Source organism: Podarcis erhardii, assembly GCF_964252035.2.
Source record: "Podarcis erhardii genome assembly, chromosome: 3".
In the NCBI taxonomy this organism is placed as follows: Eukaryota; Metazoa; Chordata; class Lepidosauria; order Squamata; family Lacertidae; genus Podarcis; species Podarcis erhardii.
The window spans coordinates 84,438,644-84,713,932 of record NC_138507.1 but is presented as its reverse complement, the minus strand read 5'-3'; the positions used below and the strand labels follow the sequence as shown (position 1 = coordinate 84,713,932).

Sequence of the window (275,289 nt, the reverse complement as noted above, 5' to 3'; positions counted from 1 at the left end):
AATATTTCAAGGTGATGGGGTAGACTGGGGGAGTATTGCTATAGCCAGGTTGCTGGGAAACATGCACAAGGGAGCCTTAAATGGTGATTATGGGGGAAAGCCTGGATAGAAGTGAGGCAACTAGTATCACACAACTGTAGTTGTCACTTCCTCTACAGGCTACCTCAGTTTCTATGCTGGGGAAATGCTCTGGGTCAAAAAAATATGCTTAAGTCTTTCTGCTGCTCAGCTCTAATGCTTGTTTTATTGCAGCCGCTATTTTGAGGCCAGCAGTCTTTTTTAGATCTACCAGCTCACAGTAATCCCTCCCTACCTGAACCTATTAACCAAAGTCATCAGACACAGCAACATTCCTAAAAGAGCCACTGGAGAGAATGGTATTTTTGTAATGGCTTTTTATGCTGCATTGTAGGAAAGCAGTTATCCTGAGCTTCAAGAATAGCTTGTTAAGCAAGAGAATGCTTCTGTAAAGATAGGATTCAGATTACCTGAAGTGAAACCTTCTATAGAATACCTGTGCATTCTAAACTTCATTTTCACACACAATTACATCTCAGAAATACATGCAACTTATGGAATCTGTGAATATGTGCAGTCAGCCCAATATAATGTATACTTAAAGCAAAAATAATGTCCATAAAGTATCAAGTTCTGAAGTACTGTACACGAAGAATGATTGTACTACAGCCAGATTTTGTTGGTGCAATTGGAAAAGTGATGTGTGTTTAGAAAGTGTGCATAATTAAAGGAAATGTTGGAGTCCAGAGCAAATAGTCAAACCAGAAATCACTCGTGTGTCCTACTAGACTTGTAGACTATGCATAACCATCTGTAACACTTTATACCACAAAACAATTTCATTTTCTGTGTTTACATAGCTCATGTGCCTGGATAGCAAACCAACAATTAGGATTCCTGATTTCCTAATCCTAGGAGGTCTCTTATTTCCAGTTCCTCTGTAAAGTAATGGAGACAGAATATGAGCCCTGCAGGGAATGAGTACATATGGCAAGTGCATATGGTAATTTATCAAAAGGTGTTTACTGATGATTTAGTTTACTTATATGCTGCTTTTCCACAATGAGCTGTGCAGCTCACACCAAACATCCCAAAAAATCAAAACATTGAAAATACAAACATACAAATTACAGAACATGTTAGTAAATTCAAATGACAAAAATCAACAATTCAACAAATGCAGAATAAATCAGTATTACCAAAACAAAGAATCCCTGCCAAATCAATGTTTAAGTACATAAATACAAAGTAAAACAAAAGTGAACCAACAATAATGCTTCTGTGGTCCTGGTCTTGCTGCACTCTAAGGAGACTGACATAATTTAGAGGGAAGGAGTAGACATACAACTGGCTTACAAGCTAGATAGCACACAGCTGATCTACTTAATATTTTAAAATATGGTCTCACTAACACATTAGACTGATTTCATGCTGATCTATTAAAGCAAAAATACATACCCAGTTTCAAATACAAAATCAGTACAAGGCATCTCTTCCATTTTCAGCCTTGTGCTGTTATTCATAGCATGAAGGGCAGGTCCAGGTTCTTCTCTGCGTTGCCAAAGTAGATGTAGCCATGTTGTTTAGTATTGGGTACATGGTAGAATGTGAGTCCAGGCCAGAGCAAACTTCGTAGTACTACCACTCTGCCTCCCCTCTCAAATTGGATGCTCCAGGACCCTGCATAAGAATAGGATGCTGGATTTCATCCTAATTGACAAAGACAGCTTTTCTGTGATAAGCCAAACTAGGATCATATGTGTTCAGTGAACACTGGCACTAGAACAAGCTTGACTTAGCTGTAGTACAGACTACTGTATTCTTGGCTCAGTTAATTACACAAGTAAACAGACCAATGTAATTGTGTCTTACCCCCTCAGGTAGCTGCTACCTTTGTATGCAGCATGAGGTCCCAGGTCCACAAAATAACAAGCAAATAATGCTAGTAAGATCCAGTTATCATACGATAACCTTTTTATCATTAAGTCCTGAGGCTGAAGACATAAGCAAGGTCTGCTAATGAGCGATGTTCAGCTTCTCTATTATATTAGCATAGGTAAGTAACCTCTCTAGATGACTTAGTTTGCAATTCTAGGATTCTGTGCTCTGCCTTTTCATTCTAAGACTTGCCCTGATTCTCTCTTAGTAAGACTTAGTTGGATACAACCTAGAGTCTTTCCCAGCCTTACCTAGGGATGTCTGACTGAAGGCAGGACCGTCTGCTAAGGCCCTTCCCATAATATCAGGAAGGTGTACAGTAATCAGATTTATTCCAAAGAGAAGCTCCAAAAGGACAAGCATTGCACCTTACAGCCTATTTGATTTCTAGTGGCAAAAGCCTTCAGGGCCAACCACCGACAGCATGAGGTGCACATTGGCTTAATAATAATAATAATTTATTTGTACCCCGCCCATCTGACTGGGTTGCCCCAGCCACTCTGGGCAGCTTCCAGCATGTATAAAAACATAGTAAAAATAAATAAATTAATAAATGAAAGTTTCTACATGCAAAGTTGCTGATACTCAGAACTATGTGCAGCTCCAGTCAGATTGAGAATACCAAATTGTTTAGGGAATGGGAGCCAATAGCTGTTCATTTCCCCCCAGCTCCATTGATAAGTGTGAGCCGCAGCTACTGCATGAGGCATTTTAGGGGCAGTGACTAAGCATGCAGCTCTTCATCCTGTTTTTTTTGGGGGGGGTGCGCTCCACCTAACGCAAGACTACATGTGGGCTAGCTATCCTAATTGTCAATAGCCAACATTAGTCATACACTGCATAGATCAACTGAAATCAATGCACCTACTATGTTTTGATTTGGGACTTGAGAGACTATTATCCTAAGGCTAAAATGCAACTTTGGGACACATTTTCCGATTGCCTGTATCAGGAAGGAAATTTGGCCAATGGACAAGCTAAGGAAAAGAAAGCAAGAGGAAAGTGAATGACAGAGAAACTTTACAGAGCTTCCAGCTCGGAAGTAGTTTATAGAAGAGTTAATTTTCCTTGGGAGTCTTAATTTGCCTCCACCTTTGGAGGAAGTGTGCACTGGGGCAGTAAAGGGATTACCTTCAATATTAATTATGCTTTGGTGCTGCTGAGAAGGTTAAGAGACAATGTGAAAATGAACTTTCTACTATAATCAGCTGCTCAATGGCTTGCTGAGTATTTCAGTTCCTGAAATGACAGCCTGAGAAGCAAGAGTATTAAAGCAGATTTGGTTCCATGAGGCTAGAAGATGTTTGGGGGAGACAGTAACCTAAAACCATCAAAATACTGCAATGAAAGGAAAAAGGCTCATAGATGATAATCCTCACTTGATGACAGAGCTAATTCAGAAAAGCTGCTTGTCAGCTTTGGCAAATGCTTGATGCTACATGTAGTTCATATAGCAAAAGAAATGTTCAGGAAGCAAGAAGACTGAAAGGTGTGTTAGCTACATACATTATCCCAACTTAGCTTTAGGATAAATATCAGAGACACTTGGAAGAGCAGCAGTGGGCAGGGGTGCTCTCCTTTCTTTTCTGAAGGCCAATTTCATGCATCTTCTCCAGCACAACCCCAGCCAGCAAGCCATATTTTCCTATATTGATTTCCTTGACACACTTTCCTTGGGACATCCTCTTTGGGACTGCCATTAAAGGCCATTCAGAAATTGCAGCTGTTGCACAAAGCAGCTGCCTTTCCAACAAGAGGACTGCGTAAAAGAGCACAGCTTTCCCCCTTGTTACCTGCCAATCAAACTTCAGACCTACCACAATGTCCCATTTCTCCTGTTTTGAGCAGCCGAATTGAGACTCAGACTATTCCAAATGAGTCACTCTCTGCGCACACCACCATTTTAGTTTTAATCAACACATTGCTTCACACAACTGAGACGGAGGCAAAATTGGGAACATTTGTGCTACGTTCTCAATTCTATAAAATTTCTTCCATGAAGAGATCAGGCTGTGAATTAAGGTGCAATTTATTCACGGAACCTCTTACCTATTTTGTTACACAAAATTACATAGCAAAACACAAAGTTGGGGTGCTAAAAACACTAAATGCCTCAATTCAATTCAACTCCTGGAAGACAATCATTTTTTGCGTTCTTGTCTGTTTGTAATTTTGCAAGGCAGGATTATTGTTTTTAATACAGAATTGTATTAACCATTCATCCGATCACCATTGGCGCCCAGGAATTTCACAGAGGCAAATGCATGGATTTTTTCAAGGCAAGTGATCAGGCTGATGAAGCAGGGGCCCTGCTTCGCCAGTCCGGTCAGCTTCTGCACAAGGATCATTGAGCCAGCTCTGTCTGTGCCTGCTGTTTGAGGCCAAGATATGCTCCAGCAAATGGAAACAGAAGCTGGAGCTGGCTCCAATTGCCCTTTCCTGTGCAAAAGAAAAAGGAGCCCTTTCCTATGAGGATCTCTAGTAATGGAGCAGGGGAGAAGATGGACAGACCAATGGGGAGTAGAGGAGGAAGTATAGTAGCTGCTATGCTTCCTCTAGCCTGCTAATTGTTACTATTTTTTACTTGCTTTTTATTCACAAGAGGACTTTAGTAAAAAAAAGCAGGCAAGCAGGTAAAAAACAACCGTGCAGCGTAGTACAGTAAATGACTAGGGGTTTAGTAGCATGGCTGTTCTAACAGAATAAGTGGGAGATCTATCTGATGGCCTTTTTTAGGGCAGAAGGTGCAGGACATAAATTATCCTATAAGAAAACGAAGTATTAAATTCAGATTCAAAATTATGTTCCATTACATACAGTAGAATCTCAAGTAGCTTTTATGGTGTTATGTACAATAGAAACTCATACCCTAGGATGTAACAGAATTGTCAACTAATGCTACATAATGTATCTTGTTCTCATAATGAGTTAACAAAAAAAAATAAGCATGACTGAGAGCATAATGCTATGCATGTTTTTGCAGGATTAAGCTCCACTGCATTCAGTGAGGTTTACTCCCTAGTATGTTTAGGATTGGGACGCAGGTGGTGCTGTGGGTAAAACCTCAGCACCTAGGGCTTGCCGATCGCATGGTCGGCGGTTCGAATCCCCGCAGCGGGGTGAGCTCCCGTCTTTCGGTCCCAGCTCCTGCCCACCTAGCAGTTCAAAAGCACTCTTAAGTGCAAGTAGATAAATAGGTACCGCTTTATAGTGGGAAGGTAAATGGGGTTTCCGTGTGCTGCGCTGGTGCTGGCTTGCCAGAGCAGCTTCATCACGCTGGCCACGTGATCCGGAAGTGTCTCCGGACAGCGCTGGCCCCCGGCCTCTTAAGTGAGATGGGCGCACAACCCTAGAGTCTGACACGACTGGCCCGTACAGGCAGGGGTACCTTTACCTTTTACCTTTATGTTTAGGATTGGGCTTAATCAGGAGGAAGCCTCACTGAACACAGTGGGGCTTACTTCCAAATAAACATTTGTAAGATTGTACTGCATTTCCAATGAAACCAAAGGAACGAGTGAGTTGCAACTTTCAAAAAGACTTAATCACAATTTAGCTGGATTATGACCAAAATTAATGCTTCCTTTATTTCCTGTAGCCGCACAACTTATATTTTAAATAAGCACATAAATGTTATCTATGGTTGAAGGAGATACTTTTCTTGCCTCTGTTGTCAATATCCCAGTCAGAAACTTTGGTGGGCAGAGCTCAGCACGTAGCAGCAAGCACAAGACACCAGCTGAGGCAGTGAACAAGGAGGTGTGGCTCCAACAGTATTTCAGCAGCAGTGAAGATGACATTCACTAAGGATCAGAGATCCGGCATATGGCACGTTCATGAGAAAAGCTTTGCACAGTTACTGTGTTATTTTTTCAAATAACTATAAACCCCGTAATTTGCTTTTTAAGCTGCACCCGCCAGAACTAGCTTAAGCCAAATACTGTCTGGACTGAAAAAAATTGCCTGTCAGGTCTGTGTGGGAGGAAAGAGCCTGGGAAAAATATCCTTTGGATGAAGATCTGGAGCTTCCCATTCCCCCTCTGGAGCAGGCTGCAACCTTCACCCTGCCAAATACGGGTGGGAATGCTGAGGAGGAGCTTAACCATTTTCCAAACAAGACACTGCTCCGAAAGCTTGTCTGCTCAACCAGCCACTGACTCCTAGATGGCCCTCTGTCAACTGCCAGGACCCTAGTGCCTGTGTTTTAAACATCAACCTCCCTCCCCTCGGCTTCTGCTTTCTCTCCAGCCTGCCACTGTATCCACTCTCATCCCCCGTGTCTGTCTGGGCTCTGACCTGGGCCCTCTGTGATATGCAGGCAGTGGAGACGCTTGATCTACTAACTGTAAAATGAGAGGCCCTTAAAACAACAGAGCTGATCCACTTCAAATCTACTCTTCCATAACACTCCTGTTTTGGATGTATTTCAAAGAACAGGGGTGCAGATGGGAAGAAGCAGTTTTCAATGCTGGTAAAAGTTGCCTGTTCCAAAAGGCCGCATTAGGGAAACAAAAACAGTGACACCTCTATTATATCTAGGTGATACTATTCACAAAGCATCATATGGACACTGCAGAAAACTAGTTAGTTTAAAATTAGAAGTTGCAACTTCTGTCCCCTTCTGGCATGCAAGAGGAGAAGGGAGCACACAGCTCAAGGCTTGCTGCAGCTCATGGGAGTTATAAGAAACCATGGTTTCCCATTACATGTGAATCAGACATATGATAGATTTTGTTGAGATGAGTATGGATAGAATTGTACAAATTCAGTATTTATTAAGAAAGGAATATTTTTTTAAAAAACAAAAACAGCAATTCTGGTAGGAGGAAGTGCACATGTATGGGAAACATAAAGATTAGTTCCAGAACTACAGGGATCAAAACTGAAATGAGATGAAATGTGACAAGAGTGCTGGGGCAGAAGCACCTTAATTGGCCACACTCCAAAAAAGCTGGGGCAGGAGGCAAACCTGAACAAGGGCAATTAGTCCTCCAACTAATAATTCAACACACACAGCAGGGAGAAGGATGTGGATTGAGAACCTTTTCCCACAACAAGGGGAAAGACATGCCCTAGGTCAATGTGGGTAGGCTTTTGATGGGAATTTCATTACAGCTTATCCGGTTTGTATCATGTACATAAACTTGACCCCAACCTCTCCTTTCTCACCATCAGAAATAAAAAAGGAGGGGCAGGGTGGTAGTATGGCAGCCCCGTCCAGAAAGCATAGACCTGTGCTCATAAGATGGCTGCTTCTTTTATTTCCTTTACATCATGCCAGAGTACATGATTAATTTTTATTATTCATTTCAGATGTATAGAATGACTTACTTCAAAGCATTTACTTTCATCCTGTTAAGTAGATTATTATTTTTCCTACTTTGTGGATAGAAACTGATGCATGAGTCCATGGCTGAACTTTGATTTGAAACAAGGTCTTCCATGTCTATATCTAAAAATTACCCAAGGAGTCACACTGAAGCTCTCTTTTGCATTACTGTTCTCCATGTACTCATCTCTTATCTCTCATCTCAGCTTTCCAATCTAGTAACAGTGATCTCTGTCAGGTACTATTGCAATAGAATAATACGTTGCTGAATACAATGCCAAAACAACTTGCAAATATGCTAGATATAAACTGAAATTTTCATGCTGACCTCAAAGACTAAGGCACACATGTTCTCTTGGTACAATAAATGTTTGCTTGTTGCCATAGGTCATTGCATACAGTACAAATAAGAGGGGCATGTCTGAAACAGACATACAATGTGCAAATTAAGCTACCAATTCATAAATAGCATACAAAGCAAGACAAAAATAACAAATAAAAAACCCTCATGACAGCCTCCAAAGGCTTCTCTTACTTAGTTGTTCAAATTAGTGAATCTCTTTTACAATCCACTGGCAGTTTATTGTCTGCACTTATTTTTGCTGCTGCAGTTTTAAATAATGCAACTTGATAACATCTGTATTTGGATTCAAAACCACTATATCCTGTACTGACCATGGCATGCATTGGGACACATGGTAGGATAACAATTTAATTCTGGGATAGGCATCATGCTCTGACAGTGACAATGAAAAATTCTTCCAACATTTGCACAAATTGTGCAGGGTTCAGACTGGCAGACTCTGCATCAGGTCAGGTAATTAAAAAAAAGTTCTTCAGCATGCAAGAAGAGCACTGGCAGTTCTGAGGATGACCATCACTGAGATCACAACATCTGGCTCAACTATAAGAGTTCTTCATCACAAATATTAAGAACAGCCAAGGAGAAACTACTTTCTAAAAGTCAATCAGTGGGTATTCAGAAATATTCAGACCATCCACTACTAAATGGAGCACACAGGTAGCTAGCTGGGAGCTATGAAACAGTGAATCCCTAATGTCAACTTTAAAAAGGATTAGCTATGAAAACATGGAGGCTTTATATCCTTATTTCTCAGCTTACATGAAAATTTCACTGTCATGCTTTGAAGTTGTTTTTGCATACAATTCATTCATAAAGAAGACCTATACATTTACCTTTCCTCTCCTCATTTACAAAGGGAAGATGGGATATGTCTCCTTTCCCAAAGCAACCTCCACCAGATAGTTGCAGATAGAGCTTTACGAAGTCTGACTATACTGAATTTTCTTCTGGTTTCCTAAAAATGGCCTCTTGCGGTAGGGTTTTACTTTCATTAAGGCTCATCAGTCCCTAGAACAAGATTTAGACCATATCTGATTTATGTATTAAATATAACCTGGTTCTGTCTCAAGGCTTCAGCAGCTATTAACGCAGAATCAAGAGCCCTATAACAAAACTGAAAGAAAAGATATGAAGCAGGAACTAAGTCACATATTGAAGGGAAAAAATATTTTTCTCCCTTTCAAAAAGTAAAATTAAAAGCCTATAATTGCATGCCCTGGAATGACACTCTCGGACAGTAAAACCACCTCAGAAACAATGAACAGTCTCCTTCACAACGAGTGGCCAAGATTTCTTGATACACCAGACCCCTGAAGTACTTGACAGTTTGAACCCAAAAACCCAGTATGACAGTTTATTACATACAGAAGCAAAGCTTAAGAGATATAGGCATAGTTCCAATAATTTGGGCAAATTGTGGGTGGTCAGAAAGTCAAAAGCAGCAATTCTAACTGGCTCTTGTTCATGTTACAATTGTCTCATAAGGATCAGTTCCAAAGAAAAGGTCACACCTTGAGGGAACACCCTATGATCAGTGTAGGAGTAGCAACATCAGACTCCAAAAGTGTCAATACAGACACACATTCTTGGCACGAACAGGCCTAGTGTGTGGCCTTTGATAGGGAAAATCATGGGAGACCCTGAGCTGAACACACATAAGATGCTGGTACTAAGGGAAAGCAATATAGTCTCCTGAAAGTTGTGTGAACTCTAGCAGGGCTGATAGTCTCCTCTCCATATCCACAGTTCAAGAGGTCAGCATATACCACACACAGTCTGGTTTCTCTGTCTTCATTTCACTAAAGAGTCCAAACTTTTCTCACATTACTTGATTAGGGTTTCTGTTCTTCCTACTGAGGCTGACCCCACAGTGTCTCCTACTGGAAGGTGACTGGTACAGCAGCCCAATGCTAAAATAGTATTAACGCACAAGCAAATTACCTGCTAACTTGGCCATTTGACCAGATCAATTTATCCACACAGTCTGGGGAGTCATTTATCCTCCAGAAGGTTAAGCATATACTCCAGCAACTCATTTCACTGCATGGCTGCTTCCTGGATTGTTCTACCACAGACATGGGCAACCTTCGGACTACAATTTTGGACTACAATTCCCATGACCTCTGACCACTGGTCCTGTTAGCTAGGGATCATGGGAGTTGTAGGCCAAAACATCTGGGGGGCCGAATGTTGCCTATGCCTGTTCTACCATGTTGCATAAGCTCCAAAGGCTGCACTGCTGTTATCTTTTGAACCCGCAAGTTCTCAAAGCTGCCCTTCCCCACTGAAGAACAGACTAGAGAAGCACCACCAGACTTCCCCCCTCTCTCTGTGCCTTCTTTGTAACACCATTTTCTCTCCGACACCATTACTTCCCCCTCATCCATTATAAACTTCTTAGTTTGGATTTCAGAAAAGCAGCTTGAAAGGTCTTGTCCCCATGTGGCTCTTGGCAGGCTGCGAGGTAAAGTGCTCTCGGGCTCAGAGTTTTCACAAGGCTGTGGAGGTGCTGCTTAGTGTTAAGCTATGAAAGAGGAGGGCTCAGGTCACATCTGTGAAACGTTAGCAGGGAGAGGAGGCTGGGGGAAAGTAGGTGGCCAGCACAGCATAGCACTTTGTTGGGTTTTGCAAGGCCACTTGGGAGATAGGCAGCCATTTGTCTTCAAACCACCTCCACCACACACCGATAACAGGCTGCCTTACAGTCTGCTTGCTGGCGAGGGGCTGTTAAAAAAAAAACCCAAAAACCCTACAGACTCAGGCTTCTTGAATAGCTGGAGACAGAGCTTGATAGGGGATTAATCACTTCAGGGGGAGCAGGGGGACTGTGAAAGGGAATAAATTAGTTGTGCTAATGCCTGGATATAAAACAGGTTCATGTCTCTTAGCTTCAATCCTCCCAGCACCTGGGGCTTTTGCATCTATTAAAGCACTAACATAAAACCTGGAGGATTTTCTCCAAGCACTTGCACAAAGAGGCCCCATCGCCCAATACTAAAGCCCCATTAAATGCTGTACCGATAAAGTTCAACCCTACAAAGGAAACAAGTGTTGGATAATTCTGATACAGATAGTTCTCAGAAGCAGTGGGGGAAGTATAATATAGTATAATAAGACCTAATAGTAACTCCTGGTAATCAGACACAATGAGCACCAGTTAGGTGAGGCCCAGTTAGGGGCCAATTCAAGAATCACACAACTCAACATAATTTCTATAAATGAAAGATTGAGAGCTCAAGATTAAAATCAGATCTCGGTTCTAGAATCAGACAAAGAGAGCGGCCTGGGAGCACAAGGCAATGGTGCACAGCCTGCCCACCACTCCCAAACCTTTTCGGGGTTTCAGGAGAAAGGGGAGGCTGCCAGCAACTGGGGAACGCAGGGCAACGGCGTGTGCCACACTCGGGCGATTCGGCTCCAGGGACCACACATTCACTCCATAAGACACACAGACATTTCCCTTACTTTTTAGGAAGAAAAAAGTGCATCTGATGGAGCGAAAAATATGGTATACCACACAAAACTAGAGCAACTGCTTAGGCTCAGATGAAGTGATCTGCTGTATCTGAAAAATAATAAGATTTATAGCAAACCTGTTTGTTAAAACCTCTTCTAATATTTCAGAGTTCATAGCTCTACAGTCATACCTCGGGGTGAAGTAGCTTCAGGATAAGTATTTTCCGGTTGCGCGCTGCGGCGACCGAGAAGTAATGGAGCGTGTTACTTCCGGGTTTCGTCGCTTGTGCATGCACAGACGGTCAAAATGACATCACACACATGCACGGAAGCGGCGAATCGCGACCCGCAGACGCCTCTGGATGTGTTTGCTTCTGGATGTGAACAGGGCTCCAGAACGGATCCCGTTCACATCCAGAGGTACCAGTGTATTGTGAGGCATGCCTTACACATTTTCACAGACATATGAGTGCCTATACCATTGTCACTTGCTTCAAAGTCCTCTCTTTTGCAGCTGCTTCTAATCTAATGTCATACCTATACTTTCACTTCTGTAGAGTGAGCATGAGCAGAATTGTGATATTGGGGGGATATTTTCATGCATTTATGTGGAATTTATTCAGACATTTCTGTATTTGGATGCCACCTTGTGTTACAAATTTATAAAACTCTGTATTTAGCAGGATGAATACCTGCTGTTCTGAATGCAGTCATGCAGATCACAGCACAAATATTCTCCCTCTCTCACTCCAGCTTCCCATTCTCAAATTCTGTACAATTCTTCATCAAATTCAGCAATTCCCAAACATTTTTTGATAGGAACCGCTTGGAAGCCATATCAAATTTATAGCATTTACTGACAAGCCAAGCTGCTTCAAGTGCTATTGCTACTTTCTGGCACTGGAATAGGAAGCTCATTCACCATTCTCAAACATTGCTATTTATATAAAATATTGAGTGTAGAAGCCCTTACTTTGCAGCTTCCATGTTGGTTCCCCATGTCATGGAACCACAGAGTTAGAGAAGTACAATAGCCACTTATGCATTGCCAAAATAAAGGTGGCACCATAGATTTGCATATAGCAATTTAAAAGTATGATGCAGATTTAGAAACAGAAATACAAGACCTCTCACCAGAGAGCATGACTGTGACCAGGTAACCTGTCTGCATGCTCAGTCTACTGAATGCAGATGAGCAACTTCAAAGACCCTGCTGTCTCCTCTTAAAGCTCTTTATCTTTATGCAGGACTTGTACTTTACAGCCCTACAAACAGAGGACTACACTCTGTAAAGTAGGACAAATGGCCACCCTACTGATAGGAAGGAGCCATGCCACATGCTACTCTGCTCATGAAGTAAAGGTAACAGATTAATGACTTTGAAAAGCAAATTGGTTGTGAGAAGTTCACTAATACTGGCCATAAAGGGGGGGGGGCATTAAATACAAAAGCTAACTCATGTAATTTTTGTTGTTCCCTTTTGACTTCTTGTTTGAAATAATGGCTGAGCACAAACACCGTTAGCCCTAACTACAGTAACAAAATCAGCAAAGATTTTTATGTGAAAGATATAAAAATTCATGATAAAAAAGGTCCTAAGCTACAAACCAAATTCTAGCCTGAGCACCACAGCCTCTAAAACACCCTTTTCTAGACAAACTCTGTTGGAAGTATTTAATGAGTAGCTAGAGGTGAAGGAGATGCATTGGATACACAACATGGAATAGTTTAATTCAACATACTGAGCAGTGTGGAATGGGCTCTGGAGAAGAGATTAAGAGGATGAGAACTCAAGAACAGCATATAGGAAGCAAAAGAAATGTGTGAAAGTGGGAGAGGTAATAAGGTTTGTGTTGATGAGGGGTTAGGAAACTTCAGAAGGGCTGACATGTTCAATTTGCAGATAATAAAGGGTCATATATGTACAAAAGAGCAATCTGCATTCAGTTCTGGTAGTTTTGTTATGTTTATATGGAAGCAAAAAGTATTTTAAGGAGGGAGCTCTAAAACAGCATAAATTAGAAAACAGTAAGAGCTACATTAATTGTTTTCATTGCACTTAGGGGCTAAGATATTCACATTTAATAATGAGTGTATTCCTCCATTTCCTAAACTGTTACATTTTCTCCTGCCAAGGTAAGAGATTTATCAAAGAAAAGTTTGAACTTAGACTGCCCAGGATACAAGGTTAGAGTTAACAAGACCCCATTTAGATAAGAGGCAATATTGGGTGGAAATGGTCTTGCAAAATACTTCAAACCACATAAAAATGTTCCTATCTCTAAGTAGCCTTATCTCGCCCACCAGGACACTGGCTGCTGCAAGCCCCTTTTAATGAAGAGAAAACACAGAAAGTTCAAGCAGAACAGGGTGCTGACACAAGACCCAGACAAAGCTACCCAGTGAAAGGATGCAACAGCTCGTTTTGTTTTTATGTGTTTTATCCTGCCACTGGAAAGGTTGGTATATCTGAAGAACCAGACCATGCACAAATTATATGTATCATGTTTTGTTATGAGAAATAATGTGGCATGTTAGTTTTGGGGCAGCCTTTGCTATTTAGTGTGCCTAATCTGATTTTATTTCGGTTTAGCAGCTCTGCTTATGGGGTTCATGCTTTTGTGTGTGTGTGTGCTTTATTGCACTATTTAGATTGTTCTCCACTTTGAAAATTACTGTATTGAAAGGAATGCCATAGATCTTTTTTTTATGCACACACACCAACAAGAGTGGAAACTGTGAGCTCAGCTTAGACATGAAAAAGCTACATGGCCTTAGGGAAACTGCCATCATGCTCAGAGTCCTTCCCGCAGTCTACAATATGGAAATTGTAGACCTACAAACCTGTAGTGGGTTGAAACAAGAGTTCTCTAAGCACTAAAAAGCTCCATATAAATGCTTATCGTTATTATTACACAATGAAAAAGCAGATAGCACTTCTTAAGTGGATATGAAAGCTTCACAACACTATTTTCATTTTGCATTTGGAATGTCACATCTTCCCTACCTTTAGGAATATCATGTTCAAGTGAATCCAGGAAGTCAATGGCAGGGTCCAGGTCAGCTTTCTCCAGGAGTGTTTTGTTCTTCAAATTTACAGGCTCAGTGAAATGGAAATAGGAGCTTAATTTTTTAGCCTCCACCAAAGACAGACCTGTTGGGTTAATAAGAACTTTGCCATCTTTCAATTTACTACAAGCTCACTATCTAATAGACTTATGAAGCATCTATGTGCTGATGACACTAAATGAACCCACAGAAGTAGACAGAGACCTCTAGAAATAGGTAGTCTTGCAGTACCATGGAAAATCAGTTACTTTTATGCAGCCCACTTTGAACCAAGGGAAATATATAGGTAGCTGCTGCAATCTAAACTGAGCCCAGAAATCAAAGAAAGCATTATTCAAACCAGCACCATAACCAAAAGCGCTACAGGATCATGAGATAGGTAGCTCCAAAATCAAAGTCATTCCAGATAGGCCTATGTTGCCTACAAGGCTTGTCATACATCTACTATAATTAAGGTCCTCCACATGAGGGACAGGATGCTTTACACTGTCATGCATAGTAACATTTCCTCGCATGACTAGCAAGACTAAAGAGCATGAGTGCAACAAATGAACTGAAATATGGTTTTTCCTACTTTAGTGCTGTTGTTGCCCCAAAAAGGAACAAATAGTTCTAGTTGTACATCCATGGGCATAGCCAGGATTTGGGGGCGGAGGCAGGACTTGGTTAGGGAGGGCAGAACCGAAGTGATTGGTCAGTTAGTTAAGTATTTCTATTGTTTTAATTTATGCCGATGTGTGCATCCCTTATTTCCCCACAGCTCACTGTAGCAGCAGAGACCCTTGCCACCAAGTCAAACATGGAAGAAATAACTGTTTGTGGCGACTTTTGCGTTCAAAGACACAGTTATGACTTACCTTCAAAGTTTCTGTTTTCATGCACAGGTCCCAGTGGTGACTTTATATAGGCACCCCGTGGAACAATACCCACTGCTTTATCTATCTGATCTATTGCAGATACAAGACGAACTTCTTCCTTGATCAAATTCTTTAGAAAAAAGCAAACATTAAGAAAAGCCACCTTAGTTTTACATACTAGAATGAGAACTGGAACAGAATCATGCACCTACAAACTTAATATATATATTGCCTTCATCCCTCATAGGAGAAACGTACGCCAATACATTTATTTTCATCACATGGCATTGGGGCTTAAGACAGATGCTGTTTTATCTTTTCTTTATATGCCTGTGTGATATCTGTATGAAACTGAGTGCAGGTGTGTTTGTGTGTATGTTTATAAAAAGCTTCTGTTAAGCCTTTTAACTTAGTATTTTGCCTGCACCAAGCCCAGTGAGCTCCAAGGAACAGATATGTTAAATGGATAAGAAAGGTTTATAAGAAATTCCAGTTAAAATCTGTGGTACCTAATTAAAAAAAATCCAAATATTAAATTCCTACACTAGCAAAACAAAAATGAAGCAACACAAAAATGTTAGTAGTCCTATGTCATAATTATATCATATTGCTCTGCATTCCTAGAAAACTAGGAAAAATGATTTACTTCAAAAAAGCACAAGTGCAAATTGTGAAAAAATATCTTGTGAGCATTAGGTGACGGGATCCCAGGGGTGCTGCAATGTACTCACTGTTGCTTCCTCTTCATATGGTCTCTCACCTTCTTCTTTCTTCTCATAGTGTTCATATTCATAGGATGGGTCCCCTTGGAAACGTCCCTTTAGCACTGAAGTCAGTGCAGTAAATTCCTCATTAGGAGGTGGCAGAAGGCTCCATTCAACACAATTCAAGCTGTCATTCACACATACATAATAAAAGGGTAAAGCATATTTTTATTGGCAAAAAAGCTCATGTTTTCAGACATTTGGAGGTCTACTAAAAGATCTCACAGAAACAAGCAAGAGAACAGGTGGCAAGCAGAGATAAAAACCAACTGCCCCCTCATGGCACCACAACGTGTGAAGGAGGAGTGGGAAAGCCACTTGAGATAGTTAGGTAGGAGGAAAGGCAGAATGGCTTCTAAATCTGAGGGCCAAACTAAAACAGATAGTAGCAAACTCATAAAGGATCAGGTCAGAATTCCTACCAAGCTAGGGTGCTATATAAATCAGGAACACGCAAGAGACAGAAGATGAACCTCTCCCTGAATATGCCCCTTGCCTTGCAAAATAAAGCTTTTTTAAAAAAACAAAAAACAACAACAACAGCTTCCTCGTGTTGTGGCTCCATGCCCCAAAGTGGCCCCTGCCAGTAAGAAAATGGCTTTAAATAGTGACTAAGACTACAATCCAGTACAAACATACCTGGAAGTATAACACACTGAACTCAATGAGACTAGTTTCTAAATAGGAATGTACTGTTAAGGGACTGCGCTGTGAAGTTCATGGGCCACCTCTTGCCTATGCCATTAACTCATTAGATGGCCTTAGGCAAGTCTACTCTTTCAGCCTCAGTCGCCCTGTCTGCAATATGGAGATAATAGATAATGCCTGCAAAGTGCTCTGAACACTCAGAAGTGCTCCACAAGTGTTAACTTTCATTTAAAGTTTAACTTGCCCTCTCTGCCTATGTTGCCATTTAAATTTAACCTCACTCCCTCTCTCCCACACATTTTTTAATAAGGCATCAGGAGGATGTTGCTTCTAGACATTACTGCCCCCTTGCAACCACTGATTTGAACTTAATGTTTTGACTGGGTTTTAAAACGTAGCTGTGATTAACTAAGGCTCACCATTAGAATCACAGAATTGTAGAGTAGGACCACGAGGATCATCTAGTCCAACCTCTTGCAATGTGGGGAATCTTTCACCCATTGTGGGGTTTGAACCAATGACTGGGAGATTAGGGTTTCTAGGGCGGTGCTGCGCTGCTGGGAAAAGCTTGGCCTGCTGAAAAGTCTGACAGCTGACCAGTGGCGTAGCGTGGGTTGTCAGCACCCGGGGCAAGGGAAGTAATTTGCGCCCCCTAACTCTCACTCTGAGTGAGTGAGCCAGGCAAGGGCAGAGTGCGAGCGAGCGCCCCCCCCCAGATGTTGCGCCTGGTGCGGCCGCCCCCCCCCTGCACCCCGCACACTACGCCACTGCAGCTGACACTTTGAGGGCATCTCGCCACCCTTCTCAGAAAACATCGCACCTGTGCAAACCTCTACCTGGGAAGCAGCTATTAAAGGCACAGGAGTAAAGTGGAGGCAGGGACGGCCAACCTGCTGGAGCCATGTCTCCCCCCGCTATTTCACCTGCCCTACATCTTCTGCCAGCCCAGCTGCCCACCTGTAGAGGCGGCTTCTGGCCCCCGCCCTGTCGGGCCCCACGCCCTCGGCGATGTAGTAGGCTCCTCGGGTGCCCTGGATGCGGCCCCACAGGCGGACTTGCTCGAAGCGGTAGTCCCGGCGCACCAGCAGCAGCGAGTTCCGCAGGGCCGCTCGCTTCTCCGGGCTCAGGCACACGCCGCTGCCCGCCACCAGGTCCAGCGCGTAGGGCAGCGTCTCAGCATCCATGGCCGCCGGGCTTGGGTGGCAGTGGGGACCAGAGAGCACAGGCCCCGACGCTTGCGTCCCGTTGCCGGGCAACCGTCTCCAAGGCGCCGCGCTGGACGTGAGGTCAGAGGTCGGCCTCGGCCCCCTCTCGGCGTTCGAAGGCAGCTTCTCATCTTGCCACGCCCCGCCCCCCTCCCAGCCGGCCAAAAACCTTTCATAGTCAGCGAGCCGAATGCCCTAGAAACGGGGCCTGCAGTGAAAGCTGGAGCTGTTGCTACGCTTCCCCCCTTCGACTTGGCGTCCTCCCCTTTAAACAGTGGCGCGGCAGACAAAAGTTCAACAGGCGCAGCTTTTCCGATCTCGCCGCGGCGACGCCGGGTTGCCAGAAAGCTTTGCTTGAGGAATTGCTGCCTGGTTAAAAAGCAACGACAATATCTAGGGCACCCAGAATAATAACGGTGAAGAAGCACCGTCCCATGCACACTTGCTCCAGAGGAAGCCCTGCATGGAACTTCTGAACAAATATGATGCATTTGGATTGTCTTTTTCACTGGCAAGGGTTGCAGTGGGGAACAAACAAATGTTCAAAACAAAAAATTCCTTCCAGTAGCACCTTAAAGACCAACTAAGTTAGTTCTAGGTATGAGCTTTCGTGTGCATGCACACTTCTTCAGATACACAGTGTATCTGAAGAAGTGTGCATGGACACGAAAGCTCATACCTAGAACTAACTTAGTTGGTCTTTAAGGTGCTACTGGAAGGAATTTTTTGTTTTGACTATGGCAGACCAACACGGCTACCTATCTGTAACTGAAACAAATGTTCTTCACTTTGGGGAACATAGGAAATGTACGAGGTTTTCCATGGAGGGGGATTAATGGATCAGTAATTGATTCCCCTCCCCCTTTTTGGAAAAATGACAATTTACTTATTCTGTACAAACAAACTGAAATACTGTATTTGAATAAATGGTGATACGACAGAACTCTGTTTTGTATGGCTATGCAAAATATGTGTAACTTAATAGCTAAATGCACATTGTTTAAAATGGTTATTTGTTTTATTCATATCCTACCTTTTCTCCAGTTAGCTCAAGGTGGCATACATGGTTTTCTCCCTCCTCATATAATCCCCACAACAACCTTTTGAGGTTAGGTTGAGAGTCAGTGGCTCACCCATGGTCACCTAGTGAGCTTCATGGCCAAGTGAGCCCTAGTATCCCAAATCTTAGTCTTGACACTTTAACCACTACACCACACTACAGCTGTTGCTTACCTAATTATTATTTTTATTATTTTATTTTCTTTATTACAGTGGTACCTCAGGTTAAGAACTTAATTCGTTCTGGAGGTCCGTTCTTAACCTGAAACTGTTCTTAACCTGAGACACCACTTTAGCTAATGGGGCCTCCTGCTGCCACTGCACTGCTGCCATGCGATTTCTGTTCTCATCCTGAAGCAAAGTTCTTAACCCGAGGTACTATTTCTGGGTTAGTAGAGTCTGTAACCTGAAGCGTCTGTAACCCGAGTTACCACTGTATTTATTAAATTAGTTGCTTTATCTTGCCTAAGGCAACCCAAAGCAACTTACAACCAACAAACCTACCAACAGACAAACCCAAGAAGAGAAATACATTAAAAACAACTCACCTACTGTACTTCTAAAAGACCACAGATAGTTAAAGACCAAAGACCTGGTTATAGAGGAAAGCTTTTGCCTAGTGTCTAAAGATATATAATGATGACACCAGGCAAGTCTCCTTAGGGAGAGCATTCTACAAGTAGGGAGCTACTGTAAAAAAGACCCATTCTAATGTTGCCACCCTCCAACCCTCTTGTGGTGAGGGCACAGGAAGAAGGGCCTCACATGATGAGCAGAGGGTCTGAGTTGGTTCATATGGGGAGAGGTGGTCCTTGAGGGGTTGTGGTCCTGGGCTGTTTTAATGTTTTATCGGTCAAATCCAGTACCTTGAATTGGGCCCAGAAACTGGTTGAAAGCCAATGCAGTCGGACCAGACTTCCTTTATTTAAAAAAAAAATATTTAATAGTATTTGTATTTATTAGCTTTACTATTCTGATTTCATTGAAAAGGTTTGCAGACCTTTATTTCCATGTAGCTGAATTCTACAAAAGCACACAGAGAAGACACAGAGGCACAGAGCTGGAAGGGATCTCGAGGGCCAGTGAAATGAAGCTACAAAGAGAGGCATGAGCAGTGCAGGGTTCATGTTGAAGTTTATCCAAGAGACTCACCCCAGGAAATGGCTTTGTAAAACTCAGCCATGTGTTGCTTTCCTAAGCCCTCTGTCTTGCCACAGAACCTTTGGTGTGTCAGCCTCTGAGGGTGCCAGTTAGAATAAATGGTGACTGTAAATTTTATTGCATGAACACCTATCCAGTTTGAACTGGCCTAGGACCCCAGATTATATGAGCAAGGTCAACTAATCAATCTCAGGTGTTAATGAATTTTCCACTGTTGAGCACAAACCGGATTCAAAGCAGATGTCAGAGTTGAAAGCTCATTATTCCATAACTGATTTTACAAGCTACTCAGTCTCCACTTCCCACCCATCGTGGCTGAGCTTTCTTTTTTCAAAAAACAACAAAATCTGTTGCTTAATACAAATTCTTCTACGTTCAATAAAGCTCGGTGGTAAGTGTTCTCTGCTGGCTTTGTCCTGACCCCCAATTACCAAACACTGATAAAAATCAGAAAGTAAGTGGCTGGTATTATTTAACAAACGGAAGGTCAGAAGCACTGTCTTTCATCAAGGTCAGAGGTTACCATCACTGTCATTAAACAATATGAAAGTGATCTCTCCTGTGGGATTGCTAGATCTTTCCCAGGATTAGACTCCAGTATCTCAAGAAACATGGTCTTGGAGAAACTTATTGCCCCCCCTGATTTGGTCCTTGTTGCTGCTTCTCTTTCTCTTGTCTGTTTTTACACTTTGGCTCTCAGTAGGCTGAGAAAGACATGAATGAGCCAACTACTGTAGGACCATGGCAAATTGCAATGGGACATTCAGGTCCACTTCCCATCTTAAGAGTACTATGGAAAGCCTGCCCATGATTAGCAACCATGCTTTATTAATGCTGTGTGCTTAGCCCAGTATCTAGTTGTTCTGTGTTAACTGCTTTGAGAGTACTTTTGTTGAAAGATGGTCTAGAAATATTATGAATTAGTGAGAAACTGGACCAAATCAAGGATTCATCTGGTAAACTGTGAACATGAGAAGCAAATAGCCATAAATGTTTGTGGGGGGGGGGGGAATGAGCATAGAAAGCAATATTCAGAAGTGACGTGGGCTTGGTTTATATCATGGTTTGTCTGTATAAAATGGTTTTATGGGACAGCTAGCTTATGTATGCTATTAGTATGGTCTCTTTTAAGATGTCACACTGATGGGCAACAATTTTTTACTTTTTGAATGTTGTCCAGATTTCTACAACTGATTTAGGGTATTTTTGCACTGCTGAATCAGGAAATGGCATCTGTTTCTCTCCATCAGGTCAGGTTTACTGTAAACTGAATGGTGGGCACTGATAAAGGTAAGTACACGTGAATTGCATGTTGCTTCACCATTTTTCAAACTTCAGGGCTTGAACTTCCATTTCTTGGAACTCCTGGAATGCTCAGCGGCAGGGAGGTCTCTCTTCAGAGTCCAACAGTAGACAGCCATCATGACTGCATCCCAGCGACCCTGATACCTGGTCTCCATCTCTTTCATTTCCTGATGGAATCTCTCCCCCTGCTCGTCACTCATTGAACCCAGGTTCTCAGGAAACCGGTCCATATGTGAAAATAGGTAGTGCATCTTGACGCTCATGTTGCAGCCCAGGTTTCTGAAAGCAGCCAGCATGTTGTTGACAAGTTCTGCGTAGTTTCTGGCCTTATTGTTGCCAAGAAAGTTCTTCACTACCAGAACAAATGCCTTCCACACTTCCAGTTCCACTTCGTTCATTGAGTTTCCAAACTCTGGATCTCTGATGAACTGACGGATCTGAGGACCGTCAAAGGTGCCAGCTTCCAACTTCTCCATGGTCAATCCCGGAAAAGCCTGGCACAAGTAAGTGAAGCAGTCACCATCCTTGTCCAGAGCCTTGGTGAACTGCTTGATTAAGCCAAGCTTGATGTGCAGCAGTGGGAAGAGTATTCTATCTCTGTCCACCAGAGGGTCGTTGATGACGTTCCTTTTTCTGCAAGGCACCAATTCCTCCTGCACAGGCCAGTCCTTCTTTGTGTAATGCTGAGCACGGTCCCTACTATCCCATTCACAGAAAACATGGGTACTTGGTGAAGCCAGACTGTTGTCCCAACAAAAAGTTCACCATCTTCAGGTCAACACAAATAAACCACTTATGCTGATCATAACCAATTTTCTCCAGCACATACTTCACCGCTTCATAGTTCTCCTTCAGTGTACTCGAGTGAGCCAGGGGTATAGAGGCAAACTGGTTGCCGTTGTGTAGCAGAACACATTTCAGTGATCGCTTGCTGCTGTCAATGAACAGTCTCCAATCTTTGGGTTCGTACTGTGGCACTCCAAGCTTGAGCAGAAGCTGCGCAATATCTGCACAGTACACCAAGTCCTTCTCTTCCGAGAAAAAAGCGGAGGTTTTATGACTTCAAACTGATCCCTTTTCGACATAATCACCCAGAACTATCGGACCTGAATACTTCTTGTCATTAAAATAATCATTTCCAATCAAAACAATTATTCAACATGGCATTTTACCCCCACCAACTTCTTCTAAAATGCTCCACACAAGCGTACATGTGAACAAAAACGTAAAAAAAAAAAAAAAAAGACATGTGGCCATAGCTCAAAAACTTGACCTGATTGAGCAAAACCAATGTGATTTTTGGATTCAGCACATCAGATTCGTCCTAAATCTACTGAAAAAACGCAGACAACAAATTTGTTGTTGACCAGTGATCTGAACGATGATTGGGAGCACATCACAAAATATCATGTCTCATTCCTCTCCTCTGCTTTTGCCTGCTGATTCTCCTGTTCTTTTCATGGTTTGACCATAATTAGCCATGACATCCAAATCGGGCAAACTGATCAAGCTAACTAGACTGCCTCCAAATAGGTTTGTTGAAACAGGTTTGTAAACTATTGTTTTTGGAGACAATCCCAGTAGCACTAACTATAGTTTATCCAATTCACATGTCAGAAAACCAAGAAAGGTAGAGAGGAATATGGGTGTAAGAGAACAGGAGAGTCTGCTGTACACTCCAGATTTTACAAAAATGTGAAAGATCACATCTACATTTTATGCATTACATTTATACAGTTATATCCCATCTTTCCTTTACAGTGGATCTGAAGGAGACATACACGGAGCTCTCAAGCTATCTCATAGCCAATCATTGACCAGCTCCAGACTTGAGTAGCTTCAGCAAAATTGCTGCATTACATTCCACCATGCCTTGGAATAAATATATTGAGCCATTTTGTACAACTTTGCTCATTCTGCGGCATAATTGCTCTTCATTGCAGTGTGTGTATAGAGTTCCTGCTCTAGAACGGGCTGATTTATTCAGCAGGAACTTGTTACTAAATACAAAGTCAAGGAAAAAAGATGCCACAGAATATGAGAAGAAAAGCTTCTTGGAGATACTTGCCATTTCCCTTCCCTCAGTACTGAAGGAGTGTGTTTCAAGCATATACTTATGTTTTTTATTTGTAGCACTTTGTTCTTTGGCTATCTGACAATGTGCTAGGAACACACTGTTTGTTTTATTACCAAGAAACTCTAAGATTTTCTTCAAAGAGGAGGAACCAAGCACATTCTCTAGGAATACACTCTTGCTGTACAGTTGCTAGTGTACAGTATAAAACAGAGCTCAGCCCACGGGGGAACTGAGCTATTCCTCCCCACTGCTACACCCATGCCCTCCCCAACCCTAAAGCTTTTCCTCAATAACACCTCCTACCTCACCCCATAAGCCACTGGGGATTTTTCTCACACCTCTTAGTAATGAATTTGAAAAGGGAGTACAATAAAAAAAAAAAATGTGCATAGCTCTGTATAAAACAAACACAAAATGTTTTGCAGACTAACTCAATCCAAACATTTGTTACCAAGGGACAGAGGGCATCTTTTATCCATGTTCATTTCTTCTCATTTATTTGCTCTCTGGTCTTCCCAGTATACCTCTGGCTTCTCTGTGTTATTCCAGGTTTCTGCCCCACTTTTTTCAGACTCCATAATCAGGCTTCCCATCCGTACGTCACTATTTTGCATCATGGCTTGATTACGATAACTGCTTTCCTTTTCAAATAAAGGGGCATTGTGCTCCAAATACATGAGTACAATCCCTAAAAGTACTCAATCCCCTCATGATGGTTCTACCGATTTCATTCAGTTTAAGCTACTAATTAGATTCCTAATTATTTTTCATTACATTTTAAAAGGACATTTAAGTTCTTAGATTTTCCATGCTGTTTAAAAGTTTTCTTTTATATCAGTTTACTTGAAGTCAGTGTTCCACTTACTTATTTATTTTTCATTTCATTTGTGATACCATTCAGAGTTACATCTTTCAGTGCTAAGCTATGCCAACCTTTTTTGGTAAGAAAAAAAAGTCAGACATGCCAACCTTTTTTGGTAAGAAAAAAAAAGTCAGACATAAGTCTTACGCTTCCTAACATATATTTAATTAACTCAAATAGTGTTGATTATGTGTTGGAAGCCACCCAGAGGTGCTGAGGCAATTACAGTGGTACCTCAGGTTACATACGCTTCAGGTTACATACGCTTCAGGTTACAGACTCCGCTAACCCAGAAATAGTGCTTCAGGATAAGAACAGAAATCGTGCTCTGGCAGCGCGGCGGCAGCAGGAGGCCCCATTAGCTAAAGTGGAGCTTCAGGTTAAGAACAGTTTCAGGTTAAGTACGGACCTCCGGAACGAATTAAGTACTTAACCTGAGGTACCACTGTAGTAGTAGCAGTAGCAGTAGTGAGTGTGATGTAAGAAATGATGTCACATCCACACCGTACATTTAAAGCATATAGCTTTCCCCCAAAATCCTGGAAGCTGTAGTTTCCTCCTCACAGAGCTACAATTCCAAGCACTCTTCATAGAATCATAGAATCATAGGGTTGGAAGAGACCACAAGGGCCATCGAGTCCAACCTCCTGCCAAGCAGGAAACACCATCAGAGCACTCCTGACATATGGTTGTCAAGCCTCTGCTTAAAGACCTCCAAAGAAGGAGACTCCACCACACTCCTTGGCAGCAAATTCCACTGTCGAACAGCTCTTACTGTCAGGAAGTTCTTCCTAATGTTTAGGTGGAATCTTCTTTCTTGTAGTTTGGGTCCATTGCTCCGTGTCCGCTTCTCTGGAGCAGCAGAAAACAACCTTTTAATAAACTACAGTTCACATGGTTCTCCGGGGAAAGCTATGTGCTTTAAATGAATGGGAATGAACTGGACACCCACATGGTCATTTAGTTAATAATAGCCAAAAGTGCATAGCTGCCCTCACAGTAGTTCTTTGCTATAGTCTCCACATGGCTAAACAGAAAAGTGTTGCCTTTATTGAAATACATTAGCTAAATTCCCCACCCCACACCATCCATCCAGTTAAATAAATAAATAAATAAATAAATAAATAAATAAATAAATAAGGATAGAACAGGCTTCCCCAACCTTGGCCCTCCAGATGTTTTTGGCCTACAACTCCCATGATCCCTAGCTAGCAGGACCAGTGGTCAGGGATGATGGGAATTGTAGTCTCAAAACATCTGGAGGGCTGAGGCTGAGGAAGCCTGGGATAGAAGCAGGAGTTTAATGTTTTTCAATTGCAATTTGAAAGGGCAATACCATACCATCTAGAGAGAGTCTTTAAAAACCAATGTACAAGTCAGCAAATTACCCTTGTTTTCACACAGTGGCCAGTTAGAAGGAAATAATGCATTCCCATGGCCAAGTCTCCATTTTTAGTTTTTTAGTAAGTCCTCCACTTAACATATTTTACTTCTTGTGCTCATAGTTTGTATGTAGGTGGCAATCCCTTTATTATAAAATATGCTTCAGAAAGCTATTATCACATTATCCATACCGGTAAGACAGGATTTTATTGGCCCACCACACCATCACTGCAGTTGGAAGAGCTAGAAAACTCCAGGTTTTGCCACACTCTGTTGTTGACCCAGGAAGATCCTGATGGGTCAGGGCAAAGCCCCTGCCCCACCCAGTCCAGCATCCTAAGTGTTTTGCCTCCTCCAGTTGCAGCCCTTTGGTTCTGCCTGGAAGAGCAGTAATTTTTTTCTCCAGAGATTGCACCTAAAGCCAACATAATGTATACTCAAAGTACATTGGGTTCAGTGGCAGGTGGGATTGCCAAAGTCTTTTTTCTCCGGATGCCTGCCCCCTTTTAAAAAAATTTGCCAAGCTCATAAAGCTGAATGTGCACAATTTAAATGTGTGTAGATTGTGGGCTTCTTGTACACACACAAACGACACACACACACAGTGAACAAACCCCCAGGAAGCACATATTGCCGTGTTTCTTCAGTTTCCATGAAAAGAAGAGGTGGGTAATTCTAAAGGCTCCAGTGCCCTGGATGCATTCAACATCTGGAACCCCTGTAGCAGCATTTCAGCAAAGAAACCCCAACAGGCCAGTGGGTCATGATCAGAACATCTGTGCTGAGGAGTAGTATAGCATGTTTTCACTGCCTTCTTTTGGCATGATATAGGAAGGCAGTGTGCCCAAAGAGTGTGATTATCATGTCCAGGAGAAGACAGACTGCCTTAATTAAAGTATGTGGTTACATGTAGTTTTCTCAATCTTTTTACTTTATTCAGCTCTTTCCAGGGAACTTCATTCCCAGATCATCTGTTGCCACTAAGGAAAATATAAAGTTACTGTGCAAAAAATGCTGGTATGCTGCTCACAATGTCCTGAAATGAATGCAGGGGTTGGCAGAATGCAGGGCTGCCAACTTGAATAAAATACGGGGCAGGGGGGAAGGGAGGTAAGCCCCATCCCGTTAAATTGATCACATGACAGAGCGGGCACACACCATTTGAATGGCAATGCCCGTCAACTTGTGTTGGGGGGGGGGGCTCAAATATTTTATTGGCCCCTATGAGTTGTTTACTATGGCAACCAACCTACATTCAGTCAGTAGTGACTGGCCAGATACATTTGGTTGTGGTTTGCCTTGTGGCAGTTCAGCTGGACAGCGCTTTCCAGAAGATGGTACTGAGGAGTTTCTGCTCAAACCAACAGCACAAGTTTCTACAGCTTCCGGGTCATGTGGCCAGCATGACTAAGCCACTTCTGGCGAACCAGAGCAGCGCACAGAAATGCCATTTACCTTCCTGCCGGAGCGGTACCTATTCATCTACTTGCACTTCGACGTGCTTTTGAACTGCTAGGTTGGCAGGAGCAGGGACTGAGCAATGGGAGCTCACCCTGTCACGGGGATTTGAACCTCCGACCTTCTGATCGGCAAGTCCTAGGCTCAGTGGTTTAACCCACAGCGCCACCCGTATCCCAACAACAATGGATGCTTTCCTCAAAAAAATAGGGCATTCCTGTCACAGAAGCACAGCTTTGATGGGAAACATGTCCTGTCTTCCATCAAATGAGCAACAATTGCACATTTATTGCACAAAAGGTAATTAGAAAGGCCTATAGAATAAAATTGGTGATGAGGAAAGGGTATTCCTTCTGGTTTTCAAGATGTAGGAAAGGGAGCATTGGCTTCAGAGAAAGCTTTGCCTTGTTCCTGAAACCCAATCCACACTCCCCTTCCCCAATCTTGTGGTTCAATCTTGTGATCACATCAGAAGAAACTTGAGCCTCCTGGATGGCAGAGAGTTGTAGAGACTGGGATTAAATGATTTAATTTGCTAATACCTTTCCCCAATACTGGCACCCAAAATCCTTCAGTACCTTTTATGTAGACTGGGTATGCACTTTCAAAAACAAAGGACCTGAACATATGATTGTTTATATATCAGACCAACCTTGTGTTCAATACCGTTTTACTCAGAAGTAAGTCCCACTAAATTGAATGGCACTTTCTCCATAGCAGGTACATTTAAAACAACAGCCTTAGAAAGCACATAACTCTGCTTCATATTAGGTTGCTAAATTCAGCTTTAGAAGCAGTATCTCTTATGTTAATGGCATAGCACTCTTGATTTTATGTGCTGCATCTGTGTCCCATCCTTCCCAACAGAGGTCAGAGCAGCATTGTTTTATCAGAGGGTCATTAGACTGAGAGGCAATCTTGCCCACGTGAACCTCAAATGTTTGTTCACTTTATTGGAAGTGAGTCCCATTGAATTCAGTAGGATTTCCTTCCAAGTAAACATGCATGAAATCGAGCTGTACACTCATATAAACATACATCTAATTCAGAACAGGAACTGTCTCTTTTAATTGCAGATATGAGCTCCTTAAGGGGGTCGCATGAGAAATATTTGAAATAGTTAATGGATTTATACCCCCAGCTTAGCAACAGCAAAACACAGTAGAGCATATGTAGCTTACAGTATATTAAAGAGTGAAGTAAAAAAGCTACCCTGTTGTGTTTTATATTGTGTTGGGGAAAAGTTTTTGCTGAATGTTCTTTTTCATTGGCTATATTTTTGTTTCTCTCTTGATTCAAAAGATGGCACCAGTAGGGATGTGGGGTGGAAAATTGGTTCATTTAATGTGAACCTACTTAATTCATACTTTCTGAACGGATACACAAACCAAAGCGCACTTGTTCTTTAAAATTCATCTTTAAAATTCAAACTTCTCTGACTATTGTGATTCTTTTCTCCAGCCCAAAAATGCCTACCATAAAAGTGTATATTAGGGGAACTGTGCATTAACATGCTTATATTTGTGAAATGATATACTATAATTTCCCTATAATAGGGAAATTGCTTGAAAAATGCATATATTTTGTGAAATGCACATGAAATTCTGTAAGGATTTTTATGCAGACCTTTTTTAAAAAATGCAAACTGATTTGGAAAGGTGTAGAATGGGACTCAGCTATACAACTGCAAATACACCTTGGAAATCGAACAGCTTAGTTCCTGAACGTTTTGGCTCCCTAACATCGCAAACCCGGAAGTGACTGTTTCTTTTTGCAAACTAATTTTGGAAGGCGAACGGCCAATGGAGGTTCCTGCAGCCAATCAAAAAACGCACTTTGGTTTCCAAACATTTTGGAAGTCGAACGGACTTCCGGAACGGATTCCGTTCGACTTCCAAGGTACGACTGTAAACTGTTTTAAGTGTTTTTAAAACAAAACAAATTCCTTCCAGTAGCACCTTAAAGACCAACTAAGTCAGTTCTTGGTATGAGCTTTCGTGTGCATGCACACTTCTTCAGATTCTTCTGTGTATCTGAAGAAGTGTGCATGCACACGAAAGCTCATACCAAGAACTGACCTAGTTGGTCTTTAAGGTGCTACTGGAAGGAATTTGTTTTGTTTTGACTATGGCAGACCAACACGGCTACCTATCTGTAAGTGTTTTTAAGTGCAATATACAATGTGACACTAGGCTGGTGATGGTGAGCCTTATGGAAAATTCAATGTATATTTTAAAACACTTTTTAAAAAAGCATTTTCAAAACAGTTTTTATATGTGTGTAGATTCCACCTACAAAATGAGAACTGTCCATCCCTTGCCACTAGCAATGGAAAGAGAACTAGTAATTGAGAGCGAACACATCCATTTTTATATTAATGGGTGTCAGAACAGTGCCTTCCTTTTAAATAAACTAATGCATTCAACTGTATTTTGTCTTTGCCCTTCCTGCCTGACTGATTTTTCTTAGCTCAAATGACCTAATTATAGAGTACACTTCCTATGGTCTCCCCCCCCCGCCCCCGATTTGTGCCTTCCCACCCTCCAGTATAACAGTGTAAAAGAAAGGAAGACCTTAGTGGGTTTTTATTTTTTTAAAAAAACCCACAACAATAACAAACCATTGTATATGCCAGCTGACCACCCACATTGACCAACTTTGTTAATGCCATTCCATCATTTTATTTGACTTCTAAAGTAGATGGGCAAGCATTGCACCTGAAAAACTCACCGTGTGGAGAAAAGCTCCCTGGAGAGTGATTTACAGCAGCTTCCATGTGACGAGTGTTTTATGTGCGCAGGGCCTTGGCAAGTAGAAAATGTTCATCAAAAACAAATGATCATGGTGAGCAGGATTGAGACTCCCTTATCTGGAGTGTTCTGCTAAGCAGAGTGCATCAGTTTGCTGTCCAAACGCAGCTGACAGTTACAAAAACAGGCACAAGATGTTTCCTAGGCAAACACAATCTGTTTTAATATACTTTAATGGGTGTTATATGGCCTTTTTATTTCTATTACATTTTGATGGAGTGCAAGGGCAAATGAAATCACATTCCCAAAAAGCAGAACAAGCTTTGAGTACGTTCAGTGGCATAGGATTATGTGGTTTGGAGAGAAAGAAAACCCCTCTCACATGTGAGGCTATTCATGCATGGGGGGGGGGCGGGACTTTACTGGATCCTCAGAGCATTCTAGTGCCCCAGGAAATGTGGTTCATAGGCGTAGCATGTAAATAATGCCTTCTGCTGTGCAACTTTGCACCAGGAAGTAAGCAGTGGCAGCTTCTGCAGGTACGAGAGGATGGAATGAAGGAGAAGGGCAGTAGGGGAACACTGTATTTCATAGGTGGGAGGAAGATAACCCTGAAAGAGCAACAACCATATATTTCATGGTAGTGCCCCCATCCTAAACAAATTCTGAGGTAAGTCTTAAATACTTTGATGGTTTTAACTTTCAAGTTTGTATGCTTAGGACTGCAGACTTATTTTAATTCCCAGTTTATCATTGCTATAATTCGTATATGAAAGTGCCAGCAATCACAGGGGTCAAGCACTGGGAGGAAGGAAATGCTCTATGGCAGGCATGGCCAGACTTCGCCCTCCAGATGTAATAATAATAATAATAATAATAATAATAATAATAATGTTATTTATAACCCACCCTCCCTGTCCAGAGACAGGCTCAGGGCGGCTAACACCAGTAAAATTACAATAAAAACATAATAGTGGGGGGGAACGGGTCCAATTTAAAATACAGGTTAAAATACAATTTAAAATGCAGCCTCATTTTAAAAGTAGGCCATAGATCAAAACCATAAGAGGAGGGAAACATAAGGGTCAGACTGAGTCCAAACCAAAGGACAGGCGGAAGAGCTCTGTCTTGCAGGCCCTGCGGAACGATGTCAAGTCCTGCAGGGCCCTAGTCTCTTGTGACAGAGCATTCCACCAAGTTGGGGCCAGTACTGAAAAGGCCCTGGTCCTAGTTGAGACCACTCTAACCACCTTGCGGCTTGGGACCTCCAAAGTGTTGTCATTTGTGGACCTTAAGGTCCTCCATGGGGCATACCAGGAGAGGCGGGACTTCAACTCCCGCCATCCCTAGCTAACAGGACCAGTGGCCAGGGATGATGGGAATTGTAGTCTCAAAACATCTGGAGGCCAAGTCTGGCCATGCCTGCTATATGGGGTATCTGCCCCGCTTTGCTGCCACCTGTGGGTAGTAAGAGGCATTGCACAAGTTTAACTGAGAGTGCAGTCCCAGGCACACTAAGGTTCAAGCCACACATAATGCTTAGTATACAGCATGCAGCTATAGCTTCAGTTTTATTTTAAATAATAACAGGAGCAGAGGGAACAATTGTTATCAGGATCACAAGGCACAGGGAGGGGAGGTTTATTCTTCCCTCCAAGCCAGGATCAGGTCAAAAACTGCACTGCCTCCAGCACAGCTACAACAATAAGGAAAAAATTCCCATAGGTGCTAATGGAAATGTTTTCTTAATCCTTGTAGCTGCATTGCAGGACAGGAAGGGATAAACGTCTTCTCCACTCTTCAGATGCTGTGATCCCGAAAACAGTCAGAATTATGGGCAACCTGCAATTATAGAAATATATAAAACTTGGAGACTCTACACAGAAGAAAACTTCACTCTACACAGTGCTTTCCCCCCCAAAAAAAATGTTTAGAGGAACTCTCATTTTGACTCAAGAAAATCACCATTTTATTGTTCAAATTGGGGAAAATACAGTAAATACAGTAAATGGACAAAAGTACAAAGCTTCACAAAATGTTTAGGGGTATGCACACCCCCAGAAAAGCACTGACTCTACATATCAAGTGTAATGTGTAGTTTGGCTTTTAGAATCCCAGAATCTGAAAGAGACCTCTAGGTCATCTATCTATTCCATCTCGCTCTTAATGCAAGGAATCCACTGCTAGAGCTTTCCCTGAAAGGTGTAGGTGGCCACTCAGCCTCTGTTCAACAACCCTTCCTCCCATAAAGGAGAGCCCACCACCTTGGAAGACAGCCTGTACTGCTGTCAAACAGCTCATACAATCAGGAAATTCTTCCTAATGTTCAGTCAAATTCCTTTTCTTGTAATTTGAGCTCATTGGTTTGGGTCCTACCCTGTAGAGCAACAGATGTTGAAGCAAATTTGCTAGCTTTTATGTAAGCTACCTTGGGCGCCTCTGTTTGAGGCAACAAAGTGACTTAGCAATGGGGGATAAATTCAATTCAGATTGCATTTAAATATGAACCTACCTAATCTCACGCCTTCTGAAACACAGTCATGGAAATTCACATTTCTCTGAACTTTGCAATGGAAGCCAAGTAACTAACTTGTACAAACATGCCTATATTGGGGTAAAAATGCATTAAAATGCATGCATTAGTTAATATAAAATACAAAAAATTATTTACATCAGGGGAAAATGCTTTTCAAGAAAAAAATGTGTACGCTGGGCAAGACTGCATACAAAAATAATTTTGCACTAAAATGCTGATTAATTTTCAAGAGGCTTTGCACACACAAAAAAAAAATTCCAGTGATGTGGGAATCTGGAGAACTGAATTTAAGAGTGGGGAAATTAGAAATTAGAATAAATTTCATGCTACTCCAGCTGCTGTGGCTGAATTAGGGGTACAGGACTAGCCTATCTGATTAAGTAGTTAAGCTACTAAACCCATTGGATGTAACTTTTTGTTGTATAATTGCTGTTACCTACCATGTGCTATGGCAGATTTATCAATATAAAATAAATTACTGTGTGTTACGACAGAGTTTACCTGCTTTGTTAGCACTGGGAAGGTACCCTGGCAACAGCAACTTTTTCTAACAGGTTGGGTGTTTGATACTTATCAGCCTAAATGCAAGTCCTTTCTTTGCCCTTCAAAACTCTCCAGGGAAATCTCTGGAGCCATTGTGCTGATTGATCTGGGTGTTCTGTGACTTGTGTTTGCAAACACCAGCGTAATTGTTTTCACAATGTGGAAGCAATTAATGGTTCCTTTTCTTTTTATGCAAAATTCAGTTGTGCCAGCTTAACATCTGGTACTTTGTAAGCAAGGAGATGGTATCTTTTAAGTAACGGGCTTCAGCTCCCACTAAAGGTAGGTTAATGTTTCTTTCCTTGTTTTTAGGGTTTTAACGAAGTTGGAGAAGGGTTAGAATAGATTAAAACCACAAAGCACTGGATGACTAAATTCCAGACTGAAGGAAATTCTGAAGATGAAACAACTCAGTCTCATACAAGCCTGTGACTTGTAGTGCAGGAAGTGGATTCTAATATTATACAGTGGTACCTCGTGTTACATACGCTTCAGGTTACAGACTCCGCTAACCCAGAAATAGTACCTCAGGTTAAGAACTTTGCTTCAAGATGAGAACAGAAATCGCACGGCGGCAGCAGGAGGCCCCATTAGCTAAAGTGGTACCTCAGGTTAAGAACAGTTTCAGGTTAAGAACGGACCTCCAGAACGAATTAAGTTCTTAACCCGAGGTACCACTGTATTGGAATATAATTGTGTATTGGTCAGATTTTGGAAATCAAATATTTCCTTGTGTGAGAAAACTCTGTGGTTCTCAGTGTGTGGAGGTAGGCCTCCTTAAGGACCAACCTTACAATTTCCAACCTACTGTTCAGTACTCCGCTTTTCACATTACAGTGTAACCAAGTGAGATTTAGGTAGGTTCGCCTTGAAATACGAACTGAACTGAATGACTTCTCCATCCCTACTGCCAGTTCAGTGTGTATAGGATTACAGCCTTAATAAAAAAAAATCTACTTTTACTGCCAGAGAACAGGAGAGGTGTTTGTGGGGCCAGTAATTTGGCCAGCCTTTGGTACTATGCACCTTGCCTTCTGGGGCCAGCCCTGATGGATACACAGGGAATTGTCCTAGGAAACTTGGGCTGCCTTCCTGAGCCCTGAGTGTCCCTAAGGGCTGAATAATCTGTGTAGCAGTCCTTGCCTTCATTGCTGCTGTGAAGGATATTTAGTAGTAGTAGTAGTAGTAGTAGTAGTAGTAGAAGAAGAAGAAGAAGAAGAAGAAGAAGAAGAAGAAGAAGAAGAAGAATTTCTATACTGCCTTTCCCCCAAGTTGGGGTTCAAGGCGGCTTTCAACATTTAACAAACATTATTATAAAATACTAAGTAATAAAAACAAACAAATGATATATGGGACAGCCATTATTCCCCTCATACTCACATGCCCCTGGTGCCTTCAAGCATGTAGTGTTTTGTGTGATCCTGTTTCCTCTCAGTCATTGCATGTCTTTGAGCCTGTGCTCATCACAAGATAGCATCGTTACTAGTTGAGCCTGTCAGTATAAAATGATGCTTGGATAGCCATTTCCTGGCTTGGAAAGGGCCGCTCTCGGGAAGAGTTCAAGAATCTCTGCTTGAGCTGGCAACATGATGTGGGAAAATAACTTTATTGGGGTTTGGCCTCTGGATGGCAAGAACACAAGTGCTGTTACGAGAAAGGGAGAGGCTGTAGAAACCTCTATAGCTGCGGGAGACAATGTTTTTGGTTTAGCGCAACAGGGATGAGGCCCTTCAGCTGTCAGCACTGGATGAGGCTGACAGATTACTAGAAACAGAACTTCTGCAGCTTTATCCTAAATATGTTTATTCACAAATCCGTTCCACTGAGTTTCATGTGGCATATTCTAGACTGAGTTCAGGATTACAACCTAAACAAAACAGCGCTACTCATCTTTGTCCAGGAAATTTGTTTCCTGCATCATGCCACAATGTGAGAGCGCACCGGTTCTAACTCACACAGGAGGAGATTTCTGGTTATATGGTTACAGTTGTATAACTGTACTAAAATGCATTAAACTGATTGCTCAAGCTGGTGGTAACCTTGACGGATGACTAGCTGGCTCTGTGTACCCTATAAATCCTGCCTTGTAAACATTCCTAGACTCCTTACATCCTCTGTCCTCATAAGAATGTCAAGCAGGTAATTCCTCTCATACAACATTTAGGAAGCCACTCCTGGGGCAAAATGGCTTGCAGGGGATCTAGCTTGTAATTTAAATATGTGCCTTCTGGGGATTTGCATGAAGCAAATAATTAATGATGATGATGATTTCATTTCTTTTATCTTCTTCTTCCTCCATTGTTCCAGTCAGACAGAATGATTTAATCTAGCAGAATCCTGGGGCATGGGGTGATGAAAAGTGAAGTGCTTTGCTCTTTTTGTCTGAAGAATAGATCTACTTTTTTTCTTTTTCTTTTTTAATCTGCTCTTTCTGTAGAGCTCCTTATTTCTCTAGGTCATTGACCTTTTTCCAACACATCTGGACAGGCCAGAAGGAGCCATCTCTCATTCCCTACGTACGGTGAACAGATGTGCTCTGTGTTCGATGGACAATTTATATGGACTGAATGTTTCATTGTGATGATGGGGAGATAGTAAATTAAACAGTTTAGAAAGGGTGGCTGAGGCAGCAGCCTTCAGGAAATTGAGAGCAGGGCAATATCTCTTTGGAATGATCTCCACATAGGGAAAAGAAACTTAGTCAATGCTGCCCTCTTGCTCCAGAAACAGTATTACATCGCACACACTGTTCACCCTGCATAACCAAATATGAGAAACTTTCATTGTTCAGAGCCACCTATTTAAACAAATCTGGTTTAGAATATAAACTGGCTAAGCCTCTGTAGACAACAGCAAATATTTGTTGAGAGGAATATTCTTCAAGAGCATGAATTTGTGTACAGGCAGAGAAAGCAATCAATAGGAAAGCTCTGGGATTCAGTTGGTGGAAGGGACACTGGACCTGACACACAGTATTAGTCCAGGAAGGAATAGTGGAGCCACAGTTAGGGTGTGCTCCTTCCCCAGTGATGTAGCATGAGAGGCAAGAGAACTTAGGTAGAAGAAGGACACCAGGCATGAGTAAGTTGGCAGGAAAGAAGAGCAACAGTAGTAAGGAAAGAGCCTGGAAGCATACACACTATACCTTTAAAGCACATTCAAACAAATTTCTCCTTTCAAAGAATTCTGGGCACTGTAGTTTGTTAAGAGTTTCTGGGGATCATAACCCTGTGATGTGTAATTTGAGGGAAAGAATGTACTTTGAATGTGCTTTAAAAGTATAGTGTGCAGTGCTTTCTTTCTTAAAAAATGTTTAGGGGTATTCTCATTTTCCTACTCAAATTGAAATACTGCCCCTCAATGAGGCCAAACTTAGATTCACAAAATGTTTAGGGGTATGCATACCCCCAGAAAAAAGCATTGATAGTGTGTATCCCTCTTCTTCCCCAACCTTATAATGTACTCAACGCTAAGGCCTCACAACACATGTAACCGATCTGTAGAAAAGACCTTACAACCCGGAAAAAAGAGACAATGCACGTACTTTTGTAAAGCAATAAAATCTGTAATAAAAATATTTTTTAAAAAAGTATAGTGTGTACACAGCCTGAGGCACAGAGTCAAACTATTGTAAAGGCACATTCTGGAAGATGACCAGAAAGTATTTATAGGTAGCTAAAAGTCTGTAGTTCAGCTGAAGCCACTGAGTAGAGAGACAAATGTTTATGGAGCCAAAGATATTCAAGAAAACCAGCTGAGTACATGTTTCATGCACACTGGGCAGTAACATTAGGAAAATAATCATCTGAATTCAGTCATAGAATCAGAGACATTGAAGGTACCTCCAATGACATATAGTCCACTATTTCCCCACCCTTGCACAGGAAATCCATTGCTACATAGATGGCCATCCAACCTCAGCTCAAAAACTTCTAATGTGTAGAATATTATTGAGGAATATATATTTTTTATGTTCTGAGCGCTCTCTTCTTCTGGCTCAGGCAGACGTGACCAGAGTCACTCGGAGAGGGAATTGCTTGGCTGAAATAAGAATGTATCTTGGAGGTGGACAGAAGAATATTTTCATAAGAGACAGTACATGTGGTGAAAAAAATAAACATAATCCCGGTGGGAAGAAGATTTCTGACCTTAATGACTTCCTCTTTGGGAACAAGATCTCTAAAAATGATTATGAGTAGCATAGTAATGCTTTGAAGACAAGTTGAAACTAAGCACAGTTTGTACCTTTTCTGAATTATGTAGTTTGTGTTTTGGTTACGTCTCTGGCCTAGCTACCGCTTTTTCTAATTCTTGGAACTAAGATGTCCCTAGACCTCCGAAGTACCTGAGTGCCTGAGCCAGGCACAGCAGCTGTGTGATTGTTGACCTTTGAGCTCCATCAGCCAAGTCTGCTACCCTTCCAGATCCCTCTCTGCAACTGGGTGCCTCAGTGAACTTCTTTCTATCAAGCCAAACAACTCCTATATAAACACAGAACTGCTCTTTTTACTTAAAAGCAGAACCATGCTCCAGACATTGGTGGTATGGATAGTTCTAGCTTGAGTACCCAGCATAAGTCACCCTCCACACAGTAGAAAAGCACATTGGGGGAACAATTTTAGCCTAGAGCTCCTTCTGATGTGCTAGTTACTACACAATGCAGGGAACATTTTACATATGATCTGCCCATCTGTAGTGGCATAGTCCACAATTCTACTCCCTCAAACATGCTGCCACAAGCATAAACCTAATCAAGTCCTTAGAAGGTGCTTCTGTGTTATCACCAGAAAGTATGGATGACAAGCACAAGCTGGGGTCTTTTAGCCATGGGGTGGCAGATAATGAGGCTCATCCCAGCAATAACTTCACCCCCAAAGACATCCGCCAGAGGGTATTGCCACCACATATTAAAATAGAAGCCTCTGAAGCCACATATCCTGTAGTAGTCTGTTGATCCCTCTCCTCAGATCTAGGTCATGTGCACGAGCATGAGGTACCAGGTTTATGGTTTTAAGAGAATTTCCCCATAGGTTGACTGACACTGACCTAAGGGGCCCTTTGTCCCATATGGCACTCCAGGTTTTGGGGTCTAGGAGTTTCCCCCAGATCTGTTCCCCGTGTTACTTTGAGGCCATCAAAATTATTTGTGGAAAGATGGTTATGACTTTTTAAGTCTCATTTCATTTGTATTGATTTCCATTTGTAACCATGAAATGTGCACTTAGCAGCATAACTCAGGACAGTAAGGCAGAACTGCCAGGGAGCAGTAAAACATTAACTAAACTGATGGAACTGAGATTAAACAATCAATAAGAAGGCATTTGTATGATGTATAATGGCTGAAATATTATTAATTCAGCTAAGCATTCAGACAGTTTTCTACACAGGCAGGACAGCTCCCAGGTTCAACTTTTATTATAACTTTCAAAAATGCCCTTTTTTAGGGCAAAACGCTGCCAAAGAACTGCCATCAGAACGCTGCCATCAGAACTATTGTATCAATAATACATTAGGGTTTTTTGAACATTAAAATATTAGAACCTTTAAAAAGCAGCAGTTGAAGCAAGACAGTGACCTACAGATTTTTAAAACCGTTTGAAATTTAGAAAGTCTTCGGGATCTATTTAAAAGCCATTAGAGAAGGGGCCATACATATTTATCTAGGAAGAGAATTTCACAGTTCCACGGGGCCACTACTGAAAAGGGAATCTGTCTCAAGCCTGCCAACTTAACATCTTGATGTTGGGCCCCCAAGCAGGGTAAGGTCTGGGCCAGTTCTGACATAACCAGGTCCTAAACCGCTTAGCGCTTTAAAGGCAACTAAAGCAACTGGTACAGTATAAGCCTCGGCCCTCCAGATCTTTTGAGACTACAATTCCCATCATCCCTGACCACTGGTCTTGCTAGCTAGGGATCATGGGAGTTGTAGTCCAAAAACATCTGGAGGGCCGAGATTGAGGAAGCCTGGTATAAGCATTAGATGTTCTGACAGCTTTGGCCTTAGAAACATCCAAGCAACTACATTCTGTACCAGCTGAGGTTTCTGAACTGACTTCAAAGGCAGCCCCACTTAAAACACATTATAATTGTCTTGCCAGAGCATGTGTGTATTTAAAGAAAATGGGGAGGGTTAGCTATAAGCTGAGCATGTTGAGCCACTGCAGAACTTGAAGCCATGTTTGGTGTCTCACACAGGGCATGTGCATGACTCAGAAGAACCTCAAAGTATGTCAGCACCAACTCAAACCACATGATGAAAATGGCTTGGATAAGAGAAGCAAAAGGAAGAGAGTGCTAAAACTAAAAGGAGAACCAATGTACTGTTAATGTTCATTCCATGCTTAGTACTGTACATTCCTCATAAACTCAGGCCTCTGGAGTCAAACGAGACCTGGAGAAAGAGCATCTTTTTCCCCTCCTGAGCAGGTGTCTTGACCCGCTCCCCGGAAGTATTTGCTGTTCTCTGTTTGCAAATCTCTCCTCATTTATCAGAGAAGCCAGATCACTCTTCACCTCCTAATGTTAATGCTACCTAATGGAGCCACCAACTGCAAAAGTGGCAGGCTGTCACGCTCCAGCTCAGTAAAGGTGGAGCCTTGCTTGGCAAATATTGACAGACCTGAAAGCACCAAAAGGAAAAGAAACCTTTCAGCAAAAAAGGATTGCTGGTTCTTTTGCTGATGGAAGATCATGGAAGCTCTCAGGCTGGTGGCACTGTGCCTCTGTTTACAGAGCAGATGGAGGAAGAGTATTTAAGCAGCTGGAAGGACAATAGCAAGTTGATGAGCAGATGAGTAATTGGCGGACTACTCAATTGCAGCACACAATAAATGCTTGCAAGCAGCACTTCAGCATCCGGAACAAGCAGCATTGCCATCTCTTGTACCCCAAGCCCATCTCTCAGATAATCCAGGAACGGATTTATTATGGGGAAGTCACAGACATACATATATATTGCTGAACCATCTCTTTCTTCTGTTGTCAGTTCTTTCTTTTCCAAAGCAATGCATAAGGCTATTATAAATCTGGATTAAATTTACCCCTGAAAAAGGGACTGAAATGCACTGAAACGGGGTTTTTTGGGGGGCGGTTGAAGGAGTGGGGGAAACAAATGAAAGATAGAAATTCTCCTATGTTTCCCACCCCACACCCCTCACTCACGTCCATGCACTAAGTGGCCACTGCATGGCTGTTTAACCATTCTGAATACACTTCTGCACTGAATAGATAGGAATCCCAGATGGAATCTTATGGAATAAGTTGCCCAAGGCAACTGTGGGTTGAATCAACTGTACCTAACTGAAGTGGAACAGTCCTCACTTAGGGACATGCAAACTCAGTTTGTATGTGTGTTGTCTCTTTCAAAGGCTATACCAAGCAAGCAAAGGGGGCTAGGCATGATCCTGTTCCCCTTCTACGCCTCTTCAACCTAACATGTAAGAGTTTGAGAGACAGCACAAAAGGTGGTGGACTTTTCTTCATTGGAAGTTTTAAAGCAGAGGTTGGATGGCCATCTGTCATGTATGATCTAGCTGAGATTCCTGCATTGCAGGGGTTGGACTAGATGACCCTTGCAACTCTCCAATTCTACAACAATAGGAAAAGGAGCCTTATGCTACAGACAGCAAGGAAGGAATTGGGAATGTGTGTTGTTGACGGACCAAAATTTTACCAGCCCATCCAGAACTTCAGCCTCACAGTTGATCACCATAATGTATAGCTGGAAGCAATTCCAGACGCATTGCTTTTGCTCTTTGTGCAGATACATGAGCTGCCGTAGTACAGCCATCAGTATAGTTAGCAGGTATATTTTCTGAAATATTTTCCACCACTTTAATACATATTAGTATTAATGCAGTGACAAGTATTTTAGGGAAGGGGACCAAGAAAGAAAGGTAATTTTGAAATTTCTGCAAAGAATGTATCACGGGCCCCTTGTATTTCTACAGAAGCATGGATTTAATCCCACAGCTAATGAGACAGAAATATGTCATTTTAGAGTTAAAATAAAAACTGACATGTACAGGGATCCCCACCGCCACTGCACCCCACTCCAGCTTTTATTGCTTGCCTCTTTCTTCTTGTCTCCTGCAAGTAAGAAGAACCAGAAACCCTTATCATTCCACAATTCCAGATTAAAATCCTGATGGAGTCCCACCTAATGGATGTCTTGTATTGCTGCCTTGTGTCTGACCAAAGTAAAAAGACCAGGCAATGAGCTATATACACTGAGGTGGATCTGGAGATGTGATGCTACAGTGCAGTCCTGGAGAGGGAGTTGCAACTTGACTGCTGTTTATTTTCCCTGGCAGTTGCTCCAGGACTACACAAGATCTTTGCCTGCAGGCTGATTTCCGGGAACAAGTGGTTACACATTTGTACTCGAGCTGATTGTGTCCTGTTTATAATGGCCTCTTAAAAATTGAATGCAGTGGTTGTTGATTTTAGAGATAGAAGGATGATGTGCTCCTGTATGACAAATGCTTAACAATTTGCTGTGCATACACTAGAGAACATTGACTATGATCACTGATTAACAAAAAGACTCTTGGGGTGCCTCCAGACAGGTTTTTTTAGTGACAAGACTCAAGTGAGAAGACATGCACAAGCCATCATAGGGCTGTGCCAATTCCTGTGCTGATCTCTGCTGGTCCTCATCATGGCAATGTGGGGACTAATAGGAGCAGCAAAGGCGGCAAGACTAACAGATCACAACCTTGCCTCATGATCTGTTGCCTGGTGCTTTTATTGTTCTCATGGTTCTTTCTCCTCCCTCCAACTCATTTCAAGTTTAATAACTACAGTTCTATACCAGCCATAAGGGGAACGACCCTTTGGCCAAGCACTTTCTCCTGGACAATGAAGAACCGTCTTGATGGCCCAATATCCTCCAGACAGCACAGATGCCTTGCCAGTTAAACTAGTATGCAGCCCCAGCTGTATGACTAAAGTCAGTTAAGACCTTCCCAAGATTGATGTTGCCATCCCTCTGTCTCGGGAGACAATGGAGGAGGAGAGAGCTCTTGCGGGTGAAGTCAAACCATTGGATAGGGAAACCAGCTGGGCTGCAGGAGTTGCCAGAAGGAGGTGTACAAGGCATCATCCAACTGCCTAAGGGACTTCACTCTGGATTTGTGCAGGGTTTACTCTTTGGCCTTTTCTTCTCCCAAAGATGTCCCACAAGGCAGCAGGTATGGATTATTCCTCAGCATTTACTCAGGAAATTTACAACGATATCTGACATTTCCTTTAATTGCTTAGCTGCCCTTTCTCCTGTAGGGACCGTTGTCACTGAGAGGCCTTATAGCATTGCCCCCTGAGCACTGGATACACTTTTATGAACTGCACCCTGGTTGCAGGGGATTATATGGGTTAAGACAGGGGTAGGCAACCTAAGGGCTGGATGCGGCCCAATTGCCTTCTCTCTTTTTTTAATATAATTTTTATTAACAAACCAATCAAATTACATTAATTCCAAATTACACAGCCAAATTTTTAAATTTTTGTTGGGGGTACCCATGCTTCGAGCTCAGAAAGGGATCCAATCATCTCTATTGCTGCTGCTTTTATGTTCCAGTTCTGTCCAAATAATATTCACAGTTCTATCCATTCTTCTCTTTATTGTTTTCCTCATCTTCTTGTTGTTATCGTATATTTTTCCTTTCTTTGTGACCTCTGATAGTCTCCACAAGCAAGTTGAAAACAAGCGTTATTATAGTCCTGTGTGGATTTTTCATTCTTCCAAGAGCCATATTCAGACAGACAGACGCCATTTCAACACTTCCGTATAAAACAGTCTTAATGTCTGCCCATTAATCCTCGCAGGCCTGTCACTCCCTCCTCGATCTTCTGTGGGGGTTCTGCCTGGTCAAACTCAAAGTCCAATATGATAACAAAGCCGTTGGCCTCCTCCCCCTCAATCATAAATCCTGCGGCCCAATTGCCTTCTCAATCCGGCCCGCGGATAGTCCAGGACTCAGCGGGTTTTTACATGAGTAGAATGTGTGTTTTTATTTAAAATGCATCTCTGGGTTATTTGTGGGACATAGGAATTTGTTCATTCCCCCCCAAAAAAAAAATATAGTCCGGCCTACTACATGGTCTGAGGGGCGGTGGACCGGCCCACGGCTGGAAAAGGTTGCTGACCCCTGGGTTAAGATGTCCTGCATGTTGCAAACCGCTTGTTAATCTTTGCATCCTACTGAGCTTCCAGTGGCATCAAGAGGGGATACCTGCAGGCCCCAGGTCCTTTGCTGAAGGTCTGAGGGATTAAACACATGTTGAGTGTTTCCCTTTTTCTGGTCCGACCTATTAGACAGCAGGCTCGATGATGTTAAGATGTGCCAGCCCTGCAAGCGAAACCACAACAGGTGAAGGTCATGGCTGTAGTGAACAAAAGAGAGTCCCTTCCAACTCTACAAATCTATGATTCTATCCAATCTCCCACACATGATTGCAATAATGAATCAAGTGATAACTGTAATCAAGTGTTGCAGTGTGGAGTGCTTCAGCTCAGAGTTCTAGCCAACCACACAAGACCCTTTCAAAGATATTCATTCTGTTCGCATTCCCATCCAGTCCTGGTTTTCTTCCACCACTCCTTCAACGCAAACACTTGGCTTTCTGTGGCTACTGACCATATTCAGTTCTCATTGAGCTGTTTGGAGGCAGATTGTTGACTTAGTTCCCCTCTCCCCAGATCTTCTTGTGCTTCTGCAAACTTTGGGGTTCCCCTTTGGAGTACCTCCCTCTTGTTTCTTAGGCTGGATACACGCTATACCTTTAAAGCACATTTGAAACACATTTCCCACCTTAAATAATTCACTCTAATAGGGTTGCTGGAGACTGTAACTCTGTGAGGAGGAAACTACGGTGCCCAGAATTCCTTGAGGTGGGAAATGAGCTTTGAAGCCAACCTGTGTGGCTCTGTTTTGATTTCTGAGATGTTGGCACTCAGCACCTGATTTTGCTATTAGAGGGAGTGATGGTCTTACAGTACAGCATTGAACGTTGAAATGCAGCCAGTGGAATGGCCATATTACAGTATAAATCACTGCCTTCTGGAGCATCCCAGGAATCTATGGAGTGCTAAAACAAACAAACAAGCTAGTGTCCCACCACCAATTGGAAGCATTTGAGTTCAGGACAGGGACTGTGCAGGGACCAAGGCAGGGCCACTCCTTGCACAGAAGAGTTCCAGGCCAAAACACAAAGAAATAAAAGATTTTTAAAAGCACAGATGTTTTCTGTGCATGTCCACCCTATTCCTGGGAGGCAGCCCACTGCAGCTGTTGTCTGCCTGAGGCTCTGTTCACTTAGTCTGCCCAGCACTGAACCCTCCAAGCCATTTTCTCTGTGTGTGCCCCCCCCCAACTTTTGAACAAATACAGAGGAGACTGTATTTGTATATCCACGATGACTTTTGAACAAATACAGAGGAGACTGTATTTGTATATCCACGAGAGCTTTCTTCGTATTTTCCTATTGGGTCATCCCAAAACAAACCAGAATGTTCCTGTGGAATCCAAGCAGCATGTAGCAATTGAGACTATCACTTTCCTAGAAGAAAGATGTTAGCGTGCACAGCGCTTGAAACCAACTTTCAGGTCATGCAAGTCTAGGGCTGTGTACACACCATACCTTTAAAACACAAATTTCCCCCTGCGCAAAGTAGTAATATACTACTCACAGTTGCAATCCCACAAATGGATCTACTCATGAGAAATATTCCCAGATTATTAAAGGGTAGCTCCCCAAATAGATCTGCTGGCAGGAAACTGCAAAGCTTGACTTTCATTACTAAGGTCCCCAAAATGTTCATTTTCTAATATTTTTCTTTGCAGAAGTCCAGTTTCATGCCCATTTCTGCCATCATTGTTTTTTATCACAGTATAGTGGATCCAACAGCCATTGCAATAGTTATGCAGTGCCTGAAGAACGTAACTGTCTGCACTGACATAGAACACAAGAAACTGGATAACATATTATAATTTGAACACTTGGAAAATCCAACATCTTTAAACAGAAAAACAAAACCTGAGAAACACTGTCTGGATCCTATGCAAAAAAAAGGGGGGGAGGCTAACAATTCAGTGATTATTATGAAAAAACAACAATAATCTTAAAAGTCCCTTTGAGCAGCTTACTTGGGATAATTCAATTTGAAAACTCCATATGGAGGATTTGGTATCTATCCAGATGGTGTAGTCTTCCTTCGTAAACTGTGTTGTCAGAATTAATCCACTCAGAGTATATTAGCCCAGCAAACACGGCTATTACTGATAAATTTACTGTTTCCATTTCCTAGGGAAGAGCAGTAGCAGACAGTATGTAGGGCTGTCTCCTGTTGTCCTATTGGTCACTGCCACTTAACAGGAGGTAGAAAGGGGAAGCATGGGATGCGAGTGGCACTGTGGTCTAAACCAGTGTTTCCCGACCGGTGTTCCGCGGCACACTAGTGTGCCGCGAGACGTTGCCTGGTGTGCCGTGGGAGGGAGGCAGGGGAGTCGGGCGGCGAGAGGCGGGGCGGCGGCGGCGAGCACACGCGGGGCGGGGAGCGAGCTCCCTCCCACATCCCATCGCCCCGTGCTCCGCGCTGTTGTAGGCCAGCCCTGCACACCCGGGGGACCTCCCCCCGAGAGCGCAAGGCTTGCGGGCGTCAGCTGGCAGCGCGGAGCACGGGGCGCCCTTCGGAGGACGCCCGTGCTCCACGCAGGTGTCCGCAAGCCTTGCGCACCCAGGGGATCTCCCCCCGGGAGCGCAAGGCTTGCGGGCGTCAGCTGGCAGCGCGGAGCACGGGGCGCCCTTCGGAGGACGCCCCGTGCTCCGCGCTGGTGTCCGCAAGCCTTGCGCACCCGGGGGATCTCCCCCCGGGAGCGCAAGGCTTGCGGGCATCAGCTGGCAGCGCGGAGCACGGGGCGCCCTTCGGAGGACGCCCCGTGCTCCGCGCTGGTGTCGGCCAGCCTTGCGCACCTGGGGGATCTCCCCCCGGGAGCGCAAGGCTTGCAGGCAGCAGCCTGCAGCGCGGAGCACGGGGCGCCCTCCAGAGGACGCCCCATGCTCCACGCAGGTGTCCGCAAGCCTTGCGCACCCGGGGGATCTCCCCCCAGGAGCGCAAGGCTTGCGGGCGTCAGCTGGCAGCGCGGAGCACGGGGCGCCCTTCGGAGGACGCCCCGTGCTCCGCGCTCGTGTTGGCAAGCCTTGCGCACCCGGGGGGCGCATGGGGCGCCCTGAAACAGAGGGTTCCCCATGCTGCGGACTGTAGCCTGCCGCCGGACGCGCGGGGCGCCCTGAAGCAGAGCGCCCCTCGCGCCAGGCAGACATGGGCCAGCCCCACAAGCTCGGGGGACAGCGGGGAGGAGCAGCACCGCCATCCCACTGTTCCCCGACCTGGTTTTTTGGGGGGGAAATAAAGGGAAAAAAAATTTCCTTTATTTCCCCCGTCAAAAAAGTAGGTGCGTCCTATGGGACGGAGCGTCCTATGGGACGAAAAATACGGTACTTACTATTTCATAATAAAGTAATTATAAAATACTTTCTTTGTGTTTATTTGATTCCTATTAAAGAGAGTTACTTTATATATAGTCAATATAGGCACAGAGTTAATTTTTTAAACATTTTCTAATGGTGGTGTGCCTCGAGATTTTTTTCATGAAACAAGTGTGCCTTTGCCCAAAAAAGGTTGGGAAACACTGGTCTAAACCACTGAGCCTCTTGGGCTTGCTGATCAGAAAGTCGGTGGTTCGAATCTCCACGACAGTGGTGAGTTCCCATTGCTCTGTCCCAGCTCCTGTCAACCTAGCAGTTCAAAAGCATGCCAGTGCAATTAGATAAATAGGTACCACAGCAGCGGGAAGGTAAAGGACGTTTCCATGCTGTCTGGTTTCCGTCACGGTGTCCTGTTGCGCCAGAAGCTGTTTAGTCATGCTGGCCACATCAACAAACATGCTGTCTGTGGACAAACACTGACTCCCTTGGCCTGAAGCGAGATGAGCACCGCAACCCCACAGTTGCCTTTCACTGGACTTAACTGTCCAGGGGTCCTTTACTTTTACCTTTAGAAGGGGAAAGAAGAAGCAGCAGAGTGTCAGGTAAACTGGGAAAAATTCACTGTTTATCTGAAAAGTAAATGTGTGTCTGGATTTCGTTTTAACACGATAGCCAGTTCCAGGAGGCATCTTAGGAGTTTTCATAATGTCAGTGAAGTGGCTAAAGCCTTTTAAGAATAAAAACTCTCCCTGAAGAGGATTTACAGAAAGTCTTATTGTTTCCACAATAGTTGCCTGAGTAAAGTTGCTGTGGCATCCTCAGAGCTAACGGGGGCACATGCTTACAGGTGCGTGAGTTGCAATGAAACTCAGCAAAAGCAGTTCCGGTCACAATGCGAAAAGCCATTTTTATGCGTGGGGTTTACTGCAGTTGCTCTATATTGCAACAGATCGGCCAGATTTGTATTTCAAAAATTAAGGAACCTCAGAGAGATGTGGCTTCAAGTGGTAGTGGACATGTTGGTGCCAGAGAAGTGAGCATGGTGTTAGTTAACTTTATTAGACCTTCTCCCATTTCTGTGTCTTACCCAGGGTTTTTCAGAAGCTCCAAGGTCAACAAAGCTTGCTGCCATTTGAGCACCCCTGACTTTCATATATAGCACAGGTTCTGTCACCTCAACTAAAACTAGGCAGTCTCACCCATGCATATAGTGTTAGCAGCACACTAGGGATTTGTGGTATAAGTACTGAAGACAGAGAGAAAGCCAGGGGGCGCCATTTGCTGCTCTGCCTCAAGGCAGCAACATGGCTTTGACCAGTCCTGCTAGCCATCATGGAAACATGCCTTTAGGCAGTAGATGGCAGTAGGAAACTATGTAATCTTTTTGTTTACTCAGTGTTACTCAATGGAGAACTGGGAACAGGCAGTTGAAGGCGGAAGTACGGACCTAGGAACGACATTGTCCGTGGGTCAAAGCTGAACTCTTGTTAATTCATAGGCCCATCTTGCAGACATGTGGCAGCAGATCCTGCAGAATGTCAGGTGAGTGTAAAGAGGAGGCAGCAGGAGCTGCTCTTGGGGGAGCTTATGGGGTGGGATAAGCTGGACTTGGTATTTAGCTAGAAGCTAAATGGCGGGGGACTGGTCTGAATGCTGGCTGCAGAGTCATGAAGCCAGGGCAGCCAACCCAGTTCACTGTGCTCTGAAATTAAGAAGCAAAGGGCAGTTCAAACTCCTTATTTTTATTGTGGAGCAATGAAACTAGAATAGCTACCAGCCCAGGTAGGTAATCACAGTCATGTTTCAAGTAGATTGGAATACCTACTTCCTACATAAACATACATAGAAAAGAGGTCTGGACATGGGCATAGCCAAGATTTATGTTAGGGGGCGGGCATGGCACCTACCTGTCATCATTCTCTGTCTGGCTCTGTCAAACAGATTCTGAATGAAATATCTCAGCAACAGTTGTTTTAAATTACTTTTTTTTTTCACCCCAAGTGCTCAGAAAAGTCTGTCAAAATCTTTCTACAGTTTCTACTTTTAGTTAAGTATTTTTATTTATTCGCTTGATGTCGAGGGGCAGTTGCCCCCCTGGCTACACCCATCAGTGGGAACACCCCCCAATTTATTCTTTTTATCCACAAGCGGGTGTTCATCAGGTTGGTAAACACCATGTAGCTCTTAATTTCAATGCATAGTTAAGTAGAACGGCTACTTTGTTTTTAAAGCTCCCCTCAAATATGTACCAAAGGACAGATTGAAAGGAGCCTAGGACTGTTTGCTGAGGAAGTGCTGGAAAGATAGACCCTTCCATAAAGCCATCAAGTTCTGATCCTGCTTGAGGCAGATTAGCACCACTAAAGCTGCTTGGTGCTGAATCAACGCCATATCTTACCAGGATAAGGCCTCTGAGTAGCTAAATCCTTGTGAGATTTAAATAAACAAGGATCTGACTACTCTGCTTCTAAGGAGCTCGGAAATTTGGAAGAGGGGGAAGCTCCTGATCTTCAGAAATGTGGGTGTCCCTTAGTAGCAAAATTGCTCACTATGTCATATGTACCCAAACTGGTGGTTTCATGGAAAGCTGCTTTCTCCTGCCACAAACTCACTAAGTGGCCTTAAATAAATCATTGCCTCTCAGTGGAAAACCTCAATTGCCAAATGAGGGTAATACAGGACGTAAGGATTGCAAGAAGATTGTGCAAAGCATTTTGAATGTTCAGAAAAGCACTGCTTAACTGCTTCTCCTAGTTGCTCTATTGTGCTCGGACAGGAATTGAAATGCTTTGTGCATTAATAAGCTTGATTTTTGTTACTGCTGTGCTTGGGGCAAAGGGCAGCCCTTCAGAGAGGCATTGGCAAAAGAGCCAAAGTGCAACCCACAATCACATGCCAGGCGCACAGTTTACATAAGAGAATGGAACAAAGTTTAGAAATAAGGATGGGGAAGGAGAAGGGCAACTAAAATGATCAATGTGAGCTACCTCCTCAATGAGGAAAGGTTGCAACATCTGGAGCTTTTAATTTGGAATAAATATGATTAAGGGTGGAGGGGAGGGCAGAGGCACATAAAACTCTGCCTGGTGTAGAGCAGGCACATCCAACAGGTAGATCATGAACTACTGGTAGATCACTGGACGTCTGTGGTAGATCACTGGTAGATCACTGGCTCCCCCCCAAAGAAGCTCAACATTTGTGCCCTGAACCCCCAAAAAGGGGGTAGATCACTGCCAGTTTTTAACTCTGTGGGTAGATCACAGTCTCTTGGGAGTTGGCCACCCCTGGTGTAGAGAAAGTACATAGGGAGAAGTTTCTGTCCTAATACTAAAATCCAAGGTTAACCAGTGAAGCTGAATACAGGAAGATTTGGCACAGGCAAAATGAAGTACCGTATTTTTCGCTCTATAGGACACTTTTTCCCCTCCAAAAATTAAGGGGAAATGTATGTGCGTCCTATGGAGCGAATGCAGGCTCCTTGGCTTCAGCGATAGCAACACGAAGCCTTCAAAGCGAAGAGGGAGCGCTCCCTCCGCGCTCCAGAGGCTTCGCGTTGCTTTCGCTGAAGCCTGGAGAGTGAGAGGGGTCAGTGCACACCGACCCCTCTCGCTCTCCAGGCTTCAGGGATAGCCACCTGAAGCCTCCGGAGCGCAGCAGTAGCTCCTGCTGTGCTCCGGAGGCTTCGGGTTCCTTTTGCTGAAGCCAGGAGAGCAAGACTCTCCTGGCTTCAGCAGAGAGGCAGAGCTGTGCAGCGCCCCTTCAGCCAGGCGGAAGGAGAAATGGAAGGGGCTCCGTTTCTCCTGCTGCTTCGCTGAAGGGGTGCTGAGCAGAGAGGGGGAGAATTTTTTTTTCTTGTTCTTCCCCTCTAAAACACGGTGCATCCTATGGTCGGGTGCATCCTATAGAGCGAAAAATACGGTACTTCTGCACTCAGTACATAGTTCAAAGTGCAAAACATGCTGCTGCAGGATGTTGTGATGGCCACCAGTTTGGATGACTTTAAAAGAGGATTAGACAAGTTTGTGGAGGTAAGGCTATCAGTGGCTGCTAGCCAGGATGGTGGTGGACTGCCTCTCAATGCCAGCTGCTTGGGAACACAAGTGGAGAGAGCTGCTGTGCTCAAGTCCTGGCTATGGGCTTCGCTCAGAACAGAATGCTGGACCAGAGAGGTCTTTGACCTCCTTCATCAGGGTTCTCCTTGCATTATGGTGTATTTCTGGCCCCTGTAACCCAACTCACTTTCTCAGTTAGGCTGCAATTTGATATTCACTTACCTGACACAGAGCCCCCTTGAAAATAATGAGTCGTGCATATAGGATTACACTGTTGAAGTCCTTTCAGAGTTAACATTTCTTGCTTAATACATAAGCAGCTGTTACTCTGCTGAGAGCCAATGTGGTGTAGTGGTTAAGAGCGGTAGTCTCGTAATCTGGGGAACCGGGTTCGCGTCTCCGCTCCTCCACATGCAGCTGCTGGGTGACCTTGGGCCAGTCACACTTCTCTGAAGTCTCTCAGCCCCACTCACCTCACAGAGTGTTTGTTGTGGGGGAGGAAGGGAAAGGAGAATGTTAGCCGCTTTGAGACTCCTTAAAGGGAGTGAAAGGTGGGATATCAAATCCAAACTCTTCTTCTTCTTCTACTCGTTTGTTGTGAAAGACCAAGACATTTTAAAGCAAGACAGTGTTTTGCTTGCCTGGGACATTGCATTTTTCCAAGAGCAATATTTTTGTCACTCGGAAATGATGTTCTTCCTTCAGCCAACTCACACAACTGTGAAATTCCATGGAGTTAAGAGGTAGATAGGATAGTGCCTAGCAAGACATCACAAATGATGAACGAGACACTCCCCTACCATGTCATTTAAAGAGAATTCCTGCAGCAGTGCTCATTAGGACTATTTTCTCTTTAAAAGGTGGCTGTGTGTTCACCTTCTACAGCAGGCATAGGCAAACGTGGCCCTCCAGATGTTTTGGGACTACAAATCCCATCATCCCTGACCACTGGTCCTGTTAGCCAAGGATGATGGGAGTTGTAGTTCCAAAACATCTGACTTTGCCTATGCCTGTTCTACAGCACTTTCTGCCATATTGTTTAAAATTAATAGTAGTGTATTTCCTCCCTAGACTTTACAGGAATGACAGGCTTTCATACCTCACTGCTTAAGCTAGGTGTATGAAGCAAAATGTTATGCTCAGGTATGCCTACATTTGCACATTCATAGCTGTATGCAAACAAAATGCACCCAACCTCATCCTCTATTATTCTCAAGGAATGAAATGTGTAAACTCACAGTTAAAAACAGGTCCAGATTGACAGTTATGCCAAGCTAAAAAAAGGGGGGCTGAAACTGAGTTTTCTGCTTTGGAATATATTCCCAGAGTATGCCCATTCTGTTTATATGATTCGGCTCCTTTCACATTACCCAGTCTTAAACACAGTAGCTATTTGGACAGGATGGCAGTAGTAATAGCTTCCAACTAGTCTAACTTTTAGAATACCAATAGTGCCTGGAAACTCTCAGTGCAAATTAATATCGTCTGTTTATCTAATCAAAATTACAAGTGGCATGGGGGGTGGGGAGGCAAGTCACCTGAAACAAGTAATTCACCCACTCACCCTACTGCTGGGATTATTTGAATGAAATGCATATTTAGTTATAATCTGTAGCCTGAAAAGTACAGTTGATAACTGGAAATGATTAAAACAAGGCTGCCATCCTAATCATGTCTACTTGAAAGTTCATGCAATCAAAATCGATAGGGTTTACTTCTGAAATATGTTTGGGATTGGAGCATTAATGTAAAATATACTATTATTTATTTTACAGAAACCTAACACATAGACCAAATCTTGCCCTATAATCCTCTTTGTGTCTTCATGCACCCCAATCTTTAATTCTTGGGCCACTGCTGAGCCCAACAAAGAATGAAATTTCAGTTTATTACCTCTTGCAAGCATAAAAGAGTGATTAAAATGTTTAAAGAACACTTGCATATACAACCTTTGATTATATGCTTTTTCAGAACTACTTTTTTGTCCTATTAATTTCTACTAAGCTACGATTTTAAATACAGTGGTACCTCAGGTTACATACGCTTCAGGTTACAGACTCCACTAACCCAGGAATAGTACTTCGGCTTAAGAACTTTGCTTCAGGATGAGAACAGAAATCGCACGGCGGCAGTGCAGAAGCAGGAGGCCCCATTAGCTAAAGTGGTGCTTTAGGTTAAGAACAGTTTCAAGGTAAGAACGGACCTCTGGAATGAATTAAGTACTTAACCTGAGGTACCACTGTACCAAGAAGCATTTCAGTCAAAACCCACCATTTGCTTCTAAGGAGACTTGCAAGTACTCCTTCTTTTGCACACATAGATTGCTTATCAGCCTTTGCCTCACAAAATGTTGGGTGCCTTTCTAGGTCTTATGACACACCCCAGAAAAACATGATTGCAGCTTCTTGTGCGCTCGGAGGTGGAGGCCTCCTAGTATATTGGCTTCTGTCTAGGCAGAGGACGAAGACCCTAGAAATGGGAGATGGATGGTGGGGCTCTGGAGAGAGACCACATACTGATGAAGAAGATAAAGGAATTAGACCCTTCAAAGTAACGACATCAGAGGAGGAAATCCAGGTACTAATGAGAAGAGGGAAATGGGTGGGGGGGTGTTATGTGTAAAATTTATGGTACAAACGCGTTTACCCTGGCTTTTGACACTTGAGATGTATATTTTTAGGACCCAGCTTATTTTTGTGATTGTTTTAAACTGCTTTTAATATTGTGTTTTGAATTTCTAACTGCCCTGTGTGAGCTTGAGAGTGTGTAAGTCTGCCAACTGAGTAGGATTACACTAAGGATTGATCACATTCCGGTTCTGTAGCTGCCTACCTTCTTTTCAGCCAATCATGTTAGTCATGTTTTTTAGGTCAGATGAGGATGCTGGTAAAGCCCAAACTGGCCAGGCCAGTTTTCCTGTGTCAATGGGATACTATGCTAGCAAACAAGCTTTGTGTCACTGTGACTCTCCAGCTACTAATTACTTGAACTACAGGTGATCCTGAGGTGGCCATGCCATGTTATCTGATTTTAGAAGGCTGCAGAGTATTGTGGTTTAGCTGAAACAGGGGGAGGGTGTCAGGTTTCATCACCCTAGCAATTCAAGCATTACTGTGTTGGAGGAGGGCTGAGAAGACCTCTATACATTGCCCTACACATTGTTGAACTCCCCATTGGGGTAGAAATCATATATCGAATAGATGGAAAGCTCTTTTGACTTGAGAAGGCTGAAAGCAAAGAGTAAGGTTACCATAACTTCCATCATAGAGCTTCAGTATGCTGATGACAACGTAGTATGTGCACACTCAGAGGATGACCTCCACTTTTCCTACCTAGGCAGTTCTCTTTCCACAAGGGCAGCTTTCTCCCGATTGAAGCGCAGAGAGTCTGAGGACATTCGCAGGGAAACCAAAATGCTTGTTTACAAAGCTATTGTACTACCAACCTTACTGTGTGCTTGTGAAACATGGACCACTTATAAACGCCATCTCCAACTCCTCGAAAAATTCCATCTACGGTGTCTCTGAAAAATTTTGCATATCACTTGGGAAGACAGGTAAACTAATGCCCATGTACTGGAAGAAGCAAAGATCACTATTGTTGAAGCAATAATTCTTCAACATCAACTTCATTGGAGTGGTAATAATAATAATAATAATAATAATAATAATAATAATAATAATAATTTCTTATTTGTACCCTGCCCATCTGGCTCGGTTTCCCCAGCCACTCTGGGCAGCTTCCAACAAAGATTAAAAATACATTAAAACAAAGATTAAAAATACATTAAAATGTTGTTCGGATGCCTGAGTATTGTCTTCCAAAGCAACTACTCTATTCCAAACTTAAAAATGGAAAGCATAATGCTGGTGGTCAACAAACGAGGTTTAAAGGCTAACTCAAGACAAATCTAAAAATCTAAAAAAAATGTAGTATAAACACTGACAACTGGGAAACACTGGCCTGCGAGCGCTCCAGTTGGAGAACAGGCTTTACCAAAGGTGTCACGGACTTTGAAGATGCTCAAACTAAGGATGAAAGGGAGAAATGTGCTAAGAGGAAGGCATGTTTGGCAAACCCTCACCGTGATCAGCTCCTGCCTGGAATCCCATGTCCCCACTGTAGAAGGACGTATGGATCCAGAATTGGCCTACACAGTCACCTATGGACACACTGTTAAGACCATGTTCATGGAAGACAATATTACTCTGTTATGAGTAATCGCCAAAGAGGAGAAGAAGAGAGGGAAGACCTCTACTAATAAATTGTCACCTGGTAGCTTATATTGGCAATATGCTATCATTGACGTGTTCAAAGCAGCTTCAAAAATTGCAACAGCCCCTTTTCTGTAAGGGACTTAAAAATATTTCAAGATGTCTAAGATATGTTTCGAGGGTCACATTTTCTAAATGGCATCCTTGGGAACAAAATTAATTATGCTGTCTAGCAACGGGAAAGCTCTCCTGAGTTTTGACTGTTTCAGAATCTTTTACCCAGTTTTGGCAGGCATTTTAGGACATGGAACACTCTCTATACGTCCCATTTCTCAATCGTACAAAAGAAATAATTCTTCCTAAGTGAAATGAAAGCCTCTCTCATCTGTGTTTAATAAAAACTATTTTAGTTTGAGGCCTTCAGTCAAAGTCTTTATCCAGCCAGAAACCCATATGAACAACACTGTTTTGCGTAATATTCCTTAGGGCCGTATAGAAAGCGCAATCTTTGTGCACCCCTAATATATAGTGGAAAGCCTTTGATCCTCTAAGAACTATTCATAGAGGTTAGGATGCCTCACTTTTGAAAGTATTCTTTATGGGGACTCTCTCTCTTCTCTGTAGGATTTGTACCAGCGTCTCGATCAGACCCGCTACACAAAACCACTGGAAGGGGCTGCCTTCAACTACGGTTTCAACTCCAACTATCTGCAGAGAGTGGTCTCCTACTGGAGAACCCAGTTTGACTGGCAAAAACAAGTTAAAATCCTCAACCAGTACCCACATTATAAGACAACCATTGAAGGTGAATTCTTTCCCCATTGAACTACACATAAATATATCCTGTAATGGGATTAATCCTTTCAGACCAACCCCAACCCCATTTTCCACAGTGAGCTTTCTCTGCTGCAGCTAGCACTTAAAACTTGTCTGTTGGATTTCTGGCAGGAATTGAAGTTCATTTCATCCATGTGAAACCATCTCACACCCCGAAAGGTCAGAGTGCCAGGCCATTGCTGATGGTGCATGGTTGGCCTGGCTCCTTCTATGAATTCTATAAGATCATCCCACTGCTTACGGACCCTGCTGGTCATGGACTGAGTGGCGAAAATGTGGTGTTTGAGATCATCTGTCCATCCATCCCAGGTTATGGTTTTTCAGAGGCCCCTCACAAACAGGGTAAGTGGCAGATAAACCAAGGAGGGACTTCCAGGGCACTGCTTTTAATTAAAAGCTATAGTAGATGTCTTTTAATGATGCTTTTTCTTCCCACTGATAGGCTTTGATTCATTGGCTGCTGCTCGAATCTTTCACAAGCTAATGCAGAGACTCGGCTTCCAGGAATATTACCTGCAGGGTGGAGACTGGGGTTCCAAGATCACCACAAACATAGCCCAGATGGTGCCACAGTAAGTGGTGGAGGTCCTTCTCTCTATTGCATATTCCTCATCATTCAACATACATTAGTAGCTGTGCATATCTATACGTTATAAAGGTAAAGGTAAAGTGGGTGGCGCTGTAGTATAAACCAGTGAGCCCCTTGGCCTTGCCGGTCGGAAGGTGGTTCGAATCCATGCGACAGGATGAGCTCCTGTTGCTCTGTCCCAGCTCCTGCCAACCTAGCAGTTCAAAAGCATGCCAGTGCAAGTAGATAAATAGGTACTGCTGTGGTGGGAAGGTAAACTGCATTTCCGTGTGCCCTGGTTTCCGTCCTGTTGCACCAGAAGTGATTAATTCATGCTGGCCACATGACCCAGAAAGCTGTCTGTGGACAAACGCCAGCTCCCTTGGCCTGAAAGTGAGATGAGCACTGCAACCCTATAGTCGCCTTTGACTGTATTTAACCGTCCAAGGGTCCTTTACCTTTACCTTAAAGGTAAAGGTAAAGGGACCCCTGACCATTAGATCCAGTCGTGACCGACTCTGGGGTTGCGGCGCTCGTCTCGCTTTATTGGCCAAGGGAACCAGCGTACAGCTTCCGGGTCACGTGGCCTGCATGACTAAGCCACTTCTGGCGAACCAGAGCAGCGCACGGAAACGCTGTTTACCTTCCCGCCAGAGCGGTACCTATTTATCTACTTGCACTTTGACGTGCTTTCGAACTGCTAGGTTGGCAGAAGCAGGGACCGAGCAATGGGAGCTCACCCCGTCGTGGGGATTCGAACCACCGGCCTTCTGATCGGCAAGTCCTAGGCTCTGTGGTTTAACCCACAGCACCACCCACATCCCTTATTTTACCTTACATTTATGTTATAAAGCAGGGGGTTATCTAGGCATAATCTTTCGTCATGCAACTTGGTTGCAGGGGTTGTTGTTTGCAAGGAAGGATGTCGGAGAATATAATGAGCATTTGTTGTCAAAGCAGGACTCATGGAAGTAATTGAGAACAGAAACATAGGTTTTGGATTACATCTGCATGAGGAATCAATTTCTGCCCTGAAGAAAATCCAGATTTTGCTCCTAATTGAACTTATGGCAAGCAACTGAGAAATGCCGGCTTGCACAAGAACCACTATTAAAAGCAGTATTAAATAACAGCAATATATCCCTGCCTGTGTATACAAGGGATGATTATGTCTCTTCCCTGGATGTCACTTCTCCCAAGTATTTTCTCATTGTTCTTCCATATTTGCTGGTTCTGACTCTAATGCTAGCCAAAGCACATTTACTAGAAAGTTCAGGAAAACTCTCCATGCCTTCTTTTCAGATCTGTAAAAGGGCTTCATCTGAACATGGTTTTCACCAGTAACATTAGCTTGGTTGGTTTACTACTGGGAGCCTACGTACCATGGCTGGTGGGCCTCACCAGGGAAGACGCACGTCGTTTATTCCCATACTTTGAGAAGCACGTGTATGAAATTTTGCGAGAATCTGGTTACTTACACATCCAGGCCACCAAGCCTGACACAGCAGGTTTGTTGATCATCCTGTGTTTTGAGAAGCCCCCACTGAAAAAGAGGCATTTTAGTCTCCCCCATACAGAATGAAATTATACTAGCTAAGGCACATAGGAATAACTGCAATAAATTGTGTAGATTTGGATTAATCAGGCTTCATTAATTATAACTTTCTATTGCAAAAGAGGAGTATATGGGATGTAGCACTGGTGGGGGACATGTCATGCTCCTTCTGGAGTAGCTTGTCCACCTTTGGTCTTCACTCTGCACTCAGCTCTCACCTGTGGCTCCTAGAAACCTTCATCCCCAGAGGTGGACTCCAGTGTCTTGAGACTGAAGGATGCCAACAATTGCAGAAGCAAATGAGTAAGGGCAAAGTAATACAGTAGGATTACATGTACATTTAACCTGGATGATCACAAATGTATGTGCTTGGTAGCTGGCCAGCTGATACATACACAAGGCAGAGAGCTCAAAAGCTCTTTCCATGCCAGGTTTTCCCAGCACAAAAATAGCTTTTAAGCTCTCTGTACTGCTTACTGGGCTCTGGGAAGGTCTCACACTTGCTCTGGCAGGTAAAATTCCAAGGTGTTGTTTTGGCTATATGTGTTCATATTTATGCCCCTCCCCGGAATGTAACACCTACACGAGACTACTGTACACACACACAGATCTCTGCCCCCCACTTTTACTCTGCAAGTAAACAAGATTCACACAATAAGTTCCCCTGGTAATGGGCTTACATGGAGGGGAGGAGGGGGCGGGGAGAGAACAAACTGCCAAGGTACCATAGATGAAAGTCAGCAGCAACCCCTGTGCTCCCAGTGGCCAGTTTTCTAGCCTAATGCTTTTTTTCTCCAGCCAGGTTAAATAGATAGTTGGAAGAACCAGGCCCTTGCAGTTAAGACATCCAGAATGATGTGGCATTAAGTTGGTTGCAATCCAAAGCCCTAGTTCTCACTTGGATCTCTGAGCAAGTTCCATGCAGGGCCCAGTTCCTAGCCAGAGGTGGAGCAAGTGTCTGATGTAAACGGTAATATGCTGTTTCCCTGATCTAGGCTGTGGATTGAATGATTCTCCTGTGGGACTTGCTGCATACATCCTGGAGAAATTCTCCACCTGGACAGACAAATCATTCCGGAACATGGACAATGGAGGTCTGGAAAGGTCTGTACCACAAGTGTAATGGGGTGAGGATCCTTTTTAGGAAGGGGGAGGGGAGTTATCATCTCAAACAGCCAATAAAATTGGCGTTGTTTTTTTAACCTATTACTGCTTTTCTCAGTATACTCGTAACACACCCCAAAGGTAGCATGTTATTAGCTCACTTTCTATTCTGTATTAGTAGACCAAATTGCAGTCAAGTACCAAAGGTATGGTGGTAAAACTATGATAATGCTTTAAACTTCTCTGTTTAGGAAATACTCTCTTGACGACCTTTTGACCAATATCATGATTTACTGGGTCACTTCCTCCATTGTACCATCAATGCGATTTTACAAGGAGAATCTTTCCCAGAATCCCCAAAATGCTCCTGACAGCAGGTAAGGAAGAGGTACCAGAAGCTGTTTTAAGAGAAGTCATTGCACTGCGAAGATGCTGTGCTTTCTGTCTTAAGGCATTTTTATAGCTGTTATGGTGGTAGTAGCAATAGCTGGTTACATAATAGAAGCACAATATTCCTGTTTCGTCACATCCAGAAGTATTTCCTCCAAAACAACAAATTTGTTTTTGAAAGCAAGTTTTGAAATCTTACATGCTTTGATTCAAAGGAAATAAGCAAAGCCCCAACTAGCATTATGGAATTCTTTGGCCATGCCTAAAGATCAGGTAATTGTTCTCCAAGTTTTAAGTTGTCTAGTTTTAAGTTCACTAAGAGAACAAAGTCCATGATGGCTTCTTTCCCAATTACCAAAACTATCACAGGGTCCACTGTTGCTATAAAGCCGGAGTAAAAGCTTCAAACCCAACTCTCTTGGAACCCATCTGCAAGAAGAGAACCATTTAGCCCTCATGGTTGCCAATATATTATTAGTATTCACTAGTAAAGTTATATTATTTCTCCTATAGGAGCTCAGGGGAGCTATTTGAGTGCATCTCTAGATACAACTCACATAATGCAGCAGACAAGACACTATTGGAATCCAGTTCACATTTATGCCCCCAAAGTCTGAGCCTTCAGTGCACTCCTGAAAATTATCCACTTAGGTGACACATTCTGAAATGGGGTACCACCAAGGAAAAGGCCCTCTCTCTTATCATTACACAGCAAAGGGACCTTGAGCATGGCCTCCCTCAATGATCTCATAGCAGGATTCAACAGGTACTTAAACCCCATACCATATAGACCACATTGTGGAATGCTTCCACATCCAGTTATGTGGTTATTAGAACAAGAGTTACAAAGGCAAGTTGTCCCAGTCCAGGAACGGCTATAACTAGTGAACCAGCCATAGTTTACTTTGCATGCGTGGTAAAAAATTGGAGAAGACAAACAATGCAATATGTATTAATGGGTGGGCTATGGAAGAGCATGTTCTCTTAACTTGCCACAGTGAGGCTTACTAAGAAAAAGTGTTTTGCAGTTCCTATGTTATCTAGTAAGCTCTTGAGAAGTTATGGTATCTTCTGCTACAGGGTTGAAGTCTATGTTCCTACTGGTATTGCTGCCTTCCCTGGTGAACTTACTCATATCCCACGTTCCTGGGCAAAGAAGTTGTTTAAGAACATTGTCACCTATTCCTACATGCCACGGGGCGGACATTTTGCTGCCTTCGAGGAACCAGCACTTTTAGCTCAAGACTTCAGGCAGTTTGTGAAGAAGGTGGAACACCTGTAAGTTAATATTAAATGGCACAAGCATTGCAGAGAGCTCTATGAACAAAAGTTGGAAGCTTTCCGACAACTAAACAATACTTAAAGCATGTATTTACTCCTTAAGTTTTGGGTAGGCAAGTATTTTTCTATGAGGCTGGCTGTGGAAGCCATACAAAGTAGTGTGAAAAAAGGGAAAAGACACTGTTTACTTTAAAGCAACTTCTTTTTAAAGCCAATGTAGTAGAGTTCTTGTCTTATTATGATTTTACAAGATTTGTTACAAGACAGATTCCTTTTACATTTCATTTCACCTTCACAAAAATCAAACAGAAACATTTCCCAGGGCTGAGGAACCTCCCCATCTGGCAAGCAGCCTCTCCTCTTTCAGTCCTGCCTCACCCAGGATTATGCTTTGTGCAATTATGCTTTAGAAAATAGGCTTTAGCTGCTTCAATGGAAGCAAACTGCCATGCAAGGATGACAATTTTTGGTAGAAAGTTACAGCTGGGAAGGAGCTCCCCCCCTTGTGAAAAACAGCTTGCACTGGTGCCAGTATAAGCTTAACTGCTGTGCAGGGGAAAAGGTGGAGTGAGAGAGAGGCAAATGGAATGAGGGTGTGTATTAGTGGCTATGAACCTCACCCACTACTGCCTTGTAGTCCCCCAACAGATTTTCCTCAAGGAAATATGGCAAGTGGGAAGAAACAATTCCTCAACCTTTTTAACACAGTGTTCTGCATTGTAAGATTATAGTAGGTTACCACTGGGTTTGTACGTACGCAGGGGCTGTAAAGTTAGGATTAGGAACACTGCCAAGGGCTGGCCTCCACTATATAGGCAGCCTTTTAGAAGGCAAGTCAACTTTCCTCATAATCCATGCTATTTTCTCTGGAAAAAAGTGTTGTTTTAAAAAAAATACATTCAGTAGCTATAATATTTTGTTCTGCAGTAACTGATGCAGCTTCTTTTGTGCTTCTGTTAGCTTTCAACAGGCATTTTTAAAAGCAGGATGTTTGTTTAGCCTCTCCCAGAACAATTGGAACACAATACAAAAATGTCCCAAAGGTCAGAAAATCCATAATGCTGGAGACTAGAGAATCTCTCCCTTAAAGTTTGCAACTTTTCTGGCCCAGAACAGGCAAGCAGCTTTGTAAATAATAGTTTAAATGGAGCTCAAATGCCTTTGGCCCAAGAAGTAACATATGTTCTTAGATCTCCCATAGGTCTCAACTTTAACCTGAAAACTTCCAAGCAGAACAAAATCCAACTTGCAGTTCCTTATTACTCCTGCTTCCCATCCCAAAAATCTTTCCTTAGGGAACTGAGGAAAACCTATTACATCTGATTATCCTTACATCTGTCATGAGCTTCTTTTGATAAATGTTACTCCCACCTAAACACATAGGGATCTATCCTCAGGAAAGCCACACTTCTCCAACTAACGAACCACTTCCCTCACTTCAGTCTAAAGCATTCAGACCCTTCACAGTGGGTATGTTCACATTAAGTAAAATGTTGCCCATTGTTTGGGAACAAGATGCTAGTTCCTTTAATGCTTGCCCAACAGTGGTTGTCCCAACCCCGCAGCCCTACCCTGCAGTTCATTGATGAAGAACATCAGTGCCATGGTGCACTGTGGCAAATGAGCAGAGAACCTGCCTTGTCACCTGCTTTTACATCATCAATACCAACTTTATTTCCTGTAGATGCTTTGGATAACAGCTCATCATCCTTTACCACTGGGTATGCAGGCTGAGGCTGATGGGAGCTGGAGTCCAATAATACCCAGAGGACACCAGGTTGGGGAAGGCAAAACTATAGCTTCACTTTGATCACAGCAATTGAAGATGAGCAAAACATCTTGTGCAGCTTTATAGAAGCTGATATTACAGCAAAGATTGTACTTCAGAGCCTTTTCCAAAAAGAGCACATTTACAATGTTAGCTTCTAGTTTTGACTAACAGAGACAAACACAGGAGGAGGCTTAATCGGAGTACTCATGTACGCAAACTGTTAGGAAAGCAAAATGAGCTTTTCAATATGAGAGATAACATTTGTACCCTACTCTCCTGTCAAAAAGGCTTCCATTATTTTACATTCCACAATTTAGAAAGTGTTTTTCACCCCAATTTGTAATATTTCAGACAAATCATTGTTCACAAGCAGCCTTCCCTAGTGCCCTCCACATGCCCTGTAACTCTCAGAACCTGAAGCCAGCATGATCAATGGTTAGGGATGGTGGGAGTTGTAGTTCAAAGCACCTGCGTAGCACCAGATAAATATTTCTAAACCAACTTTTCCCACTCTAATAATCCTGTGGGGATGCAAACTTTAAAAGTTATTAGGCTTCCAGTGTTGAGGGGTTTGTGCTGCTCTTAATTATGGCTACAACCCTTACAATAGCTCCTTAGACAGTAACATTTATTACTCAGGAAAAAGCAGAAAGTTATATGGCTTTTGCCAGATTCTTGAACAATCACACAAACCAAAGCAATTCATGAACATTGTAGTTATCTACCTGTAAACATAATCCATAATATAATATTATGTAGGAAGTTCCCCCGCTGGTATAACTATTTCAAGTATCATCTAATAGGTTTCATAGGCCTTAAAGCAATCTCTTTTCCCTTTTGAACCAATTCCCCAAAAGCCCTTCCTATAATCCTAGGTGGATCTGCTTCTAAGCTCCATTATTTTGAAAGGAAGTTAACTCTGGAGAATATGATAGTGCTCATCTGCTCATCACATATTTCTAAAGGGTCTGGCAAAAAAGTTCAAATGAGGGGAACGTGGCTGCAGCTGATCAGATTTATTACAAAGCAATATGGAGACAGGAAGTTAAGCATTCTCTCTTAAAAACGTTGTCAAGAGTAACGAAAGCCCTTCACTGTCACTGGAGCTTGAAACCATATGTAATCATCCAAGTTAAAGTTCATCTCCTGATTGGCAGAAAGGGCTGTATTCTTGCTGTGACTGCATGATAAGCTGACCGTCAACTTCCTCCCTCGGGCTGGCACTTTGTAGTTTAGTTTCGGTCTGAACCAGTTAACGCCACAGTTGCGGTGCCCTTGAACCATAACAACGACACCCATAGTGGGAATGGCTTGAAGCTCGCTGAATACATCTGCCAGGAAGAGCGAACGGAAAAGCTTGCGAATACAGGCTCCTGTCTGCAGACTCTCATCAGCACTGCTCATGGAGATACCTTGCAGATTGATCTCATAGAGTTCTTTGGGACTGACAGCAGTGCCCCCAAGCAGAATAAGAACTCGTGGGACCAATGTCAAACTGAACATGTTTTCTAAGTGCTGAAACATTCCTTCAAGTTCACTCAGTACTTGCTGACACCTCTTGTTGTTGCTGTCTTGATCTTTTGGATTGATTTTTTTGACCACATCTTCATCCTGTGAAGTTAAGGTGGTTGAAATGGTGTCAATATTTTAGGTGAAAAGATGACAATATTTAATCTGGAATATAGTTATTTCACACATTATCTCAAAGTCTAGGCATATAATTGATAACATATAGAATAAACCAGAAAAAGTGTCATAATCATAACTTACCAAAATCACTACTTAAATAAAATAAGCCAGTTACTAATAAGGTGGTTTGTCTTCAGTGACCACTTTTCTCTTAACTGCTGCACAGCACCCATTAAAATATGGAAATACATTCCCCCAATAAATACAAAGACTTAATATTTCTGTAGTGCCATTTCACCCAAAGTTTCTCTCACTATAAAATCTGCATCAGAATATGATCATGTTTGTGGATTTTCACCTGAGTTAGCTTGTGATGCTCTTAGTCACCCTGTTAGCCTCATAATCGGGAGTTTAATGAGGTCTGATTGCTCCCATTTTTAAAATCCCCTTTAAAATGCACAAGTTGTTATCACCATGCAGAGGCTGCCCCCAAATACTTGCCATAACTATATAAAAGCACCGAAGATAAACTGCAGCTGAATCTAGAGCGACCTCCAGAACACCGGAAATACTTTTAACCAAGCCTGAAACACCCAGAGGTAAAGCGAAGATCCCAATTTGTATTTGTGGTTGCAAGTATGAGGAAAAGGAAGTTGAATATATCCGCACGTGAGGCTTAATAGCCTACCCCCCACAAAAAAACCCGACATTCTCTCGTCTCTGAAAACATGCGGAAAACCCTGCGAGAGAGAGAGACCTTTTTTGCCACACAAGTGAACACCCTGGAGCCAGTGTCGGTTTGATGCTCCTAAAGCGAAAACGAAAAACTCAGCCAGCGCTTCCCCGTGTGCACAGCCTGCAACGCGAGGATGCGATCCCGTGTATGCGCGAACAGCCTCAACTCACCTGGCCGGGGGATTTCGGAAACTGCCTCCGGGAGAAGCAGGCGAGCTGCTCGTAAGGCAAAGGCAGCTGCTGCCTCTGGTACAAGACGTGCTTCATGAACTCGGAGGTGAAACGGAAGCAGCCCTCGCGGGTCACGAAGCCGGGGAAAACCACAGACACCGAGGAGGCGCCGCCGGGAACTGAAGCCACGGGCGGCGCCGGCGCCACAGTCACGGCAACGGCGGGAGCCTCGCGCAGTTCCAAGCCGGAGTCGGCGACGCGAGGCAGGTCGGCTGCGCAGAAAGAGAGAGAGAAGGCGGAGCGGCCTCGTCACTCGGCCGCGGTGATGCCGAAGGCCCAGAGACCCACCAGGGAAGGGAAGGGGCCGCCGTCGAAAACCCAGAGCCCAGTCTTACCTTCTCGTTGCGTCGCTCCGGGCGCGGCCATTTTCTGCTCTCCGACGTCGCTCTGGTTTGAATGGCCGCCCTCCCGGAGCATCATGGGAACTTTTTAGGGACGTCACTGGGCGGGGAAGGAGGTCGTGGCGCCAGTAGGCGCGCCGCTCTTCAACCCAAAGGAAAGGTCGCCTTTTAACTCAAGGCTGGCCCGAGGCTTTTTACTGCTTGAGAGGAATGCCGCCTCCTTCCCCCATTCAAGCCAAGTCAAGTGATATATATTATCAAAATATGTTGCACCAGAGACTGAAAATCAACAAACTCCGTTTTTTTCTGGGATTAAAAATACAACAGTACTTTAATAAAAATCACAATTTGTTGTACTTTCATGACATCTAGTGCCAGCCCTGGTTCTACTCCATTTAATAAAATGAAATAGTTTATTAAACTTGAATTGCTTTTTATTTAGTTTATTACTTTTGTATCCCTTCTCTCCAAGGAGCACACCACAGTTCTCCCTGCTCCTCATTTTATCCTAACAAGCCTGTGAGGGAGTTTAGGTTGAGAGACAGTGACTGGTCCAGTAACCCAGTGCAATTCATAGCTGAGTGACTATTTCAATCCTAGTCTCCTAGGAAGAGGCATAACAAGGATGGAGAAGAGATTGCTTGTGTGCAGATGCGATCTCTCGATTCCTGGGGGGGGGGGGGAATCCTGGAGAGGAGGGGACTTAGGCAGCTGTGGGGAAGTGGGACCTTCAGTACAGTACAGTGGTACCTCGGGTTAAGAACTGAATTCGTTCTGGAGGTCCATTCTTAACCTGAAACTGTTCTTAACCTGAGATACCACTTTAGCTAATGGAGCCTCCAGCTGCCGCACAATTTCTGTTCTCATCCTGAAGCAAAGTTCTTAACCCAAGGTACTATTTCTGGGTTAGCAGAGTCTGTAACCTGAAGCATCTGTAACCCGAGGTACCACTGTATCAGCTACTGCTTCATGGGTGACAAGATCTACCGAAGATGAGTTGCTGTGCTCATTAAGGCTGACACTCTGACAAGTCTGTGCCGATCACATCTTTGTGAACAAACTTCTACTTCCACGGTGTGATTTACTACCAGCTCACTCCTGACAGATATGCTCTATGGGGAGGTGGCTTCAAGCACCTGGTCCTGGTTACATCCATTTATACTGTTGTTGTTATTTTTTTTATTTATACCCTGCCCATCTGGCTCGGCTACATTCTAACACCTATTTCCTTTGAGCTGCTCATGGTTAATCCCCGCAGACAAGTGGTTTTCAACCAGTGTGCTGTGGCGCCCTGGGGTGCCTTGAATGGTCAAGGGTGCAGTGGGCAAGACTGGCCTCTGTCCCTCTTTCCTTCCTTCCCTCCATCCTCTGATGCCCTCTTGCGTCTCTGCCTCCCAAAGGCTTGTACAGCTGTTAGCTGCAGCAGTTCTGGCTACAAGCTCTGCAGATGAATGGTGCCTCTGGAGCTGGCCAGGGGGTGCTGGTTGTTAGGAGCTGAGGCGGCCTTGGAGTAAGCAAGCAAGCGGGCAAGGGAGCCCAGCCAGCCAGTCCATCAGCCCTTCCTGTTGGAAATGGACAGACAAGTCCCAGGCCCCTGTGGGGCAGTGTGAGGCAGGGGCGGCAGCAGCAGCTGCCCAGAGGACTCCCAAGGAGACAGGAGAGGAGAGGAGAAGAGCCTGAGGGAACACTCCACAAGGGAGAATGTTTGAAAAAGGGTGAGGGGTTACCAGCTCTGCAGGCAAGGGGTGACATAACTGGGTTCCTGAGCCCCACAGGGGTGCCACAGAAAGAATGTAGATGTTCAAGGGAGCAGTGAACTCAAAAAGGTTGAAAACCTCTGCTCCAGCCAGTCTGATTTCATTAACACTTGTTGATTTTACTAGGATTATAGTGTCCAATACACAATCCAGGAAGCTGCCTACTTAACTAGCTTTTACATGTGCTAATTCCAGATTAGCAACTTCTAACACACATCTTAAATACACGAGTCTGGTTATTACTTCCAAGGAAATTAGCTTTGACACCCCAAACCTTAATTAAATTCTAGCACCTATATCATTATGTTTTCTTCCCCCACTTGCCCCTGACACATAATCATAATTTAGATTATATGGAAATAAACTACTTCATTGGACTGCGGTAATGAACTAAATACATTTTGGAATACATTTTGGAAAGCAGTTGTTATTTCTTTAAGTGCTATTTAAATGATAATTGTGTCTTTGCTATGGATAGCCCTAATGACAATTAACCTGACACAAAGCATCACATTTAACTAAGTTTTATTTAGAGTACGACTATTGAAATTAATGGACCTAATTTAGTCATGTTCATTAATTTCAGTTGGTCTTCTCTGAGCAAGAGCACCCACAGTGACCACCTTTATCCTATCTTAAAAGCGGTTTCAGTAAGCAAATATACTTTTAGTAGTTCCTGGTTGTCACAACCAACAGCTGAGCCACACAGAACATGCCCTGAACTTTCATCTCAACCTGATGCAATGACCGTATTAAGAGAGCAATCCCTTCCAACTGATGCAATGCGTTGCCATCAACAGAGACTTAGCACCGAGGAAGTTCCTGAAAGAAATATGAAGATGTGGCTATACTATTTGAAAACAAAGCCTCGCACGAATGGGGGAGGAGCTCAGTGCATATGTTCCGATTGCATGATGGTATCTGTAGTTCTGCTGCTTTACTAGTGCACTTAGCCTTTCGTTATTTTGCATTTCTACGGTGTGAAAATACATACAAACGTATCGTGTATCTGAGACTGTTACTCTGAGATGAGTTGGTTTTTTTATGTCGCTATGCAATTGCTAAACTGCACTCCTTTTCTATTAAACTGATTTCCGAGAGTTGCAATAGATGCAAGAAGCAAACAAACTGCACCTCCATAGCTCTCTAAGCAAAGGAAATCCTGGCTAATCTGCTCCTGAGGACAGCGGTCCTAACCTATTAGTGTCATAGAAGAAACAAATCTTATGTGTATTCAGATACGCAGCTGCATAAGTCACCCCATATACGTTGCTGGAAACGGTGGTTCTGCACCCCGTCCCGAGATCCGTCCCTTAACGCCGCCCGACCCGCCGTCATTGGAAGAGAACGTAAGCGAGAGCAGCATTCTATCCGAAAGCGGCCCGCGCGGCGAAGAGGACTCTGGGAGTTGTAGTCCAGCGGCTCTACCGCCCCGTTTCCCGTGGTGCCTTGCGGTTCTTTCTCACGTCAGGAGCCGGAGTTTAGAGAGCCGTCATAAGCCAAGTCCGGGGTTGGGAGGCGGCAGCAGCATCCGTGGCCGGGGGAAGGGCTGGAGCGGGCCGGGTGTCAGGCCGGCCCAGGATGGACTCGGGGGTGTCGGAGCTATTTGGGGGCTGCTGCCGGCCTATGGGGGGCGGGAACGGCGGTGCCCTGCGAGGCCGCGCGGGCAGCGGCTCCGGTAGCGGCGGAGGGTCTTCCAGGGGGAGGAAGAAGAACGGGAGACACCGGGGGGGCAAGGCCAACAACCCGCCCTACCTGCCCCCGGAGGTGAGTGAGGCGGGGCTTCGGTGGTCGGCTGTCTTTGCAGGATCCTCCCCTCGTGTTGCATCCGATGGGCTTCTCTCGGGGTTTTCCTCCCGCTTCTGCCTTTGTGGTCCCCCTGACTTTGGGGGAGGAGGAGGTGGCAAGCCCCCCTGTGGCAAATCGGGATGTGTGGGGAGAGAGGGAGATGCTGAGCCTCCGTCTGGAAACGTACAAGGCTGGGCTGTGTTTTAGGGGAAAGGGGTAGAAGACCATCCTACCAAGACTGCATAGCCCTACCGAATAGGGCCATTCGATATTTTGGACAGCTGGTACTGCCATCGGCTTCACACTCGTAGCCTGGTTGTTGTGTTCCGCAATGTGTGCACATTTCACTTCAGTTCCTTGGACTGAAATGTGTGGTTTTATAGTAGAGTCTCTCTCTCTCTTTCTCTCTCTTTCCTTCTCTCTCCCCCCCCCCCCACTCCTTTTGCCTAATAGATGACAGCCACACTTTGAAGTTTCTCTTGACCTCTCTCTGACGGTGAATGACTTGAGCTCCAAAGCTGTAGGTTTCCTGAGTGTCAAAAGGGAAATAGATACCATTTTTGTCAACTTCTAGCAGTGTTTCTTTTCATCTCTTCCACTTGTGGCGATTCCGAGTCACTAAAGTTGTGCTTTTATTGGTTCATACAGCTGTTAGCTTGAAACGAAGGCAGCCAGTCCAATTTGGAAGGACTAGGGCTCTCTTAGACTGAAGCTTAAGTTCATTAGTAGTTCCAAATGACATTAATGGGCAAATATATTTAGTCCATATCTACTTGGATTGTGGATGGGAAGCTCTGTAGTATGTTGTTCCCAGTGCTATTTTTCTAGATAAAGAGGTGCTGGAACTCACCACAAATGCCTCCCTTGTTCTTTTATAATGGCAATGGCGCCCACCTGAGAGGTGCCGGAACTAAGTTCTGGTGAGTTCTGACTGAAAAAAGCTCTGGCTGTCCCTATGGAAAGCTCTGTCTAGCTCTCATTGAGATCTTCTGTCCAATTTAATTCTCCAATTAAAAAGGTCAGGTAATTTGTTATATGAAAAACCTTGGACCAAAGCCCATCAGAACTACTGCCAGACAAAGTGTTCAGTATTCAGTTAGATGGAACAATGGTCTGACTGAGTATAATATAGGTTTCTTTGAATTTCAATGGCATGCTTCAGTCTGTAGTTAGGGGCTCACATAATTGCATGTTCTTCGATCGTACTGCTGTCTGTTAACAGTTGCCTGTAAATAGAAAACATGATGTCAGGGATTTATTTTTAACCTAGTGTTTTCACTAACATCTAGATTTCTATGTGTAGGTGGTCTTTTTTTGGGTTGTGATATAGAGAAGCACTGTTAAGTCAGCCCCCACCTGAAACTGTACAACCTAGACATAGGTTTACTACTTCTGTGAGAACTAGTCCCTACTGTGTGTCACCTGGCAGTGGCAGATTAGCTTGAACGTGGGCTGAACCTTGATGCAGATACTCTAGAGCAGGCATCCCCAACCTTCGGCCCTCCAAACGTTTTGGACTACAATTCCCATCATCCCTGACCACAGGTCCTGTTAGCTAGGGATCATGGGAGTTGTAGGCCAAAACATCTGGAAGGCCGCAGGTTGGGGATGCCTAGTCTACAGACTCAAGGCTTAATAAAGCTGTATTACAGTCTCAAACTCATTCTGTTATCCTGGCTCATTTTCACTCAAAACTCATATATGCATACACACATATGCCTCTTCAGTTCTTTCATACTAGTGAAGGTTGATCTCTTACTATTCTGTTTCTGTGTCTCATCAAGCGTTGATAGCAGTTGGAATCAATGTGAAGCAAACCATATAAGATGTGCAACAATATTATTAATAATAAAAACTTGGTCCTTTGTTTTAGGAAGGTGAGCCTTCCTTTCCCCCAGAGAGCAGAATTAGTTATTTCATCCCCCCTGAGACTTTAGTGGTACTGTACTTCCTCTCTGCCCTCAGTTGACTTGAGTGGACTATTTTGGGGCATGCCTAAGCTTGTCACTTTTTCTGCATCACTTCTACAGCAGCTTCAGTAGATAAAAGTTAAACAACTTCTTGCTTCCTAAAATACATTGATATGTTGTGTTTCTAAGGCAGTGATTTCCTAGGCACTCTAAACTTAAGCTGGTGGGGATGATGCTACATGAATAAAATAAAATTTAGATGATTGAGTGGGCATATTAGGAGGAAAAACTCAGCATTATATCTGTCTCATTTCCAGTATGTAGGTGGTTTATTCCATGATGTTGTTTACTATGTGTTTCCCTTGCCACCAACATTTTTAAACTAGAAAATAGCAGCAGGCTGCATGGAAAGAACTCTGAATCTGCTCATAGAGGGAGTGTGATATTTACTTCCAGAAAAACAAGATTATTTCAGGAAGAAATGAAATTTGAGTGGATCAGATTTCGTGCTGCTGTTAGTCTTGTTTATTACACTTTCCTTCTGCACTCACACCACTATCTCTGAACTAAGATTAGCAGGGTACAATTCAATGTCACATATCTACATTTTAGAGATAGTCTGGTCTCTCTCACCCCACTTGAGTAATTTTTAGTACTAGTTATTAAGACTTAGCTCAAATGGGGTGTCTTCTGGAGAAGTATTTTCTGAGTACTTAGGGAATATCAGAAGTGGCGATCTTCCTGTGGATCTGCCATGGCATTGGGATGTTTTTTGTACTACAAGCTGGTTACTACTGTAGTTTCTTCTCCTTCAGCTGCCTGTCACATTAGTCATTCCAAGCTCTGTGTGCTTGAAGGAAGAGACCAGCATAAGGCACATTTGTTAGAGAACTATGCTATTTGCCAGAGCAGTATGAGGTAGTGCAGGAGAATATCTTGGGAGGGTGAAAGGAGGAGGAAGAAATCTTTAAGAAACAGACAGTGCTTGCAGGTATATGTCTTCGTTATTGATTAATGAAGCAAGGTGTTTTTCTCCTCATGTGTATTCCAGTTTCCAGGCTTACTATGGAGCTAGATGGTAGTCAGTTGAACTTGTTTTACATATTCAGAATTTTTGATATTGTTGGTCAACATAAGTTGTTCCCGTTAGTTGTAGAAGCTGAATTTGTGAGTTCTTACTCCACTTCAAAAAATAATGTCTATCCACAGATTCAAAAACTGGCAGACAGCACACAGATGTCAGGAGGTATCTTGGAGACAGAGGCCCAGTGAAGGATTTTAAGTGATTCATGCAGGCAGAGTAGGAGACTGGGTCTGTCTGAAATACTGACCTGAGATTTACTTTTTCTTAAGAGAATGATTTCTGAAGCCTTCTCCATGATCTGAGCTATTACAGCAGCTGGAAATATACTACTAAAACTCACAGTCAGCTCTTGTGGCATTCGTAAATCTCCTTGTTGTTTTGTTTGCAGAACAGTGATGACCCAGGCAGGCATAGTTCTAAAAGTGCACTATGGGAGCCATGTCATTACAGTTCGGTCCTTTTTCTAGATATGGAGCCCAGAACTATAGCATTTAGCAACTCTTGATATAATTGATTCTTTCTAAATCAGGCACTGCTATGTGCTGGCTTCCTCGAGCTGACAAATGAGATGTCAAGAGTTGTATGTAAAATGATGAGCAGTGCAGAATTCGCTAACCTGTGATGTTTTCTTCTTTTAATTAGGCAGAAGATGGGAACATAGAATACAAGGTGAGTTACTTGTGGGATGGGCTCTTGATACCAAGTTCTTAAGAGCCATGTGTCAAATTATGTTACGAGTCATACTAGTACCTAGCAATTAGAGTATATTGCTGCAAGCAAAACAATGCTATTTGGAAGACACAAAGCAAATGAAATGTTTGGGGTTGTATTGGATATCTCGTATTTAATTTTACTGAATCTGGGAACCTCTCTTCAAAAACTAATGTTAAATAGTAGACAACCTGTAATAATTAATCAAGATATTTTTGCTATCTTGGATAATTTTTCAGATTTGTTACCCAGTGAATTGTTTTTTCTCTTATTGAGCTGCCTGGAATTTAACTGCTGCATCTGAACTTGACAGTCACTCAGAACAAATGATAAACTGTTCAACCCAATTCATGACTTGTATAAAAATGGTCAAACTCTAGTGAAGAACTCTTTTTTTCCTTAAAAAAAAAGGAAATTGCTTGCCCATATCAGATCTCCTTGCTTGTTGACTGTAATCACTCCTTTCTTTGGGCAGCTGAAACTAGTTAATCCTTCCCAGTACCGCTTTGAACACCTAGTAACGCAGATGAAGTGGCGACTACAAGAAGGCCGTGGTGAGGCAGTGTACCAGATTGGTGTAGAGGACAACGGACTGCTGGTAGGACTGTCAGAAGAGGAGATGCGTGCCTCTCTCAAAACACTGCGGCGGATGGCTGAGAAGTATGTGCATCTGTCCTACTTCTGGGCCAGAGCAAGCAAATTGTGCTTCATTATTTCCACAAATGAGCTGGCATTCTGGCTTTGCTATCCCACAGAATATTTCCAGCCTAGGAAAATGCATTCCATGCACCAAGTCCTTTGCCCTAAGGGTTTTTTCTCACATTACCATAATCCCTTAAGTGCACCTACTGGCAAGTCACACTTGTAAGAAGAGAGTGTTCCTTAAAAAAAAAATCCTATGTAGTTTCCTTGCACAGCAGGTGCCTGATTCTGTCTGAAAAGAAGCCAAATCTGACTGGTTTATCACTAATCAGTGCTAATACAGTCAGTATTCCTATTAGATTTATTTAATGAGAACTACATAGTTTGCTATATTTGCACACATTGTTTTAACCCACTTTACTCCTCTATGGTGAGAACTTTATATGTCTGTGTTGTCATGTCTAGTGATTTCAAATGAGCAGCTGTGTGGTCTGGCTAGTAAATGGTTTGTGATATGTGGTGGCGTACATTTCCCCGGAATCCTTAGTTATTAAATTTGGAAAACTGGGCTAATATCTATGCTGAAATGTCACATGTGAATGTCCTCAACCCCACAAAATTGGCAAGCAAGCTATTACTTAATGGTCAGAGATCGATGAGGGCTCGCCAAATGGGGAAGCAGACAACATTTTCCCTAAATTTGTAGGCTGTGTCCACATGAGGCCTTTCTGAAAGACACAGGAAGATAGTCCTGTTCCATCACCTATTGAGGAAGTTGTTGCAGTTGATGTATTAACACCCAACGGCTTTCTGTTTTATAATGTGCAGAGTAGGAGCTGACATCACGGTGCTACGGGAAAGAGAAGTGGATTATGACAGTGATATTCCCAGGAAAATAACGGAGGTCCTTGTCCGAAAGGTCCCAGATAATCAGCAGGTAACCCACTCGATTCAAAAGCGTTCTGATACAAGCAGTTTGTTGTTTAGAAAGTTGCAACTGGAACTTCGTGTCCCATGAAGGTATTTCAAAGGATGCTCCATTGGTTAGTGCTTTGGAGAGCTGCCACATGTCACAGGCAATTATACAAATTGTCCTAGTGATTTTGGATCCCTTAGTGTTTTACTCTGCAAGGCAGTCAAGGTCTGAATCAACCTTGCACTTCAAAAACTCTTCTATAGGTTAGTTCTGTTTCAAAATATGCTTGTACAGCTCTTCATTTTCCCCTTAAGTTCCTAGATCTGCGAGTGGCTGTGCTTGGGAATGTGGATTCAGGCAAGTCAACTCTGTTGGGTGTCTTGACTCAAGGAGAGCTAGATAACGGGCGAGGTAGAGCTCGTCTCAACCTCTTTCGGCACTTGCATGAGATCCAGTCTGGGAGGACATCCAGCATCAGCTTTGAAATTCTTGGCTTTAACAGCAAAGGAGAGGTATGTTTCTGCTGCTGCGTTGCTGTCTTGCTCCTTTGATTCAAAATATGGCTTCTTGCCTTGGCTTTTGAACTCTCAACAGCAGTGTCTTCCGCTGTCTAGGTGGTCAACTACAGTGATTCGCGGACAGCTGAAGAGATCTGTGAGAGCTCCTCTAAGATGATCACTTTCATTGACTTGGCTGGCCATCACAAGTACCTTAAAACTACTATCTTTGGGCTCACAAGTTACTGCCCCGATTTTGCAATGCTGGTGGTGAGCGCTAATACAGGAATTGGTAAGCTGCATGTTTCCTGTTATGATTTAATCATATTTTGTAACCTAGGCATGACGCATCTTGTTCAAAGATGATGTGCAGTCAATAAAAATCAACACCTCACTCCTTGTAGCACAGTAATACATATGCCCATTTCAAGCAGAAAGTAAACTGCTCTGGGGTCCTGTCTTCTCAACTTGTTTCTTCCCTGCAATCCTATCTCCTGCAGCAGGCACTACACGAGAACATCTCGGCTTGGCTATGGCCCTCAAGGTCCCCTTCTTCATTGTCATTAGCAAAGTGGACTTGTGCTCGAAAGCCACTGTGGAGCGGACAGTGAAGCAGCTGGAGAGGATCCTGAAGCAGCCTGGCTGTAACAAGCTCCCCTTGCTAGTAACATCGGATGATGATGCCGTCACTGCAGCACAGCAATTTGCACAGTCTCCCAAGTAAGAATCACTTGCCCTTCTCAGCATGGGAGGGAAGATCACTTGGTGACACGGGTGGTGCAATTGCAACGAACTCACTAGAGGAAAAGTGGATTTAAGGAGAAAGGTGCGAGTACCTCCAGGTCTGTGGAATATTGCAGTGTAACTAATGGGATTGCTCTCATGTTCTGCTTTTAAAAACCTGTATGGATGAAGTCCTTACCCCACTGGCTTAACTAGGTGGTACAGGTAGTTCTAGTGCTGCATTATGGGACTAGATAACTTATGCCTCTGATATGATTGCATCCTGAACTGTTGCAGCCTGTAGTACATTTCCATGAGAAGGAGAAACAAGCCAGGTTCTCTCTGTTTTGAATGAACTTTTTATGTTTTCGTTGTATTTTATTTAAATGTGAATTGTTAATGTAAGCCTTCCCAAGGACTCCTGTTACAAGGCAGTATTTAAATAGGTAAAATTATAAAGGCAAGTGGGACTGGGACTGCAGTACAGAGCTAAGATCAGACCTATTTATGGGCACAGCAGCAAGTTCGTGTAATCCTAGATGTCTCCTCTCAAACTTCTCTGGGAGCCAATCATAGGGACTTGTTCCCTGTGCCTATTTACTTGTAAAAGTCAACTTCCCGTTGTGTTCAATGGCAATCGTACACAGAATTGCAGCTCACCATCTTATTTCTTTCATGTGTGTTGGCAGCATCACTCCTATCTTCACCTTGTCCAGTGTCTCTGGAGATAACCTGGATCACCTGAAAGTTTTCCTCAACATCCTTCCTCCTCTGACAAACAGCAAAGAACAGGAAGAGCTTATGCAGCAACTCACCGAGTTCCAGGTACACAAGGCTCTCTCAATGTTATTGGGAGTCTCAAACAGTAAGTACCTTCATGTGTCGAGGGCAAGGACATCTTGGAGATGGAAGGATGGTTGCCTAAGGAATGGGTCCTGAGGTCCTGTAGACAGAACTGTATTGACATTCATGGGGGGGGGGTGGCAGGCCTAGCCATATAGCAGGTCTCAAGCTCCTGATTTTGTCTTGCTGCAGGTGGATGAAATCTATACAGTACCAGAGGTGGGCACTGTTGTTGGAGGAACTCTGTCAAGGTGGGTGTTGCTATTTGCATGGTGCCTTGGGGGTCAGTATTGATAGAGAGGAGATGCAGAAGAGCTTCTGTCCCCCAGGGGAGGACTGGCAGTGTAGTTTAGCATTTCCTTCCTCATTGTAGGCTTGGGAATACTGTGCAGGTGGAAACCGAATGCCTTGTCTCAATAATCAAGGGGATACAATTTCACTTCAAGGACAGAAGCGACTGTGAAAGAGAAACGAGAATACACACAAAGGGATTCATTCCCTGTGGGATATAGTTGAGATGGGAAAGACTGTAAAGAAGCTGCCCCAGGGTATGTTTTAAGAAGGTAGAAAGCAAAAGCTTTCCCTTTCTATGAGAGCTAAATACACACTCCTGATTTTTGTGCCCTTCTCAGTGGGATATGTAGAGAGGGAGATAACTTGGTGGTTGGTCCAACTGATGATGGCAAGTTCCTCCAGCTGAAAGTGTGCAGTATGCAGCGAAATCGTTCGGCGTGCCGTGTGCTTCGGGCTGGGCAAGCTGCCACGCTGGCTCTTGGGCACTTTGACCGCTCGCTGCTGCGCAAAGTGAGTCCGTCTCCTATTTCTGGGAGCTGTGGTTTTAAAAAGCTTCCCCCTACCCTCTTGGGAACCATGTGTTGTGAAGGGATGATATTGTGAAGGACTGTGGTTCTGCTTGAGAAGACACCCTAAAATGCTGCAGGCAATATACTCACTTAAGTCATTTTGATTCGGGATCAGGGGTTGGGAATAGTTGAATCCATGGCTTTGGGTGGTTTGCTTCCACAAAAAACTACAATGAAGAAAATGGAGTCAAAGCCATTGAGCGGAAGGGGGCAATTAAACACTCCCCACACATCCTCCACCCACTGTTAGTCTGTCTTCATCATGTACACACTTTTTATCTTACCCTTACATTTTTTGGCTTTCTGTGGAGGGGCCAGCTTCCTGCAAATGGAAAACTGAGCACTTCATGAAGGACAGTAGCAGTCCACCTAGTGTGCATGTATTGGGGAATAGAGGAGCACCATTGTCAATAGTATTGGTTCAGCTGTCTTGTTGTCACTTAGGGTATGGTGATGGTCAGCCCAGAGATGAATCCCACCATTTGCTCAGTGTTTGAAGCTGAAATTGTTCTGCTCTTCCATGCCACAACTTTCCGGAAAGGATTTCAAGTAACGGTGCATGTTGGCAATGTACGACAAACAGCAATTGTGGAGAAGATCCATGGGAAGGTAGGTCTATTCAGGGAATCATTCCATTGCTTTCACATCTTCATCCTGCATCAGTTATTGTAACCATGACATTAGGACTCCCTTCTGCAGTGCCCTCACCATTTCAGAAGAGAACCTGCATAGTTAAATCCACTAGGAGTTTCATAAACACGCAAAGCATATTGGGACTGAATTGCTCAGTGGCCTTAAACATCCCCCTCATTTCCTAGAATCCCTGAGCCGAGTAGCTAGGCGACTGTCCTTGTAACTCCTATTATTTCCCTCCTTCAGGATAAGCTGCGTACAGGAGAAAAGGCTGTGGTATGTTTCAGATTCATTAAACATCCTGAATATTTGAAGATAGGAGCCAAATTGCTGTTCCGTGAAGGAGTTACCAAAGGTATTGGACATGTCACTTATATCCAAGCCATCACCATCGAAGAGAATGGACTGGATCAGGGCTTAAGTTCTGACCTGGTCACTTTCTGACTCACAGAATCAGTGGGGTTTCCTGATGTTAGCAATAGGGGAAGGGAAGAAAGTCTCTCCCCACTGTCCAGAGCTGCTGCTGGCCAGTCAATTTACATGGACAAACCCCTTCTGCTCCTGCGGAAGCTAGAACTGCCGCTTGGATTGAGTGCCCCTCCTGGAGCGAGTTAAGCATGTTGTTTGTTCATCACCTGCTGCTTTCATGTCCCTTCCCCGGAATAGATGAGAGCGGCTGCATCTTTGCCTGGACCGGCAACTCCTGGTTCTGTTGACTTTTGTTGGGAAGTTACTGCCGGGTAGAGGGCAAAACCATTAGTGTGTTGGACTGCAGCTTAGGGATTCTGCTTCCTGAGGCAGCAATAGTGGACATCCATTGCCCACAGCACTCAGTCTCCATTGTCCTGCTGCCTGATTTTTACAGGCTGCCTGTGACAGATGAAGAAGCTTCAGCTGAAAAGTTTGCATTGCCCACAGTACAGCTCAGGATATTTCTGATTAATTTTAAACTGTTTGTTGGTTTCATTTTCATCTAATGGCTTATTGGGTCTCTCCCTTGTGTGCTGATTTTTAACAGCTAATTTCATTGTGGGGTTTTTGTTTTTGCTTCTAGAGAAAATGTGGGGTTGGGGGTGTGGGAGAAGAGGGACATTTCCCTAAAATAACCCTGACCTGATGGAAACCACTGTCCCCATCTCATGCAGCAGGTACAATCACAAACATCTTAAGACAACTTATTCCTGGGCAGAGTTGAGCAGCTACCCTATATATAATGTGGCTTCCTAGAGCAGAACTGCCCCCCCCCTAGCTTTGACACTTCTCAGTACTTTGCTGGTGGTTTTCTGAGCCGCTGCCGTTCACCATCTTGACTGAAAGATCGGTACCATCTGACTTTCGTTAGGAGTTCAATAGCACCCCAATCTAACTCGTTCCTTGGGAAACATGCCTTACTTTTTCAAAGCCAAAGCAGTAAGCACTGCTTGGTTATCCCAGGAAGATTTGAAGTGTTGCTACAATTACTATTACTACAATTATCAACGCTGCCTACTGCAGCAGTTTGTCTATATTGCTGGTATGCACCACAGAAAACCATACGATACCTAAGATTTCAATCAGTCCACTTAAAGCTATAGTGAATGCCTAGAGTTTGCAATAGAGCAAGATGGTCAAACATTGTGGGATATTTTTAATATTTTGGTAGGAAATTATATTTTAAAAGTCAGCAATACATTTCTTGTTTTTGCCTATCCCCATCTTAGCCACTGCTGCACTGAGTGTTCAGCTGCTACAGCCAACATGGCCAGTGAAAACAACGATCCATTTTTATTCACTATAAAACACACACCTCAATCCAACAGCTGTTTATTCAATGCAAGTACTCTTTGAGATTTAACTTGTAGCTGCGCAACCATACAGCCAGCTTCCAAGTTGATGCTTTTTAAGTATAACCCACAATCATTTATCTTTCTCCTAATCATCCTTTTAATAGCACAATGGACAGTTAACTATAAAGTAGCAAACATGGCCCAAAGCATCATGGTTATTTGCTGATTAAATTGGTTTCTCTCTCAATTGCCCTTTAATCACTTGGATTGGTTCTACAAGAGGCATTTTTGGATCGCTTGTTTTAGAAAAGTCGAAGAAAATTGGCTGCCTAATGCACTCCTCTAGAGGGTTTGCTGTAACCCATTGCCACTACATACTTGTCCTGTGGGAGGAATAGGTGCTTTTCCTGAAATTTACAGTTCTGGCAGAGTTAACCCCATTGCAGACAAACATTCAAAGGTGCTCTTTCTGGATGTCTGTTCCTTGCCTTCTGTTGTGTGAGTGTTCTCGGTGCCATGCTTTTCATATTCACTATTTGTGGATTCTTTAAAAATCAGAGAGGTGTTTTCATCTCTCTCTCTATATATAGATATATAATGTACAAAATAAAGATGTTTTATTGAAAAGAATAAAATTGTGCTGTACGGCTGAAGAGCAACTTGTGCCAGCATTGAGACGCCAGGCAATATGTGGAAGCTTTTCTGTTAGTTTTCCATGCAGATGAGTGTTTACAAGTTGGTAGCACATGCTTATCTGACATTCCGCAGTGCGTGCAGAGAACTATCGGCCTGACCACAGCAGTTTTGAGTATAAAGGGGAGGATTGTATGCTGCTGCTGCTTGCTTGCAGAGATAGTGAATTTTTGAAGGTTTCTCTACTCCCACACTATGCCAATAGGTCGCTGGATAAAGATAACGCAAGAACGTCTGCCACTTGCATTTGAAATAGCAAAGTGCCACATGTTTTGCCAATTATATGACTAGTTCCTTTATCCTAATAGCACTGACTCCACCATCTGTGGGATGAAGCTCTTGCTTAGCCTGTTTGTTATGTTAGTAATACTGCCTAAAATTGGGTGCTGTTGCTAGCATTGTTTCCACCCTATTGTGGACGATAACAACAAAACAGGCTGCAATTTCTATACAGAAGCCCCAAACCTGCTAATATTTCTTTCAACACATAAAATTTCCCCTTATTCTGCTTTACTGGATAGTATTGTTGCCTATGAGGAAAATTCCTTTCCAGCAACTTCCACAGAAAACGGAAAAAAGCAGACCAAGGTTTTAGCAGGAAGTAAAACAAAACAAGACCAGATAGATATCTTGTGTCTGTAACCTGTGCCTAATAAAGCCCTATAACTAGTTTGAAATCCTGTCCCTGATACCACCAAGTGCTACAGGCTGTTAGGATTAAACAGATAGGTTTTGCACTAGCAGTAACCACATTTCCATGGTTCCAGAAGTATAGCTGAAGACTTCATACATCATGAGTTTCCTATGGAATATACTTAACTATAGCTCACACCCAAGGAGTTAGAAAGCTGCAATTGGACACTTTTATTTATATCCTACCTGTCCTCTAAGAAGTTCAAAGTGCCATACATGGTTCTCCCTTCCCCCCTCATTTTATCCTCACAAAACCCCTGAGTCAAATTAGGGTGAGAGGCTGACTGGCTCAAGGTCACACAACAGGTTTCATGACAGCGGTGATTTGATCCCTGTCCTACCATCTCCTAGTCCAATACCCTAACTGCACCATGGGGCAATAATTGTATATGTTTGTAACTATCCAGGCAGGAAAGTTAAAGGTGTAAAACACCCTAAATCATACTGGACAACTTTATTTAAATAAGGTCCTGTTTTTTCATGTAGATAAAATCTATACTCATCAAGTAGATATTTAATCAAGCCATCAAATTAAAGTACAGGTGTTATAGATTTGCCTCAAGTTTCCATATGTATACACTGGTTTCTACACTTGATTTATTTCATAAAATTTATACACCACTCGATTGTAAAAAAAACAAACCTCAAAGTGGAAAAATTCACAAGCATACTTTAAAATACACAAGTTAAAATATTAAAGACAGATTAAAATCACCCTCAGCTTTCTAAGCATCTGGTTAGGCTTGTCTAAACAAGAATGTTTTTAGCAGATGGTGAAAATAGTACCATGAAGGTGCTTTCTTAATCTCAGTAGGCGGGGGGTTCCAAAGTGCAGGTGCTGCCACACTAAACAATCAAATTCTTAAGAATTCCACTGATCAAAGTGGTCAAATGGGCACATGTGGACTTGCGCAGTGCATATTCCAGTATCCATTAAACTCTAACGACTGTCTTCCTCAAAGTGCCTATGGAAGGCAATCCTCACCATAGTAAAAGCCAGTCACAACCTACAACTCTGATCTAAGCAGCTCAATGAGAGAACATATGAGCAGGATGCAGAAGGGCCCAAGTTCATCCCTTGACATTTAGTTCCCTAGAGCAGGCCTAGGAAAGCCCATGAGCAGCACCTCTCTAGATCTTCAGAAGCCTGTACAGTGGACACTCGGGTTGCGAACGTGATCCGTGCGGGATGCACGTTCGCAACCCACAGCGGCACGTCTGCACATGCGCAGGTTACAATTTGGCGCTTCTGCGCATCCGCCGAAACCTGGAAGTAACCCATTCCAGTACTTCTGGGTTTTGGTGGTCCGTAACCCAAACAAAGCAACCTGGTGCGTCTGTAACCCGAGTTATGACTGTATTGCATTTAATACCTCCCTTCTGCCAAGGCAGTTTACAAGTTTAAAATACTAAAACAAATGAATGACATACAATGTAAAGATGGTCCTGTGGAGGGGACAGTCTGACTAGAGACGGCCCCAATGACTACAATAAATTGGCAGTATCATTAATATGGCACCTTGATGCGAAATCTGTCACCATCTGAAGCTACAGAGCAAGAACGTGCTACAGAAGGCATAACAACCTTGACTACCAAGTGCAGGTTCTCGTAACAACAACGGGGAGTCCTGTAGCTTTCCAAGCACCTGTTTGGAACAATTTATTATCCTATTTATTTACTTATTGATAGAAGATAGATAAAGGCAAAAAAAGTTGCACCTTCTTTTTCCAAGATAAGCTGCTCAGATGAGCTTCATCCTAAGGAGGAGGCCGCTTAAAAAAGAAATCCAAAGTCCTATCTGTGCTTTGCCTTGGCCTTTTGGCCCTAGAGGCTGTGTGTGTCTTCTGTTTACTTTTGCCCTTAGCTGGAGGGCTGGTGGGAGGCAAAGACGGCCTGAAGGAGTCAGTTCCTGAGAAAGAATTCTGCAGCTCCACAGCAAAGTGGTAGTCCAAGTGTTCTGTGAACTCCCATACCAACACCTGTTGATTACATTTCTCGCACAGCATTGTGTCACCAGTACAGGGCTGAAGAGCCCAACTATCAGCCCCTACCTGGGAAATTCCAGCAGCAGGATGCACTTCCTTTTCCTTGCACAGATCAGGGAGCTCTGAAGAGACCTCAGGCACTTCTGTTTCTAAAGGGGTCTCCAGGAGCCCTGCTTTGGAGGTGGCCAGAGACTGTTCTACCGAGAGCCGTTTCTGCATGCAGTCTGGGTTGCTCCTGGTGATACTTTCTTCCGCAGGAACTTTTGGAATCTGGCTGTTAATGGGGGTGAGTCGTTTATCCTGACAGATACTGGACTCTGGTATTGATGGTAAGTTCATTTCATTGCTGACACCAGGAAGAGAGTTCCTGGCCAATGCCTGGGCCTGTTTCTTTTCCACTGCCCTCTGAAAAAGCATCTGAATAGAGTTGGTTGTCTTCCTGAGGGTCTCCTTTTTGGGGCTTTCAATGGACTTGCCATTTGGGCTGGATGCACTGGTGCAAGTGGCTTGGGTACCTTGGCTGTCAGTCGTCAGGAAGGAAGTAATGTTCACAGAGGAAGCATGAGCTTCTGAAAACTTGCTCGCAGAAAGCTGAAGAAGTGTAATTGGAGGAGACCTGTAGGCGAGGGCACATTAGCAAACAATTCAAAGGGAGTAAACTCAAAAAATAAGGTTACACAGATATTTTTCAACAATTTGCTAAGTGTGGAAGAAGCTGGCCCAAGGATATGTAATGAGCAACCCTCATCTTAGCTCTAATCGGAATAAATGTTCTCATATCATAAATATTTGTCTTAACAGCATGGCTGTCCAGCCCGCTAGTAGTTCATTTTCTGTTCTAGCACAGACTTTGCAATATGTACATTGGAAGAAGGGATAAAGCTAACATTTCCTCCTCTGCAGTAACTCTCTTGTGTCGGGGGGGGGGGGAGTTCTCACCATGCAGCCTGCTGGCCACCTGCAGTATTGCAGTTCTGGATTAGCACAAAAGCATCTCTGCTGATTTTATGAGCATCATAATTTGCTAAGGCACAGCAGCGGGATAAGCCGTTGGCATGTTTATAGCCCTGCATATGGATCCCAATAGTCAGCTGTTTAGCTACTCGGTTGTTCTGTTGGAAGAAAGATATACAGTATGTAAGAATCCTGACAAGAAATACTTCAGATATCAATAACTTGGATTTTAGGAGGACATTCTTAAAAAGGGGGTAGTGGATATCAGGCTGGATCAGGCATAGGCAAACTCCGGCCCTCCAGATGTTTGGGACTACAATTCCCACCATCCCTGACCACTGGTCCTGTTAGTTAGGGATGATGGGAATTGTAGTTCCAAACATCTGGAGGGCTGGAGTTTGCCTATGCCTGGGCTGGATTAATCCAGATGTGTTCCAGGACGGAGCTTAACCCTACTGTCTTTCTCCATGATTCTCCATTGAAGCTAAAAATGTAGGAAGACTATAAGGAACTCTAGTCTTTAACAAGAGCTCAGTGCTCATGAGCAGCTCACCTCAACCGTCACAACACCTGCAAGGAAAGCCCAATGCTAAAAAGGGATGTATCTGTATTATTTTCAGGAAGTGATCTAAAGGCACACGCTTTAGTCAGCTTAATAAGTTGAGCTGGTCAAGGTCCAGTCGGTGCTTGGCGGAAAGATGGATATACCACCCATAGGCTTCATATGCTAACTAAATAATGGCACAAGTGGAATGACATCCACTTCTGTGATGGGGCTTAATCCTCCTCTTCGACTCCATCCCTGCTCCCAAATCTACTACAGAGGACAGGGTCAGAGGGGACAACGACCCAGAACAGGTTGAGGGGACATACCCCTGATTTGCTGAAGATACGTAATTACTTCAGACCTCTAGCAAGCTACATCCAGTCAAATGATATGTATGGTTACCAGAGGCAGGCACACTTGCACTTCTCAGCCCAATTCACAGAGATCTCCTTCAGGCATCTAGTACTTAGTGAGATCATAGGACTCTATCTTTCCCTACTTACTTGATCTCTGTCCTTGTTCAGTCTCTCCTCCAGCTCCAAGGCCAGCTGCAGAAGCCAATGCTGCACCTACATACATAATTACTGTGTTTTTTTATTATTGTCTTGCGACACTGCTCAGTTTACTACAAATAGAAAACCAAAATATGCAAGGACAATCCACAGGACATTTTGATGGAAGGCCAAGAAGAACAACAAAAGCTTTCAGATCTCTAAACAAACAATACTGTAGGGGGAGAGTACTGTTTTCGTTTCTGGTTATGTTTGTGTTTCTATATTGTAAAGCACCCTGTGGTCTTGGGATGAAGAGCAGTATAGAAATTTAATAAATAAAATAATCTTGAAATGATCAGAAATGTTGCCATGGAGCAATTCAATTGCAGGGAAAGATGTGGTTACAGAATGCTCAAAGGACAGGACATTGCGCTAGATGCTAAAATGGAACAAGGATCTCATTTGCTAGCACCGCAGAGAGAGATCATGGTCCAAGGAATAATTCCTCCTCTGCTTTATTAGCTCATCAGCAGATCACAGGAGACATTTGGCACTCCCCTCCCCATTGATAGAATTCTTCAACAATTTATTGACTGTTTCAGAGCAAAGTGATGCTGAAAGGTGATGACCAAATTAGGTTTGAGAAAGGGTGCAGCAATGTGTGCTGCCTTATCTTTTATTCCTGCTCTCAGGTCAAACTTGGTTCTTGGTCTCTTACACTCTCTTACCTGCTTCTGAGTAACCAAAGCTGTTTTTCCACGGAAATTCTTACTACAGCCAATGGATTTGGGCAATTGTCTAGGTTTCACAGGCTCGTGCTCCATCCCTCTGCACAAGTCATACAACCAGGAGCTGCAAAGCATATATAGAAACCCGAGTTAAATAAATAAGTGGTTCTAAGGGTGGAAATGTTACTTATTTACTTAGAGACATCCAATGTATCTGGGACCTGCACACAAACCAATGGAGATGAGGATCAAGTCCAAGAGTTAGATTCAAAAGAAAATACAGGCAAGGCAAACGGAGAGCTCTCTATCATAAGTGTCTCTGCCACTTAACAGCACATCTGAATAGATATTGGTATACAAACTGCATGGAGTGGCTATTAGTGATGCACCCTAATCTGTTATGACATATTTTGCCGGGGTGCAGTGAATCAATAGCAAGGAACAAGCTGGATATTATGGGAAGAACATGGAAATATGATCCTGGTAGATCAGCATCAATTTTTATGTCCAAAAGACAGTTGATGACATAATCCACTGCTACCATCTGTATCTTTCTTCTTTCTTTGGTGATTACTTGTATCTGAGGGCGACTGTCTTCCATAAACATGGTTTTAGCAATGAGTCCATAAGTGAGTGTAGAGGCCAATTCTGGATCCACACATCCTTCCACAGTTGGGACATAGGTTTCCAGGCGGGAATTGATCATGCTGAGGGTTTGCCAAGCATGCCTTCCTCTTAGTGTGTTTCTCCCTTTCATCCTGAGTTCGAGTGTCTTCAAAACCCATGACACCTTTGGGAAAGGCTGTTCTCCATTTAGAACGCTCACAGGCCAGTGTTTCCCAGTTGTCGGTGTTTATATTACAGCCCTCTGTATAAAACCCCCACAGAGAGTATATAGTTTTGATTTCATAATAACTTTATTGGGTTAATGGAGTCTGATAAACTCTGTTGTCCCACTTGGATAAATATGTAATTACATGACAATCTCATCTGCTGTAGAAGCGAATATGTTAAATAAACTGCAGCTTACTGCTATGGGTGACCATGAATAGAACATTTGGACAGTGAAAACAACATTCTCTATTACATATCTATCACTTGAGGATGACACTCCATATGCATCTGATGAAACAGACTATCCTTTGAAAGCTTGTGCCATAATAAATCTGTCAGTCTTTAAAGCGACTAAATAGTCTCTTTTTGCTGCAGCTAACACAGCTACCACTATAGAATTTGCACAGTATATGCATAATATTTGCTTCCCTTTTGTTATTTTGTCATATTAAGTGTTACTTCAATGCAATGACTGAAGTGAGCTTTTTAAAAATGCACATGCTGCAATCTTCCCTGAATCTTGTAGATGTTTCATCTGGCTTTAAGCAAATGCACTGCCTCTTAATGTGTTTGTGTCAAGCTCTCAGTAGAAATGAGTCTTTGGAAACTCAAGACAGACCCTGTCTTGAGCGGAATCCTCAGCAGCATAAACATGAATGGATCCTGAATCTGTAGCAGAGGCCAGAACTTTAGTGAGCAACTTACCCAGTCTTCTCTCCAAAGTGGGTCTGAAGCTGTGATTCGCTGAACTGGATCAGCTCTCCTACATACTCCACTCCCAGAAGTTCAGTGATAGAGGCCCCAAGCTTCCCTCCAAGGTTGCGGCTATGGGAGAAAAGGAAAGCTGTCATGTGTAAAAAGGCAGAAGTCTTCAGACACAGGTTCTTGTGTACCAGCTAGCAGAAGGCAGATAGATAAGAAGGACAAGGAGAAAAAACAATGCAAAACTTGGCTTTTTGAGACAAGCATGGAAAACATCCCAACGGAGAAAGAAATCAACAAGTAGCCTCTTCCTTACCTACACTAGTATGTGCAGGAGAATAAATCAACTGGAAGATAATATAATAAAACAGCACCACATATTTATTAGAATTCATTTACATTTGCAACCAGGCCTGAAAAATCCCAGTCCACTCCCTAATAATAAACTGGCATATAAAAATATGGATAGTTTATCAATTTTTGCACAAAGGAAGGATGGCTGAAAAATAATTAGGGCTCCCCAAATTCTGGTGCTTGCACGAGGAATTTTTTTTCTCTAGCATCCATTCTTATTATTATCTCTTGACTGCCATTGGCCTGATGCTTACAGTATACCCAGAATACCCCTAAACAGTAATGTGCAGAAGAAAAATGCTAATTCCGAGATTCATGAGTGCAATCTCTCATGGGGCTTCTAGAAACAGATCAGTTTTACATACATGTTGCTGATTGGCATCTTGCTAAAGAGCTGAGGGACGGAACCCTGTGACACCAGAGTCTGACGATTAGGCTTGTTGAGACCACAGGCCAGCTTTGCTAATACCTAGAATAAAGAAAGTATCCAATTTAAGAAGCTTGGCTTTCAAAGTTGGGTTTCCAACACACACCTGGTCTATCAGAGTTTATTTTGTCATCTTAGAGAAAAGGTTGAATATAATACACAAATACTGCAAATAATGAGAAGGCAGTTTTTGTTTTCAAATGTTATCATGGATTAATTTCTTTTCCAAATCACACCCAGTGTTTTCAGAAAGGAATTAAAAACTAAATGAAACTAGACATTGCATTTGTGAAACTAGAGGGATAAAAAATCTCTCATATACTGTCAGATTTTGGTTCTTAAAATCAAAGAATAATTACGTCCTGCTGAATTTCTTAAACTGAAAGTTTGGTGGCAGGGAGAAGAAAATCTCTACTCTAAAAGCATTTACTGCTTCAGAGCTTATTATCTGGGCTAATCCTGTCTCCTCAAAAGAAACCTCATGCAATGATACCCTCTATTTATTTGGGTATATGACTTTTGTCTACAACCTGTGGCTGAAAGATCCAACAATAATTTGTTTATTCCTAATATTTTGAATACAGAATATACTAATCAAATAAATAGTACTACCTCTAAGGTCTCCTACATACACTGAATTCTAGCATTTTGCAGAATAACTGTGTGGAAGAGGAAATCTACTATTCTCACTCTCAGGTGCTAGGTATCCTGGCCTCCACCTGTGGCACCAATAGAGTTAGCACCTAGGGCAGGAAGGGCTAACTCCATGTTTTTTGTTATTACAACTTGCATCATCTCTCCCTCTCTCTTCTCTAAAAGTGCCATTAGTTTTAGAGCAAGAAACACATCAAGATGTTGTGCCTGCATGCTGTAACAAGCAGCTTCCGACTCAGAATGTGTCATTCCAGCTTGATGCCCTCTGTATATGAAGGCTCAGAGGCAATTGCCATTAGTAACTGACTAGGTCCACACAAATGTGATCTAATCAGTTGAAACCTATTGAATAACTCAATTAGCTAGCCACACATCTATGTCTAGGAAGCTTACAAGAGGCTCAACCTGAAGATGTATTCCTGTTAATCCTGCTCTGCATTAGACGCCAAAATCTTCAGTCCACCCCATCGTCCAACCTCACATTCTGGAGTTATTCATAAAAATACATTTTACCAAAACCAGATTGATGATAGTATTTACTACAATTATTGGGTCTAATCATATCCTGATTCCTCCATTACTGTTTTCTGTGCCAGGTCACAATAATAATCTGTTCAGCACAGATTCCACCAAATACATAGAGCAGCCAAGAGGTACACCCCTCGACGAAGGGGGTACCAGAATGCTGAGTTCAAAAACACAAACATGCTGGTCGTACATATACCTTGTTGTGAGAAATGCCAGCAGAACACCTAAATCCAGTGACAGATTCCACAGCTGCCCTCATTTCTTCCATAATGACAGCTCCCACAGTCAGCTGCAGCTCTGGACTGCTGGGATCTCCGAAAGGCAATGATTCAAGCCACTGTCGCAAACCACGTTCCCGCAGTTCTTCTAAAAGGGAACACAAAGCAACCTAACTCCAATCTTGAAAGAATAATTATTGTCATGGCAGAGTGGCAGGTCAGGAAAGCTACAAAAAGCACACAGTGTTGTAAAACATCTAGTGAAGAAGAAAACAGGAAGAAATCAGAAAGCCCTTTGTAAGGCCATCCTTGGTCAAATAAGCCCACGAAAGAAAAAAAGAAAGAAAGAAAGAAAGAAAGAAAGAAAGAAAGAAAGAAAGAAAGAAAGAAAACTTGCAGGGCAAGCAAATAAACAGGAGGAGGCGGGTGGCGGGGGGTATGGTTTTGCATTTTTGTAAAAATGTTTGCAGCCAAAGGAGGGCTACTCTTTAGGCAAGTCTCAAAGATTAGATTAATCAAGGTAAGAATGCAACAAACAACCTAGCATACAGTTCTCACAACAGGGAAGTTTCATACCATTTGGCCTTTAAAAGATGTTCTAACACTAGTAGCAAGGTAGCTGAAGATGTGCAATACAATCATATCTCGGGTTGAATGTGCTTCGGGTTGAACACGTTTGAGTTGCGCTCCGCAGCAGCCCGGAAGTAATGGAGAGCGTTACTTCCGGGTTTCGCCGCTTGTGCATGCGTAGACGCTCAAAATGATGTCGTGTGCATGTGCGGAAGCAGCAAAACGCGGCCTGCCCACGCGCGCCACCGCTTGTTACATTCGCTTCAGGATGCGAACGGAGATCCCGTTCACTTCCCGAGGTACCACTGTAAACTTAAATGGCTTAAAATAAATTTCCAAATTTGGAACTGAACTAAAGACAACAGCCACATGGAAAATAGCCACACAGACTTGAGCAATAAGCTCTCTCAAAGTACATCAGTTTTGGCAATTCCTACTGCTTTTACTCTTAACCTTTCCCCAGATCTCTCCACTTCAATCCTGGCCTTTCAGCAGCGGACTAATCACCTTCCTTTGTTCCTGCTGCAGGTTAGAAAGCAGACATGTCTTTCTTCTTAGGGAACATTTTGCTGAGGTCAAATTAATCTGGTCTTACAAAGCTGAACAAGAAGTGCGCGAAAGATTAGAAAGTGACAAAATAGAGAAAATATACTTGTATTATAAGCTGCCCCTCAAGAAGAAAATGCTATGGCACCATATCCATTACCTCTGAAGGGCACACTTCCAATTTCATACCATCCCTTCAAACCTTTAGTACCCTCACATGAACACTGAAGCAAAGAGAAAAAGAAAAATATATGCTAAACCTGGGAGTCGTGGATTGGCTCCAGACCATCACCATGCTCTTCTGTAGGCACACAAGTTTGAGAATGAAAACACCTCTGTATGGAATTATAATCTACACAGGATTAAGAGCAAGGGAAGTTGAAGTAAAAGAGTGGAACAGTATGTCCGAAGGCATGCAGTACCTTTGTTGCCTGTATTCTCTTCTGCTGTGAGGCTGTCTGGCCATCCTTGGATGTAGGTAGTTGCCAACAGCTCTGCTTCAATAGCCTGCCCTTTCATCTTCTGAAGCCTTTCCTGCACAGCGCTAGTTAAATCCATGTAGGCTTCATCAATGCTGGCACGTTCAATCACAGCAAAGCGTGACATCACTTCCATCACCTCCACGCTGGCTTCTCGGTACCTACGTAGGAAGGAGACCCAACAATGCTCTAATATTCCCATTCCATCTTAACTGATAATTGGGGTAGCTAATTAGCAATATGCCATCAACAGTGGTATTCCAGAAAGCAGCAGTTGTCACCCCCCCACCTCGCATGCTGCTAACAGAGCTATCTTTTTTTATATATATAATTAATTTTTATTCAATCTCCAATGTGCATTCCATCCATGTTTAACATCCACTTCTAACATATACTTCCCTCAGCCTTTCTGACAATTTTCCATATTATCACAATTACTCACATTTCTTAAATTTATATTGCGCTTTAACAATCTTAATCTCATCATATCTTTTAAGCAACATTTCTATCAATCATTTTTACAGAGCTTCTTGAAAGCCAAGAAGCGTTAATTGCTCCTCACATACATTTTTGATATACTCTGTAAATTTATTGCAGTGCATGCAGTGAATTTCATTCCTTCTTTCCACAATTTTACCCACTCATCAAATTGTATATTATAGCCAAAATCTTTGGCCCACTGAATCATAACTGATTTTACTTCTTTGTCCTTTGTATGTCACTCAAGTAATAATTTATACATTTTTGATAAAATTTTAACATCACTATTCAAGATTTCTTGATGAAACCTAGATTTCTTTTCCTGAAAACCTCTTTCTGACATCTCTTTTTTGAACATTGCATTCAACTGAAAATAGTGCAACCAATCATTCATTTTCTTTAACTTCTTCATATGGTTTCAATTTCCATTTATTACCTTCTTTGATTATCAAATTCTCATATGTAATCCATCTCCCTGTCATATTGATCTTTTTCACACTCATTATCTCCAATGGTGATAGCCAATATGGAGTTTTAAACTCTAATAAATTTTTATACCTATTCCAGACTTCAATCAATGATCCTCTAAAGATGTGGTTTTCAAAACCTTTATGCACTCTATTCTTTTCACACCATAAATACGCGTGCCAACCGAATCTATTATCATAACCTTCTAAATCCAACAATTCTGTGTTTTCTAACTTTATCCATTCTTTCGCCCAGCAAAGACACGAAGCTTCATAATATAACTTTAAATCTGGCAGGGCAAAGCCTCCTCTATCTTTTGCATCTGTTAATATCTTAAATTTTATTCTTGGCTTCTTGCCCTGCCAGATATATCTTGATGTTATTCTTTGCCATTCTTTAAATATTGTCACACCTTTAATTATTGGAATTGTTTGAAACAGAAACAACACTTTCAGTAGCACGCTCATCTTTATCGTTGCAATTCTTCCCCATAATGATAGTTTCATTCTTCCCCACACCTCTAGGTCACGTTTAATTTTATTCCATATTGGTACATAATTGTTTTGAAACAGGTCAATACTCCTGGGAGTTAACGTAATCCCTAAATACTTAACTTTCTTAACCACATTCATCTCTGTTTGTTGCTGTATTCTTTCTATTGTCTCTTGATCCATATTCTTAGCAATTATTTTAGTTTTTTTCCTATTTAACTTAAAGCCGGACACCTGACCAAAATGTTCTATCTCTTCTGACACCTCTTTGACACTCTGCATAGGATCTTCTATAGTTATAACCAAGTCATCGGCAAAGGCTTTAACCTTGTATTCATTACAACCAACTGTCACACCTTTTATTTTTCATTATTTCTTAGTGTTCTTAGGAAGACTTCTAGGACTGAAATGAATAATAACGGAGATAAAGGACACCCTTGTCTTGTACCCTTAGTTATGGCAATATTTTCTGTTATAACATTGTTAACAATTAATTTTGCTCTCTGCTCCGAATATATTGCCTTTATACCACTCAGAAAAGATTGACCCATATCCATATATTCCAAATTCTTTAACATAAATTCCCAAGAAATATTATCAAAGGCCTTCTCGGCATCCACAAATATCAACATCGCTTGTTTATCCTTCCTGTTTGACAGATACTCTATTATATTGATTATATTTCTTATGTTATCTTTCATCTGCCTACCAGGAAGGAAACCTGTTTGATCCTTATGAATCATTTCCTTTAATACCTTTTTCATCCTATTTGCTAAAATATTTGCATTTTATAGTCATTATTCAATAATGAAATTAGCCTGTAATTTTTAACCTGTGTTGTCTCAGGTATTACTTCCTTCAATGGTACAAGTACTGTAGAGTGTGTTTCATTTCTTTATAATATCTTGCACTGAATCCATCCGGTCCCGGCGACTTCCCACTCTTCAAATCCTTTATTGCCATTTAAATTTCTTCTAATTCTTTTTTCATTCAGTTTAATTTCATTACTTTGATATTTTTTGCACCTTTTTCTTCATTAAATACTCCTCCATTGTCTTTATGTTGAGTTTCTCTTTTCTTTTATATAGATCTCGGTAAAAGTCCACAAAACCTTTCCTTATTCCTTTTGGATTCTCAATCTCTTGATCTTCTATTTTGATTTTATTATGTTCTGTTCTTTCCTTTTTTTAATTTGCCAAGCTAACCATTTCCCTGATTTATTTGCAAATTCAAAATTCTTTTGTTTCATTCTTCTTATATTCCATTCTACTTCTTTATTGATTATCATAGCAAATTGTGTCTGGAGCATTTTTATACTTTGCTTGACCTTTTCATCCTTAGGTCTTATAGTTAATTTTTTTTCATTCTCCATTATTTGTCTTAAAATTTCTTTTTTCCCTTTTTCTCTCATTCTATTTTTTATTGCATTTTGTTGAATGAAGAATCCTCTCATAACAGCTTTGCTTGCATTCCAAACCATACTCATCTTTGTTCCTTTGTTAACATTATTTACAAAATAGTCCACTAAACATTTCTGAGCTCTGTCCACTATCTTCTGATTTCATCTTTCATTTAGTCTCCACCAAAAAGATTTTTCTTCATTCCCTTTTAAAATAGCTTTAACCGCATTGTGATCTGATAGAACTTTAGGTTGAAACTCAGTCTTTATTATTCTTGTGGTTATTTCACTAGAAACCCATATCTGATCAATTCGTGACATTGATTGATTTACCTCTGAATGAAAAGTAAATTGTTTTTCTAATGGGTGTCTCAATCTCCATATATCCACCAAGTGACAATTTTCCACCATGTCAAAAAAGGTTTTTGGTAATTTTCCTTCCTTCGTTTTGCCTTTAGCCCGAAGTCTATCCATCTCCATTGATACCACACCATTCATATCACCCATTATTATTACTTTTTGATCCAAATGTTCAAATAATTTTTCCTCCAGACCTTTAAAAAATTCTGCTTTACTGCCATTCGGTGCATATACTCTAATAATTATCAGTTTTTCACCTTGCAGTTGACTTGGACTGCTATGATCCTGCCTTCTTCATCCTTAAATAATTGTTGTGCCTCTAATTTGTTTTTTATGTACAATACCACCCCTCTCTTTTTGCTTTTATCCGATGAAAAAAATTCATTTCCTAATTTTTTGTTAGTAAAAATTTTCCTGTGCATTTTTTTAACATGAGTCTCTTGTAAACAAATAATATCCAAATTCTTTTGTTTTAAATATTGTCCCACTTTATTCCTTTTATCGTTCATTCCATTCACATTCCATGTCCATAATTTTAGTGCCATAGTGTCTGCCAATTAAATATTTTTTCCTCTTCTTGTTCTTTTTCAATTTCCTCTTCCTCTTCCCGTTTTTCTCCTCTTCCTCTTCTTTTATCCTTTCTGCTTCGCTCCTCTTCCTCTTCAAACTCTACAGAGTCTCCTTCATCACCTCCTGCTCCTAACACCTCTGCTTCTTCTCCTTCTCTGGTCAGTTCTTTGTATCTTCTAAAAAATTTATCCACCTCATCCGATTTTGTCAGTCTGTGCCTCTTCCCTTTGTATGTAAATGCTACTCCTTCTGGAAATTCCCATTTAAATTCAATTTCGTTTTTCTTCAAAGTTTGTACCAGTTGTCTGTATTGGTCCCTTTTTTTCAAAAGTCTCAACGGCACGTCTTTAAAAATAATTATATAATTTCCATCAATGTTTAAACATTTCTCCCTGTTTTTTTGCAAAATCAAATTTCTCATTTCTCTGCTAACAGAGCTATCTTACCTATTACAGATAAACTGGCTGAAAAAGTATTGAGCTCAGTTCACTATACTCTGAAGAAAGCCTGGATTGTTCAATTTGCAAAGAATGGTAAAAATAATTTCTAGAGACTGCTGCCTGAAGACCCAGAATGAACAAACTGTATCCACACTGGAAAAGAGACAGCAAAAAGGGATTCCAAAAACTTTCCAAGAAGCAAACCTTAGCCCCAAAGCAGAAAACTCATCCAAAGCATATCTGATCAGTAACCATCCTGAACCCTATTTTGTTTCAGAGTACTTCACAATCACATGGACAACAATAGCTGCAAGTAATAATCAATCCAGGGCTTACTTGGTGAGATCTGCTTTACCATGGGCCTCTGGTACTCGCGCTAACAGGAGATCCGGACATAGTTTCTTTGCATCAGCAGCAAACATGTTTCTGGTAACTCCAAAAGCTCGAGCTTCATAGCTCACTGCAATGATTCTGAGTTGGGTGAGGGAGAAATGATGAGCTATTAAGTTATGAGTTTAAGACAGTGAAAGGAACACACAAACCCAGGCACTTTTTTGGTCCAGTTTAGCATTAGATAATGAGTCTTTAACGAATTAACATGTTTAAAAAAACCCCCACCTACAAATTACTGTAGCTTAAAAGAAAGGAGAGTTTACCTTGCACGTTATAATATTTTAGCCATCTTAAGAGGAAGGTACGTTTTTAAAGGTTTTGAGGAGATACTGAGAGGCAGGGGGAAGACTATAAATAGTTTATAGAATGCTAGAATCAATTTGGGTCCAGAAATAGGTAATCGTTAGTTGTATAGACACTCGGGGAAGTGGATTCCATGCTGCATTTGGCTTTCCCACCCTGAGAGGTGAAAATCAAAGTCCATTTTAGACTGGGAGTGTGCAGGAACGCATCCTATCATTTTGGGGAGAGCAGGTAGAGGAAAAAAACAGAAACATGGGCCACAGGAAGGAGCATTATGAAGCAGTTGGGGTGGGGAGGCAACTCAGGAAGCCGCCCTATACAGTATCGACCCCACATCGATCGATCAGCAACGATTGTGGCGGCGGCGGCAGCAACTCGGCAGGATTTCTGGATTTGTCAGCCCTCCCTAGGGGTGCGGGCGATTAAAGCCTTTTGCTCTGACCATTGAGCCGCACGGCCCCTTTCCCCCAGCTGCTCCGCGTCAAGATCCTCCTCCTCCCACCTCATTCCGCCGACACGAGCAGAGCAGCAAAGCTAGCAGGGCCAAGCAGCAGCAGCAGCAGCAGCAGCAGCAGCAGCTCCGTACCCGCCGCCTTTCCACGTCTTGTACTGCACCACGGCGCACGGCTTCCCGCGCAGGCTGGGCTCCAGGCGCTGCTCCACCTGCATGTAGAAGCAGTCCATGTCCGCCAAAGCCACCACTCGCTCCCGCCCGCGAGACATGGCGGGCCACGCGGGGTCGCCACGGCCGGCGAGGAGGCGGAGAACGGAGCCGGGTTCGGCTGGAGGGCCGCAGGTGCGATGCACGGAGGCTGAACAAGCCCAGGCAACAGCTTCGCCGCTAAAACTCCCGCCTTCACGACTAAAGGAATACAACTCCCAGCATGCCTTTAACTACCTCCGCGCCTCGAACGCAGTTGGTTATACAGCAATGCATATTGGGAAATGTAGTCCTCAGGGGGGAAATAAGACTACGCGATAGATAGACCGAGAACGGATTTCCCTCCGCCCCGTAGTGGAAGGACATCGATTACGTCATTCTTTCAGGGACGCCGTGACGCGACTCTCCTTCACCAAACTAGCGGGATGATAGATGTAGAAATGTTAGACTGGCAATTCCTTGAGCTGCTCTATGGACTTTCTGGATTCCACCCCCGGTCGTGTCATCACTTTCGGAGAGGGATAAAAGTGACAGCTGCTCGTTCAGGGACAGTGGAAGGTGACAGTAATCCCAATTTAAAATAAAATAAAAAAGCACGCATGCATTACTTTACAATTCTATCACTACACGTCAGAATCGGGTTATGCCGCTTATTATTGATTCAATTGATGCATAGATTTACTGCGGACATACACAAAAAGCAAACTCACGGGGCTCATTAGACTTTTTTCTTCTTCTTAGGAACGAAAGTAACTCTGTTTCAGCTAGTTTTCTGAAAGCTGAAAGAGTTACTTTCTAGGGAAAGAGTTCCTTTCGTCCCTAGGAAGAAAACTAGAAAACTAGCTGAAATCCATTATGTTAGCTGAACGGGGTTGGCAAAGTATTCCCCCCTCCAATAAAAAGTAGAGGCAGAGAGATGTGTTATTTCTAGTCCAAGTCTTACTTTATGAGAAAGATGCGTGGACTAAAAGTTTTTTTAAAAAATTATAGGAGCGAGCCTGAAGCAACCCGAAAGTTCCACGTCAAACAACGAAGCCTCTCTAACCTTTCCTATCTCTATATGACGACCGTAGAGCTACAATCGCATTCACTGCCGGCGTTTAGGAAGCGTGTGCGAAAAAAGGTCGCCGGGGTCGCCTGCGCCTGCGCACTGCGCCACTTTGGCCGTCGCACCCAGCGCAGCGTTGCTCCCCTTACTCTCCCCGAGCCCGGTTGCCCGGGGCAACAGCGGCTTTCCTCTCCCCCCGCTCCCCTCCTGCCCCCACCCCAGCCCCGCAGCGCCATGTCGTGGGACCCGGTGAGCACCCTCTGCGAGCAGCTCGTGAAGGCGGTGACGGTGATGATGGACCCGGCCTCCACGCAGCGGTACCGCCTGGAGGCCCTCAAGGTACCGCCGCGCCTCCGCCTCCCGAAGAGCCCCCTGAGGCCGGGCGCGAGGTTGTTTTTTGGGCGGGGGGCTGCCTGAGGGGAGCCGGGATGGGTGGCAGCCAGACACAGGGCCGGCGCCAGCTCGGGACCCCCGTGCGCCTCTCGCCCCGCTGCTCCTTCGGATGCAGGTCGTGCCTCGTTGGCTTTCCGTATGCAAAGCAGAAACTGCGGCGGTTTCTGCCCCCCGAGGCCTCTCCGCTTTCGAAAGGGGTTGCCCCGCCGTGGGGAGCCTCGCCCTCTCTTTTTCCGGAGCGGGGTGTCGCTCCACGGCCATGCTGCCCCCTCGCCCGCCCTGGGGCCCACGTGGCCGGCTGTCTCCATTGCAGGGGGCTGAGCATCCCGCATGGCCGGCTTCCTACAGTGGTGAGCGGGAGCCAAAAAAACCTTGCCTCTTCCGCGGACTCTCCGCGCTGACCTGGGAGTGTGACAGTGTGTGAGTGTGCCCGTTGGGTACGATCTCGACAGTGCAAGGCAGATTTTGTTGTTTAGTCGTGTCCGACTCTTCATGACCCCATGGACCAGAGCACGCCAGGCACTTCTGTCTTCCACTGCCTCCCGCAGTTTGGCCAAACTCATGCTGGTAGCTTCAAGAACACTGTCCAACCATCTCGTCCTCTGTCGTCCCCTTCTCCTTGTGCCCTCCATCTTTCCCAACATCAGGGTCTTTTCCAGGGAGTCTTCTCTTCTCATGAGGTGCCCAAAGTATTGGAGCCTCAGCTTCACGATCTGTCCTTCCAGTGAGCACTCAGGGCTGATTTCCTTCAGAATAGATAGGTTGGATCTTCTTGCTGTCCATGGGACTCTCAAGAGTCTCCTCCAGCACCATAATTCAAAAGCATCAATTCTTCGGCGATCAGCCTTCTTGATGGTCCAGCTCTCACTTCCATACATCACTACTGGGGAAACCATAGCTTTAACTATACAGACCTTTGTTGGCAAAGTGATGTCTCTGCTTTTTAAGATGCTGTCTAGGTTTGTCATTGCTTTTTTCCCAAGAAGCAGGCAGATATAAAAGGGGAAAGAATGCTTTGGGGGGGCAGGGATTGTTATATTGGGATTGCCACCTTCCTCCTCCTTTCTCTCACTCCGTCCCCCACCCAAGCGTCCAACTGCGCTGACAAATTAAAAACCAACAGATTCAGGTCATGTAAAGCCACACCAGTTTTTTGTTTTGTTTCTGTGTTGCATTTATATCCCATTGCAGAATGCACAAAAAGTATACATTTCCTACAAAAGACACAAAGCGATTGGTTCCTGAGTATGCCAAATCTATCCAGTAGTAGAAGTGCTGGGGAAGGCAGCTCCAAGAAGTTCGAGGTGGTGTACATAGTTTACTTCTTCCCCATTTTGTCCTGATGACAAGCCTGTGAGGTAGGTTAGCCTGAGAGGTAGTGACTGGCCCAAGATCACCCAGTTAGCTTCATGGCAGAGTGGGGACCCACTAGGTCCAACCACTGCACCTCCCTGGTATTTCTACTTGAATAGGTTCTCTCTGTTTTGTGCACAGAAGAGCCCTGCCAGAATTAAAGGAAATGACATAACCCTGGATGAAGCAGAGTAACATTGGTTGTGTCAGGGTTTCTGGGAGAAGTGAGGAGATGGCAGAGGAGACGGAAAGCGAGTGGGAGGAGGGAGAGAGAGACGAGGAAGAAGATGACGGAATTCGAAGGGAATCTATGAGCCTAAGCAGTGAGTCAGAGGATTCCCAAAAGGGAGCTAGCATGATCAGGCGAAAAGCAGGAGAAGAGAGAAGCTGTGAAAAGTCAGGAAAGGAGGGGAGAAAGCCCAGTGAAGCACAGACGCTGTCAGAGGGGTCTCAGCCGGAACGGAGTAAAGGGGGTGGAGTTGTCAGCCTCTCGGAGGGAGGAGGAACAGGAGAAAACAGAGAGAGGGGGTTGGAGCAAGGTGTTCAGCCGGAAAGGGTAGAGAGTGGAACAGGGGGCAGTATAGAGGACGAAGGAAAGGTCAAAAGCAACGTACGCGCGCCAAGTTCAAACATAGAGGCGCGCGGAAGTGGGGAAAGCTCAGAGGAGGAGCCCGGCCCCAAAGCCAGAAGGAGGGGGCAGGAGGCGGCAGAGGATTCAGCCTCAGGCGAATCCCGGAAAGAGGGAACCCAGGGGGGCAGAAAGACCCTGCGGAAAAGAAAGGAGAGGAAGAGGTGGTCTAGAGCCAGGCTATTAAGTTGGTGTGGAGGAGGGGAGGAGTCAGAGGGGGACTTCGGCGGTCTAACGTGACAGACGTACAGCCACAATGCTGAACTGTGAAAGAAGCAATTATCTTCAATAAACTTTTCCTGTAAGTAAACTATAACGGAGTAAGGTCTCTTGTGAGCTGGGACCCACCTGGGTGGCTGTGACAGGTTGCATTTCCATTTCCATTCGAGGTGATACTGGGATTGCCCCAGAGAAGCAGGATTTCTGCGAAGAGTGTTAAACCAGGAGGGGAAAGATGTTGGTGGCATAATGGTTGTGGAATGATGAGCTAAGACAGGAGTAGGAAAACGGAATAAAAGAGGCAAAAACAGCAGCGAGAGAGAGAGATAAGAGACTTATATGAGGGAATAGCAGAGAGCCTTTAGTGTAATCTCCAGCAACTTGAGGTTGATGCAGAAAGCAACGAATTAATGTATATGGACAATTTAGAAGTGCTCTAACTTGGTGAAGGGAGAATGGTTTTGGTTACAATCTTTGTGAATTGACACAATAAATGAAATTACCAGAAAGAAGACAGGCAAAATAAAGCTGAAATGGGCGTAATGTAATTGATGTGTGCACAGTTGTCTATGTAGCACAGAACTTATCAGTTCTTACATGGAAAACCCCCCACAAGTATGGGGGAAGGAGGAGTCCACTGAGATTTGTGTGTGTGTTTCACATATTAAAATAGAAAGTGAAAAAAGGAGTAGCAAGAACAGCAGTTTTACTGGTTATAAACCCTAAAGGTTGCATTCAAAACCATGACATGCTTCAGAGTTTTGACTGTTGGTGCACATTACAGTACCATATGGTTTGTTGCCTTAACAAGTCCTCTGTATTCTCAAAACAAGTGTGAGGGGATTTGCTTTCTAGGAACAGTTTATTTGAAAACCAAGCACTGGCCTTCTCACACATCTTTCTCTGCATTATCTTGGAGGGTGGATATTTTTTGAGCCAGTGTGGTGTAATGGGTAGACTAGGGCTGTGGAGACCCAGGTTCAAACCTTCAGTTATGCATCTCTGCCTATCCTACTTCACAGGGTTATGGTGAGGATAAAAGGTTGGGGAAGAGCCATGTGGGATGCCTGAGCTCATTGGAGGAAAGGCAGGATATAAATATAAAAAATAATTAAATATGAATGTTCTTGTTTGCTCAAAAAAATAATTCTTGCTCTTTTTCAGTTCTGTGAAGAGTTTAAGGAAAAGAACCCAGTATGTGTTCCCTGTGGACTGAAGTTGGCCGAGATAACACAGACTGCTATTGTCAGACACTTTGGTCTTCAGATTCTGGAGCATGTGGTGAAGTAAGGAAGTGAATGCAAAGCAAGTGGTGTGGCATTGCAACTTTTGAGAGTTTTTAAAGCAGAAAATCAGGCATGCACCTGTCACCATAATCACCTCTGGTCGTTAATGCTTCTATAGTTTATATATAGCAGGGGAAACCCAGTGACAAGCTGAATAAGGAATTTATAATCAGTATTTTTTGTGTTAGTTCAGCAACGAGATCACTCCATTATATGGAGATCCCACTTTTCTCTTTGCTGAGCTGTCTAGAGATTCCACTTCTTCTCTGTTTCTAGCAAACTAACATCACCTTATCTCTCTCTGTGTGTGTGTGTGTGTGTGTGTGTGTCTTGTATTGACTCCTGCCTATTTTCTCAGCAGTGCTAGGTAATGTTCATGATTGACTGTTTCCAGAGGGGTCTGTGTTGATGACATACTATAAAAGAAGCCTTTCTGGATCAGATGAAAGGGCCACCTAGTCCAGAGCTCTGTTTCCAACATTGGCCAGCCAGATAATTGTTGAGAAGTCCACAAGCAGAGCTTGTAGCCCTTTCGCACTGTTGGCACCCAGCAACTGGCTTTCAGTACAGTCGTACCTTGGAACCTGAATGCCCTGGAACTCGGATGTTTTTGCTCCCGAACACTGCAAACCTGGAAGTGATTGTTCCAGTTTGCGAACGTTCTTTTGGAACCCGAAAGTCTGATGGGGCTTCCGTGGCTTCTGATTGGCTGTAGGATCTTCCTGCAGCCAATCAGAAGCTGCAATTTGGTTTTGGAAGTCAAACGGACTTCTGGAATGGACTTCCGTTCAACTTCCAAGGTACAACTGTACTGCTTTTTAGCCTGGTGGTCCTATTTAGCTGTTGTGGCTGCTAGCCGTTGAAAATCCTTTCCTCTATGAATTTGTCTAATTCCCTTTTAGAGACATCTAAATTGGGGGGCATCACCACATCTTGTTCTATAAATGCATTATTGTCTGGGTAAAGAATTACCTTTTTGTGCCTAGTTTGAATCTGCTGCCAATCATTGGGTAGCCTCAGATCCAAGTGTTAAAGAAGAAAGAAAATACTTTCTCGATCCACTTCTGTCCGTGTTATGCATAGTTTTACAGACATCTACCATGCTCCTCCTTCCCATCTTTTTTTCTCTAAACTTAGAGGCCCACACACTTCAGCTTTCACTGTGTGTTTTATTGGGCAGGTTCTAGTGGAGTAGTGTGCGACGATTTGAGAACCAAACTTCTCTCTTGCCCTAACCATGTTAACTATGGTATCAGTGTATTGTAAAGATGATGCCTCTGTGTTTTATTGGGCAGGTTCCGGTGGAACAATATGGGTCGGCTTGAGAAAGTCTTTTTGAAGAACAGCGTTATGGAGCTCATATCCAATGTGAGTCAAGCTGTTCATGAAGTTAAATTTCTGAGTTATTTCTTTTAGTAATAGAATGTACTTCAAGGAAGCGAGTTTGAGGTTCCGCTCCTCCTCCTTTCTTCATTTCAGATCACACACAGTTTCCATTTTTGCTTGTTAATATCGATATTACTCCAGTGTCCCTTCCTCACTTGTAAATATCTTTTTATCTTATATTTCAGAGAGGGTTGCCAAATCATAAATATATAAAAGAAGCTTAGAATAAACAAACCGTGGGCTTCCCTCTCCCCAACTGACTCTCACGCCAAAGAAAATCTTAATCTCAATTCAAACCTTTGATCTATGTAGCTGGTATATTCAGCAATATGTTGTTGCAACCTTTCCCCATCACATGCCGGTACTTTAAAGCCAATTAAGGATCCAATTAAATGGAGAACCTCTGCTTCTTAATGGCGGCGAAGGAGGGTTTTTGCCAGGGAAAGTGCTTTTGCAATCCGCGCCTCCCTGCCTCCCACATTCCATGCTGGAGCAAGAGCCAGGTACTGAGATGAACTGCGAGTGAAGCCCATTCCCCCCATCCCTGGGAGGAAGTTGCAAGGATGATTTACCCTCTCTCATCCTTGTTTTTCATTCGCTGATAATCCCCCGCTGTCGTGGGGGCTGTCTCCATTAAGGCACGTGGGACCAGAAGCCACCTCTTTTCCATTCTAGCCTTTGCAGTTGCATAACTATATTTGACCTGTGAGAAAGAGAGAACCCATAAATCAACTGTGGAAGGGGGTGCTCATGTTTGTGAGACCTTCAAGTGGGGAATGCAACTTAAGTTTTCTATGGAAGCCGCCCAGAGTGGCTGGGGAGGCCCAGCCAGATGGGTGGGGTATAAATAAATAAATTATTATTATTATTATTATTATTATTATTATTATTATTATTATTATTAAGTTGTCCTCCTGGGACAATTGAGTCATATCCCTCAGTTCCACCAAGAAAAAGTTTATCTGACATTATAGAGCAGTAATTTCCTAAACTCTCTTTCCCCAGTGTACTGCTTGACAGTTGCTGAGGGTTTTGACAGACCACTTGATGATTTTTCTGCCTTCTGTAACAATTGTAATGTGTTGTGCTAGATGCGGCATGATTTTTAATTGCATTTAATTGCTTCTTTTATTTCTTATATATTGTTTTGTATTGTGTTAGAGTTTGAAATCCATAGCATGCAAATGGTAATGCAGTAAAATACTACGTAAGGAATAGAAGTACATGAAATACAATAAAAAATCAATATGAGTACTTCATGTGATGGATGTGCCATCTCCCATCTTCGACCACAAGTCCACAGAAATGGCACAAGCCACAATAATGAAGCTACAGACCACAGTTTGGGAACCTCTGTTTTGGAGGATAATTAATAACAAAACTCAGAGCTTACTGATCTGTCTCAGTATAGATTGTCCCTTTCTGATAGATCTATTTTTATTGAAGCAACCATTACCTTGACTTATGGAGGCTCCCAAGGTATGATAGGCTAGGATGGGGTGCACATTTCTTGTGAAGTTTGTTTGGTCTGGAATGTGTCTATAGCAAGCTTTTGCTGCGGGGTAGGTATTGGATGATCTAAAATTTCTGTCTTGTAACACTTTAATTTTTCGTTTACAGGGTACTCAGAATATTTTAGAAGAAGAAAGTCACATTAAAGATGTTCTCTCTCGCATTGTAGTAGAGATGATTAAGCGTGAATGGCCCCAGCACTGGCCTGACTTGTTAAATGAACTGGACACTCTCTCCAAACAGGGGGTATGAAATACATCTTACAATCAAATTGCTGCATCTTTTCTGGGCTTAACTTGTAGGATATAATTGTATCAAAGTATACAGACGTAATGCATATGTGCACTCCTCCTGCATTATCCAAATATGTTCTTCAAAGATCACAAGGTTATTCCTGTATTCATTCTGTCTATTTGTGTTTTTTGTTTTGCTTGGGACTCTAGGAGACTCAGACAGAGTTAGTGATGTTCATACTTTTACGACTGGCAGAAGATGTGGTGACGTTCCAGACTCTGCCAGCCCAGCGACGACGTGATATCCAGCAAACTCTCACCCAGAACATGGAGACTATCTTTAGTTTCCTGCTCAACACCTTGCAGCAGAATGTAAACAAATATAGACGCATGGTAAGAGTCTCTTTTCTTTTGGCTTATGATGCAGTCCTAACCCCACTTACTTGGGAGCAAGCCCCATTGAATTCATTAGGACTTCTGAAACAACAAGACTAGGATTGCATGGTTAAGATTGGAGATCCTCAATCTACAATAGCAGCCCTGCTGCTGCTAAAATACTGCAGGGTGGAAGGAGTGATATGTAAGCTCTAATCTTGGCAGCAGAACTTGGCTATTGCAGTATACTTGAATCTGTGATCTACCCCTCAAAGTGGAAACAAATGAACTTGAAATGTGGTAGTTGGGCTGTTCTACTTGTTTCATTTAAGAAGAATATAGACGATAATAATGATGGGGTGGGAATTAGTAGTGAGAAGCCATGTACATGTCAGTAGCTCACTCATTCCTTATTCTCTTTTCCAGAAAATGGATGCAACACAGGAATCAAAAGTAAGTGGAGCCAGAACAAAGAGGCACATTTTTCCCCCTGCTGTTCATTGTGCTGAGCTAGCAGTCTGTTGTTGAACTGTGGTTGTCCCATATAAGTTAGCAGTTACCTTTGATGGAGTAATTGTGAAGAATATGGAGAAACTGCTCATTTTTCCAAACTAACTTTCACAAGCATGCTGGGAAACTTTCGTAGAGCTGCGTCAACTTTATTTCTCCTTAGTTCCTCTGTATCCATAGGAGAAACAGTGTGATGGCGGTGCTGCGCCTCCCCGCTGTCCCCCGAGCTTGTGGGGCTGGCCGATGTCTGCCTGGTGCGAGGGGCGCCCTGCTTCAGGGTGCCCCGCGCGTCGGGCAGCAGGTTACTGTCTGCAGCATGGGGAGCCCTCTGTTTCAGGGCGCCCCACGCGCCCCCCCCCCGTGCGCAAGGCTTGCCAACACCTGCGCGAAGCACGGGGCGTCCTCCGGAGGGCGCCCCATGCTCCGCGCTGCAGGCTGCCGCCTGCAAGCCATGCGCGCCCGGGGGGAGATCCCCCGGGTGCGCAAGGGTTGCCGACACCAGCGCGGAGCACGGGGCGGCATCCGAAGGGCGCCCCGTGCTGCCGGCTGCCGCCCGCAAGCCTTGCGCTCCTGGGGGGAGATCCCCCGGGTGCGCAAGGCTTGCCGACACCAGCGCTTCTGGGTGCCGGCAAGGTCTCCGCTAGCCGTGCAAGGCTAGCGGAGTGCTGCGCTAATCCCGAAGCTTGGGGCATGCGGAGCTCAGCGCACCCCAAGCTTCTGGGTGCCGGCAAGGTCTCCGCTAGCCGTGGGAGAGCCGCGTGGCTCTCCCAGGGCTAGCGGAGTGCTACGCTAATCCCAAAGCTTGGGGCGAGCGGAGCTCAGCGCGCCCCAAGCTTCTGGGTGCCGGCAAGGTCTCCGCTAGCCTTGGGAGAGCTGGGTCTCCCACGGCTAGTGGATAGCTTCCTGAAGCCTGGAGAGCGAGAGGGGTCGGTGCGCACCGCCCCCCGTCGCTCTCCAGGCTTCAGGGAAAGCCTGCATTCGCCCCATAGGACGCACACACATTTCCCCTTCATTTTTGGAGGGGGAAAAGTGTGTCTTATAGGGCGAAAAATACGGTAAGTTTCTCATAGTACTTAATGACTTGCATCAGAACCAAAACTTAGTAAAAAAAAAAAGAAAGAGCTGTTTATTTTAACCTTTCCATAGGATCTGCTATCAGTGATGCCAAAGTATTATTGTTCTTTTGGAACTGTGTGAAGTAGATTGCAGAATCCAGTATTGACTGTTTATAACCTCTCAATTACTTTCTGTTCACAGGCACAAGCAAGTTGTCGAGTAGGGATAGCAGCACTCAATACTCTGGCCGGCTACATTGACTGGGTGGCTATGAGCCACATCACAGCAGATAACTGCAAGCTGCTAGAGATGCTATGTCTGCTTTTGAATGAGCCAGAACTTCAAGTGGGAGCAGCAGAGTGTCTCTTGATCGTGGTCAGCAGAAAAGTGAGTTTCTCTTTTCTGTCCCCTTCAAGGTGTTGGTGTTGTTTTGGTATGGATATATCTATGGATATAATCCAGGAATGAGTAGGGTAAGGCCACAAAGTTATATCTTGTCTACTGAGGATTTTGTCCTGTTCTGCACTGCAATTAATTATCCCTCTTTGATTTGAGGGACATGTTGTTCAGGGAGAAGGAATTCTGCAGTATGATAGCTGTCGTCTGCCCTTTGAGCACTGGATGAGTTATTGCTCCATTTCCTATCACACATTAACCTGTAGAAGCATTTGTGCTTTCTGTTGGTCACATCTGTAAAGAAAGCTGACATGTAGTATAAGGTAAAGGTAAAGGGACCCCTGACCATTAGGTCCAGTCGTGGCCGACTCTGGGGTTGCGGCGCTCATCTCGCTTTATTGGCCGAGGGAGCCGGCATACAGCTTCGCTCAGAAATGCCATTTACCTTCCCGCCGGAGCGGTTCCTATTTATCTACTTGCACTTTTGTTTTTTGTTTTTTTAATTTTTTTATTGAGATTCATTTGAGACACACATACAGAGACAATATACCAAAAAAAAGGAAAAATAAAAATAAAAAGAGAAAAGCAAATACAATTGTATAGAAAAGAATAGATACAACTAGTCACTAAATATCTTAACAAAAAAAAATTATAAAAAAAAGGAAAGACAAACACAAAAAACCGCAAAACAGAAAAAAAACAAACTAATACATTACACATAAAACATCATTTTATCTACTTGCACTTTTGGATGTGCTTTTGAACTGCTAGGTTGGCAGGAGCAGGGACTGACCAACGTGAGCTCAACCCGTCGCAGGGATTTGAATCGCTGACCTTCTGATCAGCAAGTTCTAGGCTCTGTGGTTTAACCCACAGCGCCACCCGCGTCCCGACATGTAGTATAAGTGGTAACTAATGAACTGGCAGCTGCTAGTTGATGCTGAAGAGCTAATTTCGTATGTTGTGACAAAGATCTCCTTTGTTTTCTGCTCAGGGGAAACTGGATGATCGCAAGCCCTTGATGGTTTTGTTTGGGGATGTTGCCATGCACTACATCTTCTCTGCCGCCCAGTGAGTAATACCATCCATTTCTGTGAGCGCATGGAAAGAAGCTGCTCTTAGTTTTGGCACAAAATAGCTTGTGGAGCTCATAAATCTTAGCCGGGGGCTCAAGAGTTGGACGAAGGTACCATAGAATGCCTCCTATTCCGGCCATGATCCGTAAGTCCAGATTGATAGAGAGTGCCCCCAAATCCTCAGGTGGATTTTGGGTGTGCTGAGGAGGATGCAGTGCAAATGAGAGGAAGGAGAAGTCCCATTTTACACAAGCAGAGCCCATTCCTTAAGCAGGACATCACTTTTGGATATCGCCCACAGCAGTCACCACTTGAGATGTGAGTCACATGTTGCTATTGATCTCAAGGTGATTTTGTTAGAATGATGTGAGTTGGCATTTTCCACATCAGACTAGGCCACTGGATGCTAGGTGTTTCTTTCGCTATGCACAGGTGCTGAAAATTGATGTGATAAAATTACCTTGGGACGATTTCCGCCCATTCCTTTTTGGTGTAGTAATGGCCACACCTTACCTCCTGAAGCATGTTGTCTTGTCAGAAGATCTGGTGCTATCAAACAGTTCAGTTAAGATAGTTCTTTGCTTCCAGTGTCCTCCTTCGTGTCCTACCTACCCTGCATAAAAATTGACAGAGTTGATACATGTGGTACTTAATTCAGTAAGGTTTCTTGTTCAAGTTTCATACTACTTAAGTTAAATCCATAAACTGATGTTTACAGTATTCCATAGTAATACAAGACTTCTGCTTTATTTGTACTTTTCAGGACAGCAGATGGTGAAGGCCTAGTAGAGAAGCACTATGTTTTCTTAAAGAGACTTTGCCAAGTCTTGTGTTCTTTGGGTAGTCAGCTGTATGCATTGGTGGTGAGTTTTCCATCACAAAGCATTTTTCCAAGACTGTTATTCAGTGACTGTTACATAATCTCATGCCCAAGGTTGAACTGCTCTATACAGTTCCCATCTCTTTCCAGTGCACTTCATAGCTGAGTGGAAATTTGAACCCTGTTCTCCCAGGTCCTAGTTTGACATGCCAACCACTACACCAGAGCTTTCCAAATTGTGTGTCGTGACACATTCGTGTGTTGGCTTCCGTGTATAGCCGTGTCACATGAATGCTTCCTGTGCTCCTCCCGGGGCTGGAAAGGGGTTAGTTTTAGCATGGAATTCTACTCAGTATTGATCCAGAGCAGAACTCCAACATATAGTTAGCAGAGTAAAAACTTAAACACATTGCAGGATTCTCAAAAAATAGACCAGAGGCAATTCTATTTCATCCAGCAGAGCTTTACTGCTACTGAAGGTAAATAAGCATAATGGTCACAAATCAAATACATTGGGGATTGGCACTGTCCATAAGAAGTCCAGTTGCAGCAGATTTGACTTAAACTTATAATAACTTACAATAAGTCTAAACCTTAACACTATATACAGAACACCACACCAGAAGGAAAGAGAGACAGAAAGAGAGATCCAGGCTCCTTCTGGCCTTACTATTATAGTCATCATGACCTTGACAGAAAAGATAACGGAACGAGTTTAAGCCAGCTGTACTCAGCTTCTCCGAAGGAATAACTGAAACATCACGAACCTTCTGCTTGTTTCTTTCACACAGAGAATCTTCCATGACCCTCTTGAATTAATTAGAATAGGAAAGATCTCTACACATCAGATGAACACTTTCTGTACTAAGAAATGCAAACTGACAAGTTTAACCTCCAATTTAATAGTAAAACTGAATTACTGTGTTGCAAAATGATGCATGTTTGAAAAGTATGTCACCAACATGAAAAGTTTGGAAAGCTCTGCACTATGCCATACTAGTTTTTCTGCAGCTGCCATGTGGCAGCTTGTCATCTGAATCCACCTTTGAAGTTTGCGTCCCCTCTCAACAGGGCTCTGATTCAGATGTGGAAACACCTGTCAACCTTGGAAAATACCTCGAGTCATTTCTAGCTTTCACAACCCACCCCAGCCAGGTAGGTAAAGGGGAAGGTTTTCCAACCTCTTGCATATAAAAACAGCCATTTGTGCTCTGTGCCTGTGTATTGAAAATGTTTTAGGTGCCTTTCTCAATGGAAGAAAGGCTTTGTTGTCAGCAGCATGGCGCTTAACCTTAAACACTTCGTTCTCAGTGCTGATTTGGTCTGTTTATGTAACTCAGGATAGTAACTATTGCATACTTGTATCCTTTTCTTCTCTGAAACTCTGTCAAGTGATGTGGCATGCTCTTTCCTGCCATCCAGCATTCATGAAGATCCAGCTTGCAGTAGCAAACAGTGGTGTGTGTGTTGAACAAAAGTTTCAGTTGTTTTGGCATGTGTTTGTTGGAAGTAATTGCTGCTTGGTTTCAGCTGAGCTTGGGAGTATTTACCAGTGCCTAAGCTTGAGAGGATCAGTGTGGATCACTATTGGCATTTGAGCATTACAGTTGGAGATTACTAGCTTGATAGACTGATTCCTTGTTTTTCCCCTAGTTCCTACGCTCTTCCACCCAGATCACATGGGGAGCTCTTTTTCGGCATGAAGTCCTGTCACGTGATCCTCTGTTGTTGGCTATGATTCCAAAATACCTGCGAGCATCTATGACTAATCTTGTGAAGGTATGGTGCCATGAGAGTCTTTAATTCTTGAGTGTTCTTAAGACCTTTGGTTTTCCAAGTGTGGAGCAGCAATCTTGAGAAATAGTTGGAAAGGCTGCTGGTATGCCAGTGGAGGTCTTTCCCATCATCTCCCTTCACTGGGTATTTTGATTCAGCCAGAAGGCAGAACAATAACAATTGATGCCTCCTTTCGGTTAGTGCAGATTATGTCCCAAAGGGACAACCTATTCAACCCCCCCCTTCTTTTTTATTCTGAAATCACAGCCCCCTAGAAGTCTTGCTGCTTAAACTTATTCTAGATTAAAAACATAAGTAGATACCATAAGGCCACTTGCATAGTTATATCCTAGTTGAAATTTGTGTGGCTCAACAAGCTGAGTTCTTGAAAATGTTTTGCTGCAACACACATGAGAATTCTGCCAGTGGGAGAGTTCTGTGAAATTACTATTTTTCCACTCATTCTCTTGAATCTGACACCCCTTCTTTTTGCAGGTGGGGTTTCCTTCCAAGACAGACAGCCCCAGTTGTAAATATTCTCACTTCGACTTTGACAGTGATGAAGACTTTAATTGCTTCTTCAACTGTAAGTTACCTTTGTTCTAGTAAAACCCATCTCTTTGAGGATAACTTGGAAGTTTTCCCCTATGCTCTTCAGTTTGAATGGTATTAACAGAATCTCAGAATGGGCCATTTGAGAGCAGAAGGAGGTGCTTCGATGTGAAAGGTCCCCACATGCCTTCAGTCAAAACAGTTCATGAAAGTATATCAACAATTATTAGCCATGGTAGATAAGTTGGCCCTTCAGAAGCAATATGCCTCTGGATCCTAGTTGCTGGAGCACAATCTATTGCCTTAATGCCCTGATTGTATGCTTCCTTCAAGTTTCTGCATCCCAGATTCCTTGATCTGACTTAATGTTCAATTGTTGAAGTGAGCAAGCAGAAGCAGCTGCCACCTGGACACCTGGACACTGGAGAGCCAATGTGGTGTAGTGGTTAAGAGCGATAGACTCGCAATCTGGGGAACCGGGTTCGCGTCTCCGCTCCTCCACATGCAGCTGCTGGGTGACCTTGGGCCAGTCACACTTCTTTGAAGTCTCTCAGCCCCACTCACCTCACGGAGTGTTTGTTGTGGGGGAGGAAAGGAAAGGAGAATGCTAGCCGCTTTGAGACTCCTTCGGGTAGTGATAAAGCGGGATATCAAATCCAAACACACACACTCTCTCTCTCTCTCTCTCTCTCTCTCTCTCTCTCCCTCGTGGTGATTACTGCTGCCTTTTACATGACTGGATTATTTGAGCTATGGCAGTAAGTGCCTCTAATTTAAAAGCATTTTGAAACCAAGCCTTTCACGTGTTATTTCCTTGGCAGCTTTCCGTGCACAACAGGGAGAGGTGATAAGGATGGCATGTCGCTTGGACCCTCGAACTGGCTTCCAGATGGCTGGAGAATGGCTGAAATATCAGCTGTCCACTCCAGTTGATATTGGACCCGTTAACTGTAAGTTTCCTTAATGGGAGGGGAAGTAGGCTTGGTCTCCAGCAGTGGTGGACATTTTGCTTTACCGTTTCCTCACCCAAACAGTTCCTTATTATTTTTTCCAGCCTACGCCTTCCAGCTGGAGGGCAAGGGGTTAGTACCTGATATTGGTTGAAATGCAAACCCTACTCTTAAATTTTTAAGCTCATTTTTTAGTAAAAACAGCTTGTAAACAGGCTACCAAACAACTGGATTGGGGGGGTTCATAGGGCAAGACTTTTGAGAACTTTTTACACTGGTGTAGGAAAGTAAATTCTTGTCCAAAGAGAGAGGCCTACACTGCTACAAATCTGGAAGTGTTCTAATGCTTTGCTTTTTCTTCCTCTTATAGCTAAAACTGGTGAAGGCCTCTGCTCCATCTTTTCAGTTTCTTTTGTGCAATGGGATGCTATGACCTTTTTCTTGGAGAGTGTTGTTAGCCCGATGTTCCGGTTCATGGAAAAGGACGTATGTAGCCTTGATGTTTCATTTTTTTCCTGCCTCGATTGGCTTGCTGTGACAACAGTGTTTCTTGAAGAGCATGGAGTGGGGATGCTAACTTGACCACATTATATTACATTTACAGTAGCACATATTATTTGGAAAATACTAGCTTAAGGAAGTCTTTCAAGCTCTGCTATTTTTATGAAGAGCAAAAGAGCCAATGTGATGTAGTGGTTAGAACAGTGGTTCTCAAACTTTTTCCTCTGGGCCACATTTTCAGAATAAAAAATTGCTGGCACCACATCAACTCTTTTATTAATAAGAAATATATTGGAAAAGAAAAAGAAGCAACTCCTAGCAGCACTTGATTTATAACATAGAGCACAACTACTTTATAACATAATCATGAGACATACAGAAAGTATACGACAATGCAGCTACGTAAGAACTTTAAATGTTTCTTTGATTGCCCTTGAATCTTTCCGCTACACTTGCCATCATCTCCTGCCACACCAGTGTGACTTGCCACACCCTTGGGTTAGAATGTCAGACTGTCTCAGATTGATGTACTTCACAGGATTGTTGCAAGGATAAAATACAGTGGTACCTTGGTTCTCGAATGGCTTAGTTGTCGAACAAATTGGCTCCTGAACACTGCAAATCCGGAAGTAAGTGTTCCGGTTTGCGAACATTTTTTGGAAGCCGAATGTCCAATGCTGCTTCCGCTTGAGTGCAGGAAGCTCCTGCAGCCAACTGGAAGCCACACCTTGGTTTTCAAACTTTTTGGAAGTCAAATGGACTCCAGGAACAGATTAAGTTCAAGAACCAAGGTACCACTGTATGTGGAAAGTGGGGAGAACCATGTATGCCACCTTGAGGCCTTTGGAGGAAAGGTAGAATGTAAATGTAATAAATGTATAATTATGTGGTTACATTTTTCCTGACATTTATTTTGCCATACTTAAAGGCTTCCAGCAGTAGAACTTGAACAATAAAACTAAAACTTAATTCACACAATACTTTTGCAGCGTGGTTGCCGCTACAAAACTTCTCCCCCATGCCTATGTTTTGGTTCCTCTGGCTCTGAAATTGGATGGAAGTTCTGCCTCAGATTAATATTTCCATTCCTGCATCCCCTTCTGTTGGAGCTGCTTTTGTGGGATCAAATGTTGCAGAATATTCATACATTATCAATATAGTGTGTGAATTGAACTTGGTGATGGGCAGTTCTGCAGCCAATTTAAAAACGAGCAGGAACACGTGTCACTAATTTCAAATGCAGTCATCACAATGTTGATGTTTTGTGATTGTGACTTCTGTCTGACCAGGTAAAGTCATTCTTCTCAAAATGTGTCTTTGCTATTCTGGAAAGTGCTCAGATGGGGGTAAATACTGCATTAGAACTTGCATAGATCACAAATAGTGAATCCATAATACTCGCTCTCTGCTGTGATGGTAAAAGTTGAACAAGAGACTATAAACGATTCAGTATGCCAGTAGCTGTGCTGATATTGCTAAATGCTTTTGACTTTGTGCAAGTTTGTCACCAAAAGCTCTACAGAAAAGGAAATGATAAGTTCCCTGCTTATAATGAGCCTAGACAACCACTGTTTCGAACTTCTATCACATCATTGGCTAGTCATTTTTAATTCCCACTCATGGCTTGATGTACCTTTGTGTTAATTTGTTATGCTTTCTGTGAATAATACTTTTCATATAAACTTGTTAATAGGCTAATGTGGCATTTTTGCAAGTATTATGTTTGTCACATTTCAGCTAAAGATACAGGCAGCCTGCCTTGGATTTGCCTGAGAAAGAAATAGTGACATTCTACAAAGCCAGAGTGCATTGAACATTGTTGAATTCTTCTCTTCTCCTAGGAGATCCCAGTATCCGATGGCATAGAACTGCTACAACTTGTCCTCAGCTATGAAACAAAGGATCCCCTCATCCTGTCCTGTGTCCTTTCTAACGTTTCGGCACTCTTTCCATTTGTCACTTACAGGCCAGAATACCTGCCAGATGTTCTTTCAAAGGCAAGCCCTGTTTTTTATCCTGTTAATATGATGAGGCTTTTAAAAGTGATACCGTGTAGATCCTTACCTGTAAACGTTTCATAGGATAGATCTAGGGAGGCTAAACATTTTTCTCTGATCATTCTAGAGAACAGATGCCCTGGGAGGGACAATTTTTGTTGTTGGGGTGAACCATATCCAGCATGCCAAGTTTTTCTGGTGGACTAAATAATACACCCCCCCCAATAATGTGGATGAATTTTAAAGTTTGTGCATGTGTGTATCAGATATACGTATGTATGTGTATGTATACATATATATGTGTGTGTATTTACATCTATTTATATGTATATGTACATTGCAGAGACATGCTTAGAAAATATATGGTTGTTTCTTTTAAATACTAGAAGTTCAAGGTGATATTGTGTTGCTTCTAGTAGCTAGTGAGGTTTGGTACTTGATTCTGTACTACTGCTAGTCTGCCTTCATGCTTACAGGTGACCCCTCAGTTTTCAAAATGGAGAACACTGAAGAACTGTGATACACTTAATTCCCTGGGTAAAATATGTTTAAGATCTGAACACAGTGCTGGTCTTGTCACTATTAAGGGATACCTTCTTCTACCTGATGGAATCCTTGTCTTGTGTTGAAATAGAAAAGAGGAAACTTTTCTCTGATAAAGACATTTTCGTGGACTTGGAACAGCTATTCATAGACTAGTGACTGGTATGCAGCACATTCAAAAGCATGAACCATTGATATGTGGCTTTTGTTCTTGTTCCCATAGCTCTTTGCCTCTGTTACCTTTGAAGTTGTAGAAGAAAGTAAGGTAAGATAATTTTGGCCATACTGTACAATGTATAGGTGCATGGATTAAACTTCCACATAGCAAAGTAGCATGCTTATATGCAATAATGGCACTATAGACTAAAATTCTATATATAAATTATTGGATACCAGTTCTTTCACGGGACCTTTGGGGGAAGTACATTTCAGTACTGACCACACACGTCTTTCACTAGTTCTCTATGGAGGCAGTTGACATGGATGTGATTGATAAGCAACTGCATCCATGCCACATAAGCAATGCTTATATGAAGCATTTAAACAGTGTTGGGGGGGATGGAGAATCATAACAAAAGGTTGTGTATTCCACAATTCTGAGCAAGTGTTAGAGAATCTTACATTAGGTATAGAATTTGGTTTCCTTAGAATATCAGCTTTCACTTTTTTTTAAAAAAAAAGAAGCAAGTCTTCGTCCCATATGACTGTAAAGGTAGGTTTGAAAATGGGTCAGCAAAGCCAAATAAAATACCAGCAGCAGAATGGTGACTGAGCAACATTTCCAGTTACCTGGGGGTGGGGAAGGGTGCGATTTCAGTTCTGTGCAACTCTTTATCCTTCCTTGTAACTAGCCAAAGCAGAAGATATTGTGCAGATGTTCCTGCATACCTCTCCCACACCTTGGGATTTATGGTCATCAGAGGCTTGCTGTTAAGGGTTCAATCAGCATTAGAAAGTCAGGTGGTCTTGCAATGGGGAGCCTGTGCCTTTAGCCTGCCCAGGGTGGCTTGTTGTGTTGCGTTTTGACTGTCCTTTCGACAGGTGCTGTAGACGGTCCTGTTTTAAGAGGGCTTTTGACCTGGGGTGGTAATATTTTGTTTAATACCTACAAAAAAGCTACTGATCTTGCTGTATTGCATGGGGTTGGGCTAGGTGACCCCTGCGGTCCCTTCCAACTGTGTGATTCTAAGTATGACCAACAGCTGATTCTGTTAAAATGTGCAGAGCCAAATGCAACCCTCAAGCTTTATTGACTGATTCTCCTAGGCCCCAAGGACCCGTGCAGTGAAGAATGTGAGAAGGCATGCCTGTTCCTCAATAATCAAGATGTGCCGGGATTATCCTCAGCTTGTCCTGGTACTTTACTGAATTCTCTATATGTCATAGAGCTACTTGGTGTGTGTTGTGGGCTGGAGCGGTGTCTGTGTGTGTATGCTTTCGTTATTCCCCTTGTGGTTTAAAGCTCCTCTGTTTGTTCTATGTGTGGCTGTTAGTGTTTGGTGGCAGTGACATTGATCATTGTCATCCACCTTCCATGGACGCTTGAGGTCTTGTCTACCTGTCAGTCAGTCAATCTTGATTGTTTCAACCACAAGGGCCTTCTCAGCAGTGGCGTCCTCCCTGTGGAATGCCCTCCCATCCAATCTCAAGGAGATAAAGAACTACAGACCTTTAGAAGACATCTGAAGGCATCCCTGTATCGGAAAGTTTTTTATATTTGACGTTTTACTGTGTTTTTATAAATGCTGGAAGGTGCCTAGAGTGGCTGGGGGAACCCAGCAAGATTGGCAGAGTATAAATTAATATTATTATTAGTCACAGAAGAGAGAAGTCCTTGTGGTAGAGGCTGGAAAACATAGGGGTGGAGTATATATAAGATTCAGCATATGGATACAAGAGCTAAGAACCTAAAGCAGCAACTGAATACAGCTTCACGCATAGTGAGGTGAAAAATACTGGGTGGTTTCCATAGCAAATGTGTAAACATCCCATTCACAATTGTACACGTATTTTTAGGCACTAGTGCATATGCATCTGGGAAACCTAATTGTTTTTCGCTGTTCACTGTTAGGTTCAGGAAATGCTGTGGTTTCTGCAGATGCCATAACCAACAGGGCACAGCTCAAATGAGACAACTCCTAGGGGTCAAGATCCCTTCCCTCCATAAAATATTAGAGGGGACAGCTCCCCCCAAATTGATGGGCATTGCCATATAAATAGTGTGTGCCCCTTCCCCAATATTTTATTCAAGTTGGCATCCCAGGCACAGCTAATCCATTTTTTGTTTTTGTTTTTAAATAATATTTATTAAAAATTTTAAGGGTTACCAAAAGCAAAAGTAAAAGTAATAACACCATATTAAACAAAAACAAAACAACACATCACAATAAGAAAAGAGAAAAAGAAAAAAAAACACAAAAACAAAAAACACAACTAATCTTCCCAACTTATCTTTCATTTGCTTGTTTCCTTGACCTCCTCACACCTCCCTTTTTTGTATTCTAATTCGATTAACTATTTCAGCAAATCCTTTCCATCTTTTCCAATCTTTGTTCTGTATTTTATCTCAATATAATGTAACTTTACTTTCCCTCCTTTCACCAATTTTTTTAACCTTATTTTAACATTAATACTAAAATACTTATATATGCTTAACTCCTTATAACATTTCTGCTAAATCCATAAAATATCAATCCACCATTTTTCTATCACTCATTAATTTTGCGATATTTCTATATATAAACTTTAAATTTTCCAATCTTCTTCCATCAACTCCTCTCCCTGGTTTCGGATTCTGCCAGTCCTTTTCGTCAATTCCATATAGTCCATCAACCTGGAGATCTTATGTCCGAGGCTCTTAACTCTTTTCCAAGTCCCTTCTGCAGACCTTCTTCATATTCTTTAATGCTAGAAAGCAAATCTTGAGAGAACTCCGTCCTAACATTACTTTTATTCCTTCTGGACAGTTCAGCCAAATTTCCATAGTTGAAGCTAGAGTCTATACAGTGTTTCAGGACGTATTTCAAGATTCCTCCAAATCCAAAGGCCCCCAAAACTTCAGTCTCCTTCAAATCCAAGTCCATGTCCCAAAAGTCAATTAATCCCTGGATAGAGGGATCTTTCCAACTTTCCTTCTTCAGTCCAAGCCGGGATCCAATCCTCAAAATCTGGCTTTTTCTAGATTCAGTCATAAAAGACCTCAATCTATAGTCCTCAATTTGCTTCTGTAGAACTAAGGATCCCGCTTGTATTATTTTAGGTTCAAAAACAACGACTTTCTCCTTTTCCTCGACCATTTGTTCTGCCAAGGTAGGTTCCTGTGCCAGGTCCTGAATTATTTCTGTGTTGGTACTCGCTTTTTGTCTCATATTGGTCACTTTCTGTTCCAAATTATCTGTTTTAAAAGTCATGTCATCCATCTTTTTATGAATCTCTTCCAGCAAATAGTTTGTCTTACATAATGCAGTCAAAATAACTTCTCCTATCAACATTTTGAATAGTCCAAGGTCAATCTCTGGTTCTCAGAATCCTTATCTTGCAGCTGGAGACCTCCCAGTTACACTCCTATAACAATTTCAAAGGCTCCCTCTAGAGGGAAACAGTCTCCACTTGTATCATCAGTTCTTTCAAGCACAACTCAGGCATTAAACATAGTTTCGATTTTCAGTTACTTTTTCCTCCATTTTAAATGCAGAAGAGGACAATGGAAACAGTATCTTGCTCTTATTTTAGCTAGCTGTCAAATCTGTTCTGTCAATAAACTTTCCCCAAGCGTCATCTGGCAGCCCTTTCCCAGGTTCAGAGCTGTGGTAATTTGATCTTCCCCTCACTCCTGCAGGCTTACTAAGTTCAAAAAATTTTCCCCCTCTTCACCTGCTTCCAAGGGGGGTTTTGTATTTTTAACCGATGGAGATTTAATCCTTTATCAAAAGCTTTCAAAGACTTTAGCTTGTAACGTCTTTGCTTCAGTCTATTTACAAAAGCGGAAGGCGGACTTCCTGTTTATGACCTTCCCGCTTTCGGCGCCAAATTAAGGTACTTAAAGGTCCAATTTTCCGTTCTACTCACGGGTAGTTGTTTAAAATCCAATTGTCCACAGGAAAAAAGTCAGCGCTCTCCAGCAATGGCAATGCGGCTTCACTCCGTGAAAGAAGCAGTTGATTCAAAGCACCGTGCTGCTCCCTGCGAGTAGGGGAGGCGCAAAAGGTGCCAGCCGAATCCAGGTTCACAGGCTTCTTCTGCCTGTGATCTCAGTGGGTCTCCGCCTTCGCCGTGGCGGTTAGACTCTATTTTCCACGGAGTAAGTTCCTCCCGATTGGAGGAGCTCAGCCATTGCCGGAGGCGCCAACCCGGAAGTCTCTCCATTTTTTTGTTCTGGAATAAGGTTCCATGTGATTAGGAAGTATCCTGGCAATACAATGAGTTACTATTACATTATTGAATTGTATTAATTGTTTTGATCAATTCATTGCTGTTGTTTGCTTTATTTGCTTTATTTATAGCCATTGCGTTTGATATTATAGTGATTGCAATGTTGGTTTTCTTTTTAATGCTACTGTGATTATTGCGAGCAACTTTGAGCTGAACATTTGTTGCTGGGAAAGTGGGATACAAATGTTAAATAATGTATGGCGTTGCCTCGAACAAAAGCAGTCTCCCATCAACTATTCTGTGTAGGAATTCTGCATGTATTCAAGAAGTCGAGTTTTGTGTGATTCTGTCAGTTGACTGACCTTTGCTTGAATCTGTTTCTTCTAGCCAAACTTTGACATGCTGTACAACCATGTAAAGCAGCTGCTCTCCAATGAGCTACTCCTGACCCAGATGGAGAAGTGTGCTCTCATGGAAGCCCTAGTCCTCGTCAGCAACCAGTTCAAGGACTACCCGCGGCAGAAGGTTTTCTTGGAAGAACTCATGTCTCCTGTTACAACCTTGTGGCTGTCTGAAGAGATGAGGAGGTGCATGACTTCCTCCATTATTTCTCTAATGTAGTACGGGGGGGGGGGATTACAGTGCTAGGCTGTAAGGTTTAATAATATCCTGTACAAGAATCACACCAGCAATCCAGATCATGAGATTCAGCATGCTAATCATTGGCAACATAATCTTAGAATCATAGAATCATAGAGTTGGAAGAGACCACAAGGGCCATCGAGTCCAACCCCCTGCCAAGCAGGAAACAGCTCTCAAGCTGAATCTGACTTTTCCCTTTCTCTCTCTTTCTGTTAAGAGTCCTGACGAATCCTGAAGAGTTTGTCCGCTATGTTGGTGCTGATAATAAACTTACAGACCCAGTCATGGAAGATCCCTGTGGCCTAAACCGTTCTAGAGTAAGTAGTTATTAAGCATGAGCCTTAGAGAAGGGGGATTTAGCTTTTTTTGGAATATTTCTCCTTACTCAGTAGGTGCAAAATCTTTGCTATTTCATAAAGGACTTTTTGAGCATATGTCATCTCAAAAAACAAAAAAAGAAAAGCTGAAACATCTGGCATCTGGAACATTTTGGAGAGTGAGAGCTAGGGTGGGTTTATCTCTGCTTCTTTTATCTATATTGTTTTGGCTGGACCTACTACAAGGGAATTTATAAGTGACATGGCCTAACCAGCAGCTGTTTTTGTTTCTTGTTTTAATCCTGAACTATTAAAAGCAGTCAAATAGCAGTTGGTTTCTGCTGTACAGCTAGATAAAAGTCATAGAATCCTAGAATTGTAGAGTTGGAAGGGATCCCGAGTGCCATCTAGTCCAACCCCCTGCAATGCAGGAATCTCAACAAGAACATGCTTAAAAACCTCCAAAGAAAGAGAATCCACAGCGTCCCAGCTCCACTGTTTTAACAGCTGTTACTGTCAGAAACTTCTTCCTTATGTTTAGTCAGAATCTCCTTTCTTGAGACCTTCGGGTATAGGGCGGTATAGAAATAAAACAAACAGATAAATAAATTGAAGCCATTGTCAGAGGTTTCTATACACACAGCCCCACATGCATCTTCCCATTGTCCATCCAGACAAGCAAAAGGCATTCAGTGACACATACCCAACTAAGCAAAACCACTTAAGGAGGATGCCAACAGGGCCAGTGAGAGCTGTGGTCTGGGGAAGCTCCCGAGGGCCAAGTAGGCAGCTCCGGAGGGCCACATTTCCTTCCCTTCTCCCATGCCCAAAGTTTTCATAGAGGCAGAAAGCAGTCTTACCAAGTTGCTATATTGAGAAGTTCCAAGGAAAGTGACTCCTTCGGCCTCTTGTTGCTCTTTTTGTTTAACCCTTAGAATCTTTCCTTCTTTGTTTGTTTCTCTATAGATAAGCTTTTGTGTGTATACCATTCTGGGCGTTATAAAACGGGCTCGTTGGCCCGCTTCCTTGGAAGAGGCGAAGGCTGGAGGATTTGTGGTTGGGTACATGTCTAATGGCAGTCCAATCTACCGTAATCCCTGCTCTGTTCAGGTCCTGAAACTGTTTGACAACTTGCTTGCGCTCATAAGGTGGGTCAGCTCAGCTTGATAACAGTCTCGTAGTGAAAAGGCTATGTACTCTGAGCAGTGTGTTTCCTCATTGGAGCCAATTGAGCACATTGAAATTTTGTAAGGAAGTAGATAAGGGGAAAGAAACCCAGTTCCACCCTGCACAGTTCATAGAATTGTAGAGTTGGAAGGGACCTCTGAGGGTCATCTAGTCCAATCCCTTGCAGTGCAGGAATCATGTCCACAGCTGTCCCTGGGTGGGCTTGAACCACCAGCCTTCTGGTTAACAGCCCAACACACTTACAATGGTACCTCGGGTTAAGTACTTAATTCGTTCCGGAGGTCCATTCTTAACCTGAAACTGTTCTTAACCTAAAACACCACTTTAGCTAACGGGTCCTCCCGCTGCCGCTGCACCACTGGAGCACAATTTTTGTTCTCATCTTGAAGCAAAGTTCTTAACCCGAGGTACTATATCGGGGTTAGAGGAGTCTATAACCTGAAGCGTATGTAACCTGAAGCGTATGTAACACGAGGTACCACTGTACTTGTGGGAATTCTTTTTTTAAAAAAATAATATTTATTCCAATTTTAAAGATTACAAAAAAGACAAACAACCAAGAAAAAAAAGAAAAAAAGAAAAAGAAAGAAAAAAGACAGATCAAACCTTCCCACAACTCATTTTTCGTTTGCTTGTTTCCTTGACCTCCTCACACCTCCCTTTTTTGTATTCTAGTTCAATTAGATATTTCAGCAAATCCTTTCCATCTTTGTTTTTATCCTAATAATTTATCTTAACATACTATAATTTTACACTCTCTTCTTTCACCAATTAACTATCTATTTTTACTTAATCCTTTATATCATTTCTGCTAAGACCACAAAACTTCATTCCAACATCCTTCTAACATTCCTTAATTTTACAATGTTTCTGTAAATAAACTTTAAATTTCTTCCAATCTTCTTCCACCAACTGTACTTGTGGGAATTCTAACAGGAGGAGGTGTCCCCAAATTTCATTGAACATAAAATTAAACACAGCTTGCTGCCTCCACTCGTTGTTGTGCATGGTCTCTTTACTCTTCCTGAAGAAAGAAATTGGAGAGGAGAGTGCAAATCAACCTTACTCAGTAAAGTTGTTTATGGTGGTCTGGGGAACATTGAGATGACTTGTTCCCCGATCACTAAAATGGCAGCACTCGTGAAACCGTAACAAGGAGCAATCCTGACAGTCATGGTATATGTGGGTTATCAACAGCATTTGAGAGCTTTATTAAGTAATACTAATAATAATTTTATTATTTATACCTTACCCATCTGGCTAGGTTGCTCCAGCTACTCTGGGGCAGTTGCCATGAGAAATGATTTCAGTCTCCCCCATTTTTGTCTTCTTGAAGATTATATATTTTTCATGGAGGAGAAGGCTACTTGCTATGATGACTCTGTGCTGCCCTCAGTATTGGAGGTAACATGCCTCTGAATACCAATTGTTAGGGGAATAATGTTGCACTCATGTCCTGCTTTCACTCAGTTTCCCATATGCTTGTGGCTGGCCATTTTGAGAACAGCATGTTGGCCTAGTTGGATTGTTGGTATGATCCAGCAGGGCCCCTCTTGTGTTTTTATGTTCTTAGAAGCTGTGATGGCTAACAGTATATAAGTGGTGTCAAAAATCCATAGACAACAGACATCTAACGAAAATGGGTGGCAGTGTGTGTTCTGATTCTCAAACTGGTTATTACTTCCAATTCCCCCCACCCCCCAAAAAAAGATGGAGATTATTTGACAAGGATATTATTTCCCTGGCTTCTTGTGTGCTTTCTCCAAGAAATAGGGTAAATGGGCACTTTTGGACAGGAAACTAGGCTAGGTGAGCCTTTGAACTCATCTATAATGGCAGCACCATAGGCTCTTGTGACTAGCAGTGGAGGTGATGTCATCTACTAGAATCAAAAGAGTGTTAAACAAGGGATGGGAAGTGAAATCATTAGGGTTTGTATTTTATTGTAAAGCCCACATGGAAGTTCTTTGGCTGGCCAATTAAAAATGTATCTAATAGAGCCTTGACCATGGTAATCTGTATTTTTATCTTTATCCAACCTGGGAATAATTATATCAAAGGGTGGCATATGAATTGTCTAAATAAATATTTTCCTTTCCTTTTCCTTTGACTTGGTTGAATTGCCAAGCATTTCATGGCAATGGCACCAGTTAATGCACAATTTTCTGCTTAATGGAGCTTACAGTAGCCAATCCATAACTACATAGTTTTTTGGATGCTATTGTGATAAAAGGCCAAGAGCTTCCACCTTTTTATGTTAACAGCTCTCAGGTGAACTTAGCTTACACAATTATTTATTTTTTTAAAAAAAGGAAATGGGAGGGGAATCAACTATGAGCTTGAGTAGGCCCTTGCCTGTGCTGCCTCAGACCACATTGCAGCACTACTGTGAATTATGGCAGCTTGCAGGGTGATGAGAATGTCAAGTAAATGGTTGCACTTGTTCTTCTTTGGGGTTTTTGCATGGTGCCTTGTGCTCAATGTGTGGCAGGTAAAGCTGTGGATACAGCTCACAGTCTGCACAAAGGTAACAAATGTGTAAAACACTCTCTGCTATGCCCTTGAGAAGATGAACAATTCATTATATACCCTTAGCATGTAAGTAGCGTAAATATATGGAACGCTTTTGTTTAGGGAATCCATGCTTAACAGTTATATTGGCTTCATATCTGCATCTTATTGGATATTTATAGTTTTGCTCTGTTACCTACTAAATGCAGAATACTTCCTTTTACTCCCCTTGGTACTTCATTTTCCCTAACCACTTCAGCTTTTATTGTTTTGTTGCAGTTTTTATTTTGTTAGAAGTTTCTGAACCAGACTAATGGTTCCTTTTGTAGAGAGCTCATGAGACCCTTTGTGCTCACCTACCGTCTCCTGGCCCTATGAGATCTTTATGCACAATAGTGAATGAAACAGGTTAGCCTGTATGCAGCTATGGGACTGTTCTGTGATTTGGCATGTAAGGACTTCACTAATCAGCCTGCGGAGGCCATCCTAATACTGTGAATATACAGAATCATAGAGGGAAAGAACAGTCTGGCAGAATGGGAAAGGGATGGGGAGAGTATGTTGGAAAACATTGTAAATAGGCAGCAGTTTGCAGGGTGGATTGGGGACTGCAGAAGGCAATGGGGGCAAGCTTCTGCTGAGGGGAAAGGTTTTTCACTGTTTTACTTGGGTTTTAAAAAATGTAATGCTCATGTGGCCTTGGTAAACATTCTCCACATCCAAATTGGCCTTCAAGAGTCCTAGTAATTATTATATTGGATCATTCTGGAGACATTAAAACACACCAGCTAAAATCTTGCATTGATGAATGTGTCACATGTTAAATGGCCTTGCTTTAAACCTAATGTGTGGTAGTACATACATTGGTAAAATCATAAGATAGTAAGATGAACTTTGAGATCTACAGGGCACTAAATGAATAAAACTTGGAATAACTTGGAATAATTTTTCTATCTGTTCACTGCTATTTCCAGATCTTAAATTCTATTCCACATTAGTTTTTGATAGTAGGTATTTAAAAAATTCTATTTTGGCATATGCAACAGCATTGGCCTAGTTTCAAGATATGCTTCAAAAGACTGACCACTGCGAGCTAGGGTCAGCCACGTTATGAGAGTATTCCTCAATAGAGCACTAAGCTGCAGAGGTGAAACTGACTACCAGTGTCCTTGGCACACCTGGCCTCACCAGCAAGGATCTTCATGATTTATTGCTGAGAGCTTCATCCTTGCACTTTAAGGAAGGCATATGGTATTGTACAGAGGCCAGGCTGTGGCGTTCATACTCTGTTTATGCATGCTCCACAACCATGCCTCCTGTGCTTCCTATTCTGATGTTGATCAAATACTTTAGTTTGGGTCTGACCCAAAAGCCACCTTAGCTACAGCAATAAGATTTCAAACCAGGCTTAGCAAACAACATCTTTGTAAGTGTTAACATTCGGCACTGTGAAAAGGGTTCTGGTTGCCATATTGGGATGTATAAGACCTCTAAGGCAGCATTTCCCCATTCTCTTCACAGTTAGTATTCTCTTCAGGGTAGCACAAATGATTAAACAATAAAGTCCTCTATATAGTGTTTGCAGGCTTTTGCCAAAACACGTCATCACTTAGTCTTCATAATACGATGCTTCTCCTCTCTTGCAGCCTCTGTTAGCACCCCTTGAAATGAATGCGCAGTTCACACCTCAGAACTATTGTTCCAGGCTGTCTGCAAGCTCAGGCAAACATCGCTGCATTGGTTGCACTTTGATCACATTCTTGGAAGGTTTTGTCTTCACAAGCATAGAGACTTCCTTTAGAGACTTCTAAAAATGAAAGATGAGACTCTGGAGGGCAATTGAGAGGCCTGCCCCTGCCACCCAACGTCCTAGTCCTTTGTTACCCCTGTACCCTCACACTTTGGGGGGAAACGCTGCTCTAGAGGGAGATACTGAGTTACCGTTGATCACCTCTAGCAGCAGGTACAGTGGCATTGCAATGTTGGCGGAGGCTGTTGGGCCGTTTGGCTGCAGAATTTGTGCTGTGTGCAGTTGCCGAAGCCCTGAGTGGAGGTCTGTGGTCTCAAAGGAGAGAGGTAGGTGAGACAGAGACCCTTCTCCCCACCCCACCCCCACTCAGATGACACATCTAGCAGGTGAGGGACCCTGCGATAGCCTTGATGGCAAGAGAGAAGCCATCGGGGGCTGGACGGAGGCTCCTCCCTGGCAGCGTGGTGTGGACAACGCAGAGCTGTTCTCCTTTTCAGGGGGTCATCTCTCTGCCACACAGCTGCTTATAGCATACGAGCACATCACTTAAGAGCTGTATATTCCTCCAGCGTCGGCTGCCATTGCAGGGACTGTGATCCCTCCTCGGAGAGGCACTCTGTGTCTTTCAGAGGTGGGATGGCCTCTCCTTTGCTGCTCAGCGGGTGCAGAGCAGTTTGCTAGAAGTAGAATTTGCCTGTGGGTTCCAAGGCCTCTCTCCGATTGTGGCCTTTGATGGTGTCATTGCAGCCAGTATTTCAAAGGGCTGAGGTGAGGTGAACAGAGGGCAACTGTTGTGTGGGGCAGTTGGTACCCTCTGTGTGATAAAGCGGAGACTTCTCCATGTCCCCAAGAGAGTATAGTGATTTTATTGGTAAGGAAGGGGGATCCCATGCACAAGTGCATGGTCTCGCCTTCCTCATCGCCAGACACAGGAGCTGTTCGTAAGATGATGTTGGCTTCCTGCTGCCAAGCAGCTGTTAGGTACAACTTGTGACTATGGAACATCCTGCTCTCTTCCAGGACTCATAACAATCTGTATATGCCAGAGATGGTGGCCAGGTTTGGGGAAACCTTTGCAAAGGCCTTAGACCTGCTGGAAGTGGAGAAGAATGCCATCCTAGGTAAGTATCCCCTTCATTGCGCTTCTACAGCTTGTGTGTTAATCTTTGCAGCCGCTGTGTTCTCTTCAAGATGCAGAAATTGTTACGTTAGCTGCAGTCAGGGACATTCTGCTTAAAACAACCATACACTGCATTTCTCTAGCTCGACAAGAGTTTGAAGTAGGCCTAGGCAAATGTAGTTACCCAAGGGTTGAGCTCCTGCCTGCTTGTCTGCTGGCCTGCCATGTGTGAGAGAGAGCAATATTTTTTGTGCAAGATTTTTGCTGCCTTGATTTTTGCTGGGAACAGGAATAGGCACCATGTCATATAATGACTATGGAAGTAATACTAAACTGATTTAGTGGTGCATGCATGAGCAGGAAGGAGCTGCCCTGATCCTTGGGCTGCCCACACACAAGAGAAAGACCTCAGCAGAATTTTGTTTTACTTCCCATGAAACATGGTTTGTTGTTCTGTACAAGCCAGAGTCTGGAGTTTAAAACAAATTCATTTCCCTTGTGTCACTCAAGATATGTCCTAAGCCTTTGATTTGCCTAGTTATTCTAGCAAGATCAAAGAAGTTCCTGGCCCAGGAGAAGGGCTTTTTAATTTCTAGCTGACTTATTTGCCATCTCCTGGCTCAGTTGAGGAGGTTGAATTGGCAGGTACTTTGGCCTAATAACACACAGCCCATCACCAAGAGGCTTTCCAGATCTTAACTCTCAACCTCAAGGGTCAGGAACCTCCAGCCCAGGGGCCTAATGTGGCCTTTCGGGTGTTTCTGACCTCCCCACAGCCCACACGCCTCACAAGACTTTTTCCGCCACCCTCCTGTGACTGGATGTGACTGGAATGTGTCCCTGAACTGTGGTACTGCCTCTTGCTTGGTCTGGATGGAAAGGAGGGTGGGTATGTGTGTCGAAACCTCTGACTTGCAGGGCTGAAATGTGGCCTACTGTACAAAAAGAAGAGTCACATCCGTTGCTGCTCCCACTTACGCCTCTAGCCCTGCCCCCACCATTGATATGCATTTGCCAGAAGGTTGCCTATGAGTGAATGCAGCCTTGGGACTGAAGAAGGTTCCTTACTTCTGTTCTAAATCCACCACATTTTCAGAGGAGGGTTGACTTTTAGAGATGATCTGTACAATTGTGACATGGAGCTGGATTCTAATTCTGCCTCAGGGCCACTTCTTACATAAAGCTTACAATGTGGCTAGCTCTATGTACCTATGTAGCCTGTGCTCATGTCATGCCAGGTAGAGACAACTGCTTTAGATTTGTTTTGCAAAGGATCTTCTAAACCATTTCAGGCACTGATGCATCTTAAGTTATAGAATCTCTGACACAGGTAGAAATGTATATGATTAGAATGTCCAAGTTGCTTTTGAGAAATTGTTAAAACACGCCAGCTTTCTTCTAGTTCAGCTTGAGGTAATGTGACTAAAGTATCACATTTTTTTCTGGCCTTCCTATCAGTTTTTAAAGCTGTAGCAGCAGCGTTGCTCTAGATAGACCCTGCAACCCTGATTATATATCCACATCTGTGTTTGCTGCTTTTGGTGGCTCCCCAAACAGTCTCATTACATGATTTCCTGTAATAATGCTTTTTTCTTCCATTAGCATTTCATTGTCTTGTTGAGATGAACCTATTCACTGATAATATTTCACTCTTTTTAGGCCTTCCTCAGCCCCTGCTGGAAATTTATGACTCTCCTGTCTACAAAACAGTGTTGGAAAGGATGCAGGGCTTTTTTTGTACCCTGTATGACAACTGGTAAGAACTTCAATGATTTAGGAAAATAAACTTGTGGAATGCACAAAAACAGCAGCAGATCAAAAGGCATACAGTGCAGTTTGGTGCCCTTTAACTACTATAATTTCTTGTCTCACGAACTTTTATTACCTCATTCAATAAAACCATCACCGTCCTGGGAGCTGTTGGTGCAACCTCACTCCCACCACCTTCCCTGGGCCTACTTAAAGACCTGTGTGCCCTTAGGGAAGCCAGAAACAAGGAACCTCAGACAAGGAAATGGGCCATCGACTCCTGAGGTTGGCCTGAGAATATTTTGTACCAATTGTTTGTTCTAATATTATAAATGTGTAATCACCTTGGGTACTTTGGCCCTTGGGACAAAAGGGCTGGTATCAGTTTATGTCCTGCCTGTAAGCTTTGTAGGAATTTTCGACTGATCACTGTCGGAGACAGAATGCTGGACTAGTTGGACTTTGGTCTGACTCCAAAAGGCAATCCTCCTTTTCACAAATGAATAAGCAAACACAAATCTGTATCTTCAGAGCAGAATGTCTTCCAACCTTCATGTTTGTTGTCTAAATTGAATTGTCTTTTGAATTGCAGTTTCCATGTCCTGGGGAATGCTGGCTCATCAATGCAGCAAGATTTCTACACCGTAGAGGGCCTAGCAACTGAGCTGCTCAACTCTGCTTTTCTCAACCTAAACAACATCCCTGACTATAGACTCCGCCCCATGCTTCGTATCCTTTATCTGCTGTTTGTTGCTAGGTTCTCCTTCCAAAATCATTTTTTACTTCCTCTCTTTGTCCATGACATGAGAGGTCTTATTTTCAAAATAGCACTAACGATTTCCTGCTCCTTTTGCCATCCTTCTGCACCTGACCACTCCTGGTGCAGATAGTTCACTTCTCAGAAAAATATATGGAAAAGAGCATCTTCAGAGTATCTGGAGGAGGCATGTCTGCTAGGGTTTCAAAACAATATGGGAAGAAATGGCTCAAAATGGTTCTGGCTCTGTGTCTAAGTTCGAGATTTCCAATAGAGTTCCCAGTAAATGATTTTCATGTCCAAACAACCACAGCAATCATCCTAGTTCTTCATCTTCACTTTCAACCAAAATGGTAGGAAGCCCAGTTTGCAGAACTTGTGACCCTCTTTTCCGAATTCAGCCCTCCAACCATGTATTGTGGCCTGTCATGTGTTTAACTCCCTTGTTTTGCAAGGAATAAAAAAGCCTGTATAAATCAGCCTTTCTTCTCTATTCAGATTTATGGAGCATTTTAAGTAGGAGCCGTTTGTGCAGTTGCCTGTACTGATCAGGCTTTGGGATTTCTGGTGGTGGAGTTGGTCTCCTAGTCTGTTTATCATTAAAGGAGAGCTTCAGCCGCAGGGCTGGGTGGTTCAGTAGTTTGTAGTGTGGAAATGCTAATGCTTATGCTGGACTTCTTTAACTCGCTCCACACAGGTGTGTTTGTGAAGCCCTTGGTGCTTTCCTGTCCATCTGAACACTATGAATCTCTTATCTGTCCTATACTTGGACCACTCTTCACCTACTTGTATGTGGTAAGAAATAGCATGTTTATGACTTGCATCAATTGCTGCTGTTACTGGCCAGGGCTTCCAGACTTTGCTGTTGTTCGGGGTTCAGAAATGTATTTGTTACATCTGCATCCTGCCCCTTCTCCAGAGAGCCCTGAGTTTCACTTCAGCAATATCGTATGAAGCAGGTTAAACTGGGATATGGTGGCTTGCCCAAATACCTAGGTAACACTATCATTGGGGACACATTTTAACCAGGTTTCCTGCATGCAAGACAACCCTCTAGGGACTACTGCACCCTGGCTCAGGCTTCAGATTTTAGCCCAACAACAAGGTCTAGGAGGCTTCATACTCTGTAGCAAGGTGAAGCTTAGTGAACTCTCAAAAGCTGAAGGGGCTAAGAGGTGCAGCTGAGCAAAATGTCTTGCAGGGAAAGGGAAGGCTTTCATGCCCTGCATAGTTTTCTGCCTATTTCTATAAATAGCAGAATCAGAATTGATGAGGTGTTACATAAGGTGATGAGGTTTGCATAATTTAAATGGATTACCAAATTCAGTTTTTATTGTCACATAATTTGGGTTCCCTTGACATGGAACACACACAGCCCTGAGTGTATCTCATTGATTGCCTTCATATTATGCTACTGTTCTTTCTTTGTTCCTTTCTGTCAGAGGCTGTCCCAAAAATGGCAGGTGATCAACCAGCGAAGTGTGCTTTGGTAAGTGTGATGGCTTAAAAGAAACGAGGGGGACTGCTACTCAAAAATGCCACTTGATGTCTGCACTACTGCAGTCTCTCTTGAAGGGGGCAACCAAAGCCGTAACATTTTCTAAAACACCTAACACCGACTAAAAGATGTGGGGAAATTAAAAGGTTTTCACCTTGTGCCCAGAAGTCAAAGAATTCAGAATATATTTTCTAAGGAGAGTGCTCCAAGGTCTGGGTGCCGCAACCAAAAAGATCCTTTCCCATGCTTCCTCTGATTGTGGAAGTGCCTAGAGAAGGGCTCGACCGACAGTGTCTAGTATCAGGCAGCTTCATGGGAGTACAAACAGTCTTTTAGATTACCTGGGTCCTAAGCAGTTATGGTTAAGACCAGCAGCTTGGATTATGTTCATAAATAGGCCAGAAACAGTGAGAGATGTTCCTCGCGGCTGTATTTTGCACAATTTTAAATAGCCAGGTACTCATCAAAGGTAGCCCCACATATAATACATTAAAATAGCATAACCTGAGTGTTCTGAGTGCAACAATAACAAATACCAGATTGCTTTTGTCCAGGGTAAACGGACATCTACCTGAGCTGTGTTTTCTGTCACACATAACCATTTGGGCATCAAAAGTAAAGGCTAGATCTAATTGCACCCCAAGTTATGAACCTGATCCTTTAGGAGAGTGCAGCCCTGCCTAGGACAGACTGAACCTCACTGCCCAGGACAGATGAGCTACCCATCAACATTACCTTCATCTTGGTGATGCTATCATGCTCAGCTTCAGTTGTAGTCTATCTTGCGTTTTTAAAATTGATCGTCTTTTCCTTCAGCAGTGACGAAGATGCAGCAGATGACAACCCAGAATCCCAAGAGATGTTAGAGGAGCAGCTAGTTAGGGTGCTTACCCGAGAAGTTGTGGATCTAATTGGTGAGAGAAACTAGTAGGTTGCATGAAAAGCCTGGGCCATCTTTGGTATGTCTCTCTGAGCAAAATAAATTCCAGTAGTAAGTTTATTCTGGGATTTGTGGGACCACAGTGGCTTGTTGTGACAATTCTTAATCTTGTTTTTCATGCTCCAGAAATGCTTCCATTGCCAAAGCTGTCATTTTTCAGTCTTACACCGCACATCCAATTTAGGCCTAAATAGGGTCTAGAATACTGGTTCCTTGGAAGTTTATTAATTCCTTAATTGGGAAAAATGGTAGTGAGAGACAAGCTGCCCAAAATGTATGGCAACAGAGTTGCGCATGTTGTACAGCACACTATATTTTCACACAGGGTGGCATCAAGGCCAAAACAATTCTGCCAGCACCTTGTGGAATCTGATAGCATGACCTAAAATGTGGCCCAGAATCCTTTGGAATATGTGGCAATTTTGCAGTAGAGGGACAGGACTTCCTTAGCAGATAAATGGCCGTAGAAATTGTTCCCTGAGAATAAGGAGTTTGGAAGCCACTGACCTAAATAATTGCCATCCTTTTTGGAATTGGGTCTTACAGCTTCCTTTGCCATTTGGTTTAGGTGTCCAGGACACATAACCAAGCAATAGCTTTTTTCTAGTGACCTCCAGAGTGCTTCATATGTAGGTTTCCAACCATAATAAACCTCTCACCCTGATGGGAGACTTGGAGGAAATACTGTTCCATTTGAAATGCATTTTGCTCTGCAAAGGTGGGTTTCACTCCTTTCCTCCTTATTATACATTATCAATATATAGTAATATCTTCCTATAGAAATAAAAATGCAAGGCTGTCATCATGCATAGCTCCCATTGGCAATCCCATCCTGGATTTGTGCAAAGTCAGGGTGGGGTATGGTGTTGAAGATGTGAGAGGAGAAAGATGCCGGAGGTTCCCACAGGAGTGGCCAGTGTGAAAGGGAAACTGCACAAAGGATGGGAGAGGACACACGAACACGGGGGCGAAGGTGAAAATGAGTACAAAGTGAGACTGGAGAATGGAAGAGAGGTGGTTTTAGAAATGGGGTGGGGAAGGTGAAAAGTGAACTTAGTTGTTGCTTCAGGTGAGAAGGTGAAGCCCTAGGAGGTTAATGTGGAGGAATGGGAGGGGGATTGGCTAACAGAGTAAGGAGGGCATGGCCTTCAGTGCATTGATATACATTATAGACATATAAAGGCATTGCTAAGGAAGAATTAAGTTGGGTAGTCCTGAGGGGGGGGTTGTAATGTCTTGTAAAGTTTTTTTCTGTGAATATCTCACATTCCCCCCCCCCCCGGTGTATTTGCAGCTGTTTGCTGTGTCGCAAAGAAGGGTGCTGAGCAGAACAGTGCTGTTGCTGCAGATGGAGATGGTGCGTAAACGGATTGTCCTTTCTGTTCCACATTTGAGGTCTATTCTGGATCAGATTAATCATTAAGCTAACAAATCAATGGGCTCTCAGTTTCCCACCTCAGCCAGGAAGCTGAGGTTCCATGAAGAATGCATTCACATCGCCTTTTCCCCCCCGTAGATGAGGAGATGATGTCTACAGAGGTGACTCCACCATCTAATTCTGAGCTCACTGAATTGGGCAAGTGTTTGATGAAGCAAGAGGTAAGGAAGCTGAGCTTCCATCCCTTCCCCATGTTGTGTGCACATTTTGAAAGAGACTTTCCTTTAGTAGACCCTTCTAAGCCTAAAACAGAGCTCTGAACTTTTATTGGAGAAACCCTTGGCCTTAGAAATTCAGTAACAGTTGTGAGCTTCAGTCAGCCAAATGCGCCCTCCACATATCAAGGCTCCTGGGCAAATCTGAGTCCGAGATGGCTGATTGTCCTGGACGAACTGGAAGGGCATCAGGGAGCTTTCATCGCTGATATGATCATAAATCCTTTTTCAGCCTTTTTTACTTTGGCCTCCTTCAATATCACAGCACATTGTACAATACTTAGACTCAAGAGCCTTTGTTCTCAGGAACCAAGAACAAATCTCACAGGCTGCCACGTGTCTGTCTTTTCTCTCTCCAGAATGTCTGCAGTGCGCTGCTGGTTACAGCCTTCACATCCCTTTCATGGAAGGATACATTGTCCTGCCAAAGAACTACCACAAATCTGTGCTGGCCGCTGCTTAAAGAGGTGCTTCCATTACAGGGGCTAGTAGGGTGGAGTGTGGTGAAGATGAATATGGCCAAGAGTTAGTGATTCCTTTTGGGCACAGTGTGCATAGTATGAGTGAATCGTAGAAAACGCCTTTTCTGGGAAGATGGGTAGAATCTGGGTTATCTTGCTACATGTTCATCTGTCTTCTGTAGGCGCTTACAAAGAACATGATGATTCCTGAAGCAGTGACCTGGTTTTTCAGAAGTGTACTGACAGGTTTACAAATACATGGGCAACACGACGGGTGTATGGCAGCTCTCGTTCACTTGGCCTTCCAGATCTATGAAGCTTTGGTAAGGAAATGCAGGGGAAAGAATTTCTCTTTCCCTCTCTGTCTGCTGCCATCTTTGAGGATTAGTGGTGATGCAAGCCCACTGAACCAACCCCTATGACCTGATTTGGATGTGGGAGGGAGGCTCTTAATTTCCCAGGGCTTATGTGTTGGTTTTGTTCTGGTAACAATCCTTGTTCACTATCTTCTTTGCTACTTGAAGCGTCCACGGTATGCTGAGCTGAAAGCAGTGATGGAACAGATTCCAGAAATTCAGAAAGACTCCCTGGAACAGTTTGATTCCAAGCTACTCAACGTAACGCTACAGAAAGTAACAGACAAGCGCCGGAAGGACCATTTTAAACGCCTGATCGCAGGCTGCATAGGGGTAGGTTGTGGCATCAAGCAGCACAGAAACAGCTCTCTTTCCTACCTCCAGGGGAAAAAATGGAACCATGTTGTTGTTTTCATTTATTAATTGCTTCCCATGAGGCATCCCGAAGCAATTTACAACTCTCTCTACCTAGGCTACTGTTAGATCAGTGACAGCTTTTTTTTAGCCTGTTAGCCCTGACTCTAGGTCCCACCAGCCTCGGGTTAGTCACAACAGTAGCAAAACTCAAATGCCTTTCTCTTGAGATCTAGTTCTCTTTTTTTTTAAAAAAAAAAAAAAAAGGACCTAGGCATGTATTGGCTGCATGGATACAGCTTCAGTGCAAGATCCACTGTGGTGTAATTGTTAGAGAGTTTTGGACTAGGACTTGGGAGACCCATGTGTAAAATCCCCACTCAGCCATGAAACTCATGGGGTGACCTTGGGCCTGTTGCTCTCCCCCAACCTAATGTACATTTGGGAGGATAAAATGAGGAGGCGGAGAACCATGTTTGCCACTTAAAGCTCCTTGGAGGAAAGATAGGATATATAATAATAAAAATATTAAATAAATAATCAGAGTTTGAAAGCACAATATGCTGATCTTTAGAGCAAAGGTTAAAAGTACCTCTCTCATAGCTTGTGATCGGTGGCAGGCCAACTGTTAAGAATGCATTAGCAGGGAGAAAGGTAAAGGGACCCCTGACCATTAGGTTCAGTCGTGACTGACTCTGGGGTTGCGGTGCTCATCTCGCTTTATTGGCCGAGGGAGCCGCTATACAGTTTCCAGATCATGGGGCCAGCATGACTTAAGCCGCTTCTGGTGAACCAGAGCAGCGCACGGAAACGCTGTTTACCTTCCCACCGGAGTGGTACCTATTTATCTACTTGCACTTTGACGTGCTTTCGAACTGCTAGGTTGGCAGGAGCAGGGACCGAGCAACGGGAGCTCACCCGTCACAGGGATTCGAACCGCCGACCTTCTGATCAGCAAGTCCTAGGCTCTGTGGTTTAACCCACAGTGCCACCCACGTCCAGCAGGGAGAAAAGTCATTAGCAAAGATAGCATTTTGTTGCTGGCATGCAGCAAGTCAACTCTTTGTTTCAACGAACTGGTAGAAGGATGTTGGCAAGGCTTAAAGTTCCTTGCAGACACTTGAATTGGCTTTGACCCTATCATGGCTCTACCACCAGTAGCCCAGGAAGGTTGAGTTGTTACAATCTCACAATTAAAGGGTTGTGGCAAAATGAAAGTGTTGTATTGGCATGGGAGATATTTTACTTTTTCAGCAGAGGAAATTCTACTGGAGTTATTGTGCATGTGCAATGCCTAATGGAGACTTCTCTTGTTCCTTACAGAAGCCCCTTGGAGAGCAATTTAGGAAGGAAGTTCATATCAGAAACCTTCCCTCTCTTTTCAAGAAGGTGAAGGCACCCCTGGATACAAATCCATTGGATAATGAAGATGGAAGCCTCATTGCGCTCTTTGAGCAATAGAAGCTCAGGACACTTTCACTACCCCCTTTTCTATTCTGTGTTCTTTCACGGTAGCCATTTGCCTACTTTGTCTACTCTTCCCCCTGTGTTTGGATTCAGCTCTCTCACTGGCCCCCCAGCTCTTTCTGCTTCGGAGGCTGGAGGACTGAGTTCGTCACATCCCATCTACTACACAAAACCTGTTGGATTTCCCTATTTCCATTTGCAGCTTTATTGCACAACCTCATTTTCCTTGGATGGAGCCTAGCCATTCAGCCCTATCAATCAGTGGACCAGTTCTGTCGGAACTAACTTTCACATGGGCACACAATGCTTTTCCAGCGAAGGCAGCATGCTGCCAGATCTCTACTATGTCTTCAATCAGGATCCCCGCACTGTGGCTGCCTCAATATGGCACTACCAGAGGACTCGTCTGCTTCCCTTTGGAAAGGCCCAGCTCTTCCAAGTTAACCCAAGTCTGCACACTGAGCATTGCTGAACCCGCCAAGTCTCGGCCGACTTCAAGTTTCTCTAGAGAAGCAGCACTCTACCATATATCCCATCAAACCGGAGACAGTTCAGGAACTGGTGAAGTCTCTCTTACTGTCAGTTTGGCTCAGCCGTACCTCAGGAAGCCTGAAGTGAACTATCGGTCCTCGTTTGGCCTAAGAACATTATAAAAATCGTATCCTAGCTTGAACTCTGGTCTTTGCTGTCAGAAGCCCGAGTACTGTAGACGACAATAGCCCAGGGATACTTTGTGCTGGTCTGAAATACTTAACAACAACTAGGATGAAATGCTGCATTTGGGGGCGCAGCAGCAGAGTTCTGGATTATCCTCTGCAGTGCCTGATGGTTCAAAATGCCTCCAAATCGGGCCTTAAAGTAGGTTAGGGTTTGCTTGTATAGCATAGGATTCCTAGCCCGCTTTAAAGTTTAAATCTTCAGCACTAATTTGGTCTTTGCTTAACAACTGCCGCAGTAGTTTAGGTGGAGATGCAAAAGAACGTTCATTGGAGAGAAGTACCGGTATGTTTTTAAGTGGCTTTGCAGTGCATAGATCTGGTCACATTAATAGAAAAGTGTGAAGGAAGCAGGCCTTAAGCTGGTGTTCAGATCCTCACTAGTACCCCCAAATCTACTCCAACTTCCGTTTACCCTCTTAAAGTCTTGATCTCAGTGTAACTTTTATTAAAACAAAACTGCCACGACAAATAGCGTTGAAGTCTAGCCTAACTGTATTTATTGTGTCATGAGTATATTTTTAATTTTCTGTGGCCATAATAGAAAAAATAAAGAAAGGGGTTTTGGTAGGGATGTTGTATCTAAAGATGTCTCCAATCAATTGTGATACACCTCTGAATGTCAATAAAGCTCTTTCAGTTTTATACATAAATTCTTGGTCCTGGGTTTATTCTCACTAATTTGCAGTTCTCACTGCAGCAACTCTTCTCATGTTTGAATTTTACAGCAGCTTTTTTACTATGGCAAAACTTTTGTAGGTCAAAAGCGGCACGATTACATTTGCAGCTGGAAAGCTCACCAAATCTATTTAGTCTAAATAAAGTTCATTGCTAAAATTATCTTGGCTATTCATTCTGAATATGGGGTGAAGATCCTTCCCTTAAGCAGATAGTTTATCACGCTCCTCAACAATTGAAATTGCCAAACTACGTATAAGCTATTAGATCAATAATCAGCCCAACTGCACCTCCGTTCATGTATTAAAATAAAGCAGAAGATAAAAAAATCAGCTTACTCCATAGGCAGTCGAGGCCTCAAAAATTATTTAATAAATAATAGAGAAGCTCAATGACACCATATTTTTTAGAATTCTGCTATTTGAGTGGTAGAAGAATCATCATAGGCATTAGACCTTACTGTGTAGCACCTTTGAGATTATCCATCAATATACATCAGTGGAAAGTTAATGGCAATTCTCAGAAAAGGTGGTCCTGTTACAGGTCTGATGTAGTCTTTAAAAAAGCAACTTAGAAGATATTGCAATTGCTGAAGCCTACCCATCTTCTGCTTGCAGGATATTTTTTAGCCACTTATGATATATCTGGCAAATTTGGTCTTTGCAATAAGCTGCCTAGTGGCATCACATATTCCTACCTTTTCAGCCACATATCAAACTGAGTGCCACAAAAGTAAAAGGTACACAGCCACTTGCTTCAGTCTTTCACATCCGTGGTAGAGGGTCCGTTTCTCCTTGTCTATTGACCCAGACTTGGTTGACGCCCTCCTTCATGACACAGCTGCAGCGATCCCAACCAAGTGAATCCTTATGCTGAACTTTTCAGAAAGAAAAACTTATTTCTTTTGGATGAATTTAAGCTCCTCCAGGAACTGCTGACACTTTCCTATCAATACCTTGATTGCTTCACTCATCAGAACATCTGGAGGCAAGACACCTGTTGACTCAACAGAAACTGAAGAAACGGGATAGAATTAGATCCAAGGTTGCCAGTCCAGGCAAGGCAATTCAATTGGCAACATAATGCCTCAATGCACTGTGTGGTCTTATGCTCCTGTTAATAACCCTAAGAATTCAGAACAGTCTTAACATCCAATGGGGGTGGCGGGAAGAGAGGACATTTCTGCTCTTTGAAAATCTTTGTTTTTGTAACCATCAACCACGTGACCATCAACAACACTTAACTGTTTTTAGATTTTTAAGCACGGTTGAGGGGTAAGCTTAAACGTTTGAAGACTGAAATCTGGTGCTAAATCTGCAATCCCGACTGTTCAGAAATAACTCATATTTATGACTTACTCTCAGGTAAGTAGAATTAGGTTGCAGCCTTACTCGGCTAAAATGATTGCCAACTTTGTTTCACATCATTACATACATAAACAGATTTTATATAGAATTATAGGTAAAAGCATAGAAAACTACTTGAGGCCCCTTAGACGCATGACTACCACCCACATTTACTACATATAGTAAAATGTCAGAGAAAGGGGCAGCAACAGAAGCATTTGAAGGCTTACTCACAGATGTAGTGATCTCGCACCCGAGCCAAGCGCACAAGGTTTTTCAGGTCATTGTGACGAAAAATTTCTCTACTGAATGTGTCCAATCGAGCGTTAGCCACTCTTGCCACTTTTTGCCCTAGAGAAACAGACCAACACTTAATATGCTAAACAGGTATGCTAGTGTGTTTACTGAACATTCCCTCTCTACTGCTGAATTATGACCCTTTCTGCATCCCAAAGACAAGGGACATATATTCTAATGAGGAAACAGTTCCAAAGAATTTCCTCAAGGCCAGAGCAGTGGGGCCAAAGGTGGCATTTTCCAGGCTAGCCAGAGGGCAATTACAGTTTAATCTTATTATGCATAACAACAGGCCTCAAGGGAATTTTACTCCCCAAGTATGTGTGCATAAATCATATTACTATTTTAAGGAACTCACCAAGACCTCAAAGAGAGTTTTCACAAGCTAAAATTATCCTGACATATTGATGGTCAGATAGGATAGGATAGGATCCCTGAAACATTGTGCAGACAACAAGCAGAAGGAAAGAATCGTAGCCCCAAGTTTTCAATTTCTACAAACCACACTCGACAAAATACCTGGGTGGCAAGGTGCTGTAGGCCAGAAATGAGACCTCAGAAGAATGCACATTTACCCAGACTTGGTATAGAGATGGGGTATCAGCCTTTCTGGTTTTCTCATCTCAATAAACATAGCCTCTGATTTTTGCAGTCTAGGGTAGAGATTGGCCCTCCAGAAACTGTTGGATGCCAAGTCTCTCTCATCAGTCCCAGTCAGCATGGCAAAGTCAGAGATGATGGGAGCTACAGTCTTAACAGCTTCTAGAGGATCACAGAGTCCTCAAAGGGGAGGAGATACAAAATACCTTTGATTTCCTGGACCTCAATAACCCCAGCAGAAAAGCAGTTCTTCAGCCTCTCAGCTGCTTCTCCTTCGATAGGCTGTAGTAGAGTGATTTCTGGCAATAGCCGGTAACTGGCTGTAGCCACTGGAGAAAACTTTGCATGGTCTTTACCTGAGTAAAGAGAGTGTTCATTAAATAAAAAAATCGGAGAGGGACAGCCAGTAAGCAACATGGAACTGTTGTTTTTCTTTAATCAACCACCTAAACTTATATACACAACCAGTTCCTTGGTGGTTAATAATTCAAATTACCTGCACTACCTGAAACAGATTAGAAATCAGGTCATTTGGAATTCGAAACAGAGAAAGAATCTACTTCTGTTGCCGCATGATGGACCACACACATATGGACTTTCATTAGCTGCAGAGACATCCTTTGATATCCATTTGCTTGTGCAACAGGGCTTTCAGTTTCTCCTCTCCCACTTCAGTAGCCCAGGCAGGTGCCCCCTAAAATCTGCTCCAGAGAGTCACCCAATCCCTGGATTGGTAGAAGATAGACTGGTGGACTCTTTTTGAAAGACCTCCACCCTTCAGCATCAGACACAGAATGTTCACAGCACCTAGTTACATAAACCCATCAGTATCTTTTACGCTAGGAAAGCCCTTGCTAACTAATTTGAGTTTCCAGTACAGTGGTACCTTGGTTCTTGAAACTGATCCATTCCAGGATTCCATTCAACTCCCAAACTGTTTGAAAACCAAGGCGTGGCTTCCGATTGGCTGCAGGAAGCCGCATCGGACGTTTGGCATCCAAAAAACGTTCGAAAACCAGAACACTTACTTCCGGGTTTTTGGTGTTGAGGAGCAGATTTGTTTGTCAACTAAGCCGTTCAAGAACCAAGGGTCCACTGTACCTATGCTAATCCAGATTGATTCAAATGATTCGGAAAGGTAGACTTTATACCTGACATGTCAAACTGGTAACAAGGCTGATTAACATGTCACATTCCTAGACACAAAAAACACCACCACTTTCCCTCCAAAGCTACGTACAAGTATCTAAGGTTGATTGGTCAACCTAAGTTCTAGGATGCTTTTCCTTGGCTGTTCCACACAATTTAGTCTTTTACCTTATGAAAATGGAAGCCTATAGTACCAGTCCTGCCAATGTAGATACAATTCCCATCCTCAAAATACTGATATTTGGTTGTTCAGATGGCAACCTTTTTAGGTGCATCCAATTGACATGCGATGGCAGACAGGAGCCAGGAAAGTAACTCCTGCACAAAAAGGTCGCCGCCTGTACTTTACACAGCCCAAAGGTCACAGGCAGATCTTTAGCAATGCAAAGAAGTGAGAACTGCAAGGCCTCACTATGGACCAGAGACAAGCTTCTTCCTTAAAGCAAAGGCAAACTACTGAAGAACAACCCAGAATGCCCATTCCAACAAACCAAAGACATCCTATCCTCTTGTAAAAAGGATATTAGCAAAACACATCTTGTAAATCACCAAGGAGCAAATACTAGCCAAACCCAGAAATCTCAGTGGTCCCATGCCCCACATTTCCAAAAAGTTTGCCAACTCCACCCCAGCACTCCAGCTGCCTCACCAATGCCTTTGACGCAGTGCATAAGTACATCGATCTCTTGGCCGGGCCGCAACTGGGCAATGAGGATGTCATCATGTACAGGACGGAACTTGGCATTCATGTTGTCGGCCTGAGAGCCCAGTGGCACCCATTCCATGTGCTTGCTGTAAACTGGAAAAAGAAAAGGCCAAAAAAGACTTGCGTCTATAACAAGGCAGGCAACTGAATCAACTCTTAACTCCTCTCTCCACAAAAGGAAACAAACAATAGGCTGGAAGCTGGGGAAGGCATAAAGCAATTAATAATGCAAAGCAAGCTCTTGTGGTGTCCTCTCAGAGCTTCAGGAGTGAAAGAGCAAAGGGACTGGGGACTGTCTCTCTCATGACACTAACAGCAGAAGAAGGAGCAGCTTTACCTTTATGGTTGATATACAGTTCGTTAGGGTCAGATGATTCCTTGGCTGCCTGAGGATTCCTGTGGCACTTTATTTTCAACTGGAATTGCAGAGTGTTAATTTCATCACATTCATCTTCTGCAAAAGGAACAGAAGAATAATCTGAAGCTACCCTGAGCGACTGCCACTTCCACTGGATGCCCAGGTTCTTCTGGTGCAGGGGATGGCTAATCTTTTGGGAGGCCAAGCATTGCATTGACCCACAGTCAACCACTGGAGGCCAGGAGTCAAAGTGGGTGTGGCCAAAGTGTAAGAGTGGGTGTGGCCGAATTCTAAGGGATGCCTTTTTTTAAAGACACATTTTGTTGGGGCACAAATACCTTTTGGTATTACGCAATCAAAGCAGTGGAGTCATGGGTTAGTAAAATAAAATAATGATACATTTTTTTACTGGACAAATTGTGGAGGCGGCTACAAAATTCCTTTTGGCATTGTAATATCACAGTGGAAAGGGATCAGTAAAAAATAAATAAATTGTGGGGGGTACTTAGTGGGTTGTATGAAGCCTGTAGACTAGCCTCCATTGTTTTAATGTCTGTCCTAGCCAATGGGATCTTCCACAAATTCTTCTCACCTTCACTCTTGTATTCAAAGAGGCGAGGATCTGCACAGATAGGGATCAGTCCCAAACGATGAGCTAGAATTTCATCCTGCACAATGGAGGTGTTATTGTACACAAAGACCTTCTCTACGGCCATGGTTGGCACCTAAGCAAGAGTAAAAAAAGGTCATTTCAAATCAATATCCAGACACATTTCCTCTCAAAGCAGCAGTCCTCAATAAAGAGCTACAGCGATCATTTCAGCCCTACCTGCATTGAAAGAGGCCGTGGTGCAGCTGCTCCTAAAGACGCTAGCTCTGGACCCTTTGGATCGGAACAGGTATCAGCCAGAATACCCCTTCTGGGGGAAGCTGATGGAGAGGGCCATGGTGGGGCAGCTGCAGGCATTGTAGGAGGACAACTTGGGACCCGTTTGCCTGTGGGATCACCTTACCCCACATGTGCCCACTCAACTCCTTCAAATGGCGGAAATGGAACTACTACAGATGCCACGTAATACTTTTTTGAAATAACTTGGTTGTTTAGCGTGTGTAAGTTCCCTGCACTTTGGAACTCCCTGCGCCTGCTAAAAATTTTCTTGTTTAGACTAGCCCAGCCAGATGCTTAGGAAGCTATGGTAATTTTAATCTGTTTCCATGTTTCAATCTTTGTGTGTTTTAAAGTATGGCTGTGATTTTTTCTCAGTTTTGTTGTTTTATCTTTTTGTAAACTGTTTTGCAGGGGGTTTTTTTACAATGAAGTGGTGTATAAATAAAATGAAAGTTTGTTTAAAACTTCACTATTGGATTTTAAATTTCTTTAACCTGCCCTGGAACCATATGGTAAAATGTGGGTAAGAAATCAAATAAAATTAATAAATGAGGACCAGTTTAGTGCATTAATGAGGACGCTGGGCCAGGAAGTTTGTCTACACCTCACCATTAGCAAATTCATCAAGGATGGTTTAAAATATTACCAAGGCATTTTATTTTGAGAATGAGCTTGTGTGATTCAGCAAGTGGCCTATCTACTCCATTAGTCTGTTTGCAACAAAGACTAGCCAAGTGCCGCCAAGAATCTCATAAGCAGAGATGCCACCCTTCATTGTTAGTATGCAATGCAGGGGACTAAGATTTATACTGCTTCTAAATACAGAAAAATTAGCAGGAGTCTTGTGGCACCTTAAATACTATCAAGTGTATTATGGAATTAAGCTATCATGGAACAGCTCAATGGGTTTGAGCATTGATAGCTCAGTTAGTTAGAGGGTGGTGCTGATAATGCCAAGGTCGCAGGTTCAATCCCCATATGGGACACCTGCATATTCCTGCAATGTAGGGGGTTGGACTAGATCAGTGTTTCCCAACCTTTTTTGGGCAAAGGCACACTTGTTTCATGAAAAAAATCTCGAGGCACACCACCATTAGAAAATGTTTAAAAAATTAACTCTGTGCCTATATTGACTATATATAAAGTAACTCTCTTTAATAGGCATCAAATAAACACAAAGAAAGTATTTTATAATTACTTTATTATGAAATAGTAAGTACCGTATTTTTCGTCCCATAGGACGCTCCGTCCCATAGGACGCACCTACTTTTTGGGGGGGGGGAAATAAAGGGAAAAAATTTTCAGGGCGCCCCGCGCGTCGGGCGGCAGGCTACAGTCCGCAGCATGGGGAACCCTCTGTTTCAGGGCGCCCCACGCGCCCCCCGGGTGCGCAAGGCCTCCGAAGGGCGCCCCGTGCTCCGTGCTGCCGGCTTCCACCCACAAGCCTTGCGCTCACGGGGGGGGGGAGATCCCCCGGGTGCGCAAGGCTGGCCAACACCAGCGCGGAGCACGGGGCGGCCGGCCGAAGCGAGCGGCGATGGGATGTGGGAGGGAGCTCGCTCGCCGCCCCGCGTGTGCTCGCCGCCGCAGCCCCGCCTCTCGTCGCCCGACTCGCCCGCCTCCCTCCCACGGCACACCAGGCAACGTCTCGCGGCACACTAGTGTGCCGCGGAACACCAGTTGGGAAACACTGGACTAGATGATCCCCAGGATCCCTTGCAACTCTACAATTCTATCATTCTATGACTCAAACACATATCATAAGAATTTGAACGTTTTGTGTAGTCACATTGGCCAAGAGCTGTTCCTCGATCCATGCTCTATGAAAGTGCCTAACACCAATGGCCACTGACACATCCAATAAAACACTAAAAATCTGATTTATGCAAATTATCCCCAAATGACTAGATAATCTATACACAGCACCAAGCTTGCTATTCCAGACAACAGTTTTTCTAGATTCTAATGGCATCTGAAATTCGTGAATGTCTGCTTGCTTTCTATAACAGAGAAGTATATTTTAAACATTGCAACATTCAGAAGTGTTTCTATATATTTCAAATGGTTCTCAAGGCCTTCCATCTCATTTTGCCCACATTGGAGTCTTTAACTAACCTGCTCAACAGATTTCCCCCCAACATATTTTTGTATATTTTTCAGGGAAATCTGAAATATATTTATTGTATATTCTAAAACAACTCCATTCTGGCCTTTTTGTACTTGCAGAAAGGAGTAGCAGCCAAACCTGGGCAATAATGTTCAACTAAAGGATTATCTTGCAAGTGTCTTATTAGTTGCTTGGGAAGAGAAATGGATACCTCAGCAAGCAAGATGCGTCGGAAGGCATTAGCAATGGCAGCATCAATCCCCACCATGTCAAATTCCAGAGTGCTTTCATCCATGTGCGTCACATCTACTCTGAAATTCTGTTGGGGACAAGAAGGACAAGTGTTCAAAATGGACATTGTTTGTAGGTTTAATATGATAAAAATGCCATGAAATAAAATGTGGCAAGTAACCCACACAACCCAAGGACCCATGGCTGGTGCTCATTGGGAACCGTAGGGTGGAAGGCAAGGAGACCAACAGTAGGTGACACCAGAGCCAATGTCAGATAGAACCAACTAATTTTAGCTTTGCTACTATCCACCTCCCTGCTGAGTCGTACAAGGACAACACAGAGACCAAGCAAGAGGAGGTTCATGGCCAGTGCTACCCCCTGGACTAGATGTAAAAAAGAAGGGAGGCACGTGAGGACTTGTTCAGGGTTAGGTGAGCTGGGTGGGGCAGTGTCATCTTTTTTCTAAGAGAGCACCCTTCACTGACAACAGTGCAATACGACACAACAGCGTAAAAACTTAATGACAGAATGGGCAAAGGGCAATTGAACCAGAGTGAAATGTTTGAATGAATAAACATGTTTTAACTGCCCTTGGAGACATTATAATGAAGGGGCCTCCTGTATCTCTGACTGAGAGTCATTTGCCTACCACCAGCAGCATCATTCTCAACAAACCTCAAGCTAAGATGCACTTTTTCATTTGTGTACCTTTGAAAAGCCTCCTGCAGCACACTTTAAACCCACAGCCCAGATGCATAGTGTCTAACTAGGCTGACAGCATTTCTGAATTCTTGTCTGAACAGTACGACAGCCTGAACAAAGCTACAAATCATTCCTAACCACTGGTCATGCTGGCTGGAGTGATGAGATTTTTGATCTCAAGCATCTAGATGCAATCAGGTTGGAGAAGGTTGATTTAGAAAGACAGGATATTCCACAACCCTACAGGTTGCTATTTTTGCATGCCCCCACAATCACTGAGTGATGCAAGATTCCAGGGGTTTAGGTGGTTACCCAGGGTTCATGTTTCCTTTTGGAAATGAGGCACAGTGGAGATTGTGGTGTCTTTACAATATATGGTTTATTTACATATATATATATATATATATATATATATATATATATATACACACACACACACACACACACACACACACACACATATATATATACACACACACACACATATACATAACCTGAGCCTACAATGGAGGGTCTTGTTTTTCCCATAGCCGCAGACTTAGATTCAATTAAAAATCAAACATTGATCTCAAATGTTGCTATGAGTCTCCCTCCAGCTTACTGCTGTAGTTCTATGTCACCTCACTGCCAACTCTCAATTCTTGCTTTTGTCTTTTTCCAGTTACCAGTCAGTTGAAGGAGGAGGGCATCCATTTGCTGCCTCACACAGATCCACTTTCCTTTGTTTCCCTTAACGGCTCATCACACTGGCTATCACCTCAACACAGGAAGCTAGCCTAGTTTATATTTTAACACTTGCTGGATCCAGGGGTTAGAAGGGAGCTGCATACAGCCTTCTTCCTCCCACCCCAAATTCATAACACTATGAAGGACATCAGTAGGCACAAGAAAAACTATTAAGAAGAGGTGGGAAACCTGGGGTTCTCCAGATGCGCATGGACTACAACTTCCATCATCCTTAACTACTGGCCATGCTGGCTGGGGCTGATGGAGTTGGAGTCAAACAACATCTGGATGGCCACAGGAGCGCCATTGGAGGGGGGATCCCTGGCCTAAAGGAAGCCAGCATTTTAGAATGTCCAATTGTAAGATGTACTCCAACCCATTTACTTAAGCACCAAAAGTACTCACGTTTTCAAACTTCTCCTTGTCCCAGGCATCATCATATCCAGAGTAATTCCCAGGAAAGTCTGTTGTGTGGACCTGGAAGAAGAAAAGACCACAGCTCAGTGGTATAGCATGTAGTTTGCACCCACAAGGTTCCAGGCTTAATCCCCTGCTAGAGCTAGGAAAGGCTATCGTCTGAAACCCTGGAGAGTCACTGATATGATATGATACCAAGCTAGACAGACCCAGGGTCTGACTCAATGTAAGGCAGATTCAGATGTTCAAAGGGCAGAACGAGTGGCAGATATTCACTTTACGTAGGTATCTGCAGCACAAAGTGAGAGGGCAGAATTCACACGTGTGTTACTGGTCATCTAACGATTGCCCAATAAGTCGACTTGCATGTGGAAAATAGGCAAAACTTCCCAAGCATCTCAGACACATTCATTCAACTCTAACACATCACTTTGTTTTTAATGAAGCCACTTCATATATGCCAACCAATAGATGTTTTCTGTATCAATAGAGTATTTTAGTTGGGTTTTTGCATTGGGTTTTTATTTTGTAATGGACATCAGTCATTAAAAAGACAGTATAAATAATAAAATAAATATATATGAATCGTTGAGCAGGAACTACGCCTGTCCACACCAAAGACTGGCGCCACGCGCACGCAACACGCAGCCCTCGACGCGTGTATCCCTTCCAGTCCCCATGAAAGCCCCACACTAAGCCCTTTAGCTGCCTCCACTTCGGGACCAGAGACTGTCGCTCCTCCGGCATCTTTCCCGCTCTTTGACTTACGTTGCGGACGCCAAACTCGCCCAGGACCACCCGGCTCCGCATCTCTTCCACGCTCCTGGACGCCGCCATCTTCCCCTCCACCGGCTGTGGAAGAAACACGCAGCTGCGGCGCGCGGCATCGAGTTTTGTTTTCAGGAGGAAGGCGGGGGGAGAGCAACGCTTTCTGAGTCACGTGATACAGGCCAGCCTATGGCTGAGGCACATTCATAGACCGAAAGGAAAACACGTTGCTCGCGTTCAACCTGCCATGTTGTGCGTGGCGTCAAAAAACGCTCTATGTATCGGTTTGGCCTAGAGCTGAACGTATATTGGCCTCGGGTGCTACCTGTTAGGCTTTCCTTTTCCTCTCTGTCCGTCTCTCACAGACCACGGCTTCATAGGTCCCTCCTTGGGCAACCTAGGCCGGAGCAACCAAGATGGCGCAAAGGATAGGTCGCCTGTCACGAAATGTCGCGAGAGCTCCTAAGTCTCCACGTCCTCAGCTTGGCTGGGACGGTCCATAACCTTATTGGGGAGGGTTGCCTTGGCTTCGTTACATCCGGGTCCCTCTCCCTGTATCTCCCGTCGGGGCCCTGGTTTCCTGTATCCTCCGCTAGTGGGGTGAGGCAGGAGGGCGGGCGCCTGCTCGCTCCCCGCAACTGGTGGCAGGAAGATGTCCGGACCCGGGGTGCCCACGGCCGCAGGCGCCGGAGGGGCGAGGAGTCCTGGGGCGGCGCCGGAGTGGGGAGCCTTCGAGGACAACATGCAGGTATGGGAAGGAGGGAGGGAGGAGAGAAAAGGGGTGCAGGATAGAGCCCCATCCGCGATGGTGTATGTACCCTGCGGGTTACGTTTGCTGCCCTGTTCCGGAGTAACTTAACCCGGAGTAACTGCCACCCTTCACATAATCGTGGAAATTTACCCCGGTTCGGGGTAAAGCCATCAACCAACCCGCCAAGATGCTATGGAATTTACAATATTAGATGAGGAATGGGGTAAACTGTAGTCACATCCAACCCTACAGATCAGCTTCAGTCCGAGTAAAAGAACACATAGGTGGCATTTATGTCTGCAGCATTTGGCTAGAATTACAAAAGAGGGAGATCTGTCTATCTAATGTATTAAGACCAACCCACCAACCTGCTTCCAATGCTCGTCTTCTACTTGAAAGTTAGGAGAAGTAGTGAGAAGTAGTAATTATTTTCATAGCTGGCGGCTGTCAGTCAGGGCCATACACCTCAGTCCTAACCATGTTTCCTCAGAAGTATGTTTTGTTGAGTTCAGTAGGGCTTACTCCCAGGTAAGTAGGATTAATATTGCAGCCATAAGTGGTACTTGCTTGCCTCCAGCCCTGCTGAGTTCATTTGAGACTGCTACATCTGGTATTGGAGGACTGCAAAATGTTTTTGGTTTTTTTGCAATCTATATATGTATGTATGTATGTATGTATGTATGTATATATATCCTACCAAAATGTACTTCAGGGAGGAAGAGTTTCAAGAGACAGCTATATATCCCGGTTTAAGGAGCTGACTGTCAGTTCTAGTTTCCAGGCATGGATGCCAGGTCTACCAATGTATTACTTATGGCTTCTGTCATAGAATCATAAACTTGTAGAGTTGGAAGGAGTGCTGAGAGTCTTCTGGTCCAAACCCCCTGCAATGCAGGAATCTCCACTAAAGCATCCATGACAAATGGCCATTCAACCTCTGCTTAAAAACCCGAGGGAGCCCATTCCACTGTCAAAGAGCACTTAGTGTCAGAAAGTTTTTTCTTAAGTTTAAGTTGGACCCATATATAATGTAGGGGAGAGGTGGGGAAGCAGCATCTTGTAAAATGTAAAATTTTGACTAGCAGGTATCAGGAAATTGTGCCACTATTTACGTAAAATGTCATTCATTTTATGCTTTGTTAAGTTGTCCTATGAATATTTATGCTTACAACATATTCAAAACTTCAGTAAAATATGCCACAAGGATATTAAGGTGAGAGCAAGGCGAGGCTCCTTGAGAACGTTCCAGAGGTGTGGGATTGTATTTGAGAAGGCCCGCTTCCTGTTCATCAGGGCCTTGCTTTAAGCGGTGAAAGCACCCATAATTACTGTAGTGTACAGACTGGTTTAGGTGACAGCCAGTGTTAGAAACTGGGATAGAAATGCTAGGAGCCCTGGGACCTGAGTTGTGAACGTCCAAACAGAATGTCTAGTTGCCATTTGCTGGCAGGGGGTCGGCACCACTTTTTATGTATTATTTTGATAAGCATGAATTAATACGCAATTCACGTGACACATTGTTAATGTCACATTTTTAGCAGAAATTGTTAATACATGTTTAATTTGGTGTTTACAATAAGAATACTCTTTATTGTTAAACTCCTTAACATATTGTCTATCCTTAACATTTATTTTGACGCTTCAAAGCACATGCGTTTTAGTAATCCTTGTGTGTCAGCCAGGCACAAAAAATGGCACCCAGCTACCTTTAATGCTTTGCATATCTTTGCATTATTCAGGGCGGGGGCTCTGCTGTAATTGATATGGAAAATATGGATGATACATCTGGCTCCAGTTTTGAAGACATGGGTGAGATACACCAACGCATGAAGGAAGAAGAAGAAGTGGATGCAGAGGCAGCAGCTGCAGATGAGGAAGATGGCGAGTTCTTGGGAATGAAGGGCTTTAAGGGTCAGTTGGGTCGGCAAGTAGCTGATCAGGTAAGCTGCATTATAATTGGTTTGTTCTTGCTTCTCTGCTGTGAAGTTCTAAGCCCAGAAGACTGCTGGTTCCTGCAAGCTCATTGACTATAATCCTCTAAGGACAATGATTGGCGTTTCTTCCAAAGCATAGTCTTGGGTTCAATGTTCACATTTGTCTTTCTCAGATGGACAACATATATTCTGTGACCTGCACATGGGCCACAGGCCTTGTTATATGCATGCAAGACAGTGCATGCAAGATTTATAAAAACCTATTACCCAAATTTAGATTTAGCTCCTGTTCTTTTAACCCATACAGTAGAAAACAGACCGTTTATTTCTCTTCTGGTTGGAGAAACATAAGCTAGACTTGTAAACTTCTTTGACATGTGTTTTTTTTACAATCAAGCAGTATATAAATAAATTTTATGAAAATAAATAACTGCATATCCCCCTGTCATGCTCCAGGGGATTCCCTCTGGGGCTAGAGTCTCAATCCCAAGAGGAAGAAGCCTCTTCGTGAAACACTCAATAAGGGCAGCAGGGTTGAAGGTGCAGCACAGGCCAAGTAAGCCAAATTCAAGCACTGGAAACCAGTCTAGTTCCAAAATGTGATCCAGAGGAAAGGTCAGGCAACAGCCAAAGCTGAATATCACAGGAGTTCAGGCACGGGAAAGGCGGTGAAGACCTGCATTGTTTCCAATGGGGCTCAAGAGGGAGACCTTATATCTTGGCTTCCTAGACCACACCCTAACCACAACTGCTGGTAGTAAAGGAGTTCTATGGGACTCACAAGTAGATGCTTCACAAGCCATGCCATGGCTTTGGGTCCAAAGACCCATGCTATGTCATTCCTCTTCAACCTGCCCCTTTTGGCACCAGCATTCTCAAGAACTGATGGGTAGCTTCACCTCCTCCTTTGACAGCTCTAAGGGTTCTTCAGCAGGGCCCCTTGAAAGGATCCTCAGCACTGGTCCATGAGTCCCTGCCTGCTCCTCAATGTCCTCAACCTGTGGACTCTCTGGTTAACTCTCCAACGGCTTCGTGTCTGGCACTGGGTCTGGCCAGGCATGGCGCCCCCTCTATTTCACAATCTTGCATTCCTCGTGAGAAACTGAGCAAGAATCAGCAACATGCCTGAGCCTTCTCCACATTCAATTGCAGAGGTAGTAGTCCCTACCCACAGCTCCAAGCTACTGTCTTAACTTTCATTGCAGCATAAATTTCTGTTGCACAACTACAAAGATCACTGGTGTTTGGTGCATTCTAAAATATGGCATGAATGTTGATCCCTGCGCAAAAGCTGTAGTATTCAATACAATAATCTAGTCACCAGCACCAAAAAAGGAGAGCTCAGTTTCTTACAATCTCTCTTTTCTAGATGTGGCAAGCAGGAAAGAGACAAGCCTCCAAGGCTTTCAATCTCTATGCCAACATTGATATCCTCAGGCCCTACTTTGATGTTGAGCCAAACCAGGTTCGGAACAGGTAAGCAAATGGCAGGTTCTTCCTTCCACTTTTCCAGATTTGCTTTGTCTACCAATGGCTTTCCTAAGGCTGCTGTTTATTATGTTAATAACAGAAGCACAATTCGTTTAAGAAAGCAGTTGCCTGGCACCCCACATCTTTGATATTATTAAGGTGGTTGTTCAGATTATAGAGACAAGTACCATACCACACATCTGTTTTGCTTACCAGCCTTTTATAATGCAGCTTTGGGGGAGATGTTCAAGAATTCTTCTAGCTGTGCTGAAATTTCTCAAACCATTTATTCCAAACTTTTTCATTTTCAATCTTTTGATGGTAGTGCACCAGCAAAACAGGGCTGTGTAGTATCAGTTCAACAAATTGCTTAGCCTTGTGTGCCCTATCAAATGAATGTAAATCAGAGTTCCTTTAATCTGTCCTTACAGTACTGATTATTAAAAGGCACAAACTGCTGTTGGGCTCCCTCTCTTGTACGTGACTATTGAACTAACCACAGGAAGACAATTAAAAAACTCTTACTTCCATTGCAAATTAGACAGGATCAGGGTTGTACATATCTCCCACCTACCAACCACCCCAGGCTTTGTATCCATTTTAGTGGTGTGCTGTGTGGATTGTTTAATGAGACTGGGGGTGTACCCATGCTCTTGCCTCTCTCCTCGCCAACCCTCCCCATGAACCTTGCCAACCACCTCTGCTACCTTTAGACCTCATCATACCCACCCTCCCTCCCTCTCCTTAGACCTCCTCCTGCTCATACAGCCAGCCTCACTAGCAACACTATTTCATCCTTAGCAGCAGAGAGTGAGGAGGGAGGTGGTGGCAGATCAGGATGGTTGCTGGGAAGCTGCCCTGTCCTGCCTGATGGTTCCTCCATGGCTCACCTGAACAACCCACCAACCTACCTCTGTCTCACTCCTCCACTTCCCTTCTCACACTCCTGTGCTACTACGATGTCCCAGCAGCTTTTAGAAGTCTGTCATCACACTCAGACACCAAGTGAACTGCAAAATAACAACATTAAGTTTTTATTGTATGTTAAGATATGAAGCCTTCCATCATTAACATTTTGATCTACAGCATCAGATCTGTCATAAGTTAATTTTTATTTATTTTTTAAATTTATAGCCTGATTTTTAGTCTAGCAGAGTTGCATGTGAATTTTAAATGAGATGTTTGTCCTAAGAGACCTTGCTGCTTGTTCATTTGTTCATAGCTATTAACTCTCTCATGCACACCTTGTTCTCGTTTAGGTTGTTGGAGTCTATGATACCTGTTAAGATGATTAATTTCCCCCAGGTGAGTTTGTGTGGTAGATAATAGTTTACGTTTTTTGTGTCAGAAGAGCAGGGAGCTTTTAGTTGGGGCTCTGCTTCACTTTCCCCCTCTCTAAAGCTGGTGAGGTCCTCTACCCGTGTCCCAGTGTGGATGTGCATTGGTGTGTCCTTGGATGTTGAATCAGTAGGTCAGAAGCTCTTTGGGGCAGGTTGACTGCAATTCCTATTCCAGACTTAGTGGGGCCATACTTTTGTTGTTCCCTTTCTGCATTTGTATTCCTCTTCACAAATTAATCCGTCATTAAAATCCCACCTAACTGATCACTTACACCTTTCCTCTTTTATAGAAGATTGCTGGTGAACTTTATGGTCCCCTCATGCTGGTCTTCACATTGGTGGCCATCTTACTCCATGGAATGAAGACATCTGATACTATCATTGTAAGCAAAGGGGCTGGTTTTCCTGACATGTTCCTATCCAGAGCCTTATTTAGCTTTTGAACTTTCTGCACAGGAGTGTTGAAGTATCTTAAACGTTCTATGGTGAGAGAGAGTTCTGTGTATGAGGTGCAAATAATTACTACTACAGACTTCACTCCAGTTGAGTTTCATGGCAATTACTGCTTGATAGTCCCATTCCAGTTTGAAAAGAGTGCTCCTCTAGCTTCTCTTGCTTTTTCAACAGAGGGAAGGCACATTGATGGGTACAGCAATTGGCACCTGTTTTGGTTATTGGATAGGCGTCTCCTCCTTCATCTACTTCCTCGCATACTTGTGCAATGCTCAGATCACCATGGTCCAAATGTTGTCGCTATTGGTAAGTAAGAATAAGCTCTCCAACCAACTAACAGTCTCTGAGAGTGTCTAAAGCAGGGGTGGGGAACTGGATCCAGCCAGTGGACTCAATTTTACTCTCCTTTAACCCTATGGGCTAGATTAGGCAGGAGATGGGCAGGTACCTGGCATCCATGTGAAATCGGGTGACACAGCGCTTTGAAGACCCAATAGTCAGTTGACCATTGAGACATCAAATCCTCAAGCAGGGGCTTGCAAAGAGCTTTCCACTGTGCATTGAACTCCTGACAAACATCTGAGCACCAGTGCTTCAGAAGCCAGGTGCACAGTGTTTCAAAAGGCCCTATTGGCTCAGCCACCTTTTTACATGCACACATTTGACATCATGCATGATACCAGATGATAGATAGATGGGCATGGCTTGACCAAAATGGTCTGGTGGGTCAAATAGGAAAGGCTGGGGAAGCTAATGATGCATTTGGGCTGGAAGTTCCCCAGCCGTGGTCTAAAGAGGAGGACTGTAAATTTCCCTCTTAGTAGCTGGCTTTGTATCTTCACCAAGTGTAGAGCAAAAGCTCTTTCTCTTCTTTGGGGTTGATTTGAGTGCAGTGGTGAGGTGGCTTTTTATTTCATACGTCACGTCATTGATATTCTTTGGTTAAAGAGATGTTTTAAATAATGCTTTAAAAACTGGAAAGGGACAATGACTGTGAAATTAGGCCATTCTCGTTAGCTTCCAAACACTCTCCAGGCCTTTGTAGTGATTAACCCCATAATATATTCAGACATGCCTTGGGCATAATCTGACATTTGTCTAATAGCTCTAGTCACCAGGCATAATTCTGGCATTCAGCTGCAGTACATTGACTTGTACAGCTCCTGGCACTTTAGGCTGTGTGAGAAAATGCAGTCAGAATATACTGCTGCTTCTGCTTGGAGGTTTTCAGTTGCCCTCATGCTTGTCTCTAATGGGTTCCCTTCCTACACACAGGGCTACGGACTTTTTGGGCACTGCATCACCCTCTTTGTCACTTACAACATCCATTTCCACTCCCTTTTTTATATCTTCTGGCTGGTGATTGGCGGTCTTTCCACATTAAGAATGGTGAGTAACAGCATGCGTATCAGTTTTTAGGAGTTGTTCAGAGATATGGAAGAATTAGTAGCTGCATTTTCTCCCCCCACCCCCACTTCCTTCTATATCTCTTTTTCTATTAGCATCCCGTAGATTGTGTATACCTGCCCTAGGTTATGAAATGTTTAATGTATTATGCACTCATCAGCCATTGAATGCCTCCTTCAAAATTAGCACCTCTATCATTCCAAGTATGTTGACTGAATAGCATTAAAACCATATTATATAGTGGCTATTTCTGGTTGGATGGTGCCTTGTATGCCTCCTTCTGGCAACTCCTGAGGTCAAGCTGGTTCCAAACATACTGCTATGCTTTCCTTTGGACCACATCAGTGAGGCTGAGAGGGAAGGTCTTGTCCTCTGGGCAGCCCAAGATCTCCATGCACGCTACCCATACTTGCCCCCCAGGGAGGTCACTTTGGTGATGTTAACACAGTGGTTTGCCTTCACCCCTGGAGGCGCACTCCATTGTCTGTTGGGGCAGATGGATGCTGACAACAATGGTGGCTACTTTAGCCATCCATCAAATACACATAAAGAATACTAACAAAAGGAATCACAGGTCTGGTGGTGGAAGTGCTTTTCTGACACGGTTGAATCTCTCTCCCCCTGGATCTGTTGTGGCTATAGGTAACGGGAGACTTGAAAGATGTTGTGTTTTGAAACTAAGGATCTCGTTTCCATTTCAGCACATAAGAACTGACTCTTGTTTAGTGGTGTGTGGATTTCCAAATACCTCTGTTAACCTCATGTACCATTTTGTCATATCATTAGCTGGCAACAGTTGCTTCCTCTGTTTGGCATTGACATGTTGCCCTTGAGATCTGGTTTAAATACCCAAACTCTGATGGCACTTGGAGGCACAGCTATAGGAAATATTTAAAGAAGGAATTGAGAGGTTTAAAAGAGTATTCATCCATGTGAAACCAAACCACACATCCCTGTACCTCTTAGGCCTGTGAATTCTGTGGGAAATGTTGCCATAGGAAATGATAGCTCTGTTGCCTTATGCATTTGCATTTTGGGTTTTATAGCCAGAGTTTGAGAAACCTATGAGATCTGTCTTTCCTAGGTTGCTGTGTTGGTGTCACGCACAGTGGGGCATACCCAACGACTCATCTTGTGTGGAGCACTTGCTGCCCTGCACATGCTCTTCCTCCTTTATCTGCACTTTGCTTATCACAAGGTTGTAGAAGGTAAGAGAGATCAATGTTGGGTAGTAAGTTTTTGGAAGCACACACTTCCAGCTGTTTGTTGTTTTCGTCCTATTGAAATGAAGGCTTCAGAACTCTGTGAGAACATCACCTAAAGGATTCTCTGTTTCATGCCGTGTCTTCCACTCCCTGTGAGCAGATCACTACTTGGATTTCATAAATTATATAGTCTGAGCCCCATTCCTTCTTTGAGGCCTTTCACACATAATGGTTTTTCCTCAGAGCTGAAACTTCTGTACATGGTAAATGTCACACTTTTGTTACAAGTGATGAATGCACAGGTGTTTATGACATTTAAACTCAATAAGTAGTCACACCTCTCTCTCTCTCTCTCTCTCTCTCACACACACACACACACACACTCATGTTATATAAATAAAAGCAATGAATTCTGAGTCCCTAAAATGTCTGAGAGGGAGTAGATTCTGTTTGTGTTACTCAGTATGGAACTTGATCAGGTAGGTAGAGGCCTGTTTTTCGAGCAGCTTTGAGAGTGCACTGAAACAGTCGACGTTTTGTACAGTCTGCTATGTTAACACTTGCATTCAACGTCTTGTGATCTGCAACAGTTGTACTGCTTATCATATCAAATCCTGAACTTTATTCAGCCTGAACCGACAGCAGTCTTGCATTGCCCCATCTCTGCCTTGTTTGGCAGAGTGAATCTGCGGCATGTTGCCCATGTAGCAAAATACTTTCCTAATGTCATCTGCTATGAAGAGCACAGTGCTCAGCTACACCATGATTCTGGAAGCTGGCTATATACACAGATCCATCTCAAGACCCACCGCTTCACTGAACTGCAGATTTGATGTGTATTGAGAAAAATAACATCCAGGAAGACACACGCGTATAGGAGGAGGCTGAAGATATTAATGCTGTGAATCAGCAAAGGGCCAGAGTAATATGAAACAAAACTGATGTAAGTACAGCCTACGTTTAATATTGACTAGCCCTGTTCCTTTTCTCACAGGCATCCTGGACACGTTGGAAGGACCCAACATCCCTCCTTTTCAGAGAGTTCCCAGAGACATTCCAGCTGTTTCCTCTGTGGTACGAAACATGACAACCAAAGCAGTTGGACTTAACTTATAGCCTTACAGACTGTGCGCCCCCTGCCTCTACATAGGTCATGTACTCTGTTGCTGTTACCTGGGAAAAGGGACAAAGTAACGGGAGCAGGACCTGGCTTTATCTGCAGATCTCCCCTTGGAAACGGAGAGCAGCAGAAGAGAGAGAAGATGTATTTGTCCGGTTTTGGCCAGATTGTACTGGGCAAAGCTCTTTTTCTGGCCCACTTAGCTTGGATTGCATAGCTCATTCACTTTCCTCCATACGCCCTTTGTTCTTGCTCTTGTCTCTTTAGCCTGTGTACTTGTAATCCTCTTCTTTGCTGAGGGAAGAATTAAATTTAATGGATGTCTGTTCTGAGCAATCTCTTCCATTGGACCCTCGTCATAAATTTAGAAGAGCAGAGCAGATAGTTCTGTCCTGTTTGTTCTCCTGCTATGTTCTAAAATCCAACCAAAACTGGGGTTATAATTTCATTTGCCCAAGTTGCTTCCCTCAAGTGAGCAGCATTTGATTTTGGTTTATGCAAACAATGGCAGGCTATGAGCCTGTCCAGACCTCAGATGAGTGGTCAACCCTTTGTGCCTCTTTTAATTCCCCCTCGTCCATGTGGTGTTCTCTCCCAACTGCTGCTGTCCTCCACACTTTCTCCTTCCTAAATCTGGAGATTTAGTCTAAGAATACAGATAAATTTGCATAAGAGCCTGAAAGGAATTAAGGGCAGAATTTAGCTACTTTTCAATAATAAGGAAAAAGTCATCATTTAAAAAGAAATACCAGTGGCACTGGCTTTTCTGAGTTATTAATACAGAATAAATCTCTCTGGGTTCCTTACAGAAATTGCAGAACAAAAGTACATAACCCACATATTCCATTTACTGAGTTGTATTATTGTAAATAATGGACATGACTAATTTAGGCCCATTAATTTCAATAGGTCTCTGAATATAACATGTTTAGACACAAGCCTCTGATTGCACTGGAACAAAGATGTTCATTAAGCAGAATCTTATTAAATTGGCCAGTTAGTGAAGCAGAGAGCAGATCATTAAAACAAGTCAACTTAAATGCTGTCCTATCTTTGTAATTAGTTAATGTTGACAAGTGTGAAGCCTTCACAGTTACATAATTAGGAATATTGCTTTGGAATAGTGAAGAGCAAGACTTAACAGCTGAAATTCTCAGATAAAAATCCAGATCTATTAATCTCTGGATAACAGAAAGCTGAGCCTTTTTTAGACCATAATTACCATAACTAGTTAGGTTACATTTGCTGATACATGTGGCATGGTACATTCTATTCACAATTTCCATTAGAACACAAAGCACTTTCATTTATTTTTCTGCCCTGGTCTAATTCTCTTTTTTTTTTAAGGAGCCAGTACGTAATCAGGGATATAGAAAAGAGGGATTGAGATTCACTTAACAAGAAAAAGATTAAAGGTTTCTGTTTTTTGAAAAAATGGTATAAATAAAATACAACTCTTAACACTAATGGATGTATCATGAATATTGAACCTTACAAATCCTTCTGAATTTCCAGTGCCTTTTCAGATTACTGGGTTTCAATGTGATAAGGCCAATGTTTCCTACAAAGTACCTTAGCCAGTGAGGGAATAAAACTTGTAACGGTGGTAAACCATTCTCACTTGTGGAAATTGGTGAAAACGGTAACATAATAGTTGGTACTGTCAGAACAACTGGAACAATTTTACCAGATTTGCCACCATATATTTGAAACTATGTCTGCATGGGAGGGTTACCACATTCTTTATTTTAAATAACCCAGCCATGTGGGAAACGGTATGGGGGGGGGGATGGAAAATGCTGCTGTATCTTCCACATGGCCTATACTGCACACCAAAAGCCCAGCGGCTGACACATTGGACAGGTGGACAGCTATGCAGGTTGGGCTCAAGTATCCGAATGAGTGTATGTACTCAAAATATTTAGTTTAATTCTCTCACTCACATACATACACTGACAGTTCTTAGCCCTGCATTCTCATCTGTGCACAGGCTTGGATCTGAAGAATCACGGCTTGAGTCCTGATTGCCTAGTAGAACCTTCCTGCTTCACCACAGCCAATCACAAGCAAACAATCACACCCTAAGCCAACCCCAACCTCTCACCACCAAAGGAACACAAGTGAACAACACAAGCAACGCTGACACCAAACTCTACATACATTAAACATAATAGAAACACCGCCACCTGACCCCACCCCCATCCATCCTCCCTCTCCCCACCCCCCCTTTCTTTTTTCTTTCTGTTTTCTTCTCCCCCTAATGCCTCAACAAATGAAACGGATTTGTAAAAACGTTACATGGAAGAAGAAGAAGAAAAAAAAACCGAGGCACTTCACTTCTGTAAAACAAGAAAATCCTTAATAAAAAATATTTTTTTTAAAAAAAAAGAACCTTCCTGCTCAACGTCCCAATACGTCTCTTATTCCCCAAGCCATTCCTGGGGGTGCAGGGGCCCTCCCAGGTGGTATGCAACATCATCATAATAATAATAATAATAATAATAATAATACCTTTATTACCAATGTACAACCAGTGTACAATGAAATTATCTGAGCCTCCCTCCCCCCCCCCAAACACTCAAATCTCATTGCACTCTGTGTGCTTGTCGCACAACACACCAACCCCGAAAGTCAGTTGCACTATATTATTTTATGTTCAGCAGCCTAACAGCCCACGGATAGAAACTGTTTGTTAGCCTGTTGGTATGACTGATTAGACTTCTATATCTGCTGCCCGAGGGTAGAAGATTAAAGAGGTGCTGGCCAGGGTGTGAATCGTCCCTGAGAATTTTTCTCGCTCTCCTAAGGCAATGATCCCTTGCGATGTCATCTAGCGGGCTCAGAGGACAGCCATGATATCATGTGCTGTGTTCACCACCCTCCATAAAGACTTTCTGTCCGTGACTGTCAAGCCAACGTACCACACTCTGATACAATATAAGGACAATTTCTATTGTGGACCGGTAGAAGGAGGTCATCAATTGTTGTTTAACATTGTTCTTTCGCAAGACCCTGAGAAAATGGAGTCTCTGTTGGGCCTTCCTTGGGCCTTATATTGTTTTTCCAAGTGAGGTCTTCACTAAGGTAAACTCGTAGGAATTTAAAGGAAGACTCTCTCCACACACACACACACCCATATATAATGGGGCTAGTTCCCCTCTCTTCCTCCGAAAGTCCAACACCATCTCCTTTGTCTTGCTAATATTAGGTACAAGTTATTCTCTAAGCACCATGTAGATATTTTTTGAACTTCCCCCCTGTACGCTGATTCATCTCCACCTGTAATTAGACCCATTATATCTGCAAACTTAATAATTACAGTGGATGGATCAGATGAAATACAGTCATATATACAATCAGTACAGGTAGGGACTCAGTACATGTCCCTATAGGGTTCCAGTGCTGAGATTCAGGGAGGTAGATATAGCATGTTGGACTGTACTACAAAGGAGGGGGGGAGGGGAGGGAAAAACCAGCAGGCAAATCCCAAAAGGTTCAGATCCAAGCTGTTTTATCTCCCATCAGCAGCAAGAATCTCTCCATGGATATGATGGAAGCTTCCACCCAATCAGAGCTCCACATTGGGTGAAATATTACTGTATTGCAGGGGGTTGGACGAGATGATCCTCATGGCCCCTTCCAACTCTTCAATTATATGATTCTATGAGCCCTCCCATAGATCCCAACAGACAAGAAATGGGTCTGGTAATGAAGATATCACGAACTGTCACCTTCAAAGCAAGGGTGGGGAATGAAGGGGAAGATGTCAGCAGTTAGTTAGCAAGCAATAATGATGACCTCTTAACAGAAGTTGGATACATCCCTGGAGTCCTCTTTCCTGCACTATTATGTCTAATAACAGTCTTTCTAATGAGACATAATTTAATTGAAAATTGCAACTGATTTTGCTGCAGAGTTGTAACATCCATGTCTCAAATAATATGCTGGTCCAAAGTGCTGAAATGATGCTTCATTCTCACTGCTTTACCCTGGTAACCATCCTGCAATCTGTTTTCAGATGGAGGCTGATTAGTTATCATTAAAAAAATCTGAAGTGGGGATTTAATTGCTTAAGATTAATCAAGGTTTTTTTTCAAAGCTGAAATCTCTATGCTACCTTTTCCTAATTTTATTATGTTGGCTTCAAATATTTTAGGCTAGGCAAGTGTTCCAACAGCAACTGAAGAGCTACAAAAAAGAAGGAAAGGTTTGAAATGCAAGCCTATCATGAACAGCTTGGCCTAATTAATATATTAGTGAGGAACCATAAATCTCATGAAGCTGCTTTATTTCTAGACTGGAACTGTTTGCATGCCTTTATCCCTGGATCTTTAAAACTGTATATAACCAGACCATTAACATGACCTAGTCCAGTACCTTCCTGGCAGAAACACTTTGGATAATTTGGAGTGTGCTCAATCACCAGATAAATGGCAGGCACCTGATATTCTTTACCTTTCATGCCATAGGATGTTATTACATCAATTATGCAGACCATATTGTCAAAGCTTCGGGGTTGTCATCTGAGTCTTCTCTGGCTTGTCCTACTATTTATTTTGGTTACAGTGTGCAGCCTTTGGAGAATCAAATGAAATGCAAGTCCTAAGCCAGGTCATCTATTGCAAACTGCAAAGCGGCTATTATATTCCCCAATATTGTGTTTCTTACTTCTGCGTCTTCTAATTCTTCTCATTTATCCTGCAACCAATGCTCAAGTCCTTATTTTATTCTACAGTACCTCTTAATTACAAGACAAAATGGATTTTGCTTGGAGTTTGGACTCTGCATTAGAAGATTAGTTATATGTAGAAAGCTCTCTACTTACATGGCTTATGATCCTAATAGTCCCAACCCCATTCAGTCCCACTAACATTTTCATCATTTATTGTTCTAGCCATTATCTCTGGGCTTTGCTCCCCGCCTGCCCGCCCCCCCCCCCTTGGTACAAAGCTCCTAGAGCCCTTGATGTTACAACCCATTGCCCAAGAAGAAGGAGAGAGTAGCAGGAGTTTATGCTCCTTTCCTCTGCATTCCTAGCATTTAATTAATTGCAGAGAGCTGCAGCCAAAAAAGCCCTGCACAGTATGCTTGCTGAGGTAAGCAAAGCTTCTTTGTAAAAATTGTGCCTGCCAGGCTATTTTTTAATACCAGCTGCCACCCTCCAGCTGAGGAAAAGCAAAATCATGGCTAGATTAGTTTAGACCACAAACTCCTCAGGGCAGAGAATTGAATCACTAAGCATACTGCAGATGAATGCCTCCTACCCTTTGCTGTCCTTTGAACTTTCTGCCAGAGCAGAGGAACTTCAGTTTCCTGGCTCCTTTTTCCAGCCTATCCCTTAACACCACTATTGCTAAAAAAAGAACTTGTCATCAGAGTTATTCACACCTACGGCTTTCCTCCACACTTGCAGCTCCTCTTGATTGTGGGCACTTCAACGCTTCTGGTCACCATGTCTTCATATGGTACCATGAATGTACATCCACAATGCCATAAGAAAACAAAGAGCAGCCATCACTGGGAGCAAGCAGGAGTAGCACAGAAAGGAGACAGGATTATAACAGTGAGAATGGGCTACTCAGCAAGACTTGGCATGGCTGATGAGATCTATTGCTCACAGAGCCTTCATGCACCCATCTATTTAGCTGAGGCCCATACAATTAATTCCACTAAAGGAAATTCCTTCCCCGCCCCACTCCAGCTGTCAACATCCACTGTCAGTTTAGAACACTGGAAGAGCACGTGATTTTCATGCAACCGTCCCAGGTTTAATCAGATGGAGCTATTCAGAAGGTGGCTGAGTAGAATGTACTCATTGCCCTAATAACCCCTTCAGGAATATCTAATTCAGCTGTAAACAGATCCCGAACTGAATCAGATGTGTTCATATCTGTGTTCCTGTAAAAAGCTGCTTCTGTTCACTTTCCTTCAGTCTACATGGCAAACGGCACTTAAGTGAAGTATAAATTGTTTGCTAATTAGTTGTGTGTGCATATGGAATGTTACAGAAAAGGCTCAGGTCACTGCCCTGACACACACACAAAAAATCTGACACAAGGCAGGAAAAGGAAGTAGAGGTAGGTGACTGAGTTGCACATTCTCTGCCTGTTTACTCCTGTAAACAGGCAGAGAATGTGCAACTCAGTCACATACGTTTAGGCTTGATTATGGGCCTAGTTACCTGTAGGTCCACCTTCCCCAACTTGGTGCCCTCCAAATGTTTTGGGAATGCTGGCTGGAGCTGACTGGGACCGACCAGCACCAGGTTGGGGGAGGCTGCTGCTGAAGTAAGCGAAGAGAGCTGGGATCACACAGGTGTTCTGGGAAACTGTTCTAAGCAGCAATGGAGGAAAGGCAAAGTGGTTCCTCCCTAATTCCCTCATTCCATAATGGCAGTAAGAAGTCCTTCTGGCCTGCTCTGGGTGGATATACTCATATACAAAAGGTTAACACTCCTGCTCCTTCAGTTGCAGACCTTGCTTTATCTTGCATCTCCATTTCTGCTTACACCTAAAGCTGAGGTAAAATGAAACACAGATTAAGAGATGTGTAATCCTTTAATACAGTACAAACCTCTACTGTACAGCCCTTTGGCTGCTCCTGCTGCTCCTGTAGAGTTCATGAATACAGGAGCAGAGCAGAGCTACTCAGAGAACCAAAGGCTATTTTTGCTATCATTTTGGGTGTTCTACTCACCCATTCGCATGAATCCTACAATAAACTTATGTGGATGACATTCTTAAAGTTGAATGTATGTATGTATTTCCTGCTTTCTTCCCTGTCGGCGACTCAAAGCGTTTTACAGATAAAATAGGAACAGCTAAAAACTTTTTGAAAAGAACAATAATTAAAAACAATTAAACATTTATATAATCAAAACTATATATAAACAGAGCAGATCTATTAAAAACTTACAGATATATTTAAAAAAATCCCATGAGTACTTCCATTAAAAGAAGGAAGATGTGGGAATTGTCTTTATGACTGCAGGAGAGGTCTTGCTGGGAATAAGAACCTGGACGTGAGGGGTGCGGAGGATGTCCAAGCCTGACTTCTCAGCCATTTTGGAAACGTGGTGCTGGAAACAGGGAAGGATCTACCAGCCACCGCTGCCGCTGCGGTTTAAACTGCTAGACAGATCAAACAGACATGCCTCCTTTTACTCTTGGAGAGTCCCCCATCCGAACCTATTCTAAGCGGCAGATTCCCTGCTCGGGAACTTGCGCCGTCAAAACAGGGCGCCTCTGAGCAACTGCAGAGTTCATTTCTCTCATCGCTGCCGAGGAAGCGGGAAAAAGCTGGTCCCAATCTCACCCCCCACGACCCCACTCCCTTGAAGGTCAGTCTGGGGCTCCGGGTCACAGGGTGCGGCTCGGCCCACGATCCGCCGCACAGTCGCATCCAAGAGGTGGCGCAAAGCATCTCGCCGAGAGGGAAGACGGAGGTCTCCAGGACCCCGCCCGGCCCCGGCGTCCTCCACCAACCGAGCGCCTGGATCTAGATTGAATCCCGTCAGCCCCGGCCTCACGCACAGCCCCTGTCGGCGGGGAGGGCCTGGAGGTGGAGCCCGGGGCAGGACGGCGCGCCTGGGGAGGCGGCGGCGGCGGCGGCGGCGGGGCGGCAGCAGCCGCGTGGCCCGGCTTGGCAAGAGCGCAGGCTGCGGTGCCTGGCTGTGGCCATAGGAACCGGCGCAACGCCAAACAAAGCTGGGTCCTCCTCCCTCCCTCCCTCCCTCCTCCCGCCCCGCCACACGCGCACCCTGGGGGCATAAGGAGGGAGGAGACAGCGCAGCTCCGGTCTCTGCAGCGGCGCTGGCGACTCCGTCCCGCCGCCGGCACTATGCGCTGGGCGCTGCCGCGGGAGCCGCCGGTGCGCTAAGAGGAGGAGAAGGAGGAGCCGGCGCGGCGGCCGGAGGAGGGACTCGCGCCCGGGAGTCGTCGGATCTGCCCCGGGCCCGGGAGTGAAGGCGGAGCAGGTGCGGCGGCAGGAGCGGCAGTACAAGCCTCCGCGACCGAGGCTGCATTGCTGTGGGTGGCAAGGAGGGCGCCGGGGAAGGGGGAAGATCATTTATAAACGACTGAAGCTGGAGGGCACGGCAGCCCGCCCCCACCCCTTCCCCGGCGGACTCGGCGGCTTGTTCTCGGATTGCGCAGAAGCCTGAATACACACACACACACACACACACGCTCGGTTTTTTCTATTCGCGTGAAATTCCAGAAAGGATCTGGCACCGATTTGGATTTGCATTTCTTGCTCCTGTTATTTCACATTGCCTGGCATCTGCCTGCACCATCTTATCCCGGTCTGCTCACCTTACCCTCTTCACAACCCTGCTCGGGACTGGAAAGCGCTCTGCTTTTGACATATCTTAGAGAGTACCCGTTATTGTTCTCCACATGCTTTAATTTGGAGTTGCACAGAATTTACCTTGATGCATCCGGGTCGCATAGAAGTTTCTACGCGGATCCGGCTTGCGCAACGCTTAAAGCTGCTTTAAGGAGCACCTATTTGAACTGCGTACAAGAAGTACTGTATTCTGGCCTGAGCCGAATAGCACATTGAATTCGGGTATTGTAACATTGCACCGTGGCCTCCAGCTTCGTTTGCACAGGATTGCACAACCGTCGGTCCACTGATTTCCTTAACGCGCTCCTTACCTCTTCTGATCCGGATTGCAAAGCAATCCCTGCACTGCTCTGGATTGCACGTTGCTTGCACAAATCCGGATTATCTTGCTGCTGAGAGTGTTTTATTCACAAATATATAAATATGTTGCCGGGATCTATCCAGATCTCTGGGGAGACTTTATCAAGTGCCGAGATTCGGGATATCTGTGAGAGCCTGAGAGAGAACTCCATCAAACTGCTTTCGCTCCGGGGCTGTCAGCTTTCCGACAGAGATTTTGGCCGCATCTGCAGGGGGGTCGCAGAATCTCACTCCTTAGCTCAACTTAATCTTAACTTGGGGATTGTCTCCAATATCAATCGGGTCAAGCAACTGGCTGAAGCCCTGAAGACCAACCGCTCTGTCCAGTCTTTGTTGTGAGTAGCCCTCTACTTAGTAGGACTTGAGGAAAGGTGCCCAGTTCTGCTGGCAGAAGTCTTGCAGTCCAATTCATATGCATGTTTACTCAAAAGTAAGCCCCATTATGTTAAATAGATCTTACTCACAGGTAAGTGTGCATAGGATTACAGCTGTTCCAAAATTGTTTAGTGTATCTGTGTAGTCCAAACCCCACTTACTGGGAGCAAAGCCCATTGACTTCTGAGTAGACATGGATATATAATTGAGCTGTTAGTCCTTAACACCTTTTAACTAACCTTTTGCTCTGTGTGCAAAGTTACCCACACCAAAAGGGCTTTGAGGGCAAGGTTGTGATTCTAATCCAAAATGGTGATAGCATTCTAGATTATTTCAAACCCAACACAGATTAAAAAAATTCCTTCCAGTAGCACCTTAAAGACCAACTGAGTTAGTTCTAGGTATGAGCTTTCGTGTGCATGCACACTTCTTCAGATACGGCATCTGAAGAAGTGTGCATGCACACGAAAGCTCATACCTAGAACTAACTCAGTTGGTCTTTAAGGTGCTACTGGAAGGAATTTTTTTATTTTGTTTTGACCATGGCAGACCAACACGGCTACCTATCTGTAACCAACACAGATTAATCTTCTTAAACAGAAACAGTGAAACTTGGATTTGGGCAACATTTTATTACCCTAAGCCAAATTCCAGTATATCTCAGGGCAGCAAACCCAGGACAAAGCTATGTATGTTGTGTCAGAAGGAAGAGTAGGACACTGAAACGCAGGTGGGGGTGGGGTGGGGAGGAAACCATAGTGATAAAGGAATCTGCTACCATGACAGAAAAGGGAGCAGGGAGTAAGGAAGCAGATTCAAAGACTCCGTTAATGACTCTTCGTCTTTTAGAGTTGTTGGTATAAATCACCCCTGTTAACTTATTTACTGCATTTCTTTGTCATAGTTTGAGCTGGGTGAAGTCAACTGCAACTCTTGAAGAAGGATAGTTTTAATTCCTAACCATTTATTCTTGCACAGCCTCCACGGAAGTCCCCTGACAGACGCTGGTCTGGCACTTCTGAACCCAGCACTCTCCATCCATCCCTCACTTGTGGCCTTGGACTTAGGGGACTGCATGCTGGGTGATGAAGGTATTAACTTGATCTGTGGACTGCTCCCTCCTGATGGGGCCAAGTCAGGTAAGCAAAACTGGATGTGTGGGGTTCTTGTATATCTCTGGAGCTCATAATGGACTTCAGATCTTTGTTCATACAGTTCTACAGTTGGAACGGTTGTGGAGGTAATGTCCACTCCCTGTTCAGTACCGGATCTGCAATACAGGATGCAACCACAGCATCCCTGACAGATGGCTGTCCAGCCTCCGCTTAAATACTTCCCAAAGCAGCCTGTCCTTTGTTTAACAGCTCTAACCATTGGGGAAGTTTCTGTTCCTAACTTCTAGCCAAAATTTGCTCTCCTGCAATTTCTGCGTGCTGGTTCCGGAACAACAGAGAACAAGTCTGCTCTGCCTTCGTGACATCGCTTTAAACTATTCTTTTTCTTCTTCAGAGAGTAAAGAGACCCCCTGACAAACTGTAGCACTGAGTTTTCAGCAAAGTGAAATTATAGTGAAATTTACTCTGTGGCTTGCTAAGAATAAGTGGATTCTCATTCTGGGAGAGAAGGGATTCAGAATAGAAGTAATTATACTTTGCCCTGTTATAGAACTAAACAGTGTCATTTCCCACTAAGTCAGTGTGAGTATCTGTAGGCTTTGCAGTTGTTTTGCATTTTATTTTTTGCAACCAAAACTTGATGCTGTCACATTAAAAGCCGTTTTCCTTTTTCTGAAATGCCCTATTGCTGTGAATTTTATCTGTTGGTGCTACTCAGAAATATCACCAAAGGTTACTTTTTGCTCAAGGAATTAGCTTGAGCTAAATCAAAAGTCTTTTGAGAAAAGAGTATTGGAGACTGGCGGACTGGAAAATAATACTTTGACCGAGTTTTCAGCCGTCCTCTTCCACTCTACTGCATTAAGCATGCCACTAGGCTTGCAAGAGCAAAATCCGGAGAAAGAAAAATAAGGGCACTGCAGATCTCTTGTGTATATTCTGGTAAATTTGGAACCTCAGTGTTTAACATGATCCATTAGAAAGAAACATGGCCCCTCTGCCTTTTAGCATGAGATCATCCTTTCACTTTAAAGAGCTCTTCTTTCTTGCTTCTTCTTGTCCTTCTTGTGATAGCACTTTGTCCTCTTTTGGGGCCTGCTGTTTCTGTGGTTGAGCTGAGAGGGAAAGGGATCAGATACTGTAGGCCAGGGATCAAGAACTTGTTGTCCTCCATATGTTCTTGGATTAAAGTTCCCCTCATCTGTGACCATTGGCCATGCTGGCTAGGAATGATGGGGTTTGAAAAAGTCCACAACATCTGGAGGGATTTATTTTTGTTAACCTGCCCTGGAATCTGCTGGTGAAGGGCGGGTAATATATTTTATAATAAAAATAATAAGGTTTCCCATCTCTAGTGTAGACAAATGAGGGCATCGTTCAGACAGTATCATACCAGAAAATTAACTCTATAAGTATGATGCAAATTATTCTGCTTGTAGCCCGTTAGCATGTGAAAATTAGCACAACATGTTCTCCCAATGCTTATCTTGGGAACAGTTTCCACAACATTTATGTCTACAGTTATCAGACTCAGCTGAAGTGTGTGTTCACATGGGCAAATGTAGGATGTCATCAAATGCTGCCAAAGTTGCAGGGCATTCAGGAACATTTAATTGTTATTTATTATTATTTGTGTCCCACCCTTTCTCCCAAAGGAGCTGAGAGTGGAAAACATCAAAATGTCAAATTCTAATCAAGCATTCACAAGATGACTTGGTACAGATTAGTTTTCCTTTCCCTTATTTTATTTTTATCAACCTTGGGGATGTGGGTGCTGTTGGAGTTTCCTTTGCCAGCCACCAAAATGACTTGAGCCACATGCTCCAAGAAGCCTTTAAAAGGGTGGAGGACAACAATTTAACTACACGTTTAATATCTCTGAATACAACTTTTGTTAACCTACAACTGTCCCACAGTTAGTTCTTAAGAAATCTGTCCTTTTAACCATCCTGATAGTTTGCCCAAAAGAGTGGTTAAAATGTGTTCATGGGTTATTAGTAGTAGTAGTAGTAGTAGTAGTACAGTGGTACCTCTGGTTGCGAATGGGATCCACAACCTGAAAAGAGCGCAACCTGAAGCGCCGTATCTACGCAGGTGCGCGGCGCGATTTAGCACTCCTGCGCATGCGGGTGAAACCCGAAAGTAACCCTTTCCGGTACTTCCGGGTCGCCACAGGACACAACCTGAAAAGACGTAACCTGAAGCGTCCGTAACATGAGGTATGACTGTAGTAGTAGTATTTTAAAGCAAATGTAAAATGTGGAGTGGAGATTTTAATCCACACCCATGATTCTGCAGGGAGAAGAAAAGGGCAGTATGTTTGCAGTTTATTATAATCCTGAATACAAGAGTGAGATCTTGTGACTGTGTAAACTCACTTGGCTTCCCTTAGGTTTGAAGGAGTTGACTCTCAGTGCTAACCCTGGCATCACAGCCAAAGGATGGGGGCGCCTGGCTATTGCAGTGGCTCATAGTTCCCAGGTGCGAGTGTTGAACTTGGACTACAACCCACTGGGTGAGAGGAGCATGGATATCGTGCGTGGCTTATGTGTGTCTCTTTCTTTCTCTCTCTCTCTCTCTTTCTTTTAAACAAGTGGGGATGTTGCTTGGTTAACGATAGGTAAAGAGCCCACATCTAGGGCAAGTCCAATCACAATCCAACTCAGCCCTTCCTCTTCATTATTTTATGTATTTTTTTAATTTCTCAAGGCGGCAAACAGAGAAAATAACAAAACACTGAGAAACAAGTATCCATTCCAATATTGCACACACTCTCTGAAAATAAACACAAAGCTAATTTAACGTTCCACAACCACATCATACTAAGCTACCTGAAAATGAATGAATCAGTCAAAAGCTATGCCTGCAACTGCAGTCTTACTTGGCAAAGCATTCCACATAGTTGGGTGCCACAGCAGAGAAGGTCCTGACCCTGGTTGAAAGCAGCCTTGCCTCTTGAGTTTGAGGCAGCTCCTAGGTCCAAAGCTGTTTAAGGGTTTTTAAAACCAACCCTAGCACCTTGAATCGAGCTTGAAACTAATCAGCAGTGATTAGTTTCTGATAACAGAAAACCAATATGATGGAATCAAATCACCAAACACCCGTCGGGTGGATTTAGGGCTGTGTGAGAAGTGCATACACTGGGTGCTGAGCTGAGGGGGGGGGCACCCTCTCAAAGGCATTGGGCTTTGGGAAGGAGGCATGAGGGCTCTGATAGAGTCCTAGAGTCTAGTCCCCCCTCTTCCTAAAGCCTAGTTAGCACTTTCCCAGCTTTGGGAAGGAGGTGGGAGGGTTCTAGACCTTGCCAGAGCCCTCACACCTCCTTCTCAAAGCTGGGCTATTCCTCACTCGCCTTTGGGAAGGCAACATGAGGGTGGCACACAGGCTACCATAATAGTAGTACCCAAGTCCACCACTCCACCTGTCAGCACCCTGGCTGCAGTATTTTACACTGTTTTCAGGTTCTGGACAGTTTTGAAGGCCTTGCCTCACATGGAGTGCCTTACGATGGTCCAATTTGGAAGTTGCTGAATGACTGGCAGCTAGCATCCACAGAGGGCCGAAGTTGCTTTTTACTGAGTCAGACCATGGTCCATCTCGATCTGCACCATGAGTGAGAAATCTGCCACCCTCCAGAAGTTGGACTTCCACTCCCATCAGCCCACCCAACATGGCTGATGGTAAGGGATTATGGGAGTTGTAGTCCAGAGGCACCTGAAGGGTCAGAGAGGTGCTCCATCTACCTGGTCTGTACTTAGGTAGCAGCTCGAATGTTTGCCAGCCTGTGTGATCTGCCCTTGAGTTACAACCCCTTTCTTTTCCTGATAGAGTTTGCATATGTGTGTAAACTAGTGTCCCCTTTGTCTGGAATAGAGGTACCACCTTTGCACTTTTTTTTTAATAATAAAAAAGGGCCTAAGCAAAGAACCTGGCTATTCAAAATACGAAATGAAACTGACAATTGCCAGCCTGGGCCTGGGAGAATATAAGATGGCGGCCTACCATGTTCTGCAAGGGATGAGACTTGCTTCCAAGCTGAGGAGGCCTGAAGAGCAGCCTGCCATACAGGCCTTAGGTTATGTGCACTTCCTCTTCCTGTGTACAGTGTGGCAGTACCCATCCTCCGAATACAGATAGGTAGCCGTGTTGGTCTGCCATAGTCAAAACAAAACAAATTCCTTCCAGTAGCACCTTAAAGACCAACTAAGTCAGTTCTTGGTATGAGCTTTCGTGTGCATGCACACTTCTTCAGATACACATGTGTATGCACACTTCTTCAGATACATGTGTATCTGAAGAAGTGTGCATGCACACGAAAGCTCATACCAAGAACTGACTTAGTTGGTCTTTAAGGTGCTACTGGAAGGAATTTGTTTTGTTCATCCTCCGAATGTTATCTTTGCAGCCCCATGTAGGCTGCTGCTACTGGGCTTGGGAGTCAGACCATGCTTCTTCCCCCGCCCTTGCCTCCTCATCTTCTTCCAAATACAGCAAAGAGGAGAGGAGCCCCAGCAGTGGTTACCATGGAAACCGCCTCTCTCTGCAGCTGCGCTGCCTGAGCAGAATTGGCAGCTGGTGAGAGAAGAGACTAGACCAGGCAGCTCTCTCTTCTCCCCATCCCTCCTGCCTCAGGGAAGCAAATGTGAGACGCTCCTCAGCACACCCCACCTAATCCTGCCCTTTCAAAACTGGGCGAGGCCTTTCTTCTTTCTGCCCTTCCGCTGTCAGGGTTTACCCTGCAAAATGAGAGCCTGGCAGAAGGCTTCTTCTCTGACCCAGAAGCAACTCCTTCTAATTAAGACTAAGCTCGCCTAGAGGTTATGTGCTGCTGCCCCAGGTGCAGAGGTACCGTTTCTCCCCCCTTAGCCAATTTAAGAAGAGAAAGAAAAGCAGCAGAAGCAGCAAAACAGATGCATAATGTGATCACTCTCCCCCAGTGTCTTGTGCCTTTAACAGGCAGACATTAAACAGGTGCAGCACCTTTGAGTGAGATTAGAAAACTGCACCTGTTGAATGCATCTGTGGCGTTATTAAACAAATGCCATTTTGGGGGTGGGGAGGTGCTGGTAGAGTTGAGGTTGTTGGACTGCCCAACAAATTCTGCCACTCCTGGAATGGCTGCATGCAACATGGCCTCTGTGAGGTCTTCTAACATTTCCTGACTTTCTACCGTCTAGGTGACCAAATAGCAGGAATGCTGGCAGTTTCTGTGGCGTCCAGCCGCACCCTTGAGGTTTTGGACTTGGAAGGAACGGGACTCACCAACCAATCAGCCTTGGTAAGGAGAACATGGCCCTTTGCCGCCTTCCATTCGCCTTCTAAGTCATGGAAGTGGGCAGACTAGTTTCGTCTGCTTTTATCTACCCCAAATGCACTCTTTCCTCAAATGCCCTGTCTCAGGGGCAGTTTGTCAGGAAGAGTGGAGCCCCTTTGCATTCTCTGTCCTTGGTTCTCTTGCCTCTAAGCTGAGTTGCTTACCAACCAGCCTCTCGACTCTTGTTCTGTTCAGATCCTGCTGGATATGGTGGAAAACTACCCAACAGCTTTGCGGACGCTGATCCTGGCAGAGAACAACATCAGCCCTGAACTTCAGCAGCAGATTTCCGACCTTCTTTCTGAGGGTGAGGAAGACGACGAGACGGAGACTCGTGAAGTCATGGCAAGAGAGAAGAACAACTGGATCTGCCAGAGCAGTAAGTCTGCTGGGGCCTCCACTGAGGAGGAGGAGGAAGATGGGGGGGGTGAAGCTGGAAGGGGGAGGCTGACCATGGGAAACCATGACATTCAGGCCCTCAAAATATTGAAGTTCACAAAATTTCAGTATTGGTATTCCACAGCATCATAGAATCATAGGGTTGGAAGGGACCGTGAGGGTCATCTAGTCTAACCCCCCTTAGTGCAGGATTCTTTTGCCCAGTGTGAGTCTCGAATCCACAACCCTGAGATTAAGAGTCTCATGCTCTACCAGCTGAGCTAAAATGCACACATAGAAGCATATAGTTTTGTCCCAGTATTTATATTAGAATAGAGCTTAGTTAGGGATGAAAACACTTTCCTACACTATGAAATCTAGTCCTTAGCACAAATGCACTGGCAGCACTAAACTGAAATGCAATCCAGCTGCTAATGATTTTCTGAAATCAACCCTACAAATTGGCTTATGAAGGGGTGATAATCTCCTGTTTGAACAAAAACCAAAGTCTGGTATCCCATTTGGGTTCTTTTGTGTAATTATAAGGCAAAGCCTTAAATGGAAACCTCGGTCCAGTATACCTGAAGGAGCGTCTCCACCTCCATCGTTCTGCCCGCACACTGAGGTCCAGTGCCGAGGGTCTTCTGGTGGTTCCCTCACTGCGAGAAGCCAAATTACAGGGAACCAGGCAGAGGGCCTTCTCGGTAGTGGTACCTGCCCTGTGGAACACCCTCCTACCAGATGTCAGAGAGAAAAATAACTACCAAACTTTTAGAAGACATCTGAAGGCAGCCCTTTTTAGGGAAGCTTTTAATGTTTAATAGGTTATTGTATTTTAGTGTTTTGTTGGAAGCCGCCCAGAGTGGCTGGGGAAACCCAGCCAGATGGGCAGGGTATAAATAAATTATTATTATTATTATTATTATTATTATTATTATTATTATTATGCACATCTCATGTGCCTATCAAGCGGAGAGCTACCATTGTCTCCGTATTACAGGAGTTATAGGAAAATACTAGAGCAAGTTAAGTGTGGATGTCTAAGCACAGAGGTTAATCCAGCTTCACATTAGCAGGCCTCCTTTTTAACTGTGTATTTTGGAAAAGGAAACTTTGTTGTGTGCAGACTTCAAATCAAGAGGCAGCACATCCTAATGGGTGTTCTGATACTGCACTTGGAGCCCAATAATTACAACAGAGGAGCTGCCTGCTTGTGTAGCCCTTACCTTCCCCAACCTGGTGCTTATTTGAACTTTCATCATCCTTGACCATTGACCATACTGGCAGATTCTGGCAACAGGGAGGGCACCAGGTTAAGGAAGACTAGTGGAACCACACAGCCTGTCTGCGGAAACAGCACATAGGAATCCAGGGAGTTGGGGAGGAAGGGAGGGGATGGGACTCTATGTGGTCATGGTCTGCAGCTACAATTGTAATCCCACTTATCTGGGAGTAAGCCCCATTGAATTCAATAAGAGACACTTCTGCGTAGACATGGTTAGTATTGTGCTATGCACTTTAGGCATAAAATGAATCTATTTAATAGCCAATTGCTTCACTTCAGGGGTACTCAAGCTGGTGCTTTCTTGAACTGTACTTAACGCTTCATGTTCTCCTTTATAATAGAGTCTTCCTAACCCTGTGTTTAGGATCCAGCTACAAATCACAGTTGTCCCCCTCCAAATCCTGTTCATTGGCTAAAACCATCTTTTCTCCATTTCACAGATTCTAGTTCCCAGATGGTCTTGGTAACTTCAGGCCTTGGAGAAAGTCTTCTAGCAGAAACAGAGATGTGAAAAGGAAACTCCCATTGCCTCTGATGAGAACATCATTTCCATGTATGTGGAAAGACTGTGTTTATTTTTAAAAAAAGTGCATTCACACATATATCATGTGTGAATGTGTACTGTGCTTGTGTGTTTGCAAGTGAGTGTATGCACTAGGCAAACAGATGGGTGTGAAAGCCTAATGTCTATGTGTAATTGCTGCGCCTGCCCTGAGTGCAGATCCACACACTGTGTCTTACTGAAGTCACTTTTAGCTCCACACTGGGATGTGACCCAAGTTAATCTCGATGTCTGTGTCACACAACTTGTCAGTTGCTTGTGATTGTCCAGTTGCTGTATTTTTAGGTCGCACCATCCATTCTTGACTAATCTTTGCGGGAGGCTGTATTTATTCAGATGTGTATATTTATGTATAACAGATACTTTTTATTGCTTGTACCTATGTCTTAAGTAGAATTTTATATAAAGTTCACAGAAATGGCCCAGTTGTGGCCATGAGGCTCTTTCCTTTCTAAATACACATCAGCAAGGCAGCTTCACTAAGGGAAATAATGCAACCTTATGTTGTTGTTTAGTCGTGTCCGACTCTTCGTGACCCCACAGACCAGAGCACGCCAGGCACTCCTCTCTTCCATGCATTACTATAAGGTTGCATTGTGACAAAGACAATGCAACCTTATAGTAATGCATTTTTTGTTGCGCTGCCTCTAATGGGCTGAGAATGCAGCTTAAACCCCCCCCCCCAACGAGAAAGATGATTTCTGTTGGCAGAAGGCTCCTGTGAACCAGGCCTTATACAGTGGTGCCCCGCAAGACGAACGCCTCGCAAGACGGAAAACCCGCTAGACGAAAGGGTTTTCCGTTTTGGAGGCGCTTCGCTAAACAAATTTCTCTATGGGGTTGCTTCGCAAGACGAAAAAATCTTGCGAGTTCCCACGGGGTTTTTCCCGCTTTTTTCGCCCTGTTCCTAAGCTGCTAAGCCGCTTAACAGCTGATCCGCTGATAAGCCGCTTCTCAGCTGATCGCTAAAAGCCGCTAGACCGCTAATAGCGCTAATCCGCTAAGCTGTCAATGGGCTTGCTTCGCAAGACGAAAAAACCGCTAGACGAAGAGAATCGCGGAACGGATTAATTTCGTCTTGCGAGGCACCACTGTATAGCCTAAATCAGGGGTAGGCAACCTAAGGTCCATGGGCCGGATGCGGCCCAATTGCCTTCTCAATCTGGCCCGCTGACAGTCCGGGAATCAGCGTGTTTTTACATGAGTAGAATGTGTCCTTTTATTTAAAATGCATCTCTGGATTATTTGTGGGGCCTGCCTGGTGTTTTTACATGAGTAGAATGTGTGCTTTTATTTAAAATGCTTCTCTGGGTTATTTGTGGGGCAAAGCAATTCGTTCATCCCCCCCCCCCCAAAAAAAAATAGTCCGGCCCACCATCAGGTCTGAGGGACAGTGGACCAGCCCACGGCTGGAAAAGGTTAGCTGATCCCTGGCCTAAATAATTATTTTCCCCAAATAAGTTGTAGCGAATGCCCTTGAGTTCCTTAAGGACTGTACTGAGTCACTCAAGGCAGTCACAGGTGCTACCAGAAATACCCAGGAGAAAAAATCCCATAGGGACAGAGTGCACACTTTGGGTGCTCTTGAAGTACCCCTGATTTCAGAAGGCTGCATTACCTTGAAGGTAATAATTTGGGCCATATGCCAGCAGTGGAGGTGGCCACATCCCTATCAATCTCTGCACACAAGCACCTCTCATTCAACCCTCTTTCACATAGACCCTACAGCAATTTTTTTTGCGGGAGGAACTCATTGTCAGCCCCAATGGGAGGGGTTTTTATTGCTAAATTGCAGGGGTGTGGCAATTGTTGACTACTACAGCTCCCACCATCTCCAACCACTGGCCATACTGGCTGGGGCCAATGGTAGCTGCAGTCTAATAACATCTGGAGGGCCACAAGTTCTCCATCCATGACGTAAGGCCTCAGCCATGTAAGGCAGTTTGTGGAAATGTGTTTTGTTACAATGGTACCCATTCCTCCTCCTAAGAGTTCACAGCGGCTCTGTTGTTTCCATGCAGGATTCTAGGGACAGCAGGACTCTGTTTTGCTTTGGACTATTTTCCTAGCCCCACACAAACAAAACCAATAAATCATTTTCTCTGTGTCAATCACAAAAGCCAAGAGAACCACCAGGAGGCAGCAGTGCCATGCAGCTTCTAATTAGGATATTGTGGCTGCCACAGACCGCATGATTTATGGGACAGCTACATAAACGGGGGAGAGGGAATAGAGACATTATGTCGTGAAAGTGGACAATCTACTTCCATTTTACAGCGGCAGGTGCCTCGTTATATAGCAAGAGGTTGCTTTCTATCCTACAGAGGTCCAAATACAAACCCTACATTAGTTGCACAGTTACTAAAAGATCCAGAAGTAAATTGGCAATGTAAACACAGTCATGACAATCAATGGCTTATATTCAACATAGCTCCATCAGTGCCATGTTCTTCCTTGGGAAGGCAAGCTTACCCTCTCTTGCCCTTGTGTATCCCCAAAACCTGCACAAAAAGACTTGAGGGTGGGGCAGAGTATTGCAAGCGCAGGAAGATACAGCTAGCGGGAGTCCATGTGCTGGCTTCTGCTAGCACAACCAGTTTCACGTGACCCACTGAGAAGACCAATCAAGTCTGGGTGTACCTTTACAAGGAGGGCCACAGATGATGGACGCAGCACACATTGTGCCTGCCGAAGGGTCTGAGATTCAATCCCATACATCTCAAATTAAAGCAAGGATCGGGAACCTAGGGCCTTCTCCGCATGTTGCTGAAATTTCAGTTCTCATTAGCCCCAGAAAACATGGCCAATAGTAAGGGATGATGGGAATTTTCATCATACAGTGTCCGGACCACAGGCTCACCAACCCTGAGTTAAAAGAATGAAAGGGAAGACCCTTTGCTTGCAGCCATGCAGATCCGCAGGTCAAAAAGCTGAACGCCCTAAAAATATTTCATTTTCTGTGGTTTCCTGTGCTCCCCCTTTCAGTACAACAGTCAGCTTCAGACGTACTTTTAAAATAGTTTATTTCTGGCTTTAAAATATACATCATCAGTTTGAAAATCTCAGAAAAAACACATTAGTCGCAGATTAACAGTCTTGAGTTGGGACATTGTAAAATATGGGGCAGCCAAAGAAGGCAACTCAAGCTCCCCGAGAAAGAATTCATAATACTGCCAGAGAGGAGGAGGATACAAAGGGCTGAGATGCAGGACTGCACAAAAGGAGCTCTGGGAGGAAGGCTGCAGCAGCAGGACTAACACAGACCTGATCCTCAATTCTCCTGCAGGTTTTTGCTGCCACCCAGACCCATGTGAAATAAATGGCATGGTTAGGTTGCACTCGAGAATGATCTCCTTTCTCTCCCCTGCTCCCAACCTTTAATACAATAGAATTATAGGAAATGGAGATTGGTCTCAATCAACATTGTAGTAACTGCGTGGAATTGTCCGTTTGGTGGCTGCAATTGTGACAGTTTCAGATTGCCTTATGTGCAGTTGTGCAGGCCAGCCACAGAAAAGAGGCCTGGGCTCCGAACTAAAAAATTGTCACGGTGGGATGTGCTAAAATCAGTTCCATTTTCGCCAAGCTCATGAGAAGGGCCCAGATTCTATGGGATAGGCTTCACCCAGCACCATGTCTGTCCAATACTGACCACAAACAAGAGGTCACCAGGAAGCCCCAACGGCTTCCCATCTCCAGCACCCTTTGCAGCAAGAAAGAGAGCACTGCAGTGCTGGAGCAGGAACATGTGGCAACTTGGATTCTACCTTTTGAAGAGCAAAGGAAATTCCAAGGGATCAAGGGTTGAAGGAGGAGAGTGGCTGAGCAAAGGAAGCAGCTGCCAGCTGTAAAAGTCAGATCATTACGGGTTAAGTGCCGCATAGGCAAAATGTAGGGTGTCCATATTTAGCACCAATTTATTAGCATAGCTAAACTGAAAATACTGAGTCACACCCCAATGCTGGGATGCAACCGCCAGCAGCTTATCAGCAAGAGAAGTGGCCAATGAAGAAGGCCACATCAAAAAGTTAGCTATGGCCAAACTGCTCCACAATTAACACACAGCAGACCCTGGTTAGGTCTAAAGGGAGGCAGCAGGGGACAGCACAAAAGGCAAGCAGGTCAACACAAGATAGGCCATGGCAGCCATCCAATGGATACTGGGAGGTTTCGGGGGAAGTTCTTGGTCCTGCAGGGCTATGAGTGGGTTTTCTGAGCAGCTTGCAGCCGCTTTGCTGGTGTTTGCAAGGGAGAAGACTCCCTGTGCTGAGAAGAAAGGCTTTAGGGTACTCTCCAGCAGAAGATCACACAGACTCCATCCGGACATAAGCAGCTGGCAGTGCAACCAAGCTCAGCAGCCTAGTTTTCTCACTGTTTTCTTGAAGATTGCACTGGTTGCACCAAGGGCAGGCTAGGAAACAGCGTCTATGGAACGTGATCATTCAGTGAAAAATTCCTAACACTGGAAAAACTTTTCCTCCCCAGGTGCGTGCACAGATATACGCAAAACACAGAAACATACTGCAAACGGAGAGAAAAAAATACAACACTGAATACATACAAAAAAACAAAGCAAGTAGGCGAGGGGGAATATCAGACCTTGCCTAAGGCCTTGGGAAGGCACTAGTATTGATTTGGATCACAGCCCCGATAGGATGCTCATCCTCACTCACCATCTCTCCAAGGGGCAAACAGGATGGTCCTACAGAGGCAAGATGGCCGCATTGCTTAGGCTTTAGCAACTCCTCAGCGGGTGGTGGCCATAGGGCAACAGCGACAATGAGATGAGCCGCTTCTTGCAGAGCAGATGCTCTCTGACCAATCCCCCCACCCCATCCCTGCACATTCTTTGCTCGTTCACAAAAGGAAGAGGTAAGCACATTTCAAAAGACAAAGACCTATAAGAAAGCAAGTAAAAGAACACATAGCTTCACGTCATTCAAATGAGACACAGACCACCCAAGAAAGAGCCAACATGACAGTCACACACAGCTGAACCCATTATGGCAAATGGACCAGCCTCCATTTTGCTGGCTGGCTGGAGCAGGGAATCTCCAAGGCCCATTCTGGCAGGCTCCCGAGTGGCGCTCCTCCCAACAAGTAACCATGCTGGGTTCAGGAAGCAAGGGAACTGCGGAGGTGGCCTCTGAGCATCGTCCCACCTATTCACGCCAGCGCACATCCACGTAGCAGAATGCAGGAAAAGAAAGCAGCGAAGCTCACGCATCTGGGGACGCCCACCTAACGGAAGCCGTCGCACCTCACCCGCAGCCTTCACCTGGGGGAAGATTCACACGATGAAAATAGGGACAGCGTGTTCCTACTTCTTGGCACGTAGGAATAGAGGCTTGAGGTGCCGCAGGGGCGTAACTCAGAACCAACAATGGGATGTTAGCAGGAAGGAATCGGAGTGTGAAGGCAGAACTGAGCTGTGGAAGGAAGGGCATGAGTGCAAACTGAGCTGTGGACACAAAGCACCTGTGCTGGTGGGAACCCGAGTGTTTTGCCCTGGTGCTGTAGCAGGAGAGCTGCCTCCGTTCTTAGTGTGCATTAAAAAAGACAATAAATATATAAAAATGGCCTGGAATTCCTGGGAAGGAGTCCCATGACGGTCCTCCTTTCAACCTCAGGAGTAGAGTAACAGCCCTTGGGAGCTGGGTGCAACGCTGCACCTGGGCAGCTTCCTTCCTACCCTCAGTTGAGCAAGTTGCCTTGCTCCTGGGCCTGCGTCAGGCTGTCTTTCCGATGGAGGTGGTGAACCCCCATCCTCTTGGGGCTGCGGTGGGGGCGGCCCGGAGGAGGCTTGCTCTTGCACTCCCTGCTCTGCTCGGAGCTGCCCTCTTGGCTGTTTTCCTGGCTTCCCTGCAGCAGCGTTTCCTGCTCTTCGGCTGGGCTCCCGGACGAGTCGAGGTCTACGTAGTCTTTGTGCTTCTCCGGGGAAGAGTTGGCGGGCTCTGCCACCCCCTCTCCGCCACCCCCTTGCAGCAGCTTGTGGGCTTCGTCCTGGGAGAAGTCCGTGCCATAGTCGGAGGAGAGGTGGCCCCGGCGAGCGCGGGACTCGGTGCTGTCGGTGTCGGTGCTGGAGTCCCTGCTCACCGTCCAGCTGCAGCTCTGCACCGACTCCTCGCCGTCCGAGTAGGTGGAGGCGGCACGGCCTAGCTCCTGCATGGAGCGGCTGAAACGTTTCTGGAGCTCCTGGGCCGTGTCGCGGCTGAAGGAGGTGCGGTTCACCAGCACCCGCTCCGTGGTTGGGGGAGCCTTCTCCACAAACATCCGCTGCCAGTTGGCCAGCAGGTCCTCCTCGGAGCTGGCCGAGCTTGCAAAGGTGCTGGGCACCTGCGGGGGGCTGCTGAAGGGGCTGCTCTGCGAGGAGCCGTGAGCTCGGCTCACCTTGGGGGACGGCTGGTAAGAGCAGCTGGAAGCCGAGCGCTGGCCCTCCGAGGCGGGGCTGCTGGGAAGGGTGCGCTGCCTGTCGCCGTTCTCATCCTCCCCCTGGACCAGGCTCAAGGAGATGGCTTGGCGCGTGGCATAGGTGCAGTTGGGCAGGGGGCTGTTCTTCGGGATTCGCACCTTGTCTTCCGAGAACTCGATCACCTTGCGCCCTGGGTACATGGGGTGGGGCGGGGGCGGGGTGGGGTACGGGCTCAGCTTCTCAAATGTGGGCACCTCGCCAGGGAGGCCCTCCAAGCCGCTTGGGGGTTTGCAGCCCCCATTCTGCTGCCTTGCTCCCTCTGCCCCCTCGCTCCCGGGCTGGCCGGGGCTTGGGCAAGCGTCGGACGGAGCTCCGCTCATGTCGACGTGCACAAAGACGTCCTCGGCAATGGAGCAGCTGCCGCTGCTGGATTTGGCAGAGTTGAGCACCAGGGACTCCGGCTTCTCCAGGACTCTGGCGATCACTGAGGTGGGCACCACGTCCGATGGAGCCAAGGTGTGAGGGGCCTCCTGGCCGGGGCCAGAGGTCTCCTGAGTGCTATGCAGGTGCTTGTTGACCATGTCTTGCAGCTCGTAGGGAAGCTACGGAGACAGGAAAAAGGACGTTATCTCGGAACTAAGAGAACCACTGAGCTAATAGGGTAGGACAGATGGATGAAGCAGTTATGTGGAAGGCGCTGCTTGCCCAGCTCTAACTTCTTGCCCTGACATACCATGTCATTAAAAGCATCTTTCAAACCACCAGCCACCTATAAATTCAAAAGATCCATTTGTGTCCCAGTAACTGAGGAAAAAATGTGGCTCTGCCCCCCTGCCTTGGCTCTGGGCCTGACAAACAAGGCCCCTTCAGAAGAAACAGGGAGAAGCATACGCTCAAACTTGAACATTAAACAAGAGAGCCTTGCTGGTGCATGTTAGGCCAGCATAATGCTATTGATTAGTGGAAAAAATTAGCTGGTGGCTGCGCTGAATCGAGTGACCAGCCCCCACTACTAGAATCTGAGGCTCCCAGGAAGCATGTAGTAATTATAGGGCACTGCCTTGGCAGCCTGCCCCAGACTAAGAATCCCGACTAAGAGCGGGAGACGTGAGGAAGTCCAAAGAAGTGATGAAATTATGTCTGTGATAGAAGTAAGACTGTTTATTATTTGTGCATTTATATTTAAAAACTTTAATAAATATTTATAAAAAAAAATAAAATAAGAATCAATTGCCATCCTGGCACTTGCTAGCTCCGGAGACAGAAGCAGCCTGACACTCCCACTGCTCCTGAAACCACCTCAAGCCCGTTGCATCAAGGAACATGGATGTGGGCCCCACATCACAAAAGTCTTAAGAGACCTTCTATCTTCTTGAAGGCTAGAAACCACCCAAGGGTTGCCAGTCATCCCAGCCCACCTAGTCTCTCTTATTTTCTCTCCTGACACTACACAAAACTTCCTCCATCATGATGAGTTAAGAGCACCTGGAGTTAACAGGCTTCTCCATTCATTCACTAACTCCTTTGTCACAACGGGGGAAAGAGATGATTCAGCAGGAGACCTGCAATTCTCTAGGCTCCGTTCAGGGCCCTAACATGCTATCAAGCTCAAGGCTGGTGTAGCAATGACAACAACCTCCCTCCTTCCCACTTACAGAAATGCAGCTGAGGAACAATGAGAAGACAAGATGACAAGGCATTCATTGTCTTTTGTTGTCCCCCATGGGAGTCCCTGCAGAATGAGGAAAAGCAGTTCCTCCTACGCTTTCTATGTATTGGATGAGAGAGAAGCCTGGAACAAGGTTCCCCCAACCAACCACCCAGCTCAAGATTTCCACTCACATCAGCAAACTTGTGATTCCGAAAGTGAGACTTGTTGCACTTCAGGAGCTGCACTGCCAGGTTACAGTCCTGCCGATATCGCTCCTGTCAAGACAACATGCAAGGATTGGCAAATCACATTCAGAGATGCCCCAAGACATTCCGGGGCCTGAGGCAAAAAATGAAAAAGACCCAAAAAAAGTTGTTCCAGGGTGATACCTGAGAGCTCTAATGGTACCTCAGAATCTGCCACTTTAAAGAAAGCCAGCTCACTTAGGCTAGCAGTAGGAATGGTTCTGATTACATCATATAAAATAAATAATAATAATAATAATAATAATAATAATAATAATAATAATAATAATAATAATGGCAATAATAATCCTCCCTGCCAGCCCTGTAAAATGAGCTAGGTTCTAACTCACATTCATCTGGACAGAAGAAAATGCTGTAAGATTTGAAGCAGAGCATCCTCCCAAATCTATCCTGTATTTCTGTTAAGTTTTACAGACTTACTGAATTTCAACAACCCCCCCTTTTTTATGCTATATTTCACCTCCATCCACAACCAGAGTATTTTAGTTTAAACAAGATTTAAGCTCATCTAAGGCAACAAAATCTAGTATTATTCCAATCCAAATGTTCTGGATTAAAATGGCTCATGAACTGGTCAGCAAGAGTAGGAACACACAGATCTTGCTTTCTTAAATCAAACAGCCTGAGCATTTAATTCTACTGAATATGCCTCTTTGCTGTTCATCCCTTGAATGTCTTAAAATAAAACACAGGATTTTCAGTACTGAGATGCCCAAAAAATGTGGGATAATCTCACTACCATTGCACCAAAATGCATGAAGAAGGAGAAGGAGATTTATTGTTAAAGATAACATTCCTAGACAGTAGGGGTGCTAAGGAAACAGTTCTTCCCATCCAGCATAAGATAACCTACACCAGAGCTTTCCAAACTGTGTGTCACGACGTGTTAGTGGCGGCTGCAGTGTGTAGGTGTCACACAAACTCTCCCCGCGCTCCTCCCGGGGCTGGAAAGGGGTTAGTTTAACCCCTGATTTGCTAATAAAACTGAATTACTGTGTCGCAAAATGATGCAAAACTGAATTAGCGTGTCGCAAAATGATGCATGTCTAAAAAGTGCGTCACCAACATGAAAAGTTTGGAAAGCTCTGACCTACATAGTCAGCAAAAGTTCCAACACCAACTGTGATTATACGGGTCCTTTGTTCAGGGAAAATGAAACCTCTTAGTTCATTCCCTTTCCTTGCAGTGAATTCATAAACTGGGGGAAAGGAGTACTTACATTAAGCTCTTCCAGTTTATTGATGGTTGTTTTGGCATCCAGTAGTTTATTAGTGAGCTCCACAATCTCCCAATCAAGAGTCTTGCGATCCATTTCGGCTTTTTTAATCTGGAGTACAGGGATATATAGGGGGTGAGTCCCATTTGTCAGCAGCAGCTGGACTTCCTCCCTGCCCAATTCCCTTCAAAGAAAAAAACCCAACCCCACTCAACGCCAATAAATTCAGAGCTCCCTTTTTGCCCTTAAGCAAGGGAGGAAGATGGGGCTCAAAGAGCACATGGAATCAGTCATTCTGCATCCGTTTGCTTGGAGGACTTCAGACACATTTACTAGTTATGAAAGCAATCTGCACTTGGAGCCTTCACTGGTGCAGCTGCTCTTCATAGCTATTTGGCAAGCAGATCATGCAGAGGGTGAACACTGTCCCTTAAGTAGTCAGGGTTTGGACATGCCAACAGGGAATATTGTGACATTGGGCTTTGAAGATGCTCCCTAGTTGTGTGAAGCCTGATGAGAGATATCCTTAGCATACCTGTAGCGCATCCGTCACTTGGGTAGTCAGTTAAAAACAACCACAACCGCTAGTGTAGGACCTCCTTATCCAAGGGATGGATGGCAACCGTAACAACTGGAAGAGTACACAGCCCAGCTCCCATTGAGTAATGTGGTCTCCTAAGCAAACCTTCTCTCCCTCAGCACAGCAATTACTAACACTTTATCCTACAAAGGATAATGGCAATACATAATGACACTTCTGACACTATAGGTAGGGATCCAGCAATCTGCTTGCACCTCATTGATAGTAAAATATGACTGTAAAACAAACTATGCACCTCCTGCAAATTCCAATAAAATCTCAGTTTTCATTTTACCAAAGAACATGCTTCTAGCCCACACAGCTGGAGAAGGGGGGCACCTTGGAGGCATGTGGCCAGAGTTACACACTTTTAAAAAAACAAAGAATCGTGGCAGGTTTTCTAGCATATACAAGAGCAGCACACATTCACTCAGTGCTTGCATCATAAGCTTCAATTCCTGCTCCCCTAATTTCACCAGGCTTTTATTTTTCCCCCACTCCTTGCAATTCCTAGCCTCTCCACCAAAAAAAGAGTGGGAGAGATTCTGCAGAATTGCCAAATTTGGAAACTTGATCAAGACATGAGAATTTTAAGCAGAGCATACAGAGACAGAGCTCTGTACATGCAAGGTGTGTTTTTTTTCTTCTAAAAAAAAGAATAAAACTTCAGAAGCAAGAAAGTTAGAATACTGGAAATTGTGTATGCTATGGAAGAGAAGCAAATGGGGGGGGGGAATTCTTATTTTGCAAAAATTATTCTGTTACTTCCAGTCACAGGGAAGGGAAGAGCTCTGCGAAGGGGAAATCCAGCTCTGGAAATTCAATAAGCATTTTCTTGCTCATTTTGAAACCTATCTTCTTCGCAGACATGCAGTCAGATACCATGCATGTTTGCTCAGAAGTAAGTTATCGCTGTCTCCAATGGGGCTTACATCAAATGAAGTGTGCATAAAACTGCAGCCTTAACAAAAAAGCTGAGATTCTCCAGGTGCTTATTTTGCATTCAGTGTGGTGCAATCAGAGAGTTGTAGAATACACTGCAAAAAAGGCAGGATCTAGACAAAGTTCGTTGAACTTGCGTCTCCCCTGAAATCAATGGAATTTAAGTCGTGACTAACCTGTCCCATTGATTTCAATGGGCACGAAGTCCAACTAACTTTGTCTGGATCCAAGCCCCCCTCCCTCCAGTTACAGTAACTGGATTTAAAATGAATGGAACTGGAGACCCCTAGCTCCAAGAATCAAGGTCCCAGCCCTCTGCCTTCCCCCAGATCCTTCATGCGATGGCTCGGTCACCAACACAGAAGAGTCCTAAAGCCATCCCACCAAGCACCTGCCTCAGCAGCAAATTTCACTAGGCTCAGATAATAGCTGAACTTCCTCCACACTTGCCTTTCTACAAGAAAAATGGAGGGCACGAATAAGCTCAGCAGGATGCAGGTAGCCTATAAAAATGATCTGGGATGCAGATTGAATTTGTACCGAAATGAATAGCCCTGAGTGTGCACACCTCTGTGGGGCTTGTTAACTTGGTCTCTAAGAGCTATAATTAAAGAGACATATTCAAGATGCCAGGGAAGAGTTTTTCTGCTTCCTCTGAAATTCAACAGAAATGAATAGGGGAATGCCACAGGGCAGAGATGGCTGAACTACCAACGTCCAATTTCAGTGGCTTAAATGTTAATAGGGCACGTCTTTTAAAAAAATCTTTGAAGTTCTGCAGGAATCCGTTCACAATCCACAGAGATCCCAAGTGACAAGAAGTGCCTTATAATACAAGCTGGTGGCCAACATACTAATCATTGGAGCTGCATCCAGATGACTAGAGAAGAGCACTACTCTAGAGAGGGTCCCATGAGTTCCAGGTTTCTCTAAGCAGAGGACATTTCTTTCCCAAGCTAGACCATAACTGAAAGTAAGAAGGAACAGCCCATGCTAGAACATGCGGGCCAGAACTGGTCGGATTTCCAAGGATAGCCTTTCCCCTGCAAAACCCAAGCTGCTGGGACCCCATCTAGGACAGAAGTAGGGCTGGATAATGTGCGACCAACAATGAAACTGGACAGGCTGAGGCATGTGCAGAGGAGATAGAAAAACAACAACACACAAACGAAAAGACGCAACTGCAAAAATCCAGCTTTGACTGAGCGAGGCCTGAGAGGTGAGTGCACCCAGCATTTGCCAGCAGCAGCAGCATTGGAAAGAAAAGGAGAGAGACAGAGAGAGAAAAAGGAAAGAAAAGAAACAGCCATGAGTGTTATGAATGCACACAATACACAAATGTTGGCTCCACTCCCACAACCCCATGATGAGTTTTCCCCACCCGGATCCTACAAAAAGCAGCACATCAAATTTCCAGCACTCTGGGTTTTTAAAAAGCTGATGTGAGACAAAAACTACAAGTAGCTACATTGCAGAAGAACCCAAACTCTGGTGCAGGCAACATAGACGATCTAGAATGCAAAGCTCCCTCTGGGCAACTTCATGCTGAGATTCTGCCTCAAATCCTGACTTACATCCTGGTGTTACTACACTGCAATGGGAGTCAAGCCATTAGACAAGAGTGTGGCCCACCCGCTCTTCCCTCTTATAGACTCGGCAGGTCAATTACCAGGGTGTGCAGCTTCTCCTCCAAATCCTGATTGGTTCTCTGTGAGGCTGTGTAACTGTTCTGCAATCTATAGACAGACACAAGATTGTTCAGGTTACTGAAGTGACACAAGACACCCTGCAATTCAGATGTTAGGTGAGGTGGAGATATTTCAAGAAGCCGTGTGCCATGGCTCCAAGTCATAGTTTCACACCTTCCAGTCCATAGATGAGCAGTTGACCTTTCCTTGTAGCAAGCCCAAGAAGTTTAAGTTGAGGGAGGAATGTTATGTTCATGGATAGAAGAGATGGAAGAAAAAACAAGCCTGACCAACTTGCAGAGGACCAAAACTGGTCTTGGTCTCAGCCTTGGAGAAAGGATGCTAAAGGAATCAGAAGATTCAAAGAAGACTCTTAAACCTAGTTTTATCTAATGGGAGGGAAAGCTTTGCCAACAAGTGTCAATCCCATCGCCCTTTCTGCATTTCCCATCTTCTTTTCTATCTATGAAGACCTTTACAATAATTACTGCATCCATCTTCATAATGAACTTGCCCCCATTATCCTTATTTCTAAGCTGAGGACAGTCAACTTGTCTATGCTCTCTGCACTCAAGAAATCAGGAGCTGAACATGGGATGAATCTAAATCTCAGGTCCAGTTCCATCTAGTTAACCTCCAAGGTTGTGGGACAGGGGGAAAATCCTCCAAACTTCTATCTATAGGTCATCACCTCAATGACACAACAAATGCTAGTAGTTTTGCTCACTGGAACAAAATGATGCAGCTAAAACAGATACCATGGGGGAGGATTAATGAATGCATCTTCTGACAATTGTGCCTGCCTTCCCTATATCCTACCAGGATTAAATGCAGCACCCTTCCCTTGAGGCAGGGTGAAGCAAAATCCCTTTGCCATACTCAGCTGCTTTTAGTTTTTAGCAAAGATGAGGCAAGGCCTAATCTTCTTCATCATACCTGTTTCACCTCTCAGATTATGCCATGTGGTAGTCATAAAGATATTAACATATCAGTCCCAGGGAACACTAAGCCAGTAAGTCATAGCATGAAAAATGCTGACGGATGAATTTTGGCTTTTAAAATAAGGTTTCCACCCCACTCATGGCCCCCATCCCAAGGACCCACTTAACACTAAACCATTTCCCGTGCACAGAATGATTCATACGACTGTCAGCGGGGAGGGAGGGGACAAAATATATTGTGCAATGACACATTTATTGCTTCCCCCAAAAATCTGAAAATAGCAATCCCAAGTACATACATCTCAGATTGTTAGGAAGCAATGTGTCCTTCTATCCAGCTGGTTCCCTTCTCTTACAGCACCCCAGAGCTTCTTAAAGCTGACATACCTACGGAACTTGTCCTTGAATTTTTCTAGCTCCTCACGATTCTGGCCCAGCTCCATCTCCAGATAGTCTTGCCCAGACTCCAACTCCCTTTCCATTGTCTCCATTTTGTTGGTGACATAAGCCAGACGCCGACGCAGCTCCTCATTCTCATGCTGCAACAACCTAAGGCAAACAAAGCAACAACATCCTGAATAAAAACTACAAGTGCTGCAGTCTTCCATACAGTCGTACCTAGAAAGTCAAACACCTTGGCTCCCGAACAAATCGGCTCCCAAACAATCAAAACCCTGAAGTGAGTGTTCCGGTTTTCAAATGTTCTTTTGGAACCTGAACGTCCGACGGGGCTTCCGCAACTTCTGATTGGCTACAGGAGCTTCCTGCAACCAATCAGAAGCTGCACTTTGGTTTTGGAAGTTGAACGGACTTCCGGAACAGATTCCATTACATGGTACGACTGTACAACACTTACAGCCTCACTTTTGAAAGAGGGCTGCAGCAAGGCGCATTCAGACAATTCTGCCAACCCCTTCCCTTCTCTTTTCAGGTGAAAGCAGCACACAGGATATGAAAAGACATCTGGAGAAAATGACTGTGTTGTGAAAAAATCTTGGGATGAGTTTACAGATCTTCCCTGCCCCCAGCAACCATTCACCACAAGAGAGGAAATAAAGCCCAGGTTTCCAACATAATAATAATTTTAAAACCCCATTTGCAAACCTCCATTTCATAGTGCTGAGGCATCCTCAGCACTAGAACCAGTGCAACTCCAAATGCATGAATGAGCAAGAAAACAGTTTATTCACTCTTAAGTTTTCATGTCCAACAAGGAATTACAGTACATTTTACTACAGAGGTTTTCAGGTTTCCCCCTAAGCCAGACATAGGCAACCTTCGGCCCTCCAGATGTTTTGGCCTACAACTCCCATGATCCCTAGCTAACAGGACCAGTGGTCAGGGATGATTGGAATTGTAGTCCAAAACATCTGAAGGGACGAAGGTTGCCTATGCCTGCCCTAAGCTCTACTGGATTCCTGCCAGTGCCTTCGAGTTCCAGGAGGAGGACTCTGGAGGCATATCTGCACATCAGGAAGAAGAGGATCAACAGAGATTGGGAAAGATGGGTAATAAGGTGCATTCTGGTGGTCAGGAATAGCAAGGGTGTTCTAGTGAAGCCTTTTCTGGATCTTGCGCCACTAAATTCTGTTTATGAGTAGCAAGCCGCTTTGAGTAGGCCTGAGCACATACGGGAATCTGCTGTAGATAAGAAAAGGTCATGTCAGTTGATCATATTGCCACCAGAGCAGAGACAGAGAGCCTTATTCTCAGTAGCCCGCCACTCATCCATGCCTGCAGCGTCTCAGTTTACAGTAACTGTACTAAACACAGTAGCCAGATGGGGCTGTGCAGTTTAGGTGTCCTCCACTGGAAGATGAGACTCACTCAATAATTTACGTGCTGCCATGAAACATCTAGCAAGGATGCAGGGAGGCGGGTCAGTCGACATCGGCCCATCTCCACCCTCACAGAGGAAAAGTGACCCAGTTTCCAAGCAAGTGAGTGGAATCAGTCTATGGAGGAAGATACAGCCTATGTTTGCATAACGGCTCACTGGCACAGAAGTCTTCTGCTGCCCCAGCCATACATCTGCTTGCATGCACAAAGTCTCCCAACAGTTCTGCTACTATTGCATTGGGTTTGTTCTTCACTGATTTAAGAGCAGTCCAAAATATTGCTGCCTCCTTGCAGATATTTTTACACATCTGACTTTCATAGTGAGAGAGACTGCACAAAGGACATATCCAAAGCACAGCAGATCACATTCAAATAATAGCACTTAAAACATGTTTTCAAGAAATTAAAATAGATGCCTGCTGTTGGAATGAATGATTGCCTATCCACTCTTCCTGCTGGAACAGCAAGTTGAAAACCTAATGTAAAGTTTGGACCCTTTGTTTGTGCTTGTACAGCTGGGTCTCCACCTACACTAGCTTTGGCATCTATGCCTGAGGCAGCTATATCAGTTCCGGGATCATCGTTCCAGCCACTGCACCATCAAGCTTGTGAGATAACGCTTCCTGATGGGCACAGAGCAGAGAACCTCTGGCCTGCAAATTATCATCATCATCAAATTTATTACCAGGGCGGGTTACAAAAATTTGAAATTCAGTATTAAAAACCATTAAAACAAATTTCAGTCACAATAATAGGGTGGGTCCTGAGTATCTCAGGTGCCAAAGGCCAGGGTAAACCTGACCTGCCAGGTGACACCTTCTGGTCCTGAAATCAAACCCACCTTCTCCACGCTTGACATAATGTGTGATGGCAGGTAGAAACATGGCTGCAGAATGCAGGTTTAAATTTTAGCTGATATGTGTTTAATCCCACTTGGGCAGTATCTCCCCCACCCCAAGGGCCAGCTTTGATAGGTGGGCGGGACCACCCCTATCAATCACCTGGTGTCACTATGACACCAGATGATTGGCAGGTAGGTGGTCCCACCCACCTACCAAGCTTGGCCCATCAGGGTGGGGGAAGATGAAGATCTGGCTCATCACACCCAAAAGGCCCCAGCCCTGGTGTAGAGCCTTACAGGAAGGGAAAACCATCACACAAGTTCAGAGAATGAGCATAACTGTAGTAGCCTGGAAAATAAAGATTTGCATAACGAAAGCGACGAAGATACTTACCTCATCCTTTCTGCATCCGTCAAGGGCTCCTGTGCAAAAAAGGAAACAGAAGCAAGAATCTCACTGAAAAATATGGGCAAGTTTTCAGAGTGGCAAACTGAAGCATACAAGTGCCAGATGGATATAACCCACAGCACCCTCTAATTCTCATACAAAGAGCTCTGGTCCAACCACACCCAGATGGGTTTAATTTTATTTATTTTTTTATTTATTGAATTTATATACCACCCTATACCCAGAGGTCTCAGGGCGATTAAGATTCAATCCTGCACTATACCAGCCTAAATTATCTCAGTCACTAGACAGCTTTAAATTGACAGCATTACAGTGTTCACTATGAAAACCGAAGACCTGCTCTGCGGTGAATACGATCCTTCATTAGTGAACAGACCGAGGGAGATACTCCCAGCCACTTATTTTGTTCTCTTTTACTGCCCATGAGCATCCACACTGCATTTAGGATACCCACTGGCCAGCAAATACTATATACTGTCCTGTACTCTATATTGCTCAGGCCACCATACACGTAGGTAAAGCACCACACAAATGAGACCGCTACCAACAATCTTAAAACAATCCCCATTGTATAGGAAGACACTTCAAGTTACATGCCATTGTTTTGTTTTTAATTATTTCTTACATTTCCTGGCCCCCTCCCAACCAGCTATTCCTCCAAGGAGCTCAGGGGAGCATGCAGGGCCTCTCCCCACCCCCACCCCAATTTATCCTCAGAAAAAGGACTTTGAGGTAGGTTAGGCCTAGAGAGTGTTAGCAGTCGAAGGTCGTTCTGTGAGCTTCGTGCCTCTGTAGGAATTTGAACTCTGGTCTTCCCAGACCTAATCAAACACTACACCATACGGACTTAATATCCCTAAACAATACTGACACATACTGCTGAGTTCAGATTTTGGGGAGGACCCTTGAGCAAAACACCTTCAGCAAACTGCAACTGCCTGCTTCCATTCTTTTTATTTTTGTTGCTACCACCTGCTTATCTACCAGTTTGTCCGGGTCTCTGCTACTTTTTGCTTGCTCCCTGCATCTCTAGGTCCAGGGGGCTTTCAATGATGGGCCCCTTGCTAGGGCAAAGGGCCTTGGCAGGTGCCCAATCATGCCAGCCTAAGACAGTGGTCCTGAACGTACTGACTGTAGCAAGATTTGCCCTATCAGATTACACAGTATGGGGCAACTGGCAATCTCCCAGCATGCAATGCCTGGTATAAGAGGGCAGGAGAGAGATCTGGGCAAAGACAAAACGCCTTTTCATTAGGGTACACTCAGCTTAAGAACCTCTTTCCGTGATGGATGGGAGTGAGTGGCAGTTTTTCTCAAGAACTGTGACTCATACAAAGGTGCCTGAGGAATTTACCGGGCAGTTTAGCAAAACGGGTAAGCTGCCACAAACACATATACTGGCACTCGACAGGTAAGCATCTCCAAAGATCCAGGGCAACCTGGATGCCAAAAGGAAGGAAGAAAATCAATGGGCTACTCAGAAAGCATGACGTATTCAGTATTCAAGCATGTGGGCTCAGTTTCCGATTTTAAGGATCAACACAAGCAGGGAATGAGCTGATAAGAAACATGTTGGGTGGATAATATTTGGGGATAAAACCCCTTTGGTCAAACCTCACGGAGACTTAAGGAGTTCTGCTCTAAGTTACGACAGACAAAACTTGGCAGACAAACATCTGTCCCTCACTCCCTCTTCACTAAGCACCTACCTTGTTTAGCGCTAAGCTGAAGGAAGGGGAGGCTCTGGGTGAGGCACTGCCCTCCTCCTGGCTCCAACGTGAGGGAGGGGAGAAGGGCCCTTTTCCCGAGTAGCTCGGCTCCAGCACTGGCCTCGGGCTAGTTCTGCAGCCCAGGGGCTGTAGCCACACGAGCCGCGGTGGGTATTCACTCTGGTCTTGCCCTTCGTCCCTCCCTCCCTCCTGACCCAGCGTCTTCCACGGAGGCAGATGCTGTTGCTCAGAAGACACCCTTGCCAAGCCCAGCTCTGCCAGGTGCTGCAGCTGATACTGACACAGATCCACCACCCGCTTCTCCATGGAGAGGAACTTCTCCTTGCTGTCCGTCCTCACCAAGACGGGCTTCCTCCTTAGCCTGGAAGCCCTCTCCATCTCCTCTGGCAGCTTCTTACGGCAAGGTACCACATCGAGACCCTCGCGCCTCCGCTCTGCTTTCCTCCTAGTGAGCCGAGGGCTTTTCTCAGCCGTCCGCCTGGTGCCTTCAGGCTGGCTCTCCTTCTGCCCTTCTGGTGTGGAGCACCTGGGAGAAGTGGGGGAGTCCTGGCTCCCTTCTCCTGCTCTGCCCTCCCCCAAGGAGTGCAAGTGGACAGGGCTCAGCACCCGGTGGGTGATCTCGTCCAGGAACTTGGAGAACTGGAGCTTCTCCTCCGTGATCTTCTCCTTCCGCCTGACAGAGTCGGAGCAGCTCCCGCTGTTGTGCTCAGAGCCGCGCTTGTCCTGCCTGCTCAGGCACAGCTGAGGGTCGCTGTACTTCCGTGAGCGGCGGCCACGGGCCAGGGTCTCCACCGAGCGAGATTTGCGCAGGCTCTCAGGCCGCACTTCCAGCATGTCTGTCTGCTTCAGGATGCCCTTGAGGGGCAGGTGGGTCGATGGGACATGGAACTTCCTAGGTGCTAAGATCTCAGCGGGCTCTTTGAACATGAGGGAGCGCTCCAGGCTTCTACTCTTGAAGGAGCAAGTCGGCCTCCGGCCTTCGTCCCCAGAAACCACTACCGTCTCTACGCTTCGACTCATGAACTTACTGAGCCGCCCGCGGCTAGGGTGCCGACAGTGCCTCACACTCCGCCTTCCCGTTTTCCCGCTGTGAAGCAGCACAGGCGACAGAGTCCGGCTCTTCAGGTTCAGCTCTGCTCGGCACCCTGCTAGCTCCTTGTCGCTGCTCGACTCCAGAGACCAGGAAGAAAAGTTAACGTTGCAAACCTCATACCCATCCACCTGCTGTTTGGGCTGGCCTGCCTTGGGGTAACTAAACCCCTTCGGCTGACGAAGCGGGACCAGGCCCTTAGCTGCCTGGCTTTCAGTTACCTGACTCTGCTCCGCCAAAATCACACCATCTTGGTCGTCGCGCAGGATGGGCAGCTCGTGCCGGATCTCGCGGTGCTGCGGAGGAGCCTTGCGGTAAGGCTTCTTGGAAGGTGCAGTGCTCGTCATTGTCCCCTCGCTTGACTTGCACAATAGGTCACCTGCCGAGAGCAGAAATTGCAGAGGAGAGAGAGAGTCACATATGCCCCATTCAGCCCAGATACGTTCCCACAAGGCAGTCAGATATCCTGTGTCCCACAGCAGCCAAACATCCAGAGAACCAAGGAAAGAGGGAGGCCAGAGCCTTGGAAAGCAGCTGTAGTAAAAAAGGAGGGAAGAAGAAAAAGCACAGCTGTGTCCTCCCAGCCAGCAAGAGCAGAGGATTGGCTCATCCTCTCTCTCTGTGTGTTATGCACATACACACACTAACATACAGTGTGTGTCCAGATTATATATAGCAAACGAGAACAGGCCTCAGAGCAGCATATTGATTGGGCTCTTTAGGAAAGGCCGTTTCCGATATGGAAACTGAAAACCTTGCAGGCGGGAATGACAGGCCAGGCAGGAGCTATTGATCTTGTGCTGTCGCTGCCAAGAGGGACTACATGGGAGAGAACGGCAGGCATTAAGCATGCCGACAGGCTGGAGGAATTATGTGCTTGTATTAGTTAAAGCCAAATTACTCCCAAGTGTGTCAGGGATAAAACGGCAGAGAGAGGCACTTTCGCTGCCACTCTAAGGGCAAAGCTTGGAGGCACTTCTAGGACAGAAGGAACCCTGCTGAAAGCTGCTGAGCTATGCTGCTGCATCAGGGCTTAACAACGCAGGCCTACATTCTGTAAAAGCTATGAGCCATGAACAGCACCTACCTGTGTCAGGTTCCAGGACAGCATTCGCCAGAGGCAGCAGGCAATTTATAATGGGGATGGGCGGGGGGGGGGGGGGGGAGAATCAGGACTGATGCAAATGTTCCTGAAAGCACAGACAAGAGGCCTTCTGCTGTGTAGGTAAAAAATTAGCCAAGGGCAGTGATCCTGCTGCTGCCGGCCAAGACTATAAACTTGTCAACAAATGCAAGTCAAGTGTCCAAAAGCCTTCCAGAAATCAGGCAGCCAGGCTTGACGGAAGCTCAGCCATGAAATCCTTCTATGATATACAAGGGAGCTGGAATCTGCCTTTCTCGGGCCTTTCAGTCCTCACAACCCCTGCAAAGTTCACAAACCATGTGGCCCCAAAACAGCATTTCCTGAGGTAGCTAAAAGGATACAGGAAATGTTGCTCTGTGAAATCTCATCAACTAGAACGCCCTTAACAGATGATACTCCTCTACAGACAAGGACTGCACGCAGAACTTGCCTGTGCTGGATTCAGCACAGCTCTTGGCTTGCTTCCGTTTCTAAGTACTACGCTAGAATGATGTAACAGCATCAAGTACTTCTACTACTGACATACATCAAGGGCAAACAGCAGGCTTGGCACTGCAGGAAAGTGACAATAAGCACATGTTCACAACAAAGGTCAGTCAGGGCAGAAAAGGTGAGGCCTGCTAAAGGAGCAGGAAGCACAGACATGGCTAGAGTATGACGCTTCAGGGAATGCTTTGCTGAAGGCACCTTCATTTCAAGCAAGCAGTTTCTTGTCCATTTCCTCCTCCACAAGGAATGCATTTCCTTCAGCCAATGTGCAATAAAAAACCCCAACATCATAGGTTTTGCAGCCCTCAAGAGTCAGCCTATTGTAATGCCTGCTTAGAGCAGAGCAAGAGGTAAACGAAGACAAAGAAACAAACACAGGTTCTCTGTGGCATTTTGCTCTGTAGAGCCACTGGGTTCTTATCAAGTCAATAACAATTTGGGTAAAGAAGGCACAGTACCTTTGTGCTTAAACTGCCTGGAACTGTCCCATTACTCCCATGGTTCCCTCCAGCATTCCGTTACACACAAGTCAAAACATATCTGTACAGCTGGAGGTAAACGCAGGGCAGCTACAATACCAATGACAATGTTTTGCAGGCACCACGTCTTCCAGACTGCAGCAGTCAAAGCTTCTGTAAGGCCTCTAGTAACCTGATGACTCATGGGTGAAAGTGCGTGCCTTTTGCTACCTCCTCCCCAGTACTGAACCCACTGAATTAAAACATGCTACCCTGCTAATCAAAAAAGGCTGTAAAAACTATCCATTAATTAAATCATAACAGCAAGCGCAAAAATGAGCAAAGATAACTGGTTGCAAATTAAACATGTCCTAGTATATTCTTGAAAACCAGTTTAAACAGAAATGACTTACAGTTTTCTAAAAACAACAACAACAACAACAACAACAACAACAACAAGAAGAAGGCTGGCCATTTAAGAGACCTCCTGGAAGTAACGTTCTATAATCTGGGGTCAGTCTTGAGAAGGGCTTCCTCAGCGCTCTACATTTCTCATTGTAGGAAGAATCATAGCTCAGTAGTAGCTATGGTTTTGAATGCAGAAGGCCCCAGGCTGAATCATCTCCAGGTAAAAGGACCAGAGAGCAGATGACACGAGTGAGACTCCCTGGGGAGCCTCAACAAATAGGCTAAACTGGACTAGATGGGTAAGTAGTGACCAGATATATGACGACTTCTTATGTACATCTCGTTCATAACGGGGATTGGGTAAGGCCTCTTTGGCCGACTCTCACTGAAGGAAGGTCAAATGTGGAGCAGTGCAACGCCTAAGTATGAGGCAATCCCCACAGCTAAGCCTATAACAGATACGCTGAAGAACTTACCAGCCTGGATTCAGATTTGAAGCCTCATGAAGAAGGCACTCAACCCAACAACCTAAAAAGTGAGGAAAACAAAGATGGTTTACTATGGAGCTCAGCTCCTCCTCTCTTTTCCAGCTCAAGGAATAAACACTTATGTCAGTCCCCACCTGAAATATGCCCAATCTGTAGGATCACAGGTCAGATGGGGGTGGGGGGGAATAGCTGCAAATACCTAAATAAAGCTCCAAACTGTCAACAAAACATTCTGGTAGAGCACATTTTCCCATGTACACCAAAGGGTAATACTGAGTACAGTCATACCATAGTTTTCAAACAGCTTAGTTCTCGAACGCTTTGGCTCCCGAATGCCACAAACCCGGAAGTGAGTGTTCCAGTTTGTGAACTATTTTTGGAGCTTCCTGCAGCCAATTGGAAGCCACACCTTGGTTTCCGAACGTTTTGGAAGTTGAACGGATTTCCAGAACGGATTCTGTTCGAGAACCGAGGTACGACTGTATTTTGATTTTACAACTATTTGCTGCTGCACTGATCCATGAGAAAACAAGAGTTCAGGTACTGATTCATAAAAGGCTCAGGAGTCAAAATGAAGGTGGACAGCAGATTCCCATGAAACAGACTACACTGTCCTCTATTTCTGAAAGGAATTGTAAGATGTATTGGGAGGGAATGCTTTTGAAATCTGTACCAACTATTTGCTGGCCCTCTTAAGAAAATGTCCCTCACCTTCTTTACCACAGATCATCTCTCCCATGCCTAGCTCTCAGAGCAAAATGAGCCTAAAATGTACAGGTATGGCATATATACAACCGGATGCCCACAAGGTCAGGGAACTATCAACAGAGGGGTAGAACAACAGGTCGGAGAATAGGATTCTGGCCTGCTATTTCCACTCAAGCTCTCACACAATCTGGTGGGGTTGCATTGCTGAAGTTTTCCCTGGCCCTCCCAGCTACTTTCCTCTATCAATGACACCCAACCTTGGAGTTGGGGTTACATTATGTGTACAAAAACTCCACACCCTAAGTCAGAGCCATAAACAAAGTTAGTGTAACAGGAAGCCAGGAGGGCCTGTGCTGGGCAAGAGAGCTGCTGAAACAAGTCTTTGAGATGCCCTAGGATTGGCCCTGCCCCAACAAGCTTGTTGGCCCCTTTCCTTACTACAGTGTTTTCTTCGGGCCTCAACTAGCACAGAACAAACAATCTCACAATAGCATAGCTATTCTGTTCCAAGGCCACAGAGCAATAACTAGATCTACACTTCTCCAAGTCCAACAATACAGGAACGCAGCACGGTGCCTGTGAATAGACTTGTGGGGGTGGGGAGAGGCTTTCCAAGAAGGCCCAGCATACTCTCCAATTCCATGCAAACACAGAAACAGAACAATTGTTTTCATCAGGTGCAAAAATTCAGCAGCCTGAGAATCTCACTTTTTTATTTATTTTAAAAGCTGCAAGATCCTAGTTTTTCAAATGCATAAAATATATTATACATGTATCTGTACACACATGCACAACTATATAGAGGTCATATAACTAAATAAACATGGTGGTTTGTTGCTTAATAAAAAGTACAAAATGCAACCCAAAAGTTTACACAGTAAAACAAGTTACAAACAATGTAAAGCAGCAGAAAAGAAATGTTCTATTGTCAGGGAAGGCAAGCACAAGAACAATTGTCGTGGTCAGGTAACTTCCTGTTGGGTTCAGGCTCTTCCCTCCACAAGGATGGTGGGCCTAGTGGGATGGTCTGCCCATGGAGACTAAGAGAATCCTTTGGGAGCTTCCTAGTGGCATGACTGGGGCACCTGTTGAAACCTTCGTTGCTCTGTGGAATGCAGATGTGGCTCAGATAATTGACACAATTACTCCTAAGCATGTGGCAAGCTAAATAGGTCCCACTCAGTACCTGGATTTACCAGGCAGTTGGGAGAGTGAAGTGGCTAGGGAGATGGCTTAAACACAGTGCTGAAAAACTTGCAATGATCATAAAATACATCAAGAGCTCACAAGTCTACTCTGTGGTGGAGTGAGGGCAGTGCAGCTTCTCCAAATGGTATTCCAGACATGGACTAAGTTGCTATGTACCTTGGCAAGAAGGTTGCGTGCATGCCTCCCACTTAAACATCACCAGTGTTGCAGTTCAATCAATGAACATGCCCAGCATGCGGTCTGGTTCTTTTTTGTTAAGATTTTTCAATAGCTGTGGCCTGTGAATGAGAGTAAGGCACCCGCTGGGGTGTTGACAATCAACTGTGTACTCAATCTTGCCCCTTATGGCTTATAAAAGCTAGCAGAGAAGAGTTCACCTACAAGTTCAGAGGTTATCTTGAATATTGAATCAGGTGGTTGTAAGGCTTAAAGAAGCCTTCCCTAGACCCCAAGGATTGCAACAACTATCAAGGAGTCACATGAAAAAAGGTTTTACTCACTATAGGCCCATTTCTGAACACAATTTTACATTGTGGGCACCTATCTTTCAAGCCTTTGATGCCTTAGGGTCCAGCCACCTCAAGGATAGTTCCACCCCCACCCCCCCCATATGTTCATGTGTTAAAATCTTTGTCAGAGGTCCTTCACTGGATGCTCCTATCTTCTGAAATTAGGTGGGTGACTATCACAGAGAGAGCCATTTTGGTTATAGCAGCCTGGTTTTGAAACCTTTTCCCCTAGAGAGACTCGTGTGGTCCTTGTGTTGTTTTGATATCAGGCAAAAGCCTTTTTATTTCCTGTGCATTTTAAAAACCTAGGATATTATCCAACCGAGAGCCCGGTCCATGTGAACGGCATTTTGTCATCCTTGCCTCATCTACAAGAGACATTGTCCTCTACAGTGGAACATGCACTGATTCCCACACGCTTCTCCTGTGTCCTGCTGGGTTCTAGAGTACAACATACACATCCCCTGCTCAGCTCCCTTCCTCCCGCCCATGGCACATGACAAAATACCCAGGGTACCACTGCACAACCCCTTGCAGACATTCCCCACATAGGCCTCTCATAAAACAAGGGACTTACAGACCCAAAGTGATGTCCTGTCCAAACATGTTCGTCCTCCCAGCTCTGAGTCTGCGGTATCCGCACCGCATCCAACAGCATCTGGGCAACGGCTTCTGAAACCGGAGAAAGGGAACTTTGTGAGAGTTACCAATCGGCTTGACACGCAGGAGCACACGAAGAAAAGCACAGTACAGGCAAGAACATGGTCAGCGCTGGACGCAGAGTATTCTAACTAGGTTTTCAATGAGTATCACAGAACCCGAGCATCGGGCCACGATTCCACAGCATACTGGAAAGGCCTTTAAAACGATGCCCCTTTTTTAAAAAAAAAAGAAAAAAAGACAGGAATATTCAACTGCTTGATGTACTTATTGAACAGGCATTTATTCTGGAGTAGAAGATTGCCATGAATTATGCAGATACGTTCATTATTCCACCTCATTCACAACAGCCCAACCTAATTTGCTGTGAAACAGAGGAGCGATCTTCTGTGTGGGGTGCCCCTCACTTGGCCACAGAGAGGCTTGGATGCTGTTAAGAGCTCAGTGAGCAGCAAGTCAATACAATCTGCAATTCGGTATTCCATCCGGTTTTGAGAAGTAATCTTATCTAAGGACAACTAGAGTAACTGGAGAATAGCAGCTCCCTGAGAGAAACAGGTTTTTAAAAGTTTAAAGCCAAAGTCAAGTGACAGCAATGGATAGTTTACAGTTAGCTTTATAATGGTAAAAAGAAAAAGTAGCTTGGTTTTAAAAAGCTCAGTCTCTATAACTTATAAGGAAGCCACATTCATGGGAATCTAAGAAACCTCAACACTTTTAAGTTACATTATTTTCTGGATTAGTCGTATCATAAGATGCTTCTAAGTCATGCTATCAGGGATCACGTGAAGTAGCCAATCTCCCACAGCTTTCCCCCTTCTAGTTCACTAGCACAGTCACAGCTTACCCATGTTAAGGCTTAAAAAGCAACATCAATTCCACAAAATTAGTTCTCATATTTATGCCAAAACACCAATGGAATTTAACTACAAATTGGATTTAGTTCAGAGTCAAACTCACAGGCCTTGTTCACGCATCATTGTTTGATAACATTGTTTTGAGAAAATGAATGCAGCCTTTGGAAGATTTAGCTAAGAAAACTCGGCATTCAAAAGAATGGAGGAAGAAACTATAAAAAACAAACCACATTCCCCAAACTGCCCACTTTTCCTCTTCTGTTCAAAACACACATACATGAACTTCCATTCTTAAACAAACTCATCAATGATTCCATGAACTGCAGATTATTGTCTTCCACCTTCTATCCTAAGCCTTTTTTTAAATTTATCAACAACACACAATCACTGTTCCCAATACCACTCAGCTGCCACCAAAACACAAGCAGATTCATTATGTTGCTGCACAGCTGCGGAGAAAAAAACAGGTTACAACAGGAAGCTGAAGATTTAGATAACCAGGTTTCCAAAGAAGCAGGGAGCAGTTTTTGCTGTTGTTTTTCTGAGAGCTTTGATTATGGCCAGTTCAGAGAGCAGAAGCTCAATTTCCTCACCTTTCCAATACTAATTTCATAATACAAATGTTACAGCTGAGCATGCCTAACAATTTTCACACCACTGGAAAATGAGATGAATCAACTTAACTGATTCCTGAGTCCTTAAAGGACTGAGGTAGGAGATTCAACCCCTAAGCATTATTTTGGTACACGGTTGTCATTCCTGCCTTCAGCAGTCAGTATTCTGTACTGCAGCAAAGTTATTTCTACAAATCTAAAGAAACCGAACCTTCATTATTTTGTACATTATTTTGTTTCCTAGAACCAGTGAAGAGGGACTCTATCAAAAACTTTGACAAGCTAAGTAAATGTTGGGACAGTCAACAAATGGCATGCAATTGTATGCTACTTTCCCCTGGCTTTTCTATTTAAGCAATGAAACACAGACTTTGAGGCTGTTGTTGGGAGTGGAATACAAGCTTTTAACTCTTCCCAGGGTAGACAAATGGCAGGGAAAATGTTGCTTTCCTACGGGGGGCAGGGGGCTGGGGAGGAAGTTGCATGGTCCTCATGATAGTTTCCACAGTTACTTTTCCATGGAGAAGAGACAAAAAGTCAGGGGAATGAAACACACAACTGAATTTAATATGTAGTCCGGCACTACATCAATAGTTTGTGCCTTGTTAAATAACTGCAGTGAAGCAAGTACGTCCAGGAGAGGGAGCTTTAGCTCTAGCCAGAGAACGGTAGTGTTGTCACGGGGATTCTCACAAACTTATATATATTTTTATTAGATGAATCCTTCATCTCTCTTTTATTTATAAGCCTGCTTAAAATAGTGTGCTGCTCCATCGGCTCCTTCCACTGTCAATCACTACAAACAAGTAGAGTGGGGAGGAGGCTAGAGAACACACAAGTACAGTGGTGCCCCGCAAGACGAATGCCTCGCTAAACGAAAAACCCGCAAGACGAAAGGGTTTTCCGATTTTTTAGCGGCTTCGCAAGACGAATTTCCCTATGGGCTTGCTTCGCAAGATGAAAGCCCATAGGGAAATCTCCGGGGACAGCGGGGAAGCGCAGCACCTGTCCTGAAGGCTTGCAGTGGGAGGTCCGGGAACAGAGGAGAAGGCGCGCAGCGATTCTCCTCTGTTCCCGGGGCTTGCGGTGGGAGGAGGGTTTTCCTCCCCACCGCCAACATTCAGAAAGCTGTTCTGAAGGCTGGCGGTGGGAAGAAAAGCCCTTCTCCCGCCTCCAGCCTTCAAAAGAGTTCCCCGCAGGGCTCCCCAAGCTGTGAATGTCTGCCCCGCGCGAGGGGCGCTCTGCTTAAGAGCGCCCCTCGTGCGGGGCAGCAGGCTGCTACCCGCAGCTTGGCGAGCCCTGCGGGGAAGTCCTGCAGGGCTCCCCAAGCTGCAGATGTCTGCCCCGCGCGAGGGGCGCTCTGCTTCAGAGCGTCCCTCGCACTGGGCAGCAGGCTGCTATCCGCAGCCTAGGCAGCCCTGCAGGAACTCTTCTGAAGGCTGGCGGTGGGAGAAGGGCTTTTCTTCCCACCGCCAGCCTTCAGAAGGCTGTTCTGAAGGCTGGCGGTGGGGAGAAAAGTCCTTCTCCCCCCGCCAGCCTTCAGAAGAGGTCCGGGGACAGACTGTCCCCGGATCTGGTCTGAAGGCGGTCTCCCTAGGAACGCATTAATTGATTTTCAATGCATTCCTATGGGAAACCGTGCTTCGCAAGACGAAAAACTCGCAAGAAGAAAAAACTTGCGGAACGAATTAATTTCGTCTTGCGAGGCACCACTGTACCACATTCTACTTACGAGTGGCTACTAGCCGCAATGGATACGTTCTGCCTCCACTGAACAAGATCATATGACTCTGAACGCCGTTTTCTGGGACTCACAAATGGCGAGAGTGCTGCCAAATGCCAGTCCTGCTTGCAGGCTTCCCACAGGCGACTGGCTGGCCACTGCGAGAACAGGATGCCGGACTAGATGGGCCTTGATCCAGAAAGACTTATTATGTTCTTACACGGGACAAGCCAGAATGAGTCGAGGTTGCACTGCAGAAGACAAACCTGGCTTTTCAACCCTAAAAGTCTTGTCTACAACCCTTACAATTCCAGACCACTCCATCAGGTGTTATCCTAGGAGCATCCCGCACACAGCTCTGGACAAAGAACATGACAGAGCTTCAGAATAAAAATCTAAGTGCACTTTGCACTATGTTGAGTAATCGCTGTGTAGCAAGTCTCCATATCCTCACGTAACCCTACCATTAAAGCTCAAAAGCTCACAAAATGCAATGTGAACAGTAAAGGTAAAGGTAAAGGGACCCCTGACTGTTAGGTTCAGTCACAGACGACTCTGGGGTTGAGGCACTCATCTCACTTTACTGGCCGAGGAAGCCAACATACAGCTTCCAGGTCATGTGGCCAGCATCACTAAGCCACTTCTGGCGAACCAGAGCAGCGCACAGAAACGCTGTTTGCCTTCCTGTCGGGGTGGTACCTATTTATCTACTTGCACTCTGATGTGCTTTTGAACTGCTAGGTTGGCGGGAACAGGGACCGAGCAACAGGAGCTCACCCCGTCATGGGGATTTGAACCTTATGATCGGCAAGCCCTAGGCTCTGTGGTTTAGACCACAGAGCCACCCACTCTAAAAGAAAGTATTACTTGCGGTCTCTGTTGAGATCCACCACCATAAGCTCCTGCCAATGGGAAGAGGTGAGCTCTTCTGACCGTATGCTATTAACATGCCATTATGTGCACTTTTAAAATATGCATACCCTTTGGGTATATGGGATGTGTCCAGGGAGGTCAAAGAGATTGGGAGAATAAAGGAAGAAAATAATGGGTAGTGCTTTTGCGGATCAAGGAAACCTCTGACCACAAGGACTTTTCTAAGCAGCAGTTTTTCACACACCAGGCAAAGTATTGTAGCTCGCAGCTGGGAATATGGGAAGCACCCACTGAAAAGCAGTTTCCATAAAACTCTTTCCCCCACAGTTCAAAGAACAACACCCCAAAATATGGGCTTTCAATCACAGGCAAGATCTTCAATTATAAAGGTATTAAATCATCTGTACTTGGAGAGAGCACACTCAACCAGGAAGAAAGCATCCTAGTCAATCTTTCCTTCCAGAACAGCCCCACAACCACACTGATGTGAACTACCTCTGTTGTGTAGACTGGCAGGAACAGGCAGATGCCAAGCACGCCACACATTTGGACCAAAGGTATCCATGGCTGCTCTCCTGAGAGCAGAAGTAGGATGAGTCCCAATTTCCCCTTCAGTTCAGAAGGTACAGTCTGATAGCTCAAACAACTAATCCAGTCATCAGGGATCCAACCAGTAACATGCAGGAGTGGACCCACCTCAACAGGAGTTGAATTGAGCACAAGCTAATCCATTTGCAGGGAACAGGCACAGTTATTGTAGGCTTTTAGGTGCTGCTGCTGGTTAAGGTAAAGGTAAAGGACCCTGACAGTTAAGTCCAGTCGCGAATGACTCTGGGGTTGCGGCGCTCATCTCGCTTTACTGGCCGAGGGAGCCGATGTTTGTTCACAGACAGTTTTTCCAGGTCATGTGGCCAGCATGACTGAGCCGCTTCTGGCAAAACCAGAGCAGCGCACGGAAACGCTGTTTACCTTCCCGCCAGAGTGGTACCTATTTATCTACTTGCTTTCGAGCTGCTAGGTTGGCAGGAGCTGAGACCGAGCAACGGGAGCTCACCCCATCGTGGGCTCAGTGGTTTAGACCACAGCGCCACCCGCCCCTAAAGCAACCGTCTCTGCTTGCTGAGTTCCTCAGTTACCATGGATGTGGATTTTTCCCCCCCACTGTTTAACATAAACTCAACTCTTCTGCTTTCGTAAGTACGGAGAAGAAGTCTAAACCTTAAAACACTGTCTGCAAACACAACCCAGGCCCCTCCTACCTGCGTGCCTGCAGGCCACCAGGTGTGGCCAAGAACGGCACAAGCTACGCACTAAACACACCTTTGATGTGGAGCTGAAAGCATGTAGCCGCAGGGCATGAACAGCACGCCGCCTGCCGCCAGGCTGACTCTATGCTCAGGAATGCAGGCTGAAACCACAGGCCAAGAAAGACAAACACACTGCATTCCACGCAAAGCAGAGAACAAAAACAAGCAGCCAAGCCCACGTGGCCTCCGCAGTCCCTCCAACTATGCCAGCTACAGACCTCCACCACTGCCTCAGCCATGAACCCGGACAGAGGAGTACTGGAGCCACTACCAAGTGCACTGAAGCAAACAAAATAGGATGAGAAGGGGAATTCATAAGGATAACTTTCGGGGGGGGTGCGCGCGCGCATGTGCATTTGTTTCTGTAGACTGGGCTAACTGGGAAGCAGCTGGATCCTTCTAGCCAAGAATGGTTTTAAGAAATATGTAAGAAGCTTCTCCCTTCCTCCCTGCCAACCCAGCTTTTGCTCAAAACAGCCAGTATTCAACCATCGAAAAATATCGGTTTAGCAGAAGGAAGCTGAAAGAAACTGCTAAACTACCCTTTAATGTTTGGTTTAACACAACTCCCTTTTTCAAAGCCGGTTACCTTCCCCCCCCCCCGCCCCCGGGCAGGGTATTTCTTTCTCTTCTCCACCTCAACACCCTTTCACACAAATACACTACCAAAAGTCAGCAAAGGCTGATATGATTTCTGCTCTACTGAACTCTTCCTCTCAGAGCCACCTGCCACAACAGGAAGCCTCAGAAATCAAGGAATCAAGGCAAAGGTCTCAGATGCCTGGTAAACATGGAGGGGACCCTGCTCTTAAAGCCGCCCACACAGGGTGGAGCTACATACACGCTATGCACCCACAAAGTCTTCAGAGGCAGAAGTGTTCTCTAATCCTGCTTCTCCTTTGCAAAGGCAACAATGAATTATGAGAATCCAACCTATTAAACTTCTCCAGACTGAGAAGCTCTGATTCTCTTTCAGCTATAGGACCACCTTGGCTATGTTATGGCTTAGTGTCAATTGCCCACGTGCAAAGCAGAATACAGTACTACAACTTTTACCTCCCTACAGTGCTGTTGTGAAGACAAGCAAAGCCAATTCCACTCCACTTATGCGCTGACATGAGTGACGTTGTACAGTAACAGTGGACAATATGAACAGGTAACCTTATGTCTCCATCAAAATTAAATGGTTGCCAGTTTTTGTCAAGTACAAGCAGCTGTCCGTGGTGTGCACTATGTAGGACTCATATGAATGGATTGTGCTAATAATATACAATTAAAGGACATTACTGAAATAGGAGACGGTTTACCTCAAAAAGAGCTGTTGCCAGCTTCCCAGACAAGCCTAGATCAAGCTAAAGGGCACTGCCTTCCCTCTTAATTGTCTCACACAAATGTTCTGCTTTCAAGTTTGCTTTTGGAAACTAAAAGTGTGAATCACATTCTCTCTCCAAAAACACTGAACTTAAATCCAGGACTGCCTTGAGATTGTCCAAGACAATTTCTGTCCCACTCCCCTTACAGGTAGAAGCTTGTTAGAACCCCAGACCAAGTGTTATTGCAAGGCAAAGACAAACAGCTCACGCCTTGTTTGTTCCATTTTATAGCACAATCGGTTTTGTTTTGCTTTTTAGCAAATGCTCTTCAACGATCCAGGGGTGGTTTGGCTTCATGTGAACGATCAAGGAACACAGGGAGCACCTGGAAAGTTGTGGAAGGTTTGCTACCATGGTTTTAATTAAAAGTGGGGGGGGGGCACGGCCTACAAAAATGAAAATGGGCAGGGAAAGCGCCAAAAACATAGAGAGGCAATACGAAGTAAGACCAATGAGGCAGCAGGGTGTGCCACCCTCTCACTGCAAGCTAGAGAAATGCAACAAAAATCCCATTCTCTTCTAAGATACTGAAATACGTTTCCTCGTTTCCAAGCACATGCCCATGAAGAAAAGCCCCTTTAGGCTCCACCAAAAGAAAGGGGGAGGGAGCCCTTTTACCAGCCACCCCCTCCAACTGCTCCCAGCTTCCACAAGTCTCAGCAGTACTGTCTCTCCCAGCATTCAGATAAGCAGGAAAACAGCAGGCAGGCAAAGGAGGTGTCTCTGCGCTTACCCAGCTCCCGCCCACGTTTATCCTTTGTATGTTTTACAGCATCTCAGGGCAAAGCCCTCATCCTGCCACTGGTGGGCGGGCAGAGCAGGGGAAAGGGGCCCTTTATAATTGTAGTGTTGCAATCTGCCAGCCTGGCCAGGCAGCCTGTTCCTGCCTGCATATATTAAATACCTTATAACTGATTACACCCCCATGGGGCATGATTAGCAGTCTTCAGAGAACAAAGTCTACTTTCATAGGAATAGGAAGAGACACGTACTGTGAAGTTACTATATACAGCTGGGCAAAGAGAATACGACAAGGAGAATTAAAGTTTTATTTGCATGTCCATCAGCTCTCCCTTGTCCAATCCCTCCCCTCAACACCCCCCCCCCAAATTATTCACAGTACCTCCAAAACATTTCCATGTGAAAAGTAGCCAGCAACAAACCGAGAACTATCATGACCGACAATGAATTATCCTCAGTTTAAAACTCAGTGAGTGTAGATGCACACAGGTGCTGTAGACAACATGCAATCCCTTGAAATAAGCATATCCAAGGTTCGTCAGTCATCATAAGGTTAACTCCTTTCAGGCAGAAAGCTAACACTCTACAACTGGATTTTTTAATGGGGTGGGGGTGAGGGGTGGAAAGTAAATCACTTCCAGCAGCAGCAACAAACACCCAGCAGGAGGAGAGAGAGGGTTAGAAATATCTCTCTCACACACACAGTGGAGGGAAAACACACAAAAACACTCCATGCTTTATATGTAGGTTGAATTCTATACAAACAAAGTAAGGAGCTCAATTTACTTATTTGGGGAAAGGCACTGCAAGACACTTCATGGATCACTGCCTTGCCGTGGCGAAGGGGCTTGAATAACTCAGAGAAGCTATGAATATGCCAAGCAGGGCACCCAAGATGAACAGGTCATAGTGGAGAGTTTTGACCAAACGTGATCCACCTGGAGGAGGAACTGGCAAGCCACTCCAGTATCCCTGCCAAGAAAACTCCATGGACAAAGACAACAAGCATATAAAAGTTATGACGGTGGAAGATGAGCCCCTCAGGTTGGAAGGCGTCCAGGAGTCCAACATGCTAATAGTGTTCTCGAAGCTACCAGCATGAGTTTGACCAAACTGCGGGAGGCAGTGGAAGACAGAAGTGCCTGGCGTGCTCTGGTCCATGGGGTCACGAAGAGTCAGACATGACTAAACAACTAAACAACAACAACTGCAAGACACAGCTCATGAGATCCTGTTATATTTCAGTACATATTGCTTTACTAAAGTTACTAGCCCTCATGGTTGCTTAGGAACGCTAATGGGCTGGGGAGGTGGGACTTTGAATTTATGCCTATCAATCATTTTGTTATATTTGCATACCACTCTCCAGTTGTTTATTAAGAACAAAACAGTGTCTAGCAGCAAATTGCAGCAAGGCTTCACTCTGAGCAAAAGTAGAAATATGCATTGCCCAGGTGAGGTCATTGTGTGGAAGCTGTTGAGATGGTATCTACTCACAGTTAGTTTATGAGTACTTCCGCATCCAGCCAGATGGAAAGCTCAAGGGGGGCCTCCCAGATATACCAATTATCACTGGTGGGAACTATATGGGAAGGTGATCTGGACATAAGCACTGAGGAGAACTGTGGGGACTCGATTTGGACTAAACCTCTTCTCTACCCCTGCTAGAATTCAGGAGGTGTTGCTCAAAGTACTCTTATGGTGGCTGTAGACCCCACTTCAATACCTCCACAGTGCTGGAGAGGGTGCCATCAGTGGGCTCCTTTGAACTTCTGTGGTGGGACTGTGCCTAGGTGAAAAGGTTCTGGACACAGGTATTCACCAAGTTCTCAGGTACATACAGTTAGCCAACCCTTTGTTGATAACCCTGTCATAGCAATGTCATCAGTCTGAGAAATTTAGGTTTTTGCAAAGAGCATATATTTGCCATCACTGAACACAATCAAGCCCTGTAAACCTAGAGCTGTGCTCCACAGCCTTCCATGGCCTTTTGTTCGTACTATTTTGGGTCTCAGAACAGGGGCAAAAAGAGACTCTATCCTGGTTTAGCTGCAGCAGAGTGCTATGCTAAAAGGACCAGGGAGCAGCAAAGTGGATATAAGCTCTTGTGCAGGAAGCAGTATGTTTGTGCAGTTCTAGTAAGCCATAGTTTGGTTTCCAGTGAGATGGGAATAAGGCCTATGTCTAAGTACTTCCACCTCAATATTTTTATGGCTGTGTTTGCATGCAATGCTAACTACAGTTTATAAACCACATTTTATGAACCTGGCCCAGTAGCTTAACCATGGTTTACTAATCATGAACAAACCATCTCACAAACCATGGTTTATAAACTTTGGGTTAAGTTAACCATGGCTTAGCATAACATGGGAACCTTGCCATAATTGGGTTTTTTCTTTCCTCCCTATCAATGTCCTTTTGGTTCAGAAAATAAATATAATACGAACATCAATATGTTCATTACTCAACTGAGCTAACCGAAGAGACATGGCAACAGATAAAACTACAATATTTTAATATGGTCATACCCAAGCATAGCTCACTATATACAGGTAAATAAAATACTGTTTTACTTACCAAACAGCATGGGAAGTCCATCTGTGACAGGCTGAATTATTAATGTGTCCTAAGGTTAATACTTGGGCACAAGTAGCAAAATTGTGCATTTACAACCAGCGTAAGTGAAAAGAGAATGAATAAAAAATCAGATAGCTCTGCAAAATGGTGCTTTAGAAGACCATGTACAAGCCACAGACTTGTACATCCTCTCCTTGCCTCTTGCATGCAGTGTCTATCTCTGCTTCCCATTTAGCACTAACAATCATGTATTGTGATGTCTGAATTGGCAATCTCTGGTTAGAACTTGCCCTCCAAACTGGAATCTGAAACCATAGTTTGAAGTAAGTTGCTAATTCTGATTTAGAGAGACAGCACAAAGCACAATTTGCTGATGTAGGCAACAAAGCAAACTATGGTTCATGTTCAAACAGGGAATGGACAAGGAAGTTACTAATACACAACTAATTTCTGATCCTCCAAATAATCATTTGAATTGAGGGTGTTTTTAATAAACAAATAATACATTCTGCAAAGTACCCCAAACTCTGCAACATGGTTTCCAAAAAATGGCTAGTTTTTTGTTTGTGTATGTGTGTATTTATGGATCATTTTTATTCTGTTTCTGTAACCAACAATATAGTGGCCTCTTGCCCACTTACTCAACTGCAGAATGAAAAAAGACAGAATATTAAAGAGGTTCCATGTGATCTCACCCAACATTTTATCCCACAGAAATTATGGAGCTATTCTAATATCAGACTGGCATCCATAGTGCAAGTCAAAGCTGTTCCAAACATGATGCTTTTCCTACTCAGAAATGCCTTCTAAGATGGTCTGAAAACACCAGCTAGTGCAGAACACTGTTGCTAGGCTGTTGCCTGGAGCATCTATGCAGGATTATGCTAGTGGTGTGGCCTGTACTGGCTCCCTATAAATTTCTGGCTCCAATTTCTGGTGTCAATGCTGAGAAACAAAGCCCTAAATAAGCCCAGAATCAAAATACCCGTTTCCATTTACAAGCTGACCTGAGATCAGCAGAAGAGGCTTTCTTCCATGTTTCAGTGGGGATAAAACACTGTATAGTGACAGGGGATGGGGTGCCACTACAGAGAAGACCCTAACTAAGGAATTCCCTGACACAGAGGTGCAGTTAGCCTCTACACTGATGGGTTTCTGGTGCCAAGTAAAACACACTTGTTTACCCAGGCTTTTGTTGGCACTGATTAGACTCTCCAAGGTTTGGGAATTTGAGGAGTATTAGGTATGTCTGCTGCTGAATTTTTATCTGTATTTGCTGCTACTCTTTGTCCTGAAGTCTATCATTTATATTTTAGAGGATTCATTTGAGTAAAGGGCAGTTTAGAAGAGCAATTAAAAAATAAAAACTGCACAGGTCATGAGAAAAGAGAACTGGACAGAAGGAAGACCTAAGAGTTACACAGAAATATCTTTAGAATATTAGGCACAAAGTCTCCTTCCCAATAACAGGAAAGGGTGGCCATTCTGTATGAGCACAAAGCAATCCCAACGAAACATCCTTACTGCCAAGCTACTCTCTTCCCCAGCATGTTAACATTTACCTGCACATTTGCTATGCTACAGAAAAAAGCTTGATGGCATACTGGTTACATTTTGTGACTAATCTCCCCATGATGCGGGGCAACCATCGATCAGGCATTCCAGCTCTGTTCATAAGCAAGAAGTATGTCAGCACATAGCTACTCTAACAGCCCAGAACACCATTACTCACTGCCCTCTACTACGCAAATCCCCACCCTCATTCCCTGAACTAATAGCCTTTTGGTGCAGAGAAACACTTCTGCTATTTCACTCCCCCCCATTACCAGCATTGACAACCAGGGCAGTAGGCCCTAATTTAGCTCAGCAGAGGCCCTCTACAAACTGCTAATCCCAGTGTGCAGCTGTTTCTCAAATGCACTGGCACGAGCAAACCGTAAACGATTTATGGCGCGTGGCAGGAAGACGGCTGGCTCCTTGCATGGGCGGAGATTTGGTATAAGATCGTGTTTGGACTAATGTTTATATTACAGGTTGTCAATCCAATACTAAATACTACATGGCAATACATTCTCCACACCCAGCCGGGGCGCTGACTACGCTAAATCCTATCAGAGCTATTTCTGAAGCTACAAGTTGGGAGCTGGGAGGTTTGATCCTTGTAAATATACCCTTTAGAAGTTTTAGAATCTTACAAAGAACTTGGCTTACTTTCTGCAGCATCACTGCACCTTCAGGAGTTCCTGGCTGGCATGAGACCTTTGCTTATTCATAAGTAGCCTCATGGTGCACACACATCATTAAATGCCCACCCCAGTCTTAATAGTCAAATTATTCAGCTGATCAAGAGAGAACACAGAAGTAACTCTTCTCTTGAAGACTTTCTACAAACACAGAAAAACGCCTTTTGTTTCTTTGGAACGGTGTTTCAATCTCTGAGGACACCATGCTGCTCTCCTTAAAATCACTACTCTTCAATGAAATGAAAATTCCAACGGGCAGTTACTCAATTAAAATTTATCAGTAAGTTTGATACTATTTCCTAAAGGCCTCAAACACAATGGTTTCTCTACACTTTAAGTATTAAGTGAGCATAGCAAAGTTAAAAAAAAGGGCTATAGTTCCACCAGTTACTGCTGTTGTGGATGATTTTCAGATTAAAATTTCCTAAGGACCTAGACAGACTTTGTCTCAACAACAAAGATGATCAGACTACATTTATTTACTTATTTATGAGTTATAGGCTCTGAAGAACTAAGCAATGATGTGTAATGTTGCTTGTGGTGCTTATTCCCAGCCTTCCACGGGGCGGGGGGGGGGGGGGAATGCAGGGTTTGGAATGGAGAACAATGCAGAAATTTACATTGGGACACAATCCTCCTCTCCTCAGGCGAGAGAAAAGGGAGTTTCCTTTCAGCTTCCCACAAAAGAGCAGAAAGGAGAGGAGTTTACTAAATTCCCTCTTCATATACTTTATATAGGTAACTGGGAAATGACCCCCATTGGCTACCAAGAATATACTCTTCTCGAAGAATATAGTCTTCTTCTCCAGTGAAAGGGAAGGGGTATTGGATCCTGTTAGGATTCTCAGTGAATTAGGCCCCTCCACAGAGGTGAAGGGTCTCTTAGAACGGGGATCTGACCATAACAAGGAAATGGTGGTAAGATCCCATAACTTCAAATCAACCTTCTCCCGCCCCAGAGACACATCTAAGCAGGAGAGTCTAAATTTCTCAGGGCTGGAATTTATATAGCAATAGATATACATTCCAACACAAGACTAAAAATTGTTCAATATCAATACATGGTGTGTAGAAATTCTACAGCTGCCACCATACACTAGCCAAAAGTAAAAATACTGTATACCTATTTTAAAACAAATGCTAAATGTCTTAACAGTACAAACTGTGTTCTGGTTTTATACTGGGTATTTTTAAATGATGCGTTTCCAGATCAAGGTACTCAAGTATTTCAACAACTTGTTATTTCTAAAGATTGTAGTTACCAACTCTTTACAAACAAATATATAATTACAAATAAATCCAAATTTTGTTGTTGTTGGCATCCGTCTGTCTTGAGACGATGGACTATGCCTCCAGAGGTAAAGTCAAATCATTCTAGAATCACAGCAGCTGCTGTGGCTACAGAGACTGGTAACTTGTAACTGCTGCCTCCCACGTTGGTTTTATTGCATTAGCAGTGCCAAAGTGACCGCTCTTTGAGGCACAAGCCTTGGCAGCGTGTATAGAGGACCTGGGTTGCCCAAATGAAAAGAACCCCCTCACAGCCTCACTGACGTGGTCCAAAGGAAAGCAGAGCAATATGTTTAGCACCAGTTTGGCTGCAGGAGTTGCCAAAGGGAGAACAATGTGCCATCCAACACTTAGGAACCCCACTCCGAATTTGTACAGGGTTTACTCCTTAGCCTTTTTTCCTCCCAAAGGTGTCCTGCAAAGCAGCAGGTAAATATGTAAATGTGTGTGCGAACTCTTTTGACCTTTTAAGAAACAGACAGCTATTTTGAATAATCATGAGCAGGCAGGTTTAAAATTATGTGCCCTTTAAGTTGCAACAACTTAAAAATCCATGTCCTGGAAATCACTTCGATCACCACGTTTGAAGGCATATTAATGAACAAGTATTACATGCTTTTATTAGAAGGATGAAGGCTGCAAGCCTAACCATGTCTACTTAAAGGTAAAAAGAAGGAAAGAAGGCAATAGAGACAAAAACAATAGTGTGATATGAATGCAATTTTAAACCAGTGCTCAAAAGAAGCCCTCTCAAATTACCAAGTGCCACTGAGTACTTCCTACCTCTTCCTTGAAAGAATTTGATTTCAAGCTGATAGCATTTATTTATAAAGAACAGAGAAAATTAAGATTCAGGGGAGGGAACTATATCACAAAATAATAATAATTTTAAAAAACATAATTCAGGTTCAGGAACAGCCAAAATTAAGGCACAACTACTGTGTGAACTAGGGATGTAAAACATATATACAGTGGTACCTCGGGTTAAGTACTTCATTCGTTCCGGAGGTCCGTACTTAACCTAAAACTGCCGCGCCGCCGGAGCACAATTTCTGTTCTCATCCTGAAGCTAAGTTCTTAACCTGAAGCACGATATCTGGGTTAGCAGAGTCTGTAACCTGAAGCATATGTAACCTGAAGCGTATGTAACCTGAGGTACTACTGTATTGGTTAAATTAAAGGACATGGGGGTGGGGGGAGTAGTTTCTTCTACAAGGCTGTGCTCACTTGAACATTTAAAAGAAGCCCAGTGAAAATATATGTTTGATCTAATCCTTTTGAGAAACAAAAGCATATTAAAGAAAGCTTAGAACTGAAACATTAAAACATGCAAGCCAGAACTCCCAATGGCAATTCCTGCAGCAGGTGTCTGTGAATCCAACTTTATAGCTTGACTATGATAAAGCAGCCTCAGGCTTGACCTTTGTTGACCTTGCTGGAAGCGAAAGTCTGACTCTGTTGATCCCAGGGCATTGAAATGATCATTAACACTGCATTAAGTTACCATCCCAGTTAGTCAAATCAAAGATCCAACTTGGTGCTGAAGTGAACCAGTCACAGGTCATGTCCCAAGGAAAATGGCTGCTTCTCTCTTCAACCTCTTCAAACTAGCTACACCAAGATGTTTATTTTTTGATCCCCAGACAGATTTATATACTATATAGACTAAAGGCTTAACTCTGCTCTTGCATGCACATAATTCCTAACGAAGTTTCGCAAGAACTATGCATGGAAGCTTCAAATAATCTAAAATCCTTTTCCAGCTCCAAAATCCCTCTTCTTTTGGCTATACCGCAGTTCTGATTTAACTTGAATCACTTAAGTCCTCGACCCTGAAAAAAAATTACTAATATTTATACACTATTTCCCAGGCCTAAATTAAAAGCAGTGTGGGAAAAGGGGATCTGAGGTAAATTATTTTACAAGAGCTATATACCCCCCAAACTCAAGCCACTGAAAATGAATTGTGGCAACAACATATACAGTATACAATTATAGACTCTCCCCAATACTTAAAATCTGCAACAGTATCATAAGCATAACCACTTTGTTTACTCTTTCTGGCCAATTTTACCAAAAGATTTCATTTTTCCTGCATTTCGGGATATGTTGATTACTCTACTTCCATGCAAAAACAATTTTAAGCAAACAATTTGAAAAGGCAGTAGAGGAAGCAAGGCAGGCACACACTACAGACTTTAGGGAACTTGCCAGAAACGGTGTGCAAAGTGAAATGCACAGTTTATCATATCATTCCATATAATATTCAAGCAGGAATAAGGGAGAATTGGGAGGGTGCCCCAACAGGACTTAGGTAAGGGTAGGTGATTCCTCTATACCTTGGGAAACTTGTGATACAAAGGCAAACTATTGTTAAAACTTCCTGAAGATGAAAGGCTGACTGTTTAACACATGCTTCCCTCATACAACAATGGAGACCTGGCAATGGAGGGCCCTCAGTTACCAGGTGGCTTCAGTTGAAGAGAATCAGCCAACAGACCAGTTCCACCTTTAACCAGAAGTCTACATGTGGGAGGGAAAGAGCGCATGTCCCAATAAGAAGAAGAAGAGTTTGGATTTGATATCCTGCTTTATCACTACCCGAAGGAGTCTCAAGGCGGCTAACATTCTCCTTTCCCTTCCTCCCCCACAACAAACACTCTGTGAGGTAAGTGGGGCTGAGAGACTTCAGAGAAGTGTGACTAGCCCAAGGTCAACTTCAGAGAAGTGTGACTAGCCCAAGGTCACCCAGCAGCTGCATGTGGAGGAGCGGGACGCGAACCCGGTTCCCCAGATTACGAGTCTACCGCTCTTAACCACTACACCACACTGGCTCTCTCACGCGGACTTCACTTGCCTACCTCATAGTTCAAGGAACTGTAGCGGATGCAGGCCAACCCCTTCCCTGAGATAGACACCAATGGATTTCCTGCACAGGCAGGAAATGACGTGATGTTTTTCCAACAAGTCTTGTACAGGGGTAAAGCAGGGAAATGGCTAGAGTGGGGAAGAAAGGAGCCAACTTTGAATCCCTCCAAGAGATCCTTTGAACTGAGAGGGGGCTGATCTTCCTCACATTAAATGGAAATCAGAAGACTCGACACTTAATATGCTTTCTCCAGCAGGCTTTAGAGAACCCATATTAAGAACGTCAGACGGTCCTGCTTACCGGAATTCCTCCTTTATTAGCTTCTGAATCAATCAGCAGCTCTTCCAATCAGGGACAGCACAAGAGGCAATCCTGAATTATGAGCAGGTCTTCAGTGAATAAAGTATGAATAGGACGAAGGAGGCATGAGATCAAGCTAGAATAGTCTTACAATCTCCTTCCCACAAGGCAGCACAGTTTCCTGTATCATTCCGACTAAAGTTCACAATGGGCCTGCGACGTGGAGGGACCAAATTCCACATACTTTTACTCTTCGAGCAGTGACTAAGAAAAAGTGTGTTCAGTGTTCCTGAAGATCAGACACAACTATATCCAAGCCTGGCAGGAGTCTTTAGTGCAAACACAACACTTAGGGCTAGGCAACAGGTATACCCTTAGTTGTGCAACTCGCGCCTCTAAAATATACAGATTTGTGACACATTGATTGCCATTGTGTTTACATGCAGTTTACTTTGTGCACTAAATAGGCAATTAGCCAAAATTCACATAAAATGGATATGGCATACAAAAATTTTAGATAAAAGAATGGACTTGAAAATAAAGGTTGCTATGTATTCGGCTACGTCATTCGGCTTCCTCATAGCTCTCAAGAACTATTTTAATAAGGTATTTTGAGAAAGTCTTCATTACAGTGATTACTTAAAGCAGGAATGAGCTCTGTGGCCAGATCCTGGATCAAACCTACCAGGCCAAATTTGGGAGGGCTCCCCACCTGTCAATCACAATATCAGGTGACTGGGTGCTTTGAAGTCCCAAAGTCAGACATCAAAGAATGATATACAGTCAATCCATCAAGTTTCAAGTCTACTGCTGAGCCGCTGATGAGTGGTAGAGTCAATGGCTGCTTTCCCTTGCCAGTGCACAATTAGGAGCATACTTTAAGGCTCTCAGTTGTGCACAGGCAGCCACATCACTACCTGCCCCACACCTGGCACATATTATGTTAGTTGGACAAGATTTGGGGAAAATAGTCTTGCAGACCAAATGTGAACCCATCAGACCAAGTTTGGTCCAGGGGCTGGAGGTTCCCCACTCCTGATTTGCAAAGTATCAGCTGAAGTCAGTGCTTCCCCCCCCCCAAAAAAATGTTTAGGGGTACTCTCATTTTCCTACTCATATTGAAATATTGTCCCTCAATGAGGCCATACTTAGATTCACAAAATGTTTAGGGGTATGCATACCCCCAGAAGAAAAGCACTGGCTGAAGCTTTCTAGGAATTACCCATATGGATTAGACTTCTTTCATAAGAATTTCCTTGCTGAAGCAAACCAACATCAGCCTAATCTAGCAATCTATAGTAACTAGCCCGGTGTTCTGCAAGCTAATAAGTTAGACATGATGGCCACAAATATACCTTTCAGACATTCTTGCCAGAGAAAATCAAGAAGGATATTTGCAGGAGAGGGACCAGTTTCTCTCTTCCTTGCCTATTCACATAGCTTTTGACTGCCACATTATCCATCTTGATCACTTTATAGTCTCCCCTAAGTGGGAAAAGTATAACAGATCTTGCTACGTTTTATGATTTTTAAGGCTGATAATTGATAGAGAACATGCTTTACAAATTGCAGGCAGGCAGTCTTGAGTTCAATCCCTGACATTTAAAGGTATGGCTGGAAAACACCCTATGTAACCCTGGAGAGGCAATGAGCTAGGCAGACCAATTATCGGACTCTGCATAAAGCAGCGTCCCATATTCCTTTCATCCCACACCTTCTACTCCCTGGAAGAGAAGCACATGTTAGGCTTATGCAGGACACTCAAGAAATGCCTAGGCAGCCCCTAATGCAACACATAACCCTTTTTGTTTCATTCAAGAAATCTGTTCCAAGCAGGGTGGTCTTCACAGTATCCCTGGCTTAGGGAAATCATTTCTTTGACCTAGAAATCCAGTGTCCTCCAAGTGCTGAGTGACTTTCTGTACCATTCGGTAAAAGGGACCTGTGACTTCCACACCATGGTCACTTAGGTCTCTGGTTATACTTTCATGAGGCATTGTAAGACAGGCTTGTTTGTCTCCACTGAGGGTGTATTTGGGTGATGGATCCTAGAGGTTCTGCAATTAGCAGGGTTGCTGGCAGGGGAGGGGGAAAGAGGAAGAACACTAACCTTGGAATGTACTGCTTTTTATATCCCAGTGCTAGAATGTCTCCTGTCCTCAAGGAAAAGCAATTCAGTACTTACATTCAACTTCCTATTCTTCTCAAGGCAAGGAAGGCTTCTAGGTCAAGCCTTCTCTGGTACAACTCCATCCTAGTTTATCAGTATCTCCTGTATAGTGATGAGGAATGGATACTAATACTAATCCCCTCTAACGTACTTTCCCTCACATTATTCTTGAATTTGGTTTGTTTGGGATATTTTCTCATAGCTGAATTGTAAGCAGAAGTGTCACTTTTTTCCTCTTCAAAATGAAGCAGTTGGCAGAAATCTTTCCATTCTAGCATTTAGAACAGTATATACTAACCTATGGTCCTCTAGATTTTGTTGGCCTCCATCTCCCATTAGACACAGCTACAATGACCAAGGATTATGTGAGTCATTGGTGCTCACCAACGTTACCTGGATGCCAGGGGTATAACAGCTTCTTGATACAGATTAGTTGGGTAGTTTCCCATCCTTTTGGTGAAAACAAGCAAATTACATTACTTATACAAGTGATCATTTTAACTCCTCTCGCAGATCTTGGTAGACTGTGTCCATTTTGCTTGATAGCCTTGTGGTTCTGTTATACTGCAATCAATTTATTTTTTGGAAAACAAAGAGATTTCAGCTAAATTTGTGTGTACGTGGACAACACTAATCCATTTCAGAAACCAAATCCATTTCTACTGTATCCACAAATTGTGCATATTTAATTTAATCCTGTTTATATGCCAAGAAAAACCACAAACTCTTATTTATGAGCCCTGCTGGTCCAACTGGCAGACAAAGATGTGTCAGCGCAGATGACACAGTCTAAAGCCACAAATTTCCTCTTTCATTACTTCACTTAAATCTGTATCCACAACAAATGCAATTCTGCAAGACAGATGTGCAGTGCTGAGAGTCACAAACAACTACGGAGAAGCCTCTCACTTGCTCCAGCTTCTCTCAGGTCATGGCCATCCAATACTTTGTCCATTCACTCTTGCCTATCACTGAAATGTCAAATAATATCATATTTCCCTTTTATTTCACATACTGTATCTTACTACCTTCCTTAGCTAGACTTCTTGTTCACAATCAATCACTTATGCCAGCATCCATGAGACTACACACTGTCACCTGTTTCTTGTAACCCGTCTTGAGACTCATTAGATTTAAAGGCTGGATATAAATCTTCAAAACAAATAACCATAAATAACAATAAATAACCTAGAATAACTCAGCCTGGAGCTGTATTCACTGAAGATTTCCAATTCCTTTAAGTACGGCAGAAACAAGTTTTATCATCACAAATAATGGGAATAAAGATGAAGTTAAATCACACTACATGAATTTCACTCTCACCTGCTCCAGCAGCTCCTTTTAGTACTATGTACTAATCTCCACTGTTTCCATCCTTTGTCCCTCAGGCAGGCGATTTCTCCTCCAGCAGTAAGTTTCAGTCTTACTTACCGGTATTTCCCCCTCTGTTGTGCACACAGTGCGGGTAAGAAATCACTGCCCCAAGAATAGATCTAAATCAATTCTTAAATCCGCACCTATTAATATCCATTCTCAATTCCCCCAACTCCTGCTCCAATTGTCCCCCAAAAGCCAGCCCCCCCGTGGCTCACTTATATCAAACTTTCAGCCCCAAGAGAGCCCACCGCTCTGCTTCACCCCCAGACCTAGCCGGCTTGCCTACTCACTGCAACTCAGCCGCGATCCCGACGGAGGACGCAGGTCAGCCCCGCCCGCCGCTACCTGCTGCTGCTGCAGCCTACGGACGACCCCGCATCAGCCCAGGGCCAAGAGGCGGCTGGCGACCCGGCCCCAACCACGGGCGCCCCGTGGTCCCGCCGAGGGGCTCCGGATCTCAGCAACAGGCTCCCCGCTTCGGATCCGCGTCTCCACCTACCGGGGCCCAACCCCGCGCTCCGGCTTCCCTGGGGGAACCCCCGTAACTTTGAGGCCGGTTCCGAGCCGGTTGGAAAGAGCCCTTTGCCCGCCGCAAAACTTTGCCCCCCGCCCCTCTCAGCCGGGACCCGCGCGCTCGGCTCAGGCCGCCATTTTGCCGCGGGGCATGCCGGGTAATCCGGAGGAATCCCCACGTACCGGCGCGCTTGCATCATCACCAAACCGAGAGCGAAGGAGCGGGTGGGACGATATTGAGAGCGAGAGAGAGCGCGCCGGGCGTCGGGAGGGTTACCATGACAGCGGGGAAAGTGGAGGATGGGGAAAGGTAGGCGGCGACCTTAAGAAATAAAACACGAAGAAGAAAAAACAAGTTTTGCTATGAGTGGAATCGGGCCGGGCGGGTCTTGAGGCAAACTGTAGGCTTGTCAACACATCTAAATGATTTTTTTTGTGTGTTTTAGTTGAGGTGGTGATATAGTCAGTAATAAATGCTTTTTTTATTTATGGCGGCTCTACATGTCACGCATTACTTCTGCAGCGCAATATTTAATAAGCTAGTTAAGCCTAAATGAATTCAGTACTCCCTCGGTGAGAGTGCTTAAGGGCGCAATCCTGCTTACCTCGTGTTAAGTCCTATTGAAATCAATGGTGCTTGCTTCGTATTAGGAGGCATAGGATTGCATTGTAAGGCTACAGCGTCAGGCTGCAATTCTCTGCACGCTTGGGAATAATACTGAAGTGTGCTTACTTGGAAGTGACAGCTGGATCACTTTGTTGAATTTGCAGCGTGCTTTAATTTATTCATTTATTTAAACAGTTATATGCTGTCCTTAAACAAAACATGACGAAGGCAGTATACAACATTATAACTGTAATTTAATTATAATTTATAATTATAGAATTATAATTTAATATAATATAATATAATATAAATATATAATATAAATATAGTTATAATTTAAAACACACTAAACCCAACAATACAGGAGGCAGCAATTAAAACCATCCCAATGAAAAGGAAATGAAAAGTGGCTGTCCAACGAGGCCTTACAAATAGCGGGGGAGAGAAGGCAAGCAAAATGCGAGGGAGATAGTGAAAGATACAGGAAATTGAATGCAGATTTCCAAAAAATAGCAAGGAGAGACAAGAAGGCCTTCTTAAACGAGCAATGCAAAGAAATAGAGGAAAACAATAGAATGGGGAAAAACAGAGATCTGTTCAAGAAAACTGGAGATATGAAAGGAACATTTCGTACAAAGATTACCATAATAAAAGACAAAAGTGGAAAGGACCTAACAGAAGCAGAAGACATCAAGAAGATGTGGCAAGAATACACAGAGGAATTATACCAGAAAGATATAGATGTCTCGTATACCCCAGGTAGTGTGGTTGCTGACCTTGAGCCAGACATCCTGGAGAGTGAAGTCAAATGGGCCTTAGAAAGCACTTCTAATAACAAGGCCAGTGGAAGTGATGATATTCCAGCTGAACTATTTAAAATTTTAAACGATGATGCTGTTAAGGTGCTACACTCAATATGCCAGCAAATTTGGAAAACTCAGCAGTGGCCAGAGGATTGGAGAAGATCAGTCTACATCCCAATCCCAAAGAAGGGCAGTGCCAAAGAATGCTCCAACTACAGCACAATTGCACTCATTTCACACGCTAGCAAGGTTATGCTTAAAATTCTACAAGGCAGGCTTAAGCAGTATGTGGACCGAGGGACTTCCGGGTTGGCGCCATCGTCGAATGGCGGAGTTCCTCCGACTGGAGGAACGGGCTCCGTGAAAATTGGGTCTTCCCACCGCGGCGAAGGTGGGGACCCGCTAGAAACCCCAGGCGGAGGAGCCTGGGGACGTGGGATTCAGCGGAGCACCAAGAGCGCCTCCCCTACTCGCCAGGAAACCCTTTTTTGGGGCTCCGGAGTGAAGTGGGGTGAGCAGCGTGGTGCAATCGAACCGACTGCTACTTTCACGGAGGGAAGCCGCATAGCCATCGACGGAGAGCGCCGGCTTTTTCTTGATGACATTTGGACTCTAAACAGGTACCCGTGAGTAAAAGCGGAGGATTGGATTAAGAAAGAAAAAAAAATCTTTTGAATTAGGTATGAAGCGGGAAGGTATAAAAAGGAAGTCTGCCTCCCGTTTTTGTAAACAGACTGAAGCAAAGATCGTACAAACTAATTAGCCTTGAATTTGATTCAAAGATTGAAATTTCTGGCACTTATGACTATTAAAACCCCCTTGACGGCAGGAGGAAAGGGGGTAAAAGAACTTTGACTATCTAATCCTGCAGATAGAAAGTAAAGGAATAAATTTCCATTGCCCCCAACCTGGGGACGGGACGTCAGGACAGATTCTTTGAAGGAAACGGACTTGGACAGATAGAAATAAAAGAGAAACAAATAGACTTTAATGTCGCTTTCTGCTTGTGCTTGTTGCAAGGAAACAAAGTATTGGAAAATTGAAAGTAAATTCTCCTTTGTTTGATACATTTTAAAGATGGAGGTTAACAGAAGTTCTGCCCTCTAGAGGGAGTTTGTTAGTTTCTTTGTTGCAGTTCACAAAGAGACATAACAGCCGTGGAAATCAGCGTGAGACCAGATATCTGACCTTGACTAAAAATGAGCAGGAAGGAAGTTTTTCTTGCTGCCCTTCTTAAAGTGGATGCTATGCTGCAGCAGCTGCAGGAAGATATGAACTTGGTAGATGAGAAACTGGATGCCATGACTGCTGTAGCTAGAAAGTATGGATTGACAGGAGAAGAAGAGAGTGAAACCTTACAACAGTTGACCCAGGAAACTGACTTAAAGCAAACCCAAGGGCAGTGGGAGATGGAAGAGATTGCTATTATACCTCAAAAGTCGCAAAATGAGAGACCTAACGTCGTTGAATCCAAAGGGTGTCTGCAAACTTCTGGAGTTAAGGGGACTCTTAGCTCTAGTGGGACTGTGAAACAAGAGAACAAGTATTTTTGGAGCAACTACTGTTTGGATTATAAATTTAACAATGGGGAGTGGAACTGGGGGGAATGGAACAACCTGATAAATGAAAATGGAGACTATGACTGTATGGAACTTCCCAAGGATCCACTCCCCAAGGAGAAGGGGAAGAAAGTACAAAAGACTTCAACAAGGGACAAGAAAGTGTCGTATCACAACCAGGAGCAAGAAAATCTGCAGAGGTGGCATGGAAGTGACTTGAGTGCCTCAGACATTAGAACACCGGACTGAAAATTAAGATTAAAGGGAAGAAAGGACGGACGCAACCCGAAACCAGGAAGAAAGGGACGATGGACAAAACTAGAATTGAACTTTCTTTTATATATTTGGCTATTTCTGAGTAACATTTGTGAAATAATAGACTGTGGCGGAAAGGAAATAATTGGCTTTAGTAGAAAGATTTGAAGATAATAAGTATAAATATAATTTAAAGTCTAAATTTAAAGGTATATGGTTTTGAAAGTAAAGATAAAGTTAAAGGTAATATTGATAAATTTGAAATAGATTGTTAAGATAAATTATTATTATTTTTTTATAAATATGGGAAGAATTTGCTGAAACAATGATTAAATTGGAATACAAAAAAGGGAGGTATGAGGAAGTCTAAGACACAAGATAATGAAATGAAGTTATTTTGAATCTTGTTTACTTTTTTCTTTTTTTCTTTTTTCTTTTGCCTTTTTTCTGTTTTTGTTTGTTTATGCTTTAAATGTTTTTGTATCTTGAAAATCTGAATAAATATTATTTTAAAAAGCAGTATGTGGACCGAGAACTCCCAGAAGTGCAAGCTGGATTTCGAAGGGGCAGAGGAACCAGAGACCAAATTGCAAACATGCGTTGGATTATGGAGAAAGCTAGAGAGTTCCAGAAAGACATCTACTTCTGCTTCATTGACTATGCAAAAGCCTTTGACTGTGTTGACCACAGCAAACTATGGCAAGTTCTTAAAGAAATGGGAGTGCCTGATCACCTCATCTGTCTCCTGAGAAATCTCTATGTGGGACAAGAAGCTACAGTTAGAACTGGATATGGAACAACTGATTGGTTCAAAATTGGGAAAGGAGTACGGCAAGGGTGTATATTGTCTCCCTGCTTATTTAACTTATATGCAGAATTCATCATGCGAAAGGCTGGGCTGGATGAATCCCAAGCCGGAATTAAGATCGCCGGAAGAAATATCAACAACCTCAGATATGCAGATGACACAACCTTGATGGCAGAAAGTGAGGAGGAATTAAAGAACCTTTTAATGAGGGTGAAAGAGGAGAGCGCAAAATATGGTCTGAAGCTCAACATCAAAAAAACGAAGATCATGGCCACTGGACCCATCACCTCCTGGAAAATAGAAGGGAAAGAAATGGAGGCAGTGAGAGATGTTACTTTCTTGGACTCCATGATCACTACAGATGGTGACAGCAGCCACGAAATTAAAAGACGCCTGCTCCTTGGGAGAAAGGCGATGGCAAACCTAGACAGCATCTTAAAAAGCAGAGACATCACCTTGCCAACAAAGGTCCATATAGTGAAAGCCATGGTGTTCCCAGTAGTGATGTATGGAAGTGAAAGCTGGACCATAAAGAAGGCCGATCGCCGAAGAATTGATGCTTTTGAATTATGGTGCTGGAGGAAACTCTTGAGAGTCCCATGGACTGCAAGAAGATCAAACGCATCCATTCTTAAGGAAATTAGCCCTGAGTGCTCATTGGAAGGACAGATCGTGAAGCTGAGGCTCCAATACTTTGGCCACCTCATGAGAAGAGAAGACTCCCTGGAAAAGACCCTGATGTTGGGAAAGATTGAGGGCACAAGGAGAAGGGGACGACAGAGGATGAGATGGTTGGACAGTGTTTTCGAAGCTACAAACATGAGTCTGACCAAACTGCGGGAGGCAGTGGAAGACAGGAGTGCCTGGCATGCTCTGGTCCATGGGGTCACGAAGAGTCGGACACGACTAAACGACTAAACAACAACAACAACAAACCCAACAATAATATAAAAATTAGATAACTGCTCAATCTAAGGATCAGTAAAATCTGGTATTAAAATATCAGGGAATGTCAAAAGACCAGAGTAAACCAATGAAGTATCAATACTGGCTAGCTAACCTATTTCTTTCTTTCCTGCAAACTGGGGATAACATTTCATGCTATTGATCAAGTAGACTGTAGTCCACAATATGTCCTGCCACAATACACAGGTTAGCCTTTTGAAATGCAATAATAAACTTCTGCCTATATTGTTTCCCATCAAGTCATTTTTGTCTACAGCCTGAAAAGTTTTCTGAAGAAGGGTCTCTGAACAACGTAACCAAAAGGATCTACAGAGCACTGCCAATTGCCCTGGGGCAAGATTGCCAAACCAGGACCAGATCTTTCATAATCATGTCAGGAGCATCCTTCAGGAGAACCCACATGAATGTAATTCTGACAGAATAAAGTAATTCAGGGGGTTGTTTCAAATGACACTAAAATCACCTGCAATAACAAACTGAGCAATACTGTAATCTGACTTGGAAATTATGTGTGCCTGTTCAGTCCTATGCATATACTTCAGACGTAAGTATAATTGAGTTCAATAGGACAGACTCATAGGTAAGTATGTATAAGATTGCCAACGGAGTCATGCAAGTACAACACCCATTCAGCAAATTAGCCTCTTGAGGTCTATGAACCTCTTGCAACAAAATCTGAAATTCCAAGCAGAGGCTCCTCATCAGAATACTAATTTTCTAGGACTTCTGCCATAAACTCCTGGAACTTCCCTGCTTTCTCCCCAAAATCCTGAAGTGACCTCTAAGCATGCATTTTGCTAATACTCATCTTACTGTTAAACTGTTCTTACTGTGAAGGGCGTCTGCATTGGACAAAGAATTGTACATTTTACCAAATGTGGTGGGATTGCAAGGTCATTTTAAAAAATGGGAAAGGATATACAATGAATTGAAAAAGATGTTTTGGTTAAAAAATCGAAAGCTTTTCTGTTGGGTTTTTTAGGACAAGAATTGCTGAAGGAAAATCAGACATTATTTATGTATGCTACAACAGCAGCAAGAATTTTAATAGCACAAAATTGGAAGACTGGAGAAGTACCATCAAAAGAACAGTGGCAAGAAAAGCTGATGAACTATGCAGAGTTAGCAAAGTTAACGGATAAACTGTGTGAAAAGGACAATAGTGATTTTGAAAAGGAAGGAGAATCTTTTACAATGAATGTTAAGTAATAATATTGGATATTTGTTATAAGAAAAGAAAATCATATATATATATATGTCTGTTATTAGCATTGAGAGGTGGGATGTAATCTAAACCTGTGGAGATATTGAAGTACAGTATATGGCAGGACCTTGCAAGCAATGGTGAAAGGTAATAAATCATTAAGAAAGGGAAAACAAAAGGGGGAAAGTATATTTTATAATGAGGATGTTTGTGAATCTAGCAGCTGGTTTCGGCTCCTCCACTGTGTCCATGTACGGTACTTGTATGTACACATTGTTGGCTGGCTGCTACAAACCCCAGACTTCTTTAACAGAGTTGGGAGAGGAGATGGCCCAGTGAATAAATCTTTGGAAACTTCACTAAGCTCAGTAGTGAATGCAAGGGGTGGGGGAGGAATTACTTCCAACCCCATAGTGGTTTGCTCCCTGTCCATTTCTCTCACTAAAATGATCAGGCAAACATTTAGCTGTACAAATGTATTGAAAGGAGAGAGTTATGTGGATGGGGACTTGTACAGACAGGAGAATACAAGGTAGTTCTTGTAAGAATGGAACTGGACCTCTTCTCCCTTGTTATGTAACTAGTTTCCAATAACCCTCTTCTGACTCTGTACCAGCCTAGTCCTAAGTACATCCAAGCCCATTAATTTCAAAGGCACTCCTGACTTTACATAGGATGGGGCTCTGCGGGCAATATCTGAGGACAAAGCATAACTAGTTACTATGGTAACAGGTACAGCACCACAAACAAAACTAGCTGTGGGACTAGGCAGAAAGGAAAAGGTGTGGGTGAAGAATGGAATAAACCATATTAGAAAAAGACAAGAGGGTGTTTCTGAAATATAAGATAGGATGGTGGCTAGTATACCTTTGGTATCAAGGTCTATTGAAGGTATCTCTGAACAACTCTGTGGATTGTGCTCAAAACTGTACAGTACTCATGATTATTTGAGTCCTATACCACAATGCGGACCGTATCCTGTTTGCTGTTTATTATTACTCATTATATTTGTGTTCCACCTTTCTTCCAAAATCCTCTGGACAAAATACAAAGGGTTATTTTCTCCTATTTCCACAACCTTAAAACTCTTGTGTGAAGCAGGTCAGGCTGAGATTTCACTGGCTTAAAGTCAACTGGCTTGATGGTCATCAGGGATTTGAACCCAGCAATCTACAGTCCAATCCCAGCCCTAGCTACTGTATCCAACTGACTCACTATGAATTGGAGTCTCCAGCATCAGAAGCACTATGCTTCTGAATGCCAGTTGCTAGGGTTCAAGAAGCAGGAGAGTAATGTTAAACTCAGGTTTTGCTTTTGGACTTCAAATAGATAGATCTCTGCTTGGCCAATTATGAGACAAAAGACCAGGATGAGATCATATTCAGACCCTGCTGGACTCTTCTGCATTCCTATAATCAGTGTACACACTTCTTGATTAAATTAATTGTACAAAATGGAGGTAAGGTAGGTGTCTATGAAGATAACTGGCTGCTTATTTAATGATGCTTAAAACTCCTTTATTTATAGAAATGGAAGAAAGATGCATGCTATCTGGATAGTATCTAAAATACCGTACATTTGCCTTAAAATCATGGTCCCCTCCCCCCACAAGGCTCACAGCCCAGTAGCAAATACTGATACAGTGGTATCTCTAGTTAATAACTTGATTCGTTCTGGATGTCCGTTCTTAACCTGAAACCCTTCTTAACCTGAGGTAGCACTTTAGCTAATGGGGCCTCCCGCCACCGCACCGCTGGAGCATGATTTCTGTTCTCATCCTGAAGCAAATTTCTTAACCTGAGGTACTATTTCTGGGTTAGCGGAGTCTGTAACCTGAAGCGTCTGTAACCCGAGGTACCACTGTACAGTTAATCGTACATGGGAAGCATGTACAGTGGGAAGAAGAGGCACTTGGCAGAGTCCCCCTTGCATGACCTTGGGAACATATTGTGCAAAGGAAGAGATTACTTCATTTGTATGACTTCTGGGGAGTTAGCAGTACATCAGTTCATACATCAGTCAGGGATATTTCAAGAAAGGCGCTCAGTACTTGGCCCTCCATAAATTCTCCAAATCCTCTCTCGGCACTGGAGTCAGATAACAGGCAGAAAGACAATGACTCCAAGAATCCAGGCTGCCCATCTGCTCTACACTTCCAGATTCTTGCCTCCCTAGCGCCAGCTGATGAAATTTTCATAGCCACAATAAGGTTTCCCATTTCCGATGGGCCCTTCTGTCTTGAAGCCTTGACAGTTGTGCCCTGTTCAGGTTTCTGAGGGTGTCTGCTGTAGGTGACAATTATAAGAGCCATTTGCTCTTTTACAGTGCTCTTAAAAGCAGAGGATTTAAAAGAAAGTAACACATTAAAATATTGTAAGAGGTTGTTTTACAGGCTTTTTGAGTTCTGCTCCAGGTAGGGGCAATTAATGCTTGAGCATGTAGTGGCATCTCAGATCCAGAAATTCTCGACATAAATTTTCGGCCCATTTCGAAATGGCTTCAGGCCTGGTTTAAGGATGGAAGCAACTTTGGTCAGCTGAGTAGATGACCTTTTCCAGGACCTGAAAAGGACCTCACCATAGAATTCAATACCATTGAGCATAATATCTTTCTATATTGCCTAGCAGGGGAGGGTTTGGAAAGTGCCCTTCAGTGGTGTCTCCAGTCCTCCCTTAAAGTTCAAGAAGGTGATGTTGTAAGGATCCATTTTTGACAATTTGGTGCCCTTCGTAGGAATACATGTTATCCTCCATATTATTCAATGTCCACATGGAACTACTAGAAGAGGTTGTCTGAGGCTTTGGAATACATTGTCCTTCACATACTGATGACAATCAAAACAAAACAAATTCCTTCCAGTAGCACCTTAAAGACCAACTAAGTCAGTTCTTGGTATGAGCTTTCGTGTGCATGCACACTTCTTCAGATACCAATCAGTATCAGATTGATGACAATCAGTATGTGAAGGACACCCAACTCTTCTTTCCCTTTCTGTACCTAATGCCATTAAATTTGTTGGAGTTCTAAACTGGAGGTCAAGCTCAATCCAGACAAGATGCAAGTGATCCATTTTGGATGGTATTCCCCTTCAAAAAACAGGTATACAATTTTGGTATGCCCTTGGATTCAGCCCTGCATCTGGATGACCAGGTGGTGGCCAGGAGTGCTTTTGCATAGATTAGCCTGATGTGCCACCTGCACCTGAACCTGAGGAAGTTAGTCCTGACTATGCTAATGCACAGGACTAAGGTCTATCAGGACTGGATCGCAGCAATGCACTTCACATGTGACTATGGTTGAAGAGCCTTTGGAAGCTGCAGTTGGTCCAAAATGCAGCAGGAAGAATGTTAGCAGGCACATGTCCTTGGGAACACATGATGCCTACCCTGCAATGTCTGCATTGGCTGCCTCTTTGCTTCTGGGAACAATTAAAAGTGTTGGTGATTAAATCCTTAAATGGCTTGAGTTCAGGATACTGAAGGATTGCCTCCTCCCTTACCAACCTGTCTGCTTCCTAAGATCAGTAGAGGCCCTTCTCTGTGTCCCTGTTAAGAGTAGACTGGTAGTGACAAAAGACAGGACCTTCTCAGTGACTATCCCAATATTGCAGAACACTTTGCCCCATGGTAGATCCTTTTTGCATTGTCCATTCCTTGGCTGGTCAAGACATTCTTATTATAGCCAGCTTTTGTCTACCAAATGCTGAACTTTTATTGAACGCTAGGTTTTATCTGTATTCTCTCCCTTCATGTTTGACTCTGTCTTTATATTTTTGTTACATCCTTAAATTATTGAATGTATTGTATGTGCTTTTTATTACTGTTTTAAATGTTTATAAACCGCTCCAAGTGGTGCATGGATGGACACTAGAAGGGCGGGAGGACAGAAATCTCTAAATAAATACATAAAATAAATACATCCTAACTAATATGCTCAAAATCAAGCAGAAACTCCTGTTCCTTCAAGGCAATTTGTATTTTGGTAAACTGCCCTGTCTTTGGTAAAGAGTGGTAAAGAATCTTGCACACTTTGGTTCTTTTCTGCAACATTCTACAATATGGATGGTTATTATAAACTGCTGGAACATAGGCGACTTCTAGGCTATAGAATGGACTAGTACTTTCAAGGTGGTTTGACTGTAGAGGGCCATGTTTGCAGGTTTAGATTACATCAACCGTCTGCAATCTGGTGCCTTCCACATGTTTTGGACTACATCAACCCCAGCCAGTGACCAATGGTCAGGGTTCGTAGGAGTTGCAGCATAAAACATCAGGATGACACCAGGTTAGTGTGAATTTTTATGTTCCTTCAAATAATTTCATGATAAATATGCAGGAAAGTGTTGGCAGCAGAATTTAAAAATTCCAGTTCTCAGCCTCTAACTCTAATCACAACAGAAAACCCTATTCCCCCCCCTCCCAATTTAAATGCCAAACCCAAGACTCACTGTTGAGTGTCCATCATTTTCCCTTTCCTCGGGTTTCATTAAGCAGACCAGAAAGCTCTTTGCGCAATGGATGCTACGAGAGGAACTTGACTATGCACTATTATATTTACTATTATAAACACCATTAATACCACAGTGCTGTTCCTTGCTGGAACCAGTTGCTCAGTAAATCCTCTGAAGTTCAATTAACAAGCATCAGGTAATTTAACACTTGGCTCCCAATAATCCCTTTATTTCAAGGGGGCTCCGGCTGATGCTGAAGTTACCACCAAAGAGCCTTGGAAATACATTTTAGATTCTATTAAATACCAGCTGAATTTATGGCCCTTGGTGAAAAGCAGAAAGTAATCTCTTCAACATACTTTCCAAGAGTCAGCACTTTATATAGACTGGCATAAGTCCACAGAAGAGACCACTGGAGAGTCATGTGTCCCTCTGCAGAAAGATGTTTAGTAAAGCACAAGTCTGAGAATTGACAGAGCGGATGCCTGGAACTTGGAGCATAATGCATCATCTACAAAGAGATTTAACAGAACCTCTGTCTTCTTAGCTTCATAGTCATGCCATTTCATAATGGGGGACTGTGCAGATTCTTCATGGGGAACTGACCAGGTTCTGCATGTTCCCACCAAGAAACTGGGATATCCATCCCATTCAGCAGTGCAGGACAGAACAAGGCAACCTGTTCCAGAGGCAGAAGCAAAGAGGTACAATTAAAATGCAGGAAACTGACAATTATTATGTTGTTGTTGTTGTTGTTGTTGTTGTTGTTGTTGTTGTTGTTGTTGTTGTTGCTGCTGCTGCTGCTGCTGTTGTTGTTACAGTCAAATGTACATGATTGATTGGACCGTGAGGATCACATGAGGATTGAACCATGCCTTGCATTTCAGGGAGAGATGCAATGCTGTAAATTTCAATGTAGAGCCTAGATAGCTGGGTTGGTTAGAGCATGGTGCTAACAGCAGCAAGGTTACAGGTTTGATCCCCGTATGGGACAGCTGCATATTCCTGCATTGCAGGGGGTTGGACTAGATGGTCCTCAGGGTACCTGTGGCAACACCTGCCATGCAAACTGTCCAGCCTGTTAAGGACTCATGATCTCCATGGCCAAGAATGTAGGAACTAAGGAAAATTAGAAAAGTATGAAATGGATTCAGGAGTATATGTGGATTATGGATATTGGTTCTTGTGCGAACACAAAGTATACTCATTTCCCCTCTCCTCAAGAAGCTGACTAAAATGCTTAGTGGACAGGGGTGTCAGATTTTAAGATGGAATGGGTGAAGAGTTATAAGGCTTGCAATATGGGTATGCAGTTGCATAGATTGCCACCTGTGAGCAGTGCTGTAGCTATGTGGGGGCTAACCTGGTTTTCTACACCAGGTGAAGCCTCCTGAGGGGTGCCATTGAGGCTCCCAGCGTGTGTGTGTGTGTGTGTGTGTGTGTGTGCAAATGCATGTTGTTGTTGTGGTTGTTGTTGTTGTTGTTTGCCAAACTGGGTCTTTGACCTAGGTGAAATAAAGCCTAGTTTCACCCCTGCCTGTGGGCTTTGGGGTGAGCGTGAGGCAAGTTGTGTGTGCAGTTTCACAGTGCTCTCTCTCTCTCTGGATGTGTGTGGCATCGCAAGAGGAGCTTCTTCCACACATGAAGGGGGGAGGGGAATTCTCATCCTGTGTGTTTCAGCAACACTTTTATGTTGGTAATTCACCGCAGACTGTGACTGTATTTGACCCCACACTCCTGATCACGCCGAGTCCCTGCCTGGTCTGATGCACAGCTATGCAGCATGGGGTGACAGGACCGTTGGAATGTTGCTGTTTCTGCTGAACATATCCCTGCAGCATCAAGGAGAAGTCTTGTGAAATGCATAACACTGCTTTCCCCTGTGGAGCCTGTTGTTTATAGGGACAGGTCCAGGCAGGTGAAGGAAGAATTACCTTACCCTAGGACATGGCTGGCGCTTAGCTGACTTCATTACTGCCTGCTCACAAGAAAACTCTGTGGCCAAGGAGTCATGTAGTCTGAAATGAACCTCTGGCTGGGGGAGATTATATTCAGACATTATTGTTTTGAGTTCTGCTGCTAAAAGGAAGATGCAATCTGGGCCAGGAATCCTGACATTTTGGTGTAACCCATTATGATTCAGGTTGTAGCAAAAGAGTCAGTAGTTCATCAATCTTTTTAGTACCTAGCCTGCTAGAAGCACAAATGTTAAAGTAGCCCACACTGTTTCCTTATGGTCCACTGGCAGGGCTGGGCAGGGTGTTGGGGGGAATTAAAAGACAATAAGTAGAATGTACTGTTTTGGGTCATCTTGTTACAAAATTTGGAGATTCTGACATACATACAACACCCCCAAAAAAACAGAAAATAGTTTGCCTTCTCATTACATTAGAATCATAGAATCATAGAATCATAGAGTTGGAAGAGACCACAAGGGCCATCGAGTCCAACCCCCTGCCAAGCAGGAAACACCATCAGAGCACTCCTGACATATGGTTGTCAAGCCTCTGCTTAAAGACCTCCAAAGAAGGAGACTCCACCACACTCCTTGGCAGCAAATTCCACTGTCGAACAGCTCTTACTGTCAGGAAGTTCTTCCTAATGTTTAGGTGGAATCTTCTTTCTTGTAGTTTGGAACCATTGCTCCGTGTCCGCTTCTCTGGAGCAGCAGAAAACAACCTTTCTCCCTCCTCTATGTGACATCCTTTTATATATTTGAACATGGCTATCATATCACCCCTTAACCTCCTCTTCTCCAGGCTAAACATGCCCAGCTCCCTTAGCCGTTCTTCATAAGGCATCGTTTCCAGGCCTTTGACCATTTTGGTTGCCCTCCTCTGGACACGCTCCAGTTTGTCAGTGTCCTTCTTGAACTGTGCTGCCCAGAACTGGACACAGTACTCCAGGTGAGGTCTGACCAGAGCAGAATACAGTGGCACTATTACTTCCCTTGATCTAGATGCAATACTCCTATTGATGCAGCCCAGGATTGCATTGACTTTTTTAGCTGCCGCGTCACACTGTTGGCTCATGTCAAGTTTGTGGTCAACCAAGACTCCTAGATCCTTTTCACATGTACTGCTCTCAAGCCAGGTGTCACTCATCTTGTATTTGTGCCTCTCATTTTTTTTGCCCAAGTGCAATACTTTACATTTCTCCCTATTAAAATTAGTGTCTCTATAGCACACTGAATCCATTTTAAAGTGACAGGACAAAACACTAAAGGTCACATTATAAAAGTCACCTTTTAGACAACCAAGACTGCTCACAAGTCAGAAGCTATCTGGTGATGGGTGATGGGCATAGGTGATGGGTCCTTCTCAGGGGTTAGATCCACACTATATATTATACTTTTGCAGAATCTGCCCCCTATCACCAACTCATGAACACCCACTGGATTTGCAAAATGCCCATCTTCAGTCTGGGTATCACTAAATAGCATCCTTTTTTTATTTTCCAGTTTAACAATTTCAAGAGGGTAGCACTGTACAGTCCACTTTATTCATTCAGGAAGGATCAAGTTAGGATGAGGATGAATGAATGAATGAATGAATGAATGAATGAATTCATATGCAACTTAATTGCACATTCTTTCATTTCCCCTGTCTCCTAAAGGGTCATCCAGCCATACACACAGACAAGTCCTGGTCTATTACCTGAGAATGCCCTACCAAATGCAAGGAAAAACAACTTAGGGTGTATAAGTTGTTTATCCTTGCCTCTTGTAAGGCATTCTCAGATAGTAGTTCAGGACCTGTCTGTGGGTCACAGGAACCTTCTAATGGATCATGAGGCTTATCCTACATGTGTGGGAGAGATGGTATACTACCCTGTCAGGAAACTTCATGGCATGCAACACTACCATTTCGCTGACAATTTTTTTTTGCAAAGTATAGACTGTAGAACTGGAGTCTCCTGTGTGCATGGGTTCCTATGTCAAGGGGACCTCAGATGTGTGTAGGGTGGAAATGAGGTTGATATGTGACATACACATATCCTGTTACATTTTCTGCTGTACAAAAGGCTTCAATCTTATGCCACTTTTATGCTTATTAGGTCCCGGAAGGGATCATGGCAATTTAACCTTGTTCTGCAGTCTTGTTTCTACAACTGAGAAGAATGCAAAGGCTTGGCTATTGGCTGCAATCAAGGTTTATTATTATCAACAGAGTTGATTTAATAGGCAGATTGCAGGTGCATGATTTCACTTGGTCTGATTGAGTCAATGTGAGTCCACATCAGACGAATTTGTGAGCTGGCTCTCAACACTTAAGCTAATGTGGTTTCATGTTCATCCAGAATAGCTGCCACCAGCTTTATTACTACATATTTATATCCAAGCTGGTAGTCTGAATAACATCAGCCTCTCCATTCCCCTAAGGAATATTTATTCAGTAACTCAGAATCAAGTAGTAGTATGACTCATACTACTGCTGCATGACTCATTATCTGGCCAGAGTTTCAGAATAACACAAGGCAAAAGGATAAATTAAACAATAAGATTGATTTTCAAAAAAACAAACCAAAACACTGAGGGCCAGTATTGCGTAGTGGATAGTAACAAACTATGTGGAGATCTGCTTTCAAATTAATTTTCATTTATGGTTCCTAGGGGGCCATGGGTCAGCCATTATCTATCACCTTAGCCTACCTCATGGGATTCTTCTGTAGATAAAATGGGAGAAATGACATACACCACTCTGGGCCCTGGGAGAAAATGTAATATACAAATGTGAGAATTATTATTTTTTAATCAGCCTGCTAACGTCAATAAAAGTCTGACTGCTCTGTCAGGGCAAGATTACTAGTTGCAATGGTTTGTAATAAAGTTGCCACACTGCTAGAGAACAAAATAACTCAGAGGCTCAAAAAATCTGGCAAGCCAGGACCACTGCTGGGGGAAATAACACACTTCCTTTTCTAGAATAATAGATCCTAGTTTCTAGCATAGCTGGTGAGCTCTTGAGTCATGCAGATAGGTTGACCAAATGAAATAAAACTCTAGTTACATTTCAAATTGGACCTGAGGAAAAAGAAAAGCTGTTGCCTGGGAAGGCTTGGTTAACATGAAGGTGATTGGCAAGCTGGAAGCATAACTCTTGTAGACCTGATACTGCTGTGAAAATGGCTGCACTTTGACAAGAGAAACAGCAACACGAATATACAGCACTACATATCCTCACTACATCTTGGCGTACTTAGCACTGAAAGTAAGTTCCAACATAATATCTACCATCCATGGCATGGCACCTGGAATGATTCCCATGTAGTCCAAATGAGTCAACTACACAACTTGCATATAAATGATCCTTTGAATTTCCATGATTTGGTGGCTTTGCCATCCATCTTTTCACATTTATGACACTGGGAATTGAGGACCAATACATTGCAGGGGGTTAGAGTTAGGATGGAGACTACTATGCTACTCTGTAGTGTTATCATAGTTTCCCAAATATTGGCTTTAGGCTATTTGATGAATGCTGTCTGAATATTTCAGGAAATTACACCTCTGCCTTGGAACATAAATATGTCTGCTTACAGTAAATGTACTTCCATTTTTGAAGTTGCTAAGGGCTAAATCACACATTTATTGTTTATTTTTAAAATATTTAAGCTGCCCTTCATCCTATGGATTCTAGGGCAGTGTATTATAATACATGTTAAAGCATATTATACTCCTTTCAAGGGACCATTTCTGTGACTGATTCCACTGCTTGGATACCTGTGTAAATGTGTAACTACAAACCAATGGATTCTAGTCTAAGTGTATTAAGAAGCAAATCCCACTTAATTCACTAGGAGTTGCACCCTAGCAACTGTGCTAAGGATTTCAGTGTAAAGTGTTTCTGCAGAAAAGTCCCTATAGAAGCATTTAACACACCTAATAATTCTAATATGAATGGATGACATCAAATGATAGAGTAGACCAACTGAAATCAATTGATGTAAATAACTCAAGTCCATTAAATTAAAAGAGTCTACTCTCTGAGTATGACTGTTGGGTATCACCTAATATTTCCAATGATAGTTAGTGACTCAGTGACTGCAGTAGTGCAACTTGACTCTGACTCGGAATGACTGTCAGTGTTCCTTATTTGCCCCTACCATTTCATTTGCAACTAAGGGTTGAGAATATTCAATCAGTATTGAGTCAGCATGCTAATTACAATATTTCTCTTTATTTGTAATAAAAGCATTATGAAATCCAAGCAGCACCCATCTAAGCATCCAATTTATTGTAGCCTGAGGCATAGTTCTTTTGCTAGGCTGGTGTAAAAAGTCTACAGAGCCCTAACACTCCTTTTAGCTTCCAGGAAACACTTCTAGAACGAGGAGCTGCTACCACTATCCCGCAGCACGCAAAAGCTATTTATTTCTCTTGCTTTACAGCTCTCCTGTTCAGTGGGTGGGCCCCTAGAACTAGTATGGTGACTGACAATAAACAGAAGGCTGATCTCTGGCACACTTTCATTGCATTGCATTGAATAGAATGTTTCGGGTCTTGGTCTTGATTCAAGGAGCTTTAATATTAAGTGAATATTCAGCCCTAGAACTGATCGGCACCCCCAGCAATCACAAAGATTTGCAAAACACAAAGCTGGAAATGGATGGAAAGGTGGTCAAGTGAAGCACTTATTTCTGAGGCAGAAGCCTGTGCTGATAATGGCAGTAAGGTTGCAATCCTGTGCGCACACATTCAAATTTAAGTCCCACTGAACTCAGAAGCACTTAGATTCAGGTTCATATGCACTGGATGGAGAAGCACACTTCGTTCACACAGCTGTGCCTATTTCAGCAGTGAGGCCTCAGGATGAACAAGAAAAAGGAGCTTGCACATATCTGGGAAATTTTTGAGGGCTTGGGGAGGGATGATTAATATTTAAGTGCTGCAATTTCAGGAGTGTAGTTTAAATTTTAACAACTCAAATTTAAGTTTAAAATAAGAAAACAACACATTGTCTCTGTGTCTCCTCTGCCAATTCTTTGTTCTTTTTCTTTCCCTGTTTTGTTCTGTTCTCAAAATAGTTGCAGCCGAAGGCCAAGAAGCCAAACTAATCTCTGTTTTATGGATGATAAGGTTCAATGGCTACTAGCCTTGATGGCTATGTGCTACCTTCCGTGTTGCAGGCAGCAGCATGCCTCTGAATTCCAGTTGCAGGGGAACACAAGTGAGAGAGCGCTATGGGCCTCAAGTCCTGCGTGTGGGTGTTGCACACTGGCATTTGGTCAGCCGCTGTGGGAAGCAGGACCCTGGATAAAATATGTCTCCGGTCCGATTCAGCGGGTCTCTTCTGATGAATTCCACAGTATAGCTGCAGATTAAGACAGGAAGCCATGAACTCAGCAAATGTGATGGCAACAGAAGCAGCAGCATGTGCCTACAAAGGTATTTAGCAGTCGGCGACTTGACGTTTTCTACACGGTCTGTGCATAGGATCCATGCCATAGAACAAACCTTCCATTCTCACCCTGCCAAAGAATAAGATATTCACAAGCAGGCTTAAGTTGGATGACCAGGGTGAAGGGTTTTTTCGCTGAGGAGGCACATTGATGCAGTGTAGCTGCTCACACGGTAGTCTGGATTGCACAGGTTGATCAGTATGGAGCTAACGGGTGGGTGGCCTTGCCTTTGGTCCCTTCTAGTCTTATGAACTGAAGGACAAAATAATCCACACCAGTCCCATAAAGGATCATAGTACATCACATACACACACCCAATCCCAAGGAAGATTATAAACACCTCAATCCTTTCCCCTCCAGCGTGGATTAACCTACATAATCCTGACCACAGTGTGCCACGAGAACGAGAGCTGAAGCGTCTTTGTACTACTGCGCACAGTCTGCCTCCCGCTTTCAAAGAGGGATCTAATTGCTGATTTTAGCAGGCAACATTTGCGTTGGGGAGTGGGCGGGCAGGGGGCAAGCGGTGGCAAATGGCAACTTGAGAGGGTGGCTACCTCTTTTTTTGCTGTGGCATGTGTAGAACTACGTCTTGACAAAGCCAGCCTCCACTGGGGGGCAGATAGGTGAAATGGTGAAAATGACAATTGAAGAGCCAAAAGCTGGTTCACTTTTGCTCATCCTCTCTCCTTCTCCTCCTCCTCTCCTACACACACACACACGCAACCACCACACACACCTACTGCCCGTGGAAGCTATTTGCAAGCAATCCTGGGCATCTGGGGAATGAAGCACTGAATACCAAAGTGTATGCATGCACACGCACACACATACATATATATATATATATATATATATATATATATATATATATATATATAAACAGTGTGGCTGCAGAGTCAAATATAGCCCTCGGGGAAGGGGAAACAATGGTCGGGCATTGGGTTACATCGCCGCAGGGCCAGCAGGCTGCTTGTTTGTTGTGGGCCTGGGTGGAATGGGAACAGCGAGAGGGAGGGTGCAGCATGGGGGTGGCAGCGAGAACATTTGTTTCAATTCATAAAGCCTAACTTGGCATTGGCTTCTGCGTATGTGTTTGTTTGAGACTGACCTACAGTGAATGCCAATTTATGAGACACTAATTTGAGTTGGCAGCTCTGTGGGGTTTGTGGTCTCTCTCCAGCTGGTTTCCGCTGTGCCCCCTCCTCCCCACTCACTCCTAGCCTCCCTGTGGGGATTAAGAGTGTGGGCAGGGAGCATTTCATCAAGTTCCTGAGCAGCAAAGTGTTTCATTTTTCTCTTTGTATTGTGGAATGACACTCAATGGGGGGATGCCATAGTATCATCTTGTTCCCTCCACTCGGCATCTGTGTTGTGCCACTGGTGTCCAGCTGTCTCCAAGGAGCAAGTTGCAGGCAGCCAAAGAAAGGGAAGCAGCACCAGCTGACTTTAGCAGGTAATCTTTGTGTCCGTGTGCACATGATGGCGATGACAATTGGAGAGGGGGGCCTGCCAAGGAAGCATCAAATGGAACTGATGCAAAAACACAGCACATGCACCAAGGCACCTTCCTCACCCCCGTTTGTTTCTCATGTTATAGGGTTTTGTTAATTGCAGAATATATTGGTGAACACGTTCTAATGCAAAGACTCCCCCCTGCATTGTGATCGGTCAGCTGATGAGTTCCAGAAGCCTCTGGGGGATTTGTGGCAGTAGGCAAAACAAGATATGAAATATCAGAATATCTGTGTAAGCTCTTCTATGGGTCTCTTCTTAGGAAATGCTCTCCTTAAAAAAAAACCCCAACTACTTGGCTTAGTAATATTTCACAGAGAACACAAGACTAATGTCAATGTAGCATATTTACATTATGAAAGATTCCCCTCCCCATCTTTTGTGTGTGTGTGGTTTTGTTAGTATAGCTTTATCCTAAGCTTTCAGGGCTAGACAATGAGGTGCAAACATTTCCCTACTGCTGTTCTTTTTTCTGTCCTTGAGGCTTAATCTGAGCTAGGGGTCTGTTCTGGAGGTGGTTTTCAATAGCTGGGCTTAGTTCTGCTAAAATAGTGTTCTTCTGCATTTCAGTATCTGATGAATGACTTCTAGCACAAATCAAGCCCTGAAGAGATGCATAATGGAGAAACCACACCTTACCATTCTTTCCCATGCCTGAGAAAAGCCTCTAGCACACTGGAATATCTTAATCAAATTCTCTGAAATGGTAGAAAATTGCCATTGTAGCCAAGGTGAATGCTTTGTTCTGGACAAACTCTGATTCCATAGCTAATAAAGTTTACTGATGCTTTCTGGGTTATTGCACCATTCGGAACGGCATCTCCCCTGGCTGAAAGATTTAGGATGTCTCTGCTATGTGAGGTAAGGGGTAACCCCGGAGATCTTTTGGTGAGTAGGAAATTGTTCTACTTTCTCTGCCGGTGCTTAGAGCATGAGATTTACAATGGTTCATGTCAGCGCAGCATGCTGTCTACCAACAGTCTTCTTCTTTGGCGGATCACTCGTAGCCGAGTAAGATTGTCTTCCATAAACATGGTCCGTAAGTGACTGTGAAGGCCAATTCTGGATCCACATGTACTTCCACAATGTCCTTCTGGGTGGGAGTTGATCACGGTGTGGATCTGCCAAGCGTGCCTTCCTCCAGTGTTCCGAAAAATTTTACACATCACTTGAGAAGACAGGCAAACTAATGCCAGTGTACTGGAAGAAGCAAAGATCTACTAACAGTGGCTGGCAGGCAGACACCTCAGTGCGGTTTACAAGTAGATGCTGACATCCACCATCTACTACTAAACGCCAGCTGCACTTTTGGCTGTCTGTGCTACTCATGACCAACGGATCTGTCCTCCTATCCTTCCTCTAATCCTTGTCTAAAAGCCATATATGCTAGTTGGCATCGCAAACATCCTACGGCAATGAATTCTTCAAGCTGATTATGGGTGGACTTGTGTTCCCTTTTATTTGCCACCAAACAAATGCCTGTCAGTTTCAACAACAACAAAAAATAGATTTGTTTATAAAGGAGAAAAAACGGTTTGGCTCTCTCCATGCTACCCTGTTGTGAAGCTAGGCAACTTTAAACTGCAGATTTAATAGCATTATGCATGACAACATGTACGTACATGTGTATTTATTTATAACATTTATACACTACCTTTTCCTTCAAGGTGCTCAAAAGTAGCTTACAAAGTTCTCCCCTCCTCACAACAACCCAGTAAGGTAGGTTAGACTTAGAGGCAGTGCCTGGCCCAAGGCCCCCAGTGAGCTTCAGGTCTGAGCAGTGATTCTGAACTGTCATATTGCAACACAACTTCCCAATGGCATTTACTCTGAAACCTAGATCCTGCCATTTTGGGGGGGAGGGGGAGGAAGAGGGATACCCTCTTGCTCATTCTGCAGGGTTCCTGGGCTGCTGCCTCTGATGGCACCTAGGCTGCCCCCCAGGATCTCCCACCCCTCCCAGCCACGCAAGGCACCGACCCAGCCAAAGCAGTCATTGGAGGTGGTGGGGCGGCCTACCGTCGGGCCACCTAGGCCCAAGCCCGCGGCCAATTGACGCTGAGATGAGAAAGAGGGAAAGGAGCTCCTGGCCCGGGTGGGGGGGAGGCGCCAATCCCGCTCGTAGTTCATGGAGAGGCGTCTCTCCACCTCTCCCCCCCCGCTCCCTCCCCCGAGTCTGGGCTGAAGGAGTCGCAGGTGAGAGGTGAGCGGGGCTGGGCAGGCGGCGGGGCTGGGCGTCCGCCTGCGGTTCGGGGGGCCCTGGGCTTCCTGGATCCTCGCTCCTTTCGCGGCAGTCGGGCTGCGGGAGGCGGAATGTCCCAGGGAGGGAGCAGGGATGTGTAGCCACACGCAGCCCCTGGCAGCCGGCCTGAGCGTGCACGGCGGCGGCAGCAGTAGCGGCGGCGGCGGCGGCGGCGGCTGCAGCAGGCGGAGCAGCAGCAGCAGCGCTTGCAGCGCCAGCAGGAGGAGCGGGGAGGCCAGCAGGCAGCTTGGCCGCCGCGCCTCCCGAACCCCCGGTGCCCGGGCAGCGTAGGGCATGGCAGACCCGCTTGGCCGATCCCCACGCTAGTCTGCGGGCGGGGGGCAGGCAGGCAGGCACGCCCCTAAGGGGAGAAAGGAAAGAGCCGCCGACGCGAGCGCCGAGGTGAGGACGAGGGGAAGTTGCGCGCGTGTGGATAGATGTATGATACGTGTGTGTGTGTGTGTGTGTGTGTGTGTGTGTGTGTGTGTGTGTTTGGAGTGGGGTGGCGGCGCCCAAAATGGGAGCGATGTGTGCTGGGGGAAAGCTAGAGGAATGAGGAGGGGAGGGGATCCCAAGGGATGGGGGGGGGGAGCTGCAGAGGGTTGGGGGTGTTTGGTTGTGAGTGTGTTTTTTTGCCGAAATGGCAGGGAAGCTGGATTTGGGAGGGAGGATCCGACAGCACGCGGGCGAGGAGAGCGCCTGTAACAGCGGCCCGACGGGTGTGGGTGGGAGGTGGAGAGGAGAAAATGGAAGAGATGGCAGATGGGAATGTCTCCCTGGTGCTGCCCCCTTCCTCGGTACCCAGATTCCCCCTTCTTTCTTTTTCTTCTCTTTTCTTTTTTGCTCCCGCGGCTGTGATCGGATGGAGGCTGCTTCGGGATCCTCCCTCCGCATGTGCGCCGCTGCGGGCTGGGCTGGGAGGAAAAGCCTCTCCGCGCTGGGAAGGGGCAGCGATCCATGTGGGCGCAGGGAGGGTTTGCCCTACCTCGGGGTGGGGGCGCCCTCGCCGAGAGGATGCCAGGAGGGATGTCTGCCTGCCTGCCTTCCTGCCTGGCGGTGGTTGTGGTAGCAGCTGCGGCGGGAGCACGTGGGGCTGCGGGGGGGGGGGGCTGCGGGAAGGAGTGATCGGGAGTGGTTCGTTCACCTCTCCGAGGCGGGGAGGCGACCCCAATCCGGGCTAGGAATCCATGGTAGGGCAGCGACATGGTAGGGATCCCAACCTGCCCTGTCCGCCAGCAGGGGCCAAAATGCACAGCACTCGGGACATCAAGCCAGCACGTGGGGCGGGAGGCCTTTTTGGAGACACCCCCACAAGCGAGGTTCTTATCCCGCCGCAGCCCCAAGTGGCTGATGAAAATAAATTTTTTAAAAATCATATTTTTGCAGTCGCCCCTCGAAGTATCCACACGTTCTAGAAAGCAGCAACATCTCTATAGTGATGATTGTGAGCCAGTGGACGCTGGTCCATCAAGGTGAGCGGGGCGCTGCTCTCACCTGCCTGCCTTCTCACTTAAATTCATTCATTCCGAGGGCTGGCCCTGGCTGTCAGCTTCCTCCGCCTTAATTTTAGTGCTGCCATTGTAGGACACAGATGGGAGGAGGGGGAGGGGGATCGGGACAAAACTAGAATGAGTGAGTTGTCTCTCTTTGCCTGTCATTGGCTCTCTCTGTTGCCATTGGCTCTGTTGATCTCAGTGGGCGCCAGCCACTACTGCTCCCTAGCATTCTTCAGTCCCTGATTCATTGAGAGCCATTTCACAGGTTACACAGAGACAGGGCAAAACCTGGGCTTTGCCATCAGATGCACAAGCCACAAGAAGCTGGAGGCAGTCATGGCTGCTTAGCACAACTGCCGTTTTTGACAGAGAGGTTCACCTGTTAACCTTCTTAGGTGTGTTTTTAAAACATCTAAGGTGTACTCTTAGATGTGCACCTAAAAATACATCGTATGGTACTCGGGATGCTCTATGAGCCCCTCACAGCTTTGCTGCTTGACAAAGATTTTCCGTCTGCAGTTGAGCAATGCATTTCCCCCTTTTCTTGTTAAGGGAGAGATGGCTGGCCCCACGTGAAATTAGGGGTACAGGTTTGGGGGCTAACAGTGGGAAGCTCTGGAGGAGGGAGGCAACATCTACATTTGGGGATAATTTATAGCTTCCTCCCCAGTACATTGCCTCCAATAATCCATTTGACGAGCCTCTGTTGGTTGTTACTGTAGCAGTTCTTCAGCATTTTCTGTTGGCTGCCTAAAGCAGAACAGCAAACATCCTATCTCCAAATATGCCCAATCCGATAAAATCCACAGACCCTTTTGACCTTGCAGCACAGTTTGCCTGCCTATTGACCTGAAGACCAGTAATCGGAAGATTCTGTCTGTGAACTCTTGATTTAGTAACTCTGTTACTCAGTCAACTGATTATCCCCTTCCTATGACTTCCATGCAGTTACATAGTCTAGGATGTCATCTTCCCTAAACCTTATAGACCCATCTGGCGACCTCCATTCCAGTTAACCCAAGGAAGCCTCATCCACTTGCAAACCGATATAGAAATTCTGAATCCCATTTGTTGTCCCCGGAATGGTTAACTCATTGCTCCCTGCTATGATCAAATAGCCGTCCACTACTTGAGAGAGAGGGAGTGAATCAATTTGTAATGTTGAGAATCCATGGCAGTTGCTTATGCAACACCAGTCATTTTGTGAAGGATACTTCAGCATGCTTCAAGGTATTGAAATTGTTGCTTGAGGAGTAAATACACAAATCTGGGGGGGGGGGGCAATTAGGAAAAAAAATGCTTTAGGGTAGCCTTGAACTCCAGGAGGTCATATCTCTGCTTTGGAGATTTTATTGGGAATGGAAAAGAGAAATGACCTTTTCAATGACATGCGGTATTCAGCTGGGGTCCTAACAGCTCAGGAGGAATTGGCTGCCAACTGTTCATCCTTAATCCATAAATTATTTTATAAGATTCACAGGAATCACTTTGCCCTCCTCTGATATGCAGCAGCTGTTCGGCAGCACAAAGTACCACCCCATAACACAATACTTCAGGGTAGGAAATGAAAGAGAATCTTCTGGCCAATTGTAACAACAATTGGCATATGGGGGAAGTAGTAGAGTACAGTTACCCAAAGCAGAATATGACCAGAATTCTATACAGGCTAATAAAAATAACACAGGCTTTTAATAATCAAACATGACTAGAATCTTTATCTGAAAGCTCACCCGAAATATCCTTCTAACATATTCTGTGTCATTGGCAGATGTGGCGCAGATGTCATTCTCCCACAATAGAGCTATTAGGTGTCACCTCAGGGTATAAGATCTACGCTACAATCTTACATCAGTTTTATGCCAGTTTGACAAGCTCAGGTTGTCCCAAGAAATCTTAGGAATTGTAGCTTAATGAGAGTAGTGCATATTCTGTTGGAGACTCCTGGCCATTTACTCTCAAAACAGCCGGCCTCAGGGTGCTCAAAGGAGAGGTGATAACTGATAAACCAAAATTTATCTAGTGTAGATAAGCATATGCTGGAGATAAACCCTCAGTGGGTGTGTCCTGGCATTTGAAGAAGAGTAAATATGTGACAGCTGGATAGACTTTGTCTTCTATCCCAAGGACCTCATTCATTTACTACTGTGTTTCAAATATGTTGTATTTCATTGAGGTCTCTCTTTGAAGTAGGAAGGGCTTTTCTGTTTCTCCCTTTTGTGCCTGGCTGTGCTGTATTTCTTACCAGATCATTTCTACATTTCTTTTGGTTGGATTTATAGCCTCAAATGTACCGCTAGCCACATATATCTGAACATTGTGAACAAATTCTATGCCCATAAGGTAGATAGGCATGAAACGATCCTGTTAAGAATCTGTTTGCTCTGGCCTCCTGATTACTAACTGACTTCTAGCATATGCCTCAGTCAGTTGTTCACACTTCCTTCAATATTGTAATGGCCACAAGCTTTTACACAATAGTAAGTTTGATATTCATCCATTAACAGACGGCAGAGCTTTTATTTAAAATGCAAAGCATAAGATTCACACATGCTGGCCAAATGGTGCCTGTCTATAACAGTTCTCCTGAGTGCAGCAATACCTTCAAGAGGGTGGGACTGGGCAGTAGCTTTCTCTCAGCAAAATCCACCTCCCAGGATTACTGTGAGGGTACAGTAGAATTGCCCCTGTATGCTGCTTGGAGTTCTTTGGTGGAAGGTGGGAGCCAAAGCTAAGTGATACAGCAAATGCCTTGCATGCAGGAAAAATTAAGGTCCAAAGTTCAATCCCTGACATCTCCAGTTAAAAGGATTGCATATTTATCTTCACCAGCAAGTCCCAGGATGGGTAGCAGATGATGAAAAATACCCTATCAGTCCAAATAAATGCTGAGTTATATAGTTATATAGACCAATAATCTTACACAGCATAATGCAGCTCCAAATGTTCATAGGGTTGGATGCAAATGTGATAATCCAGTACATAAACCTTATCATCTTAAGAAATGGCAGCAATACTGCTTCAGAGAGATTGATAACAGATGGAAACATCCAAGAGTTGTTCTAGAGGGACATGGGAAGAGCTGTAACTAAAAATCAATTTTTAGCAGTGTTTTAAACATCAGATTGGTGAGCTTCCGATCCTCACCTCTAGACCTCAACCCACACAAAAGTACTCCCGATTGTATTAACCACCTGCCGAAGACAGAGAAGTTAATTATCTTTTATCCCTTTCCCCCTGATTCTTAACAGAATAAGAAGGAGCATCATTACTTAGGCTGTAATCCTATTTTCTTTTCGCTTGGAAGCAGGTCCCATTGAATTCAATGGGACTTACTTCTGGGCTGACATGCAATTTTGTTTTATTTTTGTTCAGCAATTTTCATCCTATTAGCATATGTCATGTTATCAGTGCACAACTCAGCACAGCTAGAGGTTTGCATTGAGAAGAAACGCAACGCCGATGTCGTTCCAAAATTATAGCCTGTGCTTTGGAATATCCTTGGGATGCTTTGATGGGAGATCTCAACGTTGTACGGGTTCAGGGGTGTTCTCTCTTTTTGTGGGGGAGGTGATAGGAGTGTGAAGGTAAAAAAAGGGGGGTCCTACAAACACAGGTGTTTTGTTTTTTCACTGCATGGGGGCAGACTCAGAAAGTCCACTGCTCTTGTGCTTTCAGCCTCCAAGCCAAGGGAACCATTGACACAGCTGGCATTTGTTTTAAAGAAATAATTGTGTTTGGAATAAGCAATAATAGTGTTTTGGAGCTGAATGATAGCACTGCGGAGGTGCCAACATCCTGGTCTGACTTTGCCTTCATCCCCTTGTAGGTGACTATCTCGGTGGGGCCACGCTGACCATGCTCAGGAGCTTCTGTCTTCAGCTCATGTCCTTGCTTTGGATCCTGGTGGCCCATCACCATTTTACACAAGGTGAGGATGAGTTCAGTGTTCCTTTGGTTCCACCTGGGCATGAAGTCTCCTACAGCAGAAAGGTAAAGGGTTCATTCTGCAGTGGTTTGCAGAAACCACCATTTAACTCCCTGTGAATGATTCCTCTTGTTCAAAGAGGTCTCCCTTTCTTCAGGTGCCAGGGAAAAACACATGAGCATAAACAGTACTCGAGTGTGTGGGTTTCATCACTTAGTTGTCCCGTAGAGGCTATAGAGGAGGGAACCAAACTAAGGTTCACAAGGTAGGGTGGTTATGAGAACACTCCTATCTACAGGAAAATTGCCTCCTGCTTCCTGCAGGGAGTAACATGTGGCTACTTATTTCAGGGAGGGCTGTAGCTCAGTGGCAGAGCACATCCTTTGATTGCAAAAGGTCCCAGGTCTAATCTTTCATGTCTCCACTCATGGCTGGGAAAGACTCTTGTCTGAAACCCTGGAACAAAGAGAAACTGCCTTCTACTGAGTCAGACTATTGGTCCATGTAGCTTAGCTTTGTCCACACTGTTTGGCAGTGGCTCTTTAGGGTGGCAAATCAGGACTTTCCCCCTGGAGATGATGGGAATTAAACCCGGGGCCTTTCTGCATGCAGAGCAGATGCTCTGTCGTTGATGTGTTGACCCTGCTGAACTCCATGGACCAATGGTCTGACTCAGTAATAGAAGGCAGCTTAGTTATTACATATAAGGAGAGGAATGGTCTAGCCTTCTTCCCTGATTGTGAGCGAATTAAAATATTGCTGGTTGACCCATCTTGTGTAGCAGACTGAGCTTTGCATGAGATTAACAGAGCTAGAGGTAAGTTTGTGTCTGTGTGTGTCCTCTCTGCTTCTGTGTGAGTTTGGGTAGACAAATGGTACTGTACTAGTTGGGTCTGATAATATAGTGCAGCATAGGAAACTCCCGTCCCCAACACATAGGTTTTAGCCAGAGTGGGTTGCCAGCAAGATGGACCTTCTTTGATTAAGCATAGACTAGATAGATAACAGTGATGCAGTGCTACCTCAGGTTACAGATGCTTCAGGTTCTGTATTTTCGGGTTGTGCACTGCGCTGACCCCGGAAATACCAGAATGGGTTACTTCCGAGTTTCGGTGCTCATGCATGCGCAGAAGTGCTAAATTGCTCTTTGCGCATGAGCAGAAGCGCCAAATTGCAATCGCGCATGCGTAGATGCAACGTTGCGGGTTGCAAATGCTGCGGGTTGTGAACATGCCTCCTGCACGGATCACGTTCACAACCCGAGGTTCCACTGTACTGGCAATGGGGCATACATTTTTTTTTCTATGATCATAGACTCATAGAATTGTAAAGGAACCCAAGTACAGGAATCTCACTTAAAGCATCCATGAAAGATGGTCATCCAATCTCTGCTTAAAACCCTCTAAGGAAGGAGATACTGAATGAAATTGCTAATAATTGTATAAAGTATCCAAAAGGACAATAGGAAAATGCTGTTCCTAGCTCCATGAATTCCCCTGCTCCTGTCCAGATGGTCTGTTGGATAAATCCAAAGCAGCCTCAGCAAGCAACAGATCTGAGTGGAGGAAGGGGCTTGGGGAAGGGGCTGCTTGACCCTTCCCGCTACAACCATCATTCTGTTCAAAGCTTCCCCCCTCTGTTTTCCACCCAGAGGGGGAGGTGACCTGTGACTACCTCCATGTAGTTTGAAAAGCAGCACGAGCGTCATTTGCAGTGGGGAAACGGTCAGATAGGAAAGAGTCCAGCAGCTCTTCCTCCGTTCTTTGCTCAGATTAGGGATTTACTGTGGCTGCTTTGCATTGAAAAGACAGAAGGAAAAGCGCAAGGGAGAGTGACATGCAACTAGTACAACACTGAACTGGCCCAAGTGCCAAAGCTTAATACGTTTGTCCCCTGGCATTTGCCCCTGCTGTCCCGGACCCAAGGTGCGATTACTCCCCCCCCTTGGTGTTTTTATGCATGCAGTGACACCTGCTGGACATTCCGTGAAAGGCCTTCAAACGTCCCTGGTACAAGCCATGCCCAGGGGCCAAACTAGACAATACAATATTCAGTGTATGATCACAATTGTGTATCTGCTTCACATGTTGTAAAACAGAAGCTGTTGCAAAGGCCTGATCTGAATTATGACCATAGCATGGAGGAAATGTGTGTGTGCTTAAAAAACAAAACAAAATTCCCCCCTCCCCTGTTTTCCTAACAAAAACCACACATGTATACAAGCTGCTATTTGCCCTTCGTGGGAAGATGCTATTTGCACTGATAGTTGCTTTCCTTCCAGGGCAAATAGAAGGTCTGGGAGGCAATTTTAGTTACGAGAATTATACTGGGGGAAAGACTTATTTCCCCTGTCCTTCATGCCACAGTCCAGATAGGCATGGACCAATCTGGTCCTCCATAACTGCTGTTTTTATTTTTTAAGGAGACCGTACATAACACATTTCATCAGGTATGTAACATATTGTTAAGTTTAGCCCTGGGAATATGGGTGTATCTACACCAGAGACTTGTACTGGGTTAAACTCATTCCTTTTCCATTGGGAGTTCTGGGAACGGTAGTTCTCTGAGAGGGGCCTATGTATAGGGTTGCCATATTTCAAACAGTGAAAATCCGGACAGAAAAGTTGTTGAGCTTTTTCCCCGTAAAAAAACACACAAAATGCCGTTTTTGAGCTAATTTTATTAAAATGTAGTATAAAACCAATGTAAGTGGATAAGGCTCGCGAGTGCACACGATCGAACAAGATCGTTGGGTCCTGGTCGCTTGCGGCACGGCACATGACAGAAGGAACAAAAAGGAAGGTGAAAGTTAGCAAGCAGAAGCAACAGAGCCTTCAGGTGCCAGAAGGGAGGGATTAGGGAGGGAGGGAGAGAGAGAGAGGGATGGCAGGACCAGGGAACAAACAGCTCAGTTACAGCCTTGGAGACATTTAAATAAATAAAGAGAAATCAATCCCTTGGAAAGGGTCTGATGCTCATCTCAAGTGCTGGGCCAGAGAAATGGAAATATTGGGGGCCTACAAGTCAAATTTCCAGAGTGCTCCTCAGCTATAGTTGCTTTGAATATATCTATTCCTCCCTCTGTGCATTCAAGGTAGCAAGGAGTCTCAGTACAGCAGTGTTAGTCTCCCTTCCTCAGATTATGTTTTCCCCCTTAGGCTGGAAAAACAGGAGGTGTCCTGCGCCTTGCTGTGGCTTTCTTTAAATCAATGCTTTAGCCAGTCTTGTGCCATGCATTGCAAGCTTAGACCTGACATCTCCCACCAGCAACAGCTACCACGTAGGCAGCAATCTTCCTTGTAGCAATTACAGACTTTTCGTGGGTCATTCTCTCTTGTGACGCTACAAGCCATTCTTAGCAAGAAATGTAAGTTTGGGGAAAGGAGGGCACCACTAAGGGAGCCTGGTTGCTAAGGGATAAGGCTGCAAACTTAAGCATATTTACCAGAGAGAAGGTTGCATTGAATTCAGGGAGGTCCTATTCCTGCATTGCAAGGGGGTTCCAACTCTGTGATTCTGTGATTCTATGCAGGGGTGAGGAACCGGCGGCCTACCATGTTGGAATTCACCTCCCATTGGCCCCAGTCAGTGCAGGCAGTGGTCAGGGATGATGGGATAGACCAAAACATCTGCAGGGCACCAGTTGGGTACTCCTGCTTTAGATGATAATTTGTATTGCTTTGCTCACTTTAAAAGGTGGCAAGCTGGCCCAGATGAGTTTGGGGGCTCTCCAGCAAATTCTGCTGAGTGTGGCCCTCAACCTGTGCTTCACACTTTGATCTGATGGTACCAGTTGGTGCCAGCCTTCATTTTGCAACTGTACTTTGGTGGTTATAGAAAAGGTATGGCATTTGTGCTGCAATGGGGGGAAATGGACTTTATCTTTAAAGGGCAAAGAAGGAGCAGATAGGTATTGTTTCACAAAAATGTAAGGGGTGGGGAATGAATTAAACGTTTCTAAAACAGCATTGCCATGGTGGAGATGTGCAACATTGTCTTGCTGACAGCAGTACAATGGGTACTATCCAAAGGGAATTTCTCATAAGTTCCTCTTGATCCGTGCTGTTTTGTTTGCTAGAAGTTAATAGAAGTATTTGTTATGCTTAGCTTCATTCATACTGTCGGTGCTTAATCAGAGCAGCGTCTTAAACTGGATTAAAACTTGGAGTGCTTCCATATTAGCTTTCTTTCAACAGAATGAACAGAAATTAATTAGTTAATTAATTTTAATTTAACGACATTTATTTACTGCTTAATGTATTTTTAAATAGCCATCCAAGCTGGATGGATAAAATAACAGAAAATATACATAAGAAAATACCATAACACCAGCAGACTTTAAAAAGAAGTAGGCATAATATGAAGATAAAAATGCAGGCAAAACACAATTAACTCACTCAGTTACTCCTGAGAGTTCAGTTGCCACTCTTCTCAAACAGTTGTATTTTGCGGCAGCTGTGGGGAGAAAGGCAGATTGCATGCTAGGTATCAGTAACGGAATTGAGAAGAAAACTGCTGATACCACAATGCTGTTATGCTGTGTAGTTGGAATACTGTGTACAGCTTTGGTTGTTGTACAATATCAAACATAAAAAATGATATTGTCGAGTTGGAAAAGGATCAGAAAAGGGCAAGCAAAATTGTCAAGGGGATGGAGCAACTCCTTGCAAGGAAAGCTTGAACTCACAGCTGTCCATGGACAAAACAAAATAAAAAAATTCCTTCCAGTAGCACCTTAAAGACCAACTGAGTTAGTTCTAGGTATGAGCTTTCGTGTGCATGCACACTTCTTCAGATACACCTGTCCATGGAGGCACTGGTCTGGCACTGTATCTGTATTCTTCAGATACAGCTGTCCATGGAGGCACTGGTCAATTCTGTGTCCAGGGCAACTGTGTATCAGCTCCACCTGGTACGCAGGCTGAGACCCTACCTGCCCGCAGACTGTCTCGCCAGAGTGGTGCATGCTCTAGTTATCTTCCATTGGACTACTGCAATGCGCTCTACATGGGGCTACCTTTGAAGGTGCCTTGGAAACTACAGCTAATCCAGAATGTGGCAGCTAGACTGGTAACTGGGAGTGACCTCCAGGACCATACAACACCGGTCCTAAAGGATCTTCCTTGGCTCCCAGTGTGTTTCCAAGCACAATTCAACGTGTTGGTGCTGACTTTTAAAGCCCTAAATGGCCTCAGCCCAGTATACCTGAAGGAGCATCTCCACCCGCATTGTTCAACCCAGACATTGAGGTCCAGCTCTGAGAGCCTTCTGGCGGTTCCCTCACTGCGAGAAGTGAGGTTACAGGGAACCAGGCAGATGGCCTTCTCAGTAGTGGCACCAACCCTGTGGAATGCCCTCCCACCAGATGTCAATGAAATAAACAACTATCTGACTTTTAGAAGACATCTGAAGACAGTCCTGTTTAGGGAAGTTTTTAATGTTCCAAGTTTTATTCTGTTTCTAGTGTTCTGCTGGGAGCTGCCCAGAGTGGCTGGGGAAACCCAGCCTGATGTGCAGGGTATAAATAATAAAATTGTTGTTGTTGTTGTAGCAGTTGGGCCTTTTTAGTTTAGAGAAAAGGTGAATGAGAGGAGACATGTAGAAGTTTATAAAAATTAAGCATGGCATAGAGAAAGTGGCTAGAGAAACATTTTTCTCCCTCCCTCATAAACCAGAACAGGTAAAAGGAAGTTAAACTATGGAACTCGTTCCCACAAGAGGCAATGGTGGCCACCATCTTGGGTGGCTTTAAAAGAGAATCAGACAGATTTGTGGAGGATAAGGCTATTGGTGACTACTTGCTGCTTTGGCTATGCTCTGCCTCTGTGATTGGAGGCAGTAACGTTTCTGAATATCCGTTGCTGGAAACTGCAGGAGAGAGCACTCTTGGGGACAGGTTCTGCTTGTGGGGTCCCCACAGGCCTTTGCTTGGCCACTGTGAAAATAGGAGATTGGGTTAGGTGGGCCACTGACCTTCTCTGCATACAGGGCAGGTGTCTTTCTGTGTGTAGGGTGGAGACACGTCAATTTCATCATTGCTTTGTTAAGTTTCAAGATTTAAGATATTGCAGTGCTGGGGGACACAGATCCTCTCCTTAAGTGTGTTTGTGGGGGAAGGACCTTCTCTAGGAAGTGGCAATAGCAGTACAGTCATACCTCGGGTCAGCGGCGTAGCGTGGGTTGTCAGCACCCGGGGCACGGCAAGTAATTTGCGCCCCCTAAACCGGGGCAAGGCAAGTAATTTGCACCCCCTAACCCGGGGCAAGGCAAGTAATTTGCGCCCCTAACCCCTAACCTGCCGCCGCTGCCAGCTTCTTCTTGCTGCTGCATGGGCTGGTCGGATGTGGTTCTCTCCCGCACTCAGCGCTGGGCGGCCGCTGCACTGTCCCTCCCCCAGATAGTCCCTCCCTCGCTCTCTCTCTGCTCCGCACCGCAACGCACGCCTGGCACCCTCCCCCTCCACAGTGGGTGGCGACCCGGCAGCTCGGATTGGATTCGCACAGCCAGCACTGCAGTGAGAGAGAGTGAGTGAGCCAGGTAGGGGCAGAGAGCTGCGAGCGCCCCCCCCCCAAATGTTGCGCCCGATGCGGCTGGCACCCCCTGCACCCCCCACGCTACGCCACTGCCTCGGGTTGAAGTTGCTTGAGGTTGAGCGTTTCTGGGTTGCGCTCTGCGGTGACCCGAAAGTAACGGAATGCGTTACTTTCGGGTTTTGCCGCTCGCGCATGCGCAGACGCTCAAAATGATTTCATGCACAGAAGCAGCGAATTGCAACCCGTGCAGACACGGTTTGCCTTCGCTTCAGGATGTGAACGGGGCTCCGGAACGGATCCCATTCGCATCCAGAGGTACCACTGTACTGGTGGCGGCCCATCCAGTCCAGCATCCTGTTCTCACAGTGGCCGACCAGATGCCTGTGAGAAGCCTGCAAACTGGTATTCAGGAGCATGAAGAGAGAGCCGGTGTGGTGTAGTGGTTAGAGTGCTGCGCTAGGACCTGGGAGACCAGAGTTTGAATCCCCACTCAGCCGTAAAGTTCACTGGGTGACCTTGGGCCTGTTGCCATATCTCAGCCTAATCTGCCCCACTGAGTTGTAGAACTGTAAGTTTGGAAGATACCCCACCACCACCAAAGGCTCATTTAAGTCCAACCCCCTGCCATGCAGGAAACTCAGCTAAAGGTTGGGAGGATAAACTAGGGAGAAGGAGAACCATGTACACCATCTTGGAGGAAAAGGCGGTAAATAAATGCAATAAGTAAATAAATAAAGTAATCATGCAAATAACAGCAATGGCTGCAGCATTTGCAAGGTGGATGCAATTAAGTACAGCTGCCACAGGACAACTACTGTATTATGAGCCCCTCCTCCCCAAAAAGAGATGTCATTTGAAACTAAGAGGCTAGCTTCCCCTGAGTCAGGCCACTGGTCCATCTCCCCAGTATTGATTTCTTTACTGGACCAGGAATGACTCTACAGAATTCTGGGCACATATCTCCTCCTACATGATCTTTTTAGCTTGTGATGCATCGAAAGCAGGTGCTCTTAACACCTGAGCTATGGTCCACTGGGGGGAAAGAACAGCGTGTTGCTCATTTGGAAAGTTTATTGTTGCTTCTGTTTCATTTCCTTTTTGCACTTAATTATTATCGTTTGCATCCTCTTGCCTGATGGTTCACTGACCTATATCTGTGTTGCGATTTTCTCCGGAAGGGCAGCTCTGTTCTGTACATTGCAATGTTGAGCTTGATCTCAGCCTGTCGACTGCATATTTAAAAATTTCCATAAAATATATATTTAATGGGGAGGGGGACAACAGGCAGCATATATTCCCAGCTACAAAATATGGAGCCTCCCACAGCTAAGAAAAAAATTGTGCTTCGACACTCTGAAGCTTAGAGGAAGACAGCATGAATGACATGCAATAAATGGGTAGAAACGTTTCCATTTATTGCACTACAAACTGGTCTTGTGATATTACAGATGGCAGGGAGAAGTCATACGCAACTAGGATAAGTATATGCAAGAAAGGAAGATGGATTCTACACACTTCTGTCCCAACCCGGCAAATTTGTGATGGGTTCACCAGCCTTTTCCTGCTGACACAAGTTAGCCATAGCTTGCAGCCCTGAGTTCCTGGTGCAATAAGTCCTGCTCTCTGCTTTGCCTTGCAGGTGATGACTGCAGCGACCACTGTAACTTGGCTCATGGAAGCTGTGACGAGGACGGCAAATGCAGGTAAAGCCATACTTGGGTGCTGTTAAAAGAGAGGGCTGCTCAAACATGACATAAACCACCCCAAGAAGTAGTGTCCTGTAAGCTCCTACTCTCAGAGTTGGCCCAATACATTTCCCTGCCTGGTGTGGCAAAGGGCAAGATGGCGTCCCCTCCCGTTCAGTGTATAGAAGCTGACTGAACTAGCCATTGATTTTTATTTCAACACTGGTGTTGTGACAGCCGTGCCTGAGGACAGCAGGCTGGCCTAGAGGGTGCAAAGTAGGCTGTGTGGCACACACAAATGTTTTCTGCAACCCAGGGCCCACCTGTGAAGCCTCAGGCAGCAGGATCCGTAGGAACAGCAGATCCAGCCTCTAAGGAATGTGTTGCCCACTTATGCTGCCACTTCTGCAACAGCTGTGGCATGTTTCTTGGAGGTCAAACCTGCTGCCTCCTCAGCAGCACCCCCATGCCACCCCTACAGTGGCCTCTTGTGAATATGAGGTACTGCTGGTCTCCCATCACCATTGAGGAGGAAATGGTGGGGGCTGCCCTCTGGGGTCATCTGGGTTCTGCACCCGCCTGGTGTTTCAAAGCAGGCTGCCCCCTCCCCCCACCCTGGGCTTTGATTCCCACTTGAACCATCAGGTAAGGTTTATTTTATTTTTAAATAAATTTTATTTTTCAGGTTTACAGAGATACAAATCCAATTTCCTCCCAATAAGCATTTATATTTTGACTTCCTCCCCCATCCCTTTTGCAGTTTCTTATATTTTTAAAAAATTAATACCATCATTTCCCTCATTATTCCAATTAAGGTAAGGTTGATTTTATTCCCTCCCTTGTTCCCAGTGTAGATCTTCACTCCCCCCTTGTTCCTGATGTAAATTTTTACTCCCCTCTTGTTCTTGATATAGATCTTCACTCACGCCTGGATGGGTGGGTGCCATTTTGTTGCTTGCCTCAGGTGTCAAAATGTCTTGGGCCGGCCCTGCTCCAACCCCATGCTGCCCCTCCTCCCCACCTTCCTGCCTCTGCTGCCTGAGGCAGCTGCTTCATTACTTAATGTTAGGTCTGGCCCTGCCGGTTTTTCATCCAAAAGTCCACTTCATAGGTAACATTTTTTTCTACATTAAAAAATCTCCATGCATGCCAAAACATATGTACATTTTCCTGTGTTAAGTGGGATATGTAAGTTTATCTCACCACCAATCCATAGACGAGATGGCCACTGTGTGCAACTGTTGTCTGCTTCATGAACAAAAGAGATTGTTTCTCCATATATATCACACTTTCCTAATAGGGAGGTTAATTCCATGTATGAAAAATGTCACATTTGAAGCAACTTGAATGGATGCAATGAACACACTTTATGTTAGCCTTATGAACAAATCAACCAACGTTACTTGCTCTCATTTAAAGAATCACAGAATCATAGAATCATAGAGTTGGAAGAGACCACAAGGGCCATCGAGTCCAACCCCCTGCCAAGCAGGAAACACCATCAGAGCACTCCTGACATATGGTTGTCAAGCCTCTGCTTAAAGACCTCCAAAGAAGGAGACTCCACCACACTCCTTGGCAGCAAATTCCACTGTCGAACAGCTCTTACTGTCAGGAAGTTCTTCCTAATGTTTAGGTGGAATCTTCTTTCTTGTAGTTTGGAACCATTGCTCCGTGTCCGCTCCCCTCCAAAAAACTAGGATGGTTGCCCAAATATACCCATGCTGTTCATTTGTGAAAGAAATTTTTGTTGTTGTTGTTGCTAGCCTTTCCAGTTTAGTTAATCATAGCTAATTCTTACTCACCATAGACAACCAAGCAAGTTGCTATTTACAAGTCTGAATCATGGGCTCGGTTTGCATAATGTTGTTTCATTTGCACGCTTTCAGTCTGGGAAAAGTGAGTTTATTTCCCCACCTTTGTCTATTTCACAGCATTTTACAGTGAATGGAAGAGAGTGCCTTGTGTGAGGGATTTGAACCCACTGTGTATCACTGAAGTGTGTGGGTCATGTCTAAGAGCCAAGGAGGAAGCACAGGTCCAGGTTGAAAGAGATTGCAGCAGATAATTTTGCAGATAACTGCATATTGATTTTCTCTATAAACTTGAGGGCTAGAAATTTACTTTGAAATTTAATTAACAGTGATATTTTTCAGGGATCCAAATTCTGACCCACCCAGAATAATGGAATATTTACAGTCCTGTGTTTTGGTAGCCATTTTTAGGGTAGATCTTGACTTGTTTTACCAAAAAACTCCCTTGAACGGTGAACATCCTTCTTAATCTGATGGGTTGTTCTTTTTTTTTAATATAATTTTTATTAAGTTTTCCATATTTTATTACATTTCAGTGTCAAAGAATTAGAGAAAAATAAATAAATAAATAAATAAATAAATAAATAATTCATGACTTAAAACATTGCTTAAATAAAGCATTGACCTCCTTCCTTCCCTCTAACAGACTTCCATATCTCATTACTGATTTTTCCACATTCCTAAATTCACATTTTTACCTTAAATCAATCTTTTAAGAATCACCTTCTTATAAGTAAATCAGCTCCTTAATTTCCCATTACCAAACATTTCAACTTAAACCTACAAATGTAATTCAACTGTTTACAATTTTCTTTCATATAGAGTATAAATTTGCCCCAGTCCTTTTGAAACAAATCATCATGGCGATTTCGAATCTTCCCCGTCAGCTTTGCCAGCTCCACATATTCAACCCTGATGGGTTGTTCTTTTGGTCTCTGGAGAACAGATTATTTAAGTAAATCTATTTACATCTGGGCAGGGAAATCAGCCAACCTGCTATAGGATACTGCAGCCTCAAACAGCTGCTGAAGAGCAGTGTCAAAGGGCATTGCCCGTTCAGCACCTGCTTACACTACTGAGACTTTGTATTGTTTTTTATGGCATTTTACAGTACAATAAAACATCCCACCTATGACACTCCCCAGAATAGGTGGATAATAGGATTTCAAACGTTTTATAATTTTATATGACTGTTCTGTGTTACCAGCCAACATTGCACAAGCTTTCGGATAACGTACGTTGATCTCTAGAAATTGCAGCTAGGAAATACCTGAGCTGCTAGGCTGTTTTTGTCTTTTATTACATTTATTTTGAATTGCCTAAATAAAGGCCTTGTCTGGAAACCAGTGTTTTCAGCTGAAGACGGGAGAGGCTTTTGCATAGATTCTATTTCAGATCCTCCTAAATCCTAGGATTTCAAATGGGCTCATTTCCTACAAAACAGCTTAACAGTATCAAAGAAACATGGTTAAGATAACTTGCTACAACACCGCAATAAGTTTCAGACATTATTCTGAGAGTTTTACAGTTGTAATACAGTACTGTTGCCATCCCTGGGTTGCGTGCTTGGAGCCAGCCTCCTTTTGGCAGTAGGAAACACATCCACGCTGCATGTGTCTTGCCCTGGCACACTGTCACTAATACAACAATTTTCAAAGCAAAAAAAAAAGCAGTCATTTACAGAGCAACCCTATATGCACATTATGCTGGGGTTGTCAATTTGCCACCGCTGTGTTGGTGCAACAGCCTCTTCTAGCTAATGAAATGCTCAGCCCAGGTAGGAAAGGAAAACCACAGCAAATGCATGGTGTTGGTGAGGGAGGGAGAGAGAGAGAGAAGATAGGGAGTGGTGCCATCTGAGGGCTCTGCCAGGGCTCATGCCTCGGTCTCTCTCTCTCCCCCCCCCCAAGCCATTCACCTTTGGGAGTTGTAGCAGAACTCTGTGTTTGCGGTGGCTGTTTGTTCTTCTCCTTGCATATGAGCTATGTTCCTACAAAGCAGCTGCAATGGATGCAGAAAGACACCTGACATTCTGACAACTGTCTGCTCCCATCAAGCACAGGTGCTCTTCAGGGCTGGGCAACCTCCCAGATCTTTCCAGATGCTGTTGGATACCAACTCCCATCAGCCCCAGCCAGTAGCCAGTTGTCAGAGAGGATGTAAGTTGCAGTCCAACAACATCTGGAAGGCCACAGGTTTCTCATTTCTGCCTTATAAGACGTGTCCCTCTTTCTCTCACCTGTTCAGAACGCTCTCTCCCTCAATTGTTGGAGAGGAGGTTGGGTGTTTGAACATGGTTCCCTGAGGCAAGGTACCTGTCAGAGGTCTGGAAGGAGAAGGGTTAGCAGTGTGAGCAAGTTCCCTCGCATGCTCAGGAGATGACATTTGTGCAAAGTGCCCCTTTTGTGGCCTACCAGCCAATTTTATCCCGCATCCGCTGGCTTTTGGGATTGCAACCAAAGAATGGCGCCATAGGTGGCCCCAGCAAAGTCTATTTCTTATGTCCTTTGACAAGAGCACATACTCAGCATCACAGACCAGTTGTATCGTGGCTGTTAATAGATACTAGGCACGCACTTGTGCTATGCAATTTAACACACATTGTGTTCAGTTTCTGTTAATTGATTCTCATGAAAACTTGCAGATTCTGGCTTCACACAATTAACTCAAGGCAGTGTCAATTTACTCTTGGCAGAAAGCCAAGGTCTGCTTGACCTAGAAACTACTCACTCCGATTGGTTAACGACCAGCACTCAACTCTGTTATCTAGGAATGCTAGTACGTTTGGGGTGTGGTGTGTTAGGAGTAGGAGTGCTGTGTAAGGTTGAGAGAGAGAGAGAAAGAAAGGATTTATTTTACTTTGTTTTGTATGCAGAAACTCTGCTGGTTTCTTTTTCCTTTTAATAAATCCTGTAAATAGTTATTCTGAGTCTAGCTGACTAGTCATTTCCACCTCAACTAGCTTCTTCGCTGTGCAGGAAAACTCTGCTACGTTTGGGCTAAAGCCATTAGAGCTATGCCTGACACTTCAAAGTTCCAAGAGGTTATGGGTATTGTGCTGCCAGCCTGAGTTGTGGTGGTGTCAGCATCAACGGTGTTGGTTCCAGTAGTTCCGGAAGTTTTTGTTCCTGTTGGTGCAGCAGATGGACACTGGCTGGTTCCTGACTGTTGTTTGCTGGTGACGCAGTGGACACAAGGACAACAGTTGCAGCGTGTGAGTGCTGGGTTGCTGTGGTTCCTGTTTTCTCTCTCGGTGGTCGTGAGTAGCTGGTTCCGGGTTCCAGGGACATCGCTCTCAAGATGGCCTCTCAACCAGTTCAGATGGCTTTTGAGCGTCTGAATGACTCCAATTACTTGCTGTGGTCGGAACGCATGCAGGCAGTGCTGCAGAGGGATCGTCTCTGGCAAGTGGTGAGTAAGTTTCCTGCGAAGCCTGATGATGAAGACCTCGATAAAGACCAAAGAGCAAGGGCCACAATTGTTTTGGGGCTAGAAGATTCCCAGTTGCCGTATGTGAGGGGAATCAAGACAGCTAGAGGTGTGTGGCTAGCACTTAAAGAACTCCATGTGCGTGAGACAGCGGTTTCCAAGCTGTTCATTCGCAGGGCATTGTACAAGGCAATGTTACAGCCTGGGGTTACAATGCAGGAACACCTACACAATTTACAGTTAAAGTTTGCTGCTCTACAGGAAAGAGACTGTGCGTTAGACCAGCAGGAGAAGGTGGCTATTATTTTGAGTTCTCTCCCGGAAAGCTGGGATAATTTAGTTTTGTCTCTAGAAGGCATACAGGAGCATGATTTATCAGTCAGTTACGTTACTGGGCGTTTGATTGAAGAATGGCAGAAGAGGCAAGAAAGGTCGTTTGCTGCAGAGGCTTCTACAGGCGGGCGGTTTGGAGGGAGTTCTCATGCCGTGCCAGAGGTGAAGCAAGAGCAGCGTACCGGTGAGGAGACAGCGTTTGCTGTTAGGCGTTGTTTCCGATGTGGGTCTTCAGCGCATCTAAAACGACAATGTCCAGAGTTGGTCAAGTCTCAGTGGCCGGTGCAAGAGCAGAGACGAGATCAGCAGCAGCAGCAGCAGCGTAAAAAGAAATTCTTCAAACGAAAACAGTCGGCTCAGCTGGTGACCGCCGAGGTCAAGATTGCTGATGAGAAACAAACTGTCTGGGTGGTTGATTCGGGAGCGTCTCGGCACATCGTAAATTCAGATGAATTGTTTGTTTCCAAGAACTCAGCACAGCGCAGCCAGGTAGCCCTAGCAGATGGAAGTACTTCCGAAGTGATTTCGGGGGGTGCAGTTTTTGTTCCTTGTTTTCGTGAATGCCTACAAAATGTACTTTGTGTGCCTTCATTAAGGAGCAATCTGATGTCTGTAGATTGTTTGCTAAAAGCTGGGTTTAAAGTGTATTTTGAAGGAGACAGTTGCATTATTAAGAAGGCTGGTGAGATTTTAGGCACTGCTAAGTCAGAGGGAGGCTTGTTTTGGCTTAAAGCAGGATCTCAAGTTGCAGCAGTAGTCAGTAAATCTCAGCCTGCAGTGAATAACAAAGCTATACATGACAACTGTGTGCACTTATTGCATAGGAAAATGGGGCATGCTTGCTGGAAAAGTGTACTAAAAATGTCTGAATTGGCTGATGGGGGTAATTTAAAGAGTTGTAATAAGTACCTTGATTGTAATGTCTGTAAAAAGGTTAAAACCCACAGAGTCTCTTACCCCAGAAGTGACAGAGTTAGTGAGTCACCGCTACAGCTGGTTCACATGGACGTAATTGGTCCATTTGCTGTAAGCAGGGGTGGATCGCGTTTTTCATTAACAATTGTGGATGACGCCACACGTTACTCTTGGGTTTTCCCCATGAAGAATAAGGGTGACGTGTTCACTAAGTTTAAAGGCTGGGTGGCATCTGTGGAAAGATTTCTGTCCATTAAACTCAGAAGGATTCAGACGGACAGAGGTGGCGAATTTATGTCAAATGCTTTTAGAGATTGGTTACAAAAGCGTGGCGTTGGGCATAGAAAAACGAATGCTTTTTCCCCAGAGGAGAATGGCGTTGCAGAGCGAAAACACAGATCTTTACAAAATATGATGTTTGCCATGCTTGATGATGCTGATTTGCCCATGTCTTATTGGGGGGAGAGCATGCTCACCGCGTGTTATCTCCAAAATAGGCTTTTTCATCAAACAATAGGTACAACTCCGTACTTTAAATTGTTTCAGAAAAAACCCAAAATTGACCATTTACATGTGTTTGGATCAAAAGCCTGGGTACTAATTCCAAAACAAATGAGAAAGAAGGGAGATCCTAAGACCAAACAGTTAGTGTTTGTGGGTTACCAGGAGCTGGGAAAAGGTTTCCGCTTTGCTGAAGGGACAAATGGCATTGTGATCTCCAGGAATGCCAGTTTTTGTGAACATAGTGGCTGGGAGAGACTACATGCCAATACTGAGGTTTGGTTTGAACCTTCCCAGGAGCTTCATGACTCTGAAGGTAAACATAGAGAATCAGAGTCTGAGGGGGAGGAAAGTTCAGATAAGAGCTCTCAAGAAAGTGGAATTAGCCAGAGACCAGTTGCTACGCAACAAAAGAGAGGTCGTAGTTCTGAGGAGGAAAGTGGGTCAGAAGAAAAATTTTCTCCCAGAAGATCTAAAAGACAAAACAAAGGAGTGCCTCCGGTGCGTTTTTCTCCAGATACTGCAAACGTGTTTAGTGTAATTGCAGAGCCCAAGAGTTTTCAAGAGGTGTTAAAGTTACCAAAAGAGGAGGCAGAGCTCTGGAAACAGGCAATGGAAGAAGAGATGTCCTCTCTGAATGAGCACAAGGTCTTTACACCAGTAGCAGCGCCTGAGGGGGCAAAGATTGTAGGCTGCAGGTGGGTGTACAAACTTAAACCTCTGGTGACAGGAAAGTACAAATACAAAGCTCGTTTAGTAGCTCAAGGATACTCTCAGAGGCCTGGAAAAGATTATGATGAGACTTTTTCCCCTACTGCTAAGGGGGACAGTGTAAGGTTGATTCTAACGCTTGGAGCAAAGAGAAAACTCCTGTTAAACCATTTTGATATCCAGACTGCATATTTACATGCATCAATATCAGAAGACCTGTATCTAGCCGAACCGCCTGGTTATGAGACAGGTTCCAATAGAGTGTTGAAATTAAACAAAGCTTTATATGGTCTCAAACAGGCGGCAAGATCTTGGAACAAATGTTTCCATGAGGCCTTAGTGTCATTTGGTTTCAAGCAGAGTACAGCTGACAATTGTGTTTATGTACGTGGTACAGGCAGTGATCAAGAGTTTTGTCTGATTTATGTAGATGATGTATTGTATGCTTGTAAAACAGATAAACAAACTAAAAGGTTTGCCAAGCAATTGTCCAGCAAGTTCAAAATGAAGGACTTAGGCCCGGTTAGGACATATCTAGGGTTGAAAGTGTGCTGGGCCCAAGATGGCAGCTGCCTAATTAGTCAGCAGAACAAAGTTAAACTACTACTGACTACATACAGGATGCAGGATTGCAAAGGGGCAGTGGTGCCTATGGATCCAGGTTTCATAAAAACACTTCATATAGATGAGAGTCCTGAATTTGAACATCCTGATATATATCATTCTGCAATTGGAAGTTTATTGTATCTAGCACAGTGGTCCAGACCTGATATTAGCTATGCAGTAGGCATATTGAGTAGATTGGTCTCAAAACCCACACTAAATGCCTGGAAAGGGGTAAAACAAGTTCTGAGATACCTCAAACAGACAATTGGCTATATGTTACAATTAAATTCTTCAGAGGATGAAATGTTGAGTTGCTTCTGTGACAGTGACTGGGGAAATTTGCCAGATAGAAAATCTGTCACAGGACTAGTCATAATGGTCGGTGGAGCTTTAATCAGCTGGCGGTCACGCAAGCAAGACATTGTAAGTGTGTCATCAACAGAATCCGAGTACGCCGCATTGAGTGAATTGTGCAACGAGGTGATTTATTTCAAGCATTTGTTAGCAGATTTAAATGTAAATTGTGGAGAACCAATACAAGTTTACATTGATAATCAGGCTTGTATAACCTTAAGTAAAACAGAGGGTTTCAAATCACGTTCCAAACATATCTCTGTAAAATACCAAAATGTACGTTGCTGTGTACAGGACAATATAATCACATGTACTTATGTACCAAGTGAAGAAAATGTAGCAGATGTATTAACTAAACCATTGGCAAAGATAAAGAACAAGCAAATGTGCAAGGGTTTAGGTTTGCTGGAAAAACAATCTCCTACATAGGTGTTATTTGATGTTAATTGTCCAGCAGAATCTGTGAGGGGGTGTTCAGTTTCTGTTAATTGATTCTCATGAAAACTTGCAGATTCTGGCTTCACACAATTAACTCAAGGCAGTGTCAATTTACTCTTGGCAGAAAGCCAAGGTCTGCTTGACCTAGAAACTACTCACTCCGATTGGTTAACGACCAGCACTCAACTCTGTTATCTAGGAATGCTAGTACGTTTGGGGTGTGGTGTGTTAGGAGTAGGAGTGCTGTGTAAGGTTGAGAGAGAGAGAGAAAGAAAGGATTTATTTTACTTTGTTTTGTATGCAGAAACTCTGCTGGTTTCTTTTTCCTTTTAATAAATCCTGTAAATAGTTATTCTGAGTCTAGCTGACTAGTCATTTCCACCTCAACTAGCTTCTTCGCTGTGCAGGAAAACTCTGCTACGTTTGGGCTAAAGCCATTAGAGCTATGCCTGACACTTCAAAGTTCCAAGACATTGGCCGATTAAGGGGTTTCTATATTATATACGGTACATTTTTTTTTAAGGTAGACCAAAAAAGACTGAAGTCATCCCGCCCCTGCCCCACCCTGAAGGCATCAGAGACCCAGGACTGATAGAAAAAGCCTGTGATTGTGTAGTTCAAGATCTACCTCTTCTTAAGAAGGGCATCTTTCTTCACTGCAACTGAAGGATGGGGGCAGACGTTGATCTTTCCATTGGTCAACAGAGTTGTCCTGTGTAGACCAAGTTGGTTTTTTTTTTTTTTTTGTGGGGGCCTCACCCTTGACTTTATGTTTTCTGATTTTTATCCCTTCGGCACACCCAAGGTGGATTTTTTTTAATACAAAGCAGATGCCATTTTTTAATGCTGTATTTCCCCCACTTGGTTTGTGGTTTGTGAAGGGTATGCGTCTCGTTTCAGTGATTCCTTTTTTGCAGCTATGCAAATGGGGAGCCTGAGCTTGTGCCTCTGCACCACTCCCTCAGAGTGGCAGGAATGTGCAGCCGTGCATTTATCTGCCATTGAAAGAGAAGAACTCTGTAGGGGAGGCGCAGAGGAGCAAAATCCCCACCCACAGGTATGGCGCGAAAAAGAAACTACGCCCACAAAACCTGGGCTCAGTCTTTTTGGCACTGACTCACTGATTACAGAGTAAACACAGGACTTGCATCTAATTAGTTGCAAGGAACAGAGAGGCATGAGTGTAGCATGAATCCCGTGTATCACTGCTTGATCTTTGGTAAGCTTCAGCACTGGGGAAACCCAGCCAAATGGGTGGGGTATAAATAATAAATTATTATAGTCATAAGTGTGGTGAACAAGGCTTGCCGTGAGTCATGTCTTGGTACATCTTTCCATTTTAGTTTTATCTTCCAATATTTTCTCAATATACTTTAAAATATGGGGGGAAAGGTGCTTGATATGTGTGCATTTGCTTAATTTCACAAAGAAAAAGTAGCCTGCAATATGCCATTGCCAGCAGCCAAATCTTAGGCAGGTTTTCTCAAAAACAGGTCCCCTTAGTTCAGGGCGATGCACTCCTGAGTAAGGGTGTATAGCAGGGGTGGACAATTTGATGCCTTCAAAAGTTGCTGGACTCCAACTCCCATCAGTTCAAGCCAACATGGCCAGTGGACAGGGATGATGGGAGTTGTAGTCCAGCAACATCTTAAGGGCACCACGTTCCCTACTCTCCTGGACCGCAGCCTTAAGTTTTAGCACCAGCACATTCCTATTCTCTCTAAAAACAAGTCAGGTATTACTGGGATGGAAAAGAAACAGTGGTAAAAGCAGAGTTTCCTGCCGATCTTGCACATCAGGTGTACAGCCCAGATTGTCCCTCCTGACCTATGGCAAAACCCCAAGGCAAATAACAAGGCTGGAGATTCCTCTGCTGTGTCCACCCACACATTTCTTAAAATAGAGATAATTTTCTCACTGTCCCCAGGCAATCATTAGACAGGCGGCAATCTTGGCTGGTTGACGCTCTTCACCAAAACTTGTGGTACTCATAAGCCCCACCCCTCCTCTTGCCTCCTGCCCAAAGTGCCTCCATTTTGCCTCACCCTTGGCTCCATCCCCCTGCTGCTGCTTCCTTCAAGAATTCTCCTCACATTCTTGTGTGAGGTACTTGTTCCTATCATACTATTGAGACTGAAAAGGATCCTGGATCCTGACTCCACCCATCACCAGGACCAGAGACCATTGGTGGATCTACACACGGGGGGAACTGCTATAAATAAGTCAGAAATTAAATCATTATTACAACCACACACAAAAAACCCCACTGTATAAAAATCACATAGAATTTTTCTTTTGCTCTCTGGCACCATCTGGTGTTGCATGTTATAACGCATTCAAAACGTTGTTTTTTGACTAATGCAGCTGAGTCCCATGACTATGAAACACCAGTCTAATGCCTTGCGATGTTTACTGCACATGGCTTTGTTAGTGCCTTTGCTTGGTGCCTGCGGTGGTGTTCTCCTGCTCTGACTTTCTGGTTTTCCTTCTGCAGGTGTGACAAAGGCTGGGAAGGGGAATACTGTGAACAGTGTGTGAGGATGCCAGGCTGCAAGCATGGAACGTGCCACCAACCCTGGCAATGCATCTGCCAAAGTGGCTGGGCTGGCAAGCTGTGCAAGAAAGGTGCGTCGCTCCACTTGGAACAGGGTGGGGACTTATTGAGGAGAGTGGGGACGACAGGGAAAGGAGGGCACTGCAGTAGAAGCTTATTGGGAAGCTGCCTTATACCAAGCCAGAACACATGGGCTGGTACCTGCTCTCCAGAGTTTCAGACAATAGCTTCTGCTGCTGCTGCCTTGAAAGGCTGAAACTCGGGTCCTCTCCAGGCACAACACGTTCACTACTGATTAATGAAGCCATTTCCGAACAACAGCAATTCAGCCTTAACAGAAGAACCGCACAGACTTATTAGCAGCAGTAATTCGGCCGTCTTCCCATTTTCTGCTTTGAGGCCTCCCTGGAGAAAACAACCACTTTTGCTATTGACTCCAATACTTCCCAGCTACATGAAGTTGTCCTAAGGCCTTGGAGAACCACTGCTAGTCAGAATACCTTGGAAGTCGAACGGAATCCGTTCTGGAAGTCCTTTCGTTTGGAAACCAAAGCACGGCTTTTGATTGGCTGCAGGAAGCTCCTGCAGCCAATCGGAAGCCCCATTGGACGTTTGGGTTCCAAAGAATGTTCACAAACCAGAACACTCACTTCCGGGTTTGCGGCGTTTGGGAGCCAAGGTGTCTGAGTACCAAGGCATTTGGGATCCAAGGTACAACTGTACACAGTGCTGGGCTAGGAGGAAGTAAGGCGGCAGCTTCTGCTCCGATACAGGAGCCCACTTCCACCTTCAGAATCAGTGGCCTTGTGCCTCTGAAGAGCAGGGGACATCTGGTTGGACACTGCGAAGGAGGATGCTGTGCTAGCTGGCCACCTTTTCTTTGTACAGCCTCCATTATCACAGTAAATTTTAAAAAAGAGAGAACTTTTATGTGTGGGTGTGGGTGTCTGGCATGAAAAACCAGCCCTGAGTACTTTTGACCTGCATTTTCTCCTCGTCCTCCTCTCCCCCCCCCCATCTCTTTCAGACGTGCATGTCTGTGAGCACCAGACCCCGTGCCAGAATGGAGCCCAGTGCGTCTACGACCGAGATGGGGAATATTCCTGCCTGTGCCTTGAAGGATTCCATGGAAAGAACTGTGAGCTGAAGACGGGGCCATGTGATAAGGCAGGGTGAGAGATCCTAGCAGAAATAGATGGGAGGAAAGGCAGGCGCAAGGAGCAAAACCTTTTAAAGGCTCCAGTCCTTTGCCTAGGAATAAGTCCCATTAAGCTCAGTAGGGCTTACTTCTGAGTGAACGCGTATAGGATCAGCCGTAAAAGGCTTTAAAACGCACCATTTCACGAACAAGGATTTCAAGGCAGCGTTCAGTTTTATGACGACTTTTGTTGTTATTTTTTCCTGTGTGGCTTATTTTTGCATGCACCTTTTACGTGCACTTAGAAGCCACTCAGAGTGGCTGGGGCAACCCAGTCAGATGGGTGGGGTACAAATAATAAAATAATAATAATGACTGCTATTAGAAATGCTAATGGTTAAGGGGTATTTAAACAGATGAATAAAATGTAGGACGGCCCATATGGATGTTGTGATTGGTCCCCATTCTCTCCTTTCAGGTCCCCTTGCAAGAATGGCGGAGAGTGCCTGGACCAGAATGGCTTTGCTAACAACTACACCTGCAAGTGCCTGGCAGGATTCATTGGCACCCACTGCGAGATTGACGTCGACGATTGCCTGATGCGTCCCTGTGCCAACGGTGCCACCTGCCTTGACGGCATCAACCGCTTCTCCTGCCAATGCCCTACTGGCTTTGAAGGGCGTTTCTGCAGCATCAATGTTGACGACTGCGCCAGCCAGCCGTGCAGAAACGGGGCAAAGTGCTACGACCGCGTCAACGATTTCGATTGCCTGTGTCCCGAGGGCTTTGTCGGCAAGACCTGTGAGCTCCTTGCTCCCGAGCCGACGTGGGTCACCGCGTTTCACGCTGATCCCAAGGGGCACGGCAACGACGTCGTGAGAAGCACGACCAGCAGCAACCCTTGGACAACCCAGTCTGAGCCCGTCCGGGTTGTGGTGACTGGGAAGCGGGTCACTACCTATAGTGAGAAATCAAACGGGGGAGGGCTCTTGATCTCCGTGAAAGAGGTGGTGACTCAGCAGGACTCGGGGCTGAGTCAGTCGCAGCTGATTTTAGTGCTGGTGTTTGGGCTGCTCACGGCCCTCCTAGTCTTGGTAACTGTGTTGGTGCTGCTGAAGAACTGGCAGAGGGGGCGCCGGAGGTGCCAAAGCCCCTCGCAGTCTGCAAGGAAACTCCAGGACCAAGAGTGCCAAGTGGGCATGTTGAGTACGGTCTTGATAGAACCCAGGAAAACGACTGAGCTGTAAGGACCCCCCTGAGTCGGAGCCTGGCTGACCTCTGTACACCCACCAGATGAGTCAAGGAATTCTCCGAGCAGCGTCCAGGGGGATGCTCTGGCCGTCCGCCTCCAAAGCACCGCGGGCTCTGATCGAACTCAAGGCCGTGCATTGCCAGGGAAGAGGATGTCCACGAGGCAGCAGAGCCTTTGCTTGAAAGCGGAGTCCTTGAATGCATGCAGCTTAAAGCCACGGGCTTGGTGGCAGCAACGTCTTAAGGGCAGCCAAGGAAGTGCTGGGTCACGATAAAGCCAGGGCTGGAAACAGCAAGCAAGATAGGTGGATGTCATCCCACAAGCGCTCCAAGGGAGTTGCTAGAATGAGGCTAAGCATGCCAGGACAGGTTGTAGTATTTGGCTAAGCCCTTAAGCATCTGGTAACTCTTGGTCAGAGTCATTGGAGGTATCCTATGGCCTGTCTGTTTACTCAAGGGGGCCCAGGAACTGCTCTGTGTATGCCCCACCACCCTCTAGCACAGGTGATATGGGATCCCCATTCTGCCTAGAGGCCTTTCAGTCTGTTTTCCTAAGGACCTTGTGGTGCCATGAGCCACTTTGCTGCCTACATTGACCATTCTAGATCATTGTCTTGCCCACTGTGCCCTGTACTATGTCCGGTCTTGATCTGGCTGCAAATGTATGGAACCTCTGAAACAAAACCCTTCTCTTCCCCTCCTCCCTGAAGGTTTATTCAGACCCTGATTTCACACATCGTACTCCCTCATTTTCTCAGCTCTGGTGTCAGGAAGGGTCAAAAGCAAGCAGCAAGCCAACTGCCCCTTCTCAGTCTCAGATTGTTGGCCTGAGACTCTTCACTTGCCGGAAAAGAAATGGCTGTGTACGAAGCTGGAAATATGAGGCCTAGCAATCCTGATTCCAAGGCCTGATGTCTGTGAGAGATCAAACTTGGGAGTGAACCAGAAGCAACCATGATAGCACTTTTCAGTAGCACATGTTGAACCATACTGATGCCTTAAGGCAAAAAAGTATACTTCCAAGGATGTATCCCAAAACATTGGTCCATCAAGCCTGGTAGTGTCTGCACTGACTGGCAACAGCTCTTCAGGGTTTCAAATTGGGGATCTTTTTCAGCCCTTCCTGAAGTTGGTGAGGATGGAGCCTGAGATCTTTGGCATGCAAAGGTTCTGTTATTCTCCTTCCCTAAGTGGAAGTAAAGGCGGTGGGTGATCTCATAAAACAATTCATATTTGGCTACATAGTGACAACAATGAAGGCAGTACAGTGGTACCTCGGGTTAAGTACTTAATTCGTTCCGGAGGTCCGTTCTTAGCCTGAAACTGTTCTTAACCTGAAGCACCACTTTAGCTAATGGGCCTCCTGCTGCTGCTGCGCCGCCAGAGCCTGATTTCTGTTATTATCCTGAAGCAAAGTTCTTAACCTGAAGCACTATTTCTGGTTAGCGGAGTGTGTAACCTGAAGCGTATGTAACCTGAGGTACCACTGTACACACATTTGGAAAAGGGTTGGAAAACTCATTCAAAGACCCATTTGCTGGAGGACAAGATAGTCTGTATAGACACTGTCTATACTTGGGTGCATGTGCTTGGTGCACGTCAAAATGCAGGTGGTGTCTATGCACACTGTTGCTCTCATCTCGATGCCCCCTTATGTTTGTGTAGGTAGAGATGCTCATCTGGAGAGGGGTGCTTGGGGTGCTCTGTTGGCCTGCCTCCAACTCCCGCCTCTGACTTCCGCCTTCCTAACTTCTGCAGAGAACCTGCGTACATACAGATCCAGCATTTATAGGATCACAACACACAATCTGTGCCCTACAGAAATGGAAGGTACAAACTGCACATTCAGAGTCTATTTGCATCGAACTGTATGCACGCAGTCCCTTGCGCAGAATACCAACAAACAGAGGTCACAGGTGGGATCAGTAAGCAGAATAACATTTCGACCCAGGGTTGGGCTTCAGACTGGGGGTAATGCCACTTCGTAGTCACGACAGATACCAGTCTGGTTCCCAAGGCAACAGGGACCTGTTCCTCCTGCTGCCTTAAACGTTTCTGCTCCCTTTTGGTGGAACACTCCCTAGTTTGTTTGTTTTTAAAATCCCCCCAAAATGGCAGGTGCTCTTTCAGAGGCATAAAAATGATTATTGAACTTTTATTCCCACCCCTGTTTTCAGCTCAGCCTTCAAATCTCCTGTTTTAATAAGTAACACAACTGAGTCAGACGGAGGTATGGTAAACAGTTCCCTTACCTTCAGTGGCAAAGTGCACCCCATTCAATAGGGCCAGTTCCACTTCAGGTATGTCAGAGACAGTGGTCTCTCTGTCAGGGTCGTCCCTGAGGCTGTGGCTTAGGTACACCATGCAGGTTTTCCTCATTGACTTCCATTGTTCTTTCACCTCTGACCCCAAAATAAGAATACATGAACACCCTAGTTTCATGGTCAAGGAGCTATAGGTTACATGTCTGGAAATGCAACTTGAGTAAAGCAAAAAAAGGGGGAGATTTCACCATAAATATTATTTTTGTAATACACAGTTGATGAATGGTTGTAACTTTATAAAATAAATTCAGGAAATGGAGTATATGAACCCGCACCTTCCTGCTCCCCTCCATAGACTTCCCCTCTCTTGGATGATGTCATTCCATGCCTTGTCCCATCACGTACCACTGGGCCCATCTCCAAACCACAATGGTTACCCTCTAACCACAGGTCCTGACCTGCCAGAATTGCTATCGTCTTTGGCTCACTGTCAGCCCTAAGAGAAAGAGGATGACCTCCCTTGCAAAAGAATTCCAAAATCCCTACAGAGGGGTAACAAGTGCTTGAAAATCTCTTATGTCCAGATTTCAAGAAAGTACTGCCATTTTGAACTGCTCTAAAAGGTCTGGAGGGAGGAGGTGGTCCAACCAAGAAGAGAAGAGTACTAAAAACCATATGCATCTGGGAGAGTAATTTCCACTACACTTTTTCATGTACAACTTGCTTTAGAAATATTATTTGTAATCAACTGTATCTCCATCATGTCCTGTAGGTTAAGCAGGGAAATAGAGTGACCTACCCAAAACTATCCAGTATGAAGCATGACTTAAATGCAGAATGCGAAACTGTGTACCCCTCCTCCCCTAACTGCTCAAATGCAACACAGCTTTCATGTCTCAGTGTAGATGGCAAAGAGAGCAGCGAGGAAAGATCCCAGTTACAAATAGTACGGAATGAACAGCTGCCTGGTGCTGCCTGGGCTTGGTTCATTCAGAGGGGAGAGCAGCTATTCAGGCCCTGCGGACCAAGCCGCCTACTCATGAGCAGCAAATTCAGAAAGGTGGGGTCCCTTCATGATAGTCACAGCCACGCCCCTTCTCAGATTATATAACCTAAGATTACACAATTTTATAATTATAGAATTGTAATAATTAGGGACATATTGCAACAATCTATACACCTAGATCTTCTGGGGGGTTTTTTCTCTGCACATATATGGGCAAATGATTTAGAGTCATGTTTGCCATGAAGTTCCATTGTACATAACCAAACTTGCACGCCATTCTCTTAAAAATGAAACACCTTGTGTTCTTGTGTTTTCAGCATTCCTAAATGCTTAAAAGCCCCCCTTTCATTCTGAGTGGGTGGCGCTAAGATGCTGGAGACAGGGACCCCACTGCACACACTGGGAAAAGTAAAAGCTTGGGAATGACCAAAAGCACTCCCAGGCAACCGGCTTATTGAGTATTCCTTCTGATTTGTTTGTAAAGAGGTCAGAAGACACGGCATCAAAGCAGGTGTTGTCTCACATTTTCTAGTCTATTCCCCTGTTACTTTCCGTATCGCAAAAAGTCCAGCCTTTAGGGGAAATAGTTGTGCAAGACCTCCACGTCAACTCTAGCTGTGCAACCTGAATTTGCCAGTATGTGGTTGAATCCCACCTGGAAATACCAACAGCCTGGAAGTGCCGCAAGTGAGAATTGCATCAAGTAACACGGTGAAGTTGAAACTGCGTCAAGAGAAAGCTGGTTTCTGTAACCTGTCCATACCCTGCAAAATTGCCTCCACCTTTTTGCATGCTTTATTTTCCTTCTGCTAGATGTGGGACAGGCAAAGAAGCTGTATCAGGCAGTGTCATCCATCCTAGGAATCCTGCCCTCCCTTCCCCAGGTTTTTTGAGACTTCACCAGTTATTGCCTCCGTGCTTTCAAGCTCATCCTTGCAGGTTTTACGAAAAAGCAACTTAGCACTATCCTCGCCGCTAGCTGAGGTCCTGAGCAAAGGTGCTACAATCTGCACCCAGTACCAATGTCCTTACTTTTGCTCTGAAAGCATGTAAAAAGTGGCTTTCCTATGGAGGCTGAGAACAAGT

At 44.2% G+C, this 275,289-nt stretch overlaps 11 protein-coding genes across 26 annotated transcripts; 6 read left to right on the top strand and 5 right to left on the bottom strand.

Moving 5' to 3' along the window:
* Positions 1-1,022: 1,022 nt before the first annotated feature.
* RSPH9 (radial spoke head component 9) lies at positions 1,023-17,717 on the bottom strand. 4 transcript variants are annotated; one of them, XM_081856088.1, is made up of 5 exons: positions 17,401-17,711; positions 15,763-15,922; positions 15,032-15,161; positions 14,113-14,259; positions 1,023-1,698 (listed from the first exon to the last, which is right to left on the bottom strand). In XM_081856088.1, exons 1-5 carry the CDS (start codon positions 17,625-17,627, stop codon positions 1,538-1,540), a joined length of 825 nt encoding a protein of 274 aa, XP_081712214.1. In that variant the 5' UTR covers positions 17,628-17,711; the 3' UTR covers positions 1,023-1,537. The 4 variants fall into 4 exon arrangements, with proteins under 4 accessions (XP_081712214.1, XP_081712217.1, XP_081712216.1 ...); XM_081856091.1 differs by having other exon boundaries at positions 1,591-1,728; positions 17,401-17,715; XM_081856090.1 differs by lacking the exon at positions 1,023-1,698 and adding an exon at positions 2,825-2,933 and having other exon boundaries at positions 17,401-17,716.
* Positions 17,718-47,664: 29,947 nt separating this feature from the next.
* On the top strand, positions 47,665-60,486 carry LOC309338734 (epoxide hydrolase 1-like). Its single transcript, XM_081856074.1, has 9 exons — positions 47,665-47,812; positions 52,689-52,899; positions 55,161-55,341; positions 55,485-55,715; positions 55,816-55,945; positions 57,244-57,449; positions 58,492-58,600; positions 58,852-58,977; positions 60,071-60,486. The coding sequence occupies exons 1-9, from the start codon at positions 47,784-47,786 to the stop codon at positions 60,270-60,272; spliced, it is 1,425 nt and encodes a 474-aa protein (XP_081712200.1). The 5' UTR covers positions 47,665-47,783; the 3' UTR covers positions 60,273-60,486.
* A 2,557-nt stretch (positions 60,487-63,043) lies between these two features.
* On the bottom strand, positions 63,044-68,077 carry MAD2L1BP (MAD2L1 binding protein). Its single transcript, XM_081856087.1, has 5 exons — positions 67,995-68,077; positions 66,859-67,557; positions 64,973-65,443; positions 64,578-64,849; positions 63,044-63,653 (listed from the first exon to the last, which is right to left on the bottom strand). The coding sequence occupies exons 3-5, from the start codon at positions 65,055-65,057 to the stop codon at positions 63,114-63,116; spliced, it is 897 nt and encodes a 298-aa protein (XP_081712213.1). The 5' UTR covers positions 65,058-65,443; positions 66,859-67,557; positions 67,995-68,077; the 3' UTR covers positions 63,044-63,113.
* A 134-nt stretch (positions 68,078-68,211) lies between these two features.
* Positions 68,212-79,746, top strand: GTPBP2 (GTP binding protein 2). The gene is made up of 12 exons (XM_081856073.1): positions 68,212-68,502; positions 72,160-72,186; positions 72,704-72,888; positions 73,699-73,807; positions 74,101-74,298; positions 74,401-74,575; positions 74,784-75,003; positions 75,696-75,831; positions 76,042-76,100; positions 76,482-76,653; positions 77,157-77,321; positions 77,592-79,746. The coding sequence occupies exons 1-12, from the start codon at positions 68,317-68,319 to the stop codon at positions 77,787-77,789; spliced, it is 1,830 nt and encodes a 609-aa protein (XP_081712199.1). The 5' UTR covers positions 68,212-68,316; the 3' UTR covers positions 77,790-79,746.
* A 1,190-nt stretch (positions 79,747-80,936) lies between these two features.
* On the bottom strand, positions 80,937-96,641 carry POLH (DNA polymerase eta). Of its 3 annotated transcripts, none has more exons than XM_081856060.1 (10): positions 96,321-96,641; positions 95,063-95,197; positions 90,462-90,679; positions 88,902-89,071; positions 87,462-87,565; positions 86,746-86,865; positions 85,207-85,330; positions 84,488-84,553; positions 83,423-83,595; positions 80,937-83,099 (listed from the first exon to the last, which is right to left on the bottom strand). In XM_081856060.1, the coding sequence occupies exons 2-10, from the start codon at positions 95,146-95,148 to the stop codon at positions 82,256-82,258; spliced, it is 1,905 nt and encodes a 634-aa protein (XP_081712186.1). In that variant the 5' UTR covers positions 95,149-95,197; positions 96,321-96,641; the 3' UTR covers positions 80,937-82,255. The 3 variants fall into 3 exon arrangements, with proteins under 3 accessions (XP_081712186.1, XP_081712184.1, XP_081712185.1); XM_081856058.1 differs by lacking the exon at positions 96,321-96,641 and adding an exon at positions 96,009-96,281; XM_081856059.1 differs by lacking the exon at positions 96,321-96,641 and adding an exon at positions 95,925-96,074.
* A 566-nt stretch (positions 96,642-97,207) lies between these two features.
* On the top strand, positions 97,208-137,196 carry XPO5 (exportin 5). Of its 2 annotated transcripts, none has more exons than XM_081856051.1 (32): positions 97,208-97,470; positions 100,889-101,010; positions 102,306-102,378; positions 104,017-104,154; positions 104,352-104,534; positions 104,943-104,969; positions 106,284-106,469; positions 107,473-107,549; positions 108,318-108,417; positions 109,446-109,529; positions 110,028-110,153; positions 110,646-110,736; positions 111,524-111,652; positions 112,023-112,138; positions 113,995-114,150; positions 114,917-114,958; positions 115,960-116,049; positions 119,452-119,651; positions 119,924-120,023; positions 120,990-121,171; positions 126,493-126,593; positions 128,252-128,348; positions 128,934-129,070; positions 129,796-129,893; positions 130,541-130,587; positions 131,416-131,510; positions 132,831-132,893; positions 133,053-133,135; positions 133,549-133,656; positions 133,833-133,973; positions 134,175-134,339; positions 135,684-137,196. In XM_081856051.1, the coding sequence occupies exons 1-32, from the start codon at positions 97,366-97,368 to the stop codon at positions 135,819-135,821; spliced, it is 3,600 nt and encodes a 1,199-aa protein (XP_081712177.1). In that variant the 5' UTR covers positions 97,208-97,365; the 3' UTR covers positions 135,822-137,196. The 2 variants fall into 2 exon arrangements, with proteins under 2 accessions (XP_081712177.1, XP_081712176.1); XM_081856050.1 differs by having other exon boundaries at positions 97,209-97,470; positions 131,413-131,510.
* Positions 137,197-137,572: 376 nt separating this feature from the next.
* On the bottom strand, positions 137,573-147,975 carry POLR1C (RNA polymerase I and III subunit C). 2 transcript variants are annotated; one of them, XM_081856086.1, is made up of 9 exons: positions 147,846-147,975; positions 146,741-146,812; positions 144,885-144,992; positions 142,270-142,402; positions 141,657-141,773; positions 141,263-141,412; positions 139,671-139,820; positions 138,802-138,918; positions 137,573-138,235 (listed from the first exon to the last, which is right to left on the bottom strand). In XM_081856086.1, exons 3-9 carry the CDS (start codon positions 144,966-144,968, stop codon positions 138,117-138,119), a joined length of 870 nt encoding a protein of 289 aa, XP_081712212.1. In that variant the 5' UTR covers positions 144,969-144,992; positions 146,741-146,812; positions 147,846-147,975; the 3' UTR covers positions 137,573-138,116. The 2 variants fall into 2 exon arrangements, with proteins under 2 accessions (XP_081712212.1, XP_081712211.1); XM_081856085.1 differs by lacking the exon at positions 147,846-147,975 and adding an exon at positions 147,521-147,801.
* A 62-nt stretch (positions 147,976-148,037) lies between these two features.
* Positions 148,038-157,524, top strand: YIPF3 (Yip1 domain family member 3). Its single transcript, XM_081856084.1, has 9 exons — positions 148,038-148,268; positions 150,011-150,211; positions 151,575-151,681; positions 152,935-152,980; positions 153,306-153,398; positions 153,643-153,774; positions 154,744-154,857; positions 155,960-156,083; positions 157,075-157,524. Exons 1-9 carry the CDS (start codon positions 148,173-148,175, stop codon positions 157,194-157,196), a joined length of 1,035 nt encoding a protein of 344 aa, XP_081712210.1. The 5' UTR covers positions 148,038-148,172; the 3' UTR covers positions 157,197-157,524.
* A 7,295-nt stretch (positions 157,525-164,819) lies between these two features.
* Positions 164,820-175,356, top strand: LRRC73 (leucine rich repeat containing 73). 3 transcript variants are annotated; one of them, XM_081856046.1, is made up of 6 exons: positions 164,996-166,241; positions 167,260-167,420; positions 169,789-169,911; positions 172,574-172,674; positions 172,906-173,089; positions 174,814-175,356. In XM_081856046.1, the coding sequence occupies exons 1-6, from the start codon at positions 165,970-165,972 to the stop codon at positions 174,882-174,884; spliced, it is 912 nt and encodes a 303-aa protein (XP_081712172.1). In that variant the 5' UTR covers positions 164,996-165,969; the 3' UTR covers positions 174,885-175,356. The 3 variants fall into 3 exon arrangements, with proteins under 3 accessions (XP_081712173.1, XP_081712172.1, XP_081712174.1); XM_081856048.1 differs by having other exon boundaries at positions 165,009-165,175; XM_081856047.1 differs by lacking the exon at positions 169,789-169,911 and having other exon boundaries at positions 164,820-166,241.
* Positions 175,357-177,941: 2,585 nt separating this feature from the next.
* Positions 177,942-221,600, bottom strand: TJAP1 (tight junction associated protein 1). Of its 5 annotated transcripts, XM_081856069.1 has the most exons (12): positions 221,427-221,600; positions 220,874-221,026; positions 200,535-200,625; positions 197,516-197,567; positions 194,762-194,919; positions 191,706-191,734; positions 189,019-189,180; positions 187,672-187,738; positions 187,185-187,214; positions 184,484-184,591; positions 183,190-183,273; positions 177,942-181,949 (listed from the first exon to the last, which is right to left on the bottom strand). In XM_081856069.1, the coding sequence occupies exons 5-12, from the start codon at positions 194,885-194,887 to the stop codon at positions 180,630-180,632; spliced, it is 1,926 nt and encodes a 641-aa protein (XP_081712195.1). In that variant the 5' UTR covers positions 194,888-194,919; positions 197,516-197,567; positions 200,535-200,625; positions 220,874-221,026; positions 221,427-221,600; the 3' UTR covers positions 177,942-180,629. The 5 variants fall into 5 exon arrangements, with proteins under 5 accessions (XP_081712195.1, XP_081712194.1, XP_081712196.1 ...); XM_081856068.1 differs by having other exon boundaries at positions 200,531-200,625; positions 220,874-221,600; XM_081856070.1 differs by lacking the exons at positions 220,874-221,026; positions 221,427-221,600 and adding an exon at positions 217,381-217,482.
* A 21,045-nt stretch (positions 221,601-242,645) lies between these two features.
* DLK2 (delta like non-canonical Notch ligand 2) lies at positions 242,646-273,024 on the top strand. Of its 3 annotated transcripts, none has more exons than XM_081856081.1 (6): positions 242,646-243,204; positions 248,573-248,674; positions 256,844-256,907; positions 268,485-268,615; positions 269,572-269,716; positions 270,161-273,024. In XM_081856081.1, exons 1-6 carry the CDS (start codon positions 243,072-243,074, stop codon positions 270,927-270,929), a joined length of 1,344 nt encoding a protein of 447 aa, XP_081712207.1. In that variant the 5' UTR covers positions 242,646-243,071; the 3' UTR covers positions 270,930-273,024. The 3 variants fall into 3 exon arrangements, with proteins under 3 accessions (XP_081712207.1, XP_081712209.1, XP_081712208.1); XM_081856083.1 differs by having other exon boundaries at positions 243,192-243,211; XM_081856082.1 differs by lacking the exon at positions 242,646-243,204 and adding an exon at positions 243,437-243,652.
* Positions 273,025-275,289: the final 2,265 nt, after the last annotated feature.

What these genes read in the sequence shown, in the direction of transcription:
- RSPH9 (XM_081856088.1), bottom strand. Translation starts at nt 17,627, where the DNA reads ATGGATGCTGAGACGCTGCCCTACGCGCTGGACCTGGTGGCGGGCAGC. An exon ending in GCCAGAAGCCGCCTCTACAG is followed by an intron (nt 15,923 to 17,400) that starts GTGGGCAGCTGG and finishes TGTGAATGACAG; the next exon opens with CTTGAATTGTGTTGAATGGA. An exon ending in CATATGAAGAGGAAGCAACA is followed by an intron (nt 15,162 to 15,762) that starts GTGAGTACATTG and finishes TTTTTTCTAAAG; the next exon opens with AATTTGATCAAGGAAGAAGT.
- LOC309338734 (XM_081856074.1), top strand. Translation starts at nt 47,784, where the DNA reads ATGTGGCAGCAGATCCTGCAGAATGTCAG. An exon ending in CATCAGAGGAGGAAATCCAG is followed by an intron (nt 52,900 to 55,160) that starts GTACTAATGAGA and finishes TCTTCTCTGTAG; the next exon opens with GATTTGTACCAGCGTCTCGA. An exon ending in CAAAATGCTCCTGACAGCAG is followed by an intron (nt 58,978 to 60,070) that starts GTAAGGAAGAGG and finishes CTTCTGCTACAG; the next exon opens with GGTTGAAGTCTATGTTCCTA.
- MAD2L1BP (XM_081856087.1), bottom strand. Translation starts at nt 65,057, where the DNA reads ATGATGCTCCGGGAGGGCGGCCATTCAAACCAGAGCGACGTCGGAGAG. An exon ending in CGGAGCGACGCAACGAGAAG is followed by an intron (nt 64,850 to 64,972) that starts GTAAGACTGGGC and finishes CTTTCTGCGCAG; the next exon opens with CCGACCTGCCTCGCGTCGCC. An exon ending in TTCCGAAATCCCCCGGCCAG is followed by an intron (nt 63,654 to 64,577) that starts GTGAGTTGAGGC and finishes TTAACTTCACAG; the next exon opens with GATGAAGATGTGGTCAAAAA.
- GTPBP2 (XM_081856073.1), top strand. Translation starts at nt 68,317, where the DNA reads ATGGACTCGGGGGTGTCGGAGCTATTTGGGGGCTGCTGCCGGCCTATG. An exon ending in CAATTTGCACAGTCTCCCAA is followed by an intron (nt 75,004 to 75,695) that starts GTAAGAATCACT and finishes GTGTGTTGGCAG; the next exon opens with CATCACTCCTATCTTCACCT. An exon ending in TGGAGAAGATCCATGGGAAG is followed by an intron (nt 77,322 to 77,591) that starts GTAGGTCTATTC and finishes TCCCTCCTTCAG; the next exon opens with GATAAGCTGCGTACAGGAGA.
- POLH (XM_081856058.1), bottom strand. Translation starts at nt 96,145, where the DNA reads ATGTCTCGCGGGCGGGAGCGAGTGGTGGCTTTGGCGGACATGGACTGC. An exon ending in GGTAAAGCAGATCTCACCAA is followed by an intron (nt 90,680 to 95,062) that starts GTAAGCCCTGGA and finishes CTTCCTACGTAG; the next exon opens with GTACCGAGAAGCCAGCGTGG. An exon ending in AAGATGCCAATCAGCAACAT is followed by an intron (nt 86,866 to 87,461) that starts GTATGTAAAACT and finishes TTTCTCCCATAG; the next exon opens with CCGCAACCTTGGAGGGAAGC.
- XPO5 (XM_081856050.1), top strand. Translation starts at nt 97,366, where the DNA reads ATGTCGTGGGACCCGGTGAGCACCCTCTGCGAGCAGCTCGTGAAGGCG. An exon ending in TGATATTGGACCCGTTAACT is followed by an intron (nt 111,653 to 112,022) that starts GTAAGTTTCCTT and finishes TTCCTCTTATAG; the next exon opens with CTAAAACTGGTGAAGGCCTC. An exon ending in TGATCGCAGGCTGCATAGGG is followed by an intron (nt 134,340 to 135,683) that starts GTAGGTTGTGGC and finishes TGTTCCTTACAG; the next exon opens with AAGCCCCTTGGAGAGCAATT.
- POLR1C (XM_081856085.1), bottom strand. Translation starts at nt 147,589, where the DNA reads ATGGCGGCGTCCAGGAGCGTGGAAGAGATGCGGAGCCGGGTGGTCCTG. An exon ending in ACAAGGAGAAGTTTGAAAAC is followed by an intron (nt 144,993 to 146,740) that starts GTGAGTACTTTT and finishes TGTCCCCAACAG; the next exon opens with AATTTCAGAGTAGATGTGAC. An exon ending in TGAGGTCCAGGAAATCAAAG is followed by an intron (nt 138,919 to 139,670) that starts GTATTTTGTATC and finishes CTGTTTCTCTAG; the next exon opens with GGCAAAAAGTGGCAAGAGTG.
- YIPF3 (XM_081856084.1), top strand. Translation starts at nt 148,173, where the DNA reads ATGTCCGGACCCGGGGTGCCCACGGCCGCAGGCGCCGGAGGGGCGAGG. An exon ending in CCTTCGAGGACAACATGCAG is followed by an intron (nt 148,269 to 150,010) that starts GTATGGGAAGGA and finishes TGCATTATTCAG; the next exon opens with GGCGGGGGCTCTGCTGTAAT. An exon ending in CCAAACCAGGTTCGGAACAG is followed by an intron (nt 151,682 to 152,934) that starts GTAAGCAAATGG and finishes GTTCTCGTTTAG; the next exon opens with GTTGTTGGAGTCTATGATAC.
- LRRC73 (XM_081856046.1), top strand. Translation starts at nt 165,970, where the DNA reads ATGTTGCCGGGATCTATCCAGATCTCTGGGGAGACTTTATCAAGTGCC. An exon ending in CTTGGACTACAACCCACTGG is followed by an intron (nt 169,912 to 172,573) that starts GTGAGAGGAGCA and finishes TCTACCGTCTAG; the next exon opens with GTGACCAAATAGCAGGAATG. An exon ending in TCACCAACCAATCAGCCTTG is followed by an intron (nt 172,675 to 172,905) that starts GTAAGGAGAACA and finishes TGTTCTGTTCAG; the next exon opens with ATCCTGCTGGATATGGTGGA.
- TJAP1 (XM_081856068.1), bottom strand. Translation starts at nt 194,887, where the DNA reads ATGACGAGCACTGCACCTTCCAAGAAGCCTTACCGCAAGGCTCCTCCG. An exon ending in ACGGATGCAGAAAGGATGAG is followed by an intron (nt 189,181 to 191,705) that starts GTAAGTATCTTC and finishes TGTTTGCCTTAG; the next exon opens with GTTGTTGCAGCATGAGAATG. An exon ending in AGGAGAAGCTGCACACCCTG is followed by an intron (nt 187,215 to 187,671) that starts GTAATTGACCTG and finishes CTCACCTCTCAG; the next exon opens with GCCTCGCTCAGTCAAAGCTG.
- DLK2 (XM_081856081.1), top strand. Translation starts at nt 243,072, where the DNA reads ATGAGAAAGAGGGAAAGGAGCTCCTGGCCCGGGTGGGGGGGAGGCGCC. An exon ending in CCATCACCATTTTACACAAG is followed by an intron (nt 248,675 to 256,843) that starts GTGAGGATGAGT and finishes TTTGCCTTGCAG; the next exon opens with GTGATGACTGCAGCGACCAC. An exon ending in TGGCAAGCTGTGCAAGAAAG is followed by an intron (nt 268,616 to 269,571) that starts GTGCGTCGCTCC and finishes CATCTCTTTCAG; the next exon opens with ACGTGCATGTCTGTGAGCAC.